The sequence below is a fragment of the Globicephala melas genome, chromosome 11 (genome assembly GCF_963455315.2).
Source record: "Globicephala melas chromosome 11, mGloMel1.2, whole genome shotgun sequence".
NCBI classification, from domain to species: domain Eukaryota; kingdom Metazoa; phylum Chordata; class Mammalia; order Artiodactyla; family Delphinidae; genus Globicephala; species Globicephala melas.
The window spans coordinates 81033497-81277863 of NC_083324.2; the positions used below are offsets into that span (position 1 = coordinate 81033497).

The window sequence follows — 244367 nt, forward strand, 5'->3', positions numbered from 1 at the left end:
GGAACAAGGAGGAGGAGAAAGAGGTTCTCATTTTGGTAACTGTGTAGGCTCCCAGCCTGTCTGCTTGCTCCCACTCACTCTAAAGGAAGGCCTGCCTACTTACATACAACCCGGACTGAGAATTTCCATTGGGATAATACGAGCTGCACAAGCAGCCTCCTACAACTGTAGCGGAAACTCATACTACTTAAATTAACCAGCACAGGACCCCATTCCTAAATATAAGCATCCAATCCAGAGGACATTTAATGAAAATCAGGTGCAGAGCATGAAAGGCGGGACAAGAGTAACAGAGATCTGACCCCCCCAAAAGAAAGAGACAATCCAGAGAACAGAAAGAGACAATCCAGAGAACAGAAGGAAACTTTAAATAAATCAGTTGGGGAATGAATGCTGAAGACCAAGTTGGCCGATGTCTTCTAGGTAAACGAGTATGTTAAGTATTTAATCCACGCTGCTTTAAACATAGAAATGGGTTAATATAAAAAAGTGGAAAAAAGAAACATTTAGGTTGAAACATTCTTTGAATCTCTACTGATCAGAAACAGAATAAAAATGCAAAACAGTGAGCAGGGCAGAAGTTGCAAGCTTGGTGGATAGGCCTGCTGAGCTAGGGGAGGCCACAAGGCACAGGTACAGCTTCTCAGCTAGGAGCTGAGCCAGGCCACCTACTTGATTTGTGACTGGTGTTGCCATATCCTCATTATTACTGCAGAGTGGTGACTTTAAATTTTCACTGTGAGAACTGGTTTTGATGGGGGGCCCTGTGGGCCGGGTGAAAGTTGCTTTAAATCAATTCTAGGGTGGGAGGCAGCAGATTTCTCCTTTGAAATGTTGCTCTTCTCTATTATAGCCACCTTCCTTTAATTACCTCATACCTACATGACTGCAGCCTTGAGATAATCTTCATAACTTTAGTCCACTCCAGATATGTTTACTAGATTCATGTTCCTTAAACATCATTATAATTTCCCCAGTCACAGACCCTGAGTGGCTCCTTATCCCTTACTAAAACAAATGTAAACTTCTGTTTGCCTTTTATTTTTATTATATTTTTAAAAATTAAAATAACAAAATATGATAAAAACTAGAATCTTGATGTATATAAAGTTTAAAAAAAAAAGGCTGACATCTCCTCTAACCCCAGATGCTATTACCTAGAGTGCTGGGAAACAATTCTCCAAGGATCTCTCACATTTCTCCAAGGGTTCTGACAGATTTTCTTTCAGATTATCTTTTCAAAGATGTTTGTATCTCTTTGTGGAGCAGATTTGTTTCCTGACCAGGATAATAAAGATATTGCCTCACTCTGGGGCAAGGCTGGGCAAAGACCGGCTTTTCCTATGCTTGGGGTTCCTCTGCTAGGATGCAAACCCATTGTGTGAGCAGTACCCACTGGGGCCCCTCCTCGGCACTCCTCTGGCTTTGAGGACAAGGGGAGCATGAAGCTCATGATGCTTGTGTCATTAAGTAAAGTCCTTTGTCTGACACAGGAGCCTAGTGACTACCATACATTTCTGACGAGAAAAGTGGTTTCGCTTGTTTTGTCAACTAGCTAAATTTAGTCAGTCTGATTCACTTTCTCCCTTCTGTTCTTTAATTCCTTTTCCCTAGATCTGTCCTCATTCATCCAAGTAAGTACTTATCAAGAACCTACCATGTGCCAGGAGCCAAGTGAGGTGAAAATGCTGGGATGGGCAACTATGTGAAGCTCACAATGACTGTCAATCTTTTGTATTCTTCTTGGTTTCTCCCTTACTCAAGTCTTGCACTTTACTTTTCTTCACACGAGCTCCAGAAAAGCAAAAGTGACAGTTGGTTAATTAGTCCTATTTGTCTGACATGGATGAGTGATAGGGGAGGGGAGGGAAACGTCTAAAGACTAGGTTTTTTACGTGCACTCTCACAGTCGTCACAACCATCCTATGAAACAGGCACTATATTATTCTGATTTACACAAACAAGGAAACCGAGGCTTAGAGAGGTTAAAAACATTGCCCTTGATCCTAACAGGAAAGTGGTGGAGCGGGAATTTGAATCCAGGTTTAAAGAATACTAGCGGCGGTACTCTTCACCCATTTCATCCTGGGCCCTCATTTCCCCTAAGGATCAGAGAAGTTTAAACAGAGGCCAGTTTTCCTCTCCCTTAGTGCGCAAGGCAACCTCAGTGTTTCTGAACCCGGGAAAGACCGGCCCCCTTTTTCAGCGCTCTCGCGACTCCCAGCCACTTCCGGTAGCTAAAGGTTCCAGAGCTCCCCGGGCAGGGATTTGCGGCCCGGTAAACGGCGCTGTGAGCTGGACCCGGCGCCGGGGGTTGGAAACCGCCAGGAGACAAGAGCTGGCGGGTGGGTGCCCCAGTGAGGGTCACCGGGGTGGTGTTCTCCGCCGGTGTACGGGTGGGCCCGTCCGGGCTGGGTTTGGGGTTAGGTATTTAGGGAGCAGGGAGCAGTTCAGAATTAGGGTAATTGTTAACATTACAGGAATTATTTTAAAACACACACAACAGCAACAAATGCAGTGAATTCATGAAGATCAAATGCCAGTTAACTAATTTAAGCAGTCTGGGGGGAAGAAAATGCTGAACATGATGCATTTTGATAAACAAGAAGACTTAACTGCGCTATTGGCAGAGGCTAACATAGCACTTACTATGTGTCAGGCACTGTTCTAAACCCATTACATTTGGTCACTTATGTAATTCCTACCTTATGAGGTAGATAACCATTTTACCACCGTTTTACAGATGGGAGACCTGAGGCACAGAAAGTAAGCCAAGGTCATATAACTAGTAACAGGCAGAGTAAGGATTCATACCCAGGCATTCTGCTTTTAACCTCTGCTCTACTGCCTTTCATTGATAACCTTGACTTTATCTGTTTAGGAAACGTGCTATCCAGAAGGAAGTTTGTACAGAGACATGTTATTATAGTGGTGTTCTGAATCGCATCAGGTTTGTTGGCAATTTCCCTTTAGACAAAGGGCTTAACAAAGGGTGCCTTCCACAGAAAGTTTTAAGGAGAAAAGAATACAAATTTTCATTTAACAAATTAATTAGGCCCCCACACAATTTCAAAGTCCCTTCTCCTGTTCCATTTCTCTCTAGCTTTTTCTCTGTTCTTATTTTGTTTCCACTAGGTTAAATCATTTGAAATTGCTGATATTTCACTGCTTCTGACACACAGAAATGGCAACTTCATATGTTTAACCCAGTATTTAAACATCTTTTTGTGTGAGAATTTAGGAGTCTACAACAATCTTTTAGCAAATTGTTTTGGCTTTGTCTCCAAAGTATACCTTGAATCCTTTTATTTCTCTACATGTCCACTTTGGACCTGTGGTTGGTGCCACCACCTTCTCTCATCTGGATTACTGCAGTAGCCTCTTGACGGGTCTCCTTGCTTCTGCTTTTTTCTCACTCTTGCTTCCTTAAGGGACCAGAATATTTTAAAAACAAAAATCAGATCATGTCCTTCCCTTCCAATGGTGTCCCACCATGCTTAGAATACATATCCTGGCCCCTGCTCACCTCTCTAGCCTAATTTTATTACCACATTCCCCTTAATCCACTGCTTTAGACCCAATGACTTTCTTTCATTTCCTGTAAACACATCAGATTCATTCCTACCGTAGAGACTGCATAAGCAATTCCCTTTGCCTGACAGGGTCTTCTTCAGAACTTCCCAAGGCTGGACATTTATATTTCAGTTAGAATGTCAGCTCTCCAGAAAAGCCTTTTCTGACTACTTGTAGTAGTCATTCAGCCACTCTGTTTCATTTCATTATTTATATTCCATATACCACTACTCCTATTCAATATTTGTCTTGTATTCCTTCACTGTAATACAGGCTTATAAAAGCGGGGATTTCTTTTTTTTAATGAAAAGACAGAAGCAGCTCCTTTATTATAGCCCAACAGTTGTGACAAATGAAGACACATCCAAGAGCAGATAATGAAAAATTTTGAATTATTGTCATTGTTTCTCATATTCCTGAGACTCTTGAATTAATATAGCAAACCAGTCTGAAGATAAAAAGCTAGAAGCTTTATCAAATACATTATGTCTGGTAGAATGTCTACACTGAACTAACTCAAAGTCCTGGTAGTAGTTTGGGTTTTATGTAAGAAATGGCATAGATTTTTCTAGGAGGTATTGATGTACTTACTCTTCATTTGAAGCCAAACTGACTGTGATGGTTTTATACTTTTCCAATTGGAGTGTCATGTTTATCTCTTCTTTATTTCTGACTTAGCTTTATCTACTTTCTGGAGGAGCCAGGATGTTCTTTTCCATAGGTGTCAAGAATACTGATCCAAGGGGAAAAATGAATTTAAGGTCAACCCTTGAGTAACAGAGTGCCTAGAAAGTAGCATTAAGTGTTTATGCAAAAAACTCAACTTGTGTAAGAGTTAGACATTAACGTAACTTATAAATATATGCAGTAGGTGAAGAAATGTTTTAACTTAAAATTATTTCAAAGATTCCAGATTTATTGTGTTGTCATTGCTTTACAAATAAGAATGGTATTTTCTTTCCCATCTGACTCCTATTGTATATGCAAATCACCACAATAATGTGAATAGCTATTTACATATTTTATGTGACAATGAAATACTAAAATTGTTCAAAATATGGAATTATACATTTGCTGGAGGGTTTAGGATTTTAACCTAGTAGATAAGGCACTATTTCCTGATTCTGAAAAAGGATTTCCTTCCAGCTATGTTTTTATACATTGATACATGGAATATATAACTATTTCTGCATTTTTAGATGTCCTCATATTCAAGTTTGTATTTTTATATAGATAGTAAAATAGAATTTGTTTATAATTATCTAACTGTTGATTGTTCTTCATAGGTAAGTTATTTTTAAACAAAAAACATCAAAAGCACGTAATCATTTTCACGTCTTTGAGATAAAGTTAAGGCTATAGGAGAGTTTTCCAAGACTATCTACTGAGTGGAGTAGAGAAAAACAAAAAGGCACAATAACTGGATTAATGAAATTTCCTTCCTTGTACCCAGTATTACGGTGATATATAATAGGGTAATTCAACATACATGGGAATTTATGGTTCTTACATATAGAAATTGTTCCATTGCTAATTTCCCCAGAGACTTCTGCAGTAAATACTATGAAGTGTGTATTAAAAATAATGCATAAAGCAGGTCTAACCATTAATAAGTCCTCTCATGCAATGGCATATCCAAAGACCTTTAGTCCCTATTGCTGTGCTATTGGACTTGCCAAACAAACCAAACTTAAAATCTTATTAAATTGAAATGAAATTGTAATCCCAAAGTAACAATCTATTTTTCCCCCTTTTCTTTCCTTCCTCCCCACACCTAACCTGAAATGCCCTGCCTTTTTTTTCCTAATAGTCTTCCATCTGAAAGGACAGCATTATACCTTTAATTTTAACATTCACTATTTTTCTCACAGTCTTACATGGAAATATCTTGTTATATCCTGCTCTATCCCCAATACCTAAAATAGAGGCGTGGCACATAGCATGCACTCAGTAAATACCTGTTGGATTAATGAATAAGAAGAAAAAGGTAAAGAGTCCTTGGCAGCACAGAACTTAGCCTCACAGAATTGAGGTGGTTTGGAACATAGTGAATGGGACCTACCCTGAGAGTGAGAAGATCTTGATCATTGTCCAATTAATAGGAATGTAATGTGATCCACCTATGTGGATGTAAGTTTTCCAGTAGCCACATTAAAAATGTAAAAAGACAGGTGAAATTAATTCTTAATGTATTTTATTTAAACCAGTATATCCAAAATATTATTTTAAAATAATATCTTATTAATGAAATATTTTACATTCCTTTTTCATACTAAGTCTTTATAATCCAGTGTGTTTATTATACTTACTACACATCTCAATTCAGTTATTAAATTTTCATTGGAAGTACTTGATCTGTATTGAGATTACATAAAATTTTGAATGGAAAAAATAGATTCCTATACCCGAAATACTCTGAACATACTTAAAGGTTTTCCAATAACTGAATTGAGTATCAGTTTTTAAATTTAAATTAAAGTGAAAAAATTTAGTTCCTCAGTTGCGTAGCCACATTTCAAGTGCTCGATAGCCACATGTATCTAGTGGCTAATGTATTGGACAGTGCAGATCAAGGATAAAGTGTCTATTTGTGGTTGGGTCAAGGGGCAAAGGAGAGGGTAGCAGCAGAAGTACGGTATAGAGAGAAGAAGGTCTAGAAAATCATTTTGTGGGGTAGTAAAAGGGTCTAACAGTGCTGGCCATATATAACATTTCTAAGTTGAATCTTATTGTATATGATGTGGAACGGTCATGGAAATCAGATTATTTTCCTATAGAGCAGTGGTTCTCAACTGGGCTGGCAGGGCGGGGGAGAGATTTTGTCCCTCAGGGAACATTTGTATCTCTTAAGAAATTTTTGCTTGCCACAAGTTGGGGCTGCTGGTATCTAGAGGGTAGAGGCCAAGAATGCTGCTAAACATCCCACACTGCAGAGGACAGCCCCCCACAGCAAGAAATTGTTTGGCTGAAAATGTCAGTAAAACCAAGGTTGAGAAACTGTGCTCTAGAGGATTTGAGTAAGAAAGACTGAGAGATCTATTCTTTTAGAAACTTAGTCTAATTGCCTTGTGATATTACTAAGGGGAGAACAGGTTGTTTTGAAGCATTTCAAAGTTTCTAGCAGTTTCACTGTTGATGGACTTTTTGATTAGACTATAAAGAAATAATTTCATGCTCAGAATGAGATTGTAGACACATTCAATAAAGATAACATAAATAATATGTGCTGTGCATGTAAGACTCAACGACCTTGGGATAAGCTGATCTGTTCACCTTCGTATGGCTGTGGCATATGACCCACTGTCTCAATTATAATTGATGTCAATATTGGAATTACTTGTCACTCTTTTCTTTCTCTATCACCATCTCTTATTTTATCTTTGTTCCTTTCCCTATACCCTTGCTCCTTTTTTATCACTCTCTTTTTGTTCCATCCCCTTCTCCTCTATCTTGTTTCCCCCCTGTTCACCAAGGCCCGTGCATACCTCCGACATCCTCTCCTACCCCAACTCTCATCTGTTTCCTCCCTTTATAGCTGTTGGCGCCTCATTCAAAATCACCAGTTTAACCACCATTCCCCAACTGTATCTGAAAGAACTGCCCCCGTACTCCCTTTAGATGCCTCTTAAAATCACTGTCTGTTCATGAAAACTACAAACTACAAGTTCTTGCCTCCCTCCAAAAAAAAGAAAAACCCTCCAAAAAATTTGGGAGGAGTGATGCATATGTTTTTGACACAACTATTTAAGAAACTGCCTTCCATGTTTAGGGTTCTTTTCGAGCAGGTGCCATCATTCCAGGATGGCTCTCTGCTAGAACTCAGTGGTTCTCGTTACGGCGTCTAACATATTACACCTTCTTTTCGAATAACTGTGGCTGTGATTGAACTCAGAGCTCCTCTTTCTAACTGCTTGCATCCTCACCAATTTTTTTGAACGTTTCTACAGACTTACTAGGACACTGCCTAATCCTTCATAATACTAACAACTACTTAGATCTCCTTCAACCTCATGCCCCCTTTGCCTTATGCCAGCAGTTATCCCAGGTCCCACTGGACTTTCTTCTCTTGCCACTATCACTCCAGGCTGTCTCTGGCCCCAAATCTTTCTGTACCTTCCTGACTCTTATCCTTGCCCCTCTGGTCAAGATCAGATGGTGGACACTGTGGTGGCAATTTGGAATCAACACCAGACTAAAAAGGGTAGCATAGTCTCAGTGCTCCAAACTACTCTTCACTCAGACTTTGAGGGTGTACAACTCTAAGACTAGAACAGTTCTTTATACACAACAGGTATTCAAAACTACTACCTGAATAGAATGTTCAATCATACAGAGTACGTTAGAGGAAAATCAGTCTGTCATCGTTTTTACCCATTTAAGTAAACTTAATGTTGTGGTAGCCAAGATCATCTTTCTTACCATTGCAGAAGTCTCTAAATTCAAGGATAAGATCAGAAACATGAGTTTCCCCTTTAAAGACTGTGAACAGCTTCTACACATGACAGTTTTTTAGCAAGACTGAAGGTAAAGGGGGAAAAGCTATCATTCATTAAGCATCTAACTTTATTTTTTAGAAAACGATGTTTCTAATACTAAAGATTTAATACTTTACTTTTCATGATCATTAAAAAATCCTTTGTTTCAAATGTTTTGAAATAGTGCTCAGATAAATGAAAAAACAAGTATGAGTGTGAAACTTGATGCCTTAAAATATTTGTATCAGTTGATGTATACATTCAAAGTAAACTTACTTTTATTTTTTTATAAGGAGCATTATGTTCAAAAGATATAAAAACTCAGTTTATCTTTATGGTGTTATGAAGAATGATTTAAGAGTCACCTTCCAATAGTAGTAGACACAAAATGATTCTGGTGCTTTTCCTACTCTCAAAGCAAGTATGTGTAATTAATGTCTTCAGTAAGAGATTAGATCACTTCCTGATCATTTTGGTGATGGCTATTCCTAGAATTAGTGGTTCGTGGCAGTTTGATGGTGTTGTAAATTTGAACGTGTTGGCCTTTGGTCACAATTCCTGTCATGCTATAAAATTCTCAAACTAGTGATGTAAAACTGTCGCAAATACGTTCATGAAATGCTAATACATTCCGAAGCCAAAAAGAAAAAGAAAAACTAAATTGTTCACTGTGTCTTAAAGTATTAGTGTCCTGAGAGTCCCAGTTTCTCATTAGTATAGGGTAACTGACAGGGGATGTTACCTTGTAAAGGTAATTACACTCTTTTTATAGAGATAAGGTAGTAAGTTAAGCTTTCAATTTTGATTATTAGGTTATTGTATTTACTTAATAGTCATCTTTCTCCAATTACAATACACTCTCTTTCTAAGGCTGAAAAAGTACCACAGAGTTATTTTTACTAAATTACTTTGTTTTAAGGTGTTTGTATTTTATCTCCTATTGCTATTACAGCCTCTTCAGCTATCTCTTTTGCTACCTTCCTGAACTCAGAATCACATACCAAAGCTGGAAGTTACCTTACCAATGATTGAACAGCAATGTCCTTGAGAAGTTTCTGCAGTGATAAAAAATGGTCTGGATCTGTGCTGTCCATTATTGTAGCTACCAGCCACACGTGGCTATTGAGCAGAAATGTGGCTAATGTCACCAAGGAACTGAATTTTCCACTTTATTTCAGTTAAGTTTAAATGTATATAGCCATATGTGGGTACTGGCTGCCATATTTGACAGTGCAGTTCTAGACCAACCTCTCCCGATCTCCCTCAGTTTAAATGACCTGAGATTCAGAAGAGAAGTGACTTATCCAAAGTTACAGATCCCTAACACACTCCATCATCCCCCTTCCCAGCAGCTCCCACTGATGACTTACAGCTTTCCTCTCCATTTTAATGTTTTTCTTAGCCTGCTATCTTTCTGGTGGTTTCCTCATTTTTTTATCACTGGCAAAGCAAAATATTCCACAAAATTATTATATTCCCCACTTTAAGATAAGGGATATTTAGGCCATTATATCACTAATGATGGGGAAAAACAGTATGGTTTTAGTTCTTAATTTCAAAAGCAGTTTTCATCTATTTTAACTTAATACAGCATACCCGGTGGGCTTCTATTATATCATCTGCACTTTGCAGAATGGGAAAATGAAGGCAGAGAAAATATGAATGTCTTGCCTAAAGTCATACACTGAGTGGCCAAGGAAAAAGGAGCCAGAGTTGAGAGGTAGAATTCACATCTTTCAACCAGGACCAGGAAACATGGTTATTTGGGGCTGCAAGTGAGCAATGCTGGCAGTGGACAAGGCTTTCTGAAATAACTCTTAGTTCCTTCCAAGAAACTGAACTACTTCAGAAATAAAAGGAAATTTTACTCAGGTAAATTCTCTGGTGCCAGAGAAATTTTTAATGATGATTGAAGCTTTGCCTACATCAGGATACTCAAGGTCTCCAAGGCAGATTTCTCTGATAACTAATTAGGCCTGAGTGTCTGAAGAACTTTTGTTACTTCCACCATATTAGTAGAGCTTATTTGCTGTATGAATTCTTTGATGTCTAATAAGGGCTGAACTTACACGGAAAGGCCTCCCACACTCATCACATTCATAGGGTTTTTCACCCGTGTGGATTCTCTGATGCTGAATGAGACCTGTGCGCCCGCTGAAATCTTTCCCACATTCTTTACATTTATAGGGTTTCACTCCAGTGTGTACTCTATGATGTCCAATGAGATGTGAGTGTTGAATGAAGGCTTTTCCACATTCGTCACATTTATAGGGCTTCTCTCCAGTGTGAGTTCTCCTGTGTTTACTAAGGTCTGAGCTATGACTGAAACTTTTTCCACAGTCATCACATTTATAGCGTCTTCTTTCTCTCTGTTGCCACTCGAATCTGCCTTCACTTTCAATAGCATCTTTGGATTCAGGATACTGAGGAATAGCTTTGGTAAGTCTGTTGTTTATTTTCCCAAGGAATTCCATGTCTTTGGGTATATCTTCCTTCTGGGACAACTCTTCATTCTTAGTCTTGGTTTTATCACCTGTAACAAATGAACAGTATACAAACAGGTCCTATTCTAGGATTAAGAAGCAAAAAGCCTATGGAATAAAGAACATGTAAATGTTAAAAATGTGTTATAAAAATGAAAAGTCACATGCAATGCAAAAATTAGATATCTGGCACCATCAAAACATATATTGACAATATAGGGAAGAAATTAAAGAAGAGGCCAGTAAGGAAGATAGCAGGATACATTATTTGTGAATAGATTATGAAGAGAGGAAAAGGCAAAAATGTGGATGAGGGGTTACCTGGCAATCCTGTGCAAATGCAGAGTGGTAAATAGGAACTACACACATGCCAAGGATAACTAAGAGGGATAAACAGGGGGATTAGAAAACAGATGGGGAGGGAGGTAAAATTTTGGGAGAAACATGAGGGGTCTGAAACCTAGGTAGTAAGTGGGAGTAAAACCAAGTAAAAGTGACTGGAGAAGGTAATGGGATCAGGGGTCTGAGAGGAATATAGTGAGTTGGAACCATTAAAGGAGAGAAGTATGTATAAATAATAGTTAGCTAAAAGCAGAGAGAGCATGCAGGTCAGGATAAATGGAGAAAGCTAAGCAGGAAGTGACAGTGAATGGTCTGGTGTATGTGCTGGGTGGAATCCTTTTTCTGAAACTGACGTCCTCACTATCATCTCCTCCTGTCTAAACCCTAGCTTGGTGGTTCTCAAACTTTATTGTGCATCAGAACCATCTGGATGGCTTATCAAAACATTGCTGTGCTACCTACCCCCAGAGCTTCTGATTTGATAAGGCTGGAGTAGAACCCTGAAATTTGCTCGTCTTGGTATGACAGACACTGCTGGTTCAGGGACTGCACTTTGAGAGCCACTGGCCTAGCTATTATTCAAGGTCCATCTCAAATGCTGTCTCCTCCAGGAAGTCTTCCCTAACCTCCTAAATCGGATGTGCTCTCTCCCTCTTTCTGATCCCCATATCCTCAACCCCAAGCTAAGCATAGAACTTGGCACATAGCAAGTACTCAATAAATATTTGTTGAGTTGAATTCTATAAGAAAATAGGTGTTTTGATGATTTGGAGGGAATAAACCTATTTGGTCTTAATGCTGGGTGTCACCTATTTGGTTATGATGAAACCTCCATCTCAACAGGCCTAGGAATCCCAACTGTAGAACAATCATTTAATCACATATGGTTTTCAGTGGTTCACTCGGTATGATGGAAGAAGCAGCAAGAGCTACTAGAACATTTCAGTTCCTGGGCTGGGTATGGAAAACACTGGCTCTGGACTGAGCGCCATGAACCCCATTCTTCATTGTCATCACAGTGTCCCCATCCTACCAAATCTTCCTCAAATCTTACCATCCTACTTACAATATATTTTTTTTAATCAGGCAATAAATTTCTTAAAGTTTGGTTATTTGCTCTAAAATGATATTGTTTTGGAATCTAAATACCATATTATCTCAGGCTAGAAATTACAAGGACTGGATTAGAGCCAGAAAGTCCAGATATCAGTCCTGGCTTTGCTGAAAATTGTTTAAATGTTGGCAGATTATAACCATTTTGGTTTCCTTATCACCTCTGTGCCCTCCTCCTTTCCTATAGTTTGATCAGATGACGAAATGTATAATAAAGCATGTGTAAAAGTATAGCGTGTGGCAGAAGTACTGCTAAGTTAGTAGGTTAATCATCATTAAGCAAATCACAGAAATCAGAGACACCCCCATACCATTAAGAAAAGTGTTTTCAAACATCAACATATTGGCTCAACAGCTTCTTTTACATACTGGAGTCACTGATGGTTGGTTTTCGGTGGCTTACTGATGAAGATGAATATCTTTTAAAAAAGGATACAAAGAGTTGGCACTTATGGTCAGTTTACCACCTTCAGGGGAATCTACCAGTCCTTAGGATGAGTCTCTCTCCTACAACTTCAGGAGAAGTCTGGAGAAAAATCCCTCACCAGGACTTGAAAATATTTTTTTGTTTTTAAATACAGGGTCAGTTTTCCTTGTTCAGCGATTCAAATTACAACCCTCTCCCTTACATCTGCAATTGAACAACATAAAGAAAATTGTATGGAAACTGTCAAATGGGAACTTTTCTCATCTCAGGGACCTGCAGTCTACTTGGCCAACTGGAGTTTCAGGGCTTTATGTATCTCTTCCAAGTGCCAGCTATTCCCAGGCTAATAGGATTCTAGGAGATCTTGTTTCAGAACTGACGAAATTAGGAGTATTTCATTTTAGCATCTTCTGCCAGGGCCATTCTTCCAATTTTATTTTGGCATATCCAAGAGTTCCTATCAGTTACATTCCAGGTAAGCCCAGTCCTGCTCGTCACTGAGATGAGGCTATGTCCATAAAGACCATTTGATTACCATATGTACAACTTGCTTGACAGTCTAGAGGGAAAGAACAAGGTTAAATGCTGACTGAAGTGAAACTGGAACAGAGTTAAGTAGACAATCACTTACTGCTACCACAGAGTCAGAGTTGTGGGTTAACAGAACATCCAAAAATTCCCTTTGAAATACCTGACAATGTGCTACAAAGAACTGCAAAACACTCAGTTCTCCAAGTTCTCTCATATGTGAAGATAATTCTGTATTAAGTGACCACTATTATAATTTCCAGGTATGTTTACAGAGACGAGTCCCATTACCCTAGCCAATGGCTAATACTAATAATCTTGCTGAAATGGATACAATGAAAATTTTAAAATGAGATATTGCATAAAAAAGTCTCTCTATTTAACAATACATTTATTTTAAAAGACACTGGCTTTTTGGTATATTATCATGATGGTTTTAAAAAATTGTTCTACTAGTAGACAGGAGCCCCAGCTTTCCCTCTAACTCCTTATGGAAACTTGGAAAAGTCACAATCACTGTGGGTATATCTGTTTAATTGTAAAATGAGGATTTGGACCAGATATTACATTCTTTTAATAAAGTTGAGAGGCATTTCTTCAAATGTATTTGTTGTGATTTCTGCAGGGTTTTTTTCTTTTTTTCCTTTGGTTTTGCTTTGGTGGTTTTGTTTTTTGTTTGTCTGTTTTTTGGCGGGGAGTATAGTGGTAGTGGGAACACAGATAAAAATTGTGTAAGATTGCCAGGGCTGTACCTTAGAAAAAAGTCATATTAATACTGTTCAATGCAGACAAAGTAGACTTCCCTAAGAAGTCATAGGCCTCAAGGATAGCTAGATTTCATGAGGTATCTTTTGGTAGATTAGATTAAGAAAATACAATTCACATTTTAACTGTATAGTATTCCCTTGAAAGGTTATTTTGGTAGCAGCACATGTGTAAACCTCTATAATTTTAGGTATAGGAAGTGTGTAATTTTCTGGACTTCCATTAACGGGAAGCAGAGTGAAACTGGTCCAGAAGTATTAAAAAAAAAAAACAGAAGGAAAGATATCTAGAATTTAAAGTTTTGCATAGATAAGCCATTAGTCATAATAATTCTCTGTGTTCTCTGCAATACAATTTAGCACAATAGACACGTTAAATTATTATTGCGACCTATTTTATAAGTGCATGTCCTATCTTCTCTGAAAGGTGAGGAGAGACACTTATATGGCTTCTCACAGAAAAGAGGTGAGGATTCCACAGAGTTAAGCTTACTAAAGCTTATTAAAATAGTCTGACTCTTTCAGCTTCTGCCTCCTGATACTCTTGGTAAGACTCATTAACTTCTAAATACCAAACTCAAAGGACTCTTATCAGTCCTCATCTTGTGTTCTATTAGTAGCATTGATTACATCTGGTGAACTCCTCCCCTACCCCTTGGGCCAAATAGCAGCTTTTAAGTGTAATGAAAAACTGAAATACAGTTCTTTCCATGATAGGGCAAGGGTAGGAAGGGAAATAAGATCTTCCACAGTGAGGTGAAGGACAAGCAGGAAAACTTAAAAGGGAGAAGATGAAAGTGAGAAAGCTCCTCTGTAACCTAAGGAACCAGCTCTTCCCTCATAAACACAGACTCCTGCTCCTTACCATTCCTTTGGGGCTCCCCAGATTCCTGCTCCTGCTGGGTCTTCTTGGGATGGAGCTGGATAGTCAGTGACTCATGTGGCCTTCTCAAGGGGGCCAACGTGTCCAAAAGTGTGTCCTGTCTTTCTGAATTGGCTGGGACCTGGGAACAATGAAGTATGATTGGGCTTGCAAGGTAGATTTCGTGAAAGAACTGAAAGAACTTCAGAGAAAGATCAAAAGAAGCATGTGCCAGGGACCAAGGCCATGGAAAAGAGGACAAATTCTGATGCAATTGCAAATGGCAATAATGACTAAAAACCAAGAGACGCAGTCTAATCTGTACAGTTCAGGACACTGGAGAAGAAAATTCGGTGCCTCTAATAGTGATCTGCAGAGGTCCAGAATCAGAGTCTGGGAACTTGAAAGGTACCTTAAAGATCATCGAACCCAACTTCCACCAAATGGGGGCATTTCTTCTATAGCCATGTGGTCCAATATGATAGCCACTAGCCAGATGTGGTTACTGAGCACTTGAAATGTGGCTAATACAAATTGAGATATGTGAAGTGTAAAATACATTCAAATATTGAAAACTGAAATTAAAAAATGTAAAATACCTCATGTTTAATATTGATTACATGATTACATATTTTTGGTTAAATGAAATGTATTTAATTTCACAAATGTGGCTACTAAAAATTTAAACCACATATAGGGCTCACATTATATTTAATTACCATATATTAAATGTATATTTAATTACATGTATTAAATGTGAATGGGTCACAATTAGACCATGCTGTTCTGTATTATCCTTATTATCTACTTGAACCAAACCTTGAAGGGGAGTTTTTTATTACAAGGTAGCCTATGTTACGTATAGGTAACCATGAATGTTAGAAAACTGTTTTCCTGATACCTTTTTGCCTTCCTACAGCTTCTCACTGATCCTAGCCTTCCAAACTGACATAGAATCAGTCTAGTGTCTCTTTTTAATCAGTCACACTTAAGTTATTTGACACTGGCAGTCAGTCCCTAAGCCTTGTTCTTCTCTAGGGTAACATATTAAATACCTTCAGGTATTCTTTCATATGCTTTTTGCTTTGGCTTGGTCTAAACCCTGCTCTCTCACAGCCAAATGACCGCCCCCTTCCCACCTGCTTTCGAGGTTCATCAAGCTCTCTCTCCAGATCCTCCAGCACAGTCACCGCCTCCTCTCCAGTCTCTGGATGGTGTGCCTGCACCCATGCTTGCAGGTCCCTAGGGAGAATGCTCAGGAACTGTTCAAGCACCAGCAGGTCTAAAATCTGCTCCTTTGTGTGGCATTCTGGCCTCAGCCACTGGTGGCAAAGCTCCCAGAGCTGGGTAAGAGCTTCACGGGGTCCAGGTGCATCCTGATAGCAGAGCTTCCTGAAGTGCTGCCTGAAGAGTTCCCTTCTGTGAGGACTGTACTTTTGTGAGATGGAGTCCTGTCCCCCATAATGGTCTGCCTTAACTATTAAAAGTCCTTTTTGTTCCTCAGGTTCCAGGGATGTGGCCATTCTGGGCTGTTTTTCAGGAGATTAATCCTCTATCTGGAACTGATTCAAGGAGAATCTCTTAGAATCTTGTCTCAGAGAAAAATCTGTTACCATAGAGAAATGACAAAAGCTGCTGTGAACATAAACACTGATAAAGGGAAGCAACCAGAACTGAGTAGAGAAAACAGTCTGACAGGAGGCTGTAAATAAGAACACTGAAGCAGGAGCATGCATTTGAATCTGGGCTGTTGTGTAATTTAGAGCAAGTTACTAGCTCCTCATCTGTAAAAATTGTCGTGTTTCTCATAGGGTCGACGTGTAGATTAAATAAGTATGCGAAGTCCTTGGCCTGAGAGCAAGCACTAAATAAACGCTAAGTGTTAACAGCGTTGTCAAAAGCCTCTTTCATTCCACAACCTGAGATGTACGGGTCCCTAGGATGCAGTGGTTGTGGGGTACATGCGCCAACTCAGGAAGGGGGTTAGGATGAATGCCCTCGCAGAGCAACTCGTAACCAGTGCTCCCTTTCGCTCCGTTCTCCCGGGATGTCGGCCCAAGTCCTCTCTCGTAGCTATGTCTGGAGGGAGGGGACAGCCTGTGAGGGGGAGGTGTGGGGAGACAGTTGCTGCAGACCACGACTATGCCCTGCCCCCTCCTCCACCCAGGAGCCGGGAGAGACTCACCTCGCGCCGAGAGGTACAGGTGCGACAGCTAGCGTCTTTTGGGCGGCCCGAACAAAGGTCAGACTCAAACCGACCAATCGGCGCTGGGTCGCTGTCAGCTGGGCACTTCCGGGCCGCTCTAGGAAGCCTCGCCTCGGTGGCGTCCGCCGGGCTGCCCACCCTCAGCTCTAACCCGCGGAGGGCCCGGTTCCTGTACATTGGACTGATGGGACTTAGGCGCCCGCAAGCTGTTTTTTTTTGCTCTTAAAAAAAACCTTTTTCCCTCTCAAGATTTTCTTCCCCCACTTAATTATTAAATAAGTAATATGGGTATGTAATGCATTCACATGGTTCAGTGTTTAAAAAGAATTATAAACTATAGTGGAAAAGAATCTAAAAAGAATATAGGTATAACTGAATCACTCTGCTGTACACTCGAAACTAACACAACACTGTAAATTAAGTAAACTTCAATAAAAAAGATTAGAAAAGAAAAGGATAACTGGCCCCCGCATCTAGATTTGGTAACCATTTTTCGTGACATATGCTATATCATTCCATAGGTATATTACGCAGGTTTAGATTCCCTCATCCTCACCCCCAAATACACACACCCATACACAAATGGTAACAGTTCTTCAACTTGATTTTTTTTTTCCCTCCTACTAATTGATTTTGGAGATTGTACATAATGGGCTTCTTCCATCTTGCTCTTTTTTAAAAAGAATAATCACATAGTATTCAGTTATGCCATAATTTATTAATAATTACACTATTGATGGTCAAGTAGGTTGTTTCCATTCTTTTATTTTTCAATCAATGCTGCAATAAATTACTCTGAACATCATAATTTCTTGTGTGTAAGGATATACCCATAGTATATATTCCTAGAAAAAGATTTACTAGAGCACAGAGTAGGGGCATTTGTACTTTTCTTAGTGCCAAATTACTAATCATAGAACGCATCTGCGATGTTTACCTATACTTGCCAACGAAATGTTATGAAATATTTTGATCTTTGCCAAGCTGACGGGTAAGAAAAGCTTAGGTTTTTTTTCTCCTTTCTCTTTCTTTCACAAATATTGATTATTCACCTACTGTGCCAGGCACTGTTCTAGAAGCTGGAACTAGTTTAAAGTAGAACAATGCCCGTGCCTTCATAAAACTTCTAAGTGTGTGTGTGTGGAGGGTGGGGGTAGGGAGGCAGGCAATAAACAAACAAGAAAAATATATAGTGTATCAGATGGTGGTTGTTAGTGCTCAGGAGAAAATAAAGAAAATATGGAGTTTGGGATGACAATGAAGGAGTAATGCAATTTTTTTTTTTTTTTTTTTTTTCGGTACGCGGGCCTCTCACTGCTGTGGCCTCTCCCATTGCGGGGCACAGGCTCCAGACGCACAGGCTCAGCGGCCATGGCTCACGGGCCCAGCCACTCCGCGGCATGCGGGATCTTCCCGGACCGGGGCACAGAATCCGTGTCTCCTGCATCGGCAGGCGGACTCTCAACCACCGCGCCACCAGAGAAGCCCAGGAGTAATGCACTTTTAATAGGGTGGTCATTGAGGACCTCACTAGTACATTGACTTGAGCAAAGATTGAGGGAGATGAGTGAGTGGGCCCTTAGGGGTAAAGGGATTTCTGGGAGAGGGATAGAAAATGCAGAGGCTTGGAATGGAGAGTATTTTAAATAATCAAAGAACAGGAAGGAGACTTATGTGTCTGGAGCTGAAGGAGCAAAAGGGTGTTGGGAGTAGAGAGAGAGAGAGATGAGGGTCTTGCGTGAGTGCGAGGATATTGTTTTGTACTCCAAGATGAAAAGCCGTTCAGAATTTCTGAGCAGAGGAGTAGCTTAATCAGACTTAGGCATTGAAAAGATTTTTCTGGCTGCTGTGTTAACAATAGACTTGTAAATGTGAAGCTATTGCTACCTTGGAGTGGGGAGGGACTTTCTAAGTGTGACATAAAAAACCCTAAAGACATAACTGAAAAGCCATGAAGAGAAAGATAAATGGAACTGGTGATGGAAAAGTTTAGGATTTTTGAATGAAAAAAAAACCACCTAAAATATAAGCTCAGAGTAAAATATACCACACATCTCAAAGACACAGGGCTGATTTTCCTAATAAGCAAAGACCTCTTGAAAAAAAAAAAAGAAAAGAAAAACGTGAACAGGCCAGTAGAAAAATTGGCAAAGGACCTAAGTTGGCATTTATAGAACACAAATATTGATAGACAAAAATGACTGTTAAAAAGTATTCAAATTTACTACTTAAAGAATTTACATTAAAACAATAATGAGATTTAAAAATTCTTTTCCATTACTAAAGACAAAAAAATCGATAATATTCAATATTAGAAAGTGTGTGGAAATAGAGGCACTGTTAGTTGTATATTTTTGGAAGGCATCTTAAAATTAATATGTCTGTACTCCTTGATCCAGCAACTTAGCTTCTTTGAATTATCCATATAAAATACTTATACAAATGTTTGAAAATGTGTACAAAGAGACATTTTTTATTTAAATGGGGAAACTTGAATATCCAGCATTTGGGAATTTAAATTTCTATATACCCAATCACTTTTTAGAAAATTTTATTTGATTTATTTGGCTGCGTTGGGTCTTCATTGCTGCACGTGGGCTTTTCTCTGCTTGCGGTGAGCCGGGGCTACTCTTCGTTCTGGTGTGCAGGCTTCTCACTGTGGTGGATTCTCTTGTTGGGAGCACAGGCTCTACGCATGTGGGCATCAGTAGTTGTGGCTCATGGGCTCTAGAGTGCAGGCTCAGTAGTTGTGGCACACGGGCTTAGTTGTCTCGCGACCTGTGGGATTTTCCTGGACCAGGGCTCGAACCCACATCTCCTGCATTGGCAGGCAGATTTTTAACCACTGTGCCACCAGGGAAGCCCTTATACCCTCATCATTTTTAAAACTAAAAACTATAAGATGCCAAAGACATACTGAGTAAAAAAAGTAAGTTACAAAACAGTATGATATGATCATTTTTGTAAAATAATCACCTTAAATGTGTTCTCAGTGATTATCACTTGGGGTAAACTTACAGAGAACTTGCATTTTATACATTATATATTTCTGTTAAGGTTTAATTTTTATAAAAACTTAATACTGGTGTAAATAGAAAAAGATAATTGCTTTTAAACCCTATTTATTCTTCACAACTTACAAACAATTTTCCTGTTTGGAGAATGCCATCAATATCTCTTTTCTCTCTCTGAAATTCTTTGCCTGACAAGTCATCCTGTAAAAGAGTACAACTCCTTTAAGATGAAAATCAGATCTAACTTCCCTGTGCTTCAGGCAAATATAAGTGATCAAGTAAACATGGGTGGAACATTTAGAAAGCGTAGAAATGAGTGACTTTCATGTAAGCTTTAGAAAACTCTCCTCTCTGGGGAGAAACATTTAGACAAAGGATAACCCCTGTTCTTCTTTCACTAGAATTACATGATGGAAAGCCAAAGCCCTTTCCCTTGACTGGCATAATATGTCCCTCATAGCCAACTGAGCAAGTAAAACATCTAGAAAATGCTTAACTATTTCCTGTTCCCCCTTTAGTGCACGGTGCACTATTAGCATGTTTCTCCCTCCTTATATAGTGCCTTGTTGTATCAAATTCTCTTATCAGGTTTTCAAACACAAACCTTGCTAGAGGCCATAAACATACTGAGTAGCCCAGAGTATTCTTCAGGTACCCCTGGCTTCAGTCACTCGTCAACTTCAAAGAATCAACACACCAGCGCCTTGGAGCACCAGCTGTGGTAACTTGAGTGGTTGAACACCAGACAAAATGAGGCTTCCAACCACTGTCACAGATCCTGTTAAAATCCTGTCTCTGCCCTTGGCTTAGGTATGTCCTTCCTCTACTTGGATAAAGCCTCTCTGACCTCTTTACTAAGGCATAAGCAGACAGTCTATGTATGACAAGGAGAGTCCTCTTTTCTCCCCCTCTAGTTATATCTTCCAAAACTACCAAGAAACAAAGCAAAGCAAAACAAAAACCCAGAAAAAACACTAGTGGACAATTTAAAAAAATATCAGCACTTGGTAGATGTATATACTCACTTGCTTTCATTATTTCAACAGAGAGAAAATAAATGAACTAAGAATTCAACTCAAGAAATCAGAAAAAGAATGAGAAATTCCCAAGGAAAAGGTTAGAAAAGAAAAATAAAAGTAAATGAATTAAAAATAGAAAAAGTCATGTTAATAAATAAATCCAAGAATGAAATCTTTGTAAATGAGCCCATAAAAACAACAAACCTATGGTAAATCCAAGTGAGAGAAGAAAATTAAGTTATCAATGACAAATAATAGCAGATGAGGTAAGTATGCTACCAAAATTTTAAAAAATCTTAATGAAATTGATCGTTTTCTGGGAAAAAACCATTAGTTCCGAAATTCATTCAAGAAGTAGAAAAATCTAAAAAAACCAATCCTAAAGGAAATAATTGAAAAAACTATCAAAGAATCATCTCCAGAAAGGCTCAGAAAATTCTGTAGCATTTTAATTTTTTAAAAGTATTTATTACATGTGTAGGATAAATTCTAAATTTTCCATTTGGAATATAAGACAAGTAGAAAGAAAAGAAGAGAATCGTTCCATTTTCATCACCTAAATACAGTCACTATTGACATTTTGTTGTCATTCCCTTCCAATTTTTGATATTTTTAATCTGTTTTACATAGTTGTGTGATTTTATTCTAAAAGCACTTTAACAGGCTATTTAACATTTTAATATAATAAAAACTTTTCATTTTATTACAAGCTTTTCATAAGAATAAATTATATGTAGACATTGAGATATAATAAATAGTGCTTATAGAAGAGATGGAAAGTTTACATGAGATATATATTGATAATAAGGTGCCTGGTATAGTGTGTGGGACACAGGGGTTCAACAGATGGTAGCTATTACTGTTATACTTTGCAAAGTGCTTTTCCTTTTGCATATATCATTATTTAATTTATAATGGATATTACTATCTCACAACATCATGCTTTTTCCTCTTTAGTGGAACAGGCAAGCCACATGCCTCACAGAGAGAGGCCAAGAATATATTATTGCTCCTCAGGAGAATCCTTCTGCTTGTTTGGTTTTGCTAAGAAGGTAGAGTTCAGGCTGAGCAGAGTTCAACAAGTTGGGGCTTAGAGTGGTAAAGAGGGGCGTCCTGTGTCTCAACACTCAGAGACCCGTGCAGGACCAGGTTCCTGAGTGGTACATAGAGTAGTGAACTCAGGTTTGGGTTAGGATCTTTCATATGAGGGATTTGGCCTACATGGCATAGAAATAAAGGGTTGATTATTACTCTGAAGTCACTGGGAGGTTAACGACCAAAACATGGGCTCGAGCCTCTACAAACCCTCAACCTCCCCTTCATGTTTCTTTAAAGGTTGCTTTTTCATTTATTATGTTTTCACTACTTTTGCTTCCATTTCCTGTTTGAAGTTTGTTTTTCTGGCATCTCTGGTCTTTCCCTTTTCTCCCTAACTTCTCTTCACTTTTCTCCTCTCCTAGAGTTTATCCCCATCTTTCCATTTCTTAGCTGCTTTTTCTTTTCACTTCTGCCTACTCTCCCATTAAGGCCTCATCCCACTGCTTTCCCACAACTGCTCCTATTACTGAATGTTTCACATTTCAACGGTTCTCTTCCCCAAATGGTCTCTGCTTTTGGCCTTGTGTTTTTTCAATTTTTCCACTTAATGTTGACTCCCTTCATGTGTTTTTATGTTTTTCATCTCACCTGATTAACTGGTCTCTAAGAATTTGGTTAGAAGCTATTATAATTGACTTTCAATAGATTACCTATACATTCTATCTAAAGAAAATTTTAAAGTGGCTTTCCTCTACCTTCAGGTGCTCAAAAGTTACATTTTAGAATTTATTATTTAATCTAAATCTTCAAACTGTTGCTAGCAGAAAACCCTTTCTTCAGAGAAATCTTATTTAGAGGCCAATATTTAAAACGAATTAAAATGAAGCTGTTTCAGTGGTGAGGGACCTAGAGCCCTGAAGCCTCTCTGAGAAACCCTTAGGGCAGGGGCAGCGTTCACACAGACAAAATGAATTAAGGGGGGGATATAAGACAGTAGGAATCTGTGTGGCAGTGGGGACCATGTCCAACTAGACAACAGTGATAATCAGCTCCAGTCAGTTGTTCCCACATGGGAATGTGGTGCTCAGGGTTGCCACATCATGCATTTTTGTAAGAGAATCTGGAAAGTCAGACTTTATGTGAACTTAAGTAGTTGCAATAATTTTATATCACCAAAAAAACTTTGTGAGAAAAATGCATGTGCAGGCCAACTACAGCCCATTGGCCTGTTTGCCCTCTCTGGTTTAAGATGTGAAAGGTCACTGGGAAATTGCACGGTAAATCTTCTTGCTCTACTGCCACTAACCCATCCTACCCGTGCAAATCATAGTTCATTCCAATATTACAAAATGGCTTTTGTATTGCACAATGTTTTAGTGTATGTAATTGATTGGTTAATGTATTTTATCAAGTTAACCAAAAATTCATGGTTTTTTAAAAAAATGCAGATCAGATGTTAATTCTAAATTTACACTTTAGACAAGATTATTATTCCAACTCCAAAGAAAACGGGAGAATAAAAAGGGAAAGGGAAAAGAAACAGTAGTAATCTCTAAAATCTTGTTATTTGTCTAACAGACCATTTAGATTGCCTGAGCCACTTGCTTCAGAGAAGAAAAGTTTGAGAATATGGAATGAGCCCTTCCAAAGTCCCAGTTCATCACATGATGTGCTTAGGGGCAGAACCATCACAATGTCTTGCTTGGTAAGCTGTCAGGTGTCTGCCTATTTCAGCCTCTATAAGTATTTTCAAATGACTGCTGAAATTGCAATAGTGATCACAGAGTTCCCTACATCTAGCTGTGCTTTTCTGATGATGTCCCACAGGAATGGACATAGACGGAAAATTCTACATCACTCTTGACATCGCCAGGGCTTCTCTCCAGTGTGGATTCGCTGATGTACAATGAAGTGTGAGCTCTGCCGGAAAGCTTTTCCACACACATCGCATTCATAGGCCTTCTCTCCAGTGTGGATTCTTCGGTGTCCCAGAAGATGTGAGCTATAGCTGAAAGCTTTCCCACACACATCACACTCATAGGGCCTCTCTTCACTGTGTATTCGCTGGTGCCCAACAAGAGCTGAACTATGACTGAAAGTCTTTCCACACTCATCACATTCATATGGTTTCTCCCCACTGTGGATTCTCTGGTGACGGAAGAGGCCTGAACTCTGACTGAAGCTTTTCCCACACTCACTACACTGGTATGGCTTCTCTCCAGTATGGACTCTCTGCTGTTTTATCAGATGTGAGCTCAGAGAGAAAACTTTCCCGCAGTCATTACACTGGTATGGTTTCTCTCCTGTGTGGGTCCTTTGGTGTTGAATAAGGTCTGAGCTGTAATGAAAAGCTTTCACACTCATTACATTGGAAAGGTTTTTCTCCAGTGTGGGTCCTTTGATGCTGAACAAGGTGTAAACTGTAATAAAAGGCTTTTCCACACTCATCACACTGATACGGTTTTAATTGGCTATGTATTCTCTGATGGTCAGTAAGTTGTGAGCTCTGAATGAAAGTTTTGCCACATACATTACATGAACAGGGTCTCTCTCCAGTGTGGATTCTTTTATGTCTAATGAGGCTTGAGTTTTGAGTGAATCTTTTTCCACATTCATCACATTTATATCTTCTGTCATTTGAAGTGTTTCTCTGATACCTTTCTGTCCATCCTTCATGTTCTTGGGTTTCTCCACATTCAAGAGCCTCTCCATTGATTTGGTCTGATAACTTTTCTTGGGATTCCATATCTACAGTAAGCTCCTGCTTTTGAACCAATTCTTCTTTCTCAATTCGTATCACATCATCCGAAATAAAAAATACAGTATTCAAATGTCACTGAAATATACAGGAAATAAAATGAAACACTTATACTAGAAGTACACAGCTTCAATATACCAACAAAATGGTTTTACAACGTTTGAGGAGGAAATTGGGAGATGGCAAAGGAAGAGAGGACTAACAGTGGCTGGACTGGGAGGGGGTGATTCAAGAAAAGAGTGGAGAAACATCAGGGAGGATTAAGAATGGTCCAATGAACAAGCATCATAAACAACAGAAGAAGACCTAAGATAAGAATGGGTTCACCAGGAAGGCCAAAAGTTGAGTAGAGAGGGGTGAAAGAACAGAAAGTGGGAGGAACAAAATGAAAGAGGAAGCTGACAGTGGCAGGTACCAAGTTGCAGTCATGAAACAGTTCTGTGTAGGTTGCTCTGAAGGCCTCTGGGATCAGCCACAGAGAAGTATCACATTTGTAAACAGGCAGGACAAAGAGATTAGAGTCTAGACACAGGGGGTAAAAGAGGATGTTCTCATGTGGGGACAGACAGAAATTGCTTTAGCTCCCAGAGACATTACTACTCTTCTTGCAAAGAACACTGGAAATCTGTCAGACCTGAAGCTACATTCTGTGGGTCATTCGAGATTTCCCAGGAAACCAGTACTAGCACAGAGAAGGTTCTTTAGCAGACCCTAGACTCCCATCTGACCTCATCCAAGGAAAGCATGATTCCATAATTCCTCTGCCTTTCTTTCCTACAGAGGTTCCTTTGAGCAGAGTCCCGACACTCCCCATTCTTCCAGGGTGGGAGATGTGGCCACTTCCTCAATGATCAACAGTTTCTGAGAAAAAGTGAGATTGTCCCATTCAAGCCATGTTCTCCCTGAAGTAATCACATTTTTAGGACCCAGAGTAAAGGGCAGAATTTATAACCATGTAGAAATAGTGCAGGGAAAAGTGGTTTGCTTTGTGTTATAAAAGATATTAAATGGGAGAAAAAAGGGAAAGACTACTATGGAGCCAGTTGAAGATCTACGATGTAGTACAAGTCAGACCTAACTCTAAGCAGAAGCACTGGGCTGACTGTGCCAAAATGCGTTGCCTAAAGAGACTCTGGGATGAGGGGTGAGAAGGAGCCATGGTCAAACAGCACATTCCAGACTTCTGAGAGTGTGGATGAGGGAAGAAGCTCACTGGCAGTCTGCCTGAGAAAAGTGACAGCCACTTCTGGGTCCTGGAGCTCCCATTCTGTGAAGGGCAGAAACCCAGAGATAAGGCAGAGCTGAGAAAGAATGTTGCCAAGAGTGAGAGAAGCCTTTCCTCGGGGTTTCCTTTTAGGACAGGAACCTGCAATAATTTCCTCACCAAACCAGCTTGCCACTATGGTAAAAAACCCTCATTGTTAGTGGTTTATATAAGGTTATCTTAAAGTACTTAGGTGCTTTAAAACTTTAATTTATGTTACAGTTACATTAGATATATCTGTGTAGAAGTTAAAGGCAAATTACACAAAGAGATGCATTTATGCAAGAACATAGTCTTTTAGAGCCATTAGCAAATAAAAAATGGCTACTGCAGATGGGTTACAAAGCAGCATTGCACATATAATAGAACTAAAATCCGTATCAGCATGAGAAAAAAATTTATGGATTAATATAATAAAGTACAGCACAGAAACTCAATTTCTAACTGTCTAAAAAAGGTTGGGGGCTTCCCTGGTGGCGCAGTGGTTGAGAATCTGCCTGCTAATGCAGGGGACACGGGTTCGAGCCCTGGTCTGGGAAGATCCCACATGCCGCGGAGCAACTAGGCCCGTGAGCCACAACTACTGAGCCTGCGCGTCTGGAGCCTGTGCTCCTCAACAAGAGAGGCCGCGACAGTGAGAGGCCCACACACCGCGATGAAGAGTGGCCCCCGCTCGCTGCAACTGGAGAAAGCCCTCGCACAGAAACGAAGACCCAAGACAGCCTAAAATAAATAAATAAATAAATTTAAAAAAGGTTGGGGAAAATGGTATACTTCTAGGCAGGATGGCGCCATGAGTTCACACTTCAGCTCTAAATACACTGAGTAAAAAATAAAAATAAATCTAAAAACCCATCTGTGCTAAAAAGTAAGATAAACATCTCTGCAGACCAGAATGGAAACAAAAATACACACGGTGGCTACAGTTGAAGCTGTGGGTCTGCTGGGCCCCAGAGAGTGACTGAAATCTTAGTCCCAGAGGAAAATGGGGACCTAAAATTACTTCCTGAAAGGAGTAGCACCAGCTCACTGCTTGATGCCAGAGGCTGGGTGGGACACGCAGGTACACACATACACAAGCACACAGACACATACAGAGAAAGATACAACTCTGACCAAGAACCATGTCAAGCCACCTGGACGCCTGTGACTACACTGGTGATATTTGTGTATGACATGAAACAGGAGCCCTAAAACCTGCTTCCAGGGGGCCAGGTAACAGTAACAACAGAATAGCTAAACATGGAAGCAGACGATGTTAAACAGATCAGAAAGAACTCAAAGTGAGCCTAGATAAGAAAATTTCAGAATGAATGGAACACTAAGAAAGATGGTTCACAAAGTCAATTGGAACATGAATTCAATCCAGATGAAGTTATTTTCATCAAAAATCCTGAAAAATTAGTAGAATAAAGATACCTAAAAGAGCTAAATGATGACATACCATCCATGGCAAATAAGCATGGAATTATGAAATAAAATAAGCAAAAATGAAACAAAGATATGTGGTATAAAAACTAAATAGAAATTTTAGAAGTGGATAAACTAGAGACAGAATAAACTCAAAGATAACAGAAGAGGAATCCACTAGGATGCACCACAGAGAGACAAAGACATAAAATATGTGAAAAAGTGGCTAAATGAATAGATTGATAAGTAGGTTCTAATCAGTGTATTCTGGGAGTTCCAGAAGAAAATAATATAAGGAATTTTAAAAGCAGCACAATTTAAAGAATTAGTAGCTGAGAATTTTCCGAGAATTGAAGAAAAACATGAGATCTTAGAGCAAAAGAGCATTTTCAGATGAAGCAAGACAAACAAAAATAAAACCCTATCAGGACACACTTTTTAATGAAAATTCAGATCATAAAGGTTAAGAGTAAATCTAAAAGCCACTAATGGATAAAGATGGAATCCCTAAAAAAATTTAAAAGGCAGTAAGACTGATAGTAACCTTTTAATAGCAAATAGAAGCTAGAAGACAGTGAAGTAGTATCTTCAAAATGCTGAGGAAAAAAAATTGTCAATTAGAATTTTACACTAGCTAAACCATGATTAAAAAGGAAGGAGGGCAAAATAAGGGTATTTTCCGACATGCAAAGGCTAAGTCTACTACCCAAAGAATCTTGCTAAAATTATTATTATTTTAATTTTTGAATTTTATTTTATTTTATTTTTTATACAGCAGGTTCTTATTAGTCATCCATTTTATACACATCAGTGTATACATGTCAATCCCAATCTCCCAATTCATCACACACACACACCCCCACCACGGCTTTCCCCCTTTGGTATCCATACATTTGTTCTCTACATCTGCGTCTCTATTTTTGCCCTGCAAACCGGTTCATCTGTACCATTTTTCTAAGTTCCACATACATGCGTTAATATACAATATTTGTTTTTCTCTTTCTGACTTACTTCACTCTGTATGACAGTCTCTAGATCCATCCACGTCTCAACAAATGACTCAATAAAATGATTATTAAAGGATGAACTTCAACAAGAGTGAATCCAGAGGAAAGGTGCTGACATGTAAGAATCGTGCCTCAGAAATTGATAAAACATGTCAGAAAACTTAACTAACATCTTAGTATTAAAGAAAATGTCCATTTCACATTTAAAAAAGAAACTGGTTCCTAAGAATGACCAACTGTAATCAATGGAAGGAGCTTCAGACAAGTGAAGTGGAAATACAATATGCTAACTGCTGTGACAGGTATGCACAAGAGGTATCACATAACTCAAACATGTAGGAAAGTATCAAGAAAGGCTTCCTGAAGGAGGCGACAGCTGAGGTGAGTCTCGAAGAATAGCTCTGAGTCGGTTTGGCAGGCAAGTGGAGAAGGTATGGTCACAGGTGGTGTTTTATGAATCCAACAGGGTGGTGATGTGTGTGGCAGTGCAGTGAGGGTGGCTGGGAGAATGTTGAGCATATTAGCAAAACCCAAATATGTCATGGGCCTGATAGGACAGGGAAGGAAAGAAGCACTGGGAGGAAAAAAATGGGCTAAATAACTAGAAATCTCCACTGAAGAACTGAAGAACAGGGTAGCAGGACAGAGAGAGCTAGAAGAGGAGGAAGTATGAGCAACAGCCTTCCTGATGTTCTCTGCCCAATGAAATGCTACCCGTTTTTTTTTATGACCCAGTTCAAATCCCAGCCATTCTGCTACCACCAGGGCCTGAAGAAGTAGATTTCTTCTCCTAAGAACCTGATCTCCAATTTGGCACATAATCATTCACTGTCTCAAATCAACAGCTATCGTTTTATGGATACTCAACCCCTTTAGGGCAGGGATCCTCAGAGAACCCAGAGCTAGGCTTACACACAGTGAAAGGTAAAGATTTACTGACTTCTTAACAGGACCCACAAAGCCCCCATTTTCTGGTTCCTGACCATCTTCTCTCTGCTACTCTGCCTGTCTCTCCACGTGCCAGTCACACTGGCCATCTTTCAAACCCACCAATTTCTTTCACACTTGTTTTTGCACATGCTCTTTTGGCATGGAATGCTTTCCCCTCTATTATTCACTTGGTTAATTCCTACTCTACTTTTAGGATTCAGTTACCATGTTATTTCCTCAAAGACACCTTCTCTGTCATCCCTCTCCCCCCATGTACAATCTATCATGGCACATTTATTTGTTTAGTTGTTTGTTTAATGCCTCTGTCATCAGATTATTATAAGCTCCATGAAAACAAAGATCATGTCCACTTTGCTTACTACACCTAGTGCCTTTCACAGTGCCTGGCATATAATAAGTACTCAATATACATCTGCTGAATGATGAATGATTCTAAGGTCTCCAGGCGAGCCATATGACCTAAGTGTCAATACTAACCACAATCCTGTTGCTGTAGAGCGTCCTGAGATTCACCCTTAAGCTGGATCTCCATGGGTTGAGGCTGGAGATATGTTGCTTTCTTAGCTGGGTCCAGAGGTACTGATGTCTCAGAAAGAACTTCCTGTGCACAGGCCTGGGTTGAAACCTGAGGACAAGCAAGCTCATTTAGGCATCTGAAGGGCCAACAGAGTAAATGATACCCAGAGACCCCACAAAGGACCAGCCTGGAAGCTCACTCCCAACTATCTCTCTGCTGAGCATAGGGCCCTTTCCTACCTGTTGGCCTGATTCATCCAGCTCCCTCTCCAGATCTTCCAGCATAGCTACTGCCTCCTCCCCACTCTCTGGTTGAGGCTCCTGTACCCAGTCCTGGAGCTCCTCAGGCAGGATGGTCAGGAACTGCTCCAGCACCAGCAAGTCCAACATCTGCTCCTTGGTGTGCATCTCAGGCCTTAACCACTCACAGCAGAACACCCAGAGCTGGCTCAAGGCCTCATGGGGCCCAGGAGTCTCCTTGTAGCAGAAATGTTGGAAGAGCTGGCAGAATAACTCCTGGTTGTTTTGGCTGCTCCCTTTTGTGCCAGATCTCTGACTCACAGCAAGCCTTTTCTTTTTTTTTTCTTGCGGTACACGGGCCTCTCACTGTTGTGGCCTCTCCCGTTGCGGAGCACAGGCTCCGGACGCGCAGGCTCAGCGGCCATGGCCCACGGGCCCAGCTGCTCCGCGGCATGTGGGATCCTCCCGGACGGGGGCACAAACCCGTGTCTCCCGCATCGGTAGGCGGATCCTCAACCACTGCGCCACCAGGGAAGCCGAGCAGGCCCTTTTTTATTAGTTACTTCGAAGAGCCCTTTTGGCTCTTCAGGAACATCTGGAAGGAAAACAGCAGCTATTCCCACTCCAATGGGCCAAGAGGAGGATTGCTGATACGTGTTATCCTTTAGGGCACACTCCTAAGGTTACAGAAACCATAGTTAAAAAGATATGTATATGCAGGCTGCTTCAATATTTGAGCTCACACACTAAGTCTAATCTTTCTGTTTTAGAAGAAAAAGGAGGCTCAATCCCAAATTAAAGAGAATTCAATAAAGAAAATTAAAAAAAAATAAGTTTAAGGCAATTCAAACCTTTTTCCAAGTAGGAGAAGGGAAGTTTGTCAGGAGACTGCATTTTTGACAATACTGGGAATATTGTTGGATGCTTGCTTCCTCCAAATAACACCAAAACAATCAGTTGATAAGGCCAGCCCAAGTTTATTCTTAGAGAGTACTACTTGACAGAGTCTTAGTAGTGTCTCCCAGGGAAGAAGGCAAAGTCAGGATATTTATGAGGTTTTGGGGGCTTAAGGCAGATCTTTCAAAGCAGGATAAGGATTGGGCAAGGATCATGATACAATAGTTTAGGATTGATGGGCACAGCAAGGTGCAGAATTTGAGTTGACGGTTACAAAATGTCTAGATCCTATCCATTGAAAGTTGAACAGTTTGATGTTCACATAAATGGATTGAGGGGCAAGTTCTTGAAACAAATATAATTATCGGCAACTTTTACTTTCTAGGGCAAGAATTTCCTGGAATGGTAAAGGTATGTTGCTAAAGAAGTGGAATAGTGGAGTTACATTTAGGGAAGACAGTTGAACAGTCAAATTATGTTAGTGTAGGTAGTAGGCTGTGTGGGGGTAGGTGGTTTCAGTTTTCCATGTAGCAACAGACTTAAGCAGGGCCTATGGGTTTGCAGAAATGTGGATTACCAACTAATTAGCATGGCAGGCAGTGGTTAAGGGCACGGGCTGTGGATTCCAAAAGACCTGGGCTTGAATCCTCTTTTCTTATGTGTGGTGGCTTAACATCTCTAAACTTCTGTTTTCCCCTCTCTAAAAATATCGTAGAGATTTTTAAACGTCTTATTTTGAAATAATTTTAAACTTATAGAAAATTGCCAGAAAAAAGGTACAGAACAATCCCTATAACCTTCACCCAGCTTCCCCTAGTTAACATCTTATATAACCACAGCACAATTACAAAACCAGGAAAATAGTGTTACAGTGCGATTAACTAAACGGCAGACCTTATTACATAGTGTTATTTTGAGAATCAATTAAATTCAGTGCCTGGCACTTAGTAAGACCTCAGTTAGAGGGATGCAGTTACCACTGTGAATTGGTCATCCAGGTGCTGGCTCCAGGGATCACGCCTCGAGCTCAGGTACACTTCTAGGTTTCCGGGGACAGAATATAGGACGATGCAAGGAGGCCCTCTAGTGCCTTCTCTGTGCCTGGCATCTGTTACTCAATGGGCAACTTTCCAAAACACCTTCACCTTCCCGGCCCTAAAGGTTAATTTAGGGGATTCTAGACTGGGCTTGGAGAAAGATTGTTTTAGGAATCATTCAAGATAAAGGACATGGAGCCGCTTATACATGTCTTCCACTGGTTTGGATCTTCGAAAGAGTAAGACAATATAGTGAGTTAACCGTCTAGACTACAAACCCCGTTCTCATTTACCGCACTGGCACATCATTGTGACCAACCACTAGCCCAAGGCTCAGGAGGTGTCGGCTGTCTGTGTCCTTCAAGCCACAAGGACCTGGCAGACCACAAAAAGCTTCCGGGAGTAGGCGGCCACGTTGGACAAACGGGTGGTCAGAATAGAACTACTCGTGTTAGCGCCAGTAACCCAGGAGTGCGAGTCTTAGAAACGCCGGCGGCTGCGGGGTCTCCGGGGGCACTTCCAGCGCCGACTAACCAAGGAGGTGGCTCCTCCCACCCGCGCCCAGCCGACCTCGGGGTCCCGGGCCCCAACGGGGGGCCGTCTTCCCGCCAGTCTTACCAGCGCCCGGGGAAGGCGGCCACCCAGACCTACCCAGCCTCTCGGAGCCCCAGACCTACAGGCGACGGAAGTGCGTCCGCGAACCCGGCCCAGCCCTGCGCCTGCGCTTCCGCCGGCTTCGGGAAGGTCCGAGCCGTTTGGCTTGGCCGAGCGCCCCGTGCCTGCAGCGAGGTCTGCACATCAGGACGCCTAGGCCTGTGGGGTTTTGATTTGTGACTCGCCTCATCTTAAAAAGAGGGTCCGAGCGCCAGCTCCGCGTCGTTGAGTCCCTCCGCCCTCCCCCGCGCGGGGCAGCGGGCGGGGACTTTCCTAGGCGCGCTTCCCCTCCGAGCATCATTTGTCTAATTCCTGTTCACCGACCCCGAGTCCTCTTCCCCTCCCTGCCAACCTGCCTCCCTGGACAGCATCCCCCACTCCATCCCGACCCCCGTCAACCTGAATGTATTTACCAGGCAGGCACATCGCGCAACCAGAATGTGTCCGCAGTGTTCCCATCAGTACAGTCACTCCGTCTGGATCATAAATGCCTCGCAAAGAGAGGAAGGGAAAGGAGGAGGCTTAAGGCACGCTATGATGGGTGCGGTGCTGTGTGTTCTACTTACAACCCGGAAACACGCAAAAAGCTTAAGTGACCTGCCCAAGTTTGCACAGCCCAGGGACAGGATGCACCCCACGCATGTGTGACCAAGACCTGCCCTGGGATCCCTACAGCGTGGCCACAGTGAGAGAGACCACCACTGCTCAAGGTAAAATGACAATTTCCAGGCTTATCGTGTGTATTGACATTAAAATGTGAGACTGCTGCAGGGCTCGGACACTATAAAAGTTTTCTTTAGGAAAATTAGAACCCCAGGTAGAGAATAGAGTCTACTGGAAAAATTTAACAACTGATGGTCTGTAGCTTTTAAAGGACACTTCTACTCTGTAGGCTTTTTAAGTTGGTAAGTGGAGTGGGAAGCAGGTGTTGGGGAAGAAAAATTTTCCTTCTACCTTTCTAGGTTCTTTGGTTGGTCTTATAATTAAATTGACATAAAACAGATTATCAGAAGAAAAACAAATTTAATTTTTTATGTCTAGGAGCCCTGAAGATAAGAGAGGCTTACATGCCATCCTGAGCTAATGAATGGGATAGGGGTCTGGGGCTTCAAAGGGGAGGAGGGTAATTAACAGGATGATAAGAAGAGCAGATGTTTGGTAATTAGATGTTTGCCCTGCCATGCAGATACGTCTTTTAAATGAAAAAAATTATCTCTGTTAATAGCTCATTTTCCAGCACAGGCCCCCAGTCTAAATTATTTCCGGTAGTTAAGGGAGAGGTAAAAGTTTTCCTGAGTCTGCTGGGTCCTGGTAGTTTTCAACTCAAAATAATCCACATTCCAAAGTGGCACATTTTTGGGTAGCCTATTCTGCTCCACTTCATACTCACTTTGCATCTTGCTGAACTCTTCATGAATTGTGGGTCCACTGGAATTTTGTGCTCATGAGGGATTACAAATGCTACACGTGAACGGGGGCATATCCTCTGTTCAGGCACATGCTCTATTGTCCTGTTTTACTTCACTTACAAAACACAGTTTGAACGATAAAGTTAAGAATTTCAGGACTGTGACAACAGGGCATTAAACCAAGCTCTTGACCTTCTGAAAGCAGGACACTTCTGAGTGCTAAGGCACTGTGTGACTGCGTAAGTCACACATATTTGAAGCTAGCACTACCCATCTAGCAGACTCAGTGGGGAACCTTACAAGGGAGGCAACTGTGGAGAAGCCTTCAAACAAACAGGTGATAAATGTGGGAAAATTTTCAGCTGGAATTCAAATCTTATCAAGCACAGGAGAAACCATACTGGAGAAAAAACCTTGTAACTGTGGTGAGTAAGGATATTATGAGGATAAAAGAAGGTATTATGTGGAAGGTATCTTGAATACATGCATTCCTGTGCTGGTCTAAGAATGTTGTAGTACAGGTGAGTATTGGCTCTGCCAAAGCAAAATGGACGAACAGAAAAAGTATGACATATTAAAGAAATAAACAAAAATAAAATATATATTAAAACCTTACAGGGACCTCCCTGGTGGTCCAGTGGTTAAGACTCTGCTCCCAGTGCAGGGGGCCCGGGTTCCATCCCTGGTCAGGGAACCAGATCTCACATGCCACAACTAAAGATCCTGCATGTGACAATGAAGATCCCGCGGGCCGCAACTAAGACCCGGCACATCCAAATAAATAAATAAATATTTTAAAAAAAAACCCTTACAAATACCACTTAAGAAACAGGTTACAATTGTGTTTCCAGAATATAAACCAAAATTTTTTCCTAAGGTATATATTGCAGAGCATTTGTTATTATGCCTTTATAAAAATTTCACATTCAGAAGACATAAAGGTTGCTGTCTTTCCAACCAAATATTCGTTCTTTAAAAAATATGGAGAGCAGTGCCTTCAGATGGGAAAGATGGGCTCTAATATTTTAAGACTTTTTTTAAATTTCAGGAAACAAAACAAAACTTGGGTCTATAAGAAGAAGTTACGTTTGAGACTGAGAAATTTTGGTTTCAAATGAAAAGAATAAAGGAAGAGTCATTTTTAAATCCAATTTTTTGGTATAGCATGAATTTAAAATTTCATTTATGGGAATTCTCTGGCAGTCCAGTGGTTAGGACTCAGCACTTTCACTGCAGTGGGCCTGGGTTTGATCCCTGGTAGCGGAACTAAGATCCCAGAAGCTGCATGGTGCAACCAAAAAATAAATAAATAAAATAAAATTTCATTTATTTATTATTAATCTAAAAGCTAATAGTCATGACATATGAATAGTGGGATTTGGGAAAACATGGTTTCATGTCAGAGTGAATCCATTTCAAGATACTGACATTTAAAAAATACTTTTGTGTTTGTCTTTTTAAAAATTCAGATATAATTGACAACATTGTGTGAGTTTAAGGCATACATTTGGATTTGATACACATATATTGCAATGTGATTACTACCTTAGTGTTAGCTAATACCTCCATCACTTCACATAATTATCTCATCTTTTTTTGTGATGAGCACATTTAAGATCTAGCCTCTTAGCAACTTTCAGGTATATAATACAGTATTGCTAACTATAATCACAATGCTGTGCATTAGATCCCTAGAACTTATTAACCTTCTAACTACAAGTTTGTACCCTTTGACAAACATCTCCCCAGTTCCCCCACCTGCAGCCCCTGGTAACAACCATTCTACTACGTTTCTATGAGTTCAGTTTTTTTAGATTCCAACTATAAATGATGTCATGCAGTGTTTTTCTTTCTCTGTCTGATATACCTCGCTTAGCATAATGCCCTCAAGGTCCATCCATATTGTTGTAAATGGCAGGACTTCCAGGTAACTGGTAAATTGAAGAAGGGCCCTTCTTCAGTTGAGGAGGTAATACTGAAGAGGACAGATCTAGGAGATATTTTAGAATCATTTCTGACCCTTTAAGACTATAGGGACTAAAGGAAAAAACCCAAACAAACAAGGCTTAGGTGAGTCGGAAAGATCAGGTAGATGATGTGGCTTCTATTATAAGGGAATAGGAAAGAGGGTACAAAATGGCGTTAGGTGATCCAGGGGAGTCAGAAAAGGTAATTTTAAGACAAAAGAGTACGTTTACTTTACAGAGCAAGCACTAAATGTACAGTAGAGGTTAGACTATGAAATTACACATGATGAAAATACAAATAGGTTTAAATAAAGATAATTTTTATTTTATGAGATCAGTCAGGAATAGGTTCTTTTTTTCTTTTTTGTGGTACGCGGGCCTCTTACTGTTGTGGCCTCTCCCACTGCGGAGCACAGGCTCCGGACGCGCAGGCTCAGTGGCCATGGCTCATGGGCCCAGCTCCTCTGCGGCATATGGGATCCTCCCGGACCGAGGCACAAACCCGTATCCCCTGCATCGGCAGGCGGACTCTCAACCACTGTGCCACCAGAGAAGCCCCAGAAATAGGTTTTTAAATGAAGTTAGGAAAGCTGGTGCATAGCTTCCTGCTGATGCTGATAATAGGGAGGACAGCACTATGTTATTCTGCATCATGTCCTTTGTTGATGCAACCCAAGCTGGAATGCAGTACCTGAGAGGATGGATATTCAGTCTGATTCAGCATGGTGTTTCCTATGTCTAAAGTGTTCCTGTTGCTGTTCAACCTGGATAACTGTCAGAGCTTTCAACCACTCCCTTCTTCTCAAGGTGGATTCTGATGTTCACCTTGCTCGTGAATGGCCTGGAATTCTCATTTAAGCTGTCTTTTTCATAGTCTGGAAAGGAATAGTTGGTGGCTTCTGTGTCGCTTGATGATGAAATTCGGAATGCACTCCCATTCCACAGGCACTGGCTACAGCCTGGAAACAAGATATGGTTGGGGTGTGAAAGACTCAATGAATGAACAAGAGTTAATACCTTAGAAAGACATCTTAGGGAACAGTTCTCAGGGCGTACAATAGACAAAGAATGTGCACAGTCTTATTCCATCCTCAAGAGGTAGTAGAAACACGGAGACTAATATATCTAGTCAGGGTGAGTAGAGACTGAAGGTTTGCAGCCTTGCTCCCACAGTAGTGTTGTCCTCCTCTTTTACTGTCAGGAGACTATTCTGTTCCTTTTGATATTTAATAGCCAAAGCTGCAGCCAGTATGGCCTATGACAGTTTGAGTAAACTCTTACTCCAAGGGTTGGGAGTATATGGCAGTCTCTGCTTCAAGGGGGTTGTCCCTGGGGCTGATTTGTTGGGGTCATTCCTAAGGCAAAATAAATCATTACTAACATAGAGAAATGCCAAGGGTTACTGAAATCTTTAACTGAGGTTAAAAGAAGACTAGTCATCTTGAAACTCATTGAATGAACCACTAAAATATTAATTCAAAAGGAAAACTGACAATTCTGGTGAATTTTGTCACATGTGACAGAAAGCACAAACTTGGCAAGACAAACAATACAATTTATAATTTGGAAACAACGTGAAGCTTGGCCACAAAGGGATGAAATCAGAAATACCAAACCAAGCATGCTGGTGTTTTCTACTACAAATAAATCTACAGATAAGACTTCTGATCATGATCAGTAAATGATCAAATGGTGTGCAGACGTTCACTAGCAACATAGACAGGTGTGTGAGTGTGCATGTGTGTGGTGTGGTGTGAGGGGGGGCAATCTGAAGTCGCAGCCCCTTCCTGTAGCTGCCGCCTTCACCTCTGGAATCCTGTTCCTGAACCTCAACAGAAGCTCTGAAACCCTGGGCAACAGCCCCCCGGCCACACAAGCCCAAATGCCCGCTAACCAGGCGGGTGGTAGTCTTCGTGGTAGTCTCTCGGGGCCTTCAGGGCAAAGTCGCTGCCTAGCCTACCAGGTCCCTGCTGCCGCCTTGATTTTAAAATGTATGGTGAATTAGTGTTCTAAAAGGGTGATATACAAACCCCTTCCCCCTAACTTTAAAATTGTGTTGCGGGATCTTGTTTCCCGGACCAGGGATTGAATCCCGGCCCCCCTGCAGTGAAAGTGCCAAGTCCTAACCACTGGGCCACCAGGGAATTCCCCAGTACTGTCTTTTCTAATTTTATATCCCGTTGTCATACTGTCAGTGACATAGTCAAGGTTAAGGTTAAGAACTAGGGCACTGGAATAGTATGTGTGTTTATATCCCGCTTCCACCATTTACTATGTGTCTTGTGCCAGATACTTTACAGCTCAGTTTTCTCAACTATAAAATGGGAAATAAAATAAAATAAAATGGTAAAAATAACAGCATTTGTACAATCATGAGACAGGTTTTATCAGCACAGTGCCTGTAAAAAGAAACTATGGGTTCAACATTACCTTAAAACAAATATTGGGTTATTTAGATCCTATCAGGACATTTCTAGTTCAAGGTCATTGAAAAATAAATGCTAAGACTTTTTTTATAAAGCCTCTTAGTGGAAAATTTTGTTCATTAGATTATACTTCTCATATGGGAGTTCTGTTTCTAGCCAGAGTTTTCATATAAAAGCATTATATACTATAGAATATTTAGGCCTTAAATATGTTTTTATTTCTCACATTAGTTCAAATGTGCCTCATCTAAAAGGTAAAAGAAGTAGAGCAGGATTCACCTTTATATCCTGAAATCATTGGTAGAGTTCCAACTTGTTGCAGATTCCTCTCCACTCTTCTCTCAGATACCTACCCTTTCTACACTCTCCTCTAGGTCTTTTTTGGAGAGAATAGCAGCCAGCAGCAATGAAATAAAGTTTCGGGACCTATATTTTTAGTACTAATTCCTTCAGCCCTCTTCCACAATTGTCAGTAGCCAGAGAACCCTATTTCTGTCAAGAGAGCTCCCCAGAACTACACTCTCTATCCACCTACCCAGGAAGGTGCCAAAAACCCCACAGCGTACGTGGCAGTAAAATCCCAGTTATACTACTGTGTATCTCCTCCAAATTCTAAGGTTTAGTTCAATTTGAACACCTTTCCTTACCTCTAACCCTAGCTGTTGCCTAATTTGCTTCTATTCCCCTCCTGTCTTATTTGAATCTCTGGATTATGGTCTCTTGCTTTAAATGCTCTTCCAGTTGTTCACTTCCTGGCATGACCTCTGAACACAGATTTTGGCTTACATATTGGAATGCCACCACTGCATATGTCCTCTTGTTTGACATGACTGTCTAATTTAGTTGTGCTGTGTCTTCATTCTTTAAAGGAATCTTCCAAAAGAACTGTTCTGCAGTACGTTGCTCAAGCTATTCCACTCCTGGGCTTAGCCTACCTCCTCTTGTGGAGAATCATTAACTAGAGTTGATGATCAGTCTCTTTACCTGAATCTTCTTCCCCCCACACTGTAATCATGGTTATTTCCCAAGAGCGTCCTCTTTTTTATTTTCATTGCCATAGACTAACCCATTTATTAGCCTCCCCCAAATTCTGCTATTTTGGTTTGATTTTAGCAGTCAACGGAAGAGGTACATCCACTGTCTCACAGAAAGCAGACACACAGAGGTGAAGATCATATGCAGAACAGAAAACTGAGAATGAGAGAGAGAATAAAGAGACATTGGTCTTACAGTCATTCATCTCACCCAGTATTTATCTTTTATTCAATGTTTTTCACGTTTTTCTATTTCCTTATGAATTTAAGTTCTTTACATTAATAGGTTTTCCCTCTTGTGAATTCTCTGATGTTGACTAAGGTGTGAGCTCTGACTGAAGGCTCTCCCACACTCACTGCATTCATAGGGTTTCTCTCCAGTGTGGATTCTCAGGTGTCGAATAAGGTGTGAGCTCACTCTGAAGGTTTTCCCACATTCACTACATTCATAGGGTTTCTCTCTGGTGTGAATTCTCTGATGCAGGATAAGATGTGAGTTCAGGCTGAATGCTCTCCCACATTCTTTGCATTCAAAGGGTCTTTCCCCAGTGTGAATCCTCTGGTGTCTAATAAGATCTGAGCTCCCCCCAAAGCCTTTCCCACACTCATTACATTCATAAGGTCTCTCTCCAGTGTGGATTCTCTGATGCCTAATAAGCTTTGAGCTGTGTCTGAAAGCTTTCCCACATTCATTACACTGATGGGTTTTCTCTCCACTGAAAATTGCTGCATGTTTAATAAGGTTTGGGCTCTTGAGAGATTTTCCATATTGGTGAATTTTTTCTCCAGCATAAATTCTTTGATGCTTAATAAAATCTGAATTCCATTTGAAACTTTGGTCATAGGTACTGTGTTTACAAGATTTCTGGTGTGAAAATTCATTTGAGTTCAGATTTAAGCTTCTCTCACAACAATCATGACTTATTATTTCACCTGTAAGTGTATTTTTGTGGGTGAGGATTTTACTAAAACCTCCATCCTGAGCTGATGATGGTTTTTGAGACTCCCCTGATTCTATTTCCTGTTGTCTCTTTAACCTGCCTGTAGACTTACAGATGTCTTGAGGCTCAGCAGATCCTTCTGACACAAATCCTGAAATTCTTCCTGATATAATTCTCTGCGATTCCATTCTCTCATAAATTTCCAGCTTTGGCATGGATCCACTGTTTTCACTCTCATTATCTAAAATAATGATGAAAAAATAAAGGGGTAAATACCTGTTTGCTGAGCTGATAGAAAATAAAACTTTGAGGTACACGCAAGATGGTTACCTATTGGTACTTCATTTGGCCACTCTAAAAATGTGTGGCCTTTGTAATTAGAGGACAGATGGATGAGGATACAAAAGAAAGAAAAATTGGTAAAAGCAAGTTATTTATGCAGTGGTTGGCAGAGAGAGGAAACAGACATCCGAGGATGAGCAGATACAACAGAAAAGATTAGGAAGAGGATCACCACCAGCAAGAATGGGGGTGGGGAACAAAGTAAGGAGAAAGAACTACGCAATGTGAATGAGAGGGCTCTTGAGGAACTTTGGGTCTATGATATTTCTAGTGTTAGGCTTAGAGGATGAAAGGGAGGCACAATCTCAAAGAGAGCAGATGAGGACATAGATGCATTGAGAAAAGTAAAGTTATAATGACTCTGAGGTATGTATGTGGTGGGAGAAACCTCCATCCATCTATCCATCCAATCCACCCTTCCATTTCTTCTTCATCATTCATGGATAATCAAATTCTGTCACTTCTGCTAAATGTCCCCTATATACCTCCCTTTCTTTACATTTCTGTTACTATAGAACCTCACCGCTTCCTGTTTAGATAACTGTAACAGCCTCCTTGCTGTTCTGACTCTGAGCTATTCTTCTTCCCAGTCATCCTAAATACCCTTACCAGACTGATTGTCATTAAACCCAGTCATCCTGGGACTTCCCTAGTGGTGCAGTGGTTAAAAATCTGCCTGCCAATGCAGGGGACATGGGTTCCAGCCCTGGTCCGGGAAGATCCCACATGCTGCGGAGCAACTGTCCGTGCACCACAACTACTGAGCCTGTGCTCTAGAGCCCATGAGCCACAACTACTGAGCCCATGTGCCACAGCTACTGAAGCCTGTGCACCACAACTACTGAGCCTGTGCTCTAGAGCTCGTGAGCCACAACTACTGAGCCCATGTGCCACAGCTACTGAAGCCCACGCACCTAGAGTCCATGCTCCGCAACAAGAGAAGCCACCGCAATGAGAAGCCCATGCACCGCAACGAAGAGTAGCCCCAGCTCGCTGCAACTAGAGAAAGCCTGCGCACAGCAACAAAGACCCAATGCAGCCAAAAATAAAACAACAATAACAACAAACCCTGTCATCCTCTTACACCCTACTCAGAAACCCTTAATCTCTTCTACGACACACCTGAGCTCTTCACACTGGTTTCCAGGACTATGATCTAGTCCTCAAAATTCCTACCTTCTAGCTCATCAACCATATACTGTGCTCATGACTCTATATTATGCTGGAATCAAGCAGCCCCTCTTTGTTATAGGGTGTCCTTTGTGTAGAATAAGCTAGCCAGTAAAGGGGGTTAGGCAGTGCTGGTCTTAGGGTGGGAAAATTTACAATTTTAGGTGGGCTGAACGGAAATGTTTCCAGAGCAAACTTGAAAGCAGAATTTGGGTAATTTAAAAAAAATTACTGTAATTTACTCTTGGGTTTATTTTTGGGCATCACCTTAATATCACCTAAAGTGATATTAAGTCCATGAACTTTTTAAACAATGAGTTTTTGAATAGCAATGAGGATTCTGTGGAGGTAGTCAGTGCAAGTATGGCCAACTTTCTATAAAAACATAAAAGAGCTTTGTAAAACCAAAAGTAAAATAAACAAAGGCAACAATATGGATCTTGTTCTATGTATCTGTGAATTATATTCTATTTCTGAGTATATCATCACATATTTGCCTCTCTTTTTCTCTATCATTGTATGTGCTTCTCTATGAACATGTTTTGTTTCTGTGAATGTGTTTCTTTCCCTTTTGCTTCTTTTCTCATTCCCTGACATCTCAACTCATTCATTTTCTTTCCTTTAACTTGCTCATAACATGAAAACATCTCATGTTTTGGAAATATTATGGATAAAGAACAAATGAAAAAAAGGAGACATTTTGGATAAGAAACAAATTTTTTCTCTCTCTTTTTCTGGTTGGCCAATGACACACAAGAAAAAAGTTCTCCATTTCTCATGAAGTAATAAAGGAAAGGACCATCTACGGTTATGAAGACTAACATGAGAAGGGAGGTTCACTGTCCCAGTTCTTCAGGGACGTGCACCACAGAGAGTATTGTCCCTTACCACGGTCCAGTAGGAGTTGGGGTTCTGAAGCACCATGAAGGACCTTGGTGTTCGCTGGCTGGAACTGGACACTAAGTGGTGGTCCAGGGGGTGCCACTTTTCTCCTGATTAGTTCTTGTCCATGTCCACAGACTGGAATCTGAGAAAAACAAAGTACCTTTGAGCTTACGAGAGAATCCCTGTTGGAATTAAACATCTTCCAAAACCAAAGAGAACCTCCTGTAGTATTGGGTTGGCCAAAAAGTTCGTTTGGATTGAACAAACTTTTTGGCCAACTCAATAATATAAAACTGGGGAAGGAAGAATTAAGTCTGACTCAATTATAAAAGGTAGTATGGTACCAAACAGAGATGGAAGGAGACATAACTGCATACTGAACTACGAGTTCCTACAAAGCTCACTAGATATCAATCTCAGGCCCTTTTCTCCCTTTGTGGGACTCCACCCATCCTGGAGGTCTTAGATCTCCCATCCCCTTTGTACCTGGAGTACTGCTTCATCAGTGCCTCTCTCTAAATCTTCCAGTATGGTCACTGCCTCCTCTCCAGTCTCTGGGTAACGTTCATGCACCCAAGCCTGTAGATCCCCTGGCAGGATGGTCAGGAACTGCTCTAGCACCAGTAGCTCCAGGATCTGCTCCTTGGTGTGGGCTTCTGGCTTCAGCCACTGACAGCAGAGCTCTCGCAGCCGGCTCAGTGCCTCGCGGGGTCCTGGGGAATCCTGGTAGCAGAACTGCCTGAACAGCTGCCGGCAGAGCTCCTGCCTGAGGGTATCACTTCTCTGTAAGCAAGTGTCCTGCTTCCAGACAAAATCTTCCTCTTCAATCTTCACTATCAGAAGTTCTTCATCCTCTTGAAGGTTCTGAGCTGCAGCTTTCTTTGATTCTGTTGTCATCCTGAGATAAAATGTATGATCAGAATCCCACTTCTGCTCTGTGAAAGGCCTTTTTTAGTTTAAAGAGCTCTCCTGAGGGATAAAAAAATTGTTATTACTGTCTAGGAAGACAAAATATCACATCATAGAAATAGTTATTCTTCATTATACACTTAAAAGCACTAAAATACCTGTTTTGTGGAATACAACTGTTGCATAATTTCTACCTAAAAGCAGCTTAAATTTTTATTTTAAAAATAAGATAATTTAAATTACAAATATTAAATATAAGACAATATAAATATAAGGCAATATTGAATGGTAACTTGTCACATGCAATTAAATTATTTATTAGTCATAAAGAAAATAACCATCACAACAGAAAAATGACAGAAGTGCTTCATAAAGTTGGAGATGGAAAAGAGCACAGTAGGTTACAATGGTCAGAAGCTTAATTAAAAAACTACCTTCTGATGAATGGATAGGATTTGACTAGGATGTGGGAGAAAGAAATAGGAAATTACAAGCAAGGAACAGCTTGAACAACTGGTTAATGGTAGGAACACAGAAGTGGGAAAGCAAATGTCAGTAGGTTTGTATAAGGAAATTATAGAGACAAAGGCCCTATTGAAGAAAGCTTCAAATGTCAAGTTCATGAATTCAGAGTTTATCTTTTAGGCACTGGGGAGCCAACAAAAGCTTCTGAGCAGAATGGCCTGACAAATACTGTTTGTGGAGATATATTGTTTATTTCTAGGATGGACCAATATGAAAAGATAGAAACATAAAGAGGCTACTATACTCATAAAAGTGTGGGGGAAATACAAGCTTAGAATGTTATAATTATCTATTCAGAATGTGGAACTAGGATTACTTATAAATCTCTTAAATAATAAAATAGGCAACTTTTCTTGACAGCCAGAGGTTAACAATTTCAGTCAGTGTAACTAGCTTCTTCCCCAAAAGTCTCAGGTAGGTTTCCTTTTGTCCCAACAATTCCTTCTCTGCCTTTCTGGTTTCATGGCTCAGTCTATGTCCTGGACATTGAGGCCTATCGTATCACCAGTAAATTATAATAAACCAGCGCCAAGACTTGCTTATCAGTCTTTTGTTAGTCTTTTTGTAAGATATGAGTTCCTCAAGTCTTATCAGCACTTTGGAATGGTCAGTCTGGTGTCTGGACTGAAAAACTGAATAAAGGAATTGAGAGGTGAAGCCCCAGAGTACAATAGCAAAATACAAGTACCAATCTTTCATGTTCTTCTACTCAACATTTCACCAAGCTGACTACTGACTCTTGCACAGACATGTATGTTATTAAGAATCTTAACACAGCAAAGCATTGGGCTAGAAGTTATATGGCAGTGGTTTCCAAGAAAGTCTGAATTCAGAGCTGAGCTCACTGCCTAACTGTCATGTGGGAACTTTGTTAGAAACAGATTCCTTGGCCCTGCCCCTGGATATGCTGACCTGGTTAGTATGGGGTATGCCTAGATATTCTCTATTCTGATGTACAGATATAAGGAATTTAAAAAATAGTATTTGAGTTTGCAAAATAGTTAGAAAGAAATGACATAAAACACACATGGATACAAAACATTTAAATAACAAAACAAGTTTCACGTGACACACACATTGAAAATGTTTGATAAATGTTGAAAGCCGAAGTACTAAACAAATTGCATGGTAGAGACACTGAATATCTTAAGAGCTCTGAGGTAAGGAAGGAATGTGTGTGTATGTGTGCAAATATTTCCTACAGGTGGTGGGGCTTAAACTGGACAATAAAGGATGAGAAAGATCCAGAAAGGCAAAAAGGAAGGGAGAGCAAAGAGTTGAGGAAGTGGGAAAGAACAGCAGATTGATAATGAGACCAGCTTGCAGGTGTAATTGGAGTGACTAAGAATTGCACTACCTCTTATAAGGAATTCACCAACTCTACTGAGTTCCTGCAGTTCCTAAAACAACATCTGTGGATGCAACACATATTAACCTGTATTATTTTTAGTTGTTTGGCTGTTTTCTTTTTCTTTTTTTTTCAACAATTGACTGGAGCTCCATGAGGTTAAGGAGCATTATTAATATTTATTAATATTTATTCTTAAGTTCCCACATTTGTTGATTTATTAGATAAAAATGTAAATTAGGAAATTTGAGTTTCCTAATTGCTTTGTCTTTTGGATATTCTGTATTTTAGATGATGAGACGTCCACTTAGAAAAACATTTCCAACAGATATTAAGAGATTTTAATGGAAAGGAGTTAGGAATGGAAATACAGATTTAGATAAGATCCATGGAAAGGGCAGTTAAAGATAAATATTGCGGATAATTGTCTAAGAGTATGAAATGAAGATCACAGGCTCAGATTGAACCTTGGAAAACAGAGTTTGAGGGGGTGAAAGTAAGAACAAAATTTAGCAATGATAGAGGAGGAAAATGGGGGGTTAGAGCTATGGTATATATATCAGTCTCAATCTTTCATAATTTATTGGGACATTCTTTTGATATAGAGACCTAAGTTCACTTCTTGTTATGTTTTCTAGACGTGTTAAATGTTTACCAGGTAGTGTCTTAAATCTTTATGGGCATTATCTCATTTAGCGTAGGAAGATGAACAGTAAAGTAGGCCTACAGAATCCACAATTCCTAGCTTAAACTTAAATTATCATGCTAAGCAGCTGATTCTACAACATATGTTATCTCCTCACATAGCTGAAAGTTCTGTCTTCAGATGTTTACTCACTTCTCATCCACTTAAAACAGTCCACAACTCTAGATAAAATCATCTAGTTCTCAAGGATTTGATATATACCCCCTAAAGCTGGGTTTCAAATGTCTTACTAATCTCAAGCTAATAAACATTTATTGAGCATCTAGTGCTTTACAATCATTGTGTTGGAGCAGAGTTACAAAAATAGCTAAGCAGATATGTAAACAAATGCCATTAGGACAGAGAGTAGGGAGTAATTAGTTACGTTGGGAAAGGTGGAAGTTTCGTAAAGTGCAGGCTTCCTGTTGGATGAGTAGGTTCCTGGTGAATGGGTAGGCTCTGGGTGTGTATGTTGGGGTAGGACGAGGACGGGGGTGGGGGGGTAGTTTTGTTGGCGGAGGGATGGCAGTTAGGGGAAATCCAGAGAGCAGGGGATTCACAGCTCTCACAGCACCTTGTGTTTCTCAAATTGAGGCACTTTACAGTCTTACAACTGCCTGATTTGCTGTCTTCTCTCTCATTCTAGAACGAGATATTGGTTTCAATATTGGCTTCGCGGCCTCCCCGCTACACAGGAAACACTAAATATTTACTGCGTGAGTAAATTTCATGAGGATGCCGGGATGTCCCCACTTTTCCTGCGAAAAGGCAGATTACTCCTCCCATGAGAAGCAGGAGTCAGGGGCGGACCGTGGGGCAGTCTTCTTCTGGCAGAACGCAGCCGATCCAAGACAGATGCCACCCTTCCTCGCCTTGCCCGACTGGGTCAGGCCACTCCTCTTACCAGTGACCCTGTAATCTCCGCAAGCAGGAATGCCCGAGCCCCCCCAACCACGCCCTCTTAGCCCTCAACGATGACGTCACGCGCGGCGGAGGTAACTATGGAAACCCATATTCTTTCCCGAAATAGGAGGGCGCGAACGCTCTCCCAACGCCAAACCTAGTTCCACCTTTCCTCGGGATTCCTCTGAGGTCCCGGTCCAGAGCGCCACAGGGCTGCTGCAATCCCGAAGGTAACATGATAGGGACTGGGTGTTTAAAGGGGACAAAGGGCCGGACATCTGAGGCCCCAGAGCCGGACTCACCTCTCCCACAGGGCTGGTTCCGATCGGACACTTCCGGTGGAAGGACGGAGCTGCAATACGCCTCCAGGCGTCCTTCCACAGAGACTTTTGAGGCTGCGCAGAAGGAGACAGGCCGGCTTTGGACTGCGCTTCCCAGAAGCCTTCGGATCTCCTCAGGAGCCGGGACTCCATTTCCCAGGCGTCTTCGCTACGGTCTTGAAGTCCTCAGACTTTGAAGGAGAAGGCGTCTTTTCTTCTCTTTGTAGTAATAAGCTTGCCTCTATAGCTCCCATGCGGTCCTCATCCTTGACTTCATCCCATTTCAGTATGGGGCCATGAAATGGAAGCCAACGCAGCAGGGACGCGGCTCAAACTTCACCTTTGGACTTATGGGAAACTTTTCCCAAATCCTTGGTTTGTCCCTAACCCGGGTGGACCGCAGATATGCAAAACGGGGTTAATCATAACGCCTGGTTTAAGACTTTGCGTTACCCTAAATTGTGAACATTCTTTAATCCATTACCAAATCTATAAGAACCAGAACGTTGACAATAACCTAACCTTTACTACAACTCTTTCTCTTGTCTCCCTCTGTATTTTGTGTCCCCTTACTTATTGAAAAGATAGTTCTGCTTGATACATACACATGGCCAAACAATATAGGCTTTTAATTTTAGTTGTTTTTGTCTGAAAGGCATCATGTCATAGGTAATCTGAATTTGCTTCTTTTCACTCAATAAGTTAAGATATACCCATATTGTCGAGTTAAAATTCATTTTCATTACTGTATAATATTCCATTTGTGAATATAGCATTGTGTTCATCCTTTCTCCTAAGATGGGTTGATAACACTATTATCTCTCTTTTGGATTACCGCAGTAAACTTTTTTTAACATCTTTATTGGGGTATAATTGCTTTACAATGGTGTGTTAGTTTCTGCTTTGTAACAAAGTGAATCAGTTATACATATACATATGTTACCATATCTCTTCCCTCTTGCGTCTCCCTCCCTCCCACCCTCCCCATCCCACCCCTCCAGGCGGTCACAAAGCACGGAGCTGATATCCCTGTGCTATGCGGCTGCTTCCCACTACCTATCTATTTTACGTTTGTTAGTGTATATATGTCCATGCCTCTCTTGCTTTGCCACAGCTTTTGTTCAGCTCACAGGGAAACATTCTGACTCTGCTCACCTGTGAATGGCTGCAAGAAAGAAGAAATTAACACATCCCCTACCCGAGGATGGTCAAACCAGGGGATATTTTGCAAGACTTATGACCTTTTAACTTTATTTCCTAACCTCCGCCTCCCCACCCCCTTCTATAAAAGAAACTAGCATCCAGACCCCAATGAGATGGTTCTCTAGGACATTAGTCTGCCATCTTCTCAGACGCCCAGCTTTCCGAGTAAAGTTGCTATTCCTTACCTCAACACCTCGTCTCCCGATTTATTGCCCTGTCTTGCAGTGAGCAGAGCGAGCTTGGACTCGGTAACAAAAAGGAGACAATCAAAGTTTAATAACATGTATACATGGAAGAACCCAGGAAAACTGAGTAACTTGCGAAAATGGCCAAAGTTCCCACCTTAAATACCGTCTTCAGCTAAAGATAAAAGAGGATGTTGAGGGTGAGGAGAGTCTGTTATGGGAGATTACCAGGAAAAGCAGAGTAAACAAAGGTGATTGTGATAGAGATTTGTCATTGTCTTCTCCATTGATAAAAGTTTCTAGAGATTTGGTCATTCTCCTTTTTCAGGTACAGGCAGGGAGACACACTTACAAATAAAGATTTCCCTTAAAAATGTAAATGTTCCATATGAAAGGGCAGCTTCTACTTGATTTTCAGAGCCCTTCTCTGTTAACACAAGTTCGTGTGCCCGATGCACGGTGAGGCCAAACAAACTGAAACGTCGGAGTTTGAGCAGAGAAAGGTTTATTGCAAGGCCATGCAAGGAGACAGGTGGCTCATGCCCTAAAAAGCCCCAAGCTCCCTGAAGGAAGTGGGGGGGGGGAGAGGGGGGAAGGGTTTGCAGGGTCTGTGACCAGCTTGTGCACAGTTCTCTGATTGGCTGATGGTGAGGTAGCAGGGTGGTGTCACAGGGGTTCACTTTATCAGTCCTTAGGCTCCAGGAGGCCTGGGGCTATGTGTTTATGGTCCTCAAGTGGTTAACATCTTCCATTTGTTTGACAGGGGGAGGTTTTTTACATCTGCAAAACAACCCAGGAAATGTGCATGAAATGCTATTATCTAGGTACTTCAGAGAGGAACTAAAGCAGAGGATATGGAGGAAAGCCTGTCCTGGGAAGGCTCCATGGGGTCCTGCTCGATTACATCCCTTGTCTGCTATTTCTCAGAAAATAACCGGCTTAAAACAATTCATATGCCAAAGACATATTTTAGGGTGGCAAATTCTGCTCCCCTACACTGCAACAAATATGGGCTAGGTGTGGAGTGGAAACTCGGCAGGTGTTACAGATCAGAGACCACTGTCTCTGCGTGACCTAGCAAATATTTTTTTAATTAAATTTATTTCTTATACAGCAGGTTCTTATTAGTTATCTATTTTATACATATTAATGTATATGACCTAGCAAATATTTGTTTATCAAATAGTACCAAACTGCAGACACAGGAGAAGCTCTGAAAACTGAGTCAAAGTTCCGCTTTTGTAAGAGACATTTATATTTATAAGGGAAACCTCTATTTGCAAGGGTGTCTCCCTCTCTGTATCAGGAATAGCAAGATAATCAAATCTCTAGAAACTTATCAATGGAGAAGGCCCTGACTTAAATATTCATAACAACCATACCCTGGTTTACCCTGCTTTGCCTGAAAACGGCCCATAACTGATCTAAACCTGGTCACGATCCTTGTCCTTGAACAGGTCTCAGTAATTAATGATCTAAAGGGAACAAAAGAATGCAGGAACAAAGGACTGTTATCAGGCAAGAGAAGTAACAATAGCAAAGATAGTAAATCAGTGGGAAAGACTCCCAGTTCTGTTTCTGTGGTAAAGATTAGCCTGAAGCACATTCTCCAGCTGGCTTGCAGAATTTAAATCCAAGTGCTCAACCACCAGATCAACCGGAGCCTAAGGGATGATAATGTTGACCCTTTATGACCCTTGTGACTTTGACTAAAGCTTGAACCCTGCTGACCTTTGCCCCAATTCTATGCTGAATTCTCCTCTGTTCAAGCCCCTTCATGAATATGCATGTACTCTTAGCTTAAAATTTCCCCAGTTTTGCTGCTCTGGGAGACACTGCTTTGAGAAAGAGCCCTGGTGTTCTCCGGACTTGCTGCAAGTAGTAAAGCAGAAAATTCTGAGAAATGAGGACTGCCATAAATTCCTTCTCCAGGGGAATTTTATGGCCATGAAGAAGATGGAAAGTCAGCACCAAGATGAGTCTGCACAAAGATACTTCACTAAAATAACCCTTGTGTTCTATTAATTTCCCCGTGTATTTTCTTCCCACAATTTACATATCTGAAGCAAGGTCCTGGTGCGACACGCCAGCGGCAGATGGCAGGCAGGACAGGCCAATAGTCTTCGCTCCCAGGGGAAGAGGGAGGTTACAGGTTATGGGGGGAATTGACATCCGATTGGCTCATCGGTTGCCAGGGAAACCAGAGGGCCGTGCCCCTCACCGCTCCTTTGATAAGCTATCATAGTGGAGATAGTTCCGATCTAAAGATTAGAACAGTCACTAGATGGGGCCGGGGCAAGTACATAGGTATTTACTGATTAGGATGTATGATTAAGAGGGAAGGTCAGTCAGGTGAGTAGGGTGTAGGGAAGCAGGCACTGGTCGAGCAGGGGATGAACGTACAGAGAGCAAGAGAACAGCCATCTTGGGTGGCCTAATCTTACAACGTGTGTGTAGGTGGGGGTAAGGCAGGCATGTAGGGCATTGGGCATGATTTTAAGGAATGTAGGTTAATCTACACCTAGTTATACATTAGCTCCCATCCATCCCACCCCTAAACTACGCTGAGCCCCCGAGTGGGGCCTTCATAAAAGAGAGGCTGCAGTTCCTGAAGTGGGTGATGGCAGGAATGAATGAATGAGAAGTATGGAGAGGATGGTACTTAATGAAGGCCACTTTCCAGGTTAAAAGAGGGAGAGCAGAGACCCTGGAACTACTGGATCACGGACTGTTATCCTAGGCCCCAAACCTGAACTCGAATGCAAATGTGTGTATGTGTACAGGTTTCTAAGGAGTTTATCCAGATCTTTCATCCGTTCTTACAAGGATCTGTGAACCCACCTGTTAAGAATCCCCCACCCTAGACTTTAAGGGGAGATGGTCAGAAACAGCAGACCAGCGCCCTTGGCTTTGAGCTATGGTGAGCTTTTAAACGGTGTTTCATTTGTGAGTTTAGCCCTTCTGTCAGTGCTGAGTCTGCAGAATTTTCCTGAGAAAGAAAGGGACTGTCAGGGAAATTTGTGCTTCAAAGGAAAATTATAGCACACCCTTTTGTGTCATCTGATTCTGTGAGAGCTATTTTACAATTCTGTAGATTGTAGATATGATAGCAATAGAAAATAACTCCTGTCTATAGACAGGCAAATTAATTGTCTACTGGTGGGACATTTTCTCCCTCCCTAGTCCACCCTCCCCACCAATCCCTAACCGTGTAAAAGCCAGTTTGGGCCCTATTTACACTTTAATTTCAATATTCCTGATCTATAAATGGCCTCCATTCTTCGAATTCTCCTTTGAATTGTAGTAACACCTCACCAGTTACCTCGTTAGTGAGTTAAATAAAATCTTTTCAAAGGGGTTCATTTTTATACTTGTATGAGAGTCACGATTGTATATTTTTGGGGGAAAATTACCCTTTAATAAGACCTTTGTTCTTTATTCGACTGGAAGGAGTTTCTAGTGCCACCTCCATAACCATGGCAACCGAAGCATAAGGCAAACAAACCCACAGAATTCCTAAATCTCCCACAGCCTACCCTTTGGGGTGACCAGAGGGGAACAGCACTAGGCTCCTTCCCCTTCCCTCTCGTTCCTCCCCTTCCTCCTCCTTTTGCTCCCCACGCCCGCGATCCAGGGGCTAGAATCGTGGCGGGGGCGGCTACCGGCCGCTGAGACGCGCCCGAGACCGGGCCGCCCACACCCGGGCCAGCCTCCGGTGTCGCAGGGGGACGCTCTGAGCTTGCAGTGGAAGGGAGGGTTTCCTGAAAAGAAGGAACATTACAAGTTTCTAGTCAGTAAGAGCAAAAAACTAAACATTTTTTTCGGCAAGAAAATTCGGGTTGTTTCAATGTAGCAGTAAAAATAACAGGTAAAAGCCATGTGGAAAGTGTGCAGGAAGTTGGCGTGTAGGCATTGGTGGTTCAGTGGTAGAATTCTCGCCTGCCACGCGGGAGGCCCGGGTTCGATTCCCGGCCAATGCAGAGAGCCTTTTGTTTTCAAAAAATCCTTCCAATTTTCAAAATGCTCTCGTTTTGAACTCGGATACTTTATACATTCGAATTTTGACCTACTCGTATATTTTGTGAGCATAAGACCCGGAGTCACTTCTGCAAGGTGAAAGGGGCAGGCTGGCTGGAGACGGGCTGTTTTCCTAAAAGAAACATCCAATTTTCTGTGTTCAGAATATATGGAGTCAATCTGCTCTGGATTCATTCTTCTGTTTGAAGCATGAGTAAAGCCAGCGAATGGGCTCTGATGGAAAGAAAACTTTTTCCAACTTATAAAAACAGCTCTCTTTAAATAAAAATATAATAAAGGAATTACTGCGAACCCTAGCCGCCGCGTTCAGCAGAGTGGCGCAGCGGAAGCGTGCTGGGCCCATAACCCAGAGGTCGATGGATCGAAACCATCCTCTGCTAGGTGCTGCTTTTTTTTTTTTCGGGGGGGGGGGAACGAGGTACCGTAGTCTTAGCAACCCTGTTTCCCTTCTTTCTGTACCTCATGAAAATGTGGGTAATTCAGGGGTAGATTTTTATCCCAAGAAAATTTTGTGACGAAAATAATTCACAAATCAGAAAGTCTCTAATGTCAGGTGCCCCATCTCAGGGAGCAGAGAATTAATATTCATCCATCCGCTGAAAGGTGCCCATCTTTACCTACTACTGTATTGTAAAAGAGAATTTAAATTTAGAGTTAAAAAGAACCATATATAGCTGATTTCAGTTTCAGAGATTTGGTTAAAGGGAGCTGGGGTTTATTTAAAATGACAGTTTTCAACAATCTCTCCCCCCTGCTCTGTTTTCCTCCTTAGCACTTATCACTATGTAATATATAGTATATTTTATTTATTCATTCAGTATTTAGTCCCCCTGTGGTTCCTGTAGTATCTACAACATGGCCTGTCACATCTTGGGCGTTGCTCGTTTGTTAAATACGTTAAAAGCTACGATTTCTAATACACCAAAGATGACTATTCTTCGTTATTCTTCACCTTCTTCTTTCACCTTCTAAAAAAGTACAAAAGAGTACAAAAATTACCACACAGAATCTATCTACTACTTAACATTATGGTATATAAACTACAAATTTCTTTTATATTTAAGGAAAACAACAACAACATAAAATTGAAGTACTCTTCAGCTGCAAACCCAGTCCTAATATCCCCTTTCTCAGGGCAACTCTACTATGAATTCGATGTGCATATCTCCCATTCCTTTTTTTTTTTAATGAATAATTTTTATTTGCAAGGAGCCTGAGAACAACTCATATTACAGTTTTCATTTAAATAACACAATGCTTATTTTCAAAAGCATTGACAAAGTGCCCACATAAAAGGCTTTCCTTTATGATACCATTGACAGTAAGTCTATTTCTATGTAATAATCTATAACTAAACATATGAGTATACCTAATGTCTACATAAATGTCTGGACTGAGAGGCCAAAGGGCCATATTTGATTTTCAGTTGGTTCTAAAGTGAAGGCAACGTCTTTATGAACCTGGCGATAGAGGTTTTAGAAATCCAGTCATTAAAGTTTTTTTATCAACTATATTTAATTTTTTTTTTTTTGTATTTAAAGTTTTTTCCACATGAAAATCCTATCACAGTAAAGAATCACTTTAGGTACCAGGCGAGATCTCATTTCATTTTCAGTCTTGCTTACATGGATGCCCATGGCAGACACAATTTCCATCTGAGGTGTTTCAGTAACAAGCTTTCTAATCTCACAGATCACCAGAGGAACATGTGATTAATCAAAAGGAAAAAATTGCCCAGAAAGATGAAACATTATTCACTATTTTCTTCTGGGTTCTATTTAAGAAATAAATTTTCAGTCGGTTCTTGGATATTGTAACCATAGACTGAGCATCTTCTCACAGTGGCAAATTCATGCTTACCTAGAATTTCTTATTGACATGCATAAAAATGAAAAGAGAAGAGCTCTATTATGATAGTGTCGACGAAAAATTAAATCAGCCGATCTCAGAAAGAAATGGAAAACTTTCTTCAAGCCAAATTGAGGCTTATAACCAGGGAACAGCCTCTCAGAAACCTCCAAGAACTGTTCCGCCCATTAGAAGTCAAAACACAGTTATATAAGTTTTTTGAGACAGAGGGCTGTACATCAAACGACGTATTATTGACAGTTTACACAATTCAGATCTGCAAGTACAAAGTTGTGGGTTATCATGGCTCCTTACAAGATCAAGAAGGAAGGTTTTCTTTTAAGGAGTTGTCTTGTTGGTGATAGAAGAATGTTGTTCTTTACGGTTGAGGCCAGTATTTCTGCTGATGGGAGTGGTTTGGTGGATGCATCATGCAGACACACAATGCACAGTGGAGGGGGGAGGGGGAGGGGGGGAGGTGGGGGCGGGGGTGCGGGGAGCGTAGCCCAAACGGCAGAGAAAATTTTTTATGTTTAAATTTTTCTTGTCTTGCCATAAAACGTGAATTTTATTTCACAATAGTCATTTTATTGTGGGGCCGGGCCTCCAAGCACACTCTCTGTGTATAGCACATCTCCCACAAAAAGCATTTTGCGTGATTGAAACAAAGTTTGTCATCTGTTACATTTGTTAGCAGTAGCTTCAAGTGACCTGGAAGAAGGAGACTTATTTTTAGAAACAGATTATTTCTGCTGGAAGAGAGACTTCAGAGATCACTTTTAGTTCAGGAACAGACCAGGAAGATGAGACCGTCCAGTAAATTACACAGAATGTGATAGCAGTGGCAGCAGGGCTGGGTGGTGGATAAAACCCAAGCCTTCTGATTCCACAAAGTGTTATTCTTCAATTACAGTCTTCACTTCATAGCTTTGGATGCCGACTATAGAGATTTCCAAATCTCAGAATTTCCTAGAGAGGCCTAGAAACTGCTTGTGTGAGGCAATAATCTGCTGGCTGAGAGTTGAGTGTCTATTCAGTAAGGTTTGGAGGAAGAAAATGGGACTGGGACCAGTTTACCTTTGTCCCCCTCCTTCCTGTCCACACCCATACCTGGAATCATTTGCATTTTATTAATTATCTACAACTTACATTCTATCTCTGAGTTGTAAAATAGCCTAATCACTCAAAGGTAATCAAAGATGCACACCTCCATAGATCATATAATCCTGGAGGCTCAGCCACGTGGCCCCACCCCACCGGGCACCACTGAAAGGACTCCCTGGGAGCTGTCGACTGAAAAAAAATGCACAACCTAAACGTTGAGAATTATGTTTCATTCCGTGGACCTGCTGAGGACTTAAGCCCAGGTTGCAGCCTCTCAGATAGCTTTGAGGGACTGCTGTGAACAGGTAAGGGAGTAGCCAAGATATATAGGAGTTCAAACAAACACGGGTGGTCTAGCATCAAAATATCACTGCTAATTAAAGAAAACCAGACATCACAAGTTAATGAATTTAGCGCGTTTTTATGTGTGGGAAGATGCAAGAGTCTGGGCTCATTGAAATCGTTCCTTTGATATGTATCTTAACTACCTAGGGCCAGTATCCTGCTTTTCTCCATCCTGAAGCCCCTCAGGGTGCACAGTCAGTGCGTGGCAGTGGCTGATGGCTTGATGGCTGCGGTAAAATCCTTCGTTTACTGATATGGCAGGTGACAATTTTTGTCCACAGATCCCATTCACACACTTCCAAGTTTGGTAACTTATTCTGACAACTCATACACATTCTGTTAATAATCTTCCTTTCCCCTTTTACTTCTCCGATGCCAAGTTTTCATTCTCAGGCCTGCTTTTATTGCTATACTGACCAGTGGAATTCCAGGATCTAGCCTTGAAAACACAGACAGTTTTTAGTGCTGGAGAGAGGAACAGATCCTGTAGGGCTTCCTAAAATGGCTATTTCTGATGATGTTCAAAGACATTGACCTCAGAGATTGTTACTATGACCCATGTTACTACGAAGTAACATTTAAATTGTAAGTCTGTAAGTGATTGTCTTTCGCAAAGAAAATGTCTTGCCCTAGTAATAAGCTGCTAATTGGCAGCTCCTTTTTTCCTCAAGATCTTTATCTTTGTGATATTTGTTAATCAGAAGAAGACAATTGGTTTTTCCTACTTCTCCCATATGCGTGGAAATAAAGTAAAAAAATATTAAAAGAAATCAGTGATTCACTAGAGAGCTGATTTCAACAGAATTTGAGTCTGTGCCTCATGTAAATAGAGGAAACAAGGAGCTAAAGGAGAGAGAGGGGCAAGCTGGGTTCAGGGAACAAGGGTGGGCCATTTGCAGAAGGCAGTGGAACCAGGAAGGGAAGAGGTGGAGCTTCCGTTAAGATCCTTACCGCCTCTACCTTCCCCTTTCATTTTATTCATTGTAAGACAGGAGAAATAAGAACAGTTACTAAAAAAAATAAAAAAATTAAAAAAAGGAGAAAAATTTGAAAGGAACAAAGAAAAGTAGGTAGAGGAGAATACATCACAGTAAGACAAATATAACATAATTAGAAAAGAATAAGTTTATTTATTAACTATTTAGTCTACAATAAACTACTCCAAACAACTTTCACCACTTTTACCTCATTGTTGGTAGGGAGCTGAAATTTTTTTATTATTTGTTTAGTTCACTTTTTTATCCATTTACTTAAATTGCCAAAAAAAAAAAAAAAAAAAGCTGTTGAATGCCTGCTGTGTGTGTGACCTGCTCTGTCTAGAGCTGCCAAGTGCGAAACAGATTCTTTTCAGTTGAGGATTTAGGAGGATAGGGAGATCCAGGCATTTGATCTGGGTTTTGGTGGTATGGACAGTATACTGGACAGCTTGACATGGACACAGAAATCTCTGTTAATGTCCAGAGTTCTCCAGCTGTGGGATTAAGGTTTTCAGGAAGCTTTCAGGTATTTTTTGTTTAGTCCACACTATTACACATTTTTTATTAGTTATGATGAAATAAAATTCATATTTTATGGCAAGACAAGAAAATTTTAAACATAAAATTTTTCTTTGCCTATTTGGGCCTCCTCCCTCCCCTTTAGTGTGTGTTGTACATCTGTATTAACCAGATCTCCCTAGGAGATAACATTCCTTATTAATCTCATCAGGGTCACTATTCCTTAGGAGATAACCTTCCGTCGTAATCTCATAAGGGGCCATGATGGCCCTGACCCACTACTTGGTTTGTAGGCATAGATCTGGATTGTGTAAACTGTCAATAACACGTCATTGTATGTACAGGTCTCAGTCTCAAAAACTTAACTGTGCTTTGATCTTTAACGGGTGGAACAGTCTCTCAGAACTTTCTGAGAGACTGTTCCTGGGTTATCAGCCGCAATTTGGCTTGAATAAAAGTTTCCATTTCTTTCTTAGATTGACCGATTAATTTTTTTGTTGACAATTGCCAATTTGGAAAATTTGAAGTATTCCTTATTAAAATGCAAATCCTCTTGAAAAAATTGAAAGACTCACTGACCCTGAGCCTGCAGCCCCAGGAGGCAACAGTCAAGTGAAATCATAGTGTATAGGCTCTGCAGCCTTCAGTTTTCTGCAGTTCCCACTGGTCCCCTTAGTTTCCAAGTGTGAGTTGGCATTTATCAACATCCTTGTGCTGTGGTTGTTCGTAGGGTAGTATTAAGAGAACAGTGAAATATGCTACTAAAACTGGGAAGGTGAAATACAGTGTCAGAAGTCTTTGTACTTCAAGAAAAATAGCAAAGAGCACCTTGTAACCAGTTTTGCTTTTATCTGCTAGGCTCCCATGAGCATTTGACTTTTAACCTCTGGTTTAGGGTATATCACAACTGTCTCTTTAGCTGCAGTTAAAGCTAAATGTAAACATTTTATGAAAGACAATTTGGAATAGAAAGTTGGGATCAAAGCATGGAAAAAATGGCCTAAATGCCAAAATGGACTCAATCGTGTTCCCTCAAAATTCCTTTGTTTTGAGCCCTAACCCCAAAGTAACTATATTTGGAGATAGGGCCTTTAAAGAGGTAATTAAAGTTAAATGAGATCATTAGGGTAGGGTCCTAATCCGAAAGCCCTGGTATCTTTATAAGAAAAGGAAAAGACTCCAGGGGTGCAGACACACAGAAAAAAGAGTATGTGAGGACACAGCAAGACAGCCAGCTGCAAGCCAAGGAGGGAAACCAGTCCTGCCGACACCTTAACCTTGGACTTCTAGCCTCCAGAACTGTGAGAAAATAAATTTTTGTTGTTTAAGACACCCAGTGTGTGGTATTTTGTTGTGGCAGTGCTAGCAAACTAATACAAGCATTTTAATAGGATGTTTGTTTGGACTTAGGCAGTAGAAACTGTCAAAGCAGGACTAAGAGACAGAAACGTTTGGAAAGGAAAAAAAAAGTCTACCTGCAAAGAGGTCAAGAGTCAGACTTTGAGGAAAACACACACACACACAAGTATTTAAAATGGTGTGTGTTGGAGGGGGGAGCTGCAAAATGACTGAGGTTACCACGTGCACGTTGGCCTGTTCATGGTGGAAAAATTGCAACTCACATGGTAATTATTATCCTGACAAGTCCTGACACATCTTCAAAGAGCAGTCTAGCAAAAATCAGGGTATCATTGTTCTGTCAGGTGTTTAGGTTTACAGAAAACATTCAAGTATTTATTACTTTGAGGACCAGAACTAGGGTGAGCAGGACCCTATTATTTTTTATTTATTTTAGGGTGCATAATATTTTGATTTCTTTTTTAAAATTTTATTCCTTTTTATTTCCACAGCTCTGACCAGAGCACAAAACAATACCTCTCTCCCTCTCTCACATGCGCACAAGTGACTCTTGAAGTGACTAACAAATCCGGCGGTTAAAGGGAGACAGAAATGATCACTCTACTCATCCTAACTCACTGTTAGTAAAAAGTTGAAGTTAGGAAGCATTTCAGCTGGATCTGGAAAACACGACGCCTTGGATCGGTCCTTCTGTTTTCTTGCCACAAGATGGCAGAAGAGGGCAATACTTCTTATTTCACCCACTCTGAAGGTAATTATCCCTCTGATCTCTTAACAGTGGAAGAAAAAAATCTCGGAAAAAGCAAATAATAGAAAGAGGGGATGAATATGATGCTGATGAGTTCAGGATGAAATTAGGGGACTGCTCTCCACCAAGTAGGGTAGCTTGTCGGTGGGTTTTGTCGCCAACTCCCAAGACCTAATGACAGGGGCGCAGGGACTGGAAAAAGAATCTCATCTTAGAGGAGTGAATGACAAACCCGTATATTTTGCAGACCCATTGACCTGTCGGCATGAATTCCTGGAGGCTTGTTGTCTGTGACAGGGACAAGACTGTTCGTCTGACATAGGATCTATACCTACAACTTTAAGGAAAGTGACAATAGGGAAAGAGAGGAAATGTTACAGCCTGGAGGGGGGATGTGGTAGTAGGGGCTTATTTTGCTGTTAATGGGGGAAAAAAAGATTTACAATAGCAGTCATTTACTGGTGAGAGGGGATGACAGGGTAGAGGAAAATGTTAATGCTTCCAACTGCAAAAAAAAAGAATTTAGGCATTGTTGAAAGGTGCAGGGGAGGGGGGAATTGAAAGACTTTCGATCATGCCTTGAGACTCCATTCCCTAATATTCCTAGTTAGCCCATGCGTTAAGTAAGTACGCCCTTCTCTTAAATACTGAGTTCTCTGACTTCTATCGCGGGATTTTAAATCGCGGACTCTAAAGTCACTGCCAGATAACTACTCCCCCAGCCTAGCGAGTCCTGGCATATCTCCTTCCGGCACATCGATTAAACATTGGAAGAACGCGGCTTTCCCAAATTGCTGGGTTCCTTGTTCAAACTTTTCTCCTTAAGGAACGTCCCTGACCTTTAATATTCCCGTTGCACTTTGACATAAATCACTTCAACTCACCCTAAGATCTCCGTAGGATAGGCAGGTCTAATGTTACCGTACCCATTCTGTAGTGGATGAGAGATAGACACCGAGAGGTTAATTTCGCCCAGGATCCGACTGCAGAACACAGTACCGTTAATTGTCAGCTTTATGGCTCTTGGCTCCAGAGCCCGGTGCATTTCCGCAGATAAAGCAAGTCATCCTTTTACTTTGGAGAAAATCTCTTCAAAACGCACAACCCTGATGGCAGACTATTTGGCCAATTGCAGCCCACGGCGGGCTTTTCAAATAGTGCTTCTGCCCAATCAGAGACGGGGAGCGTTCCTTGCGTTGAAAAAGTGTAAACAAAAGCGAAATTTTGGCTATTGCAGCTGAGGGCAAAACTGAAAATCTTTTCAAAGGACGCCAAAGACTCCACACTAAATTTGCATGGCACTGCATAAATGCGTATACTAGAATGTTTACGGAGGGCTTTTTAAGTTTTTACCCCGTTTCCCGCTCCCAAACCAACCCCCTACTCTCCCGAGAGAAACTAGACTACAGGCAAGTGCACCAGCTATTTCTCTGAAAGTGTAGGTGGCTCTGAAAAGAGCCTTTGGGTCATGTGTGGCAGCGGGCTGGCTCACTTGGAGCTGGTGTACTTGGTGACGGCCTTAGTGCCCTCGGACACGGCGTGCTTGGCCAGCTCGCCGGGCAGCAGCAGGCGCACGGCCGTCTGGATCTCCCTGGAGGTGATGGTCGAACGCTTGTTGTAATGCGCCAGGCGCGACGACTCACCCGCGATGCGCTCGAAAATGTCGTTGACAAACGAGTTCATGATGCCCATGGCCTTGGACGAGATGCCGGTGTCCGGGTGGACCTGCTTCAGCACTTTGTACACGTAGATAGAGTAGCTCTCCTTGCGGCTGCGCTTGCGCTTCTTGCCATCTTTCTTCTGGGCCTTGGTCACCGCTTTCTTGGACCCCTTCTTCGGAGCCGGGGCGGATTTAGCCGACTCAGGCATGATGAAAAAAATGACAAGATTCCCGAGAAGTAAAGAGAGAATAGTGAATCGGTCGAGTCCTTTTTATTTACAAATCCATATGCAAATAAGGTTTAGTAAAGTTCTTCGTCGGATTGGCGAATATTAGTGATGACGTGTTTCAATATTGTCCAATCAGAACACGCATTATTAGGAACTGCATTTGTCTTGTTTAAAATGGGACAGCAACTCTGGCCAATGGAATAGCTTCTTTTTCGCGCGCAGCTGCGGTTATAAGTTGTGGGTTTTTCTTTCTCTTTAGTCTTTTTTGGTGTAGGTGCATAAGCTTTGCACTATGTCTGGACGTGGCAAGCAAGGCGGCAAAGCTCGCGCCAAGGCCAAGACTCGCTCCTCGCGGGCCGGGCTCCAGTTTCCCGTAGGCCGAGTGCACCGCCTGCTCCGCAAAGGCAACTACGCCGAGCGGGTCGGGGCCGGCGCGCCGGTGTATCTGGCCGCGGTGCTGGAGTACCTGACGGCCGAGATCCTGGAGCTGGCGGGCAACGCGGCCCGCGACAATAAGAAGACGCGTATCATCCCGCGCCACCTGCAGCTGGCCATCCGTAACGACGAGGAGCTCAACAAGCTGCTAGGCAAAGTCACCATCGCTCAGGGCGGCGTCCTGCCCAATATCCAGGCCGTGCTCTTGCCCAAGAAGACTGAGAGCCACCACAAGGCCAAGGGCAAGTAAGATCTGAATTAATACTCCAATCTCTAAGAACAAAGGCTCTTTTCAGAGCCACCCACAACTTATGTGGAAGAACTGAACACTGTCCTGAAACCTATCACGAATCCCTGGCTAAGTTGACAGTACTGTACGTTGAAATATGTAGTCCTATTGATTTGACCGAGCATGCGTTAACTCATCTGGTAAAAACTAGTTTGCAGTTTACTCTTGTAAAACCATGAAAGCGGCCGCATTTATTGTCCCCTCCCCAGGAACACATTTCCGGTGATTATTTGTTCCAGCAAATGTTAAATATTAAACCAATTTTGTCTTGTTTCTGGGTCTTTATCGTTAAAACCCGATGGTCCATTAGTTAACTAAAACTGCCCCTACTCGAAAGCTCCTTTCAGAGCTACCCCTATTTACAGGAAAACACCTAATCACTGATCAATGTAAATGTATCATTACTCCAGGCCTGCTTAAGTACACAGTTTACATATTAAAGTCCAATCAGCCATTTGATTGCATCAAAATCAATTAATGAAGTCACAGTCATTTACTAGTATTTAGTCAAGCACACATCAAGCTCCCCCTTCCCCACACCACGCTAGGCAAAGTTCTGTGTTCAGGAGGCCGGTGTGCCAGAGTCTATTCTGAAACTTTATTTTAGGTCTTGGTACACTCATTAAAAATAGATCCTGATGCAATTATGAAATGTAACTACTATTTAGAGAGACTAACAAATACATTATTTTGCTGTAATTTCTCCCTACATTATCTGAAAAGGAAAAAAGTCTCCAATGAAAAAATGCATTTCTTTTAGGACAGTTTAGGCGCTGACTTTCACAAATTCTGAACCAGACTCCTTTTTTACTGGAGTCTTAACATTTTGGTCGAAAACCATAAACTCAGGATGGAGTACGACCATAATTCTTTCCTGCGAAAATAGAAATCACAAAATAGTATGGACAACAAAACTTTTCAGAGGCGGTAAAAACCAAATGAGGATTGAATTAAAAGCCAATCAGGTTACTCCCGCAAAGTTCTGGCCAATCAGGATCGGATCATCTGTATAAAGTCTGGTCCTGGAAGCGCTCAGTTGCTTCTCTCGCGGCATTAGCACAGAAGCATGGCTAGGACCAAGCAGACAGCTCGCAAGTCCACCGGCGGCAAGGCGCCACGTAAGCAGCTGGCCACCAAGGCGGCCCGCAAGAGCGCGCCGGCCACGGGCGGCGTGAAGAAGCCGCACCGCTACCGGCCCGGCACGGTGGCCCTGCGCGAGATCCGCCGCTACCAGAAGTCTACGGAGCTGCTGATCCGCAAGCTACCGTTCCAGCGCCTGGTGCGCGAGATCGCGCAGGACTTCAAGACCGACCTGCGCTTCCAGAGTTCGGCTGTGATGGCGCTGCAGGAGGCGTGCGAGGCCTACCTGGTGGGGCTCTTCGAGGACACCAACTTGTGTGCTATCCATGCTAAGCGTGTCACTATTATGCCCAAGGACATCCAGCTTGCGCGCCGCATCCGTGGGGAGAGGGCATAAACGGTCCTTTCTAATCCGCCCTGGGCGCATTTGCTTTTTTTCCAAAGGCTCTTTTAAGAGCCACTTCTGTTCTCATTGAGAGTAGCTGTTATACTAGGGTGGGTATTTAGAAAATGGGGGAGAAGGGTTTCTTTCAGGAACTACATGCTTGTCATGCAAAATGGGTATACAGAATACTTGGCAAGGCTACACATGCCGTGTTCGTTTTGTTAGCTATCTAAAAGGACTTGCTGAACAGCAGCTTATAAGGGGGCAACAGTGTCTCCAGCAATAAGGTCACCTGGACCCTGAGTAAAAAAAGATTTCACTAGAAGGAATCAGTCAACAAAAGAACTCTCAACCAAGTAAACTGGGATTCAGAGCATAAATACTAGCCAGTCCCTCCCCCACTTCGGATATAGTCGGGGTGCGGAGTTCTGGCTGACTGTTCTGTGATGTATTGGCAGTGCATGGAAGGACAAGCACTTTGCATGCCCTAATCAATTATTGATTTGAACTGTTCAGGGTCCCAGGAGGGGCAGAGTACATCTCGATTAAGCCAGACAATGTTGGTGGTTTGCCCGGGATCTAACAATAGGGGGCAGACTTCTAATGTACTAATTTAGTTTCTTTTATACAACTCCAAAAGGAAAGAATGAATCTGGCTGAAGCTACAGGGTGTTCAAACTAAGCATTTTTGTTCTCATGAGAATTGCATTTCTAGCTGTTTAGTAGTACCACCTGGTAACCCTACGGGATAAAGCTCTGAACTGTTTACTCTCCTTCACACCCATTCCAAGATTTGATACTGTAAAATTAACAAATTAACTTTTTTATTTGATAGCTTTCAGGAGCCTCCTAATGCAGATGTGCACGAGGAGCAATCCACAGGTACCGTGCATGCCATCAACATCTGGTGACTTCCCTGAGGCAGAAGCCACAGTGAGCCCGTTTGGGACAGTAATACCCCCCACACCACGTGTGGACTTCCCCGTGTCTCCTTATCCCTTAAATGAGGTCACACTTACAAATATGAAATACTAGCTCCAGGAGCGTAGTCTCCCAACTCTGTGTGAACCTGTTTTAAAAGTCGAATTTTGCCCCTTTTTTCTCACCATATACATATAAGGCCAAAGATTTTTTCGTGTTCACTGTTGTTTCTCCAGAATAGAAAAAGCCTGACACGGGCAGGTGCTCATTAAACTCTAGTTGAATGAATGTATTGCTGATAAGCAACCTTGTAGACACAAGATAGCCTCAGTCGCTGAGTGCTTCCCACCTTCTGCATTACACATTTCATCACAGATTCTTTTTGAATTCTATGGGGAGTAGATATAATACTGATGACAACAATTATATAAAGCTTTATAGTTTCCAAAGTATTTTCACATGTCTTTTCATATGTGAACTTGGTAATAGCTCCCCAGGTTTAGATGAGGCACATATTAATCCTTCACTAGCTCTAGAAAAGTCTGTCTTTTCTAAAGGTAACCAAGTATTGGGAGGACAAAGCCAGGAAATCTGTTTGGGATTCTTTCAACAAACCCTGAAAGGGGACGAGATCTGGGTAAGCCTCCAATGACTAGGAAAATAAAGGAGGAGAAATCGTTTAAAAAAAAAAAAAAAAGAAAGAACTGGGCAGAAAAGCCTGATTTCTTTTAAGTGGAAAGGCAGAAGTTCTCCTCAGCAAGGACATCTGCTGGGATTTGGGAGTCTTTTGAGATCTGAACTTAAGATCTCAGAAGTGTACTATGGGTCAATGAGGACATGTTCTATTTGAAGCCTAAATTTGATTGTAGAAGAGGTGGTTTTAGGAAATATCCAAAAATTCTTTGATAATCTTCCCTTCAAAAAATGGAAACTAGGGAATTCCCTGGCGGTCCAGTGATTAGGAGTCCACACTTTCACTGATGAGGGTGTGGGTTCGATCCCTGGTTGGGGAAATAAGATCCCGCAAGCCGCGCAGCGCGGCCAAGAAAAAAAAAAAAAAGGAACCTAATTCTTCTCCCCTTGAATGTGAGCTGGATTTAGAGACTGGTGTGGCATAAAGCCAAAGTGACAATGAGTACTTTGGAGACTAAGTCATAAAAGGTGCTGTGTTTCCTGCTTGCTCTCTCTCAGGTCACTTGCTGGGGATGGGGTGGGGGAGCCCCAGCCGCCATGTTGAGAAGATATTCAGGCAGCCCTGTGGAGACGCCGGCACGATAAGAAGCTGATGCATTCTCCAACAGTCAGTGGGCAACTACCAACAGCCGTGTGAGTGAGCCATCTCAGGCCCAGTCAAACCTCATGTAACTGCAGCCTCTGCTGACAGCTTGATTTTTCACTTCTTGGGAGACCCTGAACCTGAACCACCCAACTAAACTACTCTCTGATTCCTGACCTTCAGAAACTGTGTGAGAAAGTACATTTGTTGTTTTAAGCTACTAACTTTTCTGGTAATTCACTACACAATAATAAATAACAGATGCAAGAGAAAAAACAAGAAGAGTTAGGAGTTATCTGACAGACTTCACTGGTCTAATACAAGGGAATAAATAAAATATAGTGGGCACATAAAAAGAGATTCTCTCTTTCTTCTGAGATCAAGAAACAAATAAATGGCAAAAATAAAAGCTGAACCCAAGAATCAGTCCATACCTGGGCACACCTGTGCCAGGATCTCCAACAGCATTTTCTAGCTTTATTTTAAAAAACAAACAACAACAACAACAAACAAACAAGCAAATCCAGAATAACCACCAAAACCAAAGGCAAAAAATCTGAGTACTATTTTAAAGCATGACTTGCAGAGTACCAGTGTCTTAGTCTGCTCAGGCTGCTGTAACAGAATACCATAGACTAGGTGTCTTATAAACAATAGAAATGTATTTCTCACAGTTCCGGAGACTGGGAAGTCCAAGATCAAGGTACTGTCAGATTCAGTGTCTGGTAAGAGCCTACTTCCTAATTCATAGATGGCTATTTTCTCAGTGTGGAAGAGACAATGGGGTCTCTTTTATAGAGGCACTAATCGCATTCATGAGGGCCCTCCACTTATGACCTAAGCACCTCCCAATAACCCTACCTCCAAATACCCAATACCCTCACATTAGAGATTAGGTTTCAATATATGAATTCTGGGGGAACAGAAACATTCAGTCTATTGAAACCAGTCTGTTTTTAAAGATTAGAAGCTTAGGAACTGTGTTCTTAGCTTCTGTCCCTGTTGTAAACCCAAGAGGGCGAGGCAGTAGAGGACCCCTACCCCAAAGGACCCACACCTTCATTTTGATTCTTGTCTTCTCAGTATCCAACCCTGCAGATGCTAGTAAGTTGAAGTGAATGAAAGGGAATCAGAGTTTCTGGCAGCTATTGTCTGATATATTTCAGGCATGATAACTAGCTACATTAGGAGACACTTAGAAGGAACTATAAAGACCATGGTATTATAAAATTTTGGAAACAAGGTAGGACATTATACAAAACAAGGAGGGAGTGTTAGGCATGAAAAGCTGTGTATATTAGAGAATACATTTAGGTTTTGAGAGAGTTTCAGGAGAAAGTAAGGGGTTTCTTAAAGGCTTTTGCAAATTAAGGTTCTGACTTGGTAAAAGGCCAATCTATGTGGAGAAATAAGACTGTATGGAATGGAAGGAAAGATTTGAGAGGTTAAGTTCATGGAGTTGAAAAGACTCCAAATGGCTAGTGGTGTTTTGGATTAGTGTGTGTGTGTGTTTGGGGACAGGAGAAATGAGAATTAGGAAAGGTACTAGTTACTAGTCAGTAAACTAATTTTGAACGAAGAACAACTAAAGAACAATAAAAGAGAAAAAAATTAAAAACAAAAAGAAAAGTAAGAGATATAAACACAATCTACCAGCTAATTCCAAAGGTTTAATCAAAACAGAGAAAACAAAGTCAAGTGTCAAGAAAATAAACGTGTGGCACATCAAATTGAAAATACAGTAATAATGAAAAGGATTGAGCCCAACACTTGGAACTAAGAATATTAAGAATTGTCAACCAGACAAGTGTGAATCAGTAGCAACCCTCAGAACATTGGAAAGGCAAGTATACCTACCTCATTTATTCATCTGATTGAAGGGGAAAGGAATTCTATGGACTGTAAAGCATTGCCAACATTTCTCTCAGAAAAGAATAGCTCTCCTAATGTGAGAAACAAACAAACAACTCCTAAATATTTATCCCAATTATTCAACAAGAATTTATCAGGCAATATCATTATTATTTGCTGAGAAAGACAAAAAGGAAGCATTTGAACAGTACTTAATTTAAATAACATTCTCAAACTCAATTTTTTAATTGAATTATATTTGATTTACAATTTTATGTAAGTTTCAGGTGTACAACAAGGTGATTCAAATATACCTATATATCTATGTACATACAGATATCTATCTTTTTCAGATTCTTTTCCATTATAGGTTATTAAAAGACTCAAACTTTTTAAGCTGAGAAATCTGCAGTTTGTTTCCTCCATGAAGGTCGGAGAAGAGACTTAACAAATTATTTTAACAAAGAGAATCACACCTTTGGGACACATAGATGTGAATATAAATATTTCCAGGGCAAAGCATTGGCAAGGCAACTGTATTTGTCAATTAAAGGCATGGAGTTTTTGGGTGCACTTGATTTCTCAGTTCAACAAAGGAGAGAAGCGAGGGGGGGAGGGGGCAGGGCGGTAATCCCTGAGAGGCATTTTTACTTGTTCATGGACTCATCAAAGGAAACTACAGGTAAAAGATTACCTTCCTCAAACAGCTTCCTGAAGTGTTTCTAAGTGAGATGAAGAAAATTTGAAAAAGCCAGTACTACCCCGCAAAATGTGGCAGCCAGTGAGGGAAGGGAAAGTAAGGTGATAGGATGAGTAAGGAAAAGGGGAGAGCACCGACGCTGAGAACGACAAAAAACCCCACCTGGACGCTATCTATAATCAGGCGGCCAGCCACGAGGTTTCACAAAAGCTCCCAAATGCCTACAATCATCGCTCTTGAGATGCGCCATTCATTCCAGCAGCCACAAGTCGCTAAGAGATGGCAGAAAACAAAACAAAACAAAACAAAACGGACAGCAAGCCCTGACCAAACCAAAAGAAAGGTCTTCCAGGGGCGGGCGAGCGCAACACAATGTAGAAATTAGGCTGAGGGATTTTCATTAGGCGCCGGTTCTGACCAAGTAGTTTAAGCACCGCCCTTTCCAGTTTGCTGAAAACGTGGGCGGGGCTTCGGGTCTGGAACCTCCCTGAAGAGACGCAGCTGGCTTGAGCGGTTCCCAACCAGGTCCGATATACCACTATATAAAACACCGCCTTTGCGAATTGGAGCATCGTGTTTGATTAGAATTGGTGAGATGTCTGGTCGCGGTAAGGGTGGGAAGGGCCTCGGGAAAGGAGGTGCTAAGCGCCACCGCAAGGTTCTGCGTGATAACATCCAGGGTATTACCAAGCCGGCTATCCGACGCCTAGCTCGGCGTGGCGGGGTGAAGCGCATCTCCGGCCTCATCTATGAGGAGACCCGTGGGGTGCTAAAGGTGTTTCTGGAGAATGTGATCCGGGATGCTGTTACGTACACTGAGCACGCCAAGCGCAAGACTGTCACTGCTATGGACGTGGTCTACGCGCTCAAGCGCCAGGGACGCACTCTGTACGGCTTCGGCGGTTAGAGTTCCAAAGGCATAACGTCGCTTAAAGGCCCTTTTTAGGGCCACCCACGAAATCTGTTAAAGAGCTGTAGGCATTAATGTGCACTCTAAGTATTTGGGAGTAGTTGGGTTGGGGGGGCTAAAAATTTGAAGTTGAGCTTAAGTTGCGCGTTGTCGCAGTCCCCAAGCCCTCGTCAGCCTTTCCACCTACAGTGGCAAATTCTCTGAAAACTCAGCTGCGTTGCCAGTTTTTACAGAGGTTTAGTGTAAGCTCGGGCTCATCTAACCTATGTCGACTGCGCTCGCACTCCCACGTCAAGGGCAAAGTAATAATACAGTATAGCGAGTAATGCCTAAAATACTATCATACCTTTTTTGCAGAAAAAGTTGGCCGACCCTCGTTTTAATAAGCTGAGAGGTTCTTAAGCACGCTGAAGTTTGAGACCACTGGCATAGAACATGGCTGGATTTCGACTTTCAATGCCTCCGTTTATCATAAGCTGGTTGGTTCCCTTTTATGTTATTCAGTAAACTATTTTTGTCAAGAACTCAATCATGACATCTTGTACTGTATTTAAAATAGTGCAAGGCACTTTGGGATTCTCTAGATAGCACCTTAAGAATTTTGATGCATCCTGCAATCTTTTTTTTTTTTTTTTGGCGGTACAGCGGGCCTCTCAACGCCGCGGCCTCTCCCACCGCGGAGCACAGGCTCAGGAAGCGCAGGCCCAGCGGCCACAGCCCGCGGGACCCTCCCGGACCGGGGCACGAACCCGCGCCCCCCGCATCGGCAGGCGGACCCCCAACCACCGCGCCACCAGGGAAGCCTATCTCGCAGTCTTTTAAAGCCAATAAGATACCTCCTCTGTACATTATCCTAATGACCGAAGTAGAAGCGGGAAAACGCTTCCTTTTCTTTGAGGAATAAGCCTAGAACCAATTCTGTGGGCGGGGAAGGGCGGGGCAGGCGAGGGAGGCAGCAGTCTATTGTCCAATCAAGACGCGAGGGTCCCTATATATATTGGGACGACTGGGTCCTGTTACTACTGTTAAAGTAATTGGCGCTGCTTGTGCATGGCTCGCACGAAGCAGACCGCTCGCAAGTCCACAGGCGGCAAGGCGCCGCGCAAGCAGCTGGCCACTAAGGCGGCTCGCAAGAGCGCGCCGGCCACGGGCGGCGTGAAGAAGCCGCACCGCTACCGGCCCGGCACGGTGGCCCTGCGCGAGATCCGCCGCTATCAGAAGTCCACGGAGCTGCTGATCCGTAAGCTACCGTTCCAGCGCCTGGTGCGCGAGATCGCGCAGGACTTCAAGACCGACCTGCGCTTCCAGAGCTCGGCCGTGATGGCGCTGCAGGAGGCGTGCGAGGCCTACCTGGTGGGTCTCTTCGAGGACACCAACTTGTGTGCCATCCACGCCAAGCGCGTCACCATCATGCCCAAGGACATCCAGCTCGCCCGTCGCATCCGCGGGGAAAGGGCTTAAATCTTACACCGCCTCCTATTATATATACCTCATCTGAAAAGGCCCTTTTCAGAGCCCCTCAACTGTCACCAAAAAGGAACTGTTCCTTCTAGAGGATACATGTTATCCCCAAAAGAAAAATGACAGGAGAGTTTTGATGAAATAGCTGTTGTGGGCTCAATTGTTGCTGTGTCACTTCAGTGCTGCATATTTGGAGATTAAGCTGCAGACGGAGGTTACTGTATTCTGTGATCTTAGCCTATTGAGCTGTTTCTGGGGAAGCATACTTAAAGTGATACAACCATTAAGCCTTTGGCTACACGAATGGACTGAAGGAAAACTGGCCCATACCTTGCGAAAGTTTATTGGTTTCTGTGGATAATTGTGTAAATGGCAAATGAAGGGTTTTTTGGTTTGTTTTTGACCAGTACCCTAGCTCCTTGACTTCAGAAAATGTGCCTCTTGCCTTCCTGTTGCAGAAAGAAATACTGGTCGAGGCTCAAGCCTCACAGCTGCCATTTACTACTAGCTGTATAATCTGCCAAATTACTCATCTCTCTGGGACTCACCTAGAACAGCTGTAAAATGTAGCAGACGAATTGGTTTGTACGGCATGCTTTGATTCGTTCCTGGCAGTTAAATGCTCAATGAATGTTAGCTCTCTTTATTAGGCTTCTCTCCTGTAAAGCATGACTTCCCCCAACCTCTTCCCAAATTTTCTGAAAGTTTTGTGATTGAAAAAGTGGGAAATACTTGGTTGGAACATTTTCTTGTTAAGATCTCCTTTCTAGGTCTCGATTTGCATAGTTCTGAAAGGCAGGCCTGTAGCAACACACCATGAACTGTGTCTGTGAGAAGGAATACAAAACAGCAAAAGAGCCAAATAGTAAATATTTTAGGTTTTGCAGGCAACATATAGTCTGTCACAGTTTTTTAAAAATACAATTTAAAAATAGAAAAACTCAGCTCGACGACCATTCAAAAATAGGCCACTGTCTAGATTTGGCCATAGTAGGCTATAGTTTCAACTCCAGGAGCTCCTGAAGAGATGAAGTGTATTGGCCTACCGTTTTTCACAGGGGAGAACTGTTGATTGCATGAGAGATCCTAATCATCACCCCATCCAGGCACAAAATCCTGTCCATGCCTCCCCCTCCCACCTCCCAATAAATAGCAAACTTCATCTTCCATTCCACTTCCTGGTCATTGCCTCAGTTCCCTTGGATGTTAATGTTTTCCTGAATTCTCTTAAACTTCTATAACCTCCAGTCCCTTAAGAGCCAGTCCACACTTACAGTCAGTGGCCAATTATTTCACTGGAAGATACAGGTCTATCTTCACTTAAACACACAAAAATATCCACACTGATGTCCTACAAAAGAGGGTGTTTTGACCGTGTAATTTGTTAAATGTTGATGGAGGTAAGGAGTTTGAGAGCATTGGGAAAAGCACCGTGAAAGAGGGACAAAGTCCCATGCCATCTAAACAGTTTGCGCTTTCGAGGGCTACTGGAAGCCCTTGAATAATTTTTAGCAGGTTTCAGGGTTTTTTCTAAAATACATTATTGGGGTTAAGCATTTTTCTTTGTTCTTATTTTATTGGATTCGCTTAGGAATTAAAGAGAGAAAGCATCTCAATCAAAAACAAACCAAATTTGTTTGAATGAAGGTCATTGGATCCTGTAGCCAAAGCAATTTCTATTCCTCCTGGAAGAAGTCCCTTTGGCAACAGAACTTTTCCTAGCGGCAAAATCCCATTCTCTAAAGACAATGGCACGTGGAAACTCCTTGGGAGGCAGAACCGGTTTTTAAAGTAAGATCTATATGGTTAATTTGGGGCTGTAGGCAACCAGCTGTCCTGCGCCTGTGTTACTTGCCGCAGTTTGAAACAAAGTTTATGGCAAAACCACGGAACCTAGTGTCTTTGCTCTTGCAAAAATCAAAGGCCGAACTTAGGGACAAAACCTTTTAAAAAACGTTCACTTGGTACTTAGTAAAAATTTATTGCAACAATGCAACTAACTAGCTCGATGCCTTACGCCTGATGGACACATATGAAAAGCTGAAGGGATTTTTAAAAATATCTTTCATTAATTGCGCGTGATTCATAAAAACACAAACAAGTATGTGAACATGGAGGCTGTTTTCCTCCTTTGGAGCTTCAAAGAGTCAAATTCTGTACCACTGTTTTTAGCATTTAATCAAATTTTGGGACTAACAAACACAATTTGGGAGTCCAACCACGAGAGCCGGCTGCCTGAGGGCGGTGGATCGGACGCTCCACCAATCACAGGGCAGCACCGGCTTATATAAGCCCCGGGCCCGAGCAAGGTAGCATTGCAAAACTTGCTCTTTGGGTTTTGAATCTCTCTTCTTCTAGCAGTTTCTTCCGTCGCCATGTCGGAAACCGCTCCTGCTGAGACGGCTGCCCCGGCGCCGGTGGAGAAATCTCCTGCCAAGAAGAAGTCTACTAAGAAGTCCGCGAGCGGTGGCGCGGCTAAGCGCAAGGCGACCGGGCCCCCAGTTTCTGAGCTGATCACTAAGGCTGTGGCCGCCTCCAAAGAGCGCAATGGCCTTTCTTTGGCAGCGCTCAAGAAGACCCTGGCAGCTGGCGGCTACGACGTGGAGAAGAACAACAGTCGAATCAAGCTGGGTCTCAAGAGCCTGGTGAGCAAGGGTACCCTTGTGCAGACCAAGGGCACGGGTGCTTCCGGCTCCTTTAAGCTCAATAGGAAGGCGCCCACTGGGGAAGCCAAGCCGAAGGCCAAGAAGGCGGGGGCTGCTAAAGCGAAAAAACCCGCAGGGGCCACCCCTAAGAAGCCCAAGAAGGCTGCGGGAGCAAAGAAAGCAGTGAAGAAGACTCCCAAGAAGGCGAAGAAGCCCGCAGCCGCTGGCGTCAAAAAGGTGGCCAAGAGTCCCAAGAAAACCAAAGCCGCGGCAAAGCCGAAGAAGGCTGCCAAAAGCCCCGCTAAGCCTAAGGCAGTGAAGCCAAAAGCGGCGAAACCCAAAGCTGCCAAGCCTAAGGCAGCAAAACCCAAAGCTGCAAAGGCAAAGAAGGCGGCTCCCAAAAAGAAGTAGGAAGTTGGCGCTTAAGACGCAAACCCCAAAGGCTCTTTTCAGAGCCACCCAGAGATCTCTGAAAACAGCTGTGCACTGAGTAACAATTCTCAGCCGCCCGCCAAGAAAAAGTTGCTTGCCCTCTACTTCACTAAACGTTTTCACCTTTCCTCCTGCTTGGAACTCAAAGCGAAAAACATACTCTTTTTAAAACACAACAAAGTTAGAAAATTTGACCTGCATCCAGGAACCTGCAAAATTGTCCACAAACATGTTAAATGTGAGTTGACCATTTTAAGACATTTTGGTTCCTGGGTGTTTAGCTACAAAGAACTTTTTAAAGTTAAAAAGCCCGCGTCACGTTCAGATAGGTCAACTGTTTCTGTTCAAATGGTAGACGTTTTTATTCCGGTTTATGCACCACCTAATTCACTGCACACATCTATTTTTGTTATTGCAGGAATCAAGGCACAGAGCATAACTTTAGCACTGGCAGAGGTCGAGTTATACCGCAAATAAGCCGAGAAAGTGTTTTGATTGTCCTCGGGGGCCCTTAAAGATACTTTCATTTTGCGTCTTGACACTGCACTCAATTCCTTACCAAAGCTCTTGATATCTTCCTGACATTCCGAAGACATGACTAGGAGTCCGAAAAGTGGCTCAAACTGCTTGCCAAATTAATTACATGAAGTAATTTCTTTTCCCCAGGCAATAATGACAATGGAATTAAATGAAACTACTGTCCCAGCTCCTCCGCAGAAAAAGTAGGTGGCTCTGAAAAGAGCCTTTGGTTTCGAAGGCGTTGCTCTTGAGGCCTTACTTGCCCTTGGCCTTGTGGTGGCTCTCGGTCTTCTTGGGTAGCAGCACCGCCTGGATGTTGGGCAGGACGCCGCCCTGAGCGATGGTGACTTTGCCTAGCAGCTTGTTGAGCTCCTCGTCGTTGCGGATGGCCAGCTGCAGGTGGCGCGGGATGATGCGAGTCTTCTTGTTGTCGCGGGCCGCATTGCCCGCCAGCTCCAGGATCTCGGCCGTCAGGTACTCCAACACCGCCGCCAAGTACACCGGTGCGCCGGCCCCGACACGCTCAGCGTAGTTGCCCTTGCGGAGCAGGCGGTGCACTCGGCCCACGGGAAACTGGAGACCGGCGCGAGAAGAGCGAGTCTTGGCCTTGGCGCGAACTTTGCCGCCTTGCTTGCCACGTCCAGACATAATGCAGTATTTTAAAGCCTACACCAGAAGCAACTAAGGTGAAAGAAGAAAATCGCACATTTTATAGCTGCAGCTGGGCGCGAAAAAGAAGCTATTCCATTGGGTAAAGTAGTAATTCCGTTTTAAAAGAGACGTGTCGGTCCTTTAAATGCGCGTTCTGATTGGACAAAGTTGATAATGACGTCATTAGCAGTGTTCGCCAATCAGACATAGAACTTTACTAAGTGTCATTTGAATATGCAGTTGTAAGTGAAACGGACTCGCCTCGCCCATTGCTCACTCTTTGTTTCTCGAGGATTTTGTTAACGCCACTTCACCATGCCTGAGCTTGCCAAGTCCGCTCCTGCCCCGAAGAAAGGCTCCAAGAAGGCGGTGACCAAGGCTCAGAAGAAAGACGGCAAGAAGCGCAAGCGCAGCCGCAAGGAGAGCTACTCCGTATACGTGTACAAAGTGCTGAAGCAGGTCCACCCGGACACCGGCATCTCGTCCAAGGCCATGGGCATCATGAACTCGTTCGTTAACGACATCTTCGAGCGCATCGCGGGCGAGGCGTCGCGCCTGGCGCATTACAACAAGCGCTCGACCATCACGTCCAGGGAGATCCAGACGGCCGTGCGCTTGCTGCTGCCCGGCGAGCTGGCCAAGCACGCCGTGTCTGAGGGCACCAAGGCTGTCACCAAGTACACCAGCTCCAAGTGAGCCACTGGCTGCAAAGCAGTTGATCAGGTTCCGTCATATCCAAAGGCTCTTTTCAGAGCCATCCACGCTTTCCAAAGAGAACTGGCACTTAGTTTAAACAGCTTTAGAGGTAGACAAAAGCAATATTAATCTGAAGCCTTTAGTAAATGCTGCTTAATTTGTGCAACAAATTAGATTTTGGGTTTGTGGCATTTCAAATAAGATGATCTTGATAACATGTTACAGCCATCACCCAAAACGAATTTTATTGTGCTTATTTCACTTACTGTCCAGCTCAGCTTTACTCTGAGGATCAATCTTTAAGCTAGTGGCTAGCAAATTTCAAATGCTCTTTAACTGAACGTTTACTTATCTTACGTCATTTTTCAGCAGTTGTACACTTGCCATTCCATGCCCTGACCCTCACCATGCTTTATAAATATCACCCCAAAAAATGGATTAAAGGAAAACAAGCAGGTAGTGTCCCCTTTAGATTTTTCATGTAATTTGATCCTGCTGCATTCTTAAGTTTTGGGGAATGGCATTTCTGTTCACTATTATTTTTACATGGTCAAATTTTTTAATTGGGAAAAAGAATTTAGAGTATCAGTTTCTTTACTGAGTCAGTTCCACATTTCATCTCACTCTGTTTCCTCTTTACCTTTTTTCCCCTTGTAATAAGGGAGAAACTCTAAATGAAAAGGCAATCTTTGAGACCTGAAGGATGGCATTTTTCTCCAAGGGGGAAGCGCAATCTCCCAGTGTTTAGGCCCATATTTCAGAGCTAATTAGGCATTCTCAAAAATCAGTGTGGAAATGTAAGTCCCAAGCATGCTACAGACTATCAGATATTAAGATGGTAAAACCCAACATCTTTACTGTTTTTCTAGATATTATTCAATCTTTTCCCATTAAAGGACAGGAGGCCTTGGGCTTCTGGGATAGAAAGCACAAAATTGGGGCTGAACTTATGAGCTCAGGAACAAAGGAGAGTTAAGCCAAAACTGTAGACAAAAACCAGTGATTGCCTTCCCTGTAGCCTCAAAAAGGTCACTAGAAATATGCAGAATATTTATGGAGTTTAATATTAGTTCATTTCTTTACTACATCAATTAACAGTGAATATGAAATTAGAATTGTTATTGATGTAGTGAAGACATGACTAATATCAGGCCTAGAAAGATAGTTATTTCCTGAAATGTACCATATAGCCGTTCTCCATTCTGTTTCTGTTAAGCCCCAGTTCCTCTACCATCTAAATCCTGTCTGTCCTGCAAAGCCAATTTCAAATCTAATCGCCTCTCTGATTATTCCAACTTGCATTGTTTTACCTTCTTGAAGTTTCTCCAGTTTTTTTCCTTTTTATTTCAACCTCTCCCACACACATACACCCTGTCTATATGCAAACCAGGACCTCCCAGTCTTTCCTATATCTTTATGCCTTTATCTCCATTAGACCTAGGAAGTGTGATTTATTTCTAGAGTATTCTCTAGGTATTTAGCATTTTATTTTACAATTTTTTTGGGTCGGTGCGTGCCATGGCCTGTGGGATCTAGATATCCGACCACTGCATTGGAAGCACAGAGTCTTAACCACTGGACCACCAGAGAATTCCCTTATAATTCATTTTTAATCAACATTACCTGTGTCCACTGTTATGATTGGCCTATGGGACCTACACTTGAAATTAGGAGACCAATTCCTAAAACGTTTGCCACTTACTTTAAGAGGCCAAGATTTTGGCTTCTCTGAAACACAGTTTCCCTATCTGTAAACTGGGCATAACAGCAATTCCTAGTCACATGACTATTGTGAAGATCAGTGAGACTGCTTTGTGAATGTCTAAGAATTATTATGCACATATTTTGTATATATTAAAAAGGAATCTTATACATGTATTTGGCATTTGAAAGGCTTAAGGTCAACTTCATTTATCAAACTGAATCTCAAAGTTCAGCCCGTACAGTGTTTTCTAGTTCATTTTTTCTTTCAATAAATATTTGTTGAGCACATATTATGTCCCATAAACTCTTCTAGGTGCCAGAAATATATCAATGAACTAAACAGAAAGGAAGTCACGCACAGATACAGTTTATTTTCTAATGTGGGAACAGACACGCACATAACAAAAACAACAACAAAAAAAGAGTGTCAGAAGATAATGAACATTAAACATTTGGGAGGAAAACAAAGCAGAAAAGGAAGATAAAGAATGGTTTTGTTATCTTCCATTTTAAATAACATAATCACAGAATGCTGATCAAGAAGGTGAAATTTTAACAAAGATGAAGAGACGAGGGAGTGGGCCACTGGGGAAGATTCTTCTAGGCAGAAGGAAGCAGGAACAAGAGACCCCGAATGTATATGTGGGGTAAGGGGGAAGTACCTGGTGTTAGACAGGGACAGCAGGTGGCCAATGTGACTGGGACTGAAGTGGCAAAATAGCTGGAGGTGGGAAACGGTGCCGGGAATGGGGCCTTCCAGAATGTGTAGGACCTTATATGACAGTACAATGGCTTTGGTTTCATTCTTATATGTTTCAAATTCTTAGTAGCTGCAGAAAGCTGTAGGTTTTGGGTGATCAGCTGTGACTCTTTTTTTTGCGGTACGCGGGCCTCTCACTGTTGTGGCCTCTCCCGTTGCGGAGCACAGGCTCCGGACGCACAGGCTCAGCGGCCATGGCTCACGGGCCCAGCCGCTCCGCGGCATGTGGGATCTTCCCAGACCGGGGCACGAACCCGTGTCCCCTGCATCGGCAGGCGGACTCTCAACCACTGCGCCACCAGGGAAGCCCAGCTGTGACTCATTTTGACCCCTGATCCTGGACTTCAAAAGGACAACGGGCATGGTGCTCTGTGTGGAAGTGTCATTTTACCTCTTTGCTGAAACCTCTCAGAGAGGTCAGAGAGAAGGACTACCAGGCCAAGTCAGGGCATCAGGGACCCCAGAGAAGTACCAGACCCTTCCTTACAGATGTAGGAACTCCAGGCCTTTTACTCCCAACAGTTACTTTTTGTTCCAGAATAGTCCTCTTCTCCAAAGCCTCCTGAACTGAGCAAATTCCTGTGGAAGAATCACTGATTTTGAATCTGTTTCCAGTTGGAGGTCACCAGGGACCACACAAACAAGAGCCACTGACAAATAATGTTCTTTCAAACATCAAACCCATACCCACCATTTAATACATGTGTCCACTCCTGAATCTTAACCTTTCTCCAACTTCTTTTGTTTTTTCTGGCCTTATATCCACCTTGTCTCAAGCCACGAGAGCGAAATCTCGCATATTTCTTCTCATGGTACATTATCCATGTAACTAGGTAATAATCAAAGGGCCACTCTCACTTTTACGTTCCTAGTTTCTCACTCCTCTTGTGTCCAGTGGTTCCCAATTTTAATCATGCATCAAACTTGCTGGTAGAACTTTGAAAAAATATATTACTGCAGAGCTTTGCCCCTAGAGATTCTGATTCAATTTATCAGAGGAGGGGCCTGGACATCTTGGGTATTTGAAATTCCCCAGCTAATGCTGATGGCTGTGAGGATTGAGAGGCACACTCTTCTGTGCCCACTGTGGGAAGTTGCCCCTAAGATGGCACCCAGTGACCCCTACCTTCTAATACTGGTGCCCTTCCCACATTGCTCCAGCATTATGGTCAACAGGATATGACAGAGGTAATGGTATGTCACTTTCAAGATTCGATAAGAGACTTCCATCTTAATAACTCCCACTCTCTTGGATCACTTGTTCCAGAGGAAGGAAGCCAGCCCTTGTCATGAGTAACCTTATAGAGATATCCACATGGTGACATACTGAGGCCTCCAGCCAACAGCATTATAAACAAGCTTTTTCTTGGCCTTTAGAAGCTCCAGTCCCAGTCAAGTCTTTAGAATCTAAAGTTTAGATGACCTGACTGCAGCTTTGTGAGAGATCTTGAATCGGACTACCACCTAAGCTGCTCCCAGGTTCCTGACCCTAAGAAAATCTATGAGGTAATAAATGTTTGCTGTTTTAAGCTGTTCAATTTTGGAACAATGTGTTACCCAACATATTTAGTTGATAATATACCAACTGAAACCTTAGCGATCCTTTTTTTCAAGGTCAAATCTTGTTATACCTCTTCCAAGAAACTTTCCCAGATTGCCACATTCCAGAATAATATTACTCCCTCCAAATTCCTACAGCAGTTAATATTAAATACAGTTTGATGTAATAATAATAAATATTAATTATATTACATTTTATATATACAATTATATATAAGTAGTGTTATATTAATGCTACAATATATAATTTATATATTTATATAACATATATAGATCTATAATTTATATAGAAGTATAAAATATAACAATAGTGCCATTTTGCCATTTACTGGTTTATGACATTGCTTATTTTATTCAGTACTGTTCAAACTTCAGTTAGTTATTTGAGTTCCACTTTTATGATTTTTTCTGTATCAGGGTGCAATCTATACTATTGTTTACTTAATATTTAAAAAATATATATTCTTTAGGGGAATTCCCTGGCAGTCCAGTGGTTAGGACTCTGCACTTTCACTGCTGTGGGCCCAGGTTCGATCCCAGGTCGGGGAACTAAGATCCTGCAAGCAGGGCTGCTCAGCCTAAAAAGAAAAAAAAAAAAATGAAATCTATGTATTTTAAAAGACAACCATAGTGGAAAATTCCTGCCTCTGACCATGAACAGAATACAACTATAAAACAATATGTAAATATGTAAATATATGTATATATTATTCAATTTCATTTATATGCTATTTGCTGTCTACTACTTTGAGTCTGAAACTTGTTCTTTGTTATAAAGTTGAAAGACTGGGGAAGGGGGCAAGGACTAACAAGTGTTTGCAAGGCCTTAAAGATCTGCTAGCACCAAATTAATGCTTTCCCAGTTACTTAATCAGAAAGATTTAGAGAGAGAAGAAAAGAGAATGATATTTTCACTCTCTTTCAACATTTTAAACACCAAAGTCCACATACTACTTATGATAATTTTCCATGCCCCCAGTAATACTTAGTACAGATCTGAGAAAATACTGGTTAATTAATGTACTATTTAATTGAGCCACTATTATATGTCTAACCCAGGAAATATAAAGTTGTATGACCCAGGGAAGCTCACTTTGTGGTGGAACATTTATTAAATTATACTTATTTTTGTTTCTCATATTATTTAATCATTATTTTGTTGAAAGAAAAAAAAAATCTATGTAATGTCTTTTTCATAGTAACTTTTATTTGTGCACCTCACCTGGGTCCCAAGAACACACTTGGAAGCAGGGTACATCATCTCATAAAATCCTTCTAAGAAAACTGGGGCCTTATTATTATCTCCATTTTACAGGTAATCAGAAGAATCACAGTGTTAGGCTGCACCCTGTAGGCCTGCAAGTCCTGTAATTGCCCAGCCTTGAGACCAAAAAAAATGCCTGGAGACAGCAACAGAGACATCAATGGTTTATTGAACAGGGGATTTACACATCTGAAGCAAAGTTCTAGAGTGACTCCCCACTCCGTACCAACAGCAGACAGGACATGGCAGCAGTCTTCATGGTGGGGGTTGGGTGGGGGGTGTACCAGTGTACCAATTATAGGGGGAACTGATGTCAGGTGGGCTCATCAGTTACCGGGGAAATCAGCAGAGGAGGACATCCCTCACCGTCCCTTTGGTTAACAGCCATCAAGGGGGCAGATATTTCCCTTTAATAACCCAGCATGCTGGAGCCGTTCTGTTCTAAGAACCAGAAAAATTTCTGGTTGGAGCAGGGGCAAGCACTTAAGCAGATACTGATAAGCTCTATGATTAAGAGGAAAGGTCAGTCCTGTGAGTAGGGTGAGGTGAAGCAGGGACTGTTCGATCAGGGGATGTACAGAGAGCAAGAGAACAGCCATCTTGTGTGGCCTGATCATACACACAGGCTCACTGAAGTAGTATCCAAGATAACCAGCTAACAAGCATTGGGCAGAACTTCAGTCACAAAAGGTTTTCCAGGGCCTATGTTCCTTCCACCTGTTTAGGCTGCTTTAGAGTAGGTTCTTTATTAATTCAGATTATCAGAATGACCTTCCTTTGGTGCTCTATTTGGTTTTGCTATTTTCAGCATTTTATTCCCGTTCATGTATTTCTCTTGCTTATCTCCAGTACATCTGGAAGTTCTTCATTTCGTTTGCGCTAATATTTTGTCATTTGAGGGATTATTGAATGTCAGAGTGTACGTCATGGCTCTTCACTCAAGGATCTGCCCTTAAGCAGTAAACTGTATGGCACTTACATCTTGCTTTTGGCATATGGGGAAAAAATCCCAGTAGTTATTGGCTGTCATTTATTAAGTGTGTACTATCTTTGGATACTGTGCATTATCTAATTTATTTTTCCAATCTAATGAGGTAAGTGCTAGTGGTATCTTTGGTTTACAGCTAAAGAGACAGAGGATTGGGATTGTAACATTATCGTAACATATTGGCTGCTTTATTAGTTTGCTAAAGCTGTCATAATAAGGTACCTCAGTCTGAGTGGCTGAAAAAACAGAAATTTGTTTTCTCACTGTTCTGGAGTCTAGAAGTCTGAGATCAAGGTGCCAGCAGGGCTGTTTACTTCTGAGGGCTGTGAGAGAAAGTTGGGTTCTAGGCCTCTCTCCTTAGCTTGTAGACGGCCATCTTTCCCCCTCTATCTTCACATGTGTTCCCTCTGTACTTGCCTATGTCCAAATTTCCTCTTCTTAAAAGGACACTAGTCATATTGGAGTAGGACCTAACCACTTTCCAAGGACCTCATTTTAATTTAATTACCTCTTTAAAGACTCTATCCCTAAATATGGTTACATTCTGAGGGTTTAGCGAGGCGGGGGGAGGCAGATAAAATTCTCCCCATAATAGCTGCCTTACTTTAAATAGAACAGCCAATAGAAATCAGGGGTGTATGACTACCTTCCCCGGACTAGGCCTAGTTTTGGTTCTTTGGAATGAGGAGGACAAAAGAAACTAAGAATAAGGATAGGTTAATGTTTAAATGTCTACTTTAAAGATAACTACATTGTATCTATTGTAAATAATTAAGCAGCATTCAGGTCTCATCCACAGTGATACTTGCCTTTTACTTGGGCAAACCTGGATTGCTGACCCTCTGGGAGAATGAGTATAAAGGGTCTTCCCAGGGGGGGCTGCTGCTTCAGGGAGAGGCCTCTTCTTGTCTATTTCATTACTGCTTTCAAGGCAGAAATAATGGTGAGATAAGAGATATAACAACAAGTCCATGTCTCACGTGGCACAATTTCAGGGGGCAGGTTTCTCTCTGCTCCTTGGTGGTACCTATTTCCAACAATTGAAATACAGGGTGTCTGCAAGCATTGTGAGTATAAGTTGCAATTTTCAAACACTGTCTTCTGGAAAAGTTACAGACAGAGCTTAGCTCGTCTTAATTTCAGTACTATAATCAACAGGCAGACTTTGCTATACATGCTTGTTTCCCACAGGAAAGGCAAAAGTTATTAATTGTATGATGATGATAGGGTAGAGCTATAGGATCCTCCAAAGAGAATTTGACCAGTATTCTCCAAGAAAAAAAAAGAAAAAATTGACATTTTTTTTCTTTCCTGTTCTTGGGAACAAGAGGGAGAATCTTTTTTTTTTTTCAAATAAGGAATGGCATCTTTTTCACTATTAAAACAAATATGAATGAGTCATCTCCATTTGTTTTGAAAGAATTTAGTTTGATGATAACAAAAGACCACAAAATCTATCATTTGTATACTGATGGCCACTACCACGAGGCTTATAAACTGATTCTGTCATTGATCCTCTAGCTATTTAGACAAAGTACTCCCCTTCTCTGCATCAGTTTGTTCATCTAGCAAATAGGTATGGAATGAGAGTGGCCTTAAAGTTCTATTGCAGGCTATCATCTTCCTACATAGGAAGGACTGAGGTCCGGGACACTGGAGCAGCAGGGCACGGTGCAGATTAATGGTATATATTCTTCTATATTTCTTAACTCCATCAAATTACAACTGAAAAATTATTGAAAGTCATGGTTTGTGGTTTGTAGAGGTCTATGTTCCACGGTGTGGCCACTGTGAAAATTTAACACTAGGCTTGAAGTAAGCAACAACTACAGTCTGATGTAGCCTAAGGAGATAAGCATCCCACCTTAAGAAGTCAGGATGTTGTTCAGGGATTTCCCTCCACCAAGATTTTGGTTCCGACAAAAATATATCAGAGGTTGTCAGGATGGCAGAAGCGGAGAATCCATAGTAGATGTTATTCTGAGCGCTCTGATGAGGTTAATTGTTCTGATGACTTCAGAAGGATCCCTTCTCAAGCACGAAGTGATGGATGTAGCTCTGGAAAACAAAGCATAAGCGAAAGTTCAAGGAAAAAAAGATGTGACTGAAGAGATGGTAGCTTTGATAAAAATGTCCTTGACAGTGAGGTGAAGGTGTTTGAATGTTAAGCTCTTTGGTGTGGACACTGCAAAAAAATGGAGCCAGAATGAAATGTCTAAACTTCAAGAGATTTGACTCAAATATAACCTATACTTTTTAAGGTATATCCTATTACCATTTACTGATAAGGTATTGCAGTTAATCTCTGTATGTTTAAATTTTGGGCTTCACAGACACTGCATAAAAGTTATTGATTTCTTCAAATTTATAAACCTGATTTCTTGAACCAACAATACAGTGTTTAGTCTCTTCCTCTAGTCCTGTGACTAGTATTTATTTACATTCAATTTACCATCTCACTTCTTTGATCATGAACAACTAACCCACTATGGCAACTGATGTGCTAACTTGAGCATCGTTAGCAAGAACTTGAGTTATCGCTGGACCAGAGTGTATGCCTGCAGTGACCCGTATCAATTTTACACAACTGCATTTTAAAGATTTTAAGGATTGGAAGTCCTAGAGTAATTTATGGGTTGACATTTAAAAAAACATTTTAACAAATACTATACCTTGATCCTATGTCCAGTAATAGTAGACTAGGCAACTCAGATAAACCCTGATGCTTAGAACAACTAGAAAACATCTGATTGAAGGGTCAGGCAGCTAGCAAGAAAATGAATTACAGAGCCAAGAATCAGAAAAAGAAGAAAGCCCAGAGTACTAGGCAGCTAGAAAATAAGAAAGGAAGAAAATCTCCATATACTATTGTGGAATGATCTTCAGGATATATATTTTAAAGGAAAAAAAACAAAAACAAAAACAAACCCAAGGTAGAGAAAATTATGTGTAAGATGTTACTGTTTATCTAGTAGAGAGGTACTGGGACTTCCCTGGTGTTCTAGTGGTAAAGAATCTGCCTTCTAATGCAGAGGAAGCTGGTTCCGTCCCTGGTCAAGGAACTAAAGATCCCACATGCCAAGGGGCAACTAAGCTGGCGCGCCACAACTACTGAGCTCGCACGCTTCAACTAGAGAGCCCGCGTGCCGCAAACTACAGAGCCCACGCACTCTGGAACCCGCACCACAACTACAGAGCCCACGCGCCCTGGAGCCTGTGCGCCACAACTAGAGAGAGAAAACCCGCACGCCACAACTAGATAGAAGCCTGCACGCCACAATGAAAGATCCCGCATGCCTCAACGACGATCCCGCATGCCACAACTAAAACCGGAGGCGGCCAAATAAATAAATAAATATAAAATAAATATTAAAAAATATAATAGAGGGGAACTAAGAATACACAAATGCATGTTTATAATTAACAAACAAATAATTGGAAGTTAAATCACAACATTAAAAATTGTTACTTATGAGAGAGGCTATAGGCTAAAAGAGAAAGACCTCTTTGAACATAGCTTGAGTTGACCTTGGAACTATGTAAAAATATTTTATGTAAGGATAAGGTTAAATTTTAAAAAGCCAAATCCCTAAACATAACAGCAAAATGAAGCAAATGGATCTGTGTATTCAGATAGTAGCATAAGCACACAGGAAATTATTTCCAAATAATTTGAAAAACAGTAAATCAAACAGTTCTAGTGTGACATAATTTATTAAGGCAGCAGTTCTCAAAGTTTTCGACCCATGCACGTTTTAAAAGTATTGAGGATCCAACGAATTTGTGTTTCTGTAGGTTACTACTATTGATATTTACCTTACTAGAAGTTAAAACTGAAAGAATATTTGTTTTATTAATTCATTTAAAAATTACAATAAACCCTTTTCAACATACATATTTTATGAAGATAGCTATATTTTTCAAAATTAAAAAATTAGTAAGAAGATTAGCACTGTTCTATATTTTGCAAGTATCTTTTAAATAAGTTTCAGGATAATTGTGAAAATAATTTTAGCTTCACAGACCCATTAAAAGGATCTCAGGGACCCCCAGGGGTCCCCAGACCACATTTTGAGAATCACTGCCTTTAGGACAAAGAGAAAGCTAACATTTTATTTATTTATTTAGTAACCACATTGTTGGTGGTAGTGTTGGGGATGGCTGTGGCAGAAGCTGGTACACAGGACAATTTCAGAATGCCTTGGTTATTAGCGTTTGGATTGATTTCTAACAATGGCAATCATTAAAATACAATTTGCTCTCCTGAAATTTTATTGAACAAAGCATCAGCGAGTTTCTCAGGGAGCTCTTTTTTGAGACTTGATCCTATAGCATTGCAGGAGGTGGAGTTTCCCCTAATATAAGTACAACAGAACCTTAAGACTGTAAAGCCAGGCACTTTCTGGAGAAGAAGATGCTCATCTCAGTGACACAGGGCACAAAGACTTTGGAAAAGATGAATAGTGAGACACACCAGGTAAACTTCTTATTCAGCTCATCATAGTATTTGTTCCAATTGCTTATTACGGATTCATGGCTTTTACATGCTGAATCTATTCCAGTAAACTACAACTGTTCTGTTTGTTTAGTTTTAATTCTCAAGTTAGCACTACTTACACCGTGGGGATTCTTTCAGGCTTTCTTGCCACTCTCATCTTAACTCTCTTTATTGTTACTCCAAACATGGAAGATCATCCTTGCTTTCAGTGAGCATGGTGTTCTAGACCCATCAGATTTTCCCTTGTCTCAAAACTTGTAATCAGTTCCTCTTCAAGGAATTTAGTTTCTTGAATAGAGGTGGAAATCTCCATACCAGGGTTTTGCGTCATGCACCTGGCTGCATCAGATGACTTTGAGAACACTATGATGACAGATTAAAAGCCCTGTTTTTAAAGGCTAAGTGCCTGTTACTCTTTTCACAGAAAGCACTTTATCTTGTCCCCAAATAAATTTTTTTTTCAATCAAACTCACTTTTCTTCTTGAGCTGATAGCTTCACTCTTCTCTGCCATATAAAACGTCACCTCACCAAGGTTAATTTACTAGATTTTGGGCTGCTTATCTAAACAATGTGTTTATAAAACAGTATTATTAAAAATTTTATAAAACATACAATGGACTTTTATCCAGATATATATTTCTAAGATACACATAATACATTAGTAATTTTAATATTTCACTTTGAGCTTTTGGAAGAATTAATATAGTCCACAGCTCATAAACATGAGGATGATCTTACTATGTTTTCTTTTTGCAATGCATTGTCCCAAATGATTCTCCCAGTCATTATCATCTGTACACCAGTTATTTTAAAAGAAAATGAAATTTTAATTTTTCCAACACTTTCCACTTTTTGATTATTCTATTAATTCCATTAAATATAATTAAAATATAATAGAAATTAAAACTTAATATATATGTATGCATGTATAAAGTGTATCCTGGCTAATGGAATGGTATAGCTAAAAATCTCAAAGGTTTGGCTCTATACTCTCCATCTCACTGCTGTTCTGTACCAAGAGCCTAAAATAATCAGACACTAGACAGTCAATGCTTTTATATTTTTTGTCACCCTCTTGGAGCAAGAGTGTTGGAAAAATTAAAATATAACATATTTTAGTAATGTGTGTATAAATAAAACATATTTTATGTGTATATAATATGTATATGGATAAATATATGTACATATACATACATGCACACACTCATATTATGGTGTAATTATTTTAATTGCAGGCAGCACTGAATTTCAATTTCTTAAGATTTTTGGTCAAATACAGCTATTTGGCCAAATACAAATACATTAAAACATACAGAGTTATCTTAATATTTCACTAGTTTATTTTCAAGATATCAGTTTAAAATGTTGGGGAAGAAAGAGTAAATTAAAACGAAGCTACAATCAAATTAATACAATCAAATTAATATCAATAATTATTTTTTAGGGGCTTCCCTGGTGGCGCAGTGATTATCCGCTTGCCAGTGCAGGGCACAGGGGGTCCAGCCCTGGTCCGGGAAGATCCCACACGCTGTGGAGCAACTAATCCCATGCACCACTACTACTGAGCCTGCGCTCTAGAGCCTGCGAGCCACAACTACTGAGCCCGCGTACCTCAACTGCTGAAGCCCGCGCGCCTAGAGCCCATGCTCCGCAGAAGAGGCCACCGCAGTGATAGGACGGTGCACCGCAGCAAGGAGTGGCCCCCTCTGGCCGCAACTAGAGAAAGACCACGCGCAGCAACAAAGACCCAAAAGAGCCAAAAATAAATAAATACAATGAGCATCTGAGGTAGTATTTGTTGGTCTCATTCCACACATGAGGAAAATAAGGCAAAAAATAAAATAAACTTAGCAATGTTATGCACATAAAATTTCTTTAAAAAAATTATTTTTTAAAAGTCCAGTGTTACATTTATACAATGTCACGTACCAAATTTGAGTGGGATATTTTTATACAGTTCATATTCTCAAAACACTGTTCCACAAGAACCAACTAGTAAAAGACACTGATATATTTGAGCTATATTTTAGGTGCAACTCCAGAGTCACATCACATATACATATTCCTAGTATTAAATGAGGTGTAACTTTATAGTTTTCTTTTTTCTTGGACATGTGCAAGGACGTTAGAAATTAAAGCAGACACGATATAAAAAAAGTCATTTTTTAAAGAATTAAAACATATTTTAAAAAACCCTTAATTTATTAATGGATATTTTTCTTTATTCTAAGCACATGAGGAAATCCTCTGGGAAATATTTTGTCTCTATGCTTTATTATAACCTACATTAAATTATTCTTTTTAATATGCCTAATATAAAAAGTCAGAAATTTGAAATTATAAATCACCTAGAAAAAATAATATAATACACTTTGCAAAGATGTAGGTCATACTTATTAATTCTGAATGTAAGCCCTTAAGCAAAGATTCAAAGTAGTTTCTCCATCGTAAGACTTTAGTCCTTAAGAGACTTTTCATGGTTAGTCACTCATTTGTCTTGGCATACTGCAAATTAAACATATTAGGTCACTTATGTATTTTCATATGCAATATGAACAAATGGTAATTTTTGCATCAAGTGGTCATTTTGTAGAATAACATACTTTTTTGGGGAAGCATTTCCATGCTGATTCCCTGTAAAGACTAAAATAGTTTTAAATATGCCATTCATTCCTAAGGGCCTAAAATGAAGAGATGGATTTTGGTTTCCCGAACTGAGGATAGGGAAACAGCCCTTCTCTATTTAAAAAAAATTTATTCCGATTAATAGAGAAACAGTAAATGCAAGTGACATGCAGAAAGAAAGAAAACATGGAGAGGATCCTCACAGTAAAGGCAGGAGTAGGACCTAATCCCTCCCATACAGAGAAATTTCACTCAGAGAAATTAGGGAGTGGAGAAAATGGCAGAGTTCTTCCAACAAAGCCGCGTGGCCCAGAAATCTCCCAATTAGGATAGACTCATGAGGGACACCGTTGGTAAACTTCAAACTGCGCGCGCAGCGTCTGGATTGGCTATCGATAAACGTGGCACCTGGTTGATGTGTGCGATAATTTGAATTGGATTCTCACTTCCGTTTGTTTTTCTTCTGCCTTTCTAACTTAATATTTGGCAAACCCAAACCCAGGGAAAGGGGAGGAGAGCCAGCACCTCTCCCCAAAGAAAACATAAGTGAATAAAACGATTGGTACCTTTCTTACTGTGTGCCAAGCAATTCATTAGCCAGGTATGTACACGTTAAAATTAAGGATGGAAGACTTCCCTGGTGACGCAGTGATTGAGAGTCCGCCTGCCGACGCAGGGAACACGGGTTCGTGCCCCGGTCCGGGAAGATCCCACATGACGCGGAGCGGCTGAGTCCGTGAGCCATGGCCGCTGAGCCTGCGCGTCCGGAGCCTGTGCTCCGCAACGGGAGAGGCCGCAACAGTGAGAGGCCCGCGTACCACTAAATAAATAAATAAATAAATAAAGTTAAGGATGGAGCGCTCAAGCCATTGTTAGCAAAAACTTCTGCCGGGTTCAAACTTAAAGGCGAGCGGATTTTCCTTTGGGACAAAGTGCATTTTGCCTTCTTCACTACGTGTGTGTCTGATAATGAACCTCCCCCTTCTCGACATAAAACATATAAAAATATCTCGAGTATTGCTGCAGCACCACCTACATTGTAGTGGAAGTAATTTCTAACAAGATGAAAATGAGGAAACGCGAACAGAAGGAAGACCAAATGAAGACAGAAAAGTTGACCATCTGCAAACCAGAGAGAAGCCTCAGAATAAACCACCCCTGCTGACAGCAAATCTTGGCCCTCTAGCTTGCAGAACTGCGAGAAAATAAATCTGTTTAAAGACCAAAAAAAAAAAAAAGGAATCGCGGAACTTGTTATACTTTGAACCAAATAACAAACACCTGCTGCATAAAGTGAGTGCCACTTCTCTTCAGAAGATTGAGTGGCTCTGAAAAGAGCCTTTGGGGTGTGGGCCTAGCCTTACCGCTCGCTCCGCTGCGGCCTGGCTCATTTGGAGCTGGTGTACTTGGTGACGGCCTTGGTGCCCTCGGACACGGCGTGCTTGGCCAGTTCGCCGGGCAGCAGCAAGCGCACGGCCGTCTGGATCTCCCTGGAGGTGATAGTCGAGCGCTTGTTGTAATGCGCCAGGCGCGACGCCTCGCCCGCGATGCGCTCGAAGATGTCGTTAACGAACGAGTTCATGATGCCCATGGCCTTGGACGAGATGCCGGTGTCCGGGTGGACCTGCTTTAGCACCTTGTACACGTACACGGAGTAGCTCTCCTTGCGGCTGCGCTTGCGCTTCTTGCCGTCCTTCTTCTGAGCCTTGGTCACCGCCTTCTTGGAGCCTTTCTTCGGGGCCGGAGCAGACTTGGACGGTTCAGGCATGGCGCGGAGTTAACTGCCAAGCAGTTCAAAAATAACAGGAAGAACAAGAACCAGGCTGAGCCCTCTTCCTTCACAGCTTCTTAAACAAAGGAGGCAGTGAGTAAAGTCGAGCGTCTGATTGGTGGTGAATCCTGGAAACAGCACGTAACAGTTTTGTCCAATCAAAATAAGTGTATTTCAAAATCCGATTTCATTGGGTTAAATAAAACTAGTTTTAGCCAATGGTACACCTTCATTTTCGCGCCCAGTGAAAACTATAAGTAGAGTAGCTCTCTCTGTATCTATTCAGACCTAACTCATACTGGTGGGTTTCTACTTTCAGTATGTCTGGACGTGGCAAGCAAGGAGGCAAAGCTCGCGCCAAGGCCAAGACTCGCTCCTCGCGGGCCGGGCTCCAGTTCCCCGTGGGCCGAGTGCACCGCTTGCTCCGCAAGGGCAACTACTCCGAGCGGGTCGGGGCCGGCGCGCCGGTGTACCTTGCGGCGGTGCTGGAGTACCTGACGGCCGAGATCCTGGAGCTGGCAGGCAACGCGGCCCGCGACAACAAGAAGACTCGCATCATCCCGCGCCACCTGCAGCTGGCCATCCGCAACGACGAGGAGCTCAACAAGTTGCTGGGTAAAGTCACTATTGCTCAGGGCGGCGTTCTGCCCAACATCCAGGCGGTGCTGCTGCCCAAAAAGACCGAGAGCCACCACAAGGCCAAGGGCAAGTAGAAGTACGTTGTTCTTTGCAACTCAAATCTTTCCAAACCAAAAGGCTCTTTTCAGAGCCACCCACCTTATCAACAAAAGGAGCTGTGCTTTCAAAGTCGCATTGTTTTGGAAAGCAAGATGCTGTTGGAAATTAATCCTAGAACAAAGTTTGGCTAAGTCATTTGCATCTAGGTTATTTTCCTTAATAACCTTAAATGCCTTCCAAAAAGCAAAACATCTGCTTACATAATTTAGGTTAAATTTATAAGCAAAATTAACATCCCTGTGATTCCTCTACAGGGGCAAGTGTCCATCTATCTGAGATAAAAAAACTTAGCACCATCCGACTTTGGCCTACCTTCCCTTCTAATTCAATTCAGTCTTACTGCGCACCACACACCCTGCTAAATGGGAATGGGGTAGTAATCCAGACAGGTAAACTACTTGTTTAAAAGTAACTTCAGGCAGAGGACACATTTCATAATGGACTGTTTACATCAATGATGGTGAAGTAAAGGCGGTTTGGAACTGCATTAGGAAGAGTGTGTGTTAACAAATAGGAAAGGTCGACATTGTAAATCACTTATCAGGTTCTTATAGTCCTAGTGCTGTCAATGATTTTTGCTTCCCCTTTACCCCACCATCATCCTTTTCACCTTCTCTCAGATCACCAAGTCACCCTAGCTAGAGAGGGCCTTCAATTCCTCTCCACAGCAGCTCATGAATACAGTTTGAATACATTTTAATGAAAATGAATTTCTATGGCATTCCTAGTCCATTAGAATAGGTTTTCTGAGTCTCCTGAAATATTTGTCTTATACACACACACACACACACACACAGGCCCTCTGCAGTGGAAGCGCCTAGTTCTAACCACTGGACTGCCAGGGAATTCCCAGTATATCCTATATTTAAATCTGAACCTCAATCACATGTAAATAATATTCAGTGGAATAAAAGTGACCTCAGCAATCACAAACAGGACGTAAATGTTACCTTTTTTCCCTTTTCTTTTTGGCTTCATTATTTGATGTTGGAAGACCCGAATCCTGATATCAGTGAATCTAATTATTCAATTTTTCCCTCTTAAAAACTCATCTGCGGGACTTCCCAGGTGGTCCAGTTGTAAAGAATCCGCCTTCCAATTCAGGGGACGCGGGTTCGATCCCTGGTCAGGGAAATAAGATCCTACATGCCACATGCTGCTGGACAACTAAGCCAGCGCTCTGCAACTAGAGAGAGAAAACTGGCACGCCACAACTAGAGAGAAGCCCGCGCGCCGCAACGAAAGATCCCGAGCACCGCAACTAAGACCCGACGCAGCCAAAAAATAAAAATAAATAAATTAAGAAAAGAAAGTCATCTGCATTACTTGAGTTTGTATATTTTAAACAACTATATCTCAGAAGTAGAACGGTCAAGTAGAGTAAGTGATACAGCTCCAAGGAAGGCCTATGAGTTCTTTCAATTTTTAATAATAAAATATGCTGTTGTTATCGTTATTGATATTGATCATGCAATTACTAACACTTGCTTATTGCATCATTCTATTCCCCATGGCAAGAACCACCACATTGTTAAAATAACGCCTTTATAATTATCGATGTGGTTTTGATTGATAAAATCAATGAAACTATAATCAAATAGTTGATAAATGACTATAAATTTTTGTTTTAAATAAAATAAAATATTCAAGTGTGATATGTCATTGCTTATAATTCCACGTGTTAACTGAGTTTTTTAAATTAATGGAGTATTAACCCAATTTCATTGGATAAAGCACTTACTGTTCTTTACTATCTACATAATCAGAAAAAAAGTAAAACTTGTATTTAAAAATGGAGATAACAAAACTTTCAAAAAATCTTGCCAAAATAATTTAGATATTTCTAATTTCAATTAGCTCCTGAAGAACTTTTCAGGACTCCATAGTTTATACTGTAAAGTTGTTTTCATAAGAGGTACAGTTCAATTTTAGTAGCACAAGATTTATGAAAGGATTATTTAAACTTTATTCCTGGAGTTGGTCTTCCCATTATTTTCCCTTTCTGCAGACTCTGGACTACCATGAAAGAACCTAACAGTATCTTCCCATATTAGATTTGTTTTATATTGTCGGGGAACAAGGATTTTCCTCTACCCTTCTAAGGTTCTTTTAGCTGGTCTAATCATCAAATTGACATGAGATAGATTAACAGGAGAAAGTCAAGTTTAATTTCATACATACGGAAACCCCACATACATGAGAAGTTCAAAAACAGAAAGGTAAATATGCCTTCCTGAGCTAAGGAATGGCTTAGTGGCTTCCAAGCACAAGGGGATAATTCACATGGACAATAAGAGGAAAATTAAATATTGGGTAATTAGTTTGCCCTGCCATGCAGCTGGCTCACTCAGATAAAATTTTTCTCTGGTAATAATTCTCATAGTGGGAAAGACCCCCAATTCAAATCCTTCTAAGTAGTTAAGGGAGGGGCAGAAGTTTATCTTGAGATTGCAGGATCTCAATTGCCTTTACCTCAAAATAATCAATGTGCAAATGTGGCACATTTTGGGGAGCTCATTCTGAACACTTTTGGTATCTTATCCATTAGTGTACAAATTCCTTTAGAGTGGAGACTGGGTTTTATTCATATTTGCATATCCCCAGACCCTATTTCAATGACAAGCTCATAAAATATAGTCCAAAAATTCTGTTAATTCTATAATAATAAAAATCCTTATAAACTAAATAAGTGATATAAATAAAGGCAAAAAAGAAGTTGAAAGTTAAACAAGGATGAGATCACATGGAGGAAAATGTAGGGATTTTCAAATGAATAACTTCAAAGTAGCTAAACTGGAGGAAGGAGCCTAAAGATCAGAGGGGTCCAACGAGCAAAGACCAGTTGTAAAGAGTTACACTGCCTTTTCACTTCATGATATTAATTTATCTGTAAAAAAATTGATCTGCATGACCTTATTAGTTTGGTGTACCTCCTACTTCCTTCTCCAGTCTAGCAACAGTCTCACATTTAAATAAATGCTACTGATGTTAATGAATATTAATTACCTGGTGGAATAATGAAGACACTGAATGATTTTGGGGACCAGTAACTTGGAAGAAGGCAGGGACTCTGGACAAGAGGCAGACAGTAAGTACAGAGAATTAGGGAGCCTTCAACAATACGAATCTGTGAGGCTCCCAAACAATGCCTTTCCCCTAAGGTTGTTTTTTGTGGTTTTTATAAATTTCTCCTCTTCCAGACCTTTATCTATGCTTACTATTTCAATTGTTTATACGAAAACATTAGTTTCACTGGTTCTGTGGCTGACACCCTGCTGTAATTAAAAACAAAACAAAACAAAACCAGACTAACAAGAGAAAAACAAACTGTAATACTGTGTATGTCTCATGTATACATGGAATAAACAGAGGGGAACTGAGTAAAACTCCCAGAAGTGGCCCGAACCGCCACTTTAAATATCATCTTCAGCTAAAGACAAAAGACATGGCTGTGTGTGTGTGGGGGGGGGGCTGTTGGAGGTGACCCGGAAGAGCACAGTAAACAAGGGGAGGCCGATTAAATCCTGCACCTTCTCCATTGGTAAGTTTCCTGTGAGTTATCTTTCTCTTCCTGGCACACTGAGTGAGATACCCTTACAAATGGAGATTTCTCATATAAATGTAAATTTCCCTTAAAAAGGGGTAAATTCTATTCTGTTTTTAGAGCTTCTGTATCTGCTTTTTCTCAGAAACAATCCGCTCAAAATAATCCTTATGCTAAAGGATATTTGGGAGTGGCGTATTCTGCTATCCTTCATTAGAAATGTCAGTATAGTATATACCCAAGTAGAGTGAAGAAGTAAATTTTTCTTAAATGGAAAAAAAAAAAAGATTTATTAAAAAAAAAAAACTGGCTGCTAGGGAGTTGGTTAAAACTGTATTAAAGAGCATTCATAAGAATAACAAGCAGACATAAAAAATGTATTTTCTCTTTAAATAAGGGAAATTGGTTAAAATGTAATCAAAGAGGTTCCAAAATGCCATTTGCGGCATTGCATACATTTTCTTTGAAAGACTGTGCTTTTATCTGTTCACCAAAATATTGATACGAAATTAGCTACCAGCAATGATCTATGTGTGGTGAGATAACGAGTTTTACCCTTTTCCACAATATTTATGTTTTGCGTTCGCATTCAAAAGCAATTGTTAAAGCCTTAAACACGGTAACAAAATAGTTACCACCGTATGAAACACAGTACAAAGGAACAAAAAAGGCTTTTTTTTTTTTTTGGTCAAATTCCCCTCCCCCCTCCCGGGGCGGGACTTCCCGCTACCTTTCTTCAGGTTCTCAGTTTGGTCCGCCAACGGACGTATAAAGGCCTGCATCTGGGAGGCCTGGAAGTTAACCTTTGTTAATCTTCCAGGTTTTCGGCATGTCGGGTCGCGGCAAAGGTGGTAAGGGCCTTGGAAAAGGGGGCGCTAAGCGTCATCGCAAAGTTCTGCGCGATAACATCCAGGGTATCACGAAGCCCGCTATTCGCCGTCTGGCCCGGCGTGGAGGTGTGAAGCGCATTTCTGGTCTCATCTACGAGGAGACGCGCGGGGTGCTGAAGGTGTTTCTGGAAAACGTAATCCGGGACGCTGTCACCTACACAGAGCACGCCAAGCGCAAGACTGTTACCGCCATGGACGTGGTCTACGCGCTCAAGCGCCAGGGACGCACTCTCTACGGCTTCGGCGGCTGAGTGTTCGCGCTCTTTGTTCAACAAAAGGCCCTTTTCAGGGCCCCCATCTTTTCATCTGAGGAGCCGTGATGCTGGTTTGTTTTGAGCTTGCTTTTTCACGCTTCACATTCTCTACACCCATAAGCTCTTAGCTTTGCTCTTTACCCTTAACTGTTTAGAAGCACTACTTACATCCTTTACTGTGAAAGTTTCTTTGCTCGAGCACAGAAAGCTTAGATGGTCATAAGCTGGAAGCAAACGGGCCACCCAAATACATATGACTTGAGTGTTTTACCAGAGTGGTATTTCTCTTTGTAGATGGAGTGCAAGCGATTGTTTAGAAAGGGATGGAAAAGAAGTGCACCTGGCTCCTCACTAATTCGTAGCATATTTAGTATACATAAATGATTCGATCACAATAACCTATTCTAGCTCCATGTGTCCTCTGCTCAAGAAACAAACCCGTGGCTGTTAAATAGGCTTTAACACTCCAGTATGGAAGGCTGATAAAGGACAGGCTCACTGTAAAATCTCAGAATAGTTGGTGAGGGTGGGATATGATTAAAAGACATTTCAACTAAATTATAAAAGAAACAAGGTCGCATTACAGAAATGTTCTCTACGGTGAAAAAATACAGGCAGCCCTCTAAGCTAGGAGAACTAATTAAAATAAGATCCTTGGTAGAGTTTTTCCTAACAGATTAGGAAATCCAGGCCTAATCTCAAAGGAGGCCTTAGTATCTTCCCACAGGTCTTAGAAGCTATAGGAAAAAACCCAAAGCCAAAGGTGAAAGCTTGACTAATGCAGAGACACAGACTAAAGGACAATTGCCCACATGTACAAAAAATGAGAAAACAATGACCAGATTTACATATTTTATAGCTGAAGTTAAAAATTCCCTTGCCTCACCAGTAAATCTTCATAATGTCAAGTGCTAAATACTCATCTAGCCAGTCTCCCAACTCAGGAATGTTTCCTCTTTGAAATACAATCAAGGAAGATAACACATCTGTTCCGGAAAGAGGCCTAACTTCCCTTATCACAAGATTCCAAACTGCTAAGCCTACATAATGTTTGAATGGGTTGTACCCATTTAGCTGTATAAAAGAGATTTCTCTCTGCTTTGCAATCCCTTTGGCAAATTGCCTGTGATGTACTTCACGTTCTGGTTTAATGCTTATGCAATAGTAAAACTTTTCTGTTCCTACTCCCTTTTTGGAGAGCTTTTCTGAATTGGGAGATTTTGCTTTTAATTATATTTCCCCAACATTTTCTGAGCGTCTATTACTATTTGTGGCTTTCCACTGATTTCTCGAATAATTTTGACAAAAGTCTCTCAGTTCTTTGAAAAAGAAAAAAAAACCCAACAGTCAAAAAAAAATCCCTAAGCATTCTGTGTATAGTTTAAATGCTATCTTATACCCAATATTTTAGTATTTGGCTGTAGAAATCTCTTATTACATTCATAGCCTGATTTCTTTTTGATATTACTTTTTCTAAATCCAGACCCCCAAATTTTGAATAATGAAGCCATTAAGGTATTATCTATTTATATCTAAGTTATTTTTGTAGTTGTGACCACTAGACCACAGGTAAGGTTTGTTCTCTCATTTATATTTGTAATGAAGCATATACAGTTGTGAGAATTATTCTCTATATATTGTGCAATATTTGAAAAAAGAGGGCAAATCAAAAGAGGAAACTATACATCCCTAAGTTAACCAGATAAAATGCTATTGATATAAATGTTTAACGGTTATACTTTTTAAGTTGGGTAGACCATAATTATATGCATATAAAAGACACAAGAAACTGCCAACAGATTTTGTTCCTAGGTATAAATACCTTCTCATTTGGTGACAATAATAGCAAATACTTTATGACATATATCAAAGGGCACTCGGACGTATGTCAATGTCCTCACTATTCATAATACATATCTAAATCGGGGATTCTATCCTACTCCATACTGATAACGTTGATTAATATAATACATTGACCAGACGTTTTCTCTTTTATCATCAACAGATAGTTGCTGGTTTTCCATACAGTTATCTCTAAAGGCCCCTGCTACAAAACAGATCTGAAATTGAGTTTTCCAGAAGAAACATCAAAAGAACTTTAATAAATAACTGTACCTGATACTGTCAGGCTCTACCACAGGTCTGATCTAAGATTTTGCAAGCCATATTAGAAGCGGGCTGCTTAACCCAAGATCAACAAAGCAATGATTAATCACTTTTCTTTTTTTTTTGGCCACGTGGCATGAGGGAATTTTAGTTCCCCCACCAGGGATCGAACCTGTGTCTCCTTCAGTGGAAGTGCGGAGCCCTAACCACTGGACCGCCAGGGAATTCCCAAGAATTAATCACTTTGGACTGAATGAACTGATTTGATTGTGGCTAAAGGTCCTTTACTAAAACCTTTTTATACTTTCAGTTGCTATATTTTTCAAACTGACTCCTCAAATTTTAGAAAAATATTCCATTAAAAGAACTTTTGATAAACAGTAATACTTAACAATGACTTTTGAAAATATAAAATATAGATTGATTGGCCCTGTCTACAAAACAATACAGAAGAGTGATTGGATTTTATACAGAATCCTTTTTCATAGGAATGTGGTTATTAATATAGGCTTAGAACTAACCACTCCTCTTAAACAAGTAAGCCTTCATCCCTTTTTCACAACTATGTCATATTAGTAAAAAACAGACCAAGTTAAACAAAAGATAAAAATTTAAATACTCTATTATAAAATACCTATCTAAAGGTCTGAGCATACTTAATCAAATTCTTGGCTTCCTAAATATTATGAAATATGTATTTCTTATACTATTTGCAGAGATTTAATTCTGCTACAGAGAAACAAAGTGATGGATGAAACTCATAAGATGTATTAAGTACTGTATAGATAAGTAGTTAGAAAGTAGAGCACATGTGTGTTAAGTATAAGGAGAAAGGACCAGGAGATCTGCACGATCCTTGAGGCACTAGTTATACCTGATACACCTGGACACTAAATATGCCTGGGATACATGAGGCACTAAATATTCCTGATACACTAAATATATTTGGGATATGGGTTATCCATTCTGGCCCCCAAGCGTCCTTTGCCCAAGATAACACAAATAAAACCCATGGCTATTTGGCAGGCAAATTGGTGAGCAAGCAACAGATGTGGTCAGGGGTAATAATCTCTCTTTGATAGGTACTGGCCAGGGTCTATCTGTGGACCTTCTTGCCCAAACCTGGACTCTGGGCTTCATAACCAAACCATCAGTAAGGAAGTTTGATGCAGCAGAAAGATATCTGAACATTGTGTAACCCATGATTCAGCTACTGTGGCCCATCTCCTTGAAACCTTATTTTAAGTCTTAACTTACCTCAATCTTTCCCCTTGTCTCAGGTTATGTGTTTAAATTAATTTAAAAAATCATGCATCCCCGACATTTTGATTTAATTTGAGTCTTTTTATGCCATGGGAGAGCTTGCCTGGTAGTGTGTTTGGAGGCTACCAGGGCATCAAGGTACCTTCCCACAGGACAGTGGGGAGTCAAATGTGGAAGTAGGAAAAATATTAAGGAAACTGAAGCCAGTAACCTAGGGGAGAGAAGACGGTCCTCAAGCCAGGGTGGTAGCATAGTGGTACAGAGAATTGATGTTTCCATATATATTTTGAAGGCAAAATCAAGAGGATTTCTAGAAGAATTGAATGGACAAGAATGAAGTAATTATCAACTAAATAGGGGAGTGTTTTAATGAAAGATTGGGAGGGGGGAATACTAAGGATTCTATTTTGGACATGTTAACTTTAAGATGTCAAACATCCACGTGAAGAAAAAATATAGGGAACTGTGGGGAATTCTCTGGCTGTCCAGTTGTTCAGACTCGGTGCTTTCACTGCTGAGGCGTGGGTTCAATCCCTAGTGGGGGAACTAAGGTACTGCAATCCACTCGCCCCCAACCTCCACGCAAAAAAAAAAAAAAAAAAGAAAAGAAAAGAAAAAGAGAAAGAAATTGGGTGTATGTCTGTCTGGAGTTTAGGAGAGAAGCCTGGGTTGGCAATATAAAATTGGAGGTCATTAATGTACAGATGGCATTGAAAGTCTGAACTTGGTGAGATCTTCAAGCGAGTGAGTACAGAAAAAGAAGTAGTAAAAACTTAGCCCTGTATCCCCCAACATTAAGGGTATGGGGAGAAGAGATGAGCTAACAATAGATACAGAGCCTCTGGTAAGAGAGAACCAAGTGAAGAAAGTATATCAAAGAGAAATTTAGGGTCAATTATGTCAGTGTTTCCAATAGGTCAAAAAAAAATGAAGACTAATAATTGGTCATTGGATGTAGAAAAATGATTGTATATTAGTTTATTTTCTGTCTTTCCCTAGTAAAAAGAGACTTTTTTTTCCTTGCTGTATCACTAGTGCCAAGTACAATGCCTGAAGCACAGCAGTCATTCAGTAATATTAATGAATAAATGAATTAATGAACTAACATTCCTGATGCTATCGACTGAGAGCTTTCCTGTATACTCACTAGGTTAGAGTCCTGAACAAGCAATGAAACTGTGTTAAGTAATACATGCTGATTCTCAGGGTATTTAGTCACGACACTTTTTTCTATTTGTTAAGGTTTTAGTGTAGACTATGTTGTGTTTTTTGTTTTTTGTTTTGTCTGCATTGGGTCTTTGTCGCTGCGCGTGGGGTTTCTTCAGTTGTGGCAAGCAGGGGAGCGGGGGCTACTCTCTGTTGCAGTAAGTGGGCCTCCCATTGCGGCGCCTCCTGTTGTGGAGTATGGGTTCCAGGAGCATGGGCCTCAGTAGTTGCAGCATGCGGGTTCAGTAGTTGCAGCACGTGGGCCCTAGAGCGTGTGGGCTTCAGTAGTTGTGGTGCACGGGCTCAGTGGTTGTGGCTCTCGGGCTCCAGAGTGCAGGGTCAGCAGCTGTGGCACACGGGCTTAGCCGCTCTGCAGTATGTGGGATCCTCCCTGGCCAGGGATGGAACGCATGTCCGCTGCATTGGCAGGCAGATCACCAACTACTGCGCCACCAGGGAACTCCTACGGTTTCTTTTTTAAGGGTAATTTTCCCAGTACAGCTGGAAAGGAAAGCCAAGAAGTTGTCCTTGGTTTCTGATGTCTCGATTCTATAACCGCTGAACCTAGCAGATGTTTATAGCAAGAACTTTTTATGCAACAAACTTTAATCCATTAACCACAGATAAAATAAACCCATGAATTTTGAACTAAATCCTCTCTTGGGAGAAAGGTAAGGACTTGAACTCCTGGACAGGCCCTCTCATTGCAAGAAAGGATGATTGATCCTTTGTCCATTAATTTGGGTCTGAGCTTTGGGTCTGAGAGTTCCACAGCCTTTGAGAGCATTCTCTTAAAGTTGAAATTGATGAAAAGATGGTATTAAAACACCGAGATTTCCCCTTAGATTTGAAAAGGCCTGTGGGACCAGTAGAAGTGGGAAGTGCTAATGAGTTGTATTTGAGGTGACCCAATCCTACAGATTCTGATTAACTGGTCTAGGGAAAGACCAGTTATTATTTAAACAAACAACTTTTTCATAGTAATTCTTATGTGCCTTCACATGAGAGACAGATCTTTTGTCCACATGATGTCTGGATTTCTCTTTGGAAGTTAAATTCTATGGCTATTCAGAAAAAATGAGATGAGGTTGATAGAAAGTGAGAAAGAGAAAGACAAAAATCACAGCAAACCTACCCAGTTATGCTGTGACCATCCTCAGAAGGCTAAGGAAGGCTCCTCCTGCCTTTTATTTACCACCCAGAATGTGAGTACAAACGAACAGGTGTGACACTTAGGAATAATCAAGATAATATCTCCAAGTGCAAAAACTGGTTCCAAAAACATATTGACTTTAGGGTATTTCCCATGGCCCCATAACAGACTAGAGAATCTCAGCTGGAATGTGGTTGTGATGCAATTAGGGATGAGGCATAGATGAGTAATAACTGCTACACTTTGCACTTACTATTTGTCAGGCACTGGTACTTAAGCACTTTTCATTTATCGACTCATGAATCCTCAAAACAATCCTTTGAGCGAGGTATCAATATCATTATCACACAGTTGTATAAATGGAGAAACTAAGGCCCAGAAAAGATGTGTCACTTAACCCGTTCTCACCACAAGAGAATGGTGGTATAGGTTTAATCCCAAGCCATCTGCTTCTAATGATTATGCTTAAACGTTTCACCATCTTGCATTCTTTTGGTAGTGAAGTCACAAAACAGGACATTTACATCTCCTAAAATATTTATTTTTATCTTTTACATCCTAAACAGAGAGATTATTTTTTATGTCCAAAATATATGTGGGTCTGCTTAGCGGTGCCAAGTCGGACGATTTTTCACAAGTAGAAAACAAGTACATTTTTCATTAACATGCTTACATTAATGACAAAAAATTAAGAAAAATATGTCTAAAGAAAACATATGTGCTCTCCATACGTGGACCAGGAATTTTGTACTTTTGCTTTATCTGAATCCATTACTATAACTGTCCCTCCCCAGTTCTTGTCACCAGTGACATTCACTTCACCAAATACATAAATTAAGACTTAATGAGCGCTAATTATGAGCCTCGCCTTTTAAAATCAACCAAAAAACCCTTTACTCACTAGACTCTATGAATGGACTAATTTAAGTTTAAAATGTTCTCCCTATCCTTTGTGGTAAATAAGTGATCCAGACCAGTAATAGGCTACTGACTATCCCTCCAGGGACATAGAACATGCCTGCGAGCTTGATTTGACAAGATAGTTATTACCTTTAGAGAGGCAGAGATGTCACTAACTAATCTTAAAGACGAATTCTTTTTCTATAAAACTTTCCCACTTTGGGATCTGAATACACTTTTTCCAAGTAACACTGCCAGACTCCAGATTGTGTGTGACTTCTTGCCAGTGGTACCGTGTATTAACTGATACAAAGTTACCCCACTTTTAATAGGTGGTTCAACTATAAGTTACTTTGTAAAAGAAAAAGTTACACAGTAGCGAACGTAGGCATCTGCAAGGACTTTCCCCACTACCTCCTTTAGCAAATTACACAACTAAAGATTCCATACCAACTCAGCGTGGATATATCCTTAGGTAAAGAATTGACTGGACAGCGACCCTAACGAACCCTGCTGTACCTAGGCGGGATTGGGAACACACGCGTCCCAGAATGAGCACAAAATTTCGCAGGCTAAAGTACAATAATTAAATACTCTTTTTAACATCTCCAAGCAATGAAAAAATTAGAGAATCACAGCTCCTTACAAGCGAAAAGTAGGAAGCCCTGAAAAGGGCCTTTTGTTAACAGAACAGATACAAAACTGAACACTCTAGCCGCCAAAGCCGTAAAGGGTGCGTCCCTGGCGCTTGAGCGCGTAGACCACGTCCATGGCGGTGACGGTCTTGCGCTTGGCGTGCTCAGTGTAAGTGACAGCGTCCCGAATCACGTTCTCCAGGAACACCTTCAGCACCCCGCGAGTCTCCTCGTAGATGAGGCCAGAGATGCGCTTGACGCCACCACGCCTAGCTAAACGCCGAATAGCGGGCTTAGTGATGCCCTGAATATTATCGCGCAGCACCTTACGGTGGCGCTTGGCGCCCCCCTTTCCGAGACCCTTCCCGCCCTTCCCACGACCCGACATAACGAACGCTTACTGAAGCTCAACAAACCTTTGCTTCCACGGATCGCGGATGCAAGCTTTTATACGTCCGGTAGCGGACCGAACTGAGAACCTGAAGGCGGGAAGTCCCTCCCTAAGCGGGGGAGGGGAATTTGACCAAAAAAAAAAAAAAAAAGAAAAAGAGGCCTTCTCTGTTCCTTTGTACTGTTTCACGCTGTGGTAACTTGTTACCATGTTTTAAGGCTTTAACAATTGCTTTTGAATGCGCACGCAAAACATTAGTGTTGTGGAAAAGGGCAAAACTCGTTATCTCACCACACAGAGATCACTGCTGGTAGCTAATTTGGTATTTTGTTGAATAGATAAAAGCACATATTCTTTCAAAGAAAATGTATGCAATGCTGCATATGCCCTTTTAAAACCTCTTTACACTGGTGTATTTAACTCAATTTCCCTTGAGTTTTTAATAACAAGTTATTAATGTCTGCTTATTATTCCTTCCCATTAATTCTCCATAGCACAGTTTTAAACAATTCCCTAGCAATTCCTTAATCAGCCAGATTTTTAAAATAATTCTTTTCTCCACCAATGAAATGGCTTTAACATCATACTTGGAGCTATTACTAAAATTCTATTCTGTTCTATATACTATGGTTTCCCAAATCTATTTGTTACATTCAGAATTAATTTGGGGATAGATGATTTTTTTTTGGTCTGGTTGATCAAGTGGTCAGCAAGCAAGATTTATGGATTTATTTGCCAGTGATAAAGTACCCTTTTTAATTTCTGTAATGTACTGGGGACACTAGTTCTTCCTATTGTGTTTCCATTAAAATGTTTTAAACATTGTAACTTGTTTCAAGAAAAAAAGAAAACGCCTTTGGGTTTTTCAGAGGCACCAGGCTTTCCTACCAACATAGGAAAAGTATAATTTCAAAGAGAACTGAAGAGGTGAAGGAAAAAATTTTAAATTTCCAACCTTTTCTCTTACAAGAGAAAGGACTCAGGTTTATATTTCAAACTGCTCTTGTTTACTCCATGACTAAAAGCCATCTAATCCCTTTAGCAATGCTTATCATTTTACAGTTACGTATGGGAGGTGGTGGAGCAAGGTGGGGTACATTGAAAGGAGAGGGAACTAGGTGAGAAACTAGAAAATGAAACAATCTACATTATGCTGTCTCGTAACTCTTAAGTTATCAAGTCCTGTCAGCACTCGATCTTAAAATTACCCCAGCTTCCAACTATTAAGGTTGAGATTTTAATAATGCATAAGGTTGTGGGCCCGTTGCAGCTTAGGGAGGAAGCACTCAGACACACTGGCTGCGAATTCGGCCTCCTTGTCAACTAATACCTTCGACTTCTGAATCCTCCAGGAGTAAGTAATTCCTTACTTCAATTTCATAGGCAGTAAGTAGCTAAGTAGCTTATTGGATAGGACCCAGAAACTAGGTAGCTTATCGGGATAGGATCCAGAAAACCTAGGATAGGATAAAGAAAACCCCAGGAGTTATTGCGATGCTCTGGCTACTTGCAGTGCAATGAGTTATCTTCAAATACTTCTGCAAACTGAAGGATACATGCATTATTAGTTCTTCACTAAGTACACGAAATCTACTTATAATAGTGAAAGGTAACTGTAACGAACATGCAAAAATGCATGAGAATCAAGGCTCCCCAAAAAACGTACAAACTTTTAATCTAAAGCTATACTTACACATTCAAGAAAACATGAAACATTTCAAAACAGACCTAACAACGGACAAGCTCTTTTTCGGAAAGTGTAGGTGGCTCTGAAAAGAGCCATTGGGTGTGAGAAAGTCTGATCAATCGCTCTGCAATCAGTGACTCACTTGGAGCTGGTGTACTTGGTGACAGCCTTGGTGCCCTCAGACACGGCGTGCTTGGCCAGCTCGCCAGGCAGCAGCAGGCGCACGGCCGTCTGGATCTCCCTGGAGGTGATGGTCGAGCGCTTGTTGTAATGCGCCAAGCGCGACGCCTCGCCCGCGATGCGCTCGAAAATGTCGTTAACGAACGAATTCATGATGCCCATGGCTTTAGACGAGATACCGGTGTCCGGGTGGACCTGCTTCAGCACCTTGTAGACGTACACCGAGTAACTTTCCTTGCGGCTGCGCTTGCGCTTCTTACCATCTTTTTTCTGGGCCTTGGTCACCGCCTTCTTGGAACCCTTCTTCGGGGCAGGAGTGGACTTGGCAAACTCAGGCATGGCGAAAAACTGCGATACAAGGGATAAACGAAGATCAGGACACCAACAGGTACCTCTTTAACAACAAGGCTTTATGCAAATGAGGTGCAGTAAAGGTTTCTAATGATTGGTGATTCTTCTCCAGTGAAGTCATAGCTCAGTTTTGCCCAATCAAGGTAAGCATTCTGCATAGTCGCGTTTCCATTGGTCTAAGTGAAAGTAAAATGTTAGCCAATCGTATGGCTTCCTTTTCGCGCCCAGCAGGGGCTATAAAAGGTGCGCTTTAAAGCTTTTGCGTCAGTTATCTTTGGAAGCGTCGGTTAGTGTCGAGTTATGTCTGGGCGAGGCAAACAAGGCGGCAAGGCTCGTGCCAAGGCTAAGACCCGGTCTTCGCGGGCTGGGCTTCAGTTCCCCGTGGGCCGAGTGCACCGTCTGCTCCGCAAAGGCAATTACGCTGAGCGGGTCGGGGCTGGCGCTCCGGTGTACTTGGCGGCGGTGCTGGAGTACCTGACGGCCGAGATCCTGGAGCTGGCGGGTAACGCGGCCCGCGACAACAAGAAGACGCGTATCATCCCGCGTCACCTACAGCTAGCTATCCGCAACGACGAGGAGCTTAACAAGCTATTGGGTAAAGTCACAATCGCGCAGGGCGGCGTCCTGCCCAACATCCAGGCCGTGCTCCTGCCCAAGAAGACTGAGAGCCACCACAAGGCCAAGTAGGGATCAAGTTTGGAAGCAACAAAAGGCTCTTTTCAGAGCCACTTCTATCATCATAAAAAAGGTGACACGACTTGGTACATTTTTAACTTGTTCTGTGAAGTACAGTACTGATACTCTGTAGTTAGGCTTCAGTCCTAGGATATCCTCATCTTTCCTGTTCATATTTCACAGTTGTTATTTAGAAGTCAACAAAATTGACATTTGTGTTAGACTAATTTCAAAGTCACTGAAGCTACAAGGTTATTGGCTCATATCTATCTAGATCCATATGTGGGAGTTAGGCAAGTGGCATAAGTGAGTTTTTATGAAGCCAAAGTATCTGTTGGAGGGGCCCTGAGGTGGTTTTTTTGTTAATGATACACAAACTCATTTGGGGTGTCAGAAAGATAGTAAATCCTGCATCTTAAAATTTGCTTTTAAAGAGTTGTTTTAAAACACGATACGCAGTCGTTACTTAGGCTTATTTTCAACAAATACCACACGCTTGGATACCAGGCATTAAGGATACAATGTTAACGAGACGCCGCCGGTCCTAAAGAAAGTCTAATGGGGAGAAACAAAAGTAAATAAAGAACAATGTAGCAAGATAAGTAAGCTCAGAATATAAGGGGAGCATAGAGGAATAAGATCTGTGATAGGTGACACTTGGTCTGAGGATTAAAGGAAGTCGGGAAATAGAGGAAAGTAGGGATTCCAGCAGAAAATGAGCGTCACCAAATTCATGGCTTGTGGTGTGTGCAGGCAAATGAGAAAAAGTTCGATACTGGCAAATAAGGCAGAGTGATCGCAAGAGAGGAAGAGCCAGAGGGATTTCTAGGCCAGTCCTTTGGTTTCAATGCTTTATATATACTAATGACTTCCAAATCTTATGTCCATCCCAGACTTATCTCAAGTTCAGACATACACATACATCTACTTTCTGATATTCTTGTAGATCTCCGGCGAATTCAAAATGTATATCCCAGACTGAACATCATCACTACTTTCCCAGTGAATCTTATCTTAGTACTTGGCATCACCATCTACCCATTAGCATGAGCCAAAATGGTCTGGCGTCTTGAGTATTCATTTTTGTGAGCCATTACTATAGCAAAAATCCAAGTTCCTTGTATGGAATGATGAAATTATGTTGAAATTCCAGAAAAGCTTAGGTAGAAGGATAACACTACCGGAGTTCAGCACTTAGTTTAGAGACATGGAATATTTGTATCCACATAATTAGAAATGTACACATAACTAGGACTGCTCATTTCCCCTGAATAAATCTTCAAATAATGAGGACTGAAAGATTACTTGGGGAAGCAATATACTGACTGCATATATTCAGGGGAGGGTGCCCTACCCAGCCAGCAGAAAGGGCCATCTCTGTTGTGGGCCCCTCTTGACTTAATATCTCAGTTCCCCAAGCTAGAAGGCCCTGTTTACACACTCAAGAATACCAATCTGATTAGAAATTGGCCTTAGATGTGCCCGGGGAGGGGGTGGGGGACGACTGCTTCCCATGAAATCTTTTTTCCCATAGGAAGGCTGATTCCTGGGAGGGGACACTCAATTATTTTTTGCTTAAGGTGTTAATCCAAGTAGAAAGCATTAAATCATTTTAACGTGGTAAAATATTAGCATCACCCTAAATCCCATGTGGAAATCATAGGTCCTACATTTCACAAGCCCCCTCAGAAAAGGAAAGGGCATGATTACATCTGACAGTCCAATCGTAGCAGTAGTGTTTTCTAACTAAAAGAGAAATTAGGAATGTAAGAAAGATCTAACCACTTGTTTTACTACATTGGGAGACGGAAATAACACATACACCTGGTACTTAGAAAATCACAATGTATAAAGTTCACCTGTCTCCCACAAGCAAAGCTAGTAGCAGTAATTAGCAGGGAAACAGTCCTTTTTCAGTGTGCATGTAGGCGGCTCTGAAAAGAGCCTTTTGGGGTGGATAGGAGACCTTCAGGCTCACGCCCTCTCCCCGCGGATGCGGCGGGCAAGCTGGATGTCCTTAGGCATGATGGTGACGCGCTTGGCGTGGATGGCACACAGGTTGGTGTCCTCGAAGAGTCCCACCAGATAGGCCTCGCACGCCTCCTGCAGCGCCATCACGGCAGAACTCTGGAAGCGCAGGTCGGTCTTGAAGTCCTGCGCGATCTCGCGCACCAGGCGCTGGAACGGCAGCTTGCGGATCAGCAGCTCCGTGGACTTCTGGTAGCGGCGGATCTCGCGCAGGGCCACCGTGCCGGGCCGGTAGCGGTGCGGCTTCTTCACGCCGCCCGTGGCCGGCGCGCTCTTGCGGGCCGCCTTGGTGGCCAGCTGCTTACGTGGCGCCTTGCCGCCGGTGGACTTGCGAGCGGTCTGCTTAGTGCGAGCCATGACTAGATGGTTCAGCTAGCATAAAGGCGCGCCCTGGCCACCTATTTATAGCGAGAGTCACAAGCTGATTGGACAAAAGGAGACCAGGACTATCCAACCGGTAACCGGACTGGTTAGGACTCGAAAATTTTATTTGTTGTTCCCCCAATCCTCCGACAGTGTCAGTTATCTGTGACCTCAATTTTTTTTCATTTTTCCTGTAAAGTTGTTTGCTCTGTAACAGCAATTTCCAGTAGAAATAAATACAAGCTACATAAGAAACAGAAACTTTTCTAGCAACATTAGAACAAAATAAAAACAGAAGAAATTGTTTTTAATAGTATTCTGTTTAACCTCATATATCTAAAATATTCATTTCAACATGTAATCAATATAATTGTTAGATATTTCACATTAATTTTTTTTATTTTGCAGTTTGAAATCCAGTGTGTATATTACATGTCTACTGCTTTGTTCAAACGAGCCACATATCCAGTGATCAGTGGCCACAATTGGTTAATAGTAGCACTGTACCATCACCCCTCAGCTTTCCTTCAAACACGAATTTTAAGAACTTAAAAATTTTTTTCAGTAAGTACAATCTGATTTGCATGTGAGGAATTAAAGGGTTAATAACTTCATAGGGAAACTCATCCTTACATGAACTTCTTTTCATTGTTAGTTAATATAAAACAATTCCATTGCAGCACAATTTATTTTTCTATTTTAGGAATGTAATTCCTTTGTTTTTAAAGAATCTAATTCCCCACCAGTAACCTATGTTTACCGCAAGCTACACACCCCTTGGGTTTGCATCTACATCCAATAGTTCCTTAGCAACTGGCAGAACCTTAGGAGAGCCTCCTTGCCTGGCATCTGATACATCTGATCCTCCCCCTCCCCCCAGGGCCTAGAAATTACCAAGGCAAGCTTTTTTTTTTTTTTTAAGGAAAAAATGATCTAATCCCATCAGTACAAGGTCTTTTAACAATAAAAAGACTAAGAAAACGGTATTTTAAACTAGAACTTAGCATTTTTATCCTGAAACGAATGATCATCGACTTATATAGACATCTGTTTGTATGGATGGGTGCGAGGGAGCTTGGAAAATACTTGAGAACCCAATAATAAACAATGAGTATAATTGTCAGGCACCTCAGCTAACTTTTCCAATAAGAAGCCTGAGTATTTAAATATTCCTTAATCAGCAATGTAAAAGGTAATGTACACTGATGTGAAATTAGGTCTTTCTCAGATATCTTACGGCTCCAAAAATGGCCTTTGACCTAAGATACAGGTTTGGTTTGATCCCTGAACATTCAGGATGTCTAGAACCCAGAAAACAAAGATGTCTTAAAACTGCCACAAAAAAGGCACATTGACCTTCCACCAGAAGTTTGTGCTTTCCAGAGGTTCATGATGCGTAGAGGTGAAGGTGACAATACTTAAGAATGACTCACTCCACATAACCCCTCAAATCTGCCAATGGTGTTGAATCAAAGTTTATAGGTTATTTCACACACTTTAACATGGAGTGGAAATCACTTCCTAACACAAGTTTTGAGGTTGGTATAATTCACCTATAATGGTCCTAAGTATTATCTAGAGTATAAGCTTTATAAACCTAGTGCTCAGTTCTTCCCAGAAAACTGTAGGTGGCTCTGAAAAGAGCCTTTGGTTTGATTGCGAACCTTGAGCTGCATTAAACTAATCCAGACTTCTATTTGCCTTTGGCCTTGTGGTGGCTCTCAGTCTTCTTGGGCAGCAGCACGGCCTGAATGTTGGGCAGGACCCCACCCTGCGCGATGGTGACTTTACCCAGCAGCTTGTTGAGCTCCTCGTCGTTGCGGATGGCCAGCTGCAGGTGGCGCGGGATGATGCGCGTCTTCTTGTTGTCGCGGGCCGCGTTACCCGCCAGCTCCAGGATCTCGGCCGTCAGGTACTCCAGCACCGCCGCCAGGTACACCGGCGCGCCGGCCCCGACCCGCTCGGCGTAGTTGCCCTTACGGAGCAGGCGGTGCACTCGGCCCACGGGAAACTGGAGCCCGGCCCGCGAAGAGCGAGTCTTAGCCTTGGCGCGAGCCTTGCCCCCTTGTTTGCCTCGTCCGGACATGGCTCGGGATCAACAACGGCTATCAAAGATAAGAAGCAAAAACTTAAAAACGCATGTTTTATAGGCCCTGCTAGGCGCGAAAAGGAAGCGGTACGATTGGCTAACATTTTAGTTTCATTTAGGCCAATGGAAACGCCACTATGCAGGATGCCTACCTTGACTGGGCAAAAATTGAGCTATGACGTCACTGGGGAAAATCACCAATCACCAGCCACCTTTATCCCACCTCATTTGCATAAACCCTTGTTGTTAAAGAAGCGCCTTTTACTTTCCTGGTCCTTTGTTTCATTTCGATCGCAGTACTTTAGCATGCCTTAGCCTGCGACGTCCACTCCTGCCCCAAAGAAGGGCTCCAAGAAGGCGGTGACTAAGGCACAGAAGGATGGCAAGAAGCGCAAACGCAGCCGCAAGGACAGCTACTCCGTGTACGTGTACAAGGTGCTGAAGCAGGTCGATCCGGACAATGGCATCTCGTCCAAGGACATGGGCATCATGAATTCGTTCGTTAACGACATCTTCGAGCGCATCGCGGGCGAGGCGTCGCGCCTGGCGCATTGCGCTCGACCATTACATCCAGGGAGATCCAGACGGCCGTTCGCCTGCTGCTGCCTGGAAAGCTGGCCAAGCATGCAGTGTCTGAGGGCACCAAGGCTGTCACCAAGTATACCAGCTCCAAGTAAATGTGTTTATAGGCGTTACCAAACCCAAAGGCTCTTTTCAGAGCTACTTAACACTTCTCAAGAAAGCTGGGGCGCCTTGCCTGTCATTTCCGTGCGGGGGGTGGGGGAAGGTGGCGGGGAGAGAGAAGGAGGAGGTGTCTTTGCTGGATTTGGGTAATATTTGAAGAGGTGACGTTTAACCCAAATTTGGTGTTAATCTGACAAATGTTCAGACAAGGAAGTGCATTTTGGCGAGCACTTCTGGTGTCAACACTATGTTCTTTGATTCATCTAGCCCGTCTCCCCAGGTTTGACTGGACAGACAATACCTGAAAACCTCGAGAACAACAATGACAACGCCAGGGAAATCCAGGAAGTCACTGGACTGGTTCCCTTTAGATACTAGTTTAATTTCACAGTTAGGAAGCCCCAGGTTAAAATGTTTGCAGTTTAGCCCATTCTATAAGTGCGCCTGGGAGCCTGTAAGCATTGTGAATGGAAGCCATTTTTACGTGTACAGGAACTCCACACCCATTCACTGCATAGCCCTTTTTCTCGTATCACTTTGCAGCAGACCACGATGCCGTACACTAGTGCAGGAACAAAGGAACAAGACTTCAGCTGCAATACGTGATCTGAACAGATAACTCCTTAAAAGAAAAGATAGGTACCCCTGAAAAGAGCTTTTACAATTGAAAACAGCAATACTGCAATCAGCCGCCAAAGCCATAGTGGGTGTGTCCCTGGAGCTTGAGAGAACAAAGTCTACAGCGGTGACCGTCTTGCGCTTGGCACGCTGGTTATGGCGTCATGGTCACATTTCATAGTAAGACCTTCAGCACACCGCGTGTCTCTGTAGATGAGACCGGAGATGCACTTGACTCCACCGCGGCAGGCCAGGCGCCGGATGGCGGGCCTGGTGATACCCTGGATGTTGGCACACAGGACCTTACCGTGGCTCTTAGCACCACCATTAACCCTAGCCCCTCCCCGCCTTGCCGTGGCCTTGCCATGTTGAGAGTACAGATAAATCGAAACTCTAAAGACAACAGTGGAAAAAAGGTGTACTCAAGGCGGGGGGTGGGGTGGGGTGGGGGTGGGGGTGGGGGGGCAGCCGTTTATTTGAATTCTTCGGACCAAATTAAAAACTAGAGAAACTCGAGAGGGAAAGACTCGCATTTCTCGTTCCGCTCCCTTCCTTGTTCCAAACAAAGGCGGAACTCCCGAAGTAGCTGAGTTCATCTTGGATAAGGTGAGGCCTAAGGTGCGGTGCCCTTGGAGGGAAGAAAAGGTGCTGTGGACTCAGAGATGTATTTTAGGCACGAAAAAGAGATTAACCAGAGAATGCGGAATGTGCTGGATGGCCTAGGGGCAGGGATGGATGGAGGCTCTTTTTAATTGTGCCCGTTTTAAGCACTTTGAATCATATGTACACATTGTCCATAAATAAACAAACAAAACACAGGTAAGATAATAAATGCTTCAGTAGAGATGTGCGTGGAAAGCCCAAAGAGCCCAGAATAAATAATATTACCAATAAAGGAGCGTGGTGTACAAAACAGCATTCTGGATACTTGAAGTAAGAAAGTGGATATCACACTCAAGGCATTGGAAATGGTCAGTGGGACTAAAGTCTACAGGAGTGGGCTTCTCAAAACGATGACAGAATTTCAGTATAAAACCACTAGGTATGAACCATGAAACGTTTATCAAGTAAGATTCTGAAGTATTCACGATTCAAGATGCCAATTTAGTGTTGTATGGTTATTTAAATGAAGCAGACTCTCACATTACTTGTTAAATTAATCTAGCAGTCATACGAGTTTCTTTGTTCCCCTGAGCATGAAGGAGAAAAAGAAAGTACCATTGGTCCGTTTTGGAACTAGTAGTCCTCTTTTTAACAAGCTAAAAAGAGATGTCAAATACAACATTGTTACCTTTGCAGCCAGCCAGGGATCAGAATTGCAAACTGCATAGATCTATATCTAAGGAATATGCAACAATGTCTAATGTTTGGACTTCCTAGGAGATCTCTTACAAATCAAATGAGACTCCCACATTTTTATTAACTGAGAACAGACAACTCGGTGGTAGTTTTGAACACCGGCAGAGAATTCCATATTAGACAGGAGAAAGAGAATCTGACAACTCTTTAGATCACATTCTTTTGACTACTTTTATGAAGGAGGATTGGAACTGTAATTTCAGGGTAGAGGAACATCTTACTTTTTTGAGAATCATTAATTATAGACTTTCATTTTTAAGGTTAGGTTCTGAAATTTAAGTAGTTAATATTATAAGAAAGAGCAGGCCTGAGTTCATATTTTACATGAAAAACAGAAAAAAGACTGCAGAGGATTTTATCCTTCAAAAGGGCTTTATCTTCCACCATCCAGGAAGTCCTCTCTACTGTACAGATTGGCTTATTGTCAATAATAAGGGTATTCTTTGTTTTTTGTTATTTTCATATGTTTAGTAGGTACATTCCTCACCTTCGTTCGTGCAAGTTTTTTAATAAATTTGTTTTCTATAACCTCATATTCTTCTATGAGAACCTACTATTTAGTCTGTCTCAGCAGGTTTATAAGACAGAAGTTGTAACAGAGATGCGAGAATCCATAGAGCGTAAGGAGGGCCTGCTTTCCTTTCCAGTGTTTCTATGAGCCTTAGTTGTTATAAACTGGAAGTAACAATGCAATGCTTCAAGCTGGGACTTTATTAGGATTCTTACATCTGAGGAATATATTCACGATAACAAAACTCACAAGAGATGCTCATCAAACTAGAATTCACTATATTAGTTGTAATGAGAAGTATGCCTGGCCTGACTGACCAATTTGTTGGTCACAAATTGCTTTAGTAAGTCAAGAAAGTAAATGAAGTAGCCTGATTCCTAAGGAACATTTTCATAAATCTTTAACAGTACTATAACTTCTCTCTCTTTATTCTTGGTATAATTGTATCTTAAACAGTCACACTTGCAATCTAGCATGAATTGATTGTCTCCCTGGAGGATTTTGAGGTAGAGGTCACCAACAATCCTCACACCTCACCTTTCCTTTGCTCAGATCCTAGCATTCCATCTCAACTCCCGTGCACATATCTGTCATTAAATTGTTGGAATTTCACTTTTATATCATTTTACATTTGACTGCATGATTTCTTAATATCTGAGAAACATTAGAGATTTGGAAGTGCTTTCAAAGAACCTCATCCATCTATTCCTGCTCCTGTTATGACCAGGTTCTATTTCTGTACCCTTTCTTCAACTTCTGGGAAAGAACCCCACGTAAGGTTTATAAAACTGAATTCCCAGATGAGAGCCCCCAAAGATGCACTTACATATGGGAGAGGTTAGCACCCTTCAGGCTCTCAAATGTGTTGATTTAGAAACTCAATATCTGTGTGTACAAAAAAAGACTACAGACTTAGAATTTTAAAACAAAACTTTGTCATTTATAAAACTGTGCTGCAGGAAGAAAGGGAAAGGGGTGAGAAGGAGACCTGCAAGCTTAACCAAGCAGAGGTCCAACCAACCTCTCATTTAGTGGCCCCCAGGTATTCCTCTCCCTCTCCATGCAATGAAGGTAGGAGTTAGAACTCTTAGATACCAAGACCATGTTTCCTTGGCAAAACAAGACAAAACAAAACAAAATACCAGAAAATGGATGATCTGAGGTCACCGAGGGGTGACTTCAATACCACGAAGAGGCAAATGCCATTCTGGTCACTGTGCGGATCACAGACAAGTCAGTGAAACTCGTACCAGTTTCCTTATCCGCAAAACAGGGGTAGAAAGCCAGCCCAGTTTCATCAAAAAGTTGTTTGGATCGAATAAAACAATATATGTATCAGGGAAATAATTAAGCATCATACAATAAGGGAAGAAGAATTATATAGAAAGTATTGCCAATTCCAGTTATAAATCAGGCATATCATTGTACAGCCAATGATTTTATGTGACCCAATCAGCCAGCAAAAGGGAAATTAATTTATTTCATCATCAAGTATTTGTTAAGCACCTATGATTATGTGACAAGCACTATGCTAGTATGGAGGATACACAGTGAAAAAAAGCCTGTGAAAGTTTCTTGGGAAAAAAAAGCCTGTGAAAGGGGAAAAAAAAAGCCTGTGAAAGTTCCTGCTCATGTGACACTTTGAGGGGAGGGGTAAGCTAGGCAATAAAAAAATAAATTAATAAAATTCTTAATATATCAGCTCCTTAGTAAGTGATTTGGATAAAAATAAAGCAGGAAAGGGGATAGGAAGTTGGGGATCTCAATTTTAAGGAGGGTATGCAGACAAGGCATCGTGGAGGAGTCATTGGCATAAAGTGCTGAGTCACTACCTGGGGAAATCTGTTCCAGGCAAAAGGAACAAGTAACCAAGTCAGGTACTTAGTGTGTTCTGGGAACTGCAAGAGGCCGTTGTGGCTGGGGAAAGGGAGCTATGGGGTGAGCAGTTTTGAGCTTCTTGTGTCTTTTTCTCTTAGTCCAACTTAATTTCTGCACAGAGCCTTGGCAGCCTGCATGTTTTCTAAATAGCTGCTGAAAAAAATGCCCTGCAAACAAGACGAGATGGTGCCACCTCTGCAAGGCTCTAGATCCAGGAAAGCAAACAGTATTATTGCAAAACCATCCCGAAAGAGGTGAATTCCAACAAAGGAGTCTTGTTCTCAGCCATACCCCAGCACCAAGTGCAGAGCCTGGAATGTACACTCAGTGAATGCCACCCCAACAAATGTTTTTTTACAGCTTAATATAATAACCATACATAGCACTTAGATGGTGTCTTTAGGGGAGTTTTCTTATCTCTAATCATCTCACTCTCACAAAACTCCACGCAAGCCCAACAATTTTGTAAACAATCATCATGTCTGAAAACATATGACAAACTTAAATAGCCCCATAAGAAGACACTGACGTTCACTAAAGCATTACTTATAGTGGCAAAAAATTGGGGACACTCCTACTGAGTAAAACTAAGGGAGTAGATCAGGAAAATTCCTGTTTCTAGAGTTGTTCAGGTTACTGTTACTGCATAGTAAGCAGCCCAAGCTCGGTGGCACAAAACATTTTATTATGTGCATGGATTCTGTGATCAGGAATTAGGGCAGAGCACAGCAGGAATGGCTGTCTGCTCCAAAATGTCTGGGGCCCCAGGTGGAGGGTCACTGACTTGTGATTCTTGGGACAGCCGCTGAGGGCTGGAATCGTCTGGAAGCATCTTCACCCATATGTCTGGCAACTGACACTGGCTGTGGGCTGGGACTGTCTGCGAGAGCACTTTTATGTGGTCTGGCTTCCTAACTATGTGGTGGCCCAGAATGTTCAGACTTCTCATATATTCCAGAAGTGAGTCTCCCAGGACACTTAACCAGAAGCTGTGACTTCCCATCTTAGGATAAAAGTCAAAATCCTAACCAGGTCCCACACAGCATTGTCAGTTGTATATAAGATGATTAAGTGGGAGGTACAAAGCTGGAAGCAGGGATTTCACCCTTAGAAAAGGTCCCTGAAAACCCAGATGAAAATGTCATTTTACAAAAGTTGAGGAGTCCTAACGATAATTCTTGGGTATAGGACTGTCCTGAGCACAGCTGGACTTCCAGCATCTCTGGCCCTGTTCTGTCAACGCCAGTTGTGCCCTGAGCCATTGAGACAACCAAAACACCCACACGTTTTCAAAATGCCCCTCCAGGAGGCGGTACAGTTTTGTTGGTGGGGTGGGGGGAACAGGTTGTTTAAAATTTACTAGTTGGGATCCGGTGCCTAAAAGATGGATATTTGTCACAAGAGATACCTTTCCAAAATTATTCCTTGTGGGCCCCATGGTGTAATGGTTAGCACTCTGGACTTTGAATCCAGCGATCCGAGTTCAAATCTCGGTGGGACCTTACTGAATGTTCTCGTTTTCATTTTTATTTCTGCAATCTCGTCCCTTAAAACCAGCATTTCCCCCTGTAATCCAGCCCACCACACGTCAGTTATAATGAGCAATAGTATCTTGGTCAAGCTTCGGAAATCGGAGCCCACCGGCTGCTGGAGCGAAGCTGTATGCAGAAACCAGCGCCGCGGGGAGCAGCCGCCAATCCTGTTACCTGTGCCCAGGTCCGGGCTCGGAGGGGCTGTCTCTCGACTGTCTCCCCTCGCTTTATTCCTAGAAAGGAATCTATGTACGCATGCAAACGGACTTTCTGTTTTTAAAAGAATGGCCACATTACCCTAAAACTGGAAAAGGAAGTCTAAACCGAGACGTGATAAATATCTGATTAGCAGCTGCTTTCCCTCGCGGCTTTGCTCTTCACTGAGCTTTCTCAGAGGGTGGCATCCGAGCCCACACAGGCAGAGCACGATGCATTAGCAGTCCCGGGCCTTAACCACTTTCACGCCACCTCGACCCATCTTAGCTGCAAATTCCTTAGATTCTTTCTTAGACTTATGTTAGTAATACTTCTGCACTTCGATTACGTTGATCCGTGTGGTACAGTTCTTCAAACTGCAGGTAGCAACCCATGAATGAGCAGCCCTTGTTGTCACCTTTGAGAATCCTAAGACAGGACAAGTTCTTTTCACTTTGCTCGGGCAGCTTTCCACATTTTAATGATTGCTGACCTAACCTGCCCACATCTCCAACCTCATTTGTCACCGTTCCTGTCACACACTTACCTCCAAATTAGCTTCTAGCCACAAGCCACGATAAAATTATTTCTATTCTTCCTTTTTTTTTCCTCTCCACATTTTCTACCAGCAAAACTTTTTTGCCCTCCCATTTCCCCTCATGTTATGAGGTCTGATTCTCTACTCATTCCTCAAATATTAACTTAGCCCTTTCAGCCCTTCTTACTGAGGACTTCATTGACTCCCTTCCTCTAGGCTTTCGTGCCCCATCTGTTTCCTCAGCACCGGAATATCCCCTTCTCCTACCACCTCACGTTTTAATTGCTTGTTTGATAAGCCCTCCCTCCTGCTCTAGACAGCAAGGTCTCCTAGGGGAGAGACCAGTACTGTGGCCTTGTTCACCTTTCAGTTCTCAGTCCCACAGTCCCTGTTTCCTGTTAGGAGTTCAAAAATACTTGCTGAGTGCAGGGAGTTCCCTGGTTCCTAGTGGTTAGGATTCCGGGCTTTCCCTGTTTGGGGAACTGAGATCCCACAAGATGCATGGCCAACAAAACAAAACAAACAAACAAAAAACAAGTTGCTGAGTGCATAAAGTTTTCACCTAATCTGGTTTGATCATCCCAGAACCCAGGACAGTTCATGTCCACGCTTGGTTCCAAATCTGTCTGCTCCACTTCTTCCCAGATTTCTTCTCACTCTTTTCCTTCAATGATCCCAAGTCTACAGTGACTCTAAGAACAAGTCTTTGCCCAAGACTGGAGCAGAAGCCTCCCTGAAGGTGAATGTCAACCATGACTCTGTCTTAATGAGACCACAGCGGTAAAGTTGGGTGGGGGGATGTGTAATTTGAGCACTGAATTTTGCACTTTTGAATGAGAGTTTGAAAAGAAAGTCTCCTTTGACTACATTCGTGCCCTGTCTTCCTGAAGTCTGTATGTGCCTAGTTTCGGTTACCTATTGGTTGTAGGGAGGCCAGTGCCTGCCATGGGCTTAGCCTCTGGAAAGCACTAATTACACATTTGTCCTTCAGCTGAAGATTTTTGAGCGCTGCACAGAAAGCTAGGATTTAGGCTGAAGGTGTTCTTTTTCCCTTTCTGAGGGTGCAGGAAAGAGACAGACCTTAACCTCTGAACGCTGCACTTGTTTGTCCCCTACTCAGAAGGGTTTCACTTGCTGCTCTCATCACAGTTTGCCTGGGGGCAAGAGTCTGGGAAAGCTGTAGGATGTGGCCCTGGAGAAGCACAGATGCTTTTCTCTGCTAGACGGGGAGCCACTGCTGCACAAGTCACAGGCACCTTCCTGCACGTGGTGCACTTTTGTTAACATATCGGGAACCGCGCAGGGTCAAGGCCATTGGGACTATTCTTCCCTGTGGCGTTGGAAAATGTAATTGAACTGGTGTATTCGTCGCTGACCAGTTATGCCGAGGGAAGAGGAATCTACTGCTTTCCCCGCACAGGTTTAAAAGCATCTCCTTTGTAAGGACATTTTTCTTGTATCTGCCAGGTTTCGACAGTTTAGAATCTCCAGTGGAGGATGTTTACCCTCTCTCCTGAGGGTTTCCTACCCACTGTATGCAAAAAATGAACCGTCCTTGGCCATTCTCCATCTGTTCTAAGCTTGAGGAAAACTCCCAACCCAGCTTTCCAGAAAAGAACCAATTTAAGATTTTTCCAGTAAAAGCCACCCTGAAAAAATCCTTCTGCAAGGGAATCCTGCAAGAAGCCTGGTGTTTACAGGGATACTTACAGGGTTGTGGAGTTTTTTGTTGGTTTGTTTAGGGTATTTGGTGGGGTTTTGTTTGGGGCGGGGAGGGAGGGCTTGCGCTTTATAGTCTGTGTCCACAAGAGGGCGCGCCGTCCTCGAAGCCCGCCTCCAGCGTATCTTCGCTTAAAATCTGAAATCCTGGAAATATATTTGGAGCAAAACTGGACTCCCCTATACCACTAAAGAATTTGCTAGGCACTCACTCCTAAACTTGCGCAGGATATCGTCGCGCTCTGAGCCAGCGAAAAGCCAGCGCAAGGAGTTTGTGAAGATACAGGATTAGGATGCGACTCAGAACATTCACCAAGACCCATCACAGAAAATGATTTGTCTTGTGGGTTTTCACAAAGTGTGGGCGCCTATGTGTGTGCGGGAAATAGATGTGACAGGCGGGGCGGGAATTTTCTTTGTGCCCTTTTGGGAGTCTCCTCTGCTCATATTTCCCGTTGGTGAAAGGGGAGCAGGAGGGCCGTGGGGCTGGACTCGCTCCTAGGAAAACTCCCGAGCGCTTCTCCTTTCTGCTTCCCCCCCCCACCGCCCCCCAACTCTGAGTTGTGTTCCCAGGACTGCAGGGATCCTTCCTCCAGCCGCGTCTTCCAAGCATGTTTATTTCAGTTTTTTCTTAAACACCAATGTCTCCTCTGCTACTTTGGTAAATCTTTCCATAACGCGTCCGTAAAAGATTATCATCCTAAAAAAAGACGAATTTTCGTGAAAGCAACAGGATCCAATAAAGTAGGGTGAAAGACACCAGGTCTCTGCCTCAGTTTCTTCACCTGTAAAATAGCGATAATGCCTCCCATCTCACAGGGCGATTGTGAGCCTTGGGTGAAGTAATAGTACAGTCACAAAACCGAGCACTCTGTGGGATGGATGCAGGCATGTGACAGGTAAGCGTCCATGAATTAATCCTAGAGGAAGAAAAGCAAAATGTGCTTATACCTTTCAGATAACCAGATAAAGGGACTTAGGGAGGAAGAACTATATCATCAAAGAATTTAGCAAACACTAAGCGAAAACAGGCCCCACGGTGTAATGGTTAGCACTCTGGACTCTAAATCCAGCGATCCAAGTTCAAATCTCGCTGTGGACCTGAGGTTTACCTGGTTATCCATCTCTCTGCAAATTTCTGATAATTCTGCTATTTCTACGGAAGCTTTCCCATTCCAGCTCCTAGAAATTTTCATCCGCAGACACATGAGCTAACTTGGGGGAAAAAGTCCTGTCCCTTTCATTAGGTTCAAATACAATTTTACTCTTCATATACTAAATACTTCTCAAAAATACTTTGAGATACTTTTTATTGATCACATGTTACTATTAAACTTGAAAACAACTCAAACTGGGGGGGCGGGGGGAGATTCTTAAAATACGAAGACACTCATTGGAAATAACTAAATATCATATCTCATTTTTAATATATTTTTCTGTTTCGGAGTAGTATAATAATCAGTCACAGCCTTTAAGCATAAAAAATGCAATATATGGGGATAAAATTCCATGACAGCTATAGAACAGAAATGCCTTTGAAAGAGAAAAATAACTCATGAACATTTTTCGACTGTTAAATAAAGGTATACCAAGTACATTTTTAAAGGATGCTAGGGTATATCAAATTGCTCTTAGGTTCCAATGGAAAAAAATCAATGATGGATTGGGCTCTTTTAATGTTCAAATCTTACCATATACTGGCAATTACATTCTTTAGAATGATTTAAATTTATTAAGAAACATTTTAGAAGACCACTGGAAAGCAGTGTGTAAGAGCATCAAAATGTTTGGCAATTCATAGACTAAGGAATTAAGATAGCATGAAGACACTGTCCTTGGTTAAAACAATGAAGTGATGGACCAAAGCAGCCCCCTCACCATCATCTCATTCTCAGACTCATTCATTTCTAATTTTCAGGTGGATTTTTTTCTTCTGTGAATTTCCCATTTGTGTACATCTGATTTAAGATAGCTTATTATGATTTTGTAGGCTTTCATCGAAGCATATTTTTATTAAGCCTTTGTTGCTCAAACTTTTCCTATGCAATAGTTTCCAAGTAAATATTTTTCTTCTGAGTTCTTTTATTATTTGCAACTACATGTTTTATTATTTTATATTTTGTATTTAAGTGACTAATCTATCTGGAACTTGGTTTATTACTGGCTGAGAGGTAAATGTCCATCTTTGTTTTCTCCAATAGGCAAAGTTAGTTATAGCATCACAATTTATTTTAAAATCAATTTTGCCTACCTACTGAATTGAAATATCAACTTTGTCATTTACTAATTTCTACATATCCTTGTATCCATTTTTAAATTTATCTGTTTCCCTCTATGTATATACTTATGACAGTGCTAGGATCTTCTGATTAGATTTTCTTTTAATACATTTTACTGCCCATAGAGCATTCTTCCCCTAGGCTATTTGACATTTTCAGCTGCAGGGGAATAAGAAGATAAAGAGGGGGAGGTTGGAGATTTAAATAATGTTTCAGTTTGTCATTTCAAGTTCCTAGTAAAGAATTGAGAACAAATTGAGATAAGCTGACATATGAACCACTTAGCCTGGGGTAGAGCACAACAGAGTAGATCAAAAACAGCCATGTTACAATAGAATGTATTTTTGTGGGGTAGGGGAATGAAAATACGAGTTCATAAAAAGAGAAGATGTAAAATTTCAAATGTTAGAGAAAACATTTTTTTAAATAGATGATAGTCCATTTAAAAAATAATCACTATGGTATTTAGATTCATTTAGAAGAGTGATGGAACACATTTTGAAATGGCACAATTTACAATGTACTGGAAATCAGGTTCTTTACAACTGTCTGAACTTATGTGAAATTTTTAGATTTTGATCTAAAATTGTACAGGGGGTACATAATTTTTCAGAGGAGCATGCTTTCAAAGTTTGAAGACTACTACTTTAGAGCAGGAGTTCTTAACATGTGTAACACAGTGGCCACAAACAGACTTAGGAGTCAAGTCTTGCTGGCTGTGTGACATTGGGCAAGTGACTTAAATTCAGCTCAGTCTACTTATCTGTAAAATGGGGACAACAACAATACCCTATCTACAGAGATAAAGTTGTCAAACTTCAGCATACATCAGAATCGCCTGGAGGGTTTGCTAAAACGGAATGCTGGGCCCCACTCCCAGAGATTCTGCTTCAGGAGGTCTGGGGTCAGGCCCCCAAATCTGCATTTCTAACAAGTTTCCAGGTGATGCTAATGCTGCTGGCTCAGGGACCACACTTTGAGAACCTTTGGTCTATCTCATAAAGTCATTCATTGTGAGGATTAAAAACGTTAGTACATAAACATTCTTAGAACTCCACTGGCCCACAACAGGTGCTAATACATATTAGCCTATCAGTCAGGATTGGATTCACTGCAAACGAAAATTCTACTCCAGTGGGTTAAACAGAAAGGAGTTAGTATATGTCATTTAGCAAGAGGTCCTGAGGTCAGTCGTCCAGGGCTGGCGCCACTGTTCAAGAATGTCATGAAGTTCTGAGGCTCCCTCTGTCTTCTTTGCTCAATTGTCTTTATTCTGTGGCTTTTATCATCACACTTATAATAGTTGCTGTTCCTCCAGGAATCTTGTCTGAATTCCAGACAGGGAGAGAGAAGAGCAAAGGATACAGGGTAAAGAGTTGATGGAGCACGCCAGCCAAGTCACAGCCCCTCCCTTTATTTTTTAGAGAAGTCACTTGCATTTTAAAAATGTTTCCAGAAGTCCCCCACGAGCGACTTTCACTTGAATCTCAGTGGTCAGACCCAGCTCACATCCCACCCCAACTACAAGAGACAAGAAAGGGAAGGATTTTGGCTTTCTAGCTACCATGGTGGAGGAAATCAAAGGAGAAAGGAGTTTAGGATAAATAATATACAGCATCTGCCTAAAGGGTATCCACGAACACACAGAAACTCATGCAAAATATCAAATGTATGTGTATTTTTTTGAGGAGTCAGTCCACAGCTTTCATTAGATATTTAAAGATCAAAAAAATATGGCTCTCAAGCCCAAATTTCTTGACTCAAGCATCCAAATATTTTAAAAGGATGTCTACTCCTCTGCATGCTCCATCTCTCAGCCATCACATGAAATCAAAAAACCTGAGAGCATGGAAGCCTCTTAATTGCTCTCTCTCTTCCTTTTTTAAAAGATTCTACTGAACTTGTAAATGCCGCTTATGTTATTTAAAAACCTGTTTATAAGTAGTCCTACAGGGTGGTTCTTGCGGTGTGCCTGTGTTTTAATGTGACTTCCCAAATAGATCATATACTTCTTTAAAAAAGGCTTCCTCGTATATTTTCTTCCTGTTTCATTTATATAAAGTTGCGGAACAAAGAGCATTAACTTAAGAATTAAGTTCTTCTGTCCTGAATTTCAGGCTGGCATTAATAACTGGAGATTTAGGTTCCCTGACAGAAGAAACTGGATGACTATTTAAAGAAGACAGGCAGGACTGGATTTATTTCTTTTCTAACTGTTTAAAACACTGAAGTCTGTACTTTGGGCACCTCTGCTTTAACTATCAAAACAGAGCAGCAGTTGACAAACTTATTTGGGGTTGCCATAAAACCATGTTAAATGTTATTATGAATGGTTTCCTTAAGGAATATGGATTCCTGGTGTCAAATGAGATATGAACTCTGGTCGGATATTTATTAGGTATTATGGGTTGAGTTGTATTCCCCCCAAATTCAAACATTTAGGTTCTAGCCCTCAGTACCTCAGAATGTGACCCTTATTTGGAGACAGGGTCTTTAAAGAAATAAAATGAGGAAAAGTTAAAGTGAGGTCATTAGGGTGGGCCCTAATCTAATATGACTGGTGTCTTTATAAAAAGAGGAAAGATGAACACAGTGACACAGAGGGAAGACAATGTGAAGAGACATAGAGAAAGGATGGCCATCTACAAGCGTAGAAAGGCCTGAAACAGATCTTTCCCTCACTGCCCTTCAGAGGGAATCAACCCTGCTGACACTTTGATTTTGGACTTCCAGACTCCAGAATTATGAGACAATATATTTCTGTTGGTTAAGCCATCCAGGTGTGGTACTTTGTTACCACAGCCCTAGCAGACTAGTACAGCAAGGATTCTCTGATGTTGTACAAAAGTTTTCTCTTATTCCTCACATTCAAAGACCACTTCCTTCTTTCTCCATGCAAGGACACGATTATATAAAGGCTGAGCTGTGGCCGAAAATTTGCCCATGCTTTTCATACTTACAAACACTTTCCTAAATATATGGCCCCTCTGATGTCAGAAAGAATATCCCAAGTTTTAGCTTAACACAGAGTGTGAGCAAAAGTGTTGTGGGCAACTTTCATTCTGTCATGTTGCTTAAAAGGAAGTTGCTTGGTCACAATATTTTCCTTCCCTTTCCTATAGGCTGTGATTTGGTTTTGCCCATGTGGACAAGGATAGTACTCTGGAGATCGCAGAGCAGCAAGAAAAGCACAGGCCACTGGAGAACTTTTTGGAGAAGAGCTTCCAGAAATTTCTGACTTGCCTTTCAGCAGGACATTCACATGATAAATAAATTTTCTATCCTACTTAAACCACTGTTACTTGTTCTTTGGGGTTCTAATCATATAAACAACCTAACAAATACATGAAAAAAAAAGAGAATAAAGGGCTGTTAACTGAGGAGGTGGCTAAAGTTTATACACACTTCCCTAGATTATTTCAAGAGTCTCTTAACTGATTTTACTGCTTGGGGTCTTGTGCCTGTCCAACACATTCTCCACATTCTGACTATAAAGTAATCTTTCTAAGATATAAATCTGGTTATGCTACTTCTCATTTAAAACCACTGCCTAGAGTTGTACTGTCCAATATGGTGGCCACTAGCCATATGGAGCTAAAAAAATTAATAAACATTCAATAAAATAAATTCAATAGTACTAGCCACATTTCAAGCATCCAATAGCCACAGGTAGCCAGTGACTACCATGGTGGACAACACCAATGTAGGACATTTCCACCATTATGCAAAGTTCTACTGGACAGCACTGGGCTACAAGATGCATGTCTAAGTCTCCTATAAAGTTCTTTCTCTCCAGACTTACCTGCTGTTGCTATACACGTTACCAGAGGTCAGCAGGCTGTTTCTCAGATCTGCACTGTTTACCATCCTGCTGCCTGGGAATTCTGTCTTCACCTTGCCCATCTGGAAAACAAGAATTCATTTTTTAAGTGTTACCTTCTCTACACACATATACTAAAAAAAAAAAAGCCAGAAGAATTGAACATGATTCAAGACTTATTTCTGAGCGTATCTTCTCTTTTATCTACCATCCCTGCAAAGAATAGCAGATGAAGGAGGTTCTTCAATTAAAAAAAAAAGAAATCAAAACTTAACAAAAAAAACAACTTGATTAGAAAATGGAAAAAGAACTTGAACATTTCACCAAGGAAGATATACAAATGGCCAATAAGCACAGGAAAAGATGCTTAACATCGCTAATCATTAGGCATATGCAAATCAAACCCACAATGATACTACCAACTCACACCCATGAGGATGGCTACTATCAAAAAACTCAGAAAATAACAAGTGTCGACAAGGAGGAGAAGAAACTGGAATCCTTACATACTGTTGGTGGAATTGTAAAATGGAGCAGCTGCTATGGAAAACAGTATGAAGGTTTCTCAAAAAAATAAAAATAGAATTATATGATCTAGCCATTCCACTTGTGGGTACATACCCCAAAGAATTGAAAGCAGGGTCTCGTAGAAATATTTGTACACCCATGTGCAATAGCAGAATTATTCACAATCCAAAAGGTGGAAGCAATCCAAGTGCCCATCAGTGAACAAATGGATATACAAAATGTGGTATATACATACAATAGAATAATAGTCTTAAAAAGAAAAGAAATTCTGACACATGCCACCACAAGGGTGAAACCTGAGGGCAAATACATCCTCAACCATATCTTCAAACATCCCGGATTCTTATACTAAACAATGATCTTGCTTTTCTTTCTTTTTGTTGAAGAAATATCTGCTTAAACATAGAAAAATATTGCTGAGTGCCTCAGATTAGACAGCATAAAATGAGAACTGTCTTCTTCTACTCTGTATTATCCAAGTGTTGGACCCTGCTGATAAATTTCATTCGGAGAACCTCTACACACAAATTAAGTGCTAGTTAGGCCCCAATGCTTCGACTAGACAGTGTCAGAAGAATGGTTTCTGCCCAGAAGAGTAAAGAGTGAGATGCACTTCTTCAATCTGACAGCACCTCAGTGGTTATTATCACCCGCTGCACACTAGCACTACCTAGGAAATTTAAAAGCTCTCTAGATGGTTCTAAAGTGAAGGCAGGCTGGCTGTGGAGACGTACTGTCTGATGACGAACACCCCCCCCTTTACCATTACACAGCTCATATTTACTTGATACCCAGAATCATCAAACTGCACTCAACACAGTCGCAACATTTCTGCCTTGCGGGTAACAGTTTTCCACCAAGTATTATTACCCAGAGCATGCGGACTCTCCAGCACCTGTCGCTCAAGAGCCTGAATGCCTCCCTGCATGCGTCCGTCCCTCATAACCACACCCATAAATAGTGACTCGTTACCTATTACCATCCGCTAGGCCAGGCCACTTCCAGATGGACCGTATTGATGGCGAGTGTGCAGGCCTGTGCCATCTGCTCTCTGGCCAGAGGCGTCTCTGCAGAGTCGTCGACTCCGTTCCGCTCCCAAATCCGCGGAGGCTGTGTTGGGGTCCGGAGGCGAAGCGCCGGAGCTTACTTGCCTTCATCCCCCGCCCGCCCCGACACCTCCTGATTTTTGAAATCTGCTGCTTCTGACCAAGAATGTGCGCCATGGGGGCCAACTTTAGTCCCAGACTTAGGCCTCTCGACATTTGCCCAAGTCCCACCTTTGTCAGGCTGGAGGCTCCGAAGCCTAGCCCTTCTCAAGCCACCTGGAAGAACCAGGCGGTGCTGCCTGGGCACGAGATTCACGGTGTTTGCTCCACAGCCCGCAGAGGCCCACTGACCGGAACACAAAACGACGAACTCTTCCGCCCTGGGGGTTGAATAAAGGATGGTTTACCTCCACTGACGTCATTTCCAGGTCCGCTCTAGGAACCTGGGAGGTTTCTGCGTCTCTGTGGTTATTTCTAGCTGTTAAAGCTTCACGTGCCTTTAACTCGGTCCTAGGCCTTGCCTTCTAAATGTGCTGGGAAGGTTTCACAGAGAAATTATTTGGGAAAAACTTCAAAAGTATATATGCAGGGCTTTCCTGGTGGCGCAGTGGTTGAGAGTCCGCCTGCCGATGCAGGGGACATAGGTTCGTGCCCTGGTCCGGGAAGATCCCACATGCCGCGGAGCGGCTGGGCCCGTGAGCCATGGCCGCTGAGCCTGCGCGTCCGGAGCCTGTGCTCCGCAACGGGAGAGACCACAACAGTGAGAGGCCCGCGAACAGCAAAAAAAAAAAAAAAAAAAAAAAGAATAGTACAATGAATTCGATGTTCATATCTCACACCTTCAACAATTATCAACTCACGGCAATCTTATTAACATATAACCCAACCCTCATTCCTCCAGACACGTGTCATTGGTAAATTTAACACAGCCTAGACTAAGATGAAACGAGTTAGACACTTGCCTCGGGCACAAAATTTAAGAGGCTGCCAAAAAGCTTAGCAATAGACACAAATAATATTTTAAAGCAATATTTTTAAATGAAAATTAATGCAAAAAATCCGTAATGAGTACAGTATGTTAAATAGAAAATCAGTATTACTGATTTTTCCTTCTGCTTAGCTCCTATATGACTGACACAATACTGAAACTAAAGTATCTCTAAAAGATAAGGATGCTTTTGAAAAACATAATCACAATATCCTTATCACATCTAAAAATAATAACAAAAATAAGATCAAGTGTCGAATCATTGTTCAAATTTCACCAGTTTTATATATTTTGTAAATATATTCTATAATATATATTATAAAAATCATACATATATACAAGATATATATATCATATCTATGTGTTTTACAAACAATTCATTGGACATATATATTTCAAGTTTTTTGAAACTATAGTTTCTCTCTTTCTCCTTTTCATGTGTTTGTAGAAGAAACCTGAGATTTTGTTTCCCAGGGACTTTTAAGAATGCACACATCAGAAAACTCAAGTCACTCGCTCCAGTGTAGGGGAGGGAAAATAATCTTTCCCTCTACCCTTCGAAATTCTCAGCTAGGTCCCCTGTAACAAAAGACAGATTAAGAGGAGAAAAATATACAAATGTATTTAAGTTTTTGTGATATGGGAGCCCTCATAAGGAAATGAAGACCCAAAGAAGCAGTTAAGAGTTGATGCATATATACTGAATCAGAAAAAGAGTAGTAACATTATGAAACCATGACAAGGCAAAGGGACTTGGGCTAGGTGAACTGACTAGGGAGATATAAGGGTTAATTTGTAAAGATTTCCCTCAGCCTCAGCTTTCCATCCTTAATAATAGGAATGTTACTTTTCTCAGAGTATAAGGAAGACATCTTTCACATGGAAATTTTATCTCCTACTTTAAAGAAAAAGAAGGAAAATTAGAGTGTTCTTCTTATAGCTGCTATTTTTCAACTGCCTTTAGCTCAAAATAATCCTTATGCCAAAATGGCATATTTGGGGCATACTCTTCCACCCTTCACCAGCTTCAGTCTATTTCCTAATGGCAAAGCCCACAGATCAGCAAACCTACCTCACAACAGCAGACTTTGCAGCTGGACCACCTGAAACTAGAGATTGTTCCAAGACTTATATGAGCAGGGAAAGCTAGAGTACTAGATCCTTTCCCTTACCAGCTTTCTTCAGCCACACTGGCCATCTGTCCCTACAGCATTGCAAGGTCGCTTGGTTTTAGGGCCTTTGGAGTTGCTGTGCCTTCTCTTCCAGTGCTTTGCCTCAAATCATTCATGGCTGACTTTTTCCACATTCCCTTATCAGCTTGAAAGTGACCTCTGCAGAATGCCCTTCCCTGGCCACCCCATCTAAAATAATTTTCCACCCAGTCTTCTCCATCATACCACCCTGTCTTATTTTCTCATAAGTATAAAACACCTACCACTACTCAGAATTATCTTGATCCTTCATTTGTTTACTTGTTTGTCTCTCCCACTAGAATGAAAGCTCCATAAAAGCAAACTCTTTGCCTATTTTGTGCACAGATTGGAAACCTGTTGAGGTCACAGGTGAGTAACAAGGAGGGGCTTGAGGGAGAACTCTCTTAGCTAAAAGATATCTCTTAGATAAAAGATATCTCTTAGATATCTCTTAGATAAAAGTATCTAAGGTCCATTTGTTACCAATTCCATAGACATAGATCATCTGAAGCATTATGTTATCATCAAAGGTTTGGCGACAAACTTCCAACAGGCCTGGTCTGGGAAAGCTGTCTTGGGAAAGCTGATACCTGAGTATGAAGTTTATGTGAATGAAAGAGTAAGACAGTAGGAAAGAGGTAGGAATGCGAAGGTATCTCAGATAGTGGTAATGGTGGGTAATGATACTAGGATGGAGTAGTGGGGCAAAAAGAAAATCAAGGAATTTGGACAAGCATAGAGATATAAAAAGAGAAATAAGGATCATAATCAGTGGAATGGGTAAAGAGAAAAGATTATCATGGCTGTGGGACAGCACAGGAAAGAAAAGAGAGAAATCTGGTGTCTGTCAATCAGATAGATGAGTAAAACGATCAAGGTCCATGAAGGAGTAGGATCTGTAGGCTGATCTATAATGGGTAAGCCTCACTGTGCAAAAGCCAGCTAAAAAGTCAGAAGTCATTCACAGTGTTCCCAGTGTCAAGGCCTTCTCTTATACTCCATCAATTGCCTAAACTCCTTTAAGTTTTACTTTACCTCAAATATGGACCACAGCTTTTTTAACTGGATTTTTTTGGCCTTTATTTCCCACCATTTATCTTTACCACAACTGCAGCAGACAATGTTGATAGCTAATCAGTGTTCTCAGTTTCAGAAAATAGAATCCACTCTAATTAAGTAAAATTAAAAGGGATTTCTTATGAGTTTACAGAGTTTCTTGGAGACCAGAATCAAGTGTGGACACTACACTGTCAGAAGCACCCAGCCATGAAAATGCTTCGGTAGAAATCTTACTGCTGCCACTTCTGGTTCCACAAAATCCTAGACTGTAGTTGCAGGTAAACTAAAATATCCCAACAACCACGCACGTGTGAAAGGATTTCAATCTAAAATTGAACCAGAGGATATGAAATAGAGAATCTCACACATGCACCCTCAGAAGAATGGAAGATAAGAACTGAGGGACTGATTTCCCCTAAATGCCTGATTTACAGAAGACAGAGACTTATCTCCTGATCCATGGATAGCCGCTAATCTGGCTAGACTTCCCCCCCTTTACACTCCTTGCCCGTAAATACAGCCACCCCAAGCCCTCAACAGACCCACCCGTTGCTTGCTACATGTTGCGTTTCTTGAATTGCAATTCCTCTGCTATTCCCAAATAAACTCAATTTCTGGTCCTTTTAACTTGCCTCAGTTTACCTCTTTATTTAGACTGACATATGCCAGAAGAGCTATCCAGGCTTTATCTCACAATATTCATTTCTCCAAAGTCTCGCACGAGTACGTCTGCTCAGCCAAAGCTACGTGACACAGGGAATCCTAGTGACAAGGAGGTCTGAGAAATGTAGCTTTTAGTGCTGCAGGCCCAGTGTATTGAAGGCACACTACAACGGGATGGCAGAGGTGTAGAGGAAGCCAGTCTATACTACTGGTCACAGTTGCTACCTCGTATCCATTTCACCCTTTTTCCTTCTTAATATAATTCTGATTTTGTTCAGATATGCACTACTCATGCACATAAACTGGATAACTCAGGAGATTCTACCCCCCTTTTAAGTTCCAGGGGCAATTCATGATTAGTCTATGATAAATATCTATGTCCTGAGCCTTTATAGGCGATTAATTTACAAATTTAGGTTTAAACCAGTGAGCAAAAGCGTTCCCTTGCTGGCTATTATCAGTTCAGAGGTAGGGAAGGGATCTAAATGGTCATAATCAAGCTTTCTTTCATGATTGTAAGAAGTTATGATTTCCTTTTGAATCATGAGCAAAGAAAACTGTCCAAGGTTGCCGCGGGGGCATCATAAGGCATGGCCCGTATGGGGATCGAACCCACGACCTTGGCGTTATTAGCACCACGCTCTAACCGACTGAGCTAACAGGCCTGCATGCCGATTATGGCTCTTCGTTAATATTTTTAACAGCGTTGACTTCGTGGAATTTCTTTACCATTAACAGGAATTTCATCAGTCGTATTTCCACCGGGCCCACTTTTCGTTAAAAGAGAAAGTAAAGAAGAAAGCTCTGTGTTGGTAAAGAATGAACCTTGTCTTTCAGGACATCCTTTCTTGGAACCAATGCAAATTCTTTTGTAACAAGTACAAAAACCACTTGTAATGAAAATGGCAAATTGAAACATTCGATTGTAAGGACTTTGATGTATTTGCATCTTTGAGACCACAGTAAAGGATGATAAGAGATGGGAAAAGAGTCTTCCAACCTGCAGACTCTTTGGGAATGAGAAGAATGCGTGGTTGGAAGGAATAAGAGCAGTATTTTTAAAGAACAACTAATTTAAAGCAATCCATCCATCCATCCCTGAGCAAAAATTAAAAGCTTCCTTCCACAAGGAAATAATGGAAATGTAATGCATATGACCTTGATAATGAGGCTGAGCTAGGAAAAAACTCATCGTGAAAAAGCTCTAAAATGAACCCAGGAAATAGTAATGAACAAAACTTTGCATGAACAAAAGAGGAACTACATCTGAGGTGAGAAAAGTCAGCTGATTCTTAGGACAGGTGGAAAAGAATATACATTGAATTTGGGAATGAATGTAGTGTTGTGAGAATAAAATAGACCTGCTTTTTAAGGTTGATCCCAGAATTGCTATGCTATACTGCAGTTCTGGTTTTTCAACATTTACTATTTAGACATATGTACCATATGTCTAAATAAAACACACTATTTATGTGTTTTAAATGAATTAACATATTTAAACATAACAACTAACTTATGAGGTGGGTATTATAACCATGCTCATTTTACAAATAACCAATGACAGAATTTAGAATCAGCATTCTCATCATTTAGCTCTAGAGAACTTCCTTTTAACTAAGTCACTAAACTGCTTCTTAAAATCATGTTCATCATTTTGTTGCTGGATTACTATATTCTGAGGACCCTCCTATTCAAATAACCAAATTCATAGCATCTTGATTTATACCCCAGGGTATTAATTGGTTCAATTTTCAATTAATATTAATCTCACCACTAATATTGTATATGTAACATAGACCTGAAAACTCCTATCCCAGATAAGGAACTCTGAGCATCAGCCATGTGCACTGCATTATTATGGCAGGGTAATTCCTTCTAGGAATTTTACTCTATTATTTAGTAATTCACTTTCTCTTCTTGGTTCTCCAATAAGGAAAGGAGGTACATTGAGAGCAAACACCCTAGAGATTGATTGATTTTTTTTCTCCCTCTTTGTTTTACTCTGAAGTTTTTTTTTCTTTTTATATTATACAATTATTTATAAAGGTTCATTGTAGAAAATTTAGAAGGTGTGGCTAAACAAAAAGAAAAAAATAAATATGGTCCATAAATTCCACCATCTGGAGGGAATTACTGGTCAGCACATTTGTTGAATGTCCTTTAATATATGTGTGTACACATTCTCGTTGAATTTACACTTTTAAGGTCATATACATATATATATATATATATATATATAAAATGTCAGACTTACAGAAGAAGTGCAAAAATAATACAAAGAACTCCTATATACTCTATACCCATTTTCAGTAATTGTTAACACATTTTCTACATTTGTTTGGTTTTTTGTTCTCTCTTCATATGTACTCATTTTTCCCCCCTGAATCATTTGAGAGTTAGTTGCAGTGTATTTTTTTTAAGAGATCATATTCACGCGCACACAGTTTTTTGTACTCTAATTTGTCGATTAGCTATATTTCCTTCATATCTTTTCATGAAGGACAATAATTGCCATGCTGAAAAGTGAGAGAGATCAATAAATATTTGTTGAAATTATACCTAATTTTATTTGATTATTGAGCAGCTTGGGAGCCCATATTCAAACCTCTTTGAACATTATATGGCTTAAGAAAGTGCTTTATTTCACATTATAAGAGAAAATTATGGATATCATCTCCACCACCTCCTTCCTTGGGTTGGAAAAGCCTACACTTTGTACAATGGTTAAGAAGTTTGTAGAGTGAGTCAACTTCTGGCTGGCAGGACCAACTCATTTTAAAATAAACTCTGATTTGACAGTGTACAAAGTTGAAAGTGCAATTTGGGACATCCAATATATACTAAGAGAAAAATGCAAATGCAAAACAGTGAATAAATAATTATGCTATCTTTCGTGTGGAAAAACAAGAAAAAATAACAATCAATATACATGTTTACTTGTATATGCATAAAGAAAACCAATAAGGATAAACGAAAAATTAAGGACAGACTTTACCTATGCGAAGTGATGGAGAAAAGAGGGCTGGTGGAGGATAAGAATGGAAGTGAAACTTTCCAATGTATCTATTTTTAGTTTCTACTTTTTTAAACATGTGATTGTCTTATTTATGCAATAAAAACAAAATTAAAAATGTTTAAAGTATGTATACCTTTCATGTTGGTATAAATGTGCAGAGTGTATAAAACAAAGATCTTTTGTCATTTTTTCTACTTAAGTTTTGGACAATTTTTCTTTCTATTTTTAAATCTTGTTTTCTTTAGACGGAACTGGGGAGTACAGAATGACCCAGAGGGAGCAATATGAAGAATGGGTGGTTTTACAATTTGTTTTCGGAGGAAGCAATCAAATAACCCAGTTTTTTCTCCAAGAAATAGTTTCCTTACAGGAAAACAAAACAAAATGAAATAAACAAAGAATGGCTCTCTGTTGTACCTTTCACCTGCAGGTTTCTGCTACTGTTGTGCTTTGTGAGTTGGAGAAGCGCCTGGAGCCTAGAAAAGGTACCAGGCCTTGTGGGGGGCGGGGTGGGGGTCTGTTTACTCCACCCAAACAAGGTTCTAGAACCCCCTAGCAAGGAAGTTAGAAGGAAATGTGATAGTCACTACGTTCAGAGACTCTTCCTTCCTCTTTGCAGTTTGCACGCCAGGTACAGAACTCTAGCATTCTAGGGTAGGTTTACTCTTTTGGGGGACAGAAAAGGTCAAACCGGATTGGCCCGTGTGGGGATCGAACCCACGACCTTGGCGTTATTAGCACCACGCTCTAACCATCTGAGCTAACCGGCCGGAACAATATGAGTATTCTTCACATTACCAATGATACTTAAACAGCATTGTCTTGCAGTTTACACTGGGAAGAGAGAGTTGCTTCTTTGGCCGGGGAAATGGATGAGGAGGGAAGAAAAAGCTTCTTATTCTGTCTCAAGGAAGTGTCCTTCTTCCGGGAAAACTTAATCTTTCTCAAACATCGGATTCTGGCCCGAGAAGACTCAGGCCAACGTCCCCAGTCAGGGCTTCCTGAGACCGCGACGTGTGAATCACGGAACTGACCATTGAGCCGCCACAGACCTCGAAGGACTCGGCTCCTGCGCGCGGGATCCAGATTCCTCTCTGCTCCTGGAGACCATTTCGGGCAGGTCAGCTCCTCTTGGAAGCCTCGGGACGCGGGAACCTGCACCCTGTGGCCGCCTGGCCCCGGGGTCCTTCCGCGGTCACCGCGACCCTGAGTCCTCAGCTGTGCTTTCGGGCCTCCCTCTCCGCGCGGGGGAGTCACGGCCTTTGTGCTGCAGTGCTGGTCATCGAACACTTGAGTGGCTGGGGTCCGCGGGAGGGAAAGAACCTTGCGGATGGCTTCTCAAGAGCATCTGACCGGCCGTGTCCTTGGGTAGAACCAAAGACAAGGGATGTCGAAGCCAGGACGTGTCAGGGATCAGGTCAGTTATCTGGACCTGAGAGGAACGTTGGGATCTGAAAGGGAAGGAGAAGCCGAGGCCCCAGTTGGGCAACTCAGTGGAAAGAGGCGGGAAACCTCCTTCGAGAGGCATAACTGAGAAATGCACCCTTTCCAGGCCGAAGTGCACCCTGATCCACCTGCGGGCAGGTGTCAACCCAGGGAGGGGCCAGTAGAGCAGCTAATTCCTGAGTCACCCTCTGCTCTCTTTGCTGGATTCTACTTCTTCCCTCCTTCCCACCACGACTGTTTCTGTTAAGTTAGGGGTAGTAGTATTTTTCAGAAGTTAATTGATTTGTGTACATTGTAAAAAGCCTTCTTTATGCTCTCTCCCGCCGTTTATAAGTACATGTGTGCATGTATATCTATATATATTACATAGTTTCCTTTCGGATATGCACTGCTAGTATATAAAGTGTTTAGTCTTTGGTATTCACGGGGTTTTTTTCCCCCTAGAAATGAGAATCATATCCTTTGACTAGCTAAATTTGCCATTTATTTTCTAACTTTCCATTTCAATCCTTTGCTTTTAATATCATAAATGTAAATGATTCTTCTGGTTCTTTAGCACCTTTCACTAAATTTGTACATCTTCCAAATCAACTTGCAGGTGTCTTCATTTGTTTTGTTCCGTGGTGAAAATTTTGAAAGTTTGTAGAGCAGAATATTATTAGTACTATCTATCATTCCTGTTTTACTAGGGTACTTGGTATGGTTAAGTGATTTTTGAAAATCTGGCCACATTCAGACTTACTTTGATAGTAGGCCACAGTCACTTGCTTTTGGTCATAGGTCAGTTCCCTGGAAAATAGACATTGAGATGGAGATTTGTGTGCAGGAGTTTTACTGGGAACACTCTTAGAATCAACAGCAGTGAGAGGGTGAGGGAAGTAGGATTGGGAGGAGGCAGAAGTTGAACTTGCTGTTGTAACAGCGGCCTCAGCTGATCTCACTGGGATATCTGAACCTGAAATGGCCCTTCAGTAATGTTCTGAACTGAGGCTGGATTTGAGCTGCACCCAGGGGTAGGTATAACTTTGAGCAAGGTGCCTTTTTTCCCTTGAGGACAGGGCACAGAGACCAACCCAGTAGTAAGCCATCAGAAGTCAACATTCCTGAAGTGGAGAGATAAGTGCTGCCATCCCGAGGATGATGTGACAGGTGCAACAAACACAGTTCTTCCAGCAACCATGTGTCAGACATGTGCTAATCGTTGACCAGTAACGCCTCAACACACTAACAGAGAAGAGAGCAGGTGTGGTTTGAACAAAATGCTGGTTAGTAGAAAGCCATTTCATTTTTTCTCTTGGGACAAAAGTCTTTGACCCCTGCTGCCAGAGTTTATAGTCTAGTGAATCTAGTGGTGTCCACGCTGGAACAATTTCCCAGGAGGAGATAGTCATCTTAATCTAGTCCCTGTATTTATTCTTCCAAAAGAACATTTTTTCCTTGGTTTTGACTGAGACAAGGTGTCTTTTTTTTTTAATATATATATATTTTTTAATCACCTGGTAAACCAGTTACTAGACTCATTAGAGCAGAGGTGTGTAAAATTGTGTTCAAATGATATGTAACCAAATGCCACAGCAAGTAAGGCTCCGTGGCTTAGTTGGTTAAAGCGCCTGTCTAGTAAACAGGAAATCCTGGGTTCGAATCCCAGCGGGGCCTGCTCCTACCCTGCTGAGTGATTTAATGTGGTAAAAAAGTATTTTTCTCTGGGTGATTCCAACTTGAATTGACACCCGATGAATCTTCCAATACTCAGGACTTAAGCTTTGCTTGGGAAAAACGGATTACTTGTAGAAGAGGACAGAGGTAGAAGGTCGAATAATAACCGGAGAAGCATTCCGAATATACATACTAAGAGTAATTTAAGGACCCTGAATATTTGTCCGAACCATGATATTAGCAGTGGATAGCTAGCCTAGCCTAGCAGAGGTTTGCCCCTTTAGCCAACTGTTTGATCAAGTGATGGAGATTCAACAGCTTTAAATACATGCCCTTTCAGATATCCTTTGGATTTGCCTGATTACTGAGAGGTTTGATTATTTTTTCAACCTCAGACACACTTCGCATAGAGTTGGCACTCAGTTTTTTTTTACAATGAACTATTAAATGGCTAATGGCTTTTCTAATTTCAAGGTCATAAGTAGAAGTATTTATCAAGTACCTTTGAGGGACAATGGATAGTGCACTGAAGACAGAGACCCATGGTCAATGGGGGTGAGTTTAAATCCTCTACCATTGAATCATTCTTGCTACTCACCATTTCTCCTAGTAAACCTGCAATTTTCCCTTGCATTTTTGCTCCTACCTCTATTCTAAAGGAAGAATAGAGGAAGGTAAGGGGAAGAAATTAAAGAGCTAAAAACCCCTAATTTAAACTTTAAATTGAGTATTGTAATAGCTGTTTCTACTTTTTAAGTGATTCTGGACTCTAGGACATCACTGAAATTTTTGAAAAGAGAAGAATATGATGCCATCTTAAGAGAAAAATGGTTAGTGACAAAACATATAAAGCATCTAACAAGAGTTTCGAGACAGATGAAAAAAGCATTTTGAGGTCTGAAGTCTTAGCCTCTTTTCTAGACAGATTTTTACATAAAAGTTCTGAAAAACACATCAAATCCTAAAAACAAATGTGTTTCTGTTTTATCTGCAGTTTCTTTTGGCATTCTAAGATATATCTTAAAATAATTTGTCAGACTCTACAAATGCCCACTCCCCCATACTTAGAAATGTGCACAGAATTCTACAAGCAATGATTGCACCCTAAGTACCTTCTTGCTTCTCACTGTCATGGGCCAACAGATTAATTACACCTTTGTTGAGCATCAGGTATGCAAATGTGTCAGAAGACTGACATTTTAAAGAACGCCTTAAAATGGAATTGAATCTAATCAGTAATATTCTGTACCTCCAGAAATATTAACTACTTAATAGTACTAAATGATAAAACTATCGTTATTCTATAAAACGGCTTTAAACAAATAATGGACATTCACAATCGTGTCTTTGTTAAAGGGACTTCTCTCTAACTGAAATGCTATTTCATTCTTGACCTAAACAATTCTTCATTCAAACTTCCTCCCCCATTAAATGTGTCCTGGCTTGGGATCCTCAAAGGGACAGCTCCTCTTTTGTGCTCTCAGTGTAGGCCTGACGTTGTCTTAGGCCAGCTGTGTGGTTCTTTCTTCTTCATGGCCAGCTATTCATTTCTCGTGTTGGGCACTGGATAAAGTTTGGTGAACCGATTCGAATGGAAAGTCCCTTAAAAAGGTGGACGGTAAGGCACGGTGATGATGGAAAATGTTGGGGGGAGAGAAATGATTAAGAAGTGTTTCCACTTGGTGCCCACACACTTAGGTGTGTGAAGTGAATATGATAATGACTACACTATGGAAAACTACTTCCAAACATTGTTACTCTGCAGACTCAACTGAGATCTTCTGGATTCAACTGTCCTTGTTTCCTGCTACCATACTTTCTTCTCTGTGTCTACAATTCCCCATAAGCAGCACACCAAACTTAGGAGTCTTGAACATCCACAGATTGCTAAGTTTAAAGTTCTCTGAGCCTTGCACCTAAACCACGATCACACATGGAAAACTTGAAAGCACTCAGCACTCTCCAGGGCTGACATTTACATCTTGTCTCTGTTGTGGAGTCTCTGGAGCTGACCCTTCCTTGGCTGCCTGCCTAGAGCTGATCTTTCAAAATATCCATGTCTGAAAGAGATGTCTCCCTAATATCAAACTCATATTTCCATTGCCACCTGCATTTCACATGAGTACCACTTGCACAGTACACCATGATCTCAACTGATCATCAATCCCACTGGAAATCTGTGGTAAAACTTGACTCCTCCCACTGCCTTACCCGACCAATCAAATTATCTCAAAGTCTTCCTGATTTTACCTTCAGCATATGTGAGGTGTCCTTCCCTTCTGTTCATCTGTTGGTTCCTATTTGGATATTCAACATCTCTTCTTCACCACAATCTACAACAGCCTCTTCCTGTTCTCCCTGTCTCCAAGACTGGCCATCTGAAGCCATTCTCAACACAGCAGACAAAAATCTCTGGCTTAAAATACAAAACATAATTTCCTCCTTAAAATTTCCCAATCTTAAACCTTTCTTCTTTTTCTAATATATGCATTTAAACCTATATATCTCCCTCTAAGCACTGTTTAGTTGCATGTTTTATTTTCATTCTTTCAGTTCAAAGTATTTTCTAGTTTCCATTGTACTTATACTTCATTCAGAAGTGCAATGCTTGTTTCCCAGCATTAGAATTTTCTAATTATCTTTTTGTTATTGACTTCTCGTTTACTTCTGTTATTGTCAGAAAACATTTAAAAATTGTTTTATTCCTTTAAAATTTATTGAGACTTGTTTGAAGGCACTTGTTTGTTTTGGTGAATTTTTAATATGCACTTGAGAATAATGTGAATTCTGCAGTAGTTGCGTGTAGTCTGAATGTCTGTTAGGTCAAGTTGATTGGTTACTAGCTATGGTTCATCTTCTCTATCCCTACTTATTTCCCCTTTTCCGTCCGTTTCTCATCAGCTGCTCAAAGTGGTCTTTAAAATCACCAACAATGATTGTGCTTATTGTAGTTCTTGTTTTAGTTTTCTCAGTTTTGCTTCATATAAGAATTGATATGTCTTCTTGCTGAATTGATCATTTTATCATTATGAAGTGTTCCTCTTTATCTTTAGTATGACTTTTTACTTTGATGTCTACTCTGTCTCATATTGTATACCCACACCAGCTTTCTAATGGTTGATGTTTTCATGGTTTATCTTTCCCCGTCACTTTACTTTCAATCTTTTGTCTTATTTTTCAAGTGTATGTCTTGTAAGCAGGACACAGAGGGCTCCTGTTTTTCTTTGTTTTATTTTACTATTTAGCCTGCCAATTTCTGCCTTTTAATTGTTTATTCCATTTACATTAAATGCAATTATTTATATTTGGGTTTAAGTTGGTCATCATAATTTTTTTCCATTTGTCCTACTTGTTCTCTGTTTCTCCTTCCCTACCTTTCTTTGAATTAATATTTGTTATTCCATTTAATCTTTGTTTAACCTAACATGTAGTATCGTTTCTCTTCAGCTTCTTTTAAGATGTTTTTATCTTTGTTTTTCAAGAATTTCAACATAATTTGGCTAGTTATAGTTTTCTTTATGTTTATCCTTGTTGTTATTTGCTGAACTTATTGAATCAATGAGTTGTTGTCACATTTTTTTCCCCATTGAGCTATAAGTACCCTTAAGATTAGAGCATCTTAATGTATGTAAACTACGCTTTGATTTAAAAAAAAAAAAACCCTTCAATGATAACGTCTATACTCCAAGAATTATAGGTTAGTCTCCAATCTCTCATCATATTCAGATTGAAATCTACCTTCCCCTCTTTGGAAGGCACATCCCTCTTCCCTCTGATCTTGCTCATATATTTCCATTTAAGTCTCATTTCTTTCCATGCCTTGCTTCAAATTCTTGGATTCCCACCCCCGCTCCACTCCATGAACTATTCCCACTTCATTCAGTTCCCAGTAACAAAATTCCCTTTCTACCTCTCTACAACCATCATACTTCTTTTCATCTATGAAGTCTTAGATTTGGTGTCATTTTCTCTGGGAAGCCTTCAGAGGCATGCCAGTTTTTTGGCTGTTGGAACAGATTTCTTCTGAACATTGTGGTAGATATATTTGGTAAACGCATTTCTATTCATGTATAATATTGTTAATTTCAAAAAATATGGAAAAATTTCAGAGACCTAGGGCATCAAGGAATACCTTCACATGTTCGTTATGTGTGTCCACTTTCCGTAGTGTAGCGGTTATCACGTTCGCCTAACTACGCGGTAGGTCTCCGGTTCGAAACCGGGTGGAAACAGGTCTAGCTTCTCCTACTGTTACTTCTGAGTTGTTTCCCATTTCGGCACGAAACCTGTGCTTCCTTTTTGTGGTGCCAGACTTCAAAACATACACAGACATTTGCGCTTCTTTTGAGGTCCAGGGGTTTAAAATGAAAAGCGGTCCCGACGCCACCTGCGCTGAAGCCCGGGTCTCCCCGCCGCCCCTCCCGCGCAGGTCGCGGGCCGCTCTTTCTCCTCCTGCACTCGGCGTCCTCCCACTGGAAGGGCCGAGAGGCCCGAATGGTGTCAACCCGAGGAGACACCCGCTGCACAAGACCCCGGCCTGCGCTGCGCGGGAGACACTGGCTCCCTTGGACGTGTGGGTTTTCTGCAAAGTGACTTTCTCCTGAACTTCAGAGGAAGAAAAGCGCTCCACTTCGAAACTGAGCAGCGACCGCACAACTGTCCAGTTATGCTTATTCCTATTGATACCATCCAGTAGTTCCAAAACTCATCAGGCGTAGATGGGGAAGAAGAGTTGTGGGGAGGAGTAAGGGCGGGGGGTTTGAGTAAGAGAAGAACCCTGCCCTCAAAAACACCCTGGGTATCTGCACTGGAGAAAGGCGACTCTTCCCTGCATTTTCGGGACCGCCCCTTCCCCTCCGTTCCCACCACCCCAGGAAGATCCTCTGGGTCTGCTTCTCGGCGGGGCTTGATGTTAGGCTATTCAACTCCAGTGGGTGTCCCCCCGCAGGGGGAAATGCCGGATCCGCCCCCTCCCCCCACGCCACCCCCAGGCTCAGGGCGGACTCGGGGCCCTCGCTTATCGTTGATTCCTTTTCTTCAGCGAAATCAACGCAACTTTTTCCTAAAACTCGGCATCTGGCATCCAGCTCAGGCGGAGACCGTCCCGGATGAAAGGAAGGATCCTTACCATTTCTGAAATCAGGTATTCGGGCAGTTTGAGGGATTTCCCGGAAATAAGAAAGGGTTGAGAAGTTTGGTGACTTGTTTGTGTATATTTTATGATATATTTTGCTAAAAACCATTAAGGAGGACAGTTTTTTCTTTTGGAATGGACATAACACAGGAAGGAGGGTGCTTCCGCTTTCCAGACCCACCTTCAGGGAAATTATTTCGTCTTGCAAGCGTTCAACTCAGTTAACATCCGTGCCTGCACGAAGTGACCACACAAGGGCGACAGAGATTGAGATCTCCGAATGGGAAGCAGGGGCTCCGATTTTGCCCCTACCAGCCTCTAGGAGGGTTCTCACGATACTTGAGGTGAATTCTTTCAAACTTATTGGGGGAATTTAACTGGTTTTTCCTTAGAGGTTAAGTCACACCAGATCTCATATTCTGGATATTTTGTCTAGATAAAGGCAAGAGGAGGCAGAAACAAGCATTTTAAGAGTCTGAACCACACTACACGTTGTAGATGTCATATTGTATGACACATTACGTATAACTGCTCCAAATACCAACTCTTAAGTACTTCTCCACCCTCATGTCACAGCTCACTGTCTCTTGCAGTCTGTGTTCCATACTCATGGGTCTTCAGGTAATCAGTCTCTCTGCACGTGATGTCCCCTCTAGTTGAAGAACTTTGTGCTTGCCTCATTGCTTAGTTATCTCTTGCTCGTGCTTAGATCTCAGCTGGATTATTACTTTCTCAGGGAAGACTTCCTTAAAATCCCTAAGTGAACGTCCTGTATTACTCACAGTATCATGTATTCTCTTTCCCAGCACATTTTACATTTATCAGTGTGATAACTTTCTTAATGTCTGTTTCTCTCACTGGAATGTAGTAAATTGCATGAGGGTAAGAGCAGTGTCTAGTTTTGCTCATCAATGAATCCACACTGCCTTGCATATACCTGATACAAAATAGACACTCAGTAGATACTGGTGTTAAGATTGAACCCTTACATGATTCTCTGAGGAAGGTATTCTTTTCCTAATTTCACTGCAAGACTCAGTATCTCAGTAATTTGAGATACTGAGTCTTGCAGTGATTGCCTATCTGGCCTAAGTGTGGATCTAGTGTGTGTGTTATGACTCAAACATGAGTACGCCTGGCTCCACATTACCTGTTCATTCCTTAGTATCCTATTGGAAGTGGGTGTATTTTCTTCAAAGTCGCAAAGCTCTGATCTTTGCACCTGCCATGTGTAAGGGAGGAAAAACTTTTTCCCTACCTTCTTAGGTCTGTAGCTGGGACCTATGAATTAAACTGACAAAGGACAGATTACTAAAAGAAAACGTTTACAAATTCTATTGATGTTAATATTTTAATTTTACATGCACAGAGACTTCACAGAATAGAAGTGAAAACCCAAAGAAGCAGTTAGACTCAAAGATTTTATACTGTTTTAACAAAGCGCAATAAATTATAGAGAAGTAGAGACAGAGAAAAGAGGGATTTGGGCTTCCAAAGGCAGTAATCTGGGAAGGTAAATACATAGGGCAACTAATAGAAGATAAGGGTTATTTTAGTAAGGTTGGTTGTGCAGTCATCTTGGTGTTGACTTTCCATCTCTGGTGATAAGGGTTGTTCTCCTCCTTCTGGTACAGGAGATGGGGAGGGGAACATCTTCACAAAGGGAAATTAACGACCTGCTTTTAGGCAAAGAGGAAGAGGGCTGAGAGTCCTTCCTGTGTTTGCTTTTTCTCCGTTGCCTTCAACCATCCTTATGCCAAAGTGATATATTTTGGGGTGGCATATTCTGACTCCCTCCCCATGTTATGTTGTTGAAACTAAAAATGGGAAAGAAAGAGCTAGAACAGTAGTAATAGCTACCATTTGTTACCAGCTATTAAATCAAGTAGTTTTTGATTTTTCATATATAAACTAACAAGCAAGTGTAAGGGGGTAGGTGCCGTTATTATTGACAATCATTTACTTGTTTTATAGATGCAGACGCGGAGGAGTGCTCAAGATCACCAGGTTGTAAAATTTGGAGCCAGTATTTGCATCCATGACTGACTGGGGCTGAAGTGTTCCACATTATTGCAGTTTTCTAGAAGAAGGGTGGGCCTACAGAAAGACATGGATATTAAGATGGTGATACTGAGCATAGAATATGAAAGTGATTTTACCAGATTAGGGAGAAGGCAGAGAAAGCTAGATATGAAGAGTCTCAGAGGATATGGAGAGTAACCAGAGATAACTGTCACAAACATTATGCTTGTTATTGGTATTGCTCCCCTGGAGGAAATAGGGAAATGAATATTTCAGAACCAAAGGAGACTTGAATTTTTTCATTTAAGCGAATGGGTATGAACAATGGTCCTGATGTTGAGGCAGTGTTCCCTAAGACACACTATATAGATTGCTGCCTTTGAATGTGAGCATCAGAAAAGTTCTAGTCAAATACATGGTTCTCATGGAGGAAGCTGTTTGTTTTGAACCATCCCAACCTCTGTAGTTCTTCCTCTTTCTCCAAGTCAGCCAACACTGCTTCCCTATCCTCTCCCCCCAACTTCATCCCTAACCCTTAAGGCATCTCTGGAAGAGCAGAAAGATCTTTAGGAAGGAAGTCTGAATGCTGGGTTTCTGTCTTGGTTTTATTATGTTGTGATCCTGGGAAACTTAATAACCTCTCTGCATCTCACTTCCTCATCTGCAAAATGGGATATTAAAACCCATTTCATTCATTTTCAGCAAATATTTATTGAATGCCATCCATTCAATAAATGTACCAGACATTCCTCTAGGTACTGGGAGTCTAGCAGTAAACAGACAAAAATCTCTGCCCTCATTGGAGTTTGCACTCTCATAGAGGAGACAGAAAATACACAAAATAAACAAGCTAGTTTTAAAGTGTGTCAAATGATCATAAGTGATATGGAAAAAAAATAAAGGGGAGGAAAAGCATTGGAATAAGGGGAGGAGAAGCATTGGAATGAGGGGAGGAGAAGCATTGGAATGAGGGGAGTTTATACTTATGGCCACTGATAAGGTGATATTTGAGAAAAGACCTGAAGTAGATAAGGGGCTGAGTCATACATATATCAAAGCAAGAGTATTACCAGCAGGGGGAACAGTCAGTGCAAAGGCCCTGAAACAGCAATGTGCCTGATGCATACGATGTAAAACAAGAGGGTCAGTATTAACGGCAGCAGAGTAGGCAAGAAGGAGTACAACCAGAGAAATGAGATCACGGACAATCCAGTAGGCCCAGTGAGGACTTTGGCATCTACTCTGATGAAATGAGGAGTTGCCGGTTCAGTTTTGAGCAAAGCTGTGCTATAAAGTGTTTTAGGTTCACAAAGATCTCTCAGACTGCTTTTCATAGAATATTTTGTAGGGATGAAAAAGGTGGAAGAAGGGAAACCTACTAAGAGATTTGTGTAACATTCCATGTTAGAGATGAAGGTTTCTTGGAGCAGGGCTGTAGCAGTTGGGGTGGTGAGAAGTTTTTCAGATTTTATAGGTAGAACAAGACAATTCCCCCACATCCATGGAATGAAAGAAAAATTGAAGTATTAAAAAATGTTGCCAACTTTTTTTTTTTTTGCCTAAATATCTGAAAAGTCGAAATCGCCTCTGAGTGAAATAAGCAAGCCTGGAGTTGGAGAAGTTTTTCTTGGGGACACTTAGAAGTCCGTGATCTTATCTCTTCTTCCACTTTGCATGGAAACAATACATACTTGTCTTTAGTCTGATGAAAAGAGACGCTGCCGATGAGCTGTGATGGCCGAGTGGTTAAGGCGTTGGACTCGAAATCCAATGGGGATTCCCCGCGCAGGTTCAAATCCTGCTCACAGCGTTTTCGATGTGGCTTCCGCAAAATTTACTGCTGTGCCTACTCGCCTCACAGAAATCCCTCAGGCTGCAGTTCCGATTTAGAACGCAAATTTTCAAAGAGCGTGGGCAGCAGCCAGATTTCAATCCCTTTCATTGCTCTGTGAGCCTCCTGAGCCCAGCCTCCCCACTGTCCTCACCGGGTTTAGAGCGCGCTCAAAAATACTGGCTGCGATGAAATGAAGTTATTAAATCTGTTAAGAGAGATTACAGCAGCAAACTGTACAGAGGAGACGTTGGAATTTGGGGAAATCGTTTCTCTTTGTGATGGTAGAGAGCCGATTATAAAGAATGCTTCTTTAAAGCATTCCCAGGCAGCAATCTTCAGTGTCTGTCCTGATATCAGCGGCTGCTGGTGAGAGCCATAAAAATTTAAGATAATATTCCATCATATTTGCTACACGCTCTTTAAGACAAGCGTTTTATACAAACGAGGAAATTGAGGCACAGAGAGGATATATTACATTTTAACTTCTGACTTTGCCTTGAATTTCAAAAACTTGGTCTCCTTCTTAACGTACTAAACCACTCTTAAAGCACTTTTGCATTTTCAGCTATTTTGCCTACTTTGAACAGCTAAGTACATTTTTAAGCCAATTCTATTCTGTTTTCTAAGTTTATTTTTCAAATGAGATTCTTAAAATGTATATTTCTGTTGAATTCTTGTCTCCTTATTGCATTTTGAGGGCAGATGAATATTCTGAGAAAAAAAAAAAGGAATGAAGAGCTCAAAACCAGGCAGTAATATAAGCTGGGTAAGAAAGGATGTGAAATAGAGTGAGGAAAAGTGAATAGATAACTGAGTTCATAGAGATTTGTTCAAGCAACGAGAGCTGCTGCATACTAAGCACCAAACAAGTTTTCAACTGCGTAGTCAGAGAATAAGTGAAGATTAACCATTGTTTTCAAAGAAAACATTTTATGTAAATCTATGTTATGCATCCAAAGCACAAAAGAAATCATGCTTTCCCAAAGTCCATACAGTCTCTGGTTTTAACCTCTTACTCAATTAAAAAAAAAAAGCAATCATTCTTTTAGCTGGCATAAACTGTGGATGGTAATGAAAATATGAATATGAGAACACTCATTCAGCAGAGGCCAGTGGTGCAATGGTTAACACGTCTGACTACCAATCAGAAGGTTCTAGGTTCGACTCCTTGTTGGCTCGGTAAGCTCCGTTTTTCCTTCATCTTCCTAGGTACTTTTTTCAAAAGGATACTGAAACAATTTTTAAAGTCTTTCGAAAGTATTTTCGTGGAAGTGATCCTTCACCTTCTGTCAGTTGAGTCTGAAAGAGACTTCAGAAGCATCAGAGGACCATCCTGAAAATTTTCTTCTTTTCATCACTTCTTGAACTTGAGAAAAGATATTGGCTGAAAAAGACCACTGGAAGGGAGGGTTTTAAATCAAAGAAACTTTAAAGAAAAATAAACGAAAAAAAATTTCCTGGCAGTATCTTCTCCATCAATATTTTTTCCCATTGGGAAGAGTCCTCACTCACAGAGGACTACCTGCACAGCTCTTTCCTCGCATGGGTACTAGCAAAAAGAAAAGGGACATCTCCTGGGGAAAGGTTCGGCTGTTGTGGACGCGGGATGCGAGAGGCTCCTTGCCTCACTCAGTTGGGCCCATTAGGGTTCAGTTCTGAAGCCCGGCGGATGCCCCTCTTCCCCCTCCCTCACCAGCCGTAACTGACCATCTTCTGGAAGTAGGCAGGAGCTGGGAAACCGGACCTCAGTGGACAGAAGAACCAAGAGGAGTGCCCTCCCCATTATTTTTTTAAAGTAAATACCCCAGGAGAAGATGAGCGTGTAAGGAAGACGTGGGAAGGCAGCTTTGGAGCGGCCCCTCCAAAGAACAGACCTGCCTCTTTTCTCTGTGTGGAGACAGAATAGAGAGGCTGGGGGGAAATCACTGCCAAGGCGGGAGGGTGGGTGGGGGGTGGGAAACATTTCTCAAACTAAACCAAAAGAGCATCTTAATATGTGGCTCGATTTCCGAAGGTATAGCTTGTATCCTCGCTCTGCACCGCAGGTAAATTTATCGAAGTTGCCGACGTGCGCTATGAGGAGCCCCTGAGGCTGAAATGAAAGGAACCACCTAGCGCGCTGCCTCCGGGGGCCCAAGTCTGTTGGGCTGTGAACGGATTGAAAGGAGAACTGGCGTCTTACAGCTTCTTATCCCGTTCCCAGCTCTTTACTGCTAAAGGGAGAGAAGATCTTCCATGAAAGCCAAGTGCAACCTCACGTGGAGCGGGCATTTACCTTGGAAACTGCCTGGGATAAGGAAAGAGAACGAAGCACAGACGTTATGGGAACACACCCCGCGTCTTGCTGCTACTAGGACCACGCTCTAAACAACTCAGTCGCTAGCCACCCTGAGCTTGCTTTCTTTTCTCGATTGAAACTCGTTTAAAGCGCCAAAATAATACTGTCTCCTGAAGGTTCACAAAAACTAAGCAGGCACATTTCGTAACTCTTTTTAACCTTAATCCTTCCCTAAAACACAACCGTCTCGTTCCCACACTACTCCTTCAATTTTCTTCAATAAACTTGAACTTTTAAAGTTACTTTTACTTTGAAAAACTACAACAAACAAGGCGAAACGAAAATACACAGCTTTCTTGTTTCACAAAGAAGACAATATCTGAACTTCCTGTTCTGAGCAGCAGCGTTTCGGAGTTAATACGTACTTTGGATTCTAAGTGCCTACTCGGCAGGCACCAGAAGGTCAAAACCACACCTCGACTGGCCGCTACGGGAATCAAACCCGCGCTCTTGGTGTTATTAGCACCACGGTCTAACCAACTGAACTAACCTGCTACTCTGAAAGTTACTCTCTTTTAAGAAAGTAAATTCGTTTACATTTTTTGTGTTTGAAAAATAAAAGGAACTTCTTTTCCCCCGCTCCCTCAAACCACATTCATAGACTTTCATGAGGAAACTACACGATTTCAATTCTTCTTATTTGGACTAGAAAATCCACGGAGAAATTTTCATGCAGAGGCTGTCTAGTTTATTTGTGGAGAAAGCACTGTTATGAGATTTTCAATCGTGAATGAAGGGAGCCTCCGGTTTTTAGAAGCATGTCCCTACTGGATCACTAATAGCAAACGTCTCTTTAATGACTTTCAACTTAGTGACCTAATTTTTTCAAGTCGGTATTAAAATTTTCACCCAAATGTTCATTCTCTGTATCACTCAACTTCCATTTTGAGAAGCAGAGGATCCAAGCACTAGGTCGGAGAGGATAGAACAAGTGAGATGTGCTCTTTGGTCCTTGGTGAGGCTATAGTTTTTAACATGTGAAGTTGAAGGAATCTCCTGCAGCCTCGGGAAATGTCCCTTTACATTTCATGAGGTTGTATCATTTCTTTTCTACTTTTCGAACTTTCATGCTGACTGACCCCTAGTTAAATTTTCAACGAATATATTAATTTAAAGCTAAATGAATCAGCAAGTGATGATTTTGTTGATTTTTAGGCCGACGCTGGTGCAAGAGAGAAGTGTGGGTTTCTAGTGGTAAATATTCAACCGTTACTGGCTCAAGTTCTGCCAGAGTCTTCTAAGTTTTATTCCTCTAGTCTTCAAGAGCTCTTGTCTTGGGTTGCAAGAGCTAAGACTTCAACGTGCTCAAAAATCACAGAAAAGACATCTATCTGACACCTCTTCTGCAGTCACACGTCCTCTGTACTTGTCAAAATCAACCACATTCTGGCTTTTGAACATCCTTGTACATCCCACAGTTTGTGTATAGATCCCTGATGTTCATATAGAAAGACTTCGCGAAGGAATGAGCTTGTTTTAGTAATTTGAACACCGAAAGAATTACTGTAAATAAGTGGAGAATTGAAAGTGCTTATGCCCTGCTTCTTACAGATGCCTTTAATAACATCTAGGTGCAAACTAAATAAAGCACTAAGTTTTGTGGGGTATTTTTGGGGGGTTTTTTTTTTTTTTTCCTTACCGCAAGGAATTACTTGAAGCTGTGGAAGAATTTATGCATATGGGCATAGAATTGCTTTTTGCCATGGAAATTAAGGGTAAATGTATGTTACTCCTCACTGTATAAATGGCACTAGGGACAATATATTTGAAGGTGACGGACACTTGGTATTGGGTCAGTATCTCCTAGTTCACAATTACAAAAGGGTGTCCAATAAGTGCCGAAACCCGGGATTGAACCAGGGACCTTTAGATCTTCAGTCTAACGCTCTCCCAACTGAGCTATTTCGGCTACCCCTGGACTAGCTTTTTCTCAGCTACTCCCTTTAAATAGTCTTTTCTTAACAACCTCTTCCATTTCAGAAAGAAAAGAGAAAAAATTTTGCCTTGTTTTCTGAAAATGTAACGTATTTCCCATTTCAAAAATAATTGTACCAACAAAAACTCAGACAATGGGGAAATATACTTAAAGTTTCCTGAGTATGATAGGAAGAACAAAAAAACAGTGATAAAAGAAAATTTATGTATTGTTCTTAAGGATACGAATTGGATAGCTATAGGGGTGTGGTGATTCAGAGCTTCCTGTTGGAATGGTAAGCTTCCTAGATACATAAGAAAACATCATTTGGGATCATTTCTAGCTTGACGCTTAAATATCTTTTACTCTTTCAGTCGTTTTTTATTCCTTTCTATTCTATTAAGGTATAAGTTATATACAGTAAAGTACCCAAATCTTAAGTGTACAGTGTGTTGATTTTTACAAGTTTACACCCCTTTGTCACCATGCATGCTCCCTCCTGCTCCCTCTGATTTGATACCCCCGCAAAGTAAGCCACTGTTCTGAACTCTTTCACTATATCTACTGTCATTTGTTTTTAAACTTCTACAATGAATCAGGTAGACTCCGCATTCTTATGTCTGGCTTCTTTCACTCAATATTGTCTTTGAGATTCACCTATGTTTTCTAAAGTAGTTAAAAGCAGTTTGTTCCTAGGTATCGACTTCCATTTTATGGATATACTACAATTTACTTACCCATTCTGAAGTCGATGGACATTTGGTTTTCAATTTAGGGTTATTATAAAAAGCACTGAACCTTCTTGTGCATGGTTTTAGGTGAACATAATCACTGATTTATTAGATAGATACATAGGTGGAATTGCTGGTCTATAGGATATATGTATGTTTAACTCTATTAGGTGCTGCTAAACTGTTTTCCAAAATGCACGTACCAGTTCTCACTACTGAAAACAATGTATGAGGCTTCTGGTTGCTTCACAGCCTAGCCACTACTGGGTATTGTTATTTTAATTTTAGCTACTCAGGCCAGGATGTAGTGATAGGTCTTTGTGATCTTGACTTGCATTTTTGATGACTATGATATTTTGCATCTTCCCATATGCTTTTCCCCATTTAAAAAATTGGGTTGATTGCCAGTTTTTACAAAATTGATTTGTAGTTCATTACGTATTGTGAATGCAAGTGCTTTGTCAGGTATACCTGTTGCAAATATCTTCTAATTTGTGGCACACCTTTAGTTCTCCTAATTTTGTATTTTGAACTTTTCAGTTTTAACGAAGTCCAATTGGACTTTTAATGAAGTCCAATCTTTACAGTTAGTGCTTTTTTGCATCCTAGTTCAGAAATATTTGCCTACACTAAAGTCATGAAGCTATTCTATGTTTTCTTCTAGAAGTTTAAGTATTTTACTTTTAACATTTAAGTTTATATTCCATTTTCAATTTATATATGGTGTGAGATAAGGATTGAAATCATTTTCTTTACTATATGATTTCAATTGACCCAGAATTATTTATTGAAAAGTCAATCTTTTCCCCACTGAATTGCAATGTCTCCTTGTCATCAAACAGGGAACTGCATATGTGTGGGTTTTTTTCCCCCTAGGCTCTCTATTCTGTCCCATTGGTATCTGTCTGCCTTTACACTAATATTACACTGTCTTAATTTTTTTAACTTAAAAGTAAGTAATAATATCTGATAATATAGGGGCTCAGTTTTGTTTTTTTCACTTTGGATTGCCATAGCTATTCTGGATTTTTAAAAAATTATTATTTCAATATAAATGTTAGAATCAACTGTCAATTTCCACCTCCCACTCTCCTCCCAAATCCTGCTAGCAGTTTTTTGTTTGTTTTTTGTTTTTTGTTTTTTTGGTGATGCATAAAATCTATAAGTAAGTTTGGGGAGAATTAATATTTTAGCAAGATTGGATTTTTCTGGCCAGGACCATGGTAGATTCCTCCATTCAAGTCTTTAATTTCTCTCAACAATGTTTGGAAGTTTTCAGTGTTGAAGTGTTGTTTTAAAAGATTAACTGCTCTGCATTTGATGTTTAACAATGCTATTTTACATGGCATTTCTTCTTAAATTTCATTTTCTAATTGCTTATCGTTAGTATAGAGACATGCCATTTATTTTTGTATATCCACCTTATATACAGTAAATTTGCTAGATTTACTTATTAATGATAATTGTTAGTAGATCATGGTTGTATGTATGCTATCATGTCAGTGTGATCAATGCTGATTTTACTTCTTTCTAGTCTTTATACTTTTTTTCCCCTTACCTGTTGTTTAGAACCTCCAGTACAATACTGAATAGAGGTTACTATGGTGGACACTCCTGTCTTATTCCTAGTCTCAAAGAAAGCTTTCAATATTTCACCATTGCATAAGGTTAGTTGTAGGGTTTTTTTTTTTTCCAGAATACTCTTTTAGATTAAAGAAGATACCTTTATTCCTAGTTTGTATAAATTGTAATTATGAATGGGGATTGAACCTTATTAAATAATTTTTCTGCATCTATTGAGATATACATATAATTTTTTTCCTTTAAAATTCAGTGTGGTAATGTATATTGTTTTTTACAGGCTAAACCAAATATTCTTAAATTTACAGAATGAGTTCCATGTGGTCATAATAGATTATTCTTTTAATATGTTGCTGGATTCAATTTACCAATATTTAGAACTTTTCATCTATTTCCCTGAGATATATTGACCTGAAATTTTCTAGTTTTATAATATCCTAGTCAAGTTTTGATATCAGGATCATGCTAACTTCATCAAGTAAGCTGGGAAGCTTCCCTTTTATATTATCTGGAAGAATTAGTGTACAATTTGTATTATTTCTTTCTTAAATATTTGGAAGAATTCACCAGTGAGCTATATTGACCTAAAGCTTAATTTGTAGGAAAATTTCATATTAGAGATTCTATTTCTCTGATTGATATAGGACAGATCAGATTTTCTATTTCTTCTTGTGTCAGTTATGGCAAATTGCATTTTTCACTCTGTGACAAATCGTTTCATCTAAATCGTTAACTTCATTGGCAAAAAATGTTAATATTTTTGCTTTGTTGATTTTTTTCTATTGTGTGTTAGCTTTCATTTCAATGGATATCTCCTCTTATTTTTAGCATCTTCTTCATTTTACTTTCTTAGAATTAATTTGCTTTTGTTTATCTAGCTTCTTTTGATGAAAGCTTAAATATTTGATTTTCAACCTTTTCTTTTTAACATATACATTTAAAGACATGAATTTGCCTCTCAACACTGCTCTAATTACACCTCAGCACTTTTAATGTCATATTTTCATTATCATTCAATTCTACCTATTTTATATTTTCCATTTGATTTCTTATTTGGCCCCAGTGTTATTTAGAAATGTGTTCTTTGCTTAATTTCCAAACAGTGGGAGATTTTCTAGATACATTCATTGATTTATAATTTAATTCCACTGTGATGTGAGAGTATAAACTACATAACTTAAGTCTTTGGAGTTTTGTTCATGGCTCATCATATGGTCTATTTTGACATATGTTCCATGTACATTTGAAAGTAATATGCATTCTAACACTGTTCTATATATTGTTTTAGACATGTCAATTTGGTGAGGTTGGCTAATCATGCAGTTTAAATTTTCACATCTTTACTATGTCTAGTTTGTTCTTGTTCCTTGAATTTCCTGAGCATTTTTTGTTTGTTTGTTTGTTTGATTGTTTTACCCTGACAGATGTTTGTCTCTTTAGCTGTGGAAGACTGTAGGAGATGACATGCTGGCCCTCAGATATTTTGAGTTTTTAGTCTCCTATCTCCTACAGCTTCAAATCTAGCAAACATCTTGAAAGGGAGAGCAGCTGTGTGTACAAGATAGAGGCCTGTCTCTAGCTGGACTTTCTGTTTTAAACAGTATGATTATGGAAGATTTTACTCTGTCCTTAGAAGCCTTTGGCCAAACTCCCCAAGTATGCTTGTACAGTCCCCCAATCTATCAAGTGTCTCATTAGGGAAACTAATCATATTTGGAGCTCCTGTAGTTTCTAAATTATCATGTCAGCTCCCTTAACCAACAAAATCCTTTCAGGCTTCTCTTTTCTCCAGAACAGTCCTTTTACAAGCTAATCTCAGTATGTTACAAAACAAAAGAAAAAAATCCAGTTAATATAAGCTCACCACAGAAGGGTTTACCATTCTCTGAAACTCCAATTCATACAGTCTTCATTGCTTCCATAACACTCCCATGTTTTACAAATATGATGTTTGTAATTGTGATTCATCTCACCTTCTTTCTTGTTGTAGTGGGAGTTTTAGGATTTCGTGTCCTACATAATTTTTCTCAGAGGCAGAAGTTAAGCTCAAATTTCATATTAAGGGGCTTGAATTTAGGACCTCATCTTAAAAGAACTAAAGCATTACCCAGCATACTACCCACGTTAGCCACAGCAAAGACACAGTCTTTGTCTTTATCAAGAAGAAAGAGCTCGGATACTTGATGTGGACATTATTAGAACTCACTGATCCTAATAAAATTATTTCTTACACCATTTTACATAGAAAAGTGCTATCATAACTATTTGAAAATGGAAATACAATATTTAGAAATGTTTAGTTGTTGTAATTAAAGCCTAATTAACTGAGCACCATGAATAATGAGAAATCCCAAAGTCAGTACCTACTGCACCATTAACAACAATAACATTCTAATCTATAAATAGGAGTCATTTTATATATATATTATATATATATATATATATATATATATATATAGTATATAAGTGCAAAGACAACACATGGGAAATGTCCACAAGGGAAATTCATTCATTAGAGACTCAGTGTGCAGATATTTATTGGTAGCTGCCTAGCATGTACCAGAACTCCCAGAAAGAAAGTGTTCAGGATAAACCATATTGTTTGCACAGTTTAGGCAGAGTGAGCCACTTGCGTCATTTAAGAAATGGTGGGAACTATTTCAAAATCTTAGTTTCCAGATGCCAGTTAAGGGCCCATCTTGCAAGCTGATCTTTCTAAGAATAGCAATCTCAGGTTTCTATGTTAACCCTTTTCTGTACAATCCCCTTAAAAGTAACTAGACCCAGAGATAAATATTTTCTATTCATCTGATTGAGATTTCCGAGCAATTCCCAATGTAAATAACTTCACCTGTAACTCGTCTACTATTCCCTATAAAAATCTAAAGCAAACCACTTTGCAGAGACACTGATCTTTGAATCTGGAGTTCTCTCCTGAATGCAATAGCCCGAATAAAATAAATCTCATTTATCTGGGTTTTGTCTTTGACAGTTTGTTGCCATGAGTCATAGCCCACCTCAGACACCCATCTTTTCCATCCAGGCACCGGGTCCTTGCATGCCTGCTGTGGCCCTTTCCTGACTGGCAATTTGGAGATCCCTCAGTGAGTCCAGCTCCTGGACTCTGTGCTCCAGACATGTGTCAGTTGTAGCATGGTAAGGATTTGATTTTGGTTCCTTGTTTGAGCACTATTTTGGTTTGGTTTTGTTGCCAGTTTTTGTTTACCTTTGGCATTTGGGGTTAAAATATAAAATCCACCCCTCAACCCTCACCATTACATGCTTTTGCATTATGATAACAATTCAGTTCATTACCTCCTAAAATGGCAGAATTTAACTACTAGGACACTCTTTTTATTATGTCTTGATTATTTAAGATAACGAAGTCTTTCCACTTTCGAAACAGTTAAGGTTATTTATAATTACATTACCTCCTATGTTTACTTTTTTAACTAGACTCTATTCTTTAGAGAATTTTTAGGTTTACATAAAAACTGAGCAGAAAATACAGAGACTTCCTATATACCATCTTTTCCCCACTTCGGAGTTTCCCCGATTATTAAAGGTAAAATCAAATATTTTATTTTTATTTTTAAAATCAATCTAACAGATAACAGTTTGCTAAAAATAATAGCAACAATGTATTCACTGATTATAACTTATAGATAATTGAAATGAATAACAACAATGTTATAATTGATGGGAGGAAGGAATTGGGAAAATTCTGTTATGAGGTATTTGCACTACCCATGAAGTTGTGTAGTGTTATTTGAAAGAGTATTTAGATTAGTTATAAATATAAATTGTGAGCTCCCCTAGTTTCCAGTGGTTTGCTGGCAATCTTTGGTGTTCCTTGGCTTGTAAATGCACTACTCCAATCTCTGCCTTCCTCTTCACAAGGCATTCTCCCTGTGTTCATGTCTGCTTCCAAATTTCCCCTTATTATAAGGAGATGTCATATTGGTTTTACTGGATTAGGATTCCCCTCCTCTCCAGTATAAGTTCATCCTAACTTAATTAATCTGCATTTATCCACATTACATCTGCAATTATCTTATTTCCAAATAAGGCCACATTCTGAAATACTGGAGTTTAGGGCTTCAACATATGAATTTGGAGCAGAGGAAACACAATTCAACTGATAACAATGTAGTTGTATCTTGTCTTTTTATTCACTCTGATAGTCTTTGTTCTTTATTAGTGTATTTAGAACATTTATATTTAATGTGACTATTGCTATTGTTGGATTACTATCTACCATATTTGTAACTACTTTCTATTCATTTTCCTATTCTTTGTTTTATTCTTTGTCTTCCACTCTGTTTCTGCCTTCTCTGGGTTTAATTGAGCATTTTATAGATTCTTTTTTCTCTCCTCTTAGCATATCAGTTAGAGTTTATGTACTGGATACTCCAACTAGTACCGGCTCCAGCTGTGAGCTTTTGCTCTTGGGCTTCTATCCGCTGGTAACTGTGATTCATGGGATCTGCCTCTCTCTCCTGTTTTTTTGTCAGCATGTTTCCCTGTGACTCAATTCTCTGATATATCTAAGAAGGGTTGTTAGTTTTTAGTTTTTCTTAGCTTTCCTGTTGTTGTGAGGTAGGGAGTGATGACTTCCAAACTTTTTACAATTGGGGTAGAAACTTGAAGTCCTCTATGTCTACTTTTAAAATCTTATTGTCACTTTGATTAACTAGGCAGCCAAGTATCGTTTTCCAGTAATATGTGATCCTGTTTAATTAGGTGTTCAAAATATCTGACAACTTTTGACATTTTTCTTCCTCAAATCAAGTCCCAATGTACATCATTTGCAGCTAAAACTGGCTTTGAGATTTCCCAGAAGGCCCTAGAAAAAGAGGTAAAAAGAGAGGTGCTAGAAAGAGTTTAATTTATTTGATATATTACAATATATATATATTGCATGGGAAGTGTTGTCAAATTGGAAGAGGTATTTAGCTCTCTACTTGGAGTTAGTCAAACAACAAAGTCCCCTTGACTGTCCTCACTTCTGACACTATTTGCAAGTTTGAGGGGGTTCCCAAAAACACCTTTGGGTTTGATAATTCACTAGAAGAATTCACAGAACTCACCAAAAGCTATTATGCTCACTGGCTATGACTTATTACAGAAAAAGGATACAAATTAAAATCAGCCAAAAGGAGAGACATATAGTGTAGATTCTGGCAGGGTTCTAAATATAAGACTTTCCTTGTCCTCAGGATGAGTTACCCTCCTGATGTCTATGTGTGACAATACACACAGACTATTGCTAGCTCAGGAATATCACCCAACCTTCCTTGTCCAGAATTTTTATTGGCGCTTCATTACATAGGCATGAGTGATTGACCACCCACATGCTTGAACTCACTCGCTAGGCTGACTGATACTGAGTGAACCGAAGCCCTCCCTGTAAATCACATGGTTGGTTTTTCTGACATGGCTACAGAGAATGGCCAAGCCCACCACCCCCCGCCCTCGAAATACACTACTATTAGATGTGATATAGATTACCTCCCAAAAGCTGAGGGCAAAGGCCAGACCTCTCTTTGGGCGTGGCCAAATTTTTCTCTACATGGGAAGGGATGGGTTCCTCCCCAGACCCTCACCTAGAATGGTATCTGGCAAAGAGAATGCGAATAATTCTATTTTTCGAAGAAACTAATAACATAAATGAGTAGCCTGTACTGAGGGGAACTGGTTGGCTGGGGATAGGAATAGGGAGGGCCTTTATACATAAAATATTTTGAACCATATGAATATATTATGTATACAAAAAACTTGAAAATTAACAAAGTAGTTATATGAAATATAATTTGGACATGCCAAAGACACAAAAGTAGGCCATATTTATGTTATAGATAAAATCACTTGGAGACCCTTTAAGGATACAAATCTTTTCTGCTTGCATCAGCAACAGAAACGGAAACTGGGGAGAAATAAATAGTAAAGAAACCCAAAAGGTCAAAATGGTAAGAAAAGTTTCTTGTTCCACTATTATATAAGACACTATAATTCTATAAATAGTCTAAAAATTATTGGAGTATTCTTATATGAAGAGGAAAAAATTTTAAGCAGAATATTTAACTCTTTTTCATAATAGTATGAGATCTACAGTAGTTATTTACCCTACGATGGGGCTAAAACAAACTCATTTCGAATTCTAATTATTAGCCAAACATATATTTTAGTCCTTTATTTGGCAGAAGCATATATCAACTCTAGAAAAACCTTGAGTAACAGTGTTCAAAATGTCCAATATTTTCATCTGGAACAACCAAAAAGAAACACATTGTTTTTCCTTCTCATCATTCCCATCCAAACCACCTTATCTTTTCCTTCTTCTTTTCCTATCCTCCTCTTCTATCCAAAGTTCTGACTTTATTCCACTGTACAGTTTTGAGACTCTATTGATATTTTTGAGGCTTTACTAAGTGTCACATACTGGACTACTTAACTGAAAAAAAATTTTTTTAAATAAAGTCATGGCAATTGTCCTTGATAAGCAAACTAGTAGGAAGACAGTTGTATGTGTAAATACATCGTTTTTACAATGAGATAAATGTGAATTTAATATTATGAATTATCTATTAGTAAGAAGAAATAAATTATCAGATTTTTTTTCTGGGCCATGAAGTATGAGTAGGCGTCTGTCACATGGACAAGAGGATGATGAGCATTATTTGTGGAGAAAAGAGCTTAAGAGGTCTTTTTTATTTGCACTGGCAAATCTCTTTTCTGACCTCAGATCTTTACAGTCCTTTAGTGAAAGAAACTGCAAGACAAAACAAAACTCTCTTGCTAATGTTGCTCATTTCCCAGAGCTGAAATTTAACCTTTATTTTGCCAAAATGAATAAATTAAATCAATACAATAAACTTTCACCCTAAGCAGTGAGAATGGGGTAAGACAAAAGAGTGCTGTAAAGGAAGCAGAGACCTCCACGAAACCACAGGCGGAAAAATTATGTGAGAGTTACAATCTCTTCAGTCAGCAGCTGAGCTGGGTGCTAAATAAACAAGCAATGAAGATGCAGTCCCTGTCTCCCCCAAGGAGCTTATGACCCAATAAATGAGAGTGAATTAAGATAAGACTGAACTAATACATCAAGTGCCTGGCACAGCATGAGAGCATGAGATCCACACTGTGGAGGTGGAGCTCTCATCACGTCCTGAGGACAGACAAGTGATCTCCGATGGAAGAAGTAGAAGCAAATGAAGAGGAGGAGCAAAGAAGTTTCAGGGCAGAAGAGGAGTATTTGCCATAGGAGGAGGCCTTCGGGAACACTGACTGTGAGCACAGTAATATTGAGAGATATTAAGGAGGTAAGATAGAACTGAGAAGACTCAGGAACAGATAAATATGGGGAGTGTGGAGAAGCCGGGAATCAAAAATGATTCTCTGCTACAGAGATCAGCACAGTGTTAAGCTAAGTAAAAGAAATCTAACACAAATGGCTACAAATGGTATCATTTTATTTACATGAGATTCTAGAAAAGGACATATTATAGTGATAGAAAGCAGATCACTGGTGGCCAGAGGCAGGAGTGTAGGGAGATGATGGACTACCAAAGAGCAGGAGGAAACTTTTTAGGGGAAAGGTGCTGTTCTCCATGTTAAATGCAGTGCTATGTGTACAATGGTATATAACTATTGTGGTAGGCAAATGAGAGCTCCCCAAAAGAGGTCCACACCATAGTCCCCAGAACCTGTGAATGTGCTTCCTTACATGGCAAAAGGGTCTTTGCAGATGTGATTAAGGTAAGGATCTTAAAACAAGGAGGTTACCCCGGATTATCCAAGTGGGCTTGATATAATCATAGGGTCCTTAAAGATAGGAGAGAGAAGCATAAGAAGATGAGAGTCAGAGAAGATGTGACAGCAGAAGCAGAGATCAGAGTGATGCAGTTGCTGGCTTTGAAGATGAATGGGGCCAATGGCCAAGGAATGTGGGCAGCCTCTAGAAGCTAGAAAAAGCAAGAAAAGAATTCTCTGTGAGAATTTTCAGGAGGAACACAGACCTGCCAACAGCTTGATTTTAGTCGAGTGAGAGCCATTTTGGACTTCTGACCTACAGAACTGCAAGACAATAATTTTGTGCTAAGCCACTAAGTTTGTGCTAATTTGTTACAGCAGCAATAGGAAATTAATACAATTATCAAAATTAATCAAACTGTACACTTAAAATGGGTGAATCTTATTGTACATACATGTCTTACTAAAAAGGAAATGTTAGAGAACTGTATCTCTGTTTTCTGTTTTGAACAGCTCCGCAGAAGCTGGTGTGATCAGAGTCATTTCAGAGTTCTAAAATCAAGCCATGAAAACCAGGGACAACCCCAGCCCTTGACTGGTCTGAGATTCCTACAGGAAACATGAATAGCCCCTGGAGACATCTTTGTGCCTCTGGCAACTTTACTTTCACACTGTTTCCTCAACCGTCGTTTGGTCACTGTCTTAACTAGTATTATAAAATATCATGTCACGCATTAGCTTTTAAGAATCATTGATGAGGCTTTTCTGTTTAAATATTCAGTAAGTCCCTTACATACAAACGAGTTCCCTTGGAAGAGTGCATCTGTAAGTCCAATTTGTTCCGAAGTCCAACAAAGTTAGCCTAGGTACCCAACTAACACAATCGGCTACATGGTACTGTACTGTAATAGGTTTATAATACTTTTCACACAAATAATACATAAAAAACAAACACACACACAAAAAATTTAATCTTACAGTACAGTACCTTGAAAAGTACAGTAGTACAGTCCAACAGCTGGCACACAGGGGCTGGCATTGAGTACACAGACAAGAAGAGTTATGAATGGAGGAGGGAGAGGAGGTGGGAGATGGTAGAGCTGAAGGATCGTCAGCAATAGGAGACAGAGGGCAAGCTGCAATTTCACTAATGCCTGACGTTGATGGCTCAGGTTCCGGTTCCTAGCTGGATTCAATTCTATCTACCCTCTTGAAAAAAACGATCCAGTGATATCTGGGTAGTAGCTCTTTTTTTCTCTTCATAGATGACACAGTAGCACTGGATCGCATTCTGAACGGCTGCTGCAACCTTCGTGCACCGTTCTACCTTCAGGTCCTGTGCCTCAAAACTAACAGTGCCTCCTCAAAGAAAGAAAATCCCCTTGCCATTGCTTGCATCCTGAATCTCTTTGGTTCTTCAGTTACTTCTTCCTCTTGTCTCTCTTCGTCCTTTCTCTAAGCCTCCAATTCCTGGTGCTTCTTAGCAGTACCATCTACATCACCACTGCTTTTATGCTTGCCTCCAGACATCCGGGGCTTGAAATAAAGAGACTGTACTGCCGTACTCTATACAGTACTGTACAGTAAAGTACACAAAAACACACCTACTTGTAGCGGATGCACGCACATGACAAGGTACGCCAGACACGTGAACTAACTTATGTGGTTGGATGTGCAAACACACATTCGCATCTTTGAAAGCTCGCCTCTTGAAGGTTCATATGTAGGGGACTTACTGGAGCGACCTCTGTTCCTTGTTCTCCTCTAACCATGCTCATGGGGCCATTCCCACGTCTAGGCTTTTGCATTTGTTCTTACCTCTGCCTCCACCTCTTTCAACATATATATCCAAGATTTTCTCCCGTATTTCCTTCAGGTTTCTGCTCAAATGTCACTTGCTTAGAGAGGCCTTCTCTAACAACCTTACCTCATATAGCACTCCCAGCATAATCCCTGTTATCCCTGATCCCTCTTATACTATTTTGGTTTTTCTCTATAAAACGTATCATCACTTTGCCTAACTGTGTATTTATATTTACTTGTTCATTGTTTACTTCTCCCTATTAGAACTTAGATTCCAGAAAGCAGAGGCTGATTTTTTAAATTTTACTGCAGTAATCTCAGCACCTAGAGTGGATCTGGCAAAAAGCAGGCATCAGGTATTTGTTGAATGACTGCCTTTGAGATACAGTGCACAGGAGAGGGAGTGGATTTGAAGTTGATGATTATCCCATGTGTTGATGTTGCAGATCTGTGCAAATTTCTGGACAAAAACGTCCTGCAGGCAGTAGGATGCATAGGTCTGGATTCAAATGCGAGGACTGGATGGGAAAGAAATATTACAATCATCAGTATTTAGAGAGATGTTGTAATCAAGGGAATACATATAATACAAAGAATGTGTATATCATTAGATGAGAAAGAAGCTGAGATGGAACTGTGGGATATATCCATATGTAAGAGACAGAAGAGGAGGGCCCTGTGAGACCCTGAAATCCAGGAGAAACTGGTTAAAAGCAGAGCAACATTCAATCATTTATTTCAGACACAGCGTCAGGATGAATGTCATTTTCCCAAACAAGGCCGTTTATTTTCTGATGAAATTAGGAAGAGATACATACATAGCCACCTATGTTTCATTGCTGGGGGAAATTATTTTCTGTTCTCCAGTCTGGTTTATGTAAAGTAGGTGGTGGAGCCTGACTCAAAGCACATGTATATTTCAAAGATGGAGTTCAGCAACCTCACTGCAAATCTTGTGGAACTCAAAGCTAGGATGCCTGACAGCAGCTTCCGCAAATTCGTGAGCCCCGGTGACAGCTGCACGAAATTGCAGAGCACAAGACCCAGGTTTTCCTCCTCCTTGCTCAGTTCCCAAGGATCTGAGAAATGGTTTTTTAAAAGGAGCGAGGAAAGGGTGAGGGAGACTCATCTGAGGCTGTACAACCTGACTTTAAATTCTCCTGATTGAGGAGAATCGAATTTGCTTGAATATGTTCAATTTACCTCCTTTTGGCTTGTGATTTCTTCTTATGTTTGAGAAATGACCAAATATCCTCCTTAATCATGGAATATCTGCATTCTCACCATGGAAAATGTAATAACCTCTTTTTAGCTTTTTCTTTAAAGAAGAGGGACAGAAAGCAGTAGAATGAAAAGAGACTGAAATCGTAAAGGGCAGAAAACATGCTCCAGGTGAGGCTCGAACTCACAACCTCGGCATCACCCGCACATATACTGCTGTATAAGTACCGCGCGCTAACCGATTGCGCCACTGGAGCATGCTTTCTTTGCGTTCTCGGTGCGCGCTCTACAGAGTCATGAGCTACGGGAGCGCTCGGTCCCCGAGACAAGCTGGAGCTGGAGCGCGCGACACTGCTAGGGACCCTCTTCACCCCTACCCTCCTCCACCGCGGCTACCCTGGCGAATAAAACACGCTTTGTTCGAGACGCTTTCATCTTTCGCGGAAGCGTGTATGTGATCCTTCCTCTACGCCAGCGGAAATCGGCATTTCCCCGGGATCCGGGGGTGCTCCTTTTAGAAGCCCCGAGAGAAGACTGAGGAGAAAGAGCGAGCGGACTCTAGCTCTTCCTCGCCTTGACCCCAATAAGGGAACGATATCCATGGAAGACAAGGGCTATTTGGCTGAGGCAGAGCATCACCGCGCACCGCCTGGCTGGTCCGTGATGCTTCCTACCAGATGGAGGACGCCGAGAAGCCGAGACAGCCCAGCCCTCGCTCCGCGAGTCTCCCAGCACCCGCCGCGCTCCTGGAGGGACTACCCGCCTCGCTGTCCAGCACCTCCAGGCTGCGCCTCCCGGTTCCCCCAAATCCTCCCCGAGCCTGCCTGAAAACCGCATTCGAAGTCATACAGCCAGCTGGTCCGGCATCTCTTGCGGGAAAAGCCAGAGTGGTAACCGCTCCTTTGTGGCGCGTGTTACAGAAATCAAGGCGGTGTCCACCACCCCTAATCCCACCCTGCTCCTCCACCTGTTTTGACCTTCTTTAGAGGTTCATTGCAGATAGTTTGCCTCTGCGATCTAATGCCCACCCAGTATCCTCGTTTCCTGCCTCGGGCATCTAATTATAAAGGCTAGTTTTGTTTATTTGTGTGTTTGCTTGCTTGGTTTTGGCGTGGGGAAATCGCAGCTGTCACATACACACGAGATGTGAAGCCTTTTGGCTTTTATGGAATAATTCCTGTCAGAGAAAAGGGGAATTGTGTAAAGAAGGGAATAGTCTATTCCTGACCACAGAGTACTTAACAAACAGGACAGAGAGTAATAGACCAGTGAGCAAATTTCTCCATACTGACGCATGAAGGGATGCGAGGGCAGAAGTGTTTCCACATCTCGGTGTCTATTGCATTACTGAATTGGGATCTTCACATACACCTTAAAGTGAGGAGCAGTGAGAAGAGATATAGACTCTTTAGTAATGACCATCTCACCACACGATCTCCTCCTGCATTCCCACCACACAGTCCCAGAGAGAGACCGAGATCTGCCTGAACCTCTAGAGGTCATTCCATCTAAATAACAATAGCAGCCACTAGTTGGATCGAGCTTATCATGGGCCGGACACTGTTCTGAGTGATTTATATAAACCTCATAAGAGCCCTCATGGTGCTGTGTTCCAAGTCTGGATCTAGGTAAGAAGAACCAGTATCTAGGGAATTACTGTTCTTAAGAGATGAAAACTTACAAGACTCACAGTATGTCACTGGATATTAAACTGACTTTCATTAACACAAAATAGGCATTATAATGGAGAAAAATGTTGATAGAAAGCTAAGTGCTTTTAATTGTTAATATTAACACACACACACACACACACACACACACACATTCTGATCTCTGACTACTCTTCCATGGAAGGCCAGCCTGTATGGACCACAGCATGGGCTCCCCTGCCCTGTGACTTCAGCTTTGAGTTTCATTTGTGGGAGCACTTAGCAGGAAACCAGAATGAGAGAAGACAGAGAGGTTGGAGTATTTATTTCTCTGGATCCCTTTCTCTGGGTCAACTTCGTTCATCAAAGTGGACATTTCCTTCAAGCTCCAGATAAATACCAGAAGTGAAATTGCTGGATCATATGGTAGTTCTATTTTTAATTTTTTAAGAAGCCTCCATGCTGTTTTCCATAGTGACTACACCAATTTACATTTCCACCAAGAGTGCAGAAGGGTTCCCTTTTTTTCACATCTTCACCAACATTTGTAATTTCTTGTCTTTTTGATAATAGCTCCATCTTTTAATTGGGGTATTTAGACCATTAATATTCAGAGTGATTATTGATATAGTTAGATTAATATTTACGAATTCATTATTGCTTTCTATTTGTTGCCCTTGTTCTTTTTTCCTACGTTTGTCATCTTACACTTTTTCTGACTTTTGAGGTTTTAATTGAGCATTTATATGATTCTATTTTCTCTCCTGTCAGCATATCAGTTATACTTCTTTTGCATTTTTTTAGTGGTTGCCCTAGAGTTTGCAATATACATTTGCAGCTAATCCAAGTTTACTTTCAAATAACACTATACCACATCATGAATAGTGTGAGTACCTTATAATAACAAAATAATCCCAATTCGTCTCTCCTGTACCTTGTATCATTGCTGTCATTCATGTCACATATATGTAAACATACATAAGCAAATACATATACATATGATACACAAATAAGCATACATGAGCAAATACTTTGTTTACACTATTATTTTGAACAAACTGTTATATGGCAGATCAATTAAGAATAAGAAAAATACAGGGTTTTATTGTACCTTCATGTATTCCTTCTTCAGTACTCTTTCTTTGTCTATGTAGACCTGAGTTTCTGACCTATATTTTTTCCTTCTCTCTTAAGAAGTTCTTTTAGCATTTTTTTGCAAGGCAAGTCTACTAGCAACAAATCCCCTAAATTTTTGTTGGTCTTTTTTTAATTTATTGGCTATATTGTGTCTTCGTTGCTGCACGCGAGCTTTCTCTAGTTGTGGCGAGCGTGGGCTACTCTTCGCTGTGGTGCACGGACTTCTCATTGTGATGGCTTCTCTTGTGGAGCACGGGCTCTAGTCACGCGGGTTTCAGTAGTTGTGGCACGTGGGCTCAGTAGTTGTGGCTTGCGGGCTCTAGAGCACAGGCTCAGTAGTTGCAGCTCACGGGCTTAGTTGCTCTGCGCCATGTGGGATCTTCCCGGACCAGGGCTCAAACCTGTGTCATGTGCATGGGCAAGCGGATTCTTAACCCCTGCGCCATCAGCGAAACCCAGAAGTCTTTCTTTCTTGCTTGCTTCTGAAGGATAATTTTGCAGGGTACAGAATTCTGGGTTGGTGGGTTTTTTTCTCTCAACACTTTATATATTTCACTTCATTCTCTTCTTGCTTGCACGGTTTCTGAGGAGAAGTTGGATGTAATTCTTATCTCTGTTCCTCTATGGGTAGGGTGTTTTATCCTCTGGCTTCTTTCAGGACTTCTTCTTTATCTTTGATTTTCTGTAGTTTAAAAATGATATACCTACTTGTAGTCTCCTTGTTATGTATTCTTGGTGTTCTCTGAGCTTCCTCAACCTGTGGTTTGGTGTCTGACATTAATTTTAGGGAAAGCCTCAGTCATTATTGTTTCAAACATTTCTTCTGTTTCTTTTTCTCTTCTCTTTCTGGTATTGCCATTACTTATATGTTACACCTTTTGTAGTTGTCCTACAGTCCTTGAATACTCTGTTCTGTTTTATTCAGCCTTTATTCTCTTTGCTCTTTCAGTTTTTGAGGTTTCTATTGATATATCCTCAGCTGTGTGCAGTCTACTTAAAAGCCATTGAAGGCATTCTATATTTCCATTATAGTGTTTTTTGGTCTCTAGCATTTCTCTTCTTCCTTCCTCCCTCCCTCCCTCCCTTTCTCTCTCTCTTTCTCTTTCTTTCTTTCAATTTCCATCTCTTTGCTTACATTGTCCTTCTGTTCTTGCATGCTGTTTACTTTATGCATTGGCCCCCTTAGAATATTAATCATAGTTGTTTTGCATTCCTGGTCTGATCATTCCAACATTCCCGCTATGGTGCTTGCTCTGTCTTTTCAAGTGTCTTTTTTTGGTTTTTGGTTTTTGCCTTCAGGTATGCCTTGTAATTTTTTCTTGATAGCCAGACATAATGTGCTGAGTAAAAGGGACTGCTTTAAATAGACCTTTAGCAATGTGGTGGCGAGGTGTGGGGGGCAGGGAAGTGTTCTATAGTCATATGATTAGGTCAGTGACCTTTTAATGAGTCTATGCATCTGGACTGTGAACTTCACAAAACTTCTGTTTTTTTCTCCCCCCACCCCCAACCCTGGCCCTTAGATGGGATAGGATGATTAGATTGGGCTGGCGTTGGGCATTTTCCTTCTCCCATATAGAAGGCTAGAACTGACTGAAATAGAGTATTTCCCCTCTCCTAAGTCAACATGGCTCTGCTAATACCCCAGCAGGTTAGGCTCTGGTTAACTAGTTTCTCCCGAGAGCAGGCCTTTTATAGATGGACAGAGTCTTCTGGTGTATTTCAAAATAGTTCTTCTTTTTTTTTTCCTCTGCCAGTATTATGAAAAAATTTTTCTCCAATATTTACTGTGAGAACTTGGTTGAACTCCTGGCGGTAAATCTCACAATATTGTTAGGGCCCCCTGTGACTGAGTTCCCCTGGAGTTTTTAACTCTCAGAGTTGTCCACATTGAGCCTCCAGAAATTCATAAATTACAGTTCAGGTTTTCTTCCCAGTGCTTGTTCCCCGGCAGTTTCTGGCCATGGGTCTCTGCCTGGTAGGTTTGTGACTCGTATTCACCAGTTTGTCTCTCCAATCTTGCCAGTAGGGATTTGCCCTGTATTCTCCTCTCTCTTAAGGATTCAAGAAGAGTTGTTGGTTTTTAGTCTGTTCAGCTTTTAAATTGTTGCTAGGACAGTGCAGAGACTTCCAAGCTGTTTACCTGAGGAACTGAAAACCATGTGTTGCGTTTTTAAAATTACTGAATACGGTGCCACATAATTAACAGCTTTTTACCAGTGTGTGCCAAAATCAAGGTCCCTGAAGTTCAGTGGATAAACTGCAAATATTATAGACATTAACACTGTAAAGTTATTACAAAGATGGTTTTAATTTTCCGTATTGTTTCCTTTTAACACCAGGCTAAATAATTTCCTGATAATGTCATCTGTCTACAGAGTGCATGCAGGTTTGGAAATGTGGCATTCACTCATTCATTTTTAAAAAATGTATTCGCACATATTTGAATGCCAACTTGCTGTGGTGATACAGCTCTAAACAAGGCTTGGTTTCTACTATCAATAAGTGTCACTTTGGAAGAAAAAGAGAAAAAAAATACACCAATTATTTAGTAGATATTATCCAATATATGCTATAATAAAGGTGTACAAATGGTGCTATGAAAAGACACCTCTCACCTAGATTGAAGGTAAAGTGATACATGAGCTGAATTCTGAAAGATGAGTAGGGCTTAGCTAGAAGAAGGGATGGTGGCATATTTCGAGCAGAGAGAGTGGTATTCATGAAGCTATGAAAAGCATAAAAAACTCCGAAGACTGAGGAACAACCAGAGTCCTCAGTTGCAAGAAACAGACAGCTACTCTGGTTGATTTTAATAAAAATGAATCATCTGTGCCTGTCCTGCATCTTTAGCAATTTACAATAAAATTTTCAAACATGATACAATATAAAGTGTGTTGGATTGTTTCAAGAATCCAAAGTACTTTTTGAGGAATGTATCTGTGACTTTGGGGTATTATTATATTATTAATTATTTAATACAAATGTGGTATATGGAAATTCCATCATTTTAATCTTTGATATAGATTCTTGATTTTAGCAATTTATGTTAGCCATTCAGAAGTGATCAGGGGTTTGCTTTTGCAGACAGCTAATTCCAATAATGAGATCATAAATTGAGACCGGGAAGATGAGCTGCTTCCTACTTAGATTGAATCTTCATCAGCACTGTGTTACTTTCTTTGTTCTTCTCTATAAACTGACCTTGGTTCCTTGGCTTTCAGGTAACTTTTATGCCTCCTAAGGTGTTTGCAAACTCACCACACTCTGGTTACATTTCTTCAGCTCGGCTTAATTCAATAGTTACTGAGCACCCGCTAGGTTCCACACTCTGCAAGGCTCTGAGATACAATGTCAAACAAGATATGGCTCCTGCATTCAGGGGAGCTTAAAGTCCATTAGGTAAGTATGATAAAATCGATAATTACAATATCTCTTTAGGCCTATAGCACCCAAGTTAGTCAGCACTGTACATTGCAATTTATTGAATCCCAATAAAAATTACTGACAGTTTATCAGCTTATATTGGTATTAATTGTACTGGTGGTACTTCGAGTAAGGTTTTCATACCTGAATTTCAGGTATCATCAAGAACTCAGATAGCACAGCAGCTTTATTTCTGTTATGTAATTCCTTTTTTACTTGAAAAGGTCCATTTTTTGTTCTAGGTTTTGGTGTCAAGGATAACCGAAACTCACCCCTTAGAAATACATCTCTTAATTAAAGTCTGCGCGAGATAGAAAACTAACTCTTCCAAGGCCCCGGTGAGATTCGAACTCACGACCCCTGGTTTACGAGACCAGTGCTCTAACCCCTGAGCTACGGAGCCCGGGTTGGTAAAGTTTCTACTCCTTTTCCTAAAGCAGATTATAGGCTGAGCTCTTTAGGTTTTTGTTTTGATTGGTTTCTAGAAAATTTGACGCTCTGCCCTCATCCCCTTTTCGATTTTCTGGGCTGTGGTCAAACAAATTCCCTCACTCTGCTAGTTTTAATATCCCGTTCGATTCGCTTTTGTCAAAGGAAGTACAAGACCCTTAAAACACCTCTGAGAGTTTTGTTTGAATCCAGAGCCTCCGAGGGTCAGAGGTTGCACGTTGACGGGAGTGGGGAATAAACAGCTAGCCCATCTGCCAAGATGCGGAGGTTGGGGTGAGAACTACTGGGCCACTTGATTTTAGTTACAGCCACGCCCGGTGCTCTGCAGTACCTTTCGCACCGATTGAAGCCCAGATATTCCAGACTTCAGTTCTTAGAGCCTTGGGGGAAAGCAGGCAATATCTATCTCAAACTCCCTGATATCAGCTATCAGAAGAGAGACTGAGGGGTGAGGGTAATGATGAGGCCAGCAGGAAGAAGGAAATGGAGCGACCTCCCGGGAACAGAAGCCGAGGAGAGGCTCTGCCTTTTGTAGCCTAGTCCTTGAGGCTGGAATACGTTTTGGAGCCTCAATCCGGGGCGTAAAGAAAGGGCCATGTTTCTCCTCCACCGCGCGTCGCTGAAATCCAAATAGAAAAGTTCTGTCCAAAGGAGCTGTGGCAAAGATACCAGAAAATTGTTAATTTCCACCCGGGTAAAGGGGCTGTGAGGGTCACCAAAAAAAAAAAAAAAAATCTGTATAGCGACTCAGCTCACACAAGCAACAACCATGATGTACAGAGAGCCGGTAAAGAAGAAAACTCAACCACAAATCCTAGGTCTCCTGTCCCAAGTCAGAGGCCCTGTGCACCTGAAACAAAGCAAGGACTGTTTTCCTGTCTACTTTCAGGATTTGATAGCTGGCTAATAAAGAAACAATGGCTCTTAATTACAAACAAAAAGCAAAACCAAAACACCTCGACTACTGACAAATACAAGTAACATTAAAACAACTCAGCAAAATAAGATTTATTGGTGGAGAAGTGGGGAATCCAGTCTCTGTGCATCTGTCCCAACCTGGAATACAGTTCTCCCATAATCCAGAGGAGAGGCTGCAGTCTCTGAAAAGCCAGCCCGCCAGCTCTCTAAAAGGTCTCCCAGGGTAAAAAATAACACACTCCACCTCCCACTCACCAAAGTCATATACAGGCAAAACAATGCCCTTGTGACCTGGAGCGTCATAAATGCAAATAATAGGGAAACGCAGCAAAAAAAGAAATGGGCGTATTAAAGAAGTTGAGAGTGAGGGGAGTGAAAGAAATGTGAGGTCAATTTTATCACTACTACTCATCAGCGCTTCCTAAACGTCTCTGGACTCAAGGTCTGCCTCCTGCCTTCCAGAGGAGCCAGTTTGCTCAGATTCTCCAAAATCCTAAACTTGCCTGTGCAGAAGGGCCTGTCACCGGAAGCCCCTCTTCATCTCCTGAGTATCAGAGAAGAAGGGGATGCAGGCTCAAGAGAGATCATAAAGTCCCAACAAACCTGTGATTTGCAGTTTTCTCAGATTTCATCCTGTATTTAGGTTATAGTGTTCACCTCTGATTTTCTTGCACCTAAAGAAATGTATAACCTCGATGAAATACGGCGAGACGGGCAACAGGAAGAAACTGTCCTCAGGACTTTTCAGTAACATTCTCCTCAAAGTCTTTCTAGTTTCTGTCTGCTGCCCGGGCCCAAAGTCACATGCTTTAGGGTTTGTTCCCATTTTCAGGTAACAAAATGTCCATTACCCAGTACTCATCATGAATGTATTGTCTCTCAGTCCCAAATTCACCCTTTTTGCCTGCCTTGTGGAAATGGATATGAATCCTTTAAATAGTTTTCTTTTGCCAATCGGTGCTGAAACTCTGCAGGTAGAGGATGGTGGAGAATCATTGCAGGAGGAAGGGGGTTTTGCATCCTGGTTCCCACGCACTACTTGGACTGCTGCTTCCCCAGGGCCTTGCTGCTACATCAGGCATGGCTTTCCCCTGCTTCATGATCCAGCAGCAACCAGCAGCCACCAACTTCCCCTGGCCAGCGTCCCCCTTGAGTGTTTTATAGTGGAGTGCTCTCAGTGAGAGACCTCTCCAAGAAGAGCTTTCCAAGAAACGCTGGAAGGTGGATCTCCAGCCAGTTCCAGAGGGCACATTTCAAGCAAGTTCTGCTGGCACAACCCGAGAGCAATTTCTCCACTCTTCAGTGAACCATGTCCGTGCCTTCCCCATCGAGGTCTGGATCTTAGCTAGGGGTGGGGTGAAGGGTAGAGGGCTCTTCCTTCTGTGCTTTGGCTCAGCTGTAGGTGAGGGGCACTTCCTAAGCTGTTTTCAGCCCTAAGGGTAGTGACTGCTCCTTAGATTTGCTATTCCTTTATTCGTCAGTGTTGTCTTTACTTTTTTACTAACCAATTCCTTGTTTCTCCAACACCTTCTTTAGGTAATAAGTCTCTGTATTAAACTTTCCCTGTTCATTATAAGAGAAATACTTTCTGGAGATGTAAGGTACAACATGACAACTGTAGTTAACAACACTGGATTGTATATTTGAAAGTTGCTAAGAGAGTAGATCTCAAAAGTTCTCATCACAAGGAAAACACGTTGTAACTATGTGAGCTGATAGCTGTTAACTAAACTTATTATGGTATCATTTCGCAATATATACATATGTCAAATCATTACGTTGTACACCTTAAACTTACACAATGTTATATGTCAAATATATCTCAATAAAACGGAAAAATAAATAAATAAACAACTTTTCCTGCCAAGTTATTTGTTCCTCTCTCCTCATTGGACCAAGACTGATCCACACCTAACTAGTGTCACGTAACAAATCATATTAAAATTAAACGGCTTAATTTATCACCTGTCATTTATTCGTTCTCACAGATTTGTTGGTTTTCACAGAGTTTGGGCAGAGCACAATGAGGACAGCTTGCCTCTGCTCCGTGATTTCTGGAAACTCAAGTGGAAGACTCTAAGACCAGGGGCAGGACATCATCTGAAGGATGGGTTACTCAAATGTATGGCTGCTGCTGGCTGTGCGCTGAGGCCTCAGTTATCTTCCATGTGGTCCCTCCCTGCGGCTTAGTTTGGGCTTCCTCACAGTGTGGTGGCTGGGTTCTGGGGACAGACGTCTTGAGAGAAAACTATTGGAAGCTTCTATCACCTTTTATGACCTAGCTTTGGAAGTCATAGAGTATCTCTTCCATCGTAGTCACAGGCCTATCCAGATTCAAGGGGAGGGAACAGAGACCCCCGTAACCTCTGGAAGGAAATGTGTCAAAATTGCATTCAAAGGAAAACACATGGCATGAGATACAGCTGTATGGCCATCTTTGGAAAATACAATTTACTACAGGTTTTTTATGACTGAACTCTAACCACTTAGAAGCCTCTATCTCCTCAGATTTCACTTATCCAACGTCCCCTGGACTTGTAATGAAAATTTTGAGACATTAAAATAAATTAATATTAAACAGGTGCCTAGGAAACATACTACCCAGCCGTTCATGGAATATTGACTGTACTGGGCCCTGCAAAAATCAGTCTATAAAGAAAATTGAATTATGGCATATTTCAGTTGCAATTTCATGTTTACATTATATTTTGATAATATCCATTTTCAAGTATTCCAAATATTTTAAACCTGTATTCAGACGTTTTCATCTACAAAAAAATATACAAATAGACTTCAAGAGTGTATAGGAATATACCTATGCTTCAAGGTATAGGAAGCATTAGTGCCAAAATTCAACATATGTATATATTAAAATACAAACTGTCAATTTTGCATACTTTGTAATTGTACTGTTAGTATAGTGAAAAAATAGTCACAATAAAAAGATTAAAACCTACAAGCAATAAACTTATTTTTAAAAAGAGATGCTTCCCATTTAGTTTTAGGGTAATAGATGAGGTAATTACAAATTAAAAAGTGATAGCTCTCAAATTTAAGTGTCCTATAGATTTAGATTTTACAGCCTAATTATAGAAACTTGGTGATACTCCTACTTGTCGGAATTTTAGATTTCTTCTCTCCTTTAATCCTAAAATAATCATTGCAACAAAGATATTTCTTCTCTTTTTTTTGTCCCCCCCCCACTTTGGCTATTTCATTTTCAGTCACTTAAACATATTTTTTTCAACATTATGTTTCAGAATAGCTGCGGTCACCCAAGATGGGTAATATTTATTGGAAAGCATCTGAGAGCTCTAGAGAGAAGAAAGGCAGGATTATTACTGTAGAGCACAAGCGACCCTGAAGGTCAGGAGACGGTGATGGGTGGAATGAATGATGTAAGTATGGCTTCAGGAGATAAAATCACAAGTTTGGATGGGTTGAGAACAAGGGGACTGACCCTCTCTTGTCCAGAGCAGTGGGGTTGACCATTTATTCACTTTAAGTTTCCACCGATCCTGAGGCAGCATCGAACTGGACCTGCTGGATAAAGGTGTGAATCACAAAGAACACAGTGACCTGGGATCCAGATCACATGTGGGGGTCGGGGCCGTAGGAGGAGATTCGTGTGAGGCGCGGGACGCTGGTCTGGCGGGCGGCGGAGCGGAAAGCAGGAGACTGGGCTGGGAGTACTGGGGAAGGGGGAGGGGCGAGGAGGGAGTGTCGCTCAGTACCCTGCCACCCCGTCTCCAAGGCAGAAAGAATTATTCAGGTCCTCGCTGACGCTCGTACCTCCTACCTCTCTCTGTTTCTCAGTCTCTGAACTCAGAACTAGTCCGACAAATTTTGAGAAGCTTTCTTCTGGGACGCAGCTAGGCGCTAACCTCTCAGAGTCTACAGTGTAACACTTCCAAATAGAACAACGTGTCAGGATGGCCGAGTGGTCTAAGGCGCCAGACTCAAGCATCTGCTTCTCATCATTGAGGCTTCTGGTCTCCGAATGGAGGCGTGGGTTCAAATCCCACTTCTGACACATTCCTATTTTGTTTCACTTGCCACGTTCAGGTCAAAAGTTTCACCTTGGATAGCTCATAATAACTCAACCCTCAGCACCGCAAATATTTCCCACCCTGAAGGGCACTCGAAAATGAGAATTCCCCAGTTTGAGAATCTTAGGATACTTTCAGAGCTATATGGGGGCAACCTCCAGCGCTGCCTTCTGTGAGATCCCTCTTCCGAGGAAAAAACTACCATAACAACTTGTGGTCTTTTCCTTAGTGGATCAACGGACCGGTCATCCACACTTGGATCTTGGGTCTTTACTGTGGGAAGAATTACTGAAACCTTCACTGCTTTTCTGCACACAGAAAGGAATCTGTTATAAAGTTCTAACAAAAAGTTTCCTTTGTCACCTTCTTATATCACGTCTAAAATCTAAGAGGGAAAGTCCCTCAAGATTATGACACTGCTGAAAACATTTTTTGGTTATCAATAGCCAAAAAAATGTTCATACTATTAAAATTAAGTAAATTGATAGCTCATTTTGAGATTTCTTTTCAGAATGATGTGATCTAGATGTCTTGTCTTTCATTTTATAAAGTAAAAAATGCCTTCTATGAAGTTCTACATAGGCTAAGTAAGATCTTGGTCTTAAAATTAAGATCTTAGACTTCTGCAGCTTTGACATTAAATGAGTTTTTCTTCCTGTATAGCTTTGAAATCACTACACAGCAATTTTTCTCCTAGAAATGTATCTCAGTGAAATTCCAGCTCAGCTCCATGCTTGGCCTTACCTAGTGTAGCATTTTGCAGTACCAGATTGTTAGAGGCAACCTAGATGTCCATCAGGTGTACAGCAGTGGCCACCCATGGATTTCATACTATGTAGTAGTTGTACATAGAAGCAGATGTAAATGTAGCAAGACAATAGATTTTTCAAACTGCGTTGAGTAAAAGAAAAAATATCAGGATGAACAGTGCCAATGAAAATTAAAATCACACAAAGCAACAGCATTTTTTTGAGGGTAGTTTCTTTTCTAAAGAACATTAACAACTTTAGAGAGGATCTATATGTTGTGGGGAGAGGGAAGGGATGGATACAGGCCATGAAACAAAGTAGAACTGAGAGTGACCTTTAATAACACAAATGAGCCCTGGACAACCAAGTGTGATTAACTTACCTTTTGAACCCAAAGCCTCTCTTTCCCTTCCATCATTAAATTCCACTTTTTCACACTCTACAGATTCCTAAGCACGCACCACTCTTTTCTGCTCTGCATTTCCCCTGCAATCATGAAATTCTAAATTATTTTTCTCCATTCTCCATTTTCATCTTTTTCAACCATTGTTTCGAGTTGGGACTGTTTATTTTCCTGTTACTGGCTTTATTTTGTATTTCAAAGCATTCCTACTGTATTTTGGACTAGACAGAGAAACCTAAAAAGTATTGTTAAAATAAAAAATAATTTTACAATGTTTACTTCTCTTTATAAGGTACCCAACACCTGCTCAAGATGGTGAGTACTGAGCTCTGAGGATCCTTCTAGCCAGGAAATTGTTACAGAGCTTGATTTAAAAAAAAACAAAAACAAAAACAAAAAACAACTTAGGAGACGATGTTCTGAGTACTTACCACTTTCCCCAACGTGTCGTTTCTTAAATATTTAACTTGGGAGATGGTAAAATAAGGTATTGTGATGTTGTTTTTAAATGTAAAAGGCAAAACCAGAAACTGTATATACTTACTCCTCTGTATATTTTTCTCATTAATACAAAAATACAAAGACTGCAAATTGATTTTAACAATTGTATGATTGTTTCCATTTTGTTTCTTTCAATTCCTCTCTATGGGGAAAAGCTGTGAATTTTCCAATAATTTCCGCACTGGAAAAGTCTAGGACTTTGTGTGGGAGACCCTTAAGCTGAGCTACCACTAGAGAAAGTCTGGGTCCTTCTGGCTGGTGTGGTCATGCAGGAGATTGGCCTTTGATTTGCCAACAGCGAGGCAGCCAGTATAACGTTTTCCTCCTGCCCACAGCTAGTGGGTCTCTCCGGGAAAGGAAGATCTTCCTGGTTACTTTGTATTTTTGTTTTGTTTTGTTTGTTTTTGAGTCAAGTTCCTGGGTTTCGTTAAGATCAACAGGCTGACATAGCAAGGCACGACCTTCTGCTGGAAATCCACTGCCGGCTTCTCTCGGGAAGAGAGGGTCATCATCGGTGGCGCTAAGATTTTTAAAATGTGCCCAGTACTCCAGGTTCTCTAATTGGGAATTTTCATTTGTCAAAGGCTTGACTGGAGGTTCGGGAGACGCTGGTGGAGGGGTGTCTTTAGAGGCAGGAAGGGCCGAACTACGGAATAAGCGAGGATGATGCTCAAGTGCCAGGGAGAACCAAGGTGGAAGAGCAAGAGTGAGATTTTTAAAAGGCTGAAAGGTGAGTGTGCCTGCCGAGAACAAAAACTGAATCCTGTCAGAAGTGGGATTCGAACCCACGCCTCCATGCGGAGACCAGAAGCCCCAGGAGAGGGAAGACACAAGCTTGAGTCTGGCGCCTTAGACCACTCGGCCATCCTGACACGACAGCACCAGACACTCAGCGGTAATAATTCTGTCCATGATTGAAGACTGTTCCATCCAGGAAGGAGAGGAACCAGTCGTTTTTAGAAATTACAGGAGCAAACCAAGCACTATCTGCAAAACCGAAAGACAGGAAAGGAGGAGTTTTACGGTGAAGACGTGCGCTGGGCGACAGAACTGATGCTGCTCTGAAAACCGGGAGCCCACATCACCTACTTTGAGTCTCTTTCTCTCACTCCACCCCTGCTGACCACGGTTACAAGACCGACCTTAAGGAGTAGGGGACTTGGGATATAGATTTTATTGGCCCATGTTGCAACTACCAGCTTTCAGGAGCTTTCCCCGCTGCTCACAGTATCACACAGTATTTTATCTTAAGTTTTTATTAGTGGAGACTGGGTCTGTGAGTGGGACTTAAAGATTCCCTGTACAATAGTATTTCCAGCATCTTAACAGTTCCTGCAAGGGTCCACTCCCTTCTCCTCTCTGCTCTTCTCTCCTCCCTTTCCTTCCGTTGCCATTTTTCTCTCCCTCTAATTTATCTTCCCTCTTCCATTCTTTCCACCTGCGTGAAAGAAGGGATGTGAAGCGAAGAAGCAGGACATGGTTTATTATAGGACACATAATAAGAGAAATATAGAGCATGGAGGACTCAAATTAGGTCTTGGTCTTGGTTTAAAATCTCTACTGAGTTTTAAAAAATGTTTTTGTTGTTGTTAAAATCCCTCCTGCTTTGGTTAAAGAGAGAGGTTCATCCAATGTTTTCTTTCCATTCTGTCCCATAGTAGTCTTTAGTTAGTCTCCCAAATTAATAGCCTTCAGAAACTTTTCATTCCCTACAGAAAAACAACCCAAACACATATGTATGAACTGGCAAAACAGCTATTGAAAGATCCAATTTTGTGTGCACAATGATCAGGGGTGAGTTGTTTTCTTTTGCTTCATTTTTTGGTCTTCATGCAGAGAACCTAAAATACAGTTTTAAAGGCAATGCAGGAAGAGTAGAAAACATGAGGATCTTGAATCAGATGTGTATGTTTGAATTCAAACTTCATCACTTACAAAACTGTGATGTGTGATATTTTATATTATTGAGACCATCTGTGAACACCTCCTTCATCTGTAAATTTAGAGGGAAATCCCTACCTCAAGATTCTTGAGGGATTAAAAAGAATTTATGTAGGTACTTTCCCCAGCAAGCCATGTGACAAGGAGCAGTCATTGAAGAGACCATTCACCCTCGAGGTTCTATTTACAACCTCTGGCATTTATACAGTTTTGCGACAACCCAAATTCCCTGCTCCATTGCCTTTTCTGAACTATGGTGTCCTACCTTCCAAACACTTAGAAAATGTGCTCTGGGTTCTCCTTTTCTGCCAACTAATAATCTTTCCAAAAAAAAAAATAATAATAATCTTTCAAACGTAACAGCTCCCCCTTCCCCTTGGTCATGTGCTCTGTCATTCAGCCCTCGACATCCCAGTCAGGAGTTCTCTCTCCCTCTTTTGAACCCCCCAAACATATTGGTGTTATCATTCAATGAAAAGCTGAAAACTTGACTTTCAAACCAATATAATATGAACACAGTGTCAAAGATTTCATATATCTCACTAATCAATGAGTAAGCTGTTAAAAATGCTTCAAAGGAGATTATGAAGAACAGACAACACACAATCTGAAAGGTTGAAATAAATGTGCCAACAGATGCAAAATTGGTTAATATTCTGTAGGGCAATAAAACTTAAGATTGGACTTATTTCTTCTATTGGGTAAAATTGTATCTCAACTGAGCAAAATCCTTTGCGTTGATGTAAACAAGAACCAATTGCATTATTATCAATTTTCTGTGAGTTAACTTCTCCCACCATAGAGTTCCAGAATAGCCTAGTAAATAGAAAGTCAGTCAGAGATGCACACCCCTATAAAATCAGATAAGTCCTACGTGGTCTACTAGACTAATACCAGTACGTCACTAATGCAAGGACCCAGTAAATTCTGTTGTTCATTTTAAAATCTTGGACACATTTTCCTGACACATATGACAATTTATGGAAGTCGTCTAACAGTAAGCTAATTAGGAGAGTGTTAGTGGAAATGGAGACATGTTTGATCAGGTCCCTGAGTTCTGACTCTTGTCTTAGTTTACCTATTTGTAAAACTGAGGGGATATAATATTTAATTACAGTGCTGTAGTCAGGTGGAACATTTTAAAATCTTTTATACTTTCCTTAGTTTACATGCTTTCTAATGGACTCTTGTGTTTCCAAGATAAATAAAAACAAATGTATTATCCTGCTTTTGTTTCCAATCTTTCTTCTATCCCTCCCCACTTGATTATTTAAAATATCAGGTGTATGTAACGTGAAGGGAATTCCAAATCAGCAGGGTCTCCAGAGGCAAGTGAATTTTGTTTCCCAAGCCTAATACAATGTGCAGCTCAATCGAAATGGTCAAAATCTGGCAAACCAGAGAAATAAAGACTCCACATTAGAGATTCCACAGTTTGATTAACTCCATATTAATCCCTTCCGGGAACTTTTTGAAGCTTTCACTTTTAAGGATGTCTTTTAGGGGAAAGAGCAATAAAAATACATTTTCCACAAACTGTATGTGTGCCCTTGAAAGAGGTTGTTTTAAGAGCTCCTGAACAGAGACTGGGACAGCTTAGGCCGTAAAGAAGATAGTCTGTGATGGCAGTATTTGCACAAAGTCATGGACTTTTCTCATAAGCTGGAAATCAATGGAATAAAGACTTCTGCAACTGAGTTCCACTTACTCAAAATAAGTTAGAAATTGGCTTGAAAAGAGAACAGTTTCTGAAATAAACATAAATGTGGAATTAGTATCTGCAAGTCTAAGTTATATTACTTGAAGCATTTTGGAACAGTAGCCTTTTTTTTTTTTTAAGTTTTGTAGGTCAGTGTTTCTCTCATTTTAATGAGTTTACAAATCACCTTGGGATCTGGTTAAATGCAGATTCTTATTCAGTACATTTAATATATGAAAGAATCACCTGGAGCAATTGTTAAAGCACAGATGCCTGGGCTCCACCCCCAGGGATACAGTCAACCCTCCCATATCCCTAGGTTCTGAAATCCTTGAATTCAAACAACGGTGGTTCAAAAATATTAGGAAAAAATTTCCAGAAAGTTCCAGAAAGTTCCAGAATGCAAATTTTGAATTTGCGATGCACCAGCAGCTATTTACATAGCATTTACATTGTATTAGGTATTATAAGTAATCGAGAGATGATTTAAAGTGTACGGGAGGATGAGTGTAGGTTATATGCAAATAAAGTCATCCCTCAGTATCCTTGGGGGATTGGTTCCAGGACCCCTAAGGATACCAAAATCCGAGAATGCTTACATTCCTTATATAAAATGGCACGGTATTTGCATATACACACCCTTCCATATGCTAATACTTCAAATCATCTCTAGATTGCTCATAATACCTAATACAATGTAAATGTGTGTAAATAGTTGTAAATACAATGTAAATGCTATGTAAATAGTTAACAGCACTTGGTAAATTTCAGTTTTGCTTTTTGGAACTTGCTGAAATTTTTTTTCAAATATTTTCGATCAGAATTTGGTGGAATTTGCAAATGTGAATGCAGGGATATGGAGAGCTGACTGAACTATGCAGAAACAATTTCCCTTCTCTTCTAGTTTTTTTTGGCTGGTCTAGTAACTAAAGTGACATAGGAAAGGTTAACAGGAGAAAAGCTGATTTAATTTCATACATGCAGGAGCCCCAAAGATATGAGGCTCAGGGGCAAATTGGCGAATTGAGACTTATGCCACCCTGAGCTCAGGAATGGGATAGGGGCCTGAGGCTTCAATGGGGAGGTGTGTAGTTCACAGGAGGATAAGAAGAGGAGGAGTTTGGTAATTAGAAATTTGCCCTGCCATGCAGATAGGTCTTTCAGATAGAAAAGTTACATCTGGTAATAGTTTTTTGTTGTTGTTTTTGTTGTTTTATTTGTTTGTTTGTTTTTTCTGGTACAGACCCCCTATCAAAACTCTTCTGGGTAGTTATGGGAGAGGTAAAAAAATTTTTTTTCCTGAGTCACCTGGGTCTTGATTGACTTCAGCTCAAAATAATTCACATGCCAAAGAGGCATATTTTGGGGTGGCATATTCTGCTTCCCTTCAACATCTAACTTTAGAGAGATTACATTTTTTCTCTTTTAATAGATATGGTGCTCTCTTTTCATGCTAACAGGAAGACTACTCATCATGTGATATCTTAACTCCAGAATCTACAGACTAAATATAAACAATCACTGGCTGATTCTCCAGTCAAGGAGCAACTTCTAATCCTGTTTTCTCTATTTCTTGTTTGGAACTTTAAATCTCCTTTTTCATGCTTATTTACTAGTGTTTCATATTTTTCTTCTATTAATCTCTGTTTTATTGACTCAGGAATATTCACTTATATTTTTTCTACTTTTACTTTCTTCATTTGTATCTAATTTTTTATTTATCCCCATCCCTTGAGTGTTGAATGATGTGCGATTTTTTTATTAGTTATCTATTTTATACATATTAGTGTATATATGTCAATCCCAATCTCCCAGTTTATCCCACCACCACCCCTCCCATGAAGTGCAATATTTTTAATGAAAAGTTCTTGATTTTAATATAGTCACAGTTGTCATCTTTGTCTTTATTGTTGGATTTTCCCCTTTTAATTAAAAGTTCTTTTCTACCTTTAGTTCCTAAAGATATTCTTCACTGGTATACTTTAAATGTTTTTACTTTGTCTCCTCCCTGGAAACACTTCCAGGTCAATTCAGTACAATTCAATCCAGATGACCACATTTAAAAAAATCTGCTGAGGGAGTACTACAGGGGAGTGGTTAAGCAGCATTAAGCAGTGGGATTTCAAAATGAAGGTTTGAAACCATATACAAGCCCCTGTGCTCTTGTCCTTTGAGGTTAAAGGCTTTTTGCTTTAACATCCCAGGCCTCCTCTGAGTCTCAAAATGTTGACTCAAGAGTTAACGATTAGGAATTGTGAAGACATAGACACAAAGAATAGCTGTTGGTCCAGGAAGCTAGTAACAATTTAGACTATAAACCAGCCGTATAGCAGAGTCACTGAACTCCCAGCTCCCTGAAAGATAGACGTAAAGGTCGGACACACATTACTAATTTTCTACAGGAAGCAGACGCCCACCAGATGAAAACTGCTGACCACAAGCATGGAGACCCCAGACTGACTGAAACCAGAAGACGTGTGGTGCTCAAAATTTCACCTTGATGCCAACCAGTCTGAGAATTGTGCACAAGCTCATCACACACACTGGAGCCCCTCTCTCACACTGCCTTTAAAAGCCTGTGCCTTTAAAAACCATATTAAGATGGTTTTTTAAGGGCACTTGTCCACCATCTTCTTGGTTAGTTGGATTTCTCTTTTTTCTTCTTTACTGTTGTTGTTTAGCTTTCTCAAATAAAGTCACTCCCCTTGCCTCAACACCTCGTCACTCAATTTATTGGCCTGTCCTGTGGGAAGTAGCTGATCCTGCATTCTTCCCGTGAAGACATCAGGCTCCCTCTTTGAGAATTCAGGCCTGACTTTTCAAAGGTGATCGAAAGATAGTAAAGAAGCTGCGAGGGAGGGGGGGAGGTTTGCAGGAAAGAGAACCAGACTCTATGGAAATTTGGGGAGCAGGACCAGATACATAACTTACAGGACCCAGTGAAAAATGAAAATGAGGGCCCTTTGTTCAAAAAGCAGGAAGAAAGTGCTCTTAAAATTATGAAAATATACCCATATGAGTCTGGGTTAAAGGCTCACGCCCACCAAGACTCCCACCCAACTTAGCCTGGCACTGTCAGGCTGCCAGCCTGGGATAGGGACAACAGGCACTGTGCCACACCCGAGAGGCACCAGGGTTATGCTGCTTAACCACCTCTTCCCTAGACCTCCCAGGGGGCTTACTGCTGAGGCAGGTGTGAGAGGGGTGTGGGGAAGGATAGTAGGGCAGTTTGCCAGCTGAAGGGTACATTGGCCGCTGAAAACTCATCTCTGGGTGGCGGGACCTGTGAGAGCCAAGGCTTCAACGAAAGCCCCACAACTGCACATGCTCCATGTCCTATTGGACCTCACGAAACGTGTGTAAAGGTAAAACTATTAAGAATTTCAAGAGAGCAATTGCAGAGCATTAAACCCCAAGAGCAGGACCCTTCTGAGTGTGCGTTTGGGGGCAGTGAGCTGCGTGACTGCATAGGTCTCAGGCCCATGAATCTGGCCCATTTAAGGAGAACAAATCATATTCAGAATCTTGTGGGAAAGATACTGGCTTGGTCCCTCTGGTGATGAAATATCATCTGCAGCTCCTCTAGCTGCTCCAACCTGTAGCTGAACTGTGACTGCAATATGGGCCTTTCAAATAAGAACTTTAAGCAGATGAATAGAAATTGAAAGATAAATTTGAAGCTAAAGATGAGGCAATAAGGAATGAACAATAGAAATGAAATGTGTGTGTTATATGCCCTAGAATCCAAAGCTACATAAATGCCCACAAAAAAGGTGTGACCCTCAAGGACTCAGGTTACTTTGCTGGAATAAGAACATTTGCATTGAGCTTTTGAAGAGGTTTACAGAAGGCCACTAATAATGCCAAGGCCTGGACCCCAACCATACCTCATCAAATTTCCAAACCTTCCTTCCAAGGTTTTCCTGGGAGAGCACTCAGGACTAAAAGTTATTGGCTTACAAGACCATGGGCCAATGATTCTCTTTTTGAAGGTGGTAGTTTTATTCTGTTAATGTAGCTGGGGAGGTTACTGGGGATGAAAATATCTGAGGAAATGATGATTCCATGGCTGCGGTCTTAGGAGGTTAAGACAAAGTCTGTGGCTTCTGTAGCAGAGAAAATGAAAAAAAGTAGAATCGGAGCCCTGCAGAATTCAGAGGGGAATTGAGAAGGAAAGAACAGCTCAGAAAAGGAATCAATCAATCATCTCCTGAGGTAGACTTATGCAGCAAAAATCACCCTTCTGGATTTTGAATATTGGTGGCTAGGTTCATCTCAAGAAACTCGAGTTTTCTCTGCCCTTGGAAAATGATCATTTCTGGTTCCTAAGGAGATTGGAGTATTGATAACCTGTCTTTGTAAAAATCCACTTAAAAGTTTCACCTCCTCCGTAGCACCTTCGATGTCCAACACTTATTTTAAAAATATATTAGAGCAATCCAAATCATACAAAAGAATGTGGCATATAACCATGAAAATAAAAAGGGAGAAGTCTGGTTTTGAATAAGCAGGCAGCAGGTGGCTGTGGACTGAGGTGTGAACAAAGAATCCAGCTAGGGTAGATCACCTTGGGCTTCACGTCTCCCTCAGCTCTGCGAGTGACAATTCTCGGAAGTATTTGCTTTTTCTTCTCTTCCGCCACGTCTTCAGTTTCTCCAGGGGCGTACAGTGCCCCTGCCCTGTCCGCAGCCTTGCCATTGAGGGGGAAGAGCCAAGACGTCGCAACTTCAGAGTCTGGGAGTGAGCTGTGGGAGGCGCAGGGGAAAAAAGTCTGAGTTCTAAATTCATCCCTAGAAATCGGTGTAGGAGACCCTAACGGGTTGAATACCAAGTTCCTGAGAAAGGGTTTCAGAGCTTTGGTTTTTGAGTAAATTGCAAAAGTGCAGAAGCCTTAGAGATTTGCTCGTAGGCAGCAATCTTGAGAAGGAAATGTGGGGCCAACTCAGAATGAAAGAAGGAAGTTAGTGGGAAAGGGGGAGAGGGAAGAATCGACAGGCTTGAGCGTCTATCAGTCTGTATACAAATTGATAAGGTACAAGAAAATAGCCAAGCGCAAAGAGCAGAGTGGCGCAGCGGAAGCGTGCTGGGCCCATAACCCAGAGGTCGATGGATCGAAACCATCCTCTGCTATGACTTTTCTTTTTCCAAAATTGGACCAACACACGTTATTCACTTCCTCAAACTCCAAGATTCCCATAAGAACACCAGGCAGAGGCAGTTAAATTCAAGCACTCATGACAGTGACACTACTGATTTACATTTCTTGTTTTCTTTTGGATCTTAATGAAAATTAACGTCTATCAAAAATGTGTCTTTATCAATGTTTATAAAGCTCGCAACATATTGGGAAACAATGCAACATCTTAATTATTGTCTGTGTGCAGTGACCCTGTCACTGCATTTTTGCCTATGCAGACGTGTTAACAAGACTTGAAACGGAGCAGGACCCTTCGGTCTTCCCCGCCCCTCCCCATGCCCCCCGCCTGCCTTTTATCTGTAGAAAAACTAGCCAAAAGAATAAGTATAATCAGAGAAGTGAGAAAATGCAGAAGCAAAGGAAAGCAGTCAAAGAGGACAAAATAATAATAGTTTAGTCATTGAGCAAAGTCAATGCCCTTTAGTTCCTCCTCAGGGCTATAGGTAATATTCTCAGCCACATTCTGTGAGCTGTCTTGTAGATACTGAAATTCCCACCAGGTGGAAGAAGTTAACTACCTGATGACCAGACTGTAGCCACGACCTAAGCTGCCACAATTCTGAGAACTGACCTCAAAGAAATGGGAAAAAATCGGCCTTGGAACTAAAGATTGGCTGTACTCAAAACAATCAAGATGACACTGATCAGACCAACCACGACCAATTTCAAGATGACTGTCAGAGCTAACAGTGCTATTTCTGCATGTAGCGCCCTCCCTCCGCCTATCCACCCCTGAAACCCGCCTTTGAAAGCTCTTGGCCACTGATTGTCAGTGGGGGGAGTCGGTCTTTGGACAGGAGTCCGCCCTCTCCCCTGGTTGCCGGCCTCCGAAATAAAGCAAACTTTCTTTTTCACCAAGCTTGCCTCTCAAGTATTAGAGCAGCGGACAGCCGGACCCCACTTTCGGTAACAGTCTCATGAACAAATGAAGACCTGCCGTGACAGAGGCAGCGAATGCTGTTCCACCTGCCTGGTCCTTCCTGCCTTTAAAGAGAGTGGAGCTCAAGATAAAATGTGGAGTTGAAAAGTAAAGGAATAGGACAGGGACAAATGTGGACTCCCCACACTGGCAAGAGGGAGGTTGGAGAGACGAAGGGAAGAGTAGGGGGGAAGGAGACTGGGGAGAGGGTGAAGAAAAGGCGTGTGAAGGAAAGGTGCGGAAAGGTGGGCGTGCTGAAAAAGTGAGATGTAAGAAAATTTTGAAGAAGTGGGTTTTCAGGGAGCTCTTTTACTGGACGGAAGCACCACTTCGAAGTGGGCGTTAGGTTGTTTCTTGCTGTGGCGTTAAAATTCCAGCAGACCCTAACTCTGAAAGAAAACACTGGAGGAAACAAAGGGAAATAAACCTCCTCCTTGTGACATAACCTTCATTCTTTACCCAATTTTTGATTTTCCTGAAGTTCTTCCCACCTACTGAAGTCATTGCTGGTGAAGGAGCCTGCGCGCCCGCTCTAAAGCCACCTCTGATGAATGGGTGCGGCCTCAAAGGGCTCTGTCTGCAATCATTAACTGCAGGAATATTCCCTCCCCAACGGATCCCACCCTACTCTCAGCACGACTTTCCCCCTGCAATAAGTGCTACACAATAATTGTCTGTGCAACGAAGAAATAGTTTGGGGGTTAAATGGAATCTTCAATACAGTCAAGCCAGTTGCAACGCTGGGTCGGGGGTACGCGATCAACGCCCCTGGCAGACCCAAGTGATTTCCGAAATCATGAACATCACTAGCACACCTCGGTATTCTTAGGCATTCTGTATAACGAGTTAAAAAACTTCTGACGAAGCCTGAATAGCTCAGCCGGTAGAGCATCAGACTTTTAATCTGAGGGTCCAGGGTTCAAGTCCCTGTTCAGGCGGAAAAGACTACTTTTCCATTTCAGGTAACAGAGCCCATTTAGAAATGCCTCTGAAAGTGGGGAAACCTTAACAGTCAATTTAGGGAAAGGCACTGACCTAAAATAGTTTACCTTTTAGTTTTTCATTAATTTTCCTTTCTCAAATATTCACAGAAATACTTCCCCAAGTTTCTAAGAGGAATCGAAAAAGGGCATCATATAAAAATAATAAACCAGTAATAGATTTATTGAGAAGTAAGCCATTTAAAGTTCCCTTAAAATGATTCATTAATCTGGGAGTGGAGGGGAGCAATTTGGATGGACCCGACTAGATGTGATGGTATTAGGAGGTGGGATCTTTGAGAGGTGATTAGGTCATGAGTTAATCCCTCCTAAATAGAAATAGTGCCCTCTCAAAGGAGACCCCAGAAAGCTCTCTCTCCCTTCTGCCACGTGAGGCAACAGTGAGAAGACAGTGGTCCATGAGCCAGGAAGCTCTCACCAGACAATCAAAGAACATGAACCATGAAGATTTGCCTTTTAGGCATTTGGTGCCTGTCTTTCTTTAGAGAATCTCTTTTGTTTCTTTAGTCTGAACAATAATAACATAGATTGTATACTCTTCCTCTCCACCTCCCTTCCCTCTCATCACAACCAGTTTTAATCAGTACCTTTACAGCTATTAATGCATACTTTGGTGCAGTTAACTATGTTTATGCATATAACACTTCATCCTTCATACTTAATTTTAGTAGGTTAAATAGTGTCAGCTGGAATTTGTGTCTTTCTAGAACCTCTGAATGTGACCTTACTTGGAAATAAGTTTTTGCAGGAGTAATTAGTTAAATTAAGATGAGGTCATACTGGGTTAGGGTGGGACCTAAATTCAATGACTGGTATCCTTATAAGAAAGGTCACAGATGCAGAGAGAAAGAAGAAAGTCATAAGAGGATGGAGGCAAAGATTGGAATGATACAGCTACAGCCAAAAAAAAATCAAGGATTTCTGGGATCCACCAGAAGCTAGGAAGAGGCAAGGAAGGAGTTCTTCAGAGAAACTTCAGAAAGAGCATGGCCCTGCCAACATCTTAATTTTGGACTCCTAGTATTCAGAGCTGAGAGAGAGTAAATTTCGGTTGTTTTTATGCCAACCAGTTTGTGGTAATTTGTTCTGGCAGCCCTAGAAAACTTACTGTTTTTCTCTCTGTGTAGCACATTCATTTTAGATATCCAAGTTGTCTTCAATTCTCTGCTGCCTGGAATTGCTACAATGACTGTCCTCTGCAAAGCCACCTATGGAACTGAGCTGGAATTTTACTGAGGACTATTCCTAACAGTGGAATTTCTACTACCAAGAGGCTACACAAAAATAAACATGCGTTTAATGCCCACCCTGAAAAATCTAAGACCTAGATTTTAAGACTAAACCCTTACCTTTATTCCACATAGAAATTCACACATCTATATATGATCTTATCATGACAAAGTGAAACAGAGGAAATACATCTAAATCACACTGGTGTGAAAAAAAGTCCCAGGGGAAGGTGACCCTTGAGGTAAATATAAAATAAGGAAAAAGCTTGAGGTGAAGAAGAAAGGAAGTTCTTTGGAGCAGAGGGAGATTTTTGTTTGTTTGCTTTAAAGTTTAATGTCTATTAAAGAACATTTCTTTGCTATTAGTGATTAAACTATAGCAACGTTGCAATCCTTTGCAGGGCCGTTTTCAGATTTAGATAAGTGGGGAATTCCTTTTTATAGATTCTTATAACAGATTCTTATTGTAAAGATTGGTGAAACTCCCAGGAATTCACTGCCCAGAAAGAGTTCAGGACACAAAGCGTAAATGTCTCTTCAGTTGAGACTCTTTTGAATCAATGGTTACGTCTTCCTCTTTAGCGCAGTGGTGAGTATCCCTTCCTGTCATACAGGGGGCCGGGGTTCGATTACCCCGCGGAGAGGCGATGTTCCCAGTCTTTAACTGCACAGAAAGGGAATCTTGCTGCTTTGTTTCTCTCTTTTTGTTGTTTTGTTTTATGTCGAATTCCTGCATGTTGGTTTATCAATGCGTCCACCAAGCAAGCAAAGGCCTACAGATGGGAATCCACGGCCGCCTTCTCTCTGGATGAAGTTACCCTCAGCGCGGCGGTTCAAAATGTGCGCATTTGGCTCTGGAAATATTCCAGGATCTTGCAGTGGGAATTTTCATTTGTTGACTGAGGTGATGGAGATGTTGCTTGTGCAGGAACCGCCCTTGGAAAGCTCTCAATGGTCCCCAAATTTTGATGCACATTAGATTAACCTGGGTGCTTTTAAGATGTCTGGGGGTGGGAGCCAGGCTTCAGTAGGTTTTTAAAATCGCCACCTAGGTGATTTCAATATGCCTCAAAGTTTGGGAGCCGCTGGTCATTTCTCTGTCATTAGTTACTCTGACAATGTTACTAACATATTCCATTTTTTATTGTATTTAATATAAAATTTAAACTATTTGTAAAGCATTATAAAAAAAGTAAACCCACTAGTGATCTAACATAGATGATATTGTTATATTGTTGTTGCCCATTATGTAGCAACAACAGAAGTAACTTTGTGTTTCTCCTCCAAATCATGGAGTCACCACAGAGTGTCAAAGTGTGCAGCGGGGATAGTATGTTTCAATTCATGTAAAAATATGGACATTTGAGCTGACACCTTCCATAGCTCTAATTTGCTAAAGTAGTTTAATTTTTATATGTAAAAATGAAAACCTATTGTGTTGGTTAAAAAAAAAAAAGCCTGATAATGTTGTTGTTATTAGGTGCTAGCTAACATAAGTTATACAGTACACCTAAACATATACAGTGTGCTGGTTTCTTTTATACTTGGATGTTTTGAAATTTGGACATATACAACCTGTAAAAATTGCTGAACTTGTAGTTTACAATTTCAAAGTCTGGTGATTCTTGATGTTTATACAATTACATTTACTAATATACTTAACTGTAAAATTGTTATTTGGAAATAATTTCAAACTTACAAGAGGTTGCAAAACTAAAAATACTAGAGGGAACACCCTTCACCGAGATTCACCTTTTCTTAACATTTTACTCCATTTGTTTTTATTATTTCCTCTATATATATTATATTTTTCTGAGTCATTTAAAGTACATTACATAAACCTTCCCCCTTTTCTCCAAAATACGTCAATGTGCGTTGCCTAAAAAAGAAAAAGAAAAAAAAACAGAAAAAGAAAAAAGAAAAACACAGGAACCAGTACCTGAACAGAGACTTGAACCCTGGGCCATCAGATTAGAAGTCTGATGTTCTGCCAACTGAGCCATCAAGGCACTTGTTGTAGGCTTTAATTCATGCTATAAGTAACCAAATTCCATTAGCAATTTCAATGCCCAGGAAGAGCTGGAGTAATCCATGGCTTCAGAAAAACTAAGGTCTTCCAAAAGTGTGGCTCGACCACTTGAATCATTTACTCACCAAGCAGAACATTTAACCTCTGCACTGTACGTTCAAGCACACTTTTTAATTGCTGGGAGAATGAAGATTATTCCTAGAGTCAATTATTGCCGAAGGGGATTCGCAGTTCTGGGCAGAAGGACCCTCGGAGACCATATTTACTTCTCAGATATGTTTGAAGAGAAGATGCACAGGCTCCCTCACCAACCTGTGGGGGAACCCAGAGGAGATGACCATTTTTAGGAACGACTGGAGTAACTGAGGAGAATCTTCCAAAGAATGAAAAGATGGGGAGAAATGAGTTTCATAACCTGGACCTACTGCAGGAGAATCAAATCTGGTTGTACCCTTTGGTATTTTCCCCTCAGTTTCAGAAATGGGATGTCTGGGTTCTTCAGGGCTAGGGGAAAAAAATCCAAGACGTCCTCTAATTTTCTCCTCCACATTTTATCTAGAGGCCCACTCCTCCAAAGACAGGAATGACTTGGCAGTTAAGGAAATAGTGCTCTTGTTTCATTCAGTGTTTATTTGTTCATGACACAGTTTTTGAGCACCCGTAGAGAGATCATGGGGACAAACATCCCAAAGCATAGGTGGCAGAAGAGGAAGATAGGAAGTGCTTAGTTTCATGAGGACCGCCTAACCCAGGACTACTTATTTTTGAATCAGTAATCCTTCTATTATTTAAGGCATTATTTATTGTGGTTTCTATACATGAAGCCAAATGCAATCCTGACCAAATATGAAGAAAATAATGCATAAAACTCATATTACCTATAATACTAACCATTATGAAATAATGTGTGTGCAAATGTCATTTTATTATATAAGTTACACACAGAATTTCAGAAATTAAATATAATGTGACAATTATATACCTGGGGAATAACATTTAGATATTACTAAATGTGATCAGAGGTCATTTTGACTTGACCAAAAAAATACAAACCATCACACCTGCAGAATATTTTTCCTCCCAGTGTCCAAGTAATGTATAAAATAAACATCCTCTCTATATCTCTGAGCTTCATGCAATTTTAGGTACTTTTTCTGACTCTCAACGTCATTGATAAGATAAAAATCAGACGTGGAAGAAAGAATAGGATGAGAGCTCCGGTGAGGCCTAGGGATGGAGGAGTGGGCAGGAAGGGATGATAATCTTGATTTGGGAAAGGATGGAGACAGGTTAAGCAATGAGATTATATGTTGCACAATTTCTCTGCCAGATAGATAGGTTTCTTTGCCTTTACTCAAAAACCTCAGGCCTCATCCCATTTTATCAACTTTGCCCTTGCTATTCCCTCTACCTGGAAATATCTATCCCAGGTATTCACATGAGTCAATCCTTTTATTCATTCAGGTCTTTGTGCAAATGCCACCTTCTCAATGAGACCATCAATAATAACACTATTCAACAATGTCAAAGATCTCCCTCACATCCCGTATCTCTTCCTTGCTTAATGTTTCTTTATGGCTTTTACCACCATCTAGCTGTCTGTATATATTAATTATGAGACAGAGAAAAGCAGTCCTGGACATCCAGGAGCTGACCTGGCATTTACAGCTATGTCTTGATGTTTTCTTGTTGAATATAAACAATTTCCCAGAACATCAATATCAGACAAGACCTCTCTAGTAAATTAAGACAGAAACAAGACAACTCCATAATAGTGCCTGCACACAAATGAAAACATGAACATTGTCCAAGCCACAGAATACCAAACATTCCCCTCTCCCACTTCATATAAACGACTGCTGCTTCTTTACTAATTCCAGCTCTATTTTTACTCTAGTTTGCCCTCCCTTTAGATAAGATTTAAGATATCCAACCATAGAATTACCCCCACCTCCTGACAGCATACAAACCACTGCAAAGCCATACTTCCTTAAACCCTCCCCCAAATCACCTAACCAAAACCCAAATCCTATAATCAGTTCTTTCTAACACTCTTTGACTGAGACACTCCACTGTTACCCTGGTGTGCATTCTCTCTTGCTGCAATAGTTAGTAAAACCAGCCTTTTCAGTTGCAGGTGTGTCACTGGCAGACTTTGGCAGGAGTGTGTTTTGGCACTCATTGGCTTGGGGTACTGTCTGCCCCCAGCCCCCAACTGCTCCATTTCTGTATCCTCGGACCCAACTACAGAATCTGAGTATACATTAAATAAATATTGTTAAATAAATAAATAAGTGAGTAAAAAAATAAATCGAGTCAGCTTTATCCATAGGAAAGCAAAAAGTCACATTCTTGGGAAGGGAAGGTCAGGAAAGCAGCAAATAATATCTTAGGTGCTCAGTCAGACAAAAAATTACAGACAGGTAAACAACAAAAGTAAAATCAACTCCCCTTTGGCCATTGTCCATATACAAAGTAGACTGCAATAACTGATTTACACCTGGTGTCTACAACGCTGGGAGCCCTAACCATAGGAAATGGAAGCAAGGACAGTAGGAACTAGCTTGACACAAAATGAAGAATAAACAACAGAGTAAAAACCTCTCACCTTTACCACTGGGGGCTGGGGGGCTGGGGTGGAGAGAGAGAGAAACTATTTGTTACTCGGTAACGGCTATCAACCCTTTTAACTCGTGTATCTATTATCCGGTATCACATAATACATCGCATCCCCTTTCCCTAGGCCATTGGGAGGAAATTAATGGGAGAAAAGAAATGAGGGAGATAAAAGCCAGTGAAGAGAAGATATGGAAGGAGAAGTGAAGATTATGGGGAGAAACACCGGAAGAGTGTGAAATATGCCTGCCTCGTACTCTTAGACCGACAGTTCTAATGTTTAAATAGGTCTACTTTTTTTAAAATAGGTTTATTAAAGGAGGGTTTTAGCCCTTCTCACGGGCTCTCTCCTTGCCTATGTTACTTTTTATTTTATTGTGGGAATGCGAGAGCATGAACACTGCGGGAAGCAGGCTGAAGCGGTCTTCGAAACCAGCGCTAATTCTGTTCTGTGGGCTTTTCTATGATTTGTGAAATTCCCACACCATGGGGACCGTCGTGGGCCGTGGCCTGGCGGGCCTTTGGGAGGTAGGCAGCGCGGTGCAGGAGGGATAAGGGGACGTGTGGTGGGAGCGGCTTATCAATACCCCCGGCTCCCGGGCTCTGGGGCTGACTTAACTTTGTGCCATAGCAACAGCCTCTAGCTTCTATCAAAAATTGTCTTTTTGCCTCTTCCGTTTTGCGATCAGTTCAGAGCTTTGTGTTTCACCCCACGTATTCTGGATGTAATACGAATTTCATTGGTTGTTAATCACAGCAGCAGATTATACCACACTTAAAAGCAAATATGTCAGGATGGCCGAGTGGTCCAAGGCGCCAGACTCAAGTTTCTACTTCCCGAGCTCGGGGTTTCTGGTCTCTGGTTGGAGGCGTGGTTTCGAACCCCACTTCTGAGATGGGGTTGTTCTGTCTTTATCACGCCCAAATTCTGCACCTTCTGTGAGTGGTCACAACTACCTTCGTATGAGGCGTTGCCAAATCTTACCCAATACCATCCATATTTCACCCTTCTTAGACCAGTGCGATTTAGATGTCTGTTCCCTCATCACGCCCGCCTTCCTTCCCTCTTTTCCTTTTCTTTCTTTCAATAAAAATTGCATGTTTATGAATATCTATGGAATAATACTAATATATCAGTATTAAAATGCAGGTCTTAAAATATATTTGAGGTGATGGTTATAAGTTCCTATATTCAGTATTTTAACTGTTCTGTAAGGATAACTTTTGCATATTCTTCCACAGCTCTCCTGCGTGTCCCTCCCTCTCCACTGTCCTCAACTGACTCTCTTTTTTTCTTCTCCTTCCTCTTTCCTTTCTTGCATACCTTCTCCCATCACGTCTCTTTGCTAGTCTAAGGGTATGGGCTGTGAAATGAAGAGGTTGATATGTTCTATGGCATAAGGTAAGAGAGGTGTGAGAGGCAGAAGGAGTAGAACAGTGATTCTCAGGCAGGAGTAATTTTTAAATCAAGTTGTTTTCATAGACAGAAGGAAAGAAAGAGAAAGAAGAAAGAAAGAAAGAAAGAAAGAAAGAAAGAAAGAAAGAAAGAAAGAAAGAAAGAAAGAAAGAAAGAAAGAAAGAAAGAGAAAGAAGAAAGAAAGAAAGAAAGAAAGAAAGAAAGAAAGAAAGAAAGAAAGAAAGAAAGAAAGAAAGAAAGAAAGAAAGAAAGAAAGAAAGAAAAGAAAAACTTGCCCAGGTCCCATTGCCCCTAAGGGTGGCTCTACCTAACAGAACCTAAATTATTTGTTAAATATATGTTTTATTACCTTGATTTTTTTTTTGGTAAATCCAGCAATTCATATGTTGAATCTTCTTTGCTTTTCTTTTTACATATCATTTTCTACCTAATCCTTTTTGAAATTTTAGTTCTGTTTTTGCTGTTCTCTTCTGATATCCTCTATATCATTTGCTGTTTTTTTCATTGTCAATTCTCTTTTGTGCTTGTGCCATATATATATATATATATATATATATTTTTATAGTGTGTGTGTGTGTGTGTGGCTCTTCACCCTACTGCATGCTGATATAGCCCTTGGACCTGGCCTGTATGGGTTTTCGAGCTCTTTGGTTTCCAGCTGGTTTAGGTCAGTGGGAGTCCCAGGAGGAGATATGAGTGGCAGGTATTTACTTCTTGTCTCTCTCCCTGCAGGTCACCAGATGAGCTGCATTACTTGACCGGGGGCCACACCTCAAGGTAGCCCTCTCTACAAGGCTCTCTTCCGAGTTCAATTAATTACACTCTCTCGATGCCTCCTCAGGTATAGGAGTAATAATACCCCTACTATTACTTGTGCTGGAGAACTACATCCTCCCTGGTGGTTTTTCTCTAATTGTATACATCTTTATAAATAGTCCTTATATTAAAAATAAAAATGAGTGCTTTCTGAATGTCTCAGTATAAATTCCTCTAGCATGCATATGCTTTGAAAGGTTCAATATTACTAGAAGTCTTATTGTGAAATATGTAAGTCTTCTGTCCCCTAATTCCTCAAATTACCTTGTCTAGATGCCACCAAAATTAACATTTTAACTGTTTCCTTCTTGGATTTACAGATCTCTATTTTCCTAAATAATATGTATAACTGCTATTATTGATTAATCAATTAAGATATTATCCACTTACTTTCCATCATGTTAATTAGTTAACTGTTTTACACCACCATCACCCACTACTCCTTATCCTTCCAAAATAATTATGTCTCAGCTTTTGTTTAATTCAACATTTATTGTTTAGGTCATTTTCCTATGAAAGTATTATACACAGCATTGTTGTGAGCTATGATTCTGTTTCCATTCTTCACTGGATGCTAATAATTGCCTAAAAAGGCAAACTTTAAAAAGAAAAACTTTAATGTACCTAAGTTCCTTCGCATCTATTGGTAATTGCTAATTCTTCCTTAACTGCCAAATAGCTTTCAGTAGAGCTTTCCACAAGATCAATCAAATCAGGTAATACATCAGTTCAAATATTTTTCTTGAAGCTATTTTTCCAGTTGACCTCTACTTGCTTGCAGTCTGAACTGGTTGCTCTGTGGACCTGCTGCACAGCTGTCATCTGAATCTTCTCTTTGCTCACCTGTTTATAATCTATTTTTTGTTCGTTTAATTGCTCCACTGTTTTAGTGGAGAGTGTTCTCAAGGGTTTTTTGTTTTTATTTTTTAGGTTATAAAAATAACTCAAAGTCTGAGGTAATGGTGAAGAGAGCCTTCAATATGCTTATCTGTTATGTTAGACTTTCCCAACTTACATCGGTTGCCCCATACATAGATCCTTAGTATTTTTACCTTTCATTTTTGAAAGTCTGTTTTTTTCAGTCCTGCCAGCAGGGTAAAGCCCTAACTGGCAGAGATCTGAGAGTAAGGTGAAGAAAAAGAGCTAGGCATTTCGGCCTTCAGCGTTCCTATACACCAAAATGCTTAACCTCTCCCGTTCTCACTATGGTACTCAGATCCTCATCTGTAAGAGTCTAACCCCATTCTTTATTTCCTTTGAAGGATAAATCTCCAGATTTCTTCCTGGGCGGTGGAAGGCCAAACAGTCAGTATATATAAGTGCAGAGAATTTAGGAATCTAATTGCTTCTCAAATTTTAGACAATCTGCTTAAATTTCCCTTTAGCCTCCAGTACATAGCGCTCTCAGTTCCAGAGCTTTTTGAAGAATCTTTGGTATAAATCAGGTTGTTTCTGTGAAGTCTATTTGTCCACCTGTTTTCTGGCTTTAATGTTTCTTGCTTTTCAATTCTCTTGTGTTCTTCCCATAGTTGTGCTTTAAAAAGTCTTTTTACTATAGTATCAGTGAGTTTTCGGAGGACATACAATAAAATATGTAATTTCTGTCTCAATAATATCTTAATTTAATATGGATAATGTTTGTTATAGAAACTCCATGTAATTTCTAACCCATCTAAAAATTTTAAGTTGAACTGAATCAAGCTAGCAATGCTTCAAGTTATTCCAAAATTTGATGACTATTGGAAAGCATACTATGACTTAAAAGCATAGTCTTCAAACCAGTACATATTGTTTCAAGTGATCTTACTTTACCTTACCAGTGGTCCCATGGCAAGGGGAGGTTTAAAAGAAAAGTATGCAATCCATTATTCTTTAGTAAAACACTTCATTTCTGATGGCAGATTTCCAAAGCACCAACAAAACTGACCAAAACTATGAGAAACATCCGACAGTAGAAACCGACCCTCCTGGAATCCACACAATGATAGTCCAACAAAGTGATTCAAAATTAGCTGCACTTAATATAGTCAAAGGAAATGACACACAAAATTAAGAATTTTGACTCAAAAAAAAACCCCACCTGAAAATAGAAAAAGAAAATATAAACTTTAAAACAAAACTTTAAAAAATAATTTAAGAATGTAATGGATGGATTTTAAAACAAATTAGCAAAAAGAGAGTTAATAAACTGGTAAGGTGAAATTATCCAGAATAAAAAGGTTATTAAAGGAAAACACAATCAAGAAGTTGAGAAGGTATAACACATTGACAGTTACAGCCAAGAAGGCAAGGAGAGAAAAGATTGGAAAGAAGCCACATTTGAAAAGATAATAACTGGAAATTGATCTGAATATTCAAAAAGCCCTACTACAACCAAGGTGGATAAATACAAAGACCACACTTAGACATATCTGGTAACCAGCCTCCAAGATGTCCTCCAAGTGATCCCTGTGGGGATATGATACTTGGGGAATCAGTTCAAATGATGTTATCTGGTTACTGATATTGTGGTGAATAATAAATTGTCCTTTGTCTCTCATCCAGGAGTCTCATATCTTCCGCCAGTATCCATGAAACTGTAGTAGGCTAACTTCTTAGCTTAGAGTAATTATGATTTCTTTTTAGTGTTTGAGTAATTAAGTTCTAGTCTCTTAGCAAGTTTGATGATTATAATACAATAATGTTGTCTAGATCGTTTATTTTTAAAAGAAAATTGAAGTGGCCATTTCACTTTATAAAGGAAACTGATTTTTTTTTTTTTGGTAGTGTCTTGACCATTTTGTCTATGGATGATGGATCAGAAAATAGAACTTTATGGTTATGTCTGTGGATTTTTTTTTTTTTTTGGTCAATGACAGTCCACTATTCCAGATGCGGAACTGGGCAAAGCCATTTAAAAACTTTTTTATTAAATCCTTTTTAGGCAAAGCCATTTCCCTCCACTTTAGTTCTTGTTCTCATAGACTAACTTCCTCCTTTCCCTATCCTCCCAAAGAAGCTTCTTCTTTGCCAAGCAAGAGTGGTCACTAAAACTTATTTAGACATTTTTGGTACTGTCTTCAAGTCTGTGCAGATCTTATATTCCCTTGGTTCTCTGGATTATTATTAATCTTTTAGTTATTAGAGTCCAAACTTATGATCTTTCCTTCATCAAAGACTTTGTTTGCATCCAAGACCAGAGCCAATTTTAGTCTCCTCCCCTGTGACCAGGTGTTGAGTTAGCCATATTCACATCTTAGCTTTCAAATGCATAATTTTAGCCTATTTAATTTTAAATGAATTTGCATTGCTCTGAAGTAAAACTTCTTAGAGACAAAATACTCTTAACAATGAGAAGTAAGGTTTCAAGTGGGGTTCTGCAGATAGAGTATACTAATGTCTCGAGTATGTTAAGGAAAAAGAAACAACTGCTCTCCAAGTGATAAGGCATTGTGGTGAAACTAGCCCAGGATTCCAGAGCCCAGGGCAGCTGTGCCTTGTCCAAACTGAGGAGATGCTGACTGACCTCCTGCAGGAGCCATCATTGGCCCTTTCTTGATTTCCCACTAAATTCTGCACGGTGCCATTCTTCTCCAAGCGATTCCTAGCATTCTGTTCTTTTTCCAATTTTCTGCCACAGAACTGTAGACATTGTGTTGTCATCGTAGTACAGAAGCCAGGACCATTACTTCCACGGCTGGGTTCACATCCTGTTACCTCACATTTTTCTTCCGGGAAAGGATCACCAGCATCTTCTCCTATGAATCAGTTACTTTTACTCATAATTATGGTTTCCTAAGGAATGCACAGAAGTGACATAAGAAACAGTTATGGCCTGAAACGTTGGCATTATTAGAACGAACTCCCCAAAACTAAGCAAAGCATTCAAGCAAAAAAAAAAAAATTTTTTTTTTCTCATTGTGACAGACCACATTTCTTATGAATGTCCTATATGTGACTGTTTATCTTTGGACCCAGAAAATGACCCATGCACACATCCGTTTCTACTTCTGCCTTATTACTGCATTCTTATTAGTAACAATACAATCTGTCTATCCACTGACCCAATTTTGGGTGCTTAAAAGTTCTTGTTTAGAAGTCCTGGGCTCTAGTAACAGCTCTACTTACAATATGTAGCCACTCCAAGGAATGAGAATGACACTTTCAACTTTGAGAATGACAGAATCTACTTTTCCTCCCATAGGATTTCAAGTATAATTTAAGCCCCAACAATTCTCCCTGATATCTGGCTTTCTGATTCTTTCTCTTCTCCTGCTATCATGTATATACACACAAAAGATGGGTAGGATATATAATTTTTTCATCAAATCACTGTTGACACACGTGGGAATGCTTATGAAGAAGCTCCTCAAATGTAAACACCAGAAAGTAGAAATATCGGCAGTGAGAAATGTAGGGACCTGGTATTCGCTGACTGTGGAGAAAACGTTCAATTCATACAGGAATGGACCGACTATTGACAAGGGCATCCACTTGGTGACAAAACATCCGCGACTCTGGCGGGACTCGAACCCGCAACCTTTGAATACCTCGCTTCCACGCTAGAAGTCCAATGCGCTATCCATTGCGCCACAGAGCCTGACAATGCATGGGGCTTGGCTGGTTCCCAAAGACTGGTGATTATTTATTTGCCTATCAATAAATACAATTCGTGGAGATTTAATCTGTTCCAGTCACCGTGAAAGTTCAAGAAACACAAAAACAAATAAGACAGTGCAAGGGACACGCAGTGCCCAACATAGGGGAATTTCTGAGCCTTTCAGTGACTAATGTCATTCGTTGTCATGAAATAAGAAATAGTTTGTCCAGTTTCATTTGGTCTCTCCAAGTCCACTCTCGGGACGGTTGACTTCGCAAAAATGGAATTTGAGGAACTTCCAGCAAATGACGTTGGGAGATATTGTAAATATGTGGCCAGCCCCACCACTCCCTTTCCTCCAGTTTGGAGTTCTCTCTTTCGATCTGGGGGCCCTTCTTGTTCGTACTTGTGTTCTTTTTGAAAACGGTGAGTTCGTATGTTGTTTTGCCAATGGGCTCATGGAGCAACGCAATCCCACTGTCGCCCTCTCTCTTGAAGGAGAGGACTACAGTTTTTAAATGCGTCCAGGGAGCTTTGGAAAGATCGCAGGTTTTCTAACTCGGAAATTTTCTTTTGGTGACTGCGCTGAGATTAAAAGACGCCTTTTTATTCGCTGCCGCTTTTCTGTGACACCGTATGGTCCAGTCGCACTGGTTCATTTAGCGACCGTCGGTCACGTGGGTTGATGTCTTTGAGGACAGAAAGGGATGAATTACAGGTGAGGTCATTAAGGGTGAAACTCAAGTGCAGGAGAGTCCAAGGTTTGTTGACCCGGAGCAGGCGAGTGGTTGTGATCTGAGGAACTGGAGGAGGGTTGTGGAAGGAAGAGAAGAAAGCTCAGGCCATTTTATTTCAGAAATGAAAATAATTCTGAAAATTACAAGACAAAACGCGATCTCTGAACCGACTGTCTGCAAAAACGCAAAGCAGAAAAAGGACGTGTTAGACCAGAGCTGAAGTTTGAGTTGAGTGAAAAAGTTCTTGCAGCCCTAGAGCCTAGGAGCCTGGGTATTGAGGGCCTGCGCGTTCACACCCGCAGCCCACTCCCGCATCCTCTCCTCCGGGCCGTGGTTGCTCTCCCAGTGCTCGGCTTCTTCCCAGGACCACGCCGCGCATCACTCCCTTAGCTCCTCAGCTCCTTCCGGCAGCCTAAGGACTGGGGAGGTGGGAGGTAGATCTGGTCAAGCTTCCTTGACCACAGAGTTTATACTCCAGCCTCTTGTCTTTGAGGACGTGTCGGTTCAAGTCCAAGTTTCGGGAACTGGGGAGACGCGGGCCGGAGCTGAGTGGCACCTCCAGGCAGCCTCAGACTTGGAAATGCTAGTGGGAGAAGGACCCGGAATGAAGGGCACTCGAAAGAATCGGGGTCGTCTGCGTTTGCTTTCACAGCTAACCGGTAACTGACTTTGATAACAGTAAACTGGGTTGCCCTTCCCCTGGCCCAAAGGACTATTCGAAGTCTCCCGTGGGGGGAATGCTGGCTAAGAGTCGGTGGGGAGCTGACCAGCTCCCTTCCTTACTGAAAAGGAGGATTCAGGGACGGTCTCCAACCCGCTCAGAAGTTCTGTCGCGCACAAAGCTCAAAGGACAGGTAGAAACATGTAAATAAAGCTATGCAGAATTAAGTTTTATTATAAATAGGGTTGATTCTGGGTTTAGAGATTATGTGGTCCATGAGGGAGGATTTTGAGCCAGCGTCCTGCTACTGGGAAACAGGACAGGGACAGTTAATTTAGATTCCCAATCCCCATTCTGGGAATCGAAGTGTGTTGCTAGGGCACAAGTAAATACCAACACATTTTCAGATTACAAGGGGAAAGTTTTCTCAAGTCCATATCTCCCAAACTCTCATTCGTAGTTAAATTTCACCAGCTTCTCTTTTCCTCTGCTGTAACAGGAGTAATTATTCCCTTCTTTATAATCTCACAAGATGTTATTTGTTCCTGAAACCATAGCACTTACCAAATACAGTCATTTCAGCTAATTTTAAGCTTGATAACACTTGAATCAGTAATTCGTTTTGTAGAACACTGTTCTAGGAAATTAATATTAAGGGAAGAAAAACATTTGGTGCACAAAAACAATGATGGTATTTTTAAAACATTGATAACAGTAGCACAGCTTACATAGGAGTCCAACAAAGGGGAATATTTCATTAATTCTTACTTCATCTGAATAATGGAACATTACAAAGCCACTGAAATAACATTTAGAAAGCTCCTGAAAAAATATTGATATAATATTCAATTAAATTAGTAAAATACACAATTTAGAGAGATAAAAGCAGCCCTTGACATTTGGGAGCTGACCTGGTACTATCAGCTAGGACTTGATGTTCTTTTATTGAACAGAAACAATTTCACAGAGCACCAATGTCAGACAAGGCCATTCTATGACCATGGTTGATCAAGACAAAATTAAGATCACTTTGTAATCATGCCTGAACACGAACACAAACATGAAACACACACACACACTTGCACAAAAGCATTGTTCAAACCACAAAAATGACCCCAAACCTCATCTTGGTAAATACACATGCCAAAAAATGACTAAGATTTTTTGCCAATCATAGTTTTAGCATTGCTCTATTCTTCCTTCCTTCAGGATAGGATTTTAAATCCTAATCCTAAATTTAAGCTATTTAATCACAGAATCACCCCTTACTTCCAGACAACATTTAATCTAAAACAAAGTCCTGATTCTTTAACTCTTTTCCCAAATCGCCCAACACAAGACTAAATCCTTTGAGTACTTTTTAGTACTCTTATACTAGGATGTACCCATGCTTCCCCGCCGTGTTCTCAATTGCTACAAGGAGCTCTATGCCCAACTTGTTCAACTGCATATGTATTCCTGGTGGTTTCTATCTGGAAGATATTGACACAATTCATATCCTGTATGACTTCAACTATCCACATTTTTCTGCATTCAAAATACTGAGGGAGAGATAAACCAAAGTGCTGCTGTTGCTGGTTTCTCTCCATGCCCCCCCGACCCCCAGTGTGTTAGTCATCATTACCCAAGTTTTCTCAAGAAGGAGAAATTTATTTTACTTGGCACAAGAAAGATGAATTCTCTAAACGTAGACTCAAGGACTTTGAGGTTACTGAATGTTACCTCAGTAGTATTTGGTTTGAGCAACTGTCTTTTTCAATGCCCTTCACAATCACGTGGGCCTTGAGTTTGTTTCTTGAATAATTGATGCTAGTTAGAAGTTTGTAGAATCCATGGAGGCGTCTCTCCCCTCCATCACCTGCTAATATTTAATTAGACTTTTAAAATTATTTTGTATGCATACTTTGATAAACTAATCTTTTATGGGCCTTTATTTTCATAACAAAAAAATTGTAACTTTAAAAAAACGTTTTAGGAACCCTCATGACACAGGTCTGCCCCAAAAATACTCCTACAGGGACAGAGATAAAGATTTTAAATATATTTGGCAATCTCTTAATGCACATGGTTGGGAATTTTCCAAAAATTGCCAATGGAAAAACACATTAGAAATGCTCTGAATCTATGAGCACACAGAGTGAGTGATGCACTTGCTCCTCATGACCAGATTTCTTCTGTCAGTCATGGCATTATTGATCTTTTCTGGATATAGATAAAAGTAAATTATTTGATATTTAATTAGATCTACCCCTCCCATAAGGCTTTCTCAGTGATATCTGAATTGAATAGAACTCTATTTAAAGAACACTTTGTTACCTCTGGTTAAATATAATGTATTAAATCCAAGCAACTACCTACCAGCTTTCTCAAGGATACATCATATTCATCAGCTCTCACCTCTTACACATTAACAGTTTGTTGGTCATAAAATGGGGACCTATATATGCATCTTGGGATCCAGCATCTGCTTTTAACCATTCTATTCTGAATCGTTTCTGCAGAGCGTCTGGAAATTCTGCTGAAGGAACCAGTGAGTTACAAATGTAAAAAGGAGAACGGGAAACGTGCAGTGTGAGTTACATTTAGAGAAAACGAGCCCTTGCATTGCCCCCAAAAAACTGAACACGTAATCCATTTTTTAGAAAGCAGCTATGATCTCACAGAAAATGAAACTCATGGACCGGCAATGCCTCTTCTTAATGTGTGTGGAAAGTGAAAGCGTATTTGCATCTGCAAAGCACTTTCCCAAACACAGTGAGATTAATACTTTGGGCCTAAATTAGGAGCCTAGGAACAACGAGTGAGGGAATCCAGAGGAGATTTTCAACGTCGTTTTTCTCTCCTCCCACCTTAGACACAAATCAGCGGGAGCATTTCCTTCCCTGAAACCCGTTGTGCACAGTATCATTCATCGAGCAGGCTAGAAGTTCTAGCAGAAGTGTTGGTCCCACCACGCCTAAAAGTAGGATTACGCTGATTTCACCTCGGTGCTGAGTAAATTTGGTTCCTGTTTCGGAGACCCCAGCACCCAGCATGAAACCAACTCATCCGCGAGGGAGGCAGGCGCTAATTGGTGAACTGACCTGAACTTTGAACAATGATACTTGTACAGCGAGTACTATCATCCCAGTTCTCCTAAATGTCGGGGCTGCCGGAGAGAGTTTGACTTCCCTCCCCAAGCTTTCATTCATCTTAGTGTTTTTGCCCAATTCGCTGCACACACTTTTATCTACACAGGAGTCTTATCTTTATATCTACCACATATCGTTTTATAGTGAGACCCCTCCCTTCCCATACCAGTAGTCGTGGCCGAGAGGTTAAGGCGATGGACTAGAAATCCATTGGGGTTTCCCCGCGCAGGTTCGAATCCTGCCGACTGCGATTGAAATTTTAACCTACGGAGAGTGCACCTGCTCCAACCTGGCAAAAACGTGCTTCCGGCGAAAAACAAAGAGAGAGCAAATTACTCCCTCAGTAGAGCCTCAGTAGAGCCTTAGTAATTCCCCGTTCCCATCCTTGTACAAGGCTCAAGTGTGCCCGAGTTTTCTCTCCCCAAAACCCTCCCCAAAATAACACGTTGGTGAAAGTGTTAAGCTATTTCTATTTTATTAAGAATTTTGTCATAGAGTAATATTGGCTTTTTGAAATTATACGCATATATTCCTGTAACCACTACTATAATCAGGATACAGAACAGTTCCATCAATCCATAAACCTCCCTTGTGTTATCCCTTTATAGTCACCTCTTAATCCCGTACATAACAGTTGGACAACCAGATACGTTTTCTGTTGCTTTGTTTGACTTTTTTGAGAATGTTATGGAAACTGAATCATACAAAATGTAACATTAGCTTTTTGAGATTAGCTTCTTTCACTTAAGATACAACATGCCTTGAGATTTATGCAAGTTGTTGCATATATCAAAATTTTGTACCTTTTTGCTGTTGAATAGAATTCCATTGTGTGGGTGTACCACAGTTTATTTCTTCACCTATCCATTGAAGGACATATGGGTTGTTTCCAGTTTTTGGCAATTGTGGGGGGAAAAGCTATTAACATTAGCGTATGTACATTTTCATTTTTCTTGGATAGATTCCTAGAAGTGCAGTTGCTGGGGTATATGGCAAGTGTATAACTTTATAAGAAATTGTCAAACTGTTTTCCAGAGTGGCTGTACTTTATTATCAGCAATGAATGAGATTTCTAGTTGCTCCTCATTCTCACCAGCCACTGATGTTGTCTGTATCTTTAATTTTAACCATTTAAATAGGTGTGTAATGATACCTCATTGTTATTTTAATTTGCATTTCCTAATGGTTAATGATGCTGAACATCCTTTTGGGTGTTATTTGCCACCTTCATACTCCTTTTGGTGAAGTGTTAACTAACCTCATTGTGGTAATCATTCGCAATATATACATATATCAAATCATTATGTTGTACACCTTAAACTTACACAATGTTATATGTCAATTATATCTCAATGAAGTTGCAAAAATTAAAAATAGAATTATGATATGTTCCAGCAATTGCACTTCTGGGTATACCCAAAATAACTGAAAGCAGAGACTCAAACAGATATTTGTACACCCATGTTCATAGCAGCATTATTCACAATAGCAGAAAGACAGAAGCAATCCAAGTGTCCATTGATGGATGAATGGTTAAACAAAATGTACATACATACAAAGTATACATACAATGAAATATTATTCAGCCTTAAAAAGGAGTGAAATTCTGGTGCATACTGCAACATGAGTGAACGTTAAAGACATTGTGATAAGTGAAATATGCCAGTAATAAAAGGACAAATACTGTATAAATCTGCTTATATGAGATACTTAGAGTAAATTCATAGAGATAGAAAGTAGAATGGCGGCTGCCCAGGCCTGGGAGGAGGGGGATATGGGCAGTTATTAATTAATGGATACAGAGTTTCAGTTTGAGAAGATGAAAAATGTTATGGACATAGATGGTGATGATGGTTGCACAGCAATGTGAATATGCTTAATGCCGTTGAACTGTACACTTAAAAATGGTCATTTTTATGTTACATATATTTTGTCACAATAAAAAATCAAAAAGAGATTACCATTTTTGTTGTTAGTTTTGTTGGCTATTTTTCATTTTCAAAATGCATTACTTAATTTTTGCATTAAAATGCATTACTCATAAAAAAATGCATTACTCATAAGGCAACCATACATTTTAAACCTTAAGTATGTGACTGTCACAAGATTTCTTCAGAAAGCCATAGGGTTTCCATGAGCGCTCCTGGAGCTTACAGCCTGAGTAGTCCCTAGGAGTCAAATGTTAAAGCTTTCTTCACAGCCACTTGTGTCTTTGTTGTTTGAGTTAATGAACACAAACTCACTGGGTGATTTGTCTTCAACATAGTCCATTTCCACTCCTAAAAGTGTTAGCTGTGCTTTCTTTTCGATGAACACTCTGAGTCCATTTTGTATTTATTTTCTATTGCATTACTATCTGCTCTTTGCTTCATTATTTCCTTCTCTAGTGTTTCATTTGAATTAAATTAGTGGCTGATTCTTAATTTCAGGTAACGAATGCTTAATTACTCCTTAGCATTTATTTTATTTATACATATGTGTTTAAGGTACCCTTCTAGGATATCTAGGGTACTTACCCTCTAAGTACCCTTCTAGCTGCACAGTATATGTCTTGACATATACTATTTTATTATCATTTATTTCAGAATGGTTCCTAATTTCTTTCTTTTTTTGTCAATATTTTTATTGAAGTATAGTTGACTTACAATGCTATGTAAAATAATTCCTAATTTTGATTGACATTTGGTCTTTAAAACCATAAATTATTTAGAAGCATATTTATTTTGTAAACAAATACAAATTTTAACTTTTATGTTTTGATTTTTGGCACAATTTTATTGTTCTGAAATAATAGCACGTATCTAACCCTGTTATGTTTTTGGAAACTTGCTTTGTGGCCTGGTAAAATGTCAAGTTTGAGATAATTCCATGTGTGTTTGGAAAAAGTTGGAATCCAGAAGTTGGTATGTGCACTGTTCCTTATATATGTATGTATATTATATGAATTGCATTCCTTTGTCTTATGGCTATTTTTTCATGTGTGGTTTTAATTAGTTTTTCAGAGAGGTGTATTGTGCAAAACTATCCCACCATGACTGTGATTTTTATATTGCTCTTTGTACTTCCATCAGTTTCTGGATTTTCTTCTCCATTTCTTAAACTTCCAGAAACAAGAAATTCTGCATAGAGCATGATTTATTTAACAGCTAGGACTTGGAGATACCAGGTGCTCCCTCCAATTGGACAACTGCAACAAGAAAAGCCTCGGGAAAAACATATATTTAATTTATACAAGCTTTAGAATATCCATTGAGACTTTAGGGACATGCTGCTTCTTAGAAATTTACATGTTTCCTTCCTCAAAAGAAATGAGGAAAATGTAATTCAAACATAATTTGTCTCATGGGAAACTCTGGATAAAGACTGAGGATAAGCTGCAGTGCAGATTCTGATCACCCTGTGCTTAAAAATGAACCTGGTTCCATCCACTGGTCTTGACCTAGAGATGTCTGACTCTGGCTTCTCAAAACTGCATAGTCAGGAACCCACATCCCATAACCAACCACTCTGAGATGAGAGGGGCACTCAGAACTGGTTTGACTAGAATCTCAGCCTCAGGCATGTGTGTAACTTTGCCTTGTAAGTTACAATATTGGGGCTAATGAATCATGGAGCCTGAATTTAAAGATGTTTCTTTAGCAGCTTTATGCCTAATTTTACTTGAGTGATTTCATTTTTTAATAGTTACAATTAGACCACATGATATAAAGGAGAAACTCTTAGCCTAAGTCATAGAGTCTTCAATAATTTTGTGAATTCCCTGGTATGGTTTGCTAAGTGCTGTGTTTTGTGTCTAGGTTCATCTTGGTGTGAGAGAGTGCCTAAGTTTCCATTCCATTTGCCATGGATTGCTAAACAAAGGTTTTAGAAGTCTTCCCTAATAACTTCACAATCTATTAAAGGGAGAGAGAGGAAAATGCCAACTTAATTTTCTGATTTTGAAAAATGCATTAAATGCCTTTTGGTGGCCATGAGGCCCCAAGCAGTTTCTTTTTAACTAGTACAAGCAGCTTTTCTACATGGGCTCAATGCCTTTTTCCCTCATGGCAACCAATGCTCACCAATATATTAAGGATACAAGCCCCACCAGAAGCTTCTATGTTCACCAGCAGTGCCCTACTTGGTTTTCACATTCACATACTGATGCTGGCATGTCCCCCTAAAAGTAAACAGCAATGGGGCTTGTCTGAGCCATAATTCTAAGTCCATTATGGAGCTTATTCTTTATTTGCTCTTTTATATATTACTATATTGTTGCTGCCCAAGATAAACCACTTCATCTTTTACAATTAGGATCCATGTGCTGCACTCTTATTGTACATTTTGTGTATGGAAGATCATGGACCAGCACTTTCTGCAGAGTAGCAGTATTAATTCTTGTGCAAACCAAATTCCATTTTATTTGTATTTTAGCTTTCCATCATATCTGTGCCATTAGTCTGGGTTACAAGCACTTTCTCCAACCTATTCCTGGCTAGGCTTTGTTTTATGTACACGTTGATAGAGCTCCCTTCCTAGTAGATACGCATCTCCACAAGGACAGGGGTTGCGCGCTTATCTTGTTTATCTTTATGCCTCCAGCACCTTGCACAGCATCCGATCCTTCACAGGAATTCAGTAAAACTAGCTAAACAAATGATTTGAAACAGGTGCTAATCTAATGACTTTTTTCCACAATAAGAACTTAAAAAAATCTGTTTGAATTCTTTGTTTCATTTCTAATTTCTTCTTATCCCATTCCTTCTTCCTGATTTTCTGATACACACACACACACACACACATATATATATATATATATATATATATATATATATATATAGTAGCCCTAGACAAAGAGGTGACATCGTCTATCACCCGGCCTGAAAGAATGGCTTATTTAGGAAAGGTGGGGAGGTTTTATCTCTGGTCTCTGCAAGCGTTAGTTCTACATTCCCTTTAAAATTATTTCCTTTGGCTATGGTTTTTGTTCTGTGCTCTTGTGAGTTACAGGATAATACTTTATTCACGCGCTGAAGATCATATGCAGTTGTGTTGGGAGAACACAACTCAGGGTCTGGTACAAGTTCCTATAGCCTTTAGAAGGTCCGCACTATAAGGGTTTTACACGGGGTTGATGTTTTGCAAGATCCTCGTGTGTTTGTTTGTAAACACTGAGACTGCTGGAAGGAGAAGTGGGCCCTCTTTGCAATTTTGTTCATCTCAGTTAGCAGGAGAGTTCCATTCTGTTATCTTCCGCCGCGTGGGCGAGTGCACCAGACAGCAGGAATCTGCTGTGAGTGAGAGGCGGAGGGCCGTACGTGGCGACGTTCTCGCTGCCATCGCAGAGGCCTCTGTCACTGAACTCTCAGAACAGTCCTGAGGGCGGACATTTGTTTTCCCCGGGTAGTCACTGCGCCGCCTCATTTATGGGGGCAGATGTCCTTCCATGGAGTTAGAAGTCATTATGCAGTCGTAGGAGAATGCCTATATACACATCCACTGGGACGAGTGCTGGGAAAGGAGCCAGCGTCCCCAGAATTCCACCAACACAAATGCCAAAGCGCAACTCAGCTAAAGCTCTGTGGAAATCTCAACAGAAACTTGCTGCTGGGAGGCCTCGGTGAGTGCAGTCGAAAGGAGGCGAGAAGCCAGGCGAGCTGAAAGGGAGTCAGGGGCTCTACTGGCTGCGTAGACGCGGAGGGATCCACCGACACCGCCCAAGAAACCTAGTGTTTAAGGAAGCGCGCTGGGTCTAAGAAAAAGGTGTCTATGGAATAGCAGTAAAACAAACAAACAAACAAAAACACCCCACAAAGTCTTTAGTACAATTTGGCAGCCTTCACTGGGCACCTTCTTCTTGATGAAGGCGAGTATGATGAGTCTCTGATCCTGAAATATCGCGTCCCTTACAGATCGCTACAGGTGACAAAATTCAGACTTTTTCTTCAAGCATGCCTTTTCCATTTTCTCGAAAACATAGCTTTTCTCAAGGTTTCTTCTGTGAATGTGCCAGAAATTAACACATTAAAGCTTGTTTTCCTAGAGGCAATGGACCTGATCACTACATAATCTCTGTGGGGAAAAATATCACATGGCTGAAATTGAGCAGAGGTGCAGATAAAAGACTTGAAATTTCTAAGGCTCAGTTTTCCCGTCTATATAAAGACTAAAAAAGTTTCAGCGAGGTTTTAAGTATTAAATCATATAATGGATATAAGACGTTCAGTTCAGTGCTGGTGTATATAAGAGCTGCTCACTCTGTTTTTCTTAATGAAGAAAGCGAGGGCTAGGATCGCCAAGTTTCTGAATTAATGGTAGGGGGCAGACACTATGGGTTCCTTGGCAAAAAATAGGATGAAAAGTAAAAATAAATAAAATTAAATCCCCTAGGATTTTCTTCGAAAGTGACCTGAGTGAACGTAGACTAAAAATTTTGATTGTTTAAGCTAAATGATTTCAGTAGAGCTACTAAGACATATCATGGACAATTATGAGGTGAAGCGCTTCGTGTGCGGTTCCATGGTGTAATGGTTAGCACTCTGGACTCTGAATCCAGCGATCCGAGTTCAAGTCTCGGTGGAACCTGCTTCGTCCTTTCGTTTCACTTGTTTTCCCCCGGAAAATACTGTCCACCTAAAAGACCGCTATCAATTTTGCCTCTAATATCTCCTGTGAGCTCCTGTGAGTCCAAACATATCTGTATCTGAGTGAGGAGGCAGAAGTGGAACTCCATTCTGGTTTAATGGAATTCATTTTATAAGGAATAAAAGAAGTATCAGAAGTAAGTTAAGTACAGGTGGAAGATAACAAAACCCCTGCACTCTGCTGCGACTAGAAAACCAACTCTAATAGAAAGCAATAACGCTCTTCTAATAAAGTTTATTTTCTGTGCACATTAAAAAGAATATTTGAAATTGTTCAATATTTCAAATACGGGAAATAAATAAATCTAATAGTATTGGATAATATACAGTTAATAGCAAATTTCTCTTCTGCCCATGACCTCTACCTGCACAATTTCTGACGCACTCCACCCCATCCACAAGGCCACTGAACCCAGTATATATAAGTGCTTTATATATACTAAATACAGACAGACACCACAGACACGGTGGGGCGGGGGGGGGCAGATCTAAATATGGAATATCTTAAAGTAGCTGACTCTAAGTAAAAGGGCATGCAAGACTCATTATTACATTTAAAAAATATCTACAGATTTAACACGCTTCAAGTTAAAATTGGGGGGGGAATCCATAATGATATTTTCATTGCAATATTCGTCTGGTCATTGTGCCATGCACAAAACACCAAACATCCCTTTTTCTCAGATAAAATGAGTGACTTATGCTAATGAATGATTTCTTTACTAATTACATTCTTTGTATATAAGTTTTCCTTTCTTCATTTGTTCTTGTACTATTTTGCCCAGGTCTCAGGAAATTTTTTTTTTTTTTTTTTTTTTTTTAGTATAGTATTTGTCTTGGATGAAGTGTGAGTTGTTTTGTTTTGTTTTCCTGAATTAGAAATTTGCAGGCATTTCACATGGACTAGGGGCTGGGAAGATTCCCCCCACACACACACACAAATAGTCTCTTTATGATACCAGGTTGTGTGTGGAACTTTTAAGCAAAATTTTTTTCTCACAACCAACACATATCACTAACTCCAAGTGTGCTCACAATGGAGATTCTCCCCCCATACACTGATCTTATTCACTGTCTGCTTCTTCTTAACATTGCCCATGTGTAAGTTGCTTATCCAAACATTCACATGTAGATTCTCCTTCATAATAAATGAGTTCTGTGAAGTTCCTGCTTCCACATGTAAACATATTTCATTGTTCAAAACCAGAGTGTTGGTTTTCTCTCTCACAGTGCCACTAACTGTGAAACATTATGCACCGCTGTTTGTTTGTTTGTTTTTTGCAAATGCTGTACTGGGAAAACACTGCTTATGGTCTCATTACAGCCCTTCGACCTTCACAGTATGTGGAATCTACTCTTCATGCTCCATCATTCATATACTGCACAGATCACTTTTAGTTTGGTCAGAATTGAAGTTTGCTTTATCTTTCTTGTATTTATTGATACATAAATTTTCTTTCCCAGATGAAAATGCAAAAAACGCCTCTATTCTGCAACTGTAACTCTATCTTTACTGCATACATTTATTGCCATCACACAGTTTAAATACCAAATGGAGATATAAATATTATGGAGCTCTTGCTTATATCACATCTTAAGTGTTCAACAAAAATGGTCCATCTCGCTACTTTTTATGAAACCCGACAGCCCTTTGGTTGACCATAGTGACGAATCAACAGTAAGAGAATATCACTGTGCTTTTATAGTAGCAAGAGGGACTGCAATGTTCTTTCAGGCGTGTTTAACCACGCAGAGTTCCTGGTAAAATCTTAGTCGACAGGATTCGAACTTGTGCAGGAAACTCTCAATGGATTTCAAGTCCATCACCTTAACCACTCGGCCACAACTACCAACTTACTGACTGTTTAGTGGGCTAAAGTGAAAACTAGTGGTGGATATGTGGCACGTTCCCCAACAGTAGGTCTGGCAACAAAAAGTTTCTTAGCTCTGTCCAGGCCACTCCCTCGAGAATGAATGAGCTCATCTAGAGCAAATCAAGAGCCAGCTGGTGATGTAATTCAATAAAATGCTCCTAGACAAGCGACTCGAACTTCTTAGACGCTGGAGCTTGTCCAAAAGCCGGTGATAATCTTGGACACGCACGATCACACCTAATTCTCGGGAACCTGCTGAAGGGGAGCTTTGAGTTTAGAGTGAGCTCTAAACAACCTCCAGTCGCAAATACCAACGCGAGAAGGAACTCGAATGAAGGGAACGTGCGAGAAATGGCGGGGGTGGGGGTGGGGAGTCATCTGTGTTTACTTTCAGGTTTAAAATCTAAATCAGGAATCTCTTCCATGGATCAAACTGACATGCTTCCAAAAGAACGATTAAAATTGGACTGCGGCGACAGTTCGGAATGAGGGGGCGGGGTGGGGGGCGAGCAATTTCTGTCCTAACTGGAAAAGACAAGGCAGGAGAGGTCTCGGACCCCTTCCTTTGAAGGTCACTTATGTTGTCCTAGTGAAGGACGCGAGACAATTCCCAAGCGAAAGAAGCCTTCAGCCTCCGGAGCCCGGGGGAAAGGGAGGAACGCAGAATACAGGTTTTCCAGGGATCCGAATTCAGCAGGAAGACATTCTCAACGCAGAATAGCGCCAAAAAGAAATGCAAACATGTATATGTCAGAATAAATCTAGCTAAATTAATAAGGTTGATTCTTGAGTCAGAGACTATCTGGTTTATGAGACTGGGATGATGAAGGGGACACTTGGCTTAGATTCCTTTTTATGGAAATGTCAAGGACTCCAAAACCAAGGACTTTCTCTGAGTTCCAGGACTGGAAGTGCGTCCCCAGGGCATAAACTAGTAGATTTAAAGAGAATCTCAGATACAAAAGGAATGTGACCTCCATGAACGAGGCTGGAATTTGTCCCTCTGGTAGTTAAAAAAATGTTTTTCTTTAGGACAGTAAAAACAATCCTCCCCTCACTGTAGTCTTGCAAATATTATTTGGTCTTACTACCATGGCGCTTGCTATATACCTCCATTTAGATTCATAAGGAGTTTATAACCTTTAACACAGTAAATTTATTTTCAAGTTTGTTGTCCTTGAGCGGTCTTATCAAAGTTATTGTCCCCAGCAGCATCGTGTGCACCACCTGGGGACTTGTGAGAAATGCAGATTCTTGGGCTTGAATTCAGATCTACAGAATTAAAAACTTGCTTGGAGCGGGGAGAGCAGAAGCCGGGAGATCCAGCAATTTGTATTAACAAGAAGCCCTCCAGGTGGTTCTGATGCCCACCGAAGTCTGAGAAGCACCCTCTTAAGGAACTAATCTTAACAAAGAAAAACACGTACTGCATAAAAATCTTTATTTTTATTTCTCATTGTGATAGCAAAAAACAGGTATTTAAAAATAGATAAGTGTTTAAATATTTTTGCTTCATCTGTGTAATAGATCATTACAAAGCCAGTAAAACAAAATCTGGGAACACTTTGTAATTGATCTGGGAAAATGTTTATAATGTTCACTGACAAGAGCAGGATGCAAAGAACATGACTTCAACTATGCAAAACTTTTGCATATGAAATATTGGGAGTAGAGGAGGAATACTTCAAAACGTTGCTAGTGCTGGTTTCTGGGTTACAGGATTATGAGTTAATTTTGTTGTTGTTGCTTTTTACAGTGTAAAGTAATCATCAAGTTTTGTAAGTGAATAGCAGAACAATGTCTTTTATTGATTTATTGGTTATTTATTGATGTTGCTCGAGAGCTGATATTTGCCTCAAGTGGTAGTTGGATTAATCATCTGTCTTGTTCAATACACTCCACAGTGAAAGCATTCACCTTAAACTTGTTTCTCAAATAATCAATGTCATTTAGAGATTGTTAGAATTAATGAAGACTTCTCCACCCCTTCTTGCTTACTAGCATTTAACTGTATTTTTTTTCTTTTTTAAAAATCATTTTGAAAGAACACTGAGCACAGTTTTATAAGTCTTTTAAATTTGTAACATGAATTTTCACGTTTTTAAGGTTTGGGGAGCTGTTTTATTTGAGGTCTGTTCCCTAGTTATTCTTGCATATGGATGCAGGAAAATAAAAAAGTGTTGACATAGGTGGGACAATCCTTCAAATCAAATAGTTGTGAGTTTTCTAAAAGATTGAAATCTTTTAGAAATTTCAGAATCTTCCACTATATGGATGTCCCAAAAATTTATTTTTAAAACTGATGGTCATTTCAAGTTTTTCAAATCGTGGTTATACTCATAATTCTGCAACAAATGTTAGAGTGTGTCTCAGTTTTGAGTGTGTGTATCTCAAGGATCCCCATCAGAAGCTGCCAGATCAGGAAGCTGGTCTCTCAGGATGTCTCCTGCTTAGGTTTCTTCTAGCAGAGCATCAGAATAAGGGGCCCTTCCAGACTGAGGAGGAAGTGTTACTTGCCAATTTGCCGCCATAGCATGATATTTGTCTAAATGATGTCAAGGAATAAGAAAATTTTCTTAATATGAATACACTTTTTGGTAGAAAATCTGATCCTTTGAAGAGAGCTGGAGTTCCATGCAGCTACTTATGCTAATGGAGGGAGCAGCTGCTACGTAGTCGTGGCCGAGTGGTTAAGGCGATGGACTAGAAATCCATTGGGGTTTCCCCGCGCAGGTTCGAATCCTACCGACTACGCCACCTTTCCCTATTGAGACAGCCAGTTGGGGAAGAATGCTGTTGCCTTACAGAGAGAAACTGGATTGTTCTCCAACCTGGCTCTTTATGGTTGCCGCTGAAAGGCTCCACGAAGCAACCGGATTACGCCCCAAACAGCGTGGGGTCTTCTTATTACTATTATTATTTTTAGGTAATTACTACTATTATTTTTAAGTAATTCTCCCTAGAAGAGCCAAGGCTTTGGTGACGCCTTCCTGCTTTCTGCAATCAAAACCTTGCTTACAAAACAGATTTTCTTAAAGAAAAAACTTGATAGGAGCATTTCCGTGTCCGAAGAATCGCACCCTTATCAGGGCTCTTCTCTAATCATGTACGTCTTTGTTCACGTACAAAAGGAAACTCCACGAAATCTTGAATCAAATACAAATGAAAGTCAAGACTCATAGCTAGGTCACCAAGTCGCGAATCCAAACTGGGTATTAATAAGCAAACTACTTACACAACTAAAGAAATTAAATAAAGCCATTTCCTTTGTGATCCAGCCAGATAGGGACAACATTACACCTGGCTGGCTTTTACTGGGGCCCCAAAGCAGTTATGGGTATGACTGTGGATGGATTTGCAAGTTGTATTTTTTTCTTATTCTTAACTTACTGGGTCCCCAGACATTCTCCACTGGGCAGCGATCTTCCAGGTAGGCGGTAGGTCATATCTGGTGAGGCTGAAATCAAAAGAAGAAAAACAGGGATTTGAATCATAGATGCTCAGATTAAAAGTGTGCGTCTCTATCAACTCAGTGGTCCATAATCTAAGGGAATATATGGGTCTTTCCGAAGGCTTGGTAATTCCTAATTCCACCCCAGGCCTTGGGGATCGGGGGGTCGGTGGCAGCTGAGCGGGTCATTGTTGATCTCTGCATTATTGACGATAAATACACGAAAGTGCAGGGTAAAAGTAGATCAAAGTCGGGCTGAGTACTTAGGGTAAGATTGATTCAGGGAGTTTATTCCTGGAATCAATGATTGCACGTGTATGAAGGGGGTGTGTTTTATCTCCGTGTAGTCAGGAGAAAAGCCCCAGGCCCGAATTATACAAAAATGTGCAGAGGGAAACCAGCTTCTATTTGAGGAAGAAGCAACACCCAGCTGATGAAGAGGACTGAAGCATAATGTATTTGCTTGATGCCTTTTAGGTATGTGGCGGGAGGTCAGGAAGTCCTAGGCTCAAGGGTCAATTTCCCTCCTGGTCCCTTACCTGAAACCAAACAAACGGGAGCCTGAAATTATTTTTGTTTCAGTTGGTGAAGACCGTCTCTCTCAAACTCCACATCGCCCCAGTCCTGTACTTCTGGTCTCCTTTCTCGTCATCTTCCATTCTTTTTCCTCTTCTCTCCGCTCCTCTCCCTCTTCTCCCGCCATTACCCAGCATTTCCCAACTGGACACTTTCGCTTCCGTGTCCCTTCCTCTAGGACAAGGTGGAATCACATTAATCCACCTCTGCCTCCACCCAACACATGGAGATTCCCCATCATTCCAGGTCTTTGTCTAATGCTTTCCTTCCACAGTTTATCTTGACTTCATCCCATTCAAAGACCACAACACCAGCAGTGGAGGAAACGTGTGGGGCCGTGGTCATGGTAAGGCTTCTCTGGTTCAGCATATATTTTTTGAGCACCTCTAAGTGACAGCCAAGCAAGCAGTGAGGGAGTAAGCAGTTGAGGTGGAAGACAAGTAAGATTGGGTAGCATTTGCCATCATTCTGTGGGCTTTGAAGATAGTTGGAGCAGAGAAAATGAGATACTCCTGCCCCAGGAAGATGAGAGGATGAGAATGGTTGTGAGATTGTCTCCGGTGGCTTTCTTTTGACTACCATTTCTGCTTTATGGATGTTTCAGTAGGTGTAGGAATCAGGAAAAAAATCTCCGGACTTGAGAAAAACATGCAAGTCTGGCAGAGAATGGTTTCGATCCACTGACCTCTGGGTTATGGGCCCAGCACACTCCTGCTGCACCACTCTGCTCACTGCAAAAAGCTGAGAAATACTTTTCAATCTTGATTCTCACCCACTTTCCCAACACTTCAATGTCTTCTTTTCACTATTTTTCTTCATCTGCCTCCTCTACACTTTTCACTTTATTTCCCACCCTTACAGTCATGTCATTCTCAAAATATTAATACCACACCACCTCTAGTTTGAGGTCTTCACAAATCTTCAACCCTTTCTTCAAGTGGATGCCAATCATTCCCCTTGGATTGGGAATTATGATAGCTAGGTAGGGAACAATGATGGCTACAATGTCAGATTTCCAGAACTAGAACCCAGCAAAGCCTTATAAAACCTTTCAAGAGTCAGGTTCTTCCTCAACCAAAGCCCTTGCCTCAGGATTTCTTCTTGGTCCTGGAACCGACTACCTTTCTTCTTTTCCCTCCTTCCAAGTACGCACTCCTATCTATCAGGCAAAAGTGGACAATATCTCTGTTTCAGCTTTAGTTTCTCCCCTCCTCCTGTGTCTGCGCAGGTTTCACTTGCTCTGCTGCTCTCTATTATTGGAGACTCCAAAGTAAGCCTCCCTTTTTCCAAGTTCCCCCTTCTTGCGGGATTCAGGGCCAACTGCGATTCCTCCTCTCCATAACTCGATATGGAGTCCTCAACACTTCGCTCTCCACTTTCAAAGGTCTCCTCATATGGAAGGTTCGTTTGAACGTGTTCTCATCGCTCGGAAACAGAGAGACTTAGGAATTAAGATAGAAGGCCCCAGCGACTTAACAGGTTGCCAAGGCCCCAAACTGGAAATGAAATCTCCCAAGGGTAGGGACAAGTCCCTTTTCTGAAATGCGGATTTTTCCGTGACCTCAGGACAAGTTTCCCCTGAGGCAAGCGTCGTTTGTAGCAGCAAGAAGTCAAACCTCAGAAGATGCTGACTAGTTTCCTCCTTGAGCTGTCCTTCATTCTTTTTGATTCTCTTCTGAATTCTGCAGGCTGCTCGCCTTCTCCAGTTGATTCTCAGAGTTTCTGTTCTTTTCCCTATTCTCTGCCACAGAAACTGCAGAGCCAGTGTTGACAGCCCAAGACAATTTTGCGGGGGGAGAAGGGGGCCCTCATTTCTACATCTGTATCGACTGCCAGTATTCTCCCGCCAGCATTAACAGAACACAGTAGCCACCTCCAAAGAGGTTCATTTGGCCTATGCAGCTGAGCATCAGTCATTTTCTAGGAAATGGAAAGTTTTGAGCCAAGACCTGAAAAAGGGTATGTGGGAAAGCTGTAAGATCATTATGGCCAGGGACTTTGACATTGCTAGAGTCAATTTTATAAAGCTGAGCCAAACTCCCTGCGCATGTTCCTAGTCATGCGCTGATTTGCCATCTGTATATCCCCATCAGTGCAATATCTCATGTGTTTTATCCATGTTCTAATTGGATTGTTAGGGTTTTTGTTGTTGTTGTTTTAATCTGCTGAGTTTTGAGAATTCTTGTGCATTTTCTAGATATTGTCCTTTGTCAGATATGTGGTTTGCGAATATTTTCTCCCAATTTGTAGCTTGTTTTTTTCAACCTCTTAATAGTGTCTTTTGAAGAGTAAAAGTTTTTAATTTTGATGAGGTCCAATTTATCTGTTTTCCTTTTAAGGACTGGGCTTTTATATCAAGTCTAAGGACTAAGATCCTGAAGATCTCCTATGTTATTCTCTAAAAGTTTTATAGTTTTACATTTAAGTTTTGATTTATTTTAAGTTTTGTATACGCAATGAGGTTTAGGTCAACGTGGGTTTTTGTTTTTACCTGTGGATGTCCATTTGTTGAAAAGGCTATCCCTCCTCCAGTGAATTTTTTTGTACTGTTGTCAAAAAATCAGTTGGGCATATTATGTACAGGTCAGAATATATGTTTAAGGGAGAGAAAAAACCAAGACCATCACTGAATATAAGTTTGCTACCATTCATTTAAAAATAAAGAGTGGATTGAACACTATACACACATATAACTCTGGAAGCTTATACAAAAATTCATTTCACTGTGGAGAAACTAAACAGCCACAGCACACGGATAGAAGATAGATTTTATTCATTGCATATAACCTCAAAATCATTAGAGCTTCATATCATGATTATTATGTTTGATTAGTGTAAATATTAAAATTCTTTTTTTTTTTTTTTCCGGTACGCGGGCCTCTCACTGTTGTGGCCTCTCCCGTTCCCGAGCACAGGCTCCGGACACGCAGGCTCAGCGGCCATGGCTCACGGGCCTAGTCGCTCCGCGGCATGTAGGGATCTTCCCAGACCGGGGCACGAGCCCATGTCCCCTGCATCGGCAGGCGGACTCTCAAACACTGCGCCACCAGGGAAGCCCTAAAATTCTTAATAGGGAAAGAAAATAAACTTTATATCAGTTGATTACTGCTTTTTGGTAGATACAGTTTTCCAGTCACATGGGTGCAAAGAATTTTGCTGTCTTCAAATAGCATTTACTTCTGGCACTTTATTTACCCCATAAACGGGCTGGAGTTGTGTGAAGCAAGCCTGGAGTTGTAGATCAACCTCACTCAGGCATGAAACTATGAGTGTGTTGAGACATATAAAGGATACAGTTATATACGAGAAAGGAAATCCCTGAAAAGGTAAAATTCCATGGAGAAGAAGTAGGATTTTGATAGCAGGAAACACCAAGGTATCTCTGAAGCTAGGACTCTTCTTGGGAGGAAAGAAAATATATTAGGATACAGGTCAAGCCTACTGGAAAATACAGTAATTATGACTTCTTTTTTCTGGCCAGCACGATGGAGCCCCATCATGGGTCAGTTAATTGCAGGATCATAAACTGGCGAGTTTAGTAACCACCTGCATCTTGGTTAGAATTCATGTTTTGTCTTTGGGCTAGCAACTCCAGGATTTGTCAAAATGTACGGCCTTAAGGAACTAATTCAGCTAACTACCACGTAGTCGGCAGGATTTGAACCTGCGCAGGGAGACCCCAATGGATTTCTAGTCCATCGCCTTAACCACTCAGCCACGACTACACGACGAGGTGTTTTCTTATAAAAGTAAACAGCTGTGCTGAAACTTAGGTCTCATAAAAGCAAATCACATACCGGAAAGACTGAATCATGTACCAGAAAGAGTATTTGCAGTCAGTGTTTCCTATTCTTTGTTGTCATTTGGGTGACTATCATGCTGTTGTAACCATATTGCCGAGTAACACTTTACCCTCAGAACTGGAAGGACTCCTTATTTGATGGATTGTTGGAATGAGGTCAGCTTCCGCTCTGCCAGCCTCTGGTGGAGGTTTGTGAGATATCCCCCGCAAACTGGAACAAACTCTAACATTCACTTAAGAATTATATGTAACAGCAATGATTTTTAAAAAATAGAGCTTAAGTGCATACATATATTTTAACTCTGGAAGATTGTATGAGGCCTGGTTTCAGTTTGCTACTGTGGATAGAAATTAAATAGCTGAGCACATAGATTGGAGACAGATTTTAGTTTTCACTGTACATACTTCAAAATAACTTGAGTTTTATTATCATTATTACTTATTTATATATTTTCCTTTTTCTGGTTTATATACCTAGGAGTGGAATTGCTGGGTCACACGGTAAAGCTATGTTTAATTGTTCCAGGCACTGCTAGACTGTTTTCCAACGTGGACGTATGATTTTCCTTCCCACCAGCAGTGTATGACGGTTCTGAATTCTCCATTCTTTCCCAACACTTGCTATTATATGTCATTTTCATTCAAACCATCCTAGAAGGTGTGAAGTAGTATCTCATTGTGGTTTTAATTTGCATTTCCCAGATGACTAATTACAGCATTTTTTTCTCATGTGCTTATTGGCCATTTGTATATCTTTCTTGGTGAAATGTCTATTCATGTTCTTTGCCCATTTTTTTTTTAACTTCTTTATTGGAGTATAATTGTTTTACAATGGTGTGCTAGTTTCTGCTTTATAACAAAGTGAATCAGTTATACATATACATATGTTCTCATCTCTCTTCCCTCTTGCATCTCCCTCCCTCCCACCCTCCCTATCCCACCCCTCTAGGTGGTCACAAAGCACTGAGCTGATCTCCCTGTGCTATGCGGCTGCTTCCCACTAGCTATCTATTTTACGTTTGGTAGTGTATATATGTCCATGCCACGCTCTCGCTTTGTCACAGCTTACCCTTCCCCCTCCCCATATCCTCAAGTCCATTCTCTAGTAGGTCTGTGTCTTTATTCCTGTCTTACCCCTAGGTTCTTCATGACATTTTTTTTCTTAAATTCCATATATATGTGTTAGCATACGGTATTTGTCTTTCTCTTTCTGACTTACTTCACTCTGTATGACAGACTCTAGGTCCATCCACCTCATTACAAATAGCTCAATTTCGTTTCTTTTTATGGCTGAGTAATATCCCATTGTATATATGTGCCACATCTTCTTTATCCATTCATCCGATGATGGACACTTAGGTTGTTTCCATCTCCTGACTATTGTAAATAGAGCTGCAATGAACATTTTGGTACATGACACTTTTTCAATTATGGTTTGCTCAGGGTATATGCCCAGTAGTGGGATTGCTGGGTCATATGGTTGTTCTATTTTTAGTTTTTTAAGGAACCTCCATACTATTCTCCATAGTGCCTGTACCAATTCATATTCCCACCGGCAGTGCAAGAGTGTTCCCTTTTCTCCACACCCTCTCCAGCATTTATTGTTTCTAGATTTTTTGATGATGGCCATTCTGACTTGTGTAAGATGATATCTCATTGTAGTTTTGATTTGCATTTCTCTAGTGATTAATGATGTTGAGCATTCTTTCATGTGTTTGTTGGCAGTCTGTATATCTTCTTTGGAGAAATGTCTATTTAGGTCTTCTGCCCATTTTTGGATTGGGTTGTTTGTTGTTTTGTTATTGAGCTGCATGAGCTGCTTGTAAATTTTGGAGATTAATCCTTTGTCAGTTGCTTCATTTGTAAATATTTTCTCCAATTCTGAGGGTTGTCTTTTGGTCTTGTTTATGGTTTCCTTTGCTGTGCAAAAGCTTTGAAGTTTTATGAGGTCCCATTTGTTTATTTTTGTTTTTATTTCCATTTCTCTGGGAAGTGGGTCAAAAAGGATCTTGCTGTGATTTATGTCATAGAGTGTTCTGCCTATGTTTCCCTCTAAGAGTTTGGTAGTTTCTGGCCTTACATTTAGGTCTTTAATCCATTTTGAGTTTATTTTTGTGTATGGTGTTAGGGAGTGATCTAATCTCATACTTTTACATGTACCTGTCCAGTTTTCCCAGCACCACTTATTGAAGAGGCTGTCCTTTCTCCACTGTACATTCCTGCCTCCTTTATCAAAGATAAGGTGACCATATGTGCATGTGTTTATCTCTGGGATTTCTATCCTGTTCCATTGATCTATATTTCTGTTTTTGTGCCAGTACCATACTGTCTTGATTACTGTAGCTTTGTAGTATAGTCTGAAGTCAGGGAGCCTGATTCCTCCAGCTCTGTTTTTTGTTCTCAAGATTGCTTTGGCTATTAGGGGTCTTTTGTGTTTCCATACAAATTGTGAAATTTTTTGTTCTAGTTCTGTGAAAAATGCCAGTGGTAGTTTGATAGGGATTGCATTAAATCTGTAGATTGCTTTGGGTAGTAGAGTCATTTTCACAATGTTGATTCTTCCAATCCAAGAACATGGTATATCTCTCCATCTATTCACATCATCTTTAATTTCTTTCATCAGTGTCTTATAATTTTATACATACAGATCTTTTGTCTCCTTAGGTAGGTTTATTCCTAGATATTTTATTCTTTTTGTTGCAATGGTAAATGGGAATGTTTTATTGAGTTCACTTTGAGATTTTTCATCATTAGTATATAGGAATGCCAGAGATTTCTGTGCATTAATTTTGTATCCTGCTACTTTACCAAATTCATTGATTAGCTCTAGTAGTTTTCTGGTAGCATCTTTTGGATTCTCTATGTAGAGTATCATGTCATCTGCAAACAGTGACAGCTTTACTTCTTCTTTTCCGATTTGGATTCCTTTTATTTTCTTTTCTTCTCTGATTGCTGTGGCTAAAACTTCCAAAACTATGTTGAATAAGAGTGGTGAGAGTGGGCAACCTTGTCTTGTTCCTGATCTTAGTGGAAATGCCTTCAGTTTTTCACCATTGAGGACGATGCTGGCTGTGGGTTTGTCATATATGGCTTTTATTATGTTGAGGAAAGTTCCCTCTATGCATACTTTCTGCAGGGTTTTTATTATAAATGGGTGTTGAATATTGTTGAAAGCTTCCTCTGCATCTATTGAGATGATCATATGGTTTTTCTCCTTCAATTTGTTAATATGGTGTATCATGTTGATTGATTTGCATATATTGAAGAATCCTTGCATTCCTGGAATAAACCCCACTTGATCATGGTGTATGATCCTTTTAATGTGCTGTTGGATTCTGTTTACTAGTATTTTGTTGAGGATTTTTGCATCTAGGTTCATCACTGATATTGGCCTGTAGTTTTCTTTCTTTGTGACATCCTTGTCTGGTTTTGGCATCAGGGTGATGGTGGCCTCGTAGAATGAGTTTGAGAGTGTTCTTCCCTCTGCTATATTTTGGAAGAGTTTGAGAAGGATAGGTGTTAGCTCTTCTCTAAATGTTTGATAGAATTCACCTGTGAAGCCATCTGGTCCTGGGCTTTTGTTTGTTGGAAGATTTTTAATCACAGTTTCAATTTCAATGCTTGTGATTGGTCTGTTCATATTTTCTATTTCTTCCTGATTCAGTCTTGGCAGGTTGTGCTTTTCTAAGAATTTGTCCATTTCTTCCAGGTTGTCCATTTTATTGGCATAGAGTTGCTTGTAGTAATTTCTCATGATCTTTTGTATTTCTGCAGTGTCAGTTTTTACTTCTCCTTTTTCATTTCTAATTCTATTGATTTGAGTCTTCTCCCTTTTTTTCTTGATGAGTCTGGCTAATGGTTTATCAATTTTGTTTATCTTCTCAAAGAACCAGCTTTTAGTTTTATTGATCTTTGCTATTGTTTCCTTCATTTCTTTTTCATTTATTTCTGATCTGATCTTTATGATGTCTTTCCTTCTGCTAATTTTGGTTTTTTTTTTTTTGTTCTTCTTTCTCTAATTGCTTTAGGTGCAAGGTTAGGTTGTTTATTCGAGGTGTTTCCTCTTTCTTAAGGTAGGATTGTTTTGCTATAAACTTCCCTCTTAGAACCGCTTTTGCTGCATCCTGTAGGTTTTGGGTCGTCGTGTCTCCATTGTCATTTGTTTCTAGGTATTTTTTGATTTCCTCTTTGATTTCTTCAGTGATCACTTCGTTATTAAGTAGTGTATTGTTTAGCCTCCATGTGTTTGTATTTTTTACAGATCTTTTCCTGTAATTGATATCTAGTCTCATAGCATTGTGGTCAGAAAAGATACTTGATAGAATTTCAATTTTCTTAAATTTACCAAGGCTTGATTTGTGACCCATGATATGATCTATCCTGGAGAATGTTCCATGAGCACTTGAGAAAAATGTGTATTCTGCTGTTTTTGGATGGAATGTCCTATAAATATCAATTAAGTCCATCTTGTTTAATGTATCATTTAAAGCTTGTGTTTCCTTATTTATTTTCATTTTGGATGATCTGTCCATTGGTGAAAGTGGGGTGTTAAAGTCCCCTACTATGAATGTGTTACTGTCGATTTCCCATTTTATGGCTGTTAGTATTTGCCTTATATATTGAGGTGCTCCTATGTTGGGTCCATAAATAGTTACAATTGTTATATCTCCTTCTTGAATCGATCCATTGATCATTATGTAGTGTCCTTCTTTGTCTCTTGTAATAGTCTTTATTTTAAAGTCTATTTTGTCTGATATAAGAATTGCTACTCCAGCTTTCTTTTGGTTTCCATTTGCATGGAATATCTTTTTCCATCCCTTCACTTTCAGTCTGTATGTGTCTCTAGGTCTGAAATGGGTCTCTTGTAGACAGCATATATATGGGCCTTGTTTTTGTATCCATTCAACCAGTCTGTGTCTTTCGGTGGGAGCATTTAATCCATTTACATTTAAGGTGATTATCGATATGTATGTTCCTATTCCCATTTTCTTAATTGTTTTGGGTTTGTTATTGTAGGTCTTTTCCTTCTCTTGTGTTTCTTGCCTAGAGAAGGTCCTTTAGCATTTGTTGTAAAGCTGGTTTGGTGGTGCTGAACTCTCTCAGCTTTTGCTTGTCTGTAAAGGTTTTAATTTCTCCATCAAATCTGAATGAGATCCTTGCTGGGTAGAGTAATTTTGGTTGTAGGTTTTTCTCCTTCATCATTTTAAATATGTCCTGCCAGTCCCTTCTGGCTTGCAGAGTTTCTGCTGAAAGATCAGCTGTTAACCTTATGGGGATTCCCTTGTGTGTTATTTGTTGTTTTTCCCTTGCTGCTTTTAATATGTTTTCTTTGTATTTAATTTTTGACAGTTTGATTAATATGTGTCTTGGCGTGTTTCTCCTTGGATTTATCCTGTATGGGACTCTCTGTGCTTCCTGGACTTGATTAACTATTTCCTTTCCTATATTAGGGAAGTTTTCAACTATAATCTCTTCAAATATTTTCTCAGTCTCTTTCTTTTTCTCTTTTTCTCTGGAACCCCTATATCTTTGCCCATTTTTAAATGGGTTATTTGTCTTGAGTTGTAAGAGTCCTTTGTATAAGCTAGATGCAAGTCCCTTATCAGATATATGATTTGAAAATATTTTCTTCCATTCTTTGTGTTGTCTTTTCACTTTCCTGATAGTGTCTTTTGAAGCACAAAAGTTTGTAACTTTTAAGAAGTCTAATTTATCAATTATTTTTTGTTATTTGTGTTTTTGCTGTCATATCTAAGAATCCACTGCCAAATCTGAGGTTATGAAGATTTACTCCTATGTTTCCTTCTAAGAGTTGTATAATATTACCTCTTACATTATGTCTTTGATCCATTTTGAGTTAATTTATGTAAATTGTATGAGGCAAGGATCTAACTTCGTTCTTTTGCATGTAGTTACATAGTTTTCCCAGCACCATTTGTTGAAAAGACTATTCTTTCCCTACTGAATGGTCTTGGCACCCTTAAAAAAATCAGTTGACCATAGACATATGACTTTATTTCTGGACTCTCAGTTCTATCCCATTGATCTAGATGCTTATCCTTACACCATTATGACACTGTCTTGATTATCATTGCCTTGTAGTTAGTTTTGAAATTGAGAAGTACAAGTCCTCTTACTTTTTTCTTCTTTTCAAGATTGTTCTGGATATTCCAGGTCCCTTGAAATTCCATGTGAATTTTAAATCAAGTCATCAATTCCCACAAAAAGGTCAGTTGGGATTCTGAAGGGAATTGCATTGAATCTGTAGAACGATTTGGAGGAAAATTGCCATCTTAACAATGTTAATTTAAGATCCAGTCTATGAACATGAGATATATTCCTCTTTATTTAGATGTCCATTCATTTCAGCAATGTTTTGTAGTTTTCAGAGTATAAGTTTTGCACTTCCTTTGTTAAATTTATTCCTGAATATTTTATTCCTTTTGATGCTACTTTGAATGAATGTATTTATTTTTGACCCCTTTCTTTCCCTATGAAACATGATGAGGCTGTCTGAAGCCTCCTAGATACAGATATTAAGTGCTGAGAGAGATCAGGAATAAAATTGCTTAGTACGGCTTTTGTAGACAATGAACTCCTGACAACAGGGAAACAAAGCTGTGAAATAAACAGCTTCTTTAAACTCAAGATGGCTGGATTGAGAGACCAGAGTGCTAATCATTACTTCTGGGAACCACCTTAATGGTTAATTAACCACCTTAATTAAAAAGTCTCTTTCATATGGTTCATGATATGATAAAACCCCATTTCTGAATGGAATTAACCATATTGACAGGGGTGTAATAACACAAAGTTAACAAGGCAAGGAGGATGACCCCTGCCCTTGTGATTCAAGTCCATTAGGCGGAATACTCCATAGAAGGAAAATAAATATAGCCCACACAGGGACAGTTTGAAGAAACTGCCTAATACTGACAGCATGATGACAGAAATAAGGTGGAAAGCATAAATAAAATTGAAATTTGTAATTTTAGGTGAATGGGACTTGAAGGTGCTGAATAGAAGAGAGTACCAGTCCATGTCTTTTCTATGTACAAGAGGTATCTTGTGAACTAGATTAAGATACTGCCTATTTGTTCTCAGGATCAATGTGATAGTGAAATGTAAAGAAAAAGAAAAACTTTGTCAATGCCCTTAGCAACATGGGTCAGGCAAGGCTTTGAAAATTATTTGCTTTAGATGGACGTGTGCCTGTTTTGGTCTGTGGACGTTAGAAATATACAAAGGCATGGCAGTGAGCATAGTGATTTTCAATAAAACTTTCTTCCCCAGTATAATGGTAAGTGTGAATTTGTCACTGGGAAGACACTGGGTTCATGTCAGATAAATCTATTACAAAAGTGAGAAGGGATTTGTTTGGAGCCCACATATCTTTTCATAGTCATTTTATGTATTTCCCAAAACAACAAAATAGAGCTAACAAACTCTTCTCATTCAGTGGTCATGAAGTTAGTAAGACAGAGACTCTTAAATTATTTTTTGGCTCAAAATCGCACGGTATGTAAAATAAAATTTGTTCACCCTCTCACAGAGAGATGGCCCTGACACAAAGCTAACAACTGTAGAAACCATATCAGGGATTCACAAATACTGTTTGAGAACACAGACACAAGGCTGAGAACCCTCTACATTGAAGAGTCTCCTTTATGTTACAAGACCTAATTTTAACTAATAAGCTTAACCATTACTAAACTGTAATTAAGTACAAAGCTGCTGAAGAAATATCATCTTTGAAATATGGCTATGTGAGTCATTAACCTCAATTTTGTAAGTTAGGAGGCCAAAGTGCACCCATGCCTGAAGCTAAAATGCCAGTCAAACCAGTTCTTAGAGCGTCTCTTACCTTTTTCAGAGGGATCATGGGTGTGGGCTTCTCACGGTACACATTTGGGACACTAGAATTAAACATATGTAGGTCCTACACAGTGGAATGGAACCTTGTTCTTTTTCAACCAGAGGTTATTTCATTTACTTTTCAACCCCTACTCTAAGATCTCCACTGAGAAGAAGCCCTTGATTTGTGATATTCTCCCTTTCTTGTTGAAGAAGGTAGCATGCAAAAGGAGACAGATGCTAGACAACATAGGCTCTCTTAAGTCTTAATGATTATTCTGAATTCTGTGTTTTTACTGAGTGTTTACTACAATTTCCATGTAGAGGTGGCACTTTCCTTTTCAAAGTCAAAGATAGCTCATAAATAGCACTTAATTTAGGATGTTCTGTTGCTTCTGAAAGACTAACAGGTGTAGCAAAGGAAATATAAAAGATTAATAACATATATAAGGAAAAATGATGGATTAATTGACCATCTAGTTTATTGAGACTTTTAGATGGTGCCAAGAAAACAAAAGAGATGAAAGGATGCACTAAAGGAACATATTATTTAAAGAACACACACCAGTTCGATTCATAAATGGGGTTAGTTTCTACTACATTAGTTTACATCATTTAAAGTGATTTAATAACCGACTACCTGGGCTTGGAGGATTAAGATAAGACTTAAACAGTTCATTTCTTCAAAAATACACATGCTAGCAGGCAGAATGCATGATAAATATAGAAGTAGTTTCATATAAGACTTATAAACAAGAAATATGGAAGCACTAATATTATTGTTGCATTTTCTTAAACAATGTTATGGTAAAGACACCCTTAGCAGCACAGAAGGAGGGGAATGAAGGATGAACTTGAAGACTTTTCAAAGTAGGAGACGTGGGGAGGCAATCTTTAAGAATGCACACACACACACAAAAAAAGAATGCACAGGATTTCAGGAGGTGAAGGACCTGAGAGTGACAACATTGGAGAAGCTAATAATCAATTTTACAGTTGAGGAACTCTACCTTGGCTTTAAGGACAGCAAATCAGCCAATCAGAGACGAATGATCCCCAAAACTGAAACAAATGGAAAGAAAAGAGACATGAGTGAAGGAGGCTCGTGGACTTCCCGGCCTCTGCCTTCCTAGAAATAGAATCTTCGGTGGGCTGACAGTGCCCACGGTACTGAAACAGGAGCTGTCCACCACGCTGGGCCAGGTGCGGCCTTCGGCGCTGGAAGAGGAGCTGGGAACAGCACTCGCTGGGCTTCCGCAGACACTCCTGAGGGAGGTAAGGAAGAGCTCCCTGAAATAGCAAGTTTAGTTACTGGGTGTTACAGCAGCACGAGTCCCAAAAGCACGGAGAAGTGCATGCCAAGAAGACTTCTATCTTGGACTGTAGCCTATTGTTTGCAGTGTAGACCCTCCCTTGGTTTCAGTCTTCTACCAACTCAGTTCTATGCCCTCTACACACTCTAGATCTGTGATGTCCAATACTTTAGCCACTTGAGACATGTGACTATTGGGCACTTGGTCCTATTTGGGACGAGCTCTTACTGCAAAATATACACCACACTTTGAAGATTTTGTATGAAAAAAAAAACACGTGAAATATCACACTGTCAATTTTTAATATTGCTTACATGTTGAAATGATATTTTGGATATATTGGATTAAATAAAATACATCATTAAAATGAATTATGCTTGTCTCCTTTTACTTTTTAATATGACTACTAGAAAATTTTAAATTATGTCAGTGGCTCACATTTATTTCTATTGGAAATGTACTTCCTTACTTACATCCTCTGTTGCAGTTGCTGTAACTCTGGTTTTTGTTTCACTGTTCACCAGTGTGTTTCGGTTTTGGTTTTATTTTCCTTGTTTATAAGAAATTTCAGCGATTTAAAAGTAAAGAGAGAAGAACCCCTTCTAGAATCCTAAGCAGTATTTGGAAACCAGATCACAGGCTGATACTCCACAAAGCAAGATTCTGTGTAATGGCCAGTCCTGGCTCAGGATCTCTATTCCAGCCCCCAGAACCGAAGCTTCATTCTCCATGGGCTCCTACAGAAAGAAGTATCCAGAATGAGAGGAATTTCTGCTTATACTATCAACACTCTTCTCTAAGGTATCTTTTTGAACAAATTTTTATTTTTAAATTCTGTACATTGATGTCATGTGAGTCACTTTCCTCAGCTCTAAAGTTAGGAACTGTTTCCACAAAAGGGCCTTAACATTCCATTAGCTTTGACATTCCAGAATTCTATTAGTTTCTCAAAGCAACCCGTATGCTGAATGTGAGAGACAGCTTGATGAGAGATGATGAGTTTTACAAAGAAAGAAGTTCATCCTCTGGAAGCCCAGGTCTTAGTAGACAAAACCAAGTCATGTTCATCAGGCGGGCACTGCTCAGCAAAGAGGACTTGTAACAGCTCAGCATCGCTGACCCATGTGACTTTGCAACTCAACGCTTTTTATTGTACTTCATTCCTCTGAACAGACACATGAAAGAGGAAGGAATCTGGTATTTAATCAATGAATACGGAAAGCACTGTGTTTAAGAAAAATTATTAGATGCATTCTTGGATGAGATGCACCAAAGTATGACAACTGCGCCAATCTCCACAAGAGAGGTGAGGACAAGTTCCATTAAACTGTCAGGGTAGTGATAATCAAATTTTCCTAGGAATTCCTAGAAAGGCACTCAGCTGTGGTTAGCATTCCTTTAACACTTTAATACATTAACCCAAACATGTTAATCATACAATGGGATTTTGCATCTGAATTCTGTGCCCAGAATGAGTCAAAACTTCACCTCATTTTAAGTCCCTCTCTCTTTACCACTGTCCTGGACCCCAGGACAAGTCAGTCTGGCATAATGTCGTCAACCTTTTTGTTGGGTTACCCAAAAAATGGCTTAATTAATATCTTTAGTTATGTAGTGGTTTGCCTATTAATACCCAGTTTGGATTCGCAACCATAGCTATGAGTCTTGGCTTTCACTTGTATTTGATCCAAGATTTCGTGGAGTTTCCTTTTGTACGTGAACAAGGATGTACATGACTGCAGAAGAGCCCCAATAAGGGGAAAACGTTTCTGCCAAGTTTTTTCTTTAGAAAACGCTGCCTAGTAAGGAGTGTTTTGATTGCAGGAAGCAGCAAGGCATCACCAAAGCCTTGGCTCTTCTAGGGAAAATTACTTTAAAATAATAGTAGTAATTACTTAAAAATAATAATGGTTATAGAAAGACCCCACGCTGTTTGGGACGCAACCGGCGTGTTTCGTGGAGCCTTTCAGCGACAACCATAAAGAGCCAGGTTGGAGAACAATCCAGTTTCTCTCTGTAAGGCAACAGCATTCTTCCCCAACTGGCTATGCCTCAATAGGGAAAGGTGGCGTAGTCGGCAGGATTCGAACCTGCGCGGGGAAACCCCAATGGATTTCTAGTCCATCGCCTTAACCACTCGGCCACGACTACTTGACAAGCAAGTCCTTTCCTGGAAGTAGCTGTAGAGAACTTTGGCTCTCTTCAAAGTGTCACACTTTCTATCGGAAAATGTACTTGTATTAAGCAAAGTTTCTTACTCTTTGGCATCATTTAGACAAATATGCAGTTGTGGCAAGTAACGCCTCCTCCTCAGACTGGAAAGACTCCTTATTCGGATGCTCTGACGGAAGGAGGCTAAGGCTTTTGATTTTGTTTATCTTTGTCTCCTTTGATGTGCAGAAGCTTTTTAATTTGATACTCCCACTTGCTTATTTTTGCCTTTGTTGCTTTTACTTGTGGTGTCAAATCCAAAAAATCATCACCAAGACCTATGTCAAGATTGAAATGAATTAAAGACTTGAATGAAGAATCTAAAACCATAAAACCATTGGAATGGGAGAAATATTTGCAAATCATATATCTGATATGGGCTTAATATCCAAAATATATAAAGAACTCATACAACTGAAAGGCAAGAAAACAATCTAATTTTAAAATGGGTAGAAGGTCTGAATAGATCTTTGTCTTCCAAAGAAGACGTACATATGGCCAACAGGTACATGAAAAGATGCTCGATGTCATTAGTCATCAGACGAATGCAAATCAAAACCACAATGAGCTATCATCTCACACCTGTTAGGATGGCTATTATCGAGAAAACAAGAAATAACAAGTATTGGCAAGGATGGGGAGAAAAGGGACGTCTTGTGCACTGTCGATGGGAAAGTAAGTTGGTGCAGCCACTATGCAAACTGTATGGAAGTTACACAAAAAATTAAAACTACAACTACCATATGATCCAGCAATTTCACTTCTGGATATTTATCTGAAGAAATGAAAACACTAACTTGAAAATTATATCTGCACCCCCATGTTCATTGAAACACTGTTTACAACACAAGGTATAAAAACAACCTGTGTCCATCGACAGATGAAGGAATTAAAGAGGTTATAGTATATATGTATATATACACACATACACACACATATATAATGAAGTATTATTCAGCCATAAAAAAGAATAAGACCTTGCCATCTATGACAACATGGATGGACCTTGAGGGCATGATGCTAAGTGAAATAAGCCAGAGAGGAAAGACAAATACCAATCTAAAAAAAAAAAATAACAAGCTTATAGATACAGAGAACAGATGAGTGGTTGTCAGAGGTGAGGGCAGGGCCAGGGGAAGTGGGAGAAATGGAGGAAGGGGATCAAAAAGGTAAATAAATTTTTAAAAAATTAGGGATGCATGTACTACCATCAAACCTTTCTACAGAGGACAGGTACTAGAGAGCTTCCCGAGGACCCTGGCACTCCCTCCACCCATCTGTTTCTCAGGGGGTTTTGTGAGGAAAGTGTCCTTTGAGCCCTCTAGGGAGATAATAGAGGGAGGATGAGTGGGTGTCACATGTGATAAATCCATTGCAAGTTCCCTGCATCTTTTAGGATATTGGATATCTTTCTCTACCTTATACCGAAGAAGTCTTGGCTTCTTTATTTACTGTAGTTCCACTGATTTCAGGTTGCAGGCAACCTACCAAGCACACTGTTATAATAACTCCCAGCTATTCTAGCTAACACACTAAATTCAGAGTCTCCATTAAGTGTACCCATATCAATAAATTTGATCGAATTCTACACTGTGTTTCTTTTTTCCTGACCTAGCACTCCCACACACATTACTCTGGTTTCTTTTGATGTGAATTAGCATGATCTTGCAATTCTTTCAGTATGTAAAATAGCAATATATACTGATTCTCTGAGTCCTGTAGGCAGAGAGGAGTGGTAGAGGTGGGTCTTGAGAAAAATCAATATCCTCATGCAAGGTAACTGCTTCAGGTGAGATCTTTACCTGTTTTTAAAGCAAGGATAGGCTAGTGTTTGGGGATAGAGGATGGGCTGCTTCTGCTGGGAAGAAAAATATTTTTAGGAAGGAAGCATCATTGTACTTGAATTTATCCAAAGAGACAAAAATGTCCCCTTTCCCCCATTCTGTCCTTTTCTTTCTTTCTTTCTCTTTCTTTCTTTCTTTCTTTCTTTCTTTCTTTCTTTCTTTCTCTTTCCTTTGTTCGAAGGAGGAGGAGAAGGAGGGGGAGGAGGAGGAGGGGGAGGGGAGAAGGGGGAGGGGGAGAAGGGGGAGGAGGAGAGAAAAGAAAAGGGGGAGAGAGAGCTTTAGTATTTGTGGAGTGTCTTCCTTAAGCAAGGTACTTACTATGGTAAAACATAGTAAAGAATGCCTTACCTTCTTTTACATATAAAGAGACTGAGGTACAGAGCAGTTATATATTTCAAAAATTACAGTTAGACATTCACAGAGTAAGAATTCAGTTCCAGAGTGTCTCCTTTTCCTGACCTACCATGCTGATTCCACTGTGCTAATAGAAGCAGGAAGTGGCTCCCTGAGGACCCCACTGCCTACAGCAATTGTTGACTTTGTTAGGTTGTTTCTCCATTTTTTGAGTTCAAGTTTTGGAGGTGAATTAGTAGATGTTTTATTATGGAGTCCTACGTTTAAAAATGGTGTTGTGGACAACCTTATTAGGAACTGGTGCCAGCTGAGGTTCACTGTACCTATCAAATTTCCATGGCTTTATAAGTAAATGCACTCAGGGAAGGTGACAAAACGTGTACCTATAACAAAGGGTTTGAGGCCCCAGGGATATACATCTACCAGGAAGCAGTCTCTGATAATAGCATCCACGCAGGGCTTTGCACAAATTGTATCATTGGTAGAAATGAAAATATGGCCTTTTCACAAACTCCTGAGGAGTTAAGATTTCAAATTACAATCAGGCAGTTGATGTCTTCATAAAATGCAGTATCAGTTAGGCTGAAGTATTAGCAACCACAATAACATAGCAAAGAAAGAAAAGGTGTCGACAGGTGGTTTTCCCCCTTTATTTTAGCAATTTGCTTTTCCAGATTGCTCAATAACATCTGTTGGTAATTGAAAATTCAGTTAAAAAAAAGTAGATAGACGCAATGAGAATAAAAATTCCAGCTATTAAGCATAGAGTGAAAATATCCTTAATGTGCTTTACATGCTGAAATACTATGAATCAGTTAAAGTGTGAATGGATATTCAAGGGCTTCAATAATTAATAATTTGAGAAAACTGTTAATTTTATCTATATTTTATGTAATATTAATAATTAACAAAAATTGAATTAATTAATATAAGGAAATTAATATAATGAAAGTGTTCTTTAGCTAATAACAGTAGAAAGGACATCATACACTTTTATTCCCAGCAAACGTTTATAAATATTTTCATTAGAATATAATGAGGAATAATAAGGATATGATTGTATCTTAATTCTTTACTTCTAGAATATTTTAAAACAACTTTGAAAGCTATTTTCTGTTTTGGCTTTGAGTCTTTAAAGTTCTATTTGAAAATTCTTCCCATCTGGTTAAGATAATTTAAAAGCAGAATGTATACTTGGCCATTTTAAACTTTCACAAGGAAGAAAAACTCTAAAATTATGTATTATACCACGATAAATATTCATTTATTCACGTATATTAAAGTCTATAAAGAAAAGGTGAAATGTGAACCGGGGACTCCCAGCCAACCATCCCTAAAAGGAAAACTGGAAAGATAAGTAAATACATTTAACTAATTAGAAAGTAAAAGCTCTTAGGTTCCACCGAGATTTGAACTCGGATCGCTGGATTCAGAGTCCAGAGTGCTAACCATTACACCATGGAACCCCGCAGCAACGGGCAGCGATAGCGCTCCTCCCTGATACGCTATAGCTTCAGTTCTGCAATCAAGAAGCCCTCTGAAAAGCCGAACTTCGCATCCTTGTTTTCTCTATCCGCCTCCACAGCACACGTCCCTTTTCTTGCGCGCACAGGACTCCTAGTGCAAAACCCAAGAGCAAATCGGTTTCTAGGGATAGATACGGTAGGTCCTTGCTTTTTAGCGCCCCTCTGCCTTTTCTGCAGCTCGCAGGGCGGCTCTCCGCTGGGCCGCAGTCAGCCAGGCTGCCCAGACGCAGAGGCCGGCGGCTCCAACACGGCATCCGCCGAGCCGCGCTCCCCGCTTGCGTTGCTGGAGCAACGGCGGGGCTCGCTGCCTTCCGAGTCTGTGTCCCGAGTTCTCTTCTTCGAACGCAAGGAACGCTCTTGGAAGTTTAATTTCGTGACATATAAACTGTGGATGACTTCATCTGACGTGGTGTGCCAACCAGTCCTGGCCCTGTGGGGCGTTGCCCAGGCGGGAGAAAGCGGGATGCTAAGAGATGGCTTCTGCTTCTCGGAAAGCTTCCACCTCGTGGAGACCAAAGGGTAAAGCACGATAAAAAAGCGTGAATGTTTTCAAAGCAGGGTTTTGTAACTTGGTTCTAGCTGAGAAAGCTGTGATCTGCCTCTTTTAAGGGCAGCAAATATGAGACTCTCCCAAACTCCTCAGCAGGAAACTTTTCCTGATGTCAAGCAGTGGACGTGACTTGTCCAGGACGGTTCGTTGCCTCCGCAGCAGGGTAGGGAAACGACAGGAGACGGAAGCCTCCAGATTGCCAACCCGAAGGGTTGAGGAGAAAAGCAAACGTCTTTACTAAGAGTGAAAAATCGTAGCTGTGCGGATTTGGACCTTCTGAGCAAGAATCCTGGAGACAAATCGGCATTCAGCCAAGACAACCTGTGTTGCATAAAGATGTCTGGTATGTGGAAGGAAATACTTCCAGCGTGTAGAGGCCGCACCGTAACTGCTTCTCTGCCTCATGTAACATCACCTGGCAACAGCAGTTGTGTCTCCTCCATGACTCCAGACCCTACCAGACAGGCTTGCTGCCAGAATGTGATTCCCCCCAACGCCCACCCCCGGGTTCCGATTTCCCTGCATTAGAGACACCCAGATTTAAGTCCTCAGGAGGTTTCTGCTTCCAGGTTATCCCCTCCCACCACCAAATATAATGCATTTCTGAAAAGGTATTTATTCTAACTTCATAAATGATTTAGTTTGGTCAGCTAGAGATTTCTAGAGTGGAAATCATTTTATCTGAGAATTTGGTGAGCATGACTCCTTTGTCTTTTAGGTATCACTGTGGTGATGAAGTTAAATGCCATTCTTAAATAGACGCTCCGGTATATTCTTGGCCTTTTTCATTCATTGTGTGGAGCAATAAATAGGTGGATGTTTTAGGTTTGGGGATTTTTTTGCCTTTATAAATAATTGTCACCCCTTTATTTTCTCTGTTGTCTTTTCCTGGAACTCTTTCAATCAGATGTTGTTGGACTTCCTAGAATGACCTTTTAATTTTCTTATCTTCTGTCCTCACATTTTCCATCTTTCTTTTCTCTTCCTTTTTATGGGAAAACATTTCCAAATTTATCGTCCAACTCTTCTATTAAATTTTTTCCTATCATCACAGTTTTTAAAAATTTTCAAGAGTTCTTGTTCTCTTGATGCTCTTTCAAAAATAATAGCAACTATTATTGTCCCATAGGTGCAAAATGTTCTTTTAGTTCTGAAAAAATTAATAATACTTTTTTTTTCTTTCTGTTACTTACTGGTCTCTATTTCCATCACGTTCTCTTTCTTCCATTTTTTTTGCTTCAGTGCATATCTTTCCTCAGATTTCTGGTGACCCTTAGCAGTTCAGTCTTATTTAAGAAGTAGACCCAGAAACCTAATTGGTACTATAAGCCTATATACCAATAGATGTACCCATTCTAGAATGATTGTATATGACAGACCACCGCAATCAGGTTACCTGATATGTTCATATCTGTGGTTCAGTTTTTCCATGACAGTTTTCTCAGAGACTAATCCTTTAATCTTCTAAGTGTTTAGGATCAGAGGTTATGTGAAGTTAGCTTTCCATGCTTTCTGAAACAAATACAGAAAAGGAGCTGTGGGTCTCCCAGAGAGACTTTCATTCAATCCCCCAGTATTCAGTATGGCTCTTCACCTCCACCTTCAGCTGTGCTTAGTCTCTGTAAGTCAAGAGCATCTTGGAGCATTTTTGCCCTAAAATGAAAGTCTTGTCTTTGACCTCTGTGAGAGAGGGGCAATCCAGAGTAATAAGCCTAAGGTTACATTTTTTTTTTCAATTCCTATTAGCCTTTCCAAGGATCTGTAATATCCTTTACAGGTGTTAATAACTTTATAATTTTTAGCTTTCCACCTTGCAGACAGTAAGGTTTCAGCTTTAGTCACTCTATGAATTCAATTACTATTTATCCAATGCCTTTCTACCTCCCAAAATGTTGTTGGTAATTGTAGTATTCACCTAAATTCATGTTCCATCTTCCATAGTACAGGGTTGTCTATGGGAATAAGCTACCCAGTCAGCATCTGTATCTACCAAGACAACTTACATCTCAGTGTGACTGTGTGATTAGTAATAATAAATGGATTATGAATGCAAAAGTAACATGTTTCCCTTTAGACTTTTAAGAAGCATGGACTTTCACAAGGCTTAGGAGATAGCAGATCCTTAAGGTGGAAGAAGCTGGGTCCCTGAATCAGCACACGGGCAAAAATGTGTTCCCTTTTCTTTTCTGACTCAAAAATCTACAATGGACTCTTACACGAGTAAGGAATAAATCTCAACTGCCTCATGCTACTGCATTGTTTGGAAAGCAAACAATGCTTCTTACCATCTGTTATTTGCTCTCCTGCTCTTTTCATCACTGTGAGATCACACCTTTTTAAATTACATTTATTGTTAACTTACAAGCATCATAAGAAAACAAAGATAAAGTCCTGGGTTTCACCACCATAGCAAACAGTATTCCCTTTGGAAAATGACCACTTGAGCTCAATGTTTGATTACGGAGTAATACAAAAGTCTTGTATCTAGAGACTACATTTTTCTTGTCCCAGCAATAAAATCACTATTTCTGCTTCCTCACTTTTAAAACTTGAGTAATGATGTCTGCTTCACATCATAGAAAAACAAAGAGAAAAAAATAATAACCCTCAATCACACAACCCAGAAACTACACTAGCAACACTTTGGTTTATTTTCTCCCACCCCCCAAATTTTACATAATTGAGGTCATATAGCACATATATTTTTTATCCTACTCTTTTCATTTAACATTATATCTTGTGCTTCTCCCCTGAGCTATTCAAAACTTCTTACAGAATATTATTTTCAATGGCTTGGTAATATTCTTCCAGGTATATATATATATATACTCCAAGTTATATAATCATCCCCCTCCCCATTATTGAAAATGTTTAATTATTTTATTGTTATAACTAAAAGTATCATAATGTCTCTGCACATAAATGATTTCTTTTAGTTTGGATTACCTCCCTAGGAGAGTTTTGTTCAAAATGAGTTTACCATATGAAAGGAAGTAGCTATTTGCATGAGCCTTGCTGGTGGAATTTAGAAGTGCTAGAGTGGCAAGAAGGATCTTGTTCCAAGCATAAGGAGAGGGGAACAGTGTTAGCTTCCTAGGGCTGTCTTAACAAATTACCACAAAGTGGGTGGCTTAAAACAGCAGTAATTTATTCTTTCACAGTTCCAGAGGCCAGAAATCCAGATTCAAGGTGTCTGCAAGTTTGGTTCCAGAAGGTCTGCAGGAGACTCTGTTTCATGGCTCTCTCCTAGCTTCTGGTGGTTGCTGGAAACCCTTGTAGCTCCTTGGTTTGCAGCTGCATCATTCCACTCTCTGCCTCCCTTTCACACAATCTCCTGTCTCTGTGTGCCTGTTTTTCTGTATGTCTCAAATCTCCCTCTCCTTATAAGGACGCTGTCATTGGATTCAGGGCCCACCCTAATCCAGTATGACCTCATCTTAACTTGATTGCACTGGCAAGGACTACTTTCAAATAAAGTCATATTCACAGGTATCTCGAATTAGGATTTCAACATATCTTATTGGGTGACACAACTCAACCCACTACAGGAAAAACTGTCTCTTTGCCTGTCGTAAATGACAACAGATATGGGAGAGCTCTACGTATGAAAGAGTTTGAGGGCCTCAGCCATGAAAGGCATTCTCCCGTTTGTAACTGAAAGTCTGTCTGAATCTACTTGACGGTGTTTTGGGCAAAGTACTTCAATTCTCAGAACTCAGAGCTATAGCCCTAAATTCCCCATTTAAAAAAAAAAAGGAAAAAAGAATCCACTTCTACAGTGTTTCACTGAATCAAGTCTCTAAACCCAGAAACAATCCTATTACTACAGCTAGATTTAGTCTGGCATTCACAACCTTGTGTGTTAAGAGAGATAGAGAATGTCCTCAGGCTGCTTCTCCCTCGTAAGGCTCCTGGGCTATGGGCTTTCCTCTCTGGGGAAGGCGAAAAGGAGTGAGCTTTTCCTGAGGGGTTGGAGATCTTCCCAGCATCTTTTCCGTCAGTTCCTGGACCCTCCCCACCCCTCTCACCCCGCACCCGGCTCAAGTCCGGTTTCAAGTAGTTCTTTTAAGGCAGGGAAAGGTAAAAGCAGTTGAAAGCCATTGAAGATATTTCTGTTTTAGTGTTTAACGCTGAAAAGTAAACGCTACTGGCCCCACGATTTCGGATTTCCCCAGATTTCTTCCAGCCCGTTTCCAGTTCCATTGGCACTTGCAGGTCTGAGGCTACTAGGGCGACACTCAGTTCTAGGGCATAGAGAATTCGAATCCCTTTGTCTCAGAATGATTCTTTGAGTTCCATCTTCCTCCGCTGAATTTCAGTTTGCCGTGGATGACTTATTTCATCCAAGCGTGAGAAGCCCTGAATGGACATAGGAAATTCTTTGTTACCAGACCTAATAGTTATGTACCAAAATAGCTTTCACTATGTTTTGATTCACAGCGATTAAATAGCACGCTGCTCTCTATACCTTCAACACTGTTAACAAGAAACAACCTTCAGCAGGTAGTCGTGGCCGAGTGGTTAAGGCGATGGACTTGAAATCCATTGGGGTTTCCCCGCGCAGGTTCAAATCCTGCCGACTACGGTTTTGTCCGCACCTGACGAAGACTCCTTTGCATAGTTTCCTGCCACTATCAACCGAAACTGCTCTGTAGTCTCGTTCAGCCTGTGTCATTCGTCACCTATTTCCCTTGGGTCAAATAACCTGTCCTCCTGAAACACTGACAGTTTGAAATGGAGGAGTAAGTCTACTACGGTGTCAGCATGATATCAAATCCTGAATCGAGGAAGGCCGTTCCTTTTTCCTTATTTACAGGTCATGCCAACTTGGATTCACTCAACCTCCAAGTCAGATTCCATCCTCTCCTAGGGTGGAGGTGCTTTCACTGCTACTATCTGTTCTAGGGAACTCAAGATTTATAAAATCAGTATATATTCTAACAGCTACAATTTTTGAAGCCTTACTATGCCCCAGGCATTGAATTGGCATTACATGGATTATCTCACTTAATCACCAATAGAACCTTATCAGGTAGATAATATTAGCACCATTTTAAAGATGAAGAAACTGAGAATTGACTCGCCCAACACTGCACAATAAAATGGTATTTGAACCATCGACTTAAAAAAAATTTATTTGAGTATAGTTGATTTACAGTGTTGTGTTACTTTCTGCTGTACAGCAAAGTGAATCAGTTATACATACATATACCTATATCCACCCTTTTTAAGATTCTTTTCCCATAGGGGTTAACAGAGTATTGAGTAGAGTTCCTTGTGCTAAATAGTAGGTCCTTATTAAGTATCTACTTTATATATAGTAGTGTGTATATGTCAATCCCAATCTCCCAATATATCCCTCCCCTCCTTTCCCCCTGGTAACCATAAGTTTTTTTCTACATCCATGACTCTATTTCTATAGATTAAATAAGTTCACTTGTACCTTTTTTTAGATTCCACATATAAGTGATATCATTTGATATTTGTCTTTCTCTGTCTGACTTCCTTCACTTAGTATGATGATCTCTAGGTCCATCTATGTTGCTGCAAATGGTATTATTTCATTCTTTGTTATGGCTGAGTAATATTCCATTGTATATATGTACCACATCTTCTTTATCCATTCCTCTGTTGATGGACACTTAGGTTACTTCCACGTCTTGGCTATGGTAAACAGTGCTGCAATGAACATTGGGGTGCATGTTTCCTTTTGGATTATGGTTTCCTCTGATATATGCCCAGGAGTGGTATTGTTGGATCATATGGTAGTTCTACTTTTATTTTTTTAAGGAACCTCCATACTGTTCTCCATAGTGGCTGTACCAATTTACATTCCCACCAACAGTGTAGGAGGGTTCGTTTTACTCCACACCCTCTCCAGCATTTATTGTTTGTAGACTTTTTGATGAAGGCCATTCTGACCGGTGTGAGGTGATACCTCATTGTAGTTTTGATTTGCATTTCTCTGATAATTAGTGATGTCGAGCATCTTCTCATGTGCTTTTTGGCCATCTGTATGTCTTCTTTGGAGAAATGTCTGTTTAGATCTTCTGCCCATTTTTTGCTTGTGTTGTTTGGTTTTTTGTCGACTTACTTAAACATGGTTGTGAACATTTATCTGGGCTTTACAGTTGATTCAGGAAACAAAATATGAATTCAGAAACTCAGTACTTTGATTCCCATGCAGAAGAAAGTGGAAAGAAAACGTCCAGGTAGGAGCAGAGAATATGTGGAAAAACAAAAGGAAGGAGAAACAGGAGGGGGTAGTGAGGGAGAGAACGAGAAGGAGGAAGGCTAGGAGATGGACGGGATGGAACAGAAGAGAAGTCAGCAGGGTATCAAATACAGGAATGTCCTCACCCCTTCCGGACACTCTTATTCTGAGCTTCCTCGGTCACAGAAGCCCCTTGTTCTGACAGGCATCTTTGCACCATCTCCACTCTTCAAAATCAGCCCCAGATGTCAAGGCATTTCTAAAATCCCCCTCCTCTACAAAGTCACTTGGATTGTTTCCAATTTTGGCTATTATAAATAGTGTTGCC

The 244367-nt window shown here is 40.7% G+C and overlaps 19 protein-coding genes, 1 long non-coding RNA gene, 25 other non-coding genes and 2 pseudogenes across 54 annotated transcripts; 23 read left to right on the forward strand and 24 right to left on the reverse strand.

Annotated features, from left to right (window-relative positions):
• Positions 1-3660: 3660 nt before the first annotated feature.
• On the reverse strand, positions 3661-29848 carry ZSCAN16 (zinc finger and SCAN domain containing 16). 5 transcript variants are annotated; one of them, XM_060308209.2, is made up of 4 exons: positions 29712-29848; positions 15707-16173; positions 14571-14709; positions 3661-10581 (listed from the first exon to the last, which is right to left on the reverse strand). In XM_060308209.2, exons 2-4 carry the CDS (start codon positions 16088-16090, stop codon positions 10061-10063), a joined length of 1044 nt encoding a protein of 347 aa, XP_060164192.1. In that variant the 5' UTR covers positions 16091-16173; positions 29712-29848; the 3' UTR covers positions 3661-10060. The 5 variants fall into 5 exon arrangements, with proteins under 5 accessions (XP_060164192.1, XP_060164193.1, XP_030705585.1 ...); XM_060308210.2 differs by having other exon boundaries at positions 15707-16129; positions 29712-29815; XM_030849725.3 differs by lacking the exon at positions 29712-29848 and adding an exon at positions 16753-18049 and having other exon boundaries at positions 15707-16129.
• Positions 18932-32702, reverse strand: LOC115848780 (zinc finger protein 135-like). Its single transcript, XM_070046759.1, is given in 5 exon segments — positions 18932-24200; positions 24202-24629; positions 29712-29859; positions 29991-30667; positions 32576-32702. Coding segments are annotated over 4 exon segments (1095 nt in total). The 5' UTR covers positions 30008-30667; positions 32576-32702; the 3' UTR covers positions 18932-23698.
• Positions 32703-36257: 3555 nt separating this feature from the next.
• On the reverse strand, positions 36258-47503 carry ZNF165 (zinc finger protein 165). 5 transcript variants are annotated; one of them, XM_070046758.1, is made up of 5 exons: positions 47290-47403; positions 43239-43721; positions 42756-42894; positions 40468-40596; positions 36258-36913 (listed from the first exon to the last, which is right to left on the reverse strand). In XM_070046758.1, the coding sequence occupies exons 2-5, from the start codon at positions 43647-43649 to the stop codon at positions 36714-36716; spliced, it is 879 nt and encodes a 292-aa protein (XP_069902859.1). In that variant the 5' UTR covers positions 43650-43721; positions 47290-47403; the 3' UTR covers positions 36258-36713. The 5 variants fall into 5 exon arrangements, with proteins under 5 accessions (XP_069902859.1, XP_030705567.2, XP_060164173.1 ...); XM_030849707.2 differs by lacking the exons at positions 36258-36913; positions 47290-47403 and adding an exon at positions 47425-47503 and having other exon boundaries at positions 36923-40596; XM_060308190.1 differs by lacking the exon at positions 36258-36913 and having other exon boundaries at positions 36923-40596.
• A 5236-nt stretch (positions 47504-52739) lies between these two features.
• Positions 52740-52810, forward strand: TRNAG-GCC (transfer RNA glycine (anticodon GCC)). The gene has a single exon. It is a non-coding gene; the product is annotated as a tRNA-Gly (tRNA).
• A 366-nt stretch (positions 52811-53176) lies between these two features.
• Positions 53177-53248, forward strand: TRNAM-CAU (transfer RNA methionine (anticodon CAU)). The gene has a single exon. It is a non-coding gene; the product is annotated as a tRNA-Met (tRNA).
• Positions 53249-61256: 8008 nt separating this feature from the next.
• LOC115848794 (histone H2B type 2-E-like) lies at positions 61257-61637 on the reverse strand. The gene has a single exon (XM_060308224.1). It carries the CDS (start codon positions 61635-61637, stop codon positions 61257-61259), a length of 381 nt encoding a protein of 126 aa, XP_060164207.1.
• A 313-nt stretch (positions 61638-61950) lies between these two features.
• On the forward strand, positions 61951-62343 carry LOC115848786 (histone H2A type 1). Its single transcript, XM_030849733.2, has one exon. It carries the CDS (start codon positions 61951-61953, stop codon positions 62341-62343), a length of 393 nt encoding a protein of 130 aa, XP_030705593.1.
• Positions 62344-63448: 1105 nt separating this feature from the next.
• Positions 63449-63859, forward strand: LOC132598132 (histone H3.1). The gene has a single exon (XM_060308215.1). It carries the CDS (start codon positions 63449-63451, stop codon positions 63857-63859), a length of 411 nt encoding a protein of 136 aa, XP_060164198.1.
• Positions 63860-69190: 5331 nt separating this feature from the next.
• LOC115848803 (histone H4) lies at positions 69191-69984 on the forward strand. Its single transcript, XM_070046762.1, has 2 exons — positions 69191-69483; positions 69863-69984. The coding sequence occupies exons 1-2, from the start codon at positions 69191-69193 to the stop codon at positions 69894-69896; spliced, it is 327 nt and encodes a 108-aa protein (XP_069902863.1). The 3' UTR covers positions 69897-69984.
• A 571-nt stretch (positions 69985-70555) lies between these two features.
• LOC138842874 (histone H3.1) lies at positions 70556-70966 on the forward strand. The gene has a single exon (XM_070046760.1). The coding sequence runs from the start codon at positions 70556-70558 to the stop codon at positions 70964-70966; it is 411 nt and encodes a 136-aa protein (XP_069902861.1).
• A 2375-nt stretch (positions 70967-73341) lies between these two features.
• H1-5 (H1.5 linker histone, cluster member) lies at positions 73342-74022 on the forward strand. The gene has a single exon (XM_030849731.2). It carries the CDS (start codon positions 73342-73344, stop codon positions 74020-74022), a length of 681 nt encoding a protein of 226 aa, XP_030705591.1.
• A 795-nt stretch (positions 74023-74817) lies between these two features.
• LOC115848787 (histone H2A type 1-like) lies at positions 74818-75210 on the reverse strand. The gene has a single exon (XM_060308218.1). It carries the CDS (start codon positions 75208-75210, stop codon positions 74818-74820), a length of 393 nt encoding a protein of 130 aa, XP_060164201.1.
• Positions 75211-75528: 318 nt separating this feature from the next.
• Positions 75529-75909, forward strand: LOC115848796 (histone H2B type 1-L). Its single transcript, XM_030849745.2, has one exon. It carries the CDS (start codon positions 75529-75531, stop codon positions 75907-75909), a length of 381 nt encoding a protein of 126 aa, XP_030705605.1.
• Positions 75910-81313: 5404 nt separating this feature from the next.
• LOC115848793 (histone H2B type 1-N) lies at positions 81314-91148 on the reverse strand. 2 transcript variants are annotated; one of them, XM_030849741.3, is made up of 2 exons: positions 90675-91148; positions 81314-84243 (listed from the first exon to the last, which is right to left on the reverse strand). In XM_030849741.3, the coding sequence occupies exon 1, from the start codon at positions 91076-91078 to the stop codon at positions 90698-90700; it is 381 nt and encodes a 126-aa protein (XP_030705601.1). In that variant the 5' UTR covers positions 91079-91148; the 3' UTR covers positions 81314-84243; positions 90675-90697. The 2 variants fall into 2 exon arrangements, with proteins under 2 accessions (XP_030705601.1, XP_030705602.1); XM_030849742.2 differs by lacking the exon at positions 81314-84243 and adding an exon at positions 90002-90130.
• Positions 91149-91401: 253 nt separating this feature from the next.
• LOC115848790 (histone H2A type 1-D) lies at positions 91402-91794 on the forward strand. The gene has a single exon (XM_030849736.2). It carries the CDS (start codon positions 91402-91404, stop codon positions 91792-91794), a length of 393 nt encoding a protein of 130 aa, XP_030705596.1.
• Positions 91795-96192: 4398 nt separating this feature from the next.
• Positions 96193-96504, forward strand: LOC138842876 (histone H4). The gene has a single exon (XM_070046763.1). The coding sequence runs from the start codon at positions 96193-96195 to the stop codon at positions 96502-96504; it is 312 nt and encodes a 103-aa protein (XP_069902864.1).
• A 7342-nt stretch (positions 96505-103846) lies between these two features.
• LOC138842301 (histone H4) lies at positions 103847-104158 on the reverse strand. Its single transcript, XM_030849753.3, has one exon. The coding sequence runs from the start codon at positions 104156-104158 to the stop codon at positions 103847-103849; it is 312 nt and encodes a 103-aa protein (XP_030705613.3).
• Positions 104159-105986: 1828 nt separating this feature from the next.
• On the reverse strand, positions 105987-106367 carry LOC115848802 (histone H2B type 1-L-like). The gene has a single exon (XM_030849749.3). It carries the CDS (start codon positions 106365-106367, stop codon positions 105987-105989), a length of 381 nt encoding a protein of 126 aa, XP_030705609.1.
• Positions 106368-106679: 312 nt separating this feature from the next.
• LOC115848792 (histone H2A type 1-H) lies at positions 106680-107066 on the forward strand. The gene has a single exon (XM_060308223.1). The coding sequence runs from the start codon at positions 106680-106682 to the stop codon at positions 107064-107066; it is 387 nt and encodes a 128-aa protein (XP_060164206.1).
• Positions 107067-109028: 1962 nt separating this feature from the next.
• On the reverse strand, positions 109029-109439 carry H3C10 (H3 clustered histone 10). The gene has a single exon (XM_070046761.1). The coding sequence runs from the start codon at positions 109437-109439 to the stop codon at positions 109029-109031; it is 411 nt and encodes a 136-aa protein (XP_069902862.1).
• A 1283-nt stretch (positions 109440-110722) lies between these two features.
• Positions 110723-111531, reverse strand: LOC115848805 (histone H2A type 1). The gene has a single exon (XM_030849735.3). It carries the CDS (start codon positions 111529-111531, stop codon positions 111139-111141), a length of 393 nt encoding a protein of 130 aa, XP_030705595.1. The 3' UTR covers positions 110723-111138.
• Positions 111532-111840: 309 nt separating this feature from the next.
• LOC115848797 (histone H2B type 1-C/E/F/G/I-like) lies at positions 111841-112211 on the forward strand (annotated as a pseudogene).
• Positions 112212-112903: 692 nt separating this feature from the next.
• On the reverse strand, positions 112904-117587 carry LOC115848827 (histone H4-like; annotated as a pseudogene).
• Positions 117588-118014: 427 nt separating this feature from the next.
• TRNAQ-UUG (transfer RNA glutamine (anticodon UUG)) lies at positions 118015-118086 on the forward strand. Its single transcript has one exon. It is a non-coding gene; the product is annotated as a tRNA-Gln (tRNA).
• Positions 118087-121861: 3775 nt separating this feature from the next.
• On the reverse strand, positions 121862-128616 carry LOC132598136 (uncharacterized). The gene is made up of 3 exons (XR_009565879.1): positions 128168-128616; positions 126650-126750; positions 121862-124174 (listed from the first exon to the last, which is right to left on the reverse strand). It is a non-coding gene; the product is annotated as an uncharacterized lncRNA (long non-coding RNA).
• Positions 128617-132735: 4119 nt separating this feature from the next.
• On the reverse strand, positions 132736-132809 carry TRNAI-AAU (transfer RNA isoleucine (anticodon AAU)). The gene has a single exon. It is a non-coding gene; the product is annotated as a tRNA-Ile (tRNA).
• A 3047-nt stretch (positions 132810-135856) lies between these two features.
• On the reverse strand, positions 135857-135930 carry TRNAI-AAU (transfer RNA isoleucine (anticodon AAU)). The gene has a single exon. It is a non-coding gene; the product is annotated as a tRNA-Ile (tRNA).
• Positions 135931-138188: 2258 nt separating this feature from the next.
• TRNAT-AGU (transfer RNA threonine (anticodon AGU)) lies at positions 138189-138262 on the forward strand. The gene has a single exon. It is a non-coding gene; the product is annotated as a tRNA-Thr (tRNA).
• Positions 138263-147146: 8884 nt separating this feature from the next.
• Positions 147147-147228, forward strand: TRNAS-CGA (transfer RNA serine (anticodon CGA)). Its single transcript has one exon. It is a non-coding gene; the product is annotated as a tRNA-Ser (tRNA).
• A 1130-nt stretch (positions 147229-148358) lies between these two features.
• Positions 148359-148431, forward strand: TRNAG-ACC (transfer RNA glycine (anticodon ACC)). Its single transcript has one exon. It is a non-coding gene; the product is annotated as a tRNA-Gly (tRNA).
• A 2995-nt stretch (positions 148432-151426) lies between these two features.
• On the reverse strand, positions 151427-151499 carry TRNAF-GAA (transfer RNA phenylalanine (anticodon GAA)). The gene has a single exon. It is a non-coding gene; the product is annotated as a tRNA-Phe (tRNA).
• Positions 151500-164756: 13257 nt separating this feature from the next.
• On the reverse strand, positions 164757-164850 carry TRNAI-UAU (transfer RNA isoleucine (anticodon UAU)). Its single transcript has 2 exons — positions 164813-164850; positions 164757-164792 (listed from the first exon to the last, which is right to left on the reverse strand). It is a non-coding gene; the product is annotated as a tRNA-Ile (tRNA).
• A 6285-nt stretch (positions 164851-171135) lies between these two features.
• TRNAT-CGU (transfer RNA threonine (anticodon CGU)) lies at positions 171136-171208 on the reverse strand. The gene has a single exon. It is a non-coding gene; the product is annotated as a tRNA-Thr (tRNA).
• A 4891-nt stretch (positions 171209-176099) lies between these two features.
• TRNAL-CAA (transfer RNA leucine (anticodon CAA)) lies at positions 176100-176206 on the forward strand. Its single transcript has 2 exons — positions 176100-176137; positions 176161-176206. It is a non-coding gene; the product is annotated as a tRNA-Leu (tRNA).
• A 2433-nt stretch (positions 176207-178639) lies between these two features.
• TRNAL-CAA (transfer RNA leucine (anticodon CAA)) lies at positions 178640-178747 on the reverse strand. Its single transcript has 2 exons — positions 178710-178747; positions 178640-178685 (listed from the first exon to the last, which is right to left on the reverse strand). It is a non-coding gene; the product is annotated as a tRNA-Leu (tRNA).
• A 7826-nt stretch (positions 178748-186573) lies between these two features.
• Positions 186574-186645, forward strand: TRNAM-CAU (transfer RNA methionine (anticodon CAU)). The gene has a single exon. It is a non-coding gene; the product is annotated as a tRNA-Met (tRNA).
• Positions 186646-188496: 1851 nt separating this feature from the next.
• TRNAK-UUU (transfer RNA lysine (anticodon UUU)) lies at positions 188497-188569 on the forward strand. The gene has a single exon. It is a non-coding gene; the product is annotated as a tRNA-Lys (tRNA).
• A 3228-nt stretch (positions 188570-191797) lies between these two features.
• Positions 191798-191870, reverse strand: TRNAR-UCU (transfer RNA arginine (anticodon UCU)). Its single transcript has one exon. It is a non-coding gene; the product is annotated as a tRNA-Arg (tRNA).
• A 9360-nt stretch (positions 191871-201230) lies between these two features.
• On the reverse strand, positions 201231-201318 carry TRNAR-UCU (transfer RNA arginine (anticodon UCU)). Its single transcript is given in 2 exon segments — positions 201231-201266; positions 201282-201318. It is a non-coding gene; the product is annotated as a tRNA-Arg (tRNA).
• Positions 201319-206015: 4697 nt separating this feature from the next.
• TRNAS-AGA (transfer RNA serine (anticodon AGA)) lies at positions 206016-206097 on the forward strand. Its single transcript has one exon. It is a non-coding gene; the product is annotated as a tRNA-Ser (tRNA).
• A 6242-nt stretch (positions 206098-212339) lies between these two features.
• TRNAQ-CUG (transfer RNA glutamine (anticodon CUG)) lies at positions 212340-212411 on the forward strand. Its single transcript has one exon. It is a non-coding gene; the product is annotated as a tRNA-Gln (tRNA).
• A 1827-nt stretch (positions 212412-214238) lies between these two features.
• Positions 214239-214320, reverse strand: TRNAS-UGA (transfer RNA serine (anticodon UGA)). The gene has a single exon. It is a non-coding gene; the product is annotated as a tRNA-Ser (tRNA).
• Positions 214321-217016: 2696 nt separating this feature from the next.
• On the forward strand, positions 217017-217098 carry TRNAS-AGA (transfer RNA serine (anticodon AGA)). Its single transcript has one exon. It is a non-coding gene; the product is annotated as a tRNA-Ser (tRNA).
• A 4916-nt stretch (positions 217099-222014) lies between these two features.
• TRNAS-AGA (transfer RNA serine (anticodon AGA)) lies at positions 222015-222096 on the reverse strand. Its single transcript has one exon. It is a non-coding gene; the product is annotated as a tRNA-Ser (tRNA).
• Positions 222097-233409: 11313 nt separating this feature from the next.
• Positions 233410-233491, reverse strand: TRNAS-AGA (transfer RNA serine (anticodon AGA)). Its single transcript has one exon. It is a non-coding gene; the product is annotated as a tRNA-Ser (tRNA).
• Positions 233492-237143: 3652 nt separating this feature from the next.
• On the reverse strand, positions 237144-237215 carry TRNAQ-CUG (transfer RNA glutamine (anticodon CUG)). Its single transcript has one exon. It is a non-coding gene; the product is annotated as a tRNA-Gln (tRNA).
• Positions 237216-242328: 5113 nt separating this feature from the next.
• Positions 242329-242410, forward strand: TRNAS-UGA (transfer RNA serine (anticodon UGA)). The gene has a single exon. It is a non-coding gene; the product is annotated as a tRNA-Ser (tRNA).
• Positions 242411-244367: the final 1957 nt, after the last annotated feature.

Bases quoted from the DNA above. Each gene is read 5' to 3' on its own strand.
- ZSCAN16 (XM_060308209.2), bottom strand. From the start codon at position 16,090: ATGGCCACATCCCTGGAACCTGAGGAACAAAAAGGACTTTTAATAGTT. The intron at 14,710-15,706 runs GTGGGAAGGGGG...CATTGTTCCCAG, and splicing joins TTGATGAACCTCGAAAGCAG to GTCCCAGCCAATTCAGAAAG. The intron at 10,582-14,570 runs GTAAGGAGCAGG...CATTTGTTACAG, and splicing joins TGGGGAGCCCCAAAGGAATG to GTGATAAAACCAAGACTAAG.
- ZNF165 (XM_030849707.2), bottom strand. From the start codon at position 43,649: ATGACAACAGAATCAAAGAAAGCTGCAGCTCAGAACCTTCAAGAGGAT. The intron at 42,895-43,238 runs GTACAAAGGGGA...TGTTTTTCTCAG, and splicing joins CTGATGAAGCAGTACTCCAG to ATTCCAGTCTGTGGACATGG. The intron at 40,597-42,755 runs GTAAGGGACAAT...TCATTATTTTAG, and splicing joins CCAACTCCTACTGGACCGTG to ATAATGAGAGTGAAAACAGT.
- LOC115848794 (XM_060308224.1), bottom strand. From the start codon at position 61,637: ATGCCTGAGTCGGCTAAATCCGCCCCGGCTCCGAAGAAGGGGTCCAAG.
- LOC115848786 (XM_030849733.2), top strand. From the start codon at position 61,951: ATGTCTGGACGTGGCAAGCAAGGCGGCAAAGCTCGCGCCAAGGCCAAG.
- LOC132598132 (XM_060308215.1), top strand. From the start codon at position 63,449: ATGGCTAGGACCAAGCAGACAGCTCGCAAGTCCACCGGCGGCAAGGCG.
- LOC115848803 (XM_070046762.1), top strand. From the start codon at position 69,191: ATGTCTGGTCGCGGTAAGGGTGGGAAGGGCCTCGGGAAAGGAGGTGCT. The intron at 69,484-69,862 runs GTACGGCTTCGG...CCTTTTTTGCAG, and splicing joins AAGCGCCAGGGACGCACTCT to AAAAAGTTGGCCGACCCTCG.
- LOC138842874 (XM_070046760.1), top strand. From the start codon at position 70,556: ATGGCTCGCACGAAGCAGACCGCTCGCAAGTCCACAGGCGGCAAGGCG.
- H1-5 (XM_030849731.2), top strand. From the start codon at position 73,342: ATGTCGGAAACCGCTCCTGCTGAGACGGCTGCCCCGGCGCCGGTGGAG.
- LOC115848787 (XM_060308218.1), bottom strand. From the start codon at position 75,210: ATGTCTGGACGTGGCAAGCAAGGCGGCAAAGTTCGCGCCAAGGCCAAG.
- LOC115848796 (XM_030849745.2), top strand. From the start codon at position 75,529: ATGCCTGAGCTTGCCAAGTCCGCTCCTGCCCCGAAGAAAGGCTCCAAG.
- LOC115848793 (XM_030849741.3), bottom strand. From the start codon at position 91,078: ATGCCTGAACCGTCCAAGTCTGCTCCGGCCCCGAAGAAAGGCTCCAAG.
- LOC115848790 (XM_030849736.2), top strand. From the start codon at position 91,402: ATGTCTGGACGTGGCAAGCAAGGAGGCAAAGCTCGCGCCAAGGCCAAG.
- LOC138842876 (XM_070046763.1), top strand. From the start codon at position 96,193: ATGTCGGGTCGCGGCAAAGGTGGTAAGGGCCTTGGAAAAGGGGGCGCT.
- LOC138842301 (XM_030849753.3), bottom strand. From the start codon at position 104,158: ATGTCGGGTCGTGGGAAGGGCGGGAAGGGTCTCGGAAAGGGGGGCGCC.
- LOC115848802 (XM_030849749.3), bottom strand. From the start codon at position 106,367: ATGCCTGAGTTTGCCAAGTCCACTCCTGCCCCGAAGAAGGGTTCCAAG.
- LOC115848792 (XM_060308223.1), top strand. From the start codon at position 106,680: ATGTCTGGGCGAGGCAAACAAGGCGGCAAGGCTCGTGCCAAGGCTAAG.
- H3C10 (XM_070046761.1), bottom strand. From the start codon at position 109,439: ATGGCTCGCACTAAGCAGACCGCTCGCAAGTCCACCGGCGGCAAGGCG.
- LOC115848805 (XM_030849735.3), bottom strand. From the start codon at position 111,531: ATGTCCGGACGAGGCAAACAAGGGGGCAAGGCTCGCGCCAAGGCTAAG.